Source organism: Chelmon rostratus, chromosome 12 (genome assembly GCF_017976325.1).
Source record: "Chelmon rostratus isolate fCheRos1 chromosome 12, fCheRos1.pri, whole genome shotgun sequence".
In the NCBI taxonomy this organism is placed as follows: domain Eukaryota; kingdom Metazoa; phylum Chordata; class Actinopteri; order Chaetodontiformes; family Chaetodontidae; genus Chelmon; species Chelmon rostratus.
Window position 1 is genome coordinate 15087548 of NC_055669.1, and position 231997 is coordinate 15319544.

At 43.2% G+C, this 231997-nt stretch overlaps 9 protein-coding genes across 18 annotated transcripts; 4 read left to right on the forward strand and 5 right to left on the reverse strand.

Moving 5' to 3' along the window:
- Positions 1-38915: 38915 nt before the first annotated feature.
- Positions 38916-48350, reverse strand: dsc2l (desmocollin 2 like). The gene is made up of 16 exons (XM_041949950.1): positions 48008-48350; positions 47678-47768; positions 47370-47572; positions 47180-47284; positions 46558-46713; positions 46160-46304; positions 45907-46067; positions 45668-45802; positions 45349-45534; positions 44954-45201; positions 44615-44757; positions 42866-43087; positions 41588-41809; positions 41173-41285; positions 40729-41058; positions 38916-40296 (listed from the first exon to the last, which is right to left on the reverse strand). The coding sequence occupies exons 1-16, from the start codon at positions 48044-48046 to the stop codon at positions 40099-40101; spliced, it is 2697 nt and encodes an 898-aa protein (XP_041805884.1). The 5' UTR covers positions 48047-48350; the 3' UTR covers positions 38916-40098.
- A 3503-nt stretch (positions 48351-51853) lies between these two features.
- LOC121615416 (desmoglein-2-like) lies at positions 51854-61901 on the forward strand. Its single transcript, XM_041949770.1, has 14 exons — positions 51854-52053; positions 52667-52789; positions 53476-53631; positions 53743-53884; positions 53971-54131; positions 54901-55035; positions 55152-55337; positions 55441-55712; positions 55839-55981; positions 56078-56299; positions 56636-56866; positions 57895-58022; positions 58157-58489; positions 58705-61901. The coding sequence occupies exons 1-14, from the start codon at positions 52000-52002 to the stop codon at positions 59692-59694; spliced, it is 3276 nt and encodes a 1091-aa protein (XP_041805704.1). The 5' UTR covers positions 51854-51999; the 3' UTR covers positions 59695-61901.
- A 3023-nt stretch (positions 61902-64924) lies between these two features.
- Positions 64925-69517, reverse strand: LOC121614508 (tubulin beta chain-like). 9 transcript variants are annotated; one of them, XM_041948399.1, is made up of 6 exons: positions 69420-69517; positions 68893-69001; positions 67543-67653; positions 66151-66241; positions 66046-66047; positions 64925-65542 (listed from the first exon to the last, which is right to left on the reverse strand). In XM_041948399.1, exons 1-6 carry the CDS (start codon positions 69474-69476, stop codon positions 65157-65159), a joined length of 756 nt encoding a protein of 251 aa, XP_041804333.1. In that variant the 5' UTR covers positions 69477-69517; the 3' UTR covers positions 64925-65156. The 9 variants fall into 9 exon arrangements, with proteins under 9 accessions (XP_041804333.1, XP_041804335.1, XP_041804334.1 ...); XM_041948401.1 differs by lacking the exon at positions 66046-66047 and having other exon boundaries at positions 64925-65303; positions 66162-66241; XM_041948400.1 differs by lacking the exon at positions 66046-66047 and having other exon boundaries at positions 64925-65392; positions 66119-66241.
- Positions 69518-70964: 1447 nt separating this feature from the next.
- slc22a23 (solute carrier family 22 member 23) lies at positions 70965-107867 on the reverse strand. The gene is made up of 10 exons (XM_041949913.1): positions 107247-107867; positions 99634-99737; positions 99397-99551; positions 84736-84904; positions 82810-82937; positions 80235-80337; positions 79251-79486; positions 77928-77960; positions 76476-76599; positions 70965-75627 (listed from the first exon to the last, which is right to left on the reverse strand). Exons 1-10 carry the CDS (start codon positions 107682-107684, stop codon positions 74079-74081), a joined length of 3039 nt encoding a protein of 1012 aa, XP_041805847.1. The 5' UTR covers positions 107685-107867; the 3' UTR covers positions 70965-74078.
- Positions 107868-115759: 7892 nt separating this feature from the next.
- On the forward strand, positions 115760-133296 carry LOC121615298 (desmoplakin-like). 2 transcript variants are annotated; one of them, XM_041949598.1, is made up of 24 exons: positions 115760-116093; positions 117904-117988; positions 118289-118407; positions 118718-118862; positions 120819-120944; positions 121080-121139; positions 121252-121419; positions 121589-121693; positions 121779-121874; positions 121966-122091; positions 122689-122841; positions 122985-123139; positions 123418-123544; positions 123679-123865; positions 123974-124185; positions 124331-124512; positions 124708-124846; positions 125521-125714; positions 125854-126016; positions 126313-126396; positions 126514-126621; positions 126921-127019; positions 127180-128994; positions 129551-133296. In XM_041949598.1, exons 1-24 carry the CDS (start codon positions 115858-115860, stop codon positions 132773-132775), a joined length of 8109 nt encoding a protein of 2702 aa, XP_041805532.1. In that variant the 5' UTR covers positions 115760-115857; the 3' UTR covers positions 132776-133296. The 2 variants fall into 2 exon arrangements, with proteins under 2 accessions (XP_041805532.1, XP_041805533.1); XM_041949599.1 differs by having other exon boundaries at positions 127180-127677.
- A 1160-nt stretch (positions 133297-134456) lies between these two features.
- LOC121615299 (tensin-3-like) lies at positions 134457-168893 on the forward strand. The gene is made up of 27 exons (XM_041949600.1): positions 134457-134809; positions 142247-142414; positions 142640-142690; positions 142841-142963; positions 143407-143471; positions 144905-144988; positions 146851-146963; positions 147461-147521; positions 147700-147775; positions 147865-147994; positions 148243-148308; positions 149559-149660; positions 154552-155760; positions 158920-159077; positions 159162-159294; positions 159432-159515; positions 161690-161822; positions 162501-163051; positions 163132-163218; positions 163315-163446; positions 165531-165626; positions 166061-166138; positions 166337-166414; positions 166643-166811; positions 166899-166967; positions 167131-167160; positions 167266-168893. Exons 2-27 carry the CDS (start codon positions 142265-142267, stop codon positions 167408-167410), a joined length of 4173 nt encoding a protein of 1390 aa, XP_041805534.1. The 5' UTR covers positions 134457-134809; positions 142247-142264; the 3' UTR covers positions 167411-168893.
- Positions 168894-176794: 7901 nt separating this feature from the next.
- On the forward strand, positions 176795-181799 carry LOC121615058 (insulin-like growth factor-binding protein 3). Its single transcript, XM_041949224.1, has 4 exons — positions 176795-177241; positions 178057-178307; positions 179083-179202; positions 180829-181799. The coding sequence occupies exons 1-4, from the start codon at positions 176869-176871 to the stop codon at positions 180952-180954; spliced, it is 870 nt and encodes a 289-aa protein (XP_041805158.1). The 5' UTR covers positions 176795-176868; the 3' UTR covers positions 180955-181799.
- Positions 181800-182885: 1086 nt separating this feature from the next.
- On the reverse strand, positions 182886-184081 carry LOC121614565 (insulin-like growth factor-binding protein 1). The gene is made up of 4 exons (XM_041948502.1): positions 183733-184081; positions 183440-183582; positions 183126-183254; positions 182886-183011 (listed from the first exon to the last, which is right to left on the reverse strand). Exons 1-4 carry the CDS (start codon positions 184079-184081, stop codon positions 182886-182888), a joined length of 747 nt encoding a protein of 248 aa, XP_041804436.1.
- Positions 184082-191061: 6980 nt separating this feature from the next.
- On the reverse strand, positions 191062-223453 carry LOC121614564 (adenylate cyclase type 1-like). The gene is made up of 20 exons (XM_041948501.1): positions 222845-223453; positions 219468-219617; positions 219047-219165; positions 212322-212433; positions 202873-203000; positions 201805-201963; positions 201260-201401; positions 199825-199980; positions 196303-196500; positions 196112-196209; positions 195898-195982; positions 195215-195304; positions 194711-194973; positions 193785-193911; positions 192766-192927; positions 192535-192681; positions 192338-192436; positions 192094-192208; positions 191854-191978; positions 191062-191481 (listed from the first exon to the last, which is right to left on the reverse strand). The coding sequence occupies exons 1-20, from the start codon at positions 223451-223453 to the stop codon at positions 191062-191064; spliced, it is 3504 nt and encodes a 1167-aa protein (XP_041804435.1).
- Positions 223454-231997: the final 8544 nt, after the last annotated feature.

Consider the following 231997-nt stretch of genomic DNA (forward strand, 5'->3'; position numbering starts at 1 on the left):
CACGCGTTAATAGTGAGCCGTGCTTGGATGTGGCACACTTTCTCAGACACAAAAGCTTTTGTTGAACTTCGCGTTTCATACCGTGTAGACTCGTATTCAGACATTTAGATATTCACAGACTTGCATAATTTTAGTGTGACCTTCTGCGAAACCAGGGCGGGAGTAGATTAATTAGTTCACGGCCAGCCCTGAAAACTAGCCTCGTGCCAGACCTGCATGTCAGCCTGTACGACATCTGGCAGCGGGCATCTGGTGCCATACATCAAACTCGCTCCTCCACGTTCCACGGCCCGCACGCTGAATGTTGGCCTGATCAAACTAACTTCTAAAACTAACATTTGCTGTACGGAGGGCGGGCGGGGCGGGGGAAGGGGCCTGCGAGGTCCAGAGGCAGAACAGGTTCTTGTACCTGTTTTTCAAAGGTCGCTGTCAGTCCAAGAAATGCAACAGTTCTTATTTTTGGTTTTAGGGGAACTATAGAAAGAGAGGAAAAGAGTGCGTAGGAATGCTTATTCATCCATTCGTGTGTGTGTGTGGTGTGTGTGTATATATGTAACCAATCCAAACCCTCATACCCCCAGCTGCTCCACGCATCCCCTCTTTGCCAGAGCCTTTGATGTGACGAGCTGAAATGTCACGGACCTACAAGCGCTCCAACCGCTTAGAAAGCTCTAATGAACAGGATAAAAAACATAACCCCTAAATCAATGAGCAGGCGGCAGCGGCAACCCTGTAGCTGTCACACTGATATCAGAGCGGGTCTGCCCTCCACGCTGAAGCTGCAGGAGAAAAACAGGCTTCCCCTGTGATAATAGGTAGCGCGCTTTAGGCCGTTAAACTCGGTCACTGAGCGGTGCGTGTATCTGTGGAGCTCTCTGAATGTTTGTCTCTTTTTTTCTCTCCTTCTCACTCCTTGTTTTTTTTTTTCAAATGCTTACCCTCCAACAAAGCACCAACCGTCTCTCCCACCGCCACCCGCTATCCCCCACCCCTGATAACGGGAACTACATTCCTCTCCAGTGATACCGCCAAGCGTTTCTGCCGCTGGTAACATGGCACGTCATCGGACCGGCGTGTTCTGATGGCCATAAAGCAGCACGGCGGGCCTCTTTTGAATAAAGCCGTCTATCCGTCTGTTCGCGTGAGGTATCTCATCATGGCGTTTCATTGAGCTCCAGCTCTGTCGTTGTGTAATGAGAGAAAGAGATTGTTACCTTCGCTGCCTCTTCCTCTGTGCATGGTGCCATACTCAGTGGTAATTGAATGATTTTGCAAGGGATCAATGAGATTAGGGATTGTGTTTATTCCTCTGTCGCTCTGGATTAGCAGCCCTTTTATATCTGCCTTGAGGAATGGCACATACAGTACACACTCTCAACACACACACACACCATGGTGGATACAGATAAACGTGCTGACGGGATGGTGAGAATGTAACAGTGAGGTGTCAAACCTGTAAATGTGCTTAACGAACACAGAGGTGTTTTTTGAATTGCTGTAAATTATGAGTCACCTTCATGTTTATGTAAAAATACAGACACCTGTGATTTCTTTGTGCAGGCCATCTCATCATGCTTGTGTACACGTGTTAGCCATCGTTTAGGTAGCGAAGCAGCTTCAGAGGAGATTGCTTGGGGGATTTTTCTCATGCACCATTTTCCAAAGATGGGGGTAGGCTCAGACGCTTGTAATGTAGGGAAAGCCTGCAGGCCTGCCTGTCTGTGTGCCGTTACATGGGTAAAGGGAGAGTTTGCTATTATTAACCTCGCCATGAATCCCATCCTTCTACCAATCCACCAGTAATCCTAATAATCCAAGCTTGTGCTCCCATCCCTCTCTAATAAATGCCAGATGCCGATGGTACAGATAAACAGCAAACCTGTGTTTTTATCCAAGAAAAATAAAGCGGAGAGGCCCGCTGGAATCCACATGCTGTGATGAAAGAATGTGAAAACAGTGGTCCACATAAGCAGAGAAAATCTCTCATCAAGGAGAGAGCCTCGTGCAAAACCACTCGCTCAAACAGATTTGTGTTTAACTGGCACATAAAAGTGCAGAATTTGTGGCATCTCCTCAGTTTTTTTCACTTGCATATGGAATTTTGTCTTCGGTGAATTAGCTTTACAAGTGGTCCACATCCTCCCTACGAGCCGTGTGCAGAGACCCTGCCCGACACTTGGAGTGTTTGAATGAACATGTTTAAAGGAAAATTAGGTTTCTGTTCGTGTTGTCATGGCTTGCAGTTTACTGAGAATATCCACCTTTTTCTTAACTTTTATGATTTAATTGGCATATTTTGGCTAAGGATGGGCATTTCAAGCAACAAATCTGTTTGTTATTCACTGGGAACTGTTCAACCACTCTTCATCTTTCTGTCACAGTGAGGCGCTGCTCCGGCGACACGGTGCCGGCAGCTGTGCTATTAGTGTTTTTTTTTATTGTTTCAAGACCCCTAATATGACATCTGACAACACTTGATTTTTAGTTAGGGTTTTGTCCTCAGATGTCTGACAGCCGGAGTTGAAGAAGAATTGAAGATGTTGGGTAGCGCTTGTATGACTGAAACTTGCCTGCAAATGCAGCGATTAGCCTTACAAAGGAGGATGTAAGGTGTTGTCATATATGGGGCTACAGACTGGCTGTAAGCTTCATCAACTCTGTTCGCTGATCGCTCTATTGGCCGTTAGCCCTGTTAATCAAACGCACCACAGGACCGCTAACAGCTAACTAAATTCGTTTTCACAATGTGGCATTATCAGGGGAAAAGAATCGGGTGTGTCGGTACGGAGGATACTGCACCCTTTTGGATGTTAAAGTGTCAGAGCTGCAGGACACGCACGTCATTACGAATCAAAACATCCCAGACTCAGCCACGCCATTATGTGATAGTAGCTATGGTACAATGAGAGGAAGCGCTCCCTTTCAATAGTTTATCTGCTCATAAAACCCACCAACAGTACAAGCACCATTGGATGCATGACTCCCAGTAGAAGATGAAGAGAAGTAGCACTTAAAGGCAAAGGGATGTTTTGCTTTTTTCTCCTCCTAGTCAGAGGTGATAATGATCGATAATTTTTCATCTATAGGAGTCAACATCTATACAAGCTGTCAATAGATCTTTTGTTGCTTCTGAGTCACAGGTGACAAAAGAGCCTGGTGACTTGTACAGCATCACCTGGCTGTCGCTGCCTTACAAAAGCGCCCAACGTTGCATTTCACTCTTAATTTCCTGCCGCTAGTGTTCATTGTTGCCTCAATCAAAAGTGAAAGAATTACCTTGCCTTTGTATTTAAGCGCTGCCTCAACTTACCAATGAAAATGAATCACTGTCAGAGGCTCTGACAGTGATTCATTTCCACTGGTAGGGTGAGTCTGCCTGACCCAGTTGTAGGAATGCTTTGTTTCCTTTTTTCCTTTCAGCTGAAGAATATTCTGGCCTTGACTAATGCTCCCGCACAATACTTCGCCTTGAAGGCTTTTTACATAGCCCTTGCTTGGGCACCATTCATTGCTGTATTGTTATCTGTGAGACATACCGACGCTAAGTTGCAGCAGTTTTCATCCTTTTGTGGATTCAAGGTTCAATTGTGCTTAAGTAGAAATGTGACTGTTTTTAAGCTGTAGGAAGCACAGCACAGTATGGAGAGATTAGCATCCAAAATAAATGGATTTCACCGGTGATATTTCAAAATGAGCTGACTTTTATGTGCATGATGAAGAGGGTAATAATGATCGCCATGACAGCAGTGATGCAGATGAAGATTAAATGGAAACGCCATAATTGTCCCATTGCTGTCTTTATGTATCTTTTGCAGAGCGCAGTGCTAATCGGCAGTCCTCAGCTGACAATGCTGGCAACTCAAATAGCGACTGCGTCTTTGTTTATCGCGAGGAGGAATCGACCACGTTATTGTTTTTTTCCCTGTGGAGAGTGAAGCCGGCGTAGGTGACGTATCCGCCCTCATCATACGCAGCACAGCACTCTATCACCTCTGTCAGCCTGAACTCTTCGTTCTGCAATCTAGTGGTCCTTTACCTTATCTCTCCAACCAATCGGTTTGCTCCTGATCCTATCCCCTCAACCAATTTAAATTCTGGAGCCTCGTTTTAACCAGACAGAGTCCTCTGCCCTTTTATCATCCCAACCGGTCAAATTAATAGCCACTACCTTTACATGTAACATCAGAGGGATCGGCAAGGCAAGAGGGACAAAGACGTGCTTCCTGCCGCTTTTCTTTGATACCTTTATGCAAACTAGCTAGACTTCTTAACTTTGTGGCAGCTGCATTGAGCGGCATTGCATTTTTTCTCTTTTCTTTCTAGACCAGGCCACATTATGTTAATTAAAACTATAATTGCAGTTGATCCCATTTACACACATGCCTGATGCTGCTCACTCATGCCATCAAACTGAAATTAGGATTGATAAACAGCTGTAAACTTTGCTCCATTCCGTGAAATAAGAACGATTTTTGCACTCATGGTATCATGCCATACTTGTACACATTTTGATCAGTGTCAAACTCTGAATCAAAAGTCCACCCACAATGGAAAGAGGTGTTTTTCAAAGCTCTCTGATGAGGCTGTGACTGAAAACTTCATCAGACATCTCCTTTGTTGAGAGGATTACCGTGTGGGTGACTTGTTCCCGTGGTATCTCAAAAGCCAACGCTGCTCCTCGTGTCTCACCCCTCTTTTCATGCCAAATAAAGGCGGCCCCCATTAGGCAGAGATGTGCGATTGCATGAGTCAGGCACGCTGAACAGCCTCTCTTTGTCTTTCCCCGTCAGTCTGCATGTCACAGCGTTGAATACGCGACAGGGCGGTCCACCAGCTGCACCTCCAAAGTCCTGATTTACTTTAACCTGTGTTTGTGTGTGTGTAATTATGTGTGTATGTGCTCATTTCATGCCCATTTCTTATTTATTGATTTCTTTCTCATTATTTGTCTATTTGTCTTCAGTCCATTACACCATTATTGCCACGATTGCCCTTTGGAATAAATCATGCAGACGGCTGTTCAGCAGTCAACCCACATAACTGTCCGGTGAGGAAAATCTCCGATACATATTGACTAAATTCTGATGGTTTATTAACACAATAAAAATAATTGCTATCGGTAATTGGCCAGATAGATACAACTAAATAGGCTCAGATAGCGTCACAAAGACTAGAGGAATGGTAAGATTATTTCTGTGAGCGGCAGTTTGAGTGATTTTTCAATGGGGAAAACAAATGAGCTCATTTGTACTTGAAAGCCTCTTTCCAATATTACAAATTACTGGAGTAAAAATAGCACTTACTCATGCATTTATCCGTCATGGAGATGCAGTATACTTTCACAAACCTTTTCAAGCAGCGTACGAGTGTATGAGATGTGCTGCACATAGTGTTTTCCAATTTAAATGATTTAGCATTTAATTTTAATAAAATGTAATCAGACACCATATAGTGGAAACAATTAGCATGAATATCATTAGCCACTCACATACAGTCGCGATATGAAATTTTGCATTGCAAATCATATTATGCGCCATTACGTGCAGATGTTTGCTATTTGCTAAACAACATTGCAGCATATTTGTCAGTTTGTCAGACCAGAAGTGGTTCGCGTTCTCTCCTCACTTTATAATGACAATTTGAATTGTGATCAATGTCAGCTTAAGGCAAAAACTTTTGTCTACTCACAAGTGAATTAAACAAGTGGCCTGCACACGTGACTGAGGGCTCCATATAATGATCCAACATTCAACAAAGTGGGATCAAACGTGGTCGACATTAATCTCTTTCAAAATCGCTCGTTGTCTTCAGTATATCACGTTACGTAATTGTCTGTCTGCTGCCAGCAGGTTATGAAATGTCTTTTTTTTTTTTTTTGGGAGCCCAGACACACATACATTGGGAAACAGGGGTCATACTGTCTGTTAACCTGCCATTAATGCACCACCAACGACAATTGCTTTCTCCTGTGATGTTCTGTTCTCACCTCCCTCTGCCTCCAACTAATATGCTGCCACCATTACACCATAACCCTCCACCAGTCAACGCTCACAGTGAGAACAGGTCTGACCCAACTCCCCTGCATTTGGGAAATGACAGTCCCTTAGCTGAAATAAAAAAAAAAATCTTTTTTGTTGCTTATAAATTATTAATGTAGCAGCATTTCTCACTTTTTTCCCTTGTTTCTCTCCTTTTTTGGGGGGCATAATTAAAATCTCAGGAGCCCTCTGACTGTGCTGGGGATTAATTTCCCATGGCACATCTCCATCTGCAGCCTGGATCATCAGCCATCCCTCTCTGCATTAGCCCCCAGCTGTGCAACTGTCTGCCCAGCCCGGGCCCAGCGCGCTGTATAGGGAGGCGCTTGGGAAAGGAGTTGGAGAAGAGAAGAGGTGGGGGGGGATTGAAGAGCAGTGATAAATCTTAATATTTCACATCAATTTTATTTTGCAGAGCTGATTTGAGCCTCATTTTCTCTCAAATGGCCTCCTCCACCAAGATCTGATTGATACTAATAGCTTCTACAGCGGTTACATTTAGGGAGGTGTAGGAGTCTTTTTTATTGGTGCAGACAGTTGTGAATTTGGCTTATTTCATGTAATGTGACTCCTGAGGGCTGTTAGACTGAGACCACTGAGACCCCACCGCTGTCCATCTCCTCTTGCCCTGTGGATGTCCAATACTAATGAGAGGAGTAAATTCTTAAATCTTCAAATATTTAGCTTGTTTTTCTGCTGTGACCAGCTTTATTTGTGCGACTATTTATTTGGCAATATACACTTTGCAATAAAGTATTGTCATGTTGTCATTCTTGTAAATCATGCTGCAATATAAAGTTTTTTTTACAGCAAGTTTGGTGACAGTCACAATAATACACAATGACAGCAAGCTCAGTTTAGGTTTGGTGTGTGTGTGAGTCTAGACCCAGTTCTCAACTGTGTTCTGCAAACAAGCAGCATACATGAAATGAGCCACGCATTATGACAGCAGTCAGTCACAGACACCTATGGGTTTATAACTGTCCCAGGCTTTGGATTGGAAACCGTCCCGCAAAACTAAATAGCTGAGTATTTGGCCACCTCATATTCCAGGCGATTTAACCGGGCCCTGGGTTCCAGCATGCAAGATACGGTTGATCCAATTTAGGCCGTGCTCAATCAACCTAATTCTACAGAGGACACAGAGGCTGGGTACTGCAATGTGTGCAAGAATGGACTGCTCAACAAAGCAGCTTTTAAAGGTCATGTTTTTCGCTGCCTCCATGCCTGCAACATCCATACAGAGGGCACCGTTTGCAAACAGTGTATGTAAATTCATCACAGACCTCCAGCTCAACAGTGATTTATGCTGTGAACCCGAGAGGCCTCAGCTTTGACTCAAAACAGGAGTGTAAAATGCAGCGTGGCATCTCTGAGTCCTGCCTGTTGCGGCTGCGCTCTCAGAAGTTGGCCGGCCTGTTAGAATTACTCTGACATTACAAGTAGCTGAAATGTTTTTGAGAAAATGAGCACATCCCGGAAACGTCCCGTTCCGCTGTTCTCTTGTGCTGCCTTTGGGTTGTAGACACACAGTAACGACTTGCTAACACTGCAGCTCGTCACAAATGCGTCTGTGCACGTCAGCATGGCTTTTCTACTCGTCTTCGGGCTCCTCGTCTTTCTCACGGGGAGCGTGGTGTCATGCTTTTCGCTTCTGCCATGCAAGGAGACAATTATATTATCAGCATGGGATCTCCGCTTGACATCGCATGTCCCGATGATATAATGAAATAAAAGAGGTTTCACACGCATGCTCCCACTGCGTCCTTGACGTGCGGAAATGTCTACTTTGCAATTTTTGTAATTTGGGTGAGAGGTATGTTTTCAAAGGTAGCGTGGTGTTAAACGTTCTCTGCAGGGGATGGGCAAGCCCGTCTTCCATTTCAAGGGGTGACTCTGTGAAGAGGAGAGAATATTCCAGTGGGGTATTCCATGTTGAATTGCTGTTATGTGCGAGGAAAACTAATACTGGCGATCCATAATAATAACAGTACAAATAACGTGTGAAATCATGAGATCTGGAAATGGCAGAGAATAGATCCCCTCAGGTCAAACGTGTTTGGAAGAGGGACTGAATTTGGACATGTACATTATAACCCAAAGTTCAAATTCCCTGGTTCAAATTCACTTCACTGAGCGTTGTGTGCACACGGTTTTCCACGGCTGTGAAGGATTGACCTCCACATGAGTGGTTCAGATAATCCAGCTAAGTTTGAGGCGTGTTTACAACATGTCTCTTGTAGTGACGCCACTGTGTTCCCACATTGCAGCAATTACTGTGGTGAGTACAATAATGTTTTAAACGATAGAAATGATGGCCAAACGCCAGAATTGTAATAGACCTGAATTTTCCTTTAGCAACCACCCGCAGCTTTTGTCAGCACATCGCCCTGGTTCGCTTTCCATACGACCATGTGTAACTGACTTTGAAGAACCTCTGCACCCTTTCACTTGAACGAGATTTAAAAACAAATTGCAGCTTCTCACATCCCAGAATGCATCAGCACAGATGTATTTTTAACTGTCTGTTTATTTTGCTGTGCCGTTTGATGGGAATTTGTTTGTTTTAGAGCAGAAATGAGTGGTTGGGATCAACAGAAAATTAATTTGCAGCAGTTCTCATAATTGATTAATCATTTAGCCATTTATCAGGCAAAACTGTCAAACAGTGTTGTTCCAGCATGTCTGAGTGAGGATTTGGTGCCTGTCTCTGGTTTAGATCCTTGTATATCGAAGCAACAAGCAATTTGAAGACATGGCCTTGGGTTATGGCAAGTGATGCAGTGAATTAATTAAGTAATTGAAAAAATAATCGATAATGAAATGCAGTTGATAGCTGCAGACCTAGTTTGTTTACAGGCACAGTGTTGGTTTTCAGCCTCATCTCATTTATTGAAATACAGAGTTTAGGACTTCACTGATACAACACGGAGGGAAAGGTCGACGTGGAAACCGTCGACTGTAATCGTCAGTGATAACGAGAATTTTACACAGTGTCGGAAGTCATCAAGTCTAGCATGCAAACTTTTACAGCAGTCAGGAATGTTTGTTGTAAATGCTCAACACGCTGCCATAAAATGTGCCAAGCAGTGCTTGATGCTGGGGTTTAAAACAGGCTCGTTATAATGAGATCTCCCACCAACAAACAGATGTGGTGAACCAGCATTCTGTGAAGTTAACATCTGTAGATAATTGGATGGTGTAGCTATTGTGGAAAACACGTTGTGGGCCCCTGCCTCTCAGTGAGAAGTCATTATCAATGTTTATGTTAATAGCTTATACCAAGGCTGCATGTGTTCCTGGACTGAAGGGGTTTTTGGCTGACTGCTTGCTTTCCACTTTTCGGTCATGGGTGCATTGCTACTCAGGTTTTCAGAATTCTGGAATATCTGAACAATCTGTTGTGTATTTCAAAACACGTCGCCAGCCGACGACTTTCATTCTTTTAATCTTGCAGAGTTTCTGGTTCTAGGTTCAGTTTTAAAGAAATTAAATTTCAAATCACATAAATCGATGCCAACAGTGACTTATCAGGGATAAAACATCTTGATGCATGTGATGTGATCCACCTGTGCATCTCTTGTTACTGTGTGACATGTTTGTTACTCTATCTACGCATATGTTACTTTTTACATACACCGGCTCTTTAAGTAAAAGTATGTAAGTATTATTAGGAAAATGTATTTGAAGTATTAAAAGTGAAAGTACTCAATGCAGAAAATGTCCCCTGTGACTGCTCTACTATTATATATATATATATATATCGTTAGAATATTATTACTCATGTATTTATGCCATGATTATTTTCATTATGGATTCATGTGCCGATCACTTTCTTGGTTAATCGACTAATTGTTTGGTTTGTCAAATTTCTGAAAATAGTAAGAAGATGCCGTCACAGTTACCCAGAACTCAAACTGGCACCTTCGCACTTGACAGTGCTGTCATGTCTCGTCGGATTTGTTAATGTGTTTTGTTCACGAGCGTCATGTCTTGTCTTGCACTTCCTGTTTTATTGTGAAACCTAACTCTCCTCTCGTTTCAGGCCCTTGACTTCCCGGTGTGTTTCCCCGCCTGTCTGATTGTCTACCCCGCCCTAATCGTCTCCACCTGTTCCTTGTTACCTCGTGTATATATAGTCCGCGTCTCCCTTTGTCCTGTGCCAGATTGTCTCGTGCCTTGTCTTGTACTTGCCTTGATATCTAGCGTTCTATGATCCTTGTCTCCTGTTCCCCTCCTGTAAGTCTTGTGATTAGTCTAGCTTAGTATTTTGGTTTGCTACTTTGTTATCTAGTTTTTGTGATTAGTCCAGCCTTGAATCTTTTGTTTGCTACTTTGTTACCTAGCTATTTTTGATCCATTGTTTGTTTTTGTTCCTCACTAAATTAAGATAATCCTTAGCGTTTTCTGTTGTACTTTGTTACATTACTTAGTTTGCATTTTGGTCATTTATCCTGAGTGTTTTGTGTTAATAAATTTCCTTTATTTTGAAACCTCGCTGAGTTGTCTGTGGTCTGCATTTTGAGTCCTGAAACCTCGTGCCTCCGGGCTTGTCAAGTGCTTGTTCTGTCCAGCCAATAACACAAACCTTGATTTCATTTTATTGAATGTTGGAAATAATTAAATGAAAAAAACAGCAAATCTTCACATTTGTTAAGCTAGAACCGTGAAATGTTTTTGCATGAAAAATTAAGCGATTATCAAAAAAGCCAATTAATCCTCCATCAAAGGTTCGGCTGTACTCGTACATACTGCGCAGTAGTTTGACTTAAAGCAGTAGCCTATTCTGAATGAAGATGATCTCTCTGTGTCTGTGTGCGTGTCCCTGGCAAGGCTTGTACTTGATTGCAATTTGATCACATTGATATTCACATTCAATCTCAAGGCAAATTCAATACATCATTTATACATTTCAGAAAATAAGCATATTCAAGGACAAGACATGGGACGGTCAGTGCATCCTGATGGCCTGATTGAACATATTTGTGTTGACTGAGCCTTGAATGGAGGTAATTTAACATCTCAAGCAACAAAATGATGAAGGCTGCAATACTCTGCCGTTTGTTTTAGTGTCCTTCTCAACACGAACCGCTCACTCGCAGTCAGGCAGCTCCTTATAAATGAATTACTAGTTTAATGCATGCAGACAGGTTTGGCTGGTTCATTTGCTACTCGACTAAATGTTAAAAACGGTAAGATGCGATCTGCTGTAAGTGATTCGAGCTTGCTATGTTGACAGGCGGCTGATGTGCCTCCAGCATCTCAGAAACCCTATGACCACAAGCACTCCTGGGATTTTCATGCGTTATGCTTCCAGCGCTTACAGAGAAACAGACATTAAAAACGATGCAGTCGGTAGCAGCCCTGCTTTGTTGTCAGAGGAGAGCGGGGAGAGCAGCTCAAGCTAAATGCAGGCCACAAGTAAATAGCAGACAGCAGCTTGATTCAAGGGTGATGTTCAGAGGAGCGTTCCTCTGAGCTAATGTTGCTACGTAATCAGACTGACCTGCCTTTGCATATCACTTAACTCTCTCAGTCCCTTATTGTGTGCACTTTAGCCAGTATTTTTTTTATTATTATTATTTTTTTTTTTTCTGCATTAGCTACCAGTGGCAAGTGACGGCATCCCTAAACATCATTTTCCATCCATACTGAAAATGTTGTAGCATTAGCAGTTAGCAGGTAATGTTGTTTGTTAATGTTTTTTTTCCCCCATGATTGAAAACAAAAATGCCAAATTAAACCCTTGACGCCTGAATTTGTTTAGAATTATATTTAAAAAATTCATTCTTTGTGTTTTTGCTTCTATCTATCTATCTATCTATCTATCTATCTATCTATCTAAAAGCCACATTGCCAAATTGTTTACAACTATTTACATTATAGCACTAACTAGAATAGGGTTCAAACAAACACTATATGTGCACTTTTTTTCAATGCTTAAATGCAGTAAAAATCTTTTTTTTTTTTTTTGTTTTGTATTTAAAATTCTTTTATTTCATCAAAACAGCCACAGAATTGGCTTACAACCATTACATTGTAACAATAATTAGAACAGGGGTTCTTTCACTTTGACCGGTCCGACGAGAGACCAGTGCTTGCAAAAGGTTCCTATGTGTGTGTTGAATATGCACAAACCGGCAGAGGAATGCATGCACGATTTGGCTGCAATGTGGATTAAAGCGATTTGATGCGAATTCGCAACAATCGGCGTTAAGAGATTATATTTCTAAAAATTAATTTACATCCTGTACCCTCAAATGTCTGCTCGTGGCCATTTTTGCTGTAATTATTCTGTCACTATTCTACGTGGCTGTAGCTAGCTAGCTAGTTAGTATTCCCATTCTTTGTCCCACTGAGCTGTGATTGGTCGACTGTTCAGATCTTCCCACAGATAATGTGCTATGTAATGAAAATGGCATCATTTAAACAACCATGGCAGTAACTTTTGTTTACTGACAGGTTCAGGTGATAAGAAAGCACTTTGAACCAGGTTTCATGTAACTTTTTACTGCATTAACATCCTTAACATTTTGAGTATAACGTGATACTGAGTCGCCGTGGCAGGTTCAGACACTCTGCAAGACAACAAATTGATCATGAATTAATAAGGTCACTGCTGATCAAAAAGTCCCGTGCTTAAGTCTGAATGCATTAGCGGGATCAGACAGCGTGTGTTCAGAATCAGAAGAGTTAGTGAAGCAGAGGAACAAACACCAGAGAGACAGCAGGTCAGAAGGTCAAAGGTTAAGAAGGAGAAAGACCAGATTGGTCTGGATATGTTACAATCGATTATATCCTTTTATCTTTGTTTTCTCAAAAGCACAGACTATCATCTATATCTTTCTACATAGATATTCATAGATTTATATAGAGAGAGAAAGAGCGAGATTCTTCGTCGTAGATATTCAGTATATTATACTCCTCTAAAAGTCTACTTGGGTACTTGAAAGACCCCTACTTACTATTTTGAAATTAATATTAAGACACACCACTGCGTTTTTAGTGACATTTTGGAATGAATTCATTTTCCACCTGGCATGACACCCATGAAGCTTTTCCGATTTTCTAAACAGGCAAAATTGTTTATCCATCTCAACGTAACTGATATTGATTGAAGTAGCTGAAGAAGTGTTTTGTACAGGCACTGGAGTGCTATGGCATATATTTATCTCCTACTGTCTTTTGCTGATAAGGGGGAAAAAATGCAGTGTCTAAAAAATGTTAATCTGGGTATTAGACAAGAGGAAAGATGCATGTCTCAGTGCAGACTGGGAATTAGTTTTCAAGCGCTTTCATTAGAGCCCTGTGATTGAAATAACTTCTTTGGCTGAAAAAGTTTCCCAAGGCTTTCTCTTTGCTGTAACAGCAAATGACTGGGCTGTGTTTGTACTCCAACTGCACAGCGGCTGAAAATTGTTCCGGCTGCAAATGGAGAGTGCAGCGTTTTTTATATAAACAGGGCCGTGGTAATTGCTAACATTGGAATATCTGAGAAAATGTGCTGTTATCTGTGAAAGCTTTTAAACTATTGTCTAAAGGCAGAATTTAATGGTCAAATGGAACTGGATGCACTAATCCACAGATTTTAATTTTTCAAAATAAAGCCATTACATCGCTTCCGTGCTCTATTATCGCTGCTCATCATTTTAGGCTAATTTGAAGAATCTTAACGAGGCTACACAAAGTGCCGCTTTGGAAACCGACTACCCTAAACGTTAACCCTCACCACGCAAGATGACAAGGCCCTTTTTCACAAAAGACATTTCGACTTGTTGTAGCAGTAAAACGCAGGTACAAAATATTAAAATGCATGACGGCTGAATTCCATTTAACTGCTTCAGTGTGAGGGTCCTGGTGCTGTTCCTGCTGACTCACTGTCACACCGTCATGACATACTGGGACACAGAACAGAACCATCATTTTTTTTTTTAAGTCTATGACTATACAGCAATGATGACCACACTAAAATCAAGATGTCTTTCTGAAGGCATGGTTCCATTACAGAGTGGCACAGCAATCACACTGGCCAGTGGGAAAAAGTTTGTCTTTACTGGCCTAGTTAAAGTGACTTAAACTGTCTCAACATGTATGAGGATGTGTTTTCATGAAGGAGCGGCCTCGAGGCTTCCTCATATTTGGCGTGAGGTTTGTTTTCGTGTTGGCAACCCTGTATACTATTAACCAAAAAAGTCAAATTATGCTACATTACTGGAAAACCTCTTATTGAGAGTTGTAAGAAAGTTTAAGAGTGATACAGACACAGTGCGCCCCTGTAACCATAGTAACTCACCGTCACTGCTGCCTGTTGAAGGGGAGGGAGCGACGCTGCAGGCGCAGGAGCCGCTGACTGAGATTACAGCATGCATGGGACTAAAAGACAGTGTAATACATTTGCGTACATTTCTCATTTGCCCCCTGATAGTCTGTCGGCTTGCTGCTGCCCGGTGCTGCTGTGGCATTGTGCTGCTTGCTCGTCTGTCCGTGCGCTGTCAGCGTCCTCCCTTCATGCCACGGCGTTATCGGTTGTGAATTTGTTTTTCGCTGCGTCAGAAAATAAACGTGTTGTGTGAGAGGGTGTGAAAAGCGTCAGTTGTGCGAGTCTCGCAGTCAAAGCGTGAGAGTTGGCAGTCCCGTCCTTTATTCTTGTCTCTGTTCCCGACAAAGTCATCGCCACTGTTGAGACAGCATGCTATTAGTCAGTGCAAGGAAATGCACATCACCAAAGTTGAATGCAAAAAATTGGCCCTTGGGAGGAATCCACCAAGTCCTGCGATTTCATTTATCAGTTTCACCACAAAAAAATCACTATTTTGAACGCTGATGTGAGCGGATCTGTAGAGAAACTGAGAGACAGTGCTTTTACCCATCCCTGCTTTAATCCCAGTATTGGTTCTAATGTGGCTCTGTCGATGTTTCACATGGATTTGGCCCCTGCACAATCAAATACCAGTCTGTATGGTCAGAGGTTGACCTACTAACCCAGCACTGAAGCTTTGACCCTTAACTCCCTCTCTGGACAGCACCTTGGGCCCCTCTTGAACTTGTTAACAGCCTTCCCATGTCTCTGAGCCGGGCAGCAGTGATTTATTCTCTGTGCCCTCACAACAAGGAGCACTGCAGGGTTGAAAGATGATTGTCCTCCTGAGCAGGGGAGTAACCCGTGGCATGATGGTGTCACGAACCTCAGCTGGAGCCCAGAGCAAACTCTGTCACAGGCACAAAGGAGAGAGCTGAACTGTAATCTGAGCAAAGCTTTGCTGGCATATGAGGGCCACCCAATGTTGTGATTTTACTTTGTTATTAACATGCAGTGATAATCCAAAGTAATGCGAGCAATTCTCCAAAACAACATATATGACTGTTGGAGAGTACCAGCAACAGTACTTGGTTAACACTGTGAAACGCTTGCAGTTCGGTCATGTCATTGTCATGGCAACAGCGATAAACATGAGGTTAATGGTCAAGTAGGTCTATCAGTGGCTGCACGGTACTGCAGGACATGCCTCCTACATGATACACCATCAAAACGGTCGCAGCCTGGTTAGGTTGACGCACCAAAACTACTTTTAGATTTTAGATTTCAGAAATGATTGTGGTTTGGATTAAAATATGTACGTCAGTAATGTAAATTCAATTACACAGTTACTTGCATCACATACGTGACCTCAGTTAACCTGTGTACATCATTTAACAGCTGTCTCCTTGGTCGAAGTCCTGCGTTTGACCCATCCACCTCCTCCATCCTCCTCGCAACGTGGACTTTGTTGCTCTTTATGCTGCATCACATGACTCCCTCATTTCCTCTGTCATAATTACTACAGCCCACAAGAGGTTGCGCCTAACAATACATCTAAGTAAGGGCCATAATGAGCTGCTTTCCCAAACAACCTATACGGCTGTTTTTGGAGGAGGAAAGTCTGAATTATAACTGTAATTGAAGCTAGGGACACCTAGAGGCTGCAATGTACATTACATCTCACAGTCCATAAAGGATTGAACAATTTTTTTGTGCACAGTTGATGTTTTGGCCTTAGGGATACCGGGAAAACTAATGGAGCGTTATTCTTTCCTGGTCACAGAAAAGCTGCCATTTACATGAATGAAAATCTGCATCAATCTCTGTAACAGCCAACACAGGAAAACAATAATTTTGGCCATTATTAGGAACCTTTTTTTTTCGTGTCACATCAATTTCTCTCAGCAGCCATAAAACCATCTTAACGAGAAGAGATTTATAGAGTAACGGGAGAACAATGGTGCAATAAAAACAAAAACTTTTAGAATGATTCAAAAGTCCAAGAACTCACAAAGAGCTGCAAGGTATTAAACAGCAGCACTAAAAAAGCAAAAACAAAGACTAGTTGAGGATGAAGAGCTGTAACCTTTCGCTGACTTCAACTAGACGTCGACAGTTTTGTACCACCGGCAGTGCCATCATGTCTCACTGCGGTAAGCTTCAGTGTCTACTAAATCATGTCCACCCACGCACACGACATCAACACACCCACACCCACCACCCACTAACGAATCTGTCACAGCTGCTATCAATGGCGGTCCCTTCGCTCTGGTGGAGGAGCGGCCATGTGTGTGTGCGCGTGCGTTGGTGTTTGTGTGTGAGAGAGGCAAAGGGTACGTGCTTATGTTTATCTGTGTACAGTATGCATGCATAAGAGAGACAGAAGGAGCAATAAATCTGTGTTAGCATGACACGGTGAATCCTCTTTGCTGTTTTGACTGCTTGAATTTAATCTCATTTTCTAAATACAGGCCATATGATAAAATGGCGCGTGAGGAGGAGCTTAAAGAAGCATGTGTTTCCCACTAAAAACTATCATACGTCAACGTACGCTCTTTTTTTCCCCCCGTTGTCTTCTTTGAAGAATCCGAGGAGCCCGTTGGGGTATCACAAACCGCCGCACACTTTCTGAAGATGAAGGGAGATGAAGTCATTATCTATTGATGTCTCTTAAATGCTTCTGTCCTACTGATGTATACTCAGCTCGCACCATCTCCCCCACTCACCCCAACCCTCCACTCCCGCCGCTTCTCTCTATCTCCTCCTTATTTGACTTAATGCTGATAAATTAGCCCGTTCTCACCCATAGCGTTTCTCATTCCGAGTGGCCCGGCTGGATTTACTGGCGCTTACTCCGCGGCATCCGTCTCCTCCTTTCATCGCGGAGTTGGTCGCAAGGACAAAAAGGTTCTGATGGTGCAGTTTTAGTGAAGGTCATTCACTCTGGAGTTAACTTGACAACAATAACTCAGCGAGAGAGGGTCATTCGAGTTCACAGACCCAAAGGTGGCGCTTTCCCTCGCTCGCACCCAAAAGTGCATTTTTCACAGCCTATATTAAGGTCTTCGTAAACTGTGTGCTGTCTGCAGAAAACGCTCTAAAATGTTAAAAGGAAAAATAGTGCAGCTGTTTATTGTATTTATAGAGGAACAGTAGAGCTGCTAATTTTTACCTAGGAGACTTAAACTCTTTTAAAGCACTGCCATTGATGTAAATGAACACTATTATTCTCCCAATGGTTTTCCAGAACATTACTATAATTATCATAATTATATACTGTAAAAAAAACAAATTTGCTGAACAACTGGAGCAATATCTCCACTGCCTCGCTGTTTAGTGTACGCTTGCACATTTTTCTTCTCTTTTAGCAAACTTCTCCTTATTCCCCTGGAGAGCTTTTTCTGTGGCTTTACACTTTTTTTTTTTTTAAAGAAGGAAAGGGGGGCTGGGAGGGTAGAAAGGAGAGACAGGAAAAGAAAGAACTGTGCACAAGACTGAGAGAGATGCTGTGTGTGCGATGCTGGGATGCCATATCTGGGTCAGGCCTCCCAGCCCGGTTCAGGCATCATGTGAGATCCTGCAGGGAGTACTCTTTAACATCAACATGGGCGAGAAGGAGATGGATTTTGAGAATATCTGGTCGTGCAGGTGTGGCATCGTAGATAAAACCCTCCGTAAGACAGCTGAGCAGAGATTCATCATCAGCACAGTGGGTCTAAAACATTCACAGACCAGCTGGTATGCTCTCACAGCTCTGACGCCACGGAATTACACTTGAGAGCTTACAATTTGTGCCTGCCCGTGTCTGTGTTTGTTTCTGACACAAACCTGCAGTGAAAAGTAATGGTAAAAGGCAACAGTGTACACCCTTCACCCACTCCATTGAGCCATGCCCTTCTGTTACCCAGGGCCTCTGGGGTGCAGGCCTGTTGATGTACGTAGTTTAATCAAACTGGCAGGGCAGCCTGCACTGACAGGGTGTGCTATTTGAGCACATTGCTCTCCCACTCTCTGCTTTCCTTAACATGGGAGTCGGTGATCAGTGCAGAGTGACCGTGTTTCTTGTTTTCCGGTGCATTACTCCCAACCAGCACAACTCCAACTCCTAGCACGCTCCAGGAAGACTGATTGCCTTGGATCAACTGATGAGCTGTTCATTCCCAGATTATTTAATCTGGTTCATCATGTTTACTAAGTGTGGCTTCTTAAGTGTCAGACACATATTTGCCAATACTATTTTGTGCCAAGATTTCTGCCGCTGGTGGTACCTCTGGCTTCTTCTTGGTGGGCATCCTTGTTGCCGCTTGGTCCAAGTGTCTGCACAGTGGGGAGCGGAACCGTGGGAGCCTCTCATGTGTTAGGCCCTCCTGGTGAAGCTCATCGCTGGCAGGTGAAAGGAGGCGGCTGGCAACGCCGTGTGTCACGGAGGTGGCACATGTCAGCCTGTAGCTCTGCCCAGCAGCAGTGACATCTACTGGGGCGCATAGAGGATTGGACATCCCAAAGGGTGAGAAAACGGATTTAAAAAAAATCTCAAATATAGAGCAAATTTTTCAACAATCTGATTCTTCGCCAGCAGTTTCAGTAAAAGCTGTAGCCTTTTGTGCCTCGCCCACTAATTTCAGAACTCCATGTTTGATCTTGCTGAACAAGAAATAAAACCTTCAAGAGAAAAATAACTGACAATATGAAAGAATATTGTTCACTTCCTTTTGAATCAAGGAATGTGTGTGGGAATGTTTTTCTTAAACTGTGTAGCCTGGAAATGTAGCATGTTATGTAGCAAAGTGCTCTTAATCGAGGGCTATTCACTATTGTAAAACTGGCTTGGAAGGATGGAACATGCTGGTTCGTTCGTAGAAGTAGATGTACAGTTTCTCCTCTTCCAGACTAAACAATAAAAGAGGTGCTGCAGTCCCTCAGTTAATGCCACAAATTTGCTGCAAAGAAGAAAAAACATTATTATCAATGTTTCTTTTCATCTCTTCTCAGAGAAAAAACAATCTTTATCTGTTTGATTTTTCTGTACGTGCATGTGGTGTAACCAAGTTGATACATGTGGATATTTTCATGTGGCTACCCGGGTCAGCTGCTCCACGGAGATGCTCTCTTTTTTGGCATCACACTGGTTGCAGTTCTGAAGCTCTGCAGATGAGCTTATGCAGATATTTCTATTTTAAGCAAACCCTGTGCTGTTGTGCAGATTGGTGGTCTCTGATGAACAGTTTTTCTCTGGTCAGAATGTCAGATTTGTTTATGAGCTTTAAGCTAGTTTTTCTAACTTGTTTCCTCCTGTTTAGATCATGAGTCACAAGGCCTAATCAGCAAAACCCCATACGGAGTAGAGCACAATCAGTCCAATCAGTGTCATGGCCGGTGGGTTGAGCACAAAGAAGAAAGTCAGATCACCACCACCCACCATGGTCACACTGCCTTGATAGCCTCTGGATAATGGTAAATGGGCATGAGCGTGGTCATCCACATAGTGAGCCAATCTAATAAGCTTTGTAAGTGAGTAGGCAGCAGTCAGGTCATCTCAGCAGGATCTCACTTCTTTGACTCAACTACAATCCAGCACATTTTATCTGTGTGAGTCTTTGGGGACACTGACAGCACAGTGTCACCTGTTTCATTAGTGTCAAATGTGCAAGATCTTAAATGGCAAAGAATAAAGACAGGTGAGCCTGTGTGGAGCAAAAACCTGAAAAAGAGAGGAGAACATATAATGCTTTTGCATTGTGTCATTCATTTGGTCAGCTCAATAAAACTCTTCGAATGGAACAGGCTGAATCAATCGTCGAGAGATTTTGTCCTACATTTTCAAAGATGAAACACTGGAATCGAAAACTCACTCACTAAACAATGAGTGCCTCCTTATGCCATGTCTCCTCCTCCTTTCCTTCTCTTTTTCTCTCCCTACTTTCCTCCACTTGCCCACATGTACAAAAAATGCACACATGCCTGCATGCTTGCTCATCCCTGTTCTCCAAGACTAATTACTTCAAATGAAAAAAGCTCTCCTTTGGGGCACCGATTTCACCCAGTGTCTGATGAGCAGAAATTACATGTCTAATGGAATGGAATAGTTGTGCAAATTGAAGAAATGAAACACACTTTTTTTTTTATCTTGATGCTACCTTAAATTAGAATTTAATTTGGACCACACTCACACATAATGGAGTGCAGTAAGCCTTCTCTGGCACCTCTCCTAATTGCCTGTGGCTTTCTTATTCTGCAGGTCACCTGCTGTATCCATTATCAGCTCCACTGACCGTCATTTTAAGCAAGATTCCTTGTGAGGCGGGAACGTGATGTCAAGACAGCTACAGTGAACATGCAGGCTGAACCACTTTTTGTGTCCAAACCTTCTGAAGAAGTGACCAAGCGGAGTTACATTGCATAGCAGAATTATTCCCTGTTGCCAGAAAAAAAAAAAAAACTTGCCAAAAAAAAAAAAAGCTAACCAGGCACAATCGCCCAGCATGGTAGAGATACGGTCCTGCTTCTGGTTGATGAACCTGCCTATTTGGTAGAACTGCCCTGCATGCCAAAAGTATCACCCTGCCTTTGCAGAATGACCGGCAAACCAGAGCCATATTGCCCTGCCTTTGGCTAAACCATCAGCCAACTGGTTCTCACTCTGTCCTCCCTGACAAACTGACAAAGCAAACTGATTTTCCACAGACAGGGTGAGATTTCCGGCATGCAGATAGTGTTGCATACGAGAAAGGTATCACAATACCATACAGCAGTGAACTAAAGTAGACTGGACCTCAATGACTGAATACACCTCCTTGGCAGAGGTCTGTGCTCTAGTTTTCTATTTAGTCAAATTAGATTTTAAAATGGCAATTAATGAGAACAGGCTCTCTCAACACACACCAGCACACAGACACACACCCCACGCCAGCAGAACCGGCAACCGCCCAGTCGAGGGAATCTTCCCTTCCAGCTATGTTCGAAAACCAAAGAAAATATGATAAAGACTCAAAAGATTCAAAAAGATTGAACAGAGCAGTAGCTGAGTCTGTCTGTCTTGATCAGGTGCCAATACAAACATTTGAGAAAAGTGGATTCTGGATTCACGTGCTGCTGTTTTCATACAGAAAATATGAAATGCCTGTGAGAAATGATTTTCCCAAAGCCATTGAGACCAGGAATGTTGTCCAGAGACAACTAACATGCTAGCCTTTCTACGTTTGTACGACTGACATCTGGACCAGCAGGACAGTTGATGCTTACATGGCTGTCACAGTCCAGTATATAAGTGAATACTGGGAGACACAGCCCTGGTCTTTAGGGTGTTTAGCTTTATATTCCGAACCATACATCAGACAGTCTGATCAAATGCATTAAGTGAAGAGAAGGACCCCACATTGTCTTCCATGGTGCCCCTGAAATGGAAATGATTGGCGAAAGCACTCTTTCATGTGACATGAAAGACAAAATAAGAACAGACTTCACAGCAAGATATGACAGGAGACTGCTAGTCACTGTGATATTCCTAAACCCAAGATTTCAGGACATAATTTTTCCATGTAGGAAGAGGTAAAGGAATTACTTTTGCAGAAAGCTGATGAAGCTCCATGACAGCCAAAGAAGCAGGTCCAAGCAGCAGCAAAATGAAGATCAAGAGAGGAAAAGAAAAGAAAAACAGATTGAACAGCCAAGAAAAAGCTTGAAAAGAGGAAGGAGTCATGAGACGCAGGTGGGACTGAGGGGAGGACAGGTTTAGAATTAAGTGCTTGTGAAGACCCACTCACCTGGTGAAGAACCATGCAGCCACCCTGCCAACTCTTTATTTTGGCCATACAGTACCTGTTTATTCCAGCCTGAAGCTGCGCTTCAGAGCAAGTGTGTAGAACCATTCTGCGACAACACTACATGCAGAGTGATTCTGCCTGTTCAACCGGTCACTTTTACAGAGACAGCAAAGTATTTCTTGCTTGTCGACAGGTAATTTATCCAGAGGTGAGGCAATTTTGGCATGAAAGACAATTTCCACGGCAATTTACGCCTTCATATTGACATTACGATCTGATAACAGCTGTAGATACATTGCAACATGCAGCAACACTTCCACTGATAACCATATGAGTTACGCTACCATGGTGAGGTCACTTAAAAAATTACATTGAATTACATACAAGTAATTTAAATCCTAGCAAGATGGGAAATCATTGGTTTTCAGGCTCACCAGTGGCAGAAAGAACAAACTTTTAATATTATTATTTTCCGACCCCATGCTGCAGAGAAATGTATTACAGCGTAAATGTATACAGCTGTATACAGTACCTTTTATGAATGAATCTTGAATCTGTGCATGTTACGTTACCTGCGGTGCACAGGAGGCATGTGTTGTTAGCTTCAGTAGCTCATGAGTCAGTAGTTGAGCAGAAAACAGCGCCCCTGCTGTGTAGAAATAACCCATAGTCACATTAGGATTAGTCATTAGGATCTAATGTTTTTATTGTGGGTAACTATCTGCACCACCAGCAGTGCCGCACACAAACTCAAGGCCGCTTTCTCTTTCGGGGGAGGCTTGTATTCAGCTGAGGAATGTTATCTTTGCCTCCTCCCCCTGAGCCCATCTGAACATACACAAGTCCGAGTCTCAAACAAGAGTGAGGGAAAAAGACAAGATTCAGCTGCTGGAGTTAAAAATACACAGAGACTGTACTTTCGGGAAGAGAGCTGAGGAGAGCTGTCGAGGCAGCTTCAAGAAGCCGACCTAATGGTCCAGAGGTCACTGCACTGTGTTAGTTTGGTTGTGTGTGTGTGTGAGTGAGAGAAAGAAAGAGGAAGAGGAAGAGAGAGGCAGTGTTGATTTAGAAACTGTCAGAGAATTGTGCAAGTTTTGGACAAATGTTTCTGATACAAAATACTTTGTATTAATGTTCTATGTGTTTCTCAAAAACAGTGAAAGCAGAGATATGAAACTTCTCCAAAACAAAACCCCCAACATTCATTCAACTATTCATCTTATCTACTTATGACTATTCATGATTATGGAGGGACAGTCCCAGCATACCAACTAAGATTCAATGATAAATGAAAAATGTCTTTATCTAGTCTTATTAGGATTCTGCCGCAGCCCACTATGAGCTGATGTAAAACTAAAAAAAAAATGCTTTCATATAATGCATGAGGGTATTCTGGCAGCTGTCAAGATATTCCTCTGATAATGTAAGCCAGAGAGACAAGCAGATGTGTTGAAAGAATTGCAGCAAGAATAGTAACTTTTCACCAGCCCCTTGCTCTTTGACTGCAGCCAAGGCTTTCACAGCAGCTGAGTCACTGTCCCAACGTCCCTGCGCTCTCCTCTTCCAGCTTAAGAAAGCTGAACTTATCCAGCACCCTGCGTGTATGGGTGCGCGCACGGTGTGTCATGAATAACTTACAGTGCAGTCCACAATGACGAAGACCATCTTGTGCTTTTAATTGTGCGCGCTGCTCAGTACGCCGGGTTTCGAATGAAACAATAACTGTGAGGTTAATGTGTTGCGTTCAAGCAGCTTTAAGGCAGGTCAGAGGTGTTCACATCCTCATTGAGCGGCCATTGTAGCATCCTTTTTAACATAGAGGGTATATATTAAATAATTGGATAAAGTGTCTTGGATGTGGATGTACAATGAGAAAAAGAAATAAAATTTTAATATCATAGTCATTTAATCTTAATGTTTCTACTATATTTGGACAGCGCTGTAAAAATTAAGTGATAGACAGACAAACTGCCTGATCTTTGTATCAATTGTAACTTCATTGCTGAAAAGGTAACATTAAATGCTCGGTGTCAGACCCATAAGTGGCTTTTTAAGAGTAAAGTAGAGCAAAGGTTAACGTTTTGTATTATGCACTATTCATCTCTGTCCGTTAATATTTCACAGCAAATTACATAACCGTCTGCATACAATATTACCTCTTCATCCCACAACAAGCGACTTTGTGTGAGATAATATTCAAAGCTTAACCCTCAAAATAATTCGCCATCACAGACGGATTTCTCCTGTAATAAGGGATTATACCACAGCTTCCTCCACAGGATTTTTAAAAGCCATAAGCGGAAATGGCACAAAGTTCTTCTGAAAAGAAGAATTACTGTGGTGTAATATAAGCAATGATAGATATTTTACTACTCCACGACCAGCAATCATCATCATTGTGATTGTGGCTTAGACAGGCAAAGAGAGGCATTAAAATAATGCTTTGTTTCAGTTTCACATAAGCGCTCACAACAAAGTTGGGACATTAAAATTGGGGTTTTCTTCAGCTGCTGAAGATTATTTCTATGTGGGCTTTAAAATGAGAGTTTTATTTCTTGATTTAGTAACATCACCTGTTAGGCCAATTAACCCGTACCCCCTCTGCCTGCATCCACAATTTTCCCAGCACATTGAGAAACCGCTGGCTTTTTCAGAGATACCGCGTTTGCAGAATGAATGCCGATGCCACTCTAAACTAGGTGGTCTAGGGACAAAAGAAGAAATGCATTACATTTACAGATACAGCGTGGAGTGTGTTGCATGGAGAATTACCTGCAACAAATGAAAGCGCAGGCAGAGGAGGGAGAGATAAAGTGAGCGGGTAAAAATAGAGGAATGTGCCCGCAGTTTGCAGATTTGTTGTGTGAAATAGCCGGCCATTATCTGGACGGCCAGGAAGGTGTAGCGCAGTGTGAGGAATGCTAAGGTGTGTGTCGTGGCGCGTAATTAACAGATAAAACTGTTGGTTCATTAAATGCATATGCAGTGTCATGCATTCGCTATGCTAGTATTGATCGTCCGGACATCTCCGCGCACCTCCCTGCTCACCGGACTTCTGACACACTACATCCATCACAGCACCTACCTCCACCATATTTATAGAATTTTAATTAGCTCTGAGCTCAAGCCAACATCATTAGCTTTTCTGTCTCTTTTTTTTTCAGCAAACAGCCATGCATGGTAATAATGGTGTTCTCAGACAGAAGCAGTGGGTGCTTATATCAAGGACACGGCAAGAGGGGGAGAGAGAGAGAAAGAGAGCGCAGGACAAAAGGTTGACAGTTTAAAATCACAATGAAAAATGGAGGCAGAGGAAGAAAAAAACAGCATAACATGTGGAATGCAGGCGGTAATGTCACCTTGGAATAATTTCAGTATGATTAAATGAGTCGCTCCAACCATTCCTCTGTGATGACAGTATCTGAAAAGAGTCGATACCGTTGAATCCCAAGTAGTAGGGCGTGAAGTTTTTGTTCCGCCAACATGCAAGACAAGACTATAACGTGTGGTGAATACTTGGGTTATGGCCCAAAAGGTGTTTTGTAATGTCACTTTGACCTTTGACCTCGAAAATCTAACCAGTTTATCCATCCGTGAACATTTGTGCCAAATTTGAAGAAATTCCCTGAGATATCATGTTCAGAAGGACGTGACGGACGGACACACAGACGGACGGACGTCACGAAAACATAATGCCTCCAGCCTCGGCTCCCGCTGGCACGGATGCATAAAAATGACGCCACAACTGCAATACTGATATATGGTGGCTGACAGGGGCAAACGCCCTGGAAGGGCCCAAAACATTTCCATTAGGAGAAACGTGCTGCAGCTTCAGAAGCGATGGCAACTCAAAAACACGCAGAACAGTCCAAATACAACAGTGAAGCAGGAAGAAAAGATTAAGCAGAATGTAAGAAAGAACATGTACCTTTTCATGTCATGTCACCTCTTTCCTCTCTCATCTGGTCTCTCTCGCTCTCTCTGGTCTAAAATCAAGTCCCCCCTTGAGTCCTGGACTGGATATGCAGCATTCTTCTGCACTTGTTTGTCTGCTTTAGACTTTGTGTTGTTTCTCCATTTGTGACATGTTTGCTGCTAATGTGTTTGGCTGTGCTTTATGTCTTTTTATGCACAGGGCGTTTCCGTTGTATTTGTTTTGGATTGTCGTACGTTTTTTTGAATTGGCATCATTTCAGACGCTGCAGCACGTTTCTCTCAATGGAAATGTTTTGGTTATGTGTGCGCAGTACACACAAACACACGTTTTTGGGAAAAAAAAAAAGATATACTGGTTAGAGGAAGCAGGATAAGCACTTGCAAAAACTAGTGAGCTTTTATCTAGTTATTGCATCGCTGTCCGTCTGACTCTTCTTCAGCTGGAAGCACAGAGGAGTTTGCCAGAAAAAAAAACAATATGACAATAAGCACTAAACTTCCATTACTAACGATAAAATGAAAAAGTCATACAATGCTGTGTTACAGTGCAGCAGTTTCTTGGCACTTCTTCATGCTCAGCTGTGGCGATATTGTATCAGTGGGCCTACAAAAATAACAGAGGCTGCCTGTGATGTCCAGGGGGGTCAAAGACTCGCCTGCACAGACAACAAACAGTTATCAAAAACATGGATGCTTGTGTATACAGGCATATGAATTACTGCTACGATCCATGTAAACTCCACATCCCGACAACAGACGAACGACTGGATTTGACTCATGGAAGCACACTCATTGCGTAAGTATGTTTTGCCAGATTCGCTCTCAGCTGGGTAGAGAGGCCCGTTTTAACAGCCTCCTGTATATTCATCCCGGCCTTGTGACTCATGAACCTCCGGTCTGTTTGGAGATAGCATTCACACACGCTGTTCACTCACGGACGAACACACAGGCACACTATCACACAACACTCACTTAAGGGTGACCTAATTAAGCCTGAGGGTAGGTGTAATTACATGCAACCTTCATCTGCCCTATTCTCTATTGTTATGGCTACTTGCTGCCTATGGACTGAGTCACTGTGTGCCTATGCTGCTGTCGCCCAGGGACTTTCCAATGCATTAGCCATCTGAATCCACAGAGACACAAATATCACGTGTAAAGCTCTAAAGGGATACAGACAGGATACAGATAGGCTTTCATGCTGCCTTAATTTTCCATTTACTATTTCACAGAATCATATATGAGATCACATTAGAGCCTCTTTGCTTGGTTTGATAATGGCAAGTTATGAAATAATTATTCAGATGAATAATTAAGGCTGTCTCGTGTTTTTAGAAGTGCAACATTTTCAAGTGTGGTTATCTAGAAAATGAGATGTGCTCCTCTAATTAAATATTCTGGCTTATTGTATTCAGTATGATTTTTAACACACACTTGTGCGCTATCAGAGGACTGAAAGCAACATGCAAGGCTTTACTTATGTTCTGCCGGCAACGATGTCAACCATTAGTCTCCAGGTTATTAATGGAAAAAGGTTTTGCCTCATAAATATGCTGTCCACGGCGGGTAAACGTGTAATGTTTTTTGCCGTACAACCCACAAGCTGCATTAGAAGCAGTTTCCATCGTAATGTTGATGATAAACAAGCTTTACCTCTGGTTACTTTTAAAAAATGGTTTTGTTTATGTTTTCTGCTCGTAAATTGTCCAATTTATTCCATTAAATTATATGTGAGCCATGTTCACTTTCGGTTATGTTGGAATTAGCGTGTACACAGTCATAATTTTGGCAGTTTAAATTAGCTTCAAAGTGATCTTGTGACTAATTTGCACGTTGTTTTCATATGGATGTCGGTAAGCAGTTACGAAGTTATTCATGCACACGAAAAGATAAAAATGAATATACAAATAAGCTAAAAATGCAATACAAACAAAACACAGCACAGGCATAGAGAAGCAGACCGGACAACAAAAACAACAAAGATGTGTTTTTAGGAGCCGCTTGAAACAGTCACCGTTATGCTGATGACACACACATCTATTTCTCTGCTAAACCCAATAATCTGAATCAACTATCCTCCCTTTGTGATTGCTTAGCTACCACAAAAAAGAATGGATGTCTCTTAATTTCTACTGCTAAGAATCTTTACTATCATCTTTGATCAGTATGTGTCTTTTGACCAACGTGTTGCTAAGCTTGTTCAGCACTGCAAAAATCGGATGCGTGTCGTCCTCTACACATCCTGAGCTACTGATTCACACTTTCAGTTTCCTCTCGCCTTGATTATTGCATGTCCCTGTGCACGTGTCTCAGTCAAGCTGTTCTAAACCGTTTGCAGCTAGTTCAGAATGCAGCTGCCAAACTGTACTAGAACTAGCCGACGGCCCCACATTACCCTCATTCAGAATAAACTACAAGATCCTATTGATTACTTAGGCTCTGCGTGACCTTGCCCCCGGTAACATTTCTGATCTCCTCATCCCGTATTCTACCTCTCGAACACTCCACTTCTCTAATCTCTGCCTTTTATCCATCCATCCGCTCCATCCACTTTTAGAGTTTTGTTGTCTGGTCTGTCTCTCATTGTGCTTTGTTTTGTATTGTGCTATATTTTTATCTTACTCATCTATTCATTTGTATCTTTTCCTGTGTGAACTACTTTGTAACTGTGTGTTTTAAAAAGGGCTATATAAATACAGTTTTACTTACTTTCTGTGAAGGAAGGTCTAAATCAATGCTGTGTGATCTATGTCAGTTATGGAGGTCACTGATAAGAAATGTTATCACACGAGCTGTCATCTGTGGCGGCAGTTTGCTGTAGGCCCTGTTAGTAATTAATCACTGGCACCTGGTAATACATTCATTTGATCTTGGAGGGATTCATCGTGCTGGACAGTGACCCCCAAAAGGTCAAAGTCCCCTGGTGTTGGTCATGCTTTGAGACGTTCTTGCAGGATGTATGGAGGGGCTCCTCCAGTCAATACCAGTTAATCACTATGCACATATTTAATCAGTCAGAGCCGAGATTGAATTTAGATGTGTTCAAGATAGAAATAAGAAATAGTTTTACCAGGGCGACTCATCGTGTGACAGGAAATTCATCATATTTAATGGGATAACACGGTATGTTAATATTAAGTTAAATATTTTAATGGTTTCAGTGTAGTCACCGTAACAGAAAGAATGCCAGCACTGGAAAGCTGGAAGTGCTTTAGGATGTGCTGTAAAAATGCCACACACAGAGGTCCTGTATGGTGACACATTTCAAACAATTGAGTGGGATTTAAGAGAACAAAACAAACACATGCAACAATTCATTCCACATCCTTGGACTCGCCGATGATGGGGCTTTGATTTGACCTCTTGGTGGGGAGGTTGAAAGGTTAGGGGAAAGGAATGACTGCCAAATGTACTTGCATCGATTTATCCTCCTCAGTGATTCCTTTACCTGCCACTCACAATAGATGGAGTGATTTCTGGGATGTTGAGGTGGCAATCGATGAGCGCAGAAGAAGAAGAAGAGGTGTTCTGGTGGGTAGAGGAACAAGGGAAGCACATGCGCCTCACCCTCATTTTAAGGGAAAGGCGCACCTTGAGGCTTGTCGCACGCGGCGAGCCGGTGAACAGCCGGGGAGCAGGCGATCCTGCATGTAAAGCAAATAGGTCAAGGTCACCTGCTTGCTGAATGAGGTGTGCATTGTGAGCAGATGTTAGAAATGAAACACTATCGTAACATTGTGACAGTACTTTAACACATGAACACTTTTTACCTCATGATCGTTGAGACAGGGCGATGGAGCCGTTGCAGGGGGGGCGTGGATGACCAGGGGAAAAGTATGCCCTTAAACAAATTAAATGAATATGAGTTATATAGGCGAAAGAAACAAATAAGAGTTTGCTGATGCTATCGTGCTGACCTTTATCTCACTAAAATTCAATTTTTTTTAGCTTTTAGCTTTAGTCAACATGGGGTTGCTTCCCCTGTCATTGTCATTGGCAGAAAAAGTTTGAGAGCCACTGGTTGAGACAGAGAATGAAGTGACTGTGGGTTGTATTTTATATTCTCACCAGTACCCACAGCTACACGACCACCGCAATACATGAATTGCATCTTCCCATCTTTTTCAAAGTAGTTGGTTATTTTGGGTAATATGCTTATTCTCCTTCAGGTGGAGAGTTAGATGAGAAGATTGATACCACTCCCATAATGCATAACAAGCAGCTCGCTACATTATCTTAGCATAAAGACAGGAAACGGGAGAATAGTTAGCCTTGCTCAGTGCCAGGAAGTTTGGGACTAAGGGAGAACTATGGGGTAGAACCCAAATGCAGACACACAAGGGGGTGCTTGATTCAAATTAATAAATTTATTAAACACAACGAAAACCACAACTAAGGGAACTATGATAAAACACACACACTAGGGGCAAGGGCTATACATACAAAGCAACACAGGGAAACAGTGAATAAACACAGAGCACTCAAACTCAACGGAGCAGGGGAAAGACTAAGACAACACAAGAAACCCACTAACACAAATGTGGCAGGACTATAGACAAAGACAAGACTAGAAACTCACTTACATAAACTGTGACAGGACTAGACCAAGAACAAATTATCAGTGACTAAAATATAGAACAGAAAACGCTCACTTAGGAGGAAGAAACAAACGACTATGAAAGACCTTGAACTTAACTAACAAAACAACAGAAACAAAAATCACTCCTGAAAACTCAGAGGAAAATAACACTACTAAGAAATAAAACAAAACCAAAGAGCAATCTAACAAAGAACTGAAAATCGGCTATGACTAGCGTTTACCAAAATAACAAAACTAAGCGACAGAAATTACAATATAAGGAAAACTCACAGAGATCATGGCACGGACATGAACGCAGACAAACTGAGGGTTAACAGAGACACGGACATGAACATAGACAAACTGAGGGTTAACAGAGACATGGGCATGAACATAGACAAACTGAGGATTAACAGGGCTATGGCTATGGCTATCGCAAGGGAACGTGAACAACAAGGAATCACAGACAACGACTGGGGGTAAGACACAGACATATAGACACAGGGCAGGAACACTAATGACGCACAGGTGAAACACATCAGACAATCACAAGGGCGGGAAAACACAGGAAGTAAAGTAACCCAAGAACCATAACGTGAACCTTCAAAATAAAACAGGACGTGGCAAAGACAACACACAAGGGGAAACTTAACAAAAAACTGGTGTGCATGGCACGGGTCATGACACTCAGTCCAACACTTACAAAATCTGCATTTAAGCACTTCACTAATAAACACATTATATCTTGTTTAATCTGTACAAAACCTGCAGTGTAAAAATGGCCATGGGTAATGTCACAGACTATTTCTTGGCTCTGATCATGCATCCCCTGGAGACCCCAGGGAGTTACTGCTCCCAGCCAAGAAATAGTCCATCACATAACCCCATAGTAGCCTCATATTTAACAGACAGGTATGAGAGGGGGTCAGTCTTCTCAGAAATTGAATAAGCGTGTTTCCCAATATGTGGAACAGTAACTTTAACACAGTGCGTATTTGCGTATAAATGCCTTAACACTGCAAACTCTGCACCCTCCATCACTAAGGTGGAGTTTTCCCACTTCTAAAAACTGAGCTTTCCAAAAACCTCCAATGACAGCACTGACAGAGAGATGAAGAAGGCGAAGAGATTCAAATGTTCTCCTGCTGTTTTGACATTTCAGTGTGGCTGGAGAGCTTCATGAAAACAAGCTGAAAACAACAGTGTGGCGGCACTACTTTTTCACATCTGAACGGTGTTTCCAGACTCGTTTACATAGTCTAAATCCTTGTGTGGGAGTAACACTTGATCTTCATTTTAAGATTGTATAAAATGTTTACCAAGTCCTAACCAAATGGATTTTGTAGGCGGATGCTACTCTTCTCAATATGGAACACAAGATAAATCTGTAATAACACAGTGTGCCACTGTGATTCATTTTTGTATTGATTATCTGATTTACAAACTCAGTTAAATCAGGTCTACAGTGATATCTATCACTCGGCTGCCAATTGTCTGGGACTGCGAGCCAAGTGAACTCAGCGGAGCGCGGCAGATTTGTGTGATGCTACTTCTTTTTAGCCGGCTGCATGAGATACGGAGTCAACCTCTCTGTTTTCCACAGTGCACATCATCATTTGCTGGCCTATTTGTGCTCCGCTCGCCGTCCACCAGCGGTGTTGTTGTGTGCCGAGCCTCCTGGAAGGACCGTGTTGATCCAAGCCTGACAGCAAATCAATAAAATGTATTCCCTTAGCATCGGTGTTGGTGGATATAAAAAAAAAAAAATGTCTTTTGAGCTCAGTCTTAGAACATGAAAGGGATTGACATGTAAGGGGTGTCGGTGCGGTTTAACTTCCCCAGACTTTGGTATAAATAAACAACAAAGTGGTCACAGGGTTTAGTAAGAGATTTGCCGCTGTGCAGTATTGGATTCTCGGCTACCTCTGTGGATATATTTATTCAAAGATAATGAAATTTTTTCTTAAATGCCCTCTTATACATTCAGTGTGTACATTCTTTACGGATTTTGCAGCACTTGCTGATACAGATCCATGGTGACTTATATGCAGCTGGGCTTTAACATGTTATATGCAGAACATATGGAATAAGCACATATTTGTCAGATAATGGCCGATATATTTAGAAATATATAGCATAAAAAAGTGTTTCCCTAAAAATGGTGATGTTTGTATTTATCCCAATAATCCTCATGTTTGATTTTAAATTTGAATGTTTACTCATGGCTTAAAAACTTTCCAAGTATCCTCATCAATATGCAAATTTTTCGTTATGGCCATCGAGCCCAGGGGACTGAGGGGGCCGAGACTTTCGGTGGCGCGCTTTGCATCTGCAGCCTCAACCTTTAGCTCGTCTTGTTTTGACACCTACAGTGTCAAAACATTCCCCGAAGTCAAATGTGCAGCGGGCCAATTAAATTCCTCGCTAAGACTGTGTGGTTATCAGGGCATAACCCCTGCGCGAGGCTGCGTTTTGTAGTCAGCTGAAGCCTCTCCCTGCACCCAGCCAAGAGGCTGGCAGTGAGGCGAAAGCAGCGGCTCACACAGAAGGTGGTCTGATCAGCCTTATAGATCTTCACTACAGGGGTTTCGCACTGAGAGCCAGAGCGAGCCTCCGCCTTTGTGTCGACTTAATGCCTGACATCACTCCCCGAAATCAGCTCACAAGCACCCACATGAAAATTGTCTCACCTCCTTGTGTGTGTGTCAGGCACTCTGTCTCTCTTCTCCAGGCTCTTAATCTACCTGTTTACCCCCTTCCTCCACCCCCCCCTCCTCAGCCTGTCTAACCCCCTCTATCTTTTTTTCTTTCTACTCAGGCAACTCGCTCTCTGCTGATCCTTGCATGTTCAGCTGTTAAATCCTGGCAGTTCGGCTGTTAAATTGTAGCAGCTGGTGAAACATGACAGTAAGATTTTGCAGAGGGCTCACTTTGATTATGATAACTACAGAGGAAAACACTTTGTCAGGTCCCCTTTTTTTTCTGTCTCTGTCAGATAAATGTAACGGGGCCACCACTGTGCTAATATGTGGCGCTTCTCACGAGCAACAACGTCACACTGAGGCTCTTAGTCAGACAGGAGCGCTCTTTATTCTCTCAAGGCTTTCTGGCAACAACAACATCAGTTCGAGATTGCAGCTATTCTCTGTAATCTTTTTGCTTGCTTCTGTTTTCTTCTTTTTTTTTTTTTGCTTGATACTGTGTGAGTGTGTTCATTAAACAGATTATATCGTGCTGTACTTGCAGCCATACAGTAGCTGCAGAAGTGATTTTCGACCTCACACCAGCTAGACTGAGACAAGCTGTGAATTTCTCACAGAACATTGTTAAAAGCCTAACCACCTAACCCGGAGTGTGATCTGCAGCGTGAGCCTCAGCTGGATGAGCGCTAATGAACGGGAGCCGTACTTTGTGATTTCTGCGCGCGCTTCGCCCACCGCTGCACCCTGACCTCCAGTTTATTGCACTTCAGTGCTTCTTTGCAGTCGAGACAAACAAATCTCAAGCACGTCCCTAAACAGCCTGTTGATGCGGTTCAGAGGTGCGACCATGGAGATGAACGGCCCCGGCAGCGGTCAGCCTCAGCCATTTATTCGATACAGTAATGAGTCTGAGGCTTCCCCTTCGCCCGGCTGTTACTGCGGTGGACGCTGGATGCTGAAAAACAAGTCTGATGAAATTACATTCTCATTAGAAATCGAATGAAAGTCAAGCTTTCATCTTGCTATGTTTGCTGCTTCCTTATATGTTTTGCCATTAGCTGTTTGGAGGGATAAAGAGGTCAACACAGTCATGTTAACTGCAATGTCAAAACAGTTTACCAGTAAGTTTATCCTCTCATTTGTGTGTGCGTTACTTTTCCTAAGATCAGTATTCACATTACAGTTACTAATCATACAATTATGTCGTTGCTTGCATTACACACGTTTAATTATCTGCGTAATGGGCAAATGGGAGAAAAAAAATCATCAAACATGCCTTTTCATGCACACTTGCACAACAATCGCCTGACCTCTCACAACTTTGGCTGGAGGTCATTCCCCTATAATGAAGACTATATTATCCATGAAATTCAGCAGCTACACTGCCTAGTGCGCCCGTGGAGAGTCAGCCTGGGCAGTCTTCTGCTGACTGAGGTATAACCACTGCTTTGGTGATAAACACGTCACATGAGATTGACTCTTCTATAAGTTTGCCTGTGCTGTCAGATGCGGGTCTTGTGCCATGTTTTTGTTTTTCTTTCAAGTGTTCTCATCCAGTTGTGTTAGGAAGGCCAGCCTCTTGCATCATTTTCTGCATTGATTTATTATTTTGAGGCAATTAATATTTGACCTCTTCTATGTTGATATAGATGTATTCTGAGGAAGAAGAGGCTCGATTTTCCTCTGCATGCTATTGGGTCTTGTCCTCACCACAGCACAGTGCTCTTTGGGCTGCTTTTCAACAAATCTGTGATATCGCTAAAGAGCATAGAGTTTAGCGTTATATTGATAACTGACAATTACACGACAATGCATCTCAGGCGATGTTGCAGAATGATGTAAAAGTGACGTAACGGGTAGTGTAATGAACTGCTTTCGACAGGAAGTAAAAAGGTAAAGTAATGCATTGCTTTTTTTAAAGTTATGAGCAATTTGTAATGCATCGCTTTTTCTGAGTGATGACATCGCCACTGCTCATGTCCTTGTGTCCACTGACTGATTAAAAAGGCCTCTGTTCGGTAATGATCACATGGACTCATCATTTAAATCCAGGGGGAATAATGACATATTTATACAGAGAGTGTTTACTAGGGTCAGTCCACTCATTAGCCTTTTGGGGATACAATGATATCACTGAGCTATGAGATAATGTTCGGATGTCAGTGTGGAAAAGCTCACCACAAATCATGGTTTTAGAAAGCAGTTAATCAGATTAGAAATCAGAAAATCATTTTTTTTAAAAAGTATCTGCATCCCACAAAGCAAATATCAGGCAAATTCGACATGAATGACAAATTAATATTTAGATCGAATGCGGGTATTCTACTGTTAATAATTATGGATTTAATTGAATGGGTTAATTTAGCATTTACACACGTTTTCTTTCTTACTGTTTATCACTTGAATCCTTTCCACTAATTAAGACCCAGATGTCGCACTGAGGCTTTCCGCTGCTAAACAGATTCATCTAATTAATCTGTAAGCTGCACATTTCAATCGAGTGTGAGAGATGTGGACAGCAACTCGAGGAAGAAGCACAAATACCTCAAGCAAACAATTAAAAGGAATTTAAGCTCCTGCGTGGTTCATGCAGGTACAATGCATCGTGCCATATGGTAAGGAGGAGGTGCTGCGATGACAGCACAACCGCACACATCATGTGAATTTGTGAAATCTGTCACCCTTTTTCTCTTAATTACATTCTATCTAACACCATAAAAGGTTCATGGAAAATAGCTTTGAAATTCAATTCTACTCCTTGTTACCTAGTGTTTGGTTAGAATGAATAAAACACAGACAAAAGCACAACATGATCCTTTGAACTGGGAACTTAATTGTGGTAAAGTGTAAGATAAAAGTTTTAAATAGATACCGCTGTTACTCTTGGCAGTTCCTCCCACTGCTTCCTGCAGAGCTGGTGGCCACTTCCTTGTCTCACTGAAGTTATGATGTCCAATGAGAAGCTTGATCTTGTGGGATAAGTGACACCAAACATCAGTTAAGGTGACTCGAGAGCACGTGATCCCTGCACAGCCTGGCATGTGCCACATCAAAGCTGGACGAGGCTCCCACCACGACACTTCGTGGCTTCACAGCTTAATTGAAGTGATTTCAGGTGTTTGGTTACACGTGTGACAGACAGGGAAAGTGTCTTGACTGAAATCAGCCACCCCACCACCACCACCACCTCCTCCTCAGCCTGTATTCAACTCAGATAAGAGGTAAGAGTGACACCTAGTGTCACTGGCAGTAATAACATCTTGCATGTCCCTTCACGAGGACTGCGCAAATGAATCATACATGATTAGTGACATGAGAGTCATTTTATACAATACATAATTGCGGCTGCTTTCATGAATACATCACAGTAATTTGAACAGGGTCTGTTGCGCGCAGAGACACGCACGCATTCGCTGATTAAATTATTCACAAACCAGCCTCAATTCCATATATACATGACCTGGTTTGTGCCTTCCCAAGACACACTATGAAGAAATGACTTTGTCATGTGCATTGATAGCAACTAAAATATCTCACACGTGCCGTTTAAAGCTATAAATCCTGAGGCCAGAGTCAACAGGGGGTTAAGAAGTTTCTGCGCCCCACGTTCTTGGCAGCCGAAGACAACACTCCATATTGAACTCAGATGGAGCCAAGTGTCCTCAGACTCTCCGGTGGAGGGTGAAAACACCCTATCTGGAGAGATTGTTTTCACAGTATGCCGAAAACTAATTACAAGCAATAAATTAATTTCACGCTACTGCTTTAGAATTAATTGCATCTTTACAGAAGTGACTGGAAGTGATGGCTCAAGCAGCTCTGATAAGGGTGGACACACAAAGTGGGCTATTGAATTGTGTGGCTTATCAGTGCCATTACTTTACACGAGGATGCACTCGATAATCCTAAATTATCTAAAACTCTCGTTTGTTGTCGTTTTAATTGCTGCTAAGGTGTTTTTGTCGTGCGGCTCCCATGGCGAGCCCTTGCCATATGTCAGGACAGCTGAGCGCGTTTGTGCAGGAGTGCTTCTGCACCATGTAAAGTTTTTGAATGAAAATGTGTCAGGGCAGGGACAGAGCGAGGCCAAACGAGGCATCTTTTCATATAAGATCTGCTCCTGTCAAAGTGTGCCCCTCCCCGGTCCTCGGTTTGGATTTCCATGACACATTTCACGCAAGTTGAATTGTAAGCGTCTATAAATGAACAGCGTGTCGAGTGATTCTTGCTGCTCAACTGTTATTCGCTCCTAGGTCTTAATGCTGTGTCATCACTGTGACCAGTTTGTTAGTCAGAGATTCCTGACAGCACAACAGAGAGCGTGAACTCTCATAACCACAACATGCGAAATATCTGGCCCGTGGTAATGCGGCGCATGAAATTATTCAGAAAAACTGTTTTCCCAAAGAATCTGAATCATTGCAGCTTCTCACTGCAGATTTCTAGAATACCCATCACACACACAAGCTTTTATTTCTGCAGAGAGCTGTAATTAAAAACAAAAAAAGAGACTGTTTATTGGTAAAATAGGGGTAATAGAGGGGCTGTGTGCTTGGAGTGCCTTCTCTAGATATTTGGGTTAACTGCTTATTTTCATTATTTTGAGTTAAGTGACTTTTCAAGATTGTCCTAATTGGCCCCAGTGGGATTTTGAGCAAAACCCTTTGATGTCCACATCTCGTTCACATCCTCCCCGTAATTGTGACAGTATTATTGTAATCTGTGCAGATAATGTTGTTGTATTTTTTAACAAGATTCCAGTGTTTGATCGTAGCGAGAGACCAATTTCATTCCAAGATTTAATTTCCCCCTTTTTTTCCCCCTGCTCTCTGCTGTCATCTTTGATACTCATCACCACAATCACTTGACAGATGGTCCTTTCTAGATCCTGTAATTATATTTCCAGCTTCCACATTTGTAATCCATCACACTGACGCATGATCTGTACGTCATCTGACCAAAAAAGGGTGACTTGTTTACGAGCACCATTGATTTTTCATATTATCTATAAATTAATAATCAATAATCGGCCTAAGCGTAATGAGATCAGCAACTCATGGCGGATTTCAATTTGGAGTTTCAATACAATTGTTATACTAGTTTATTTATTTATGGAGGCCTGTGCATAATGTAGCTAAGCTTGTTATCTAAAGAATCTCACCATTGTAAATATGCTATCAATAATTAATATAAAGTGGCGTTGATTGGACCTTGCAATGAAATCTCTTTCACTGGAAAATCTGCTCCAATCATGATGGCTACTGAAGTATTTTACTGTTAAGAAACAGGGTCACGATTGTGTTGTAGCTGAACCTTGGGGCGACAGCTACGTCGCTGCTGGCACAGAGGTAATCGGATAATTGCAGGAAAGGCACAGTGGTACTTTGTGTTAAAGTGAACCAACTTGATCTGCAAAAGACTGCAGGTAAATATTAGCTACACCAATAGGTGCAACACTGTGTCCTTCATATTGTGCAAGCTCAAAGTGCCACAACCGGTTAATCATTCACCACAGTACACACAGAGACTGAGCACAGCGAACCACTGTTCACTGCACTGATATTCTGTTTTGAAGTACAAAGTCAAGCAGTATGAGGAGGGTTTTTTCTTTTTAATGTGCGTAAAAATCACACTGTAATATGAGATCTGAGCTGTAAGCAAAGCCTTTGGTGCATGTAGTCAAGTTACAGTCAACTTAAAAATGCTTATAACCTGTTTAAAAACACATTTTTACATTTTATTTCCATTAAATTAAGCTCAGACTTATATAAACTACAGCTGCTACTGTAGCACATGTTCGCCAGGAGAAATGTCCTTTATGCAAATTTACAGCTTCAACAACAACACACCTGAGAATTTTGAAATTTCAGAGAAATTTCAGATTCCCTTTCATGAGCAGGCGCGAGGACATTTTCCTGATCTGCTCAGCTTTTCTTTTATCTGGTCATTGTATTCAGACGGTTGCAGGCGCTGGCAGCCCCACCCCGCTCCTCCCATTCACACCCTTGTGCTGACTTTCACAGGATTACTGTAAGAATGTTGCAGCAACCTCTATGACACAGAGGGCTGAAACTACGCCCAGTCAACGGTCAGGGGCTGCGCTGCAATGTGTCTGCACGGATATTTACTGTACGATTCGGAAAGCTTGTAGAAGGCGGTCAACATTATTGTTTAAAACTAATAAATTATCAACATGGAATTTGAAAGGAAGTATTTACATGTGAAATACTGAAAAAGGCAGTTTTATTATTGTCTTATTCAAGTATTTGTTTTATTATTTCTTTAAAAAATATATCAAAACTAAACAGACATTTTAAAATGACAATGCAAAGCTGTCATTTCCTGTGAATAGTAGACGATTATCAATAATAACCAAAATACCAGAAGTTGTTACTAATTGATCGAAAGCCCCGCAGCCCTCTACTGCACATATCAATACAACTACCATTATGAACCTGTAAAACCAATCCCCCCCGCCACCCTCCAAAACGCCATCGCTGATGGGTGGATAAACGGAAAACCAAGACTCTGAATGCAAACAGCACGCAATACACAACACAAAGTATGTACAACTAATTGCATTTGCATAGTTTTCAGTGCAAAAGACTTTTTACCAAAAAGCAGCAGAGAAAAAAAAAACAACAACAACAAAAAGCAATAGCAGAGCGGCGTGCACACACTGTGGCCACCTGCCTGTGATTTCGTTCAGACGTTCAGATCCCAGGCCTCTCCACATCCTGGGCAGTGAAAAGTAAACACCATTCTTTTACAGCTTCATTGTTCATGACTTTTTACAGACGTCTGCCAGATTCCTGAACTTTGGTCCGAGCGTGTTTAGGAAGTCGAGGTCATTGTTGTCGCCGTAGTCGCTGCAGCATCCGACGGAGCCGGCTGCAGAGCCCACCCCCTCGAACCCGTAGGCGTGGATGACGTCGTCCGCGTAGCGTCCGTCCTCCTCCGTTCCCATGAAGGCCAGCTTCTGCTCGACAAAATGGAAGGGAGAGGAAGCGGGTTATTACTCAGGGTGGAGTAAGCCTGAGCTGCAGGAGGGAAGATGCTTCCGATAGCACAAGGCTGCTCAGGATATGACTGGCAGTCAGATATTACACAGCGAACAAACAACTCACCGACAAGTTAGAGACATGATATTTCTCACCAAGAAGCTGAGAAATATTAAAGTTTACAGAGGATACCATCACGGCTTAGAGAACAAGATTATATTGCACATGAGAGTTTCCCAAGTTCTTACAGATAACAAAGAAGTTATTAAACCTGAGAGAATGAAAGGTGTACACATGTGGACACCTTTCATTCTGCCACACTCTTCCACTTTCCTTCCACTTGGACACACTTTTGTTGTTCTATATACATTAAAAATCGTATCACACTTTTAGCTGTAAAACAACATTACCTGCTGTAGATAGCGGCCATTTGTTTGCCAGTTGTGAAGAAGAGCTGAGTCCTGGGCGAGGTACCTGTTGTCAAAGTCCATACCGCTCCCAAGAAGTTGACCATTGAACTGCTGGGCACCATACTGGCTTTCATACTGGCCAGAATAGTACTCTTGCATATCGCTGGTGACAACACCGGACTTATATATGCCATTCTCATGTGTGCTATGGACGCCGATTGTGCTGCCGCTCTTGTTCCCCGGCCATCCTGGATTCGTCATGACGCCCTTCACTGAGCCCTTCACTGCTGAATCAACCCCAGAAATGGGAACAGTGATGAGACTTGAATCCTGTCGAACATAACAAAAAAATCAAGCAACAATTAGATAAATGAAGCAAAATCAGGGGTGAAAAAGATACAGTTTCTCTACAAGGGTATACGCCTTTCATCGCGATGTCCTTACCACTTCTTCCCCTGGGGCCTCAGTGTTTGATTTGAGCAGGATTCCACCGCTATCTCCTGCATCGATTTCCATCTTCTCCCTCTTTGTCACACAGAAAAAGGCGAGCAGCAGGCCTGCAATGGCAAACAAGAATGTTAGAAATGAGTGCACAAGCAGTGCATTTTACAATAAACGGCGCTTCATGTGCGGTAGGCATCGAAAGAGTGAGCATAATGACATTACACAGTTTATAATACTACCACGTATCGTTGCTCAGTAGCAGATTAACAATACATAATTCAGTGACAGAACCTGTAACTTCCTATCACTCCTCTTGCGCTTTCACACATGCATGAGCACAAAATTCCTGTTTCATTTTCGACACAGTGTAGCCTACACAATTATGCTGGCAAGTGTATAGCAGTGGGGGACTCACAGAGCAGTAGGAGGAGGGCCAGAGGCAACAGCATAGCCAGTAAAGCTAGTGGCCCTAATGACACAGAGCTTTCCTTGGCCAAGCAGCCTCCGTTCCTGCACTGGCAGATCCTCACTTTCGCCGTCTGTTTTCTACCGAAGCCCTGCAGATCTGTAACGTCGATGGGAACATCGTGTATCCCCGTAGGAAGCATTTTGATCTGCTTCAGCGTGGCTGCTGTGTCTGAGGAGGAAACACATGTGTAAAAAGAACGAAGACATGTACAGCTCTCGGAGAAACAGCAACGCAACACTCGTGGAGTGATTTTTTCAGGACAGATCAGAGTAAAGGTTCATTATGATGCTTTTGACAAATACTTATAACTTCCAGCAAAAGCCAAAGATGTCATTTTGTGTCAAAATATTCACCCTCTATCACAGGGATGCCAAAAAAATTTTCCCTCAGAGGGTAAAAACGGAAACTTAGTAATGGGCTATGGGCCAAAATCCTCCCCCTATTGTATTGTATTAAAAAAACGTTACGAGAATCCAAGTTCCCAAGGGATCCTATATATTTAAACAGCATTTTTACAAAAAGTCACTTGCAGTACAAAAGATATTTTTGCAGCACTTTAAAAACAGTGTCTGCATTTCATAGTTGGTCCACCAGGGGGCACAAGTCCCACTCAGCACATACCACGGTCTCAATTCTTTAAAAACTCATTTAAGGGCTTCTTATCAAAAATGTTTTTGCCTTTATGTTAAAAACATATCGGCTGATGTACAACCATGAGACTTTAAAAGCTTAAATTTTGTTATGCAGGATTTTAATCTCTAATTTTGACCGAGTGGTTTTTGCTACTTTCACTTGAATACATGATCTGAATTCTTCTTCCACCACAGTTGGTTTCAGCCTCAGAAACTTATTATCAGTCAAGCTGTAAACAGTCTTGTGTCTGCCTCTGGCTCGTTCGCTGCCCAGGAATGTTTCTGTTAGATTTTGCAATAGTGGTTTGTTTTTATAGCTTTCACACACACACACACACACACACACACACACACACACAAAAAAAACCTGGATGCTGCTGTGTGAGCAGTTTGAACATTTCAAACAGAGTTTTACAGTCTCAGTAATGTTTTGCTGTTCTTAAACATGTGTCCAGTCAACTACAATCACCATCCCAGGCTACATGGTGTGAGTAACTGATACAGCAAAAGCATTTAATTTAAAACATTAAACATTTTCTCCATCAAACTCTTTCAGTCATTTTTGCATTTAAAAAAAAATACAACCACCTACCATTAAATCTGGTCACAGACCATTTGCCATCATTATCGTGCGGCAAACTAAAGCTGAAGGGGGCAGAAAAGGGAGACTGGTCGCTGTCTTCAGCCACAACCAGCACAGAGCCGAGCTCGCCCTCCTTCTCACACACCACCAGCTCGCTGGTGGGGACCGTTGGCACGTTGTCGTTGACGTCCTCCACCATGATGATGACTGTTCCCGTGCCTGTCTTGGAGCCTGGAATACATTTGCGTTTCATTAGTACTGGTGCAAGACAAATGCAGGTATGTCATAGGTGAGGAGAAACAAGGCAGGAACAGCTGCGTTAACTGGAAATTGAAAAGTCTGACAAGTATCAGGCTTCAAGTTATGTGTGAATCACAGTCATTTTGGACCAATCAGTGTCCTGTACTTTAAGCTACAGGTGTGGTTTAGGTGCGGCGGCTCATTAAGAGGCATCAGTTATATCTTCTCCCAGCTGGCTTCGAAAAGACTCCTGCTACATCATAAAGATCGCTGATCTGATTGGTTGAAGGTAGCTGGTGACAGACAGATCGTTCATCCAACTACCTGCCAAGTAGGGCTGTACCGATTATCATTTTATTTACATTTGAAGCTTCTCTTGAGGTTTTCAAGTGAAGCTTTGAATGCCAGTCCTCATACTTCATGACGTTGATCCTAAATAAGTAATTAAATAAAAATTCTTGAATAAAATCCTCAACTTGAATAAAGTGATGGCCCATCAGATCAAACCAGTTTTTATGACACCAACTTTCTTTATTGAATATGATTAATCTGCGTCATCAACATAAACACATGTAGGCAGCAGACTAATGCAATAAAGGCGTAAAACAATGCTGAAATAATAATCACGCCATGCTTGACCGCCCCGTTAACACAAGTGGGTGCCTCCCTTTGTGTGCAGCAAGCGGGAGAGTGAAAATGTTTTTGAAAGGCTAAACGCCAACAAATATGGACTGAAGCTGAACATTTTGTAAGATTCATTAATTTTTATTTATTTTGATTTTGGACTTTACAGCACTCTGGAATTATTGAAACTGGGTCACCAGACTCACTAATAATATTAGCGTAGTCTAGTCTTAAACTGTGAGTGAAAAGACATGCCACAAAGAGAAAAAAAGGCTGCGCAGCATTCAAACACTGATTTAGAATTTATACGTCAACATTATGAATAAACTTCTAACTATTTGGCACAACCACTACTACCAAATTATTGTTTTTTTTTAAAGTTCCTGCCCTTTTCCAGATGGTAGCATACAACAAATTATCTGGCACGTTACCGGCAAACTGTGAGTCACTGAAAACAACATCCTGTCAACAGGTGTTCTCAGGTGAGACAAAGCCAGAACATAGCTGGCTGTTTTGTTCAGGCACATGCTGCTGAGGGTGGAGCTGGGGTTTTTTCATAACCTAAGAATGCCTCACTGCCATGTGAAAGTGACAAATCTGTCGTGTGCTGTGATTTGACGCATCGACTAGACGCCTCTAAAACAGCATGATGGACATTTGCCAAACCGACAGAGACAGTGATCTTATTAAACAGGTAATAAATGTGGGTCAAGTATTAGAGCAACAGCAAGTGGTTTTTAGGTTCAGCAGGACAGTGGAAGCACAGGAGTACTTGATCTTATGTTGTTATCTGAGCGATATCAGCATGTGTTTTTGTGATCATAATAACGGCTTGAGCTCTTATGCAGAAAAAGTGGTGGAAAGAGGGATGTACAACATTTGCAAGCAACTTACTGGCATCAACAGCCTTCACGGTGATGTTGTAAATCCCATCCTGGACAAAGTGTGACTCTCTGTCAATTGTGTTTGCAACCTTCAGCTCTCCGGTATTCCTGTCGAAATTAATCCAGTTGGCTGGGTCTGTGACCTTGTAATAACTGAGAGACAGAGGAGAAAAAGGACCTGAGTATTAGTGGCACATTCTTGGATTTCGGCAGTGAAAGTCTGCCCTCCAGTGGTCAAGAGAAGCAACAGTGACTTGCATTGGGGTCTTGAGGATCGGCTGGTGTCGGCCACACTGCACCACAGGAAAAGTTCATTTTTTAAAGATGAATATAAAAGAGAAAAGCTCACTTGATGCCTTTGCTGCTCTTGGTCTCAGGATCCACTGCTGTGTAAGTTCCTATCAGCGTGCCGTTTGGTACGTTCTCTTTGACGGTGAAGCGGACGCTGGGGGCTGTGAACTGCGGACCCTCATCCACATTGGTCACAGCGACATCCACGGGGACGGACACCCACTTGGACTCCGTGCCTGTCAGCTCGGCTTCATTACGCGCCTCAATCACAAGCTTTACATCTTTGGCCTGCTCATAATCTAAGGCCTGGAGAAACAGGGAGGGAGCATATTGTAAACACAAATCTGCTGTCAGTGCTGCAGTATAGGCCTTGATTTTCCATAATATGTAAGTCTCTGTCGTGTTACATAGATGTACTATTATTAATTTAATAATAATCCAATGAAATCTTACCTTCGTGACATACAGAAGCCCCTCGTTTGTTTTGGGGTCAGTTTCGATTCTGAAATTCCCATTTTGGTTTCCTTTAGCGATGACGAATTTAGAAACCCAGTTCGGCGTGTTTGCCAGATCCTTATCTTCAACGGGGATTCGGAGGATAAGTTTGTCCTTTTCATTTTCGTTGACAGTGACTTTGTACTAAAGGAAACAACAACTTAGACTTTAGAACACACGCTGGTTTTACACTCTGTACAGTGATGACAAAGGCTTTATATAAAATGCACAAAACGCGAGGACGTCATTGCAAGACGTGTAGTTTCTGCTCACTTACAGACGTTTTTGTGAAAGTCGGCGGGTTGTCGTTGACGTCCAACAGAGTTACGGTTGCTGTTCCTGTGTTGGAAAGACCTTTTTGTGTACCGTCTAAATCTTTGATTTGTATGACCACCATGTACTTGTCTTTTACCTTAAAAAAAAAAAAAAAGAACGTGAGAAAATGAGCCAGGAAAAAACTAACATGTTGAGCTCATTTTTAGAGTAAATGATTAATACGATGGTGGCGGGGCTCACCTCTCTGTCCAGGGAGCTACTTGGGCCTACTGTGGTGATGACACCCGTCTCTGAGTCGATGGCAAACCGGTCTGTTCCGGTCAACAGGGAGTACTTGATCTTGACGTGGAGGCTTCCTTCTTCGTCTCTGTCTGTGGCATTCACCTTCCCGACCAGTGTACCTGCGGCGAAAAACATGATCATGGAGCTGGTCATCACCCACACAGAAGGCCAAACACCGCGGGATCTGAGGTGTGTATTTCATGTCCCGCACCTGGAGTGGAAAGCTCGGGCACACTGAAGTGCAGCGGAACCGTGAATATCGGAGCGTTGTCGTTCACGTCGTCGACAATTACTTTGAAAGGCAAAGGTTCGTCTGTCGGCTGGCCGGTCTTAACGTCGAAAACACTTGTTGTTAACTGTGAGGGGAAAAAAGACAGTTTCAGGTTAACACGCTTAAAAATACAGAGTGCAAAGCATGTCATATGGTTTCATTTATCTTAGATGTTAGACTAGTAATCTAAAGGTTATTTGAATAATAACCACTAGGGTTACTGAACTTGGGCTTCAGGACATGGCGTCTTTTAGACCAAACAATGAATCAATTCTCTGAGAAATAATCGTTATCAGTGAGGAAAATAATCACTGGGTGCAGCCCTATTTTAGACTCACCTTAAATACTGGGAACTCCTCACGATCAACTGGCCCGTTCACAGTCAACATCCCGGTGTCCTTGTTGAGGCTGAACAATCCCACTGGATACTGATCGTAGCCGGGTCCACTCAAAGTGTAGAACACTTTGTGCGTGGCTTCCGAATCAGATACAATCTACAGAAGACAGACAATAATTCAAACTGTCAGGAATAATAAACTTTATTTGTACAGCACTTTTCCTGAACATAAAACAGGGAGACAAACAATGTAAAATGAGATGGAGAAAAAGCTGCTATCAAATCTAACAAAGCTCTGTGACCTCTTCCAGCTCGCAATACATTGAAGTGGATATGAGGGGGAAAAACATCTTTAGGCAGATTCCAATAGGTGGTATCTTAACGCAGGTAAAAACACACCAAAGGGGTTAATCGCTGCATAAAATCTTCCCAAAGTCCTGTCATTAATAGGTGTGCCTGGTTGTGTGGATAAGATAATCTTGTAAGAAAAGTGAGGGAGAAAAAAGAAGGCGAGAGGAAAATGAAAACTTGCACAGCGAACGCTGCAATGAAGACCTTAAACACACCACAATTCAAAAGTAGCCTGTCTTTTTTTTTTTTTTTTTTTTCAAGAATAAGATTACCGGCTCGATGTCTCTTGGATAGGGTCCCAGTTCATTCTCCAATATGTGGAAGTCCGGGGGGCTCCAGCGTCTCTTGGTGCGCCTCAGGATTTCTTGGCCTGTGTGCTGCGACATGCAACCGAGTCAGCGGTGTAACACAGAGAGACGCGTTTACTGACCGATCTGAGGGCTCAACCGGGCGCCTCCTTACCTCTCTCCCCTGCACGGCGCTGCGGACAAGGTTGACTTTCAGCACCCTTTCCCCGCCGCTTTTCCCCAGAGCCCGCACAAAAAATGTCCGGCCGTCTGTCGCCACCGGCACAACAGCCAGAGTCACCACCTCTCCATTACCGGTGACTTCAAAACTCGGGTCCGACGAAGTTAGGCGAACTGATTTGGTGTCACAGCCGCCAACTTTAACAGAAAGGGAAAGGTGAATTGAGGCGGGGATGGGGGGTTACATAACAAAAGCCACATAAGAGGAGTGTAAAACAATAAAGTCTATAATGAGTTTATTACCTATAATGATTCGCCGTCCAGCCTGAATCGTTGGTGGGACGTTTACGGACACATTGTTCGCTTTAAAACAAGTCTCCACACGGGACAGCACCTGAGACAGAGTCCATCTTGAGAGCGAGTTTCACAGTTTCAAGCCTATCACATTACTGTTAATATTAATGCAAAGCGCCCCATTTTAATAGCAGATAATCACATTACGACAGCGTCCCCCTTTAGTATCGACGAACATTAGCAGGTGAAATCTTTAACAAGGCGCTCCGACGTTACATTTGTGTCCGTGAACAGTTTTATTTTGAGCGCACGCGACAGGAAAAAAGTGGAAACACTCACCGACACCAGGTAGATGCTGAGAATTAAAACATTCGCCATTTTTTTCCACTGTCCAACACTTTTGACCGCGCGTCGTCCCGGTCCGCAGGAGGAAGTTGGTCACCGCCGACGGTCAATCGACCGGAGAGGTGACGGATGACTGATTAGCGTGAAAAGCGCGAGACGCAGAAACTCGTCTGCTCCTGTGAAGACAGGTCGACTTTATTCTGCTATCTGCCGCTGTCGACGCTGAATCAATAGGCGGACACACCTTGACAGGCTGCCCCACCCTGCCTGCGAGAGCCTGCCTGGTGAGATTGAGCAGGCGAGGCACCTCCGGGCTTAGTGTGCTGCTGCTTTTCTGCTCTGCACGTCAACTCCCTTAAAAGTTTGCAAACGCACGGATATGTTTCCCGCCGGCAGGGGGCGCTGTTGCTTGAATATTCTGGCTTGCTGAAGTGATTCTGAAGTCGACTGTGGGCTGTTGCGAGGCATCAGCAGAGAGCTGCACACCGTGTAATTTCTCATGGAAGAGTTGTTGCTGCGCCACATGAGATACAAACGCCAACAAAAGCACTGTAACGTGCGCCATGCGTGCTGAGCAGGTGTGTGCATGACCCAGGATTAGTCAAAATGATTGTGTTTTAAAATCTTTTTAGGTTTGTTTTACTTTGGCAGTATCCTTCCGTAAATTACTGTTTGTCGGCTTGTTTTTCCGCTTTGAGAAACCTCTCCCAGGTCTGCGCAGGAAACTGACCCCTGCACGCCCCTCCTCTGTCCTCTCTCAGGTCCACTGAAGCATTCTGGGAGGAGGAACAAAGCTGGGCTCCTCTCTCAACACCGCAGGAATGTGTGCTGAATGGAGCCTGGCGTGGGGGAGGCTCCGTTCCCACAGGGACGAGCTAGCTATCTCTATAAACTGCTGATAAAAAAAAAAGAAAAAAAAAAAGCAGAGGCTGCAGCACTGGGCCTGCACCCTGGTCCTCTTGGATCTGCTTCAATGGGGGGGCAGACCCTGTTTGAAAGCACACTGGGAAGCCTGACTGTGCGGGCCTGCGACAGGGAAGGTGAGAGAAATGTCAGGAGGGCTGTGAGTCATGGGCGTGGACATAATGAAAGGGCTTGAGGCTCAGAGTCTTACGAGCAAATGTGAAACAGACTCAGCAAAGTACCCCCGCTGTCACTCCCAAGCTAAAATGAAAGTGAATTATCGTTGCACTCGGGCTTCATTGTGTGCACAGACCACACAATATAAGTATGAACAGATACAGCCGTTATGTTCGTACTTACTCTGTTGGTGACACTGTGTCTGACCTCTATGTCCCACACTGTCCGCTCACTGTGTGACTGTAAAACGAGCCACAGCGAGGTGCTTCAGGTTCTGTACATAAAGACTAATGACTTTTTTCTGAGGCGTGGAGTTCGAAGAAAGCCTGATGTGAAAGCCTGGGTGACTCAGGATGACTCTTGAGTCACGGCTTCACAGCAGTTAGACACAAAATGTCTTTACATGACCTCATCCAGCTTCGCTCAAACTGGATTACACAGTGTTTGTCGCAAGCTGCCTAGTATTGTTACCGCCTTCCCAGGTGTTGCACCAGATGAATTGCGAAAAGCTTATTTGGAACAAGTCGGCCGCATGATGACAGCAAACAACGTGTGCTGCCAGGATGCGGTGTAAACGCCGGAGGGCTCGTAACAGATGTTTACAGGTAGCACATTTAAAAGGTGCTCGCATTTTTCAGTTTATAACAGCTGCACGTGCATCCCTGAGGTAAGAAAGTTTCTGAGTGCTCCTAATGCAGCTGCTCCACCCCTCTCTCCACTCCCGTTGGGCGGGTGCCAGTGGAAGGCAGGGTGGGGCTGGCGCATCATGAGCCATGGTTTGTATTTGGGTGAGACAAGTTGCTGAGTGGTGCTTTATTTTTTTCTTCTATATAGAATGACATCACTAATGACAATGTGATTATTAGTGAGTAATTTGCATTGCTGAGCGTATCAGACTGCGTGACGTCAAACATTACGAAATGTACAGTTACCAGGTAAGTTACCTGTTTGTTAGAGACAGGAACACCTATCTGAAACAGCTTACCGCAACGTAACTCCCTCCCATGTGTAGTTGAAAGTGTTTTAAAGAGGTGTTGACTCAACTTCATGGTGATTTTTGCTATCGAATTGTACTGTGATATACAGAGAGGTGTTTCTATGTGTTTACCCCCAGTGAGGTAAAGGGAGTGGATCACATACAGCCTCCAAAATGACCAGAAAGTTGAACCAGCGCCTCTCTGAAAGGGTTTTCGACAAAAACAAAACAACCCTCATGAAGCTATGCGATTTATTGCAGAGCTGCAGCTGCTTTAATGCAGCTCTCAAGTCCAGTTAAAGTCACACCATACTGTTTTAATGTGGACTGATACAATGCATGATTGCAACTGATGCCTAAAAAACATCCTTAGTAATAAATTGCACCAGCGTATACATTTATCTGTCTGTCAAAGCAGCCGTTGCACACACACCGGCAGTGAGGTGGTTTCTGGGGCAGCGTTGACACCGGATTGCTGCATCCTCCAAAAGCTGTTGGGTCATTCAAACCGGACGGACACATGACACCCAGCTCTTTGTGACAGACTCACTCTGCTGCATTTCTCAGCATGTGCTGCACTCCAATTAAAACGACCTGTCGCCTTTTGCTGGTCTTTAAACATTTCAGTCGGTCGAATTGAATTTCCAGCGGACTGAGAAAGTTGGTCCCTCCAGGCTCGCACAGCGCAAGTGTGTGTTTCTTTCTTCCCTTTTTCTGATATGCAACTCATGCGTTTGTCATATGGTGCCATGGAAACGGCCCATTCACCTTTGTGCTGCTATTAGATGCTGATTGAGAAAGCCAATGAATAATAAATAGCTTGAAGCCACCACACTTCTTGTGAAAAAAAGCTAGATGTGTCAAGGGTGTGTCATTTCACTTCCAGTTAAGCATCAGGCAAACGCATCATGATTCTGCTGTAGAAACTAATGTTATCAAGATTAAACCGATCCTCTCTCACACACCTTTGGACACGGGGAGTTACAGTTTCATGCAACTTGGCAACACAAACTCTCACTGCCAATATTTACCTTTTCTTTTTTTCCTGCCAACTAGCACACACACACACACACACACACACACACACACACAGTCACATGTTTGTACTTCTATCCTCATTGACAGAGGAAACTCATTGACATAATGCATCTGTAGCCCCTTACCCTAACCCGAACCATCCCAACTGAAAAACGCCTCACCTAAACCTAATTCTAACACTGAAAACCAAGTCAGAGGAGGTTGCGAAGAGCCAAAAATGTCCTGGCTGTGCTGGTTTAAAACTCGTTCTGGTCCTTGCTGTGACAGCCCTCTCGGTGGTCACAGTGTGCAGCTGGATGTTTGAGTGGTGAACCCAGAAACAGAGGTGGGAATCTCACAGCCACAGGTGAAGTTTTACAGATGAGCGAGAAAGTTTGTCTCCAAAAGGAGTCCAAGACATTAAAAAAAAAAAAAAAAAAAAAAGGATCTCAAAATCCTTAATAGATAACAGCCTGGACTTAATCCCACACTGCAAAGTCAACATGTATTTTGTTTGTTTGTCTGTTTTATTGTTATGCATCTTTTATTACACACACACACACACAACATTGCTTCTCCAGATTGATAATAAAAACTTGTTTTTGGACACGTTTTGTTGCCAATTCCTGAGTATTTTCCTCTCAGCCCAGTCTGCCTTTTCGTCACAGACAATAGGCTGCGCACAAATATTACAGCTATGCACAAAGTGGCCACCCCACCTCCCTCCTCCGCCTGTTATCAGCAGGAGCTGGTGCGCAATCAAACTGAGGGAGGAACCGCCTATTGCCGTAGGAGTCCGTACCCTCGCAGAGGGTCAAAGTCTGCAGGAAACCGACGACAGACCGCACTCAGAGTTTAGTTGACGCGTTTCCACTTCGGCAGGAGGTTTATTAAGTTTTGGTTTGTCAAGCAGATGGCTCCGCCGCTGAAATGCTGCCTTTTTATTCTGCTGACGTTCCTCCTAACGGTAAGTAAAACCATCCAACATGTTCGCGTTTGTTAGATTCATCGTCGCGCGTAGCTCAACTGTTCTTAAACAGGTGTGGCTCCTTTGTTTTGGCGCATTAAGCGCTGGATACGCAGCTGATGATTAGAAAGAATAAAAGTCAGGGGTCGACAAGGAGACTGATCACGGAGGAGTTCTTTTCTTAAGTTATTTCCTCTCCAGCAAAGCTGCTTTCCAGAACTACCCCCCCCCCCCCCCAAAAAAAAAAAGTAGTGCATGTGGGGAAAACTTTAGAGGCACGAGATCTCTCTCAAATCCAACCATGGAGGAGAATTTTAAGCTTTGACACAACTGAGATGTAGATTATAATGTGGATGATGGTATTAAACTGCTCCAATTATGTTGTTGGAGCATTTCCACATGCAAAGTAAAAGAGAGGATGGATGTACTGTATAGTGTCCTCATTTACTTGCTGTGAGGACACATTTTATGACATGCATGACCCCCAGGTGGAAGAGACACAAAGGAATGCCTTTTGTTTGTGAGTCAGGAGCAACAATAGGCCATATGGTTTTATGATTGTCACGCTTGTGTATAATGATCCAGTTTTTCCTCCCGCTCTGTGTACCTGCAGCTTGTTCCTGTGAGGGCAGGAGGAACTGGCCCACGGTTACAGAGACAAAAGAGAGAATGGATCACAGCTCCCAGAAAGCTGAAGGAGAACCACGATTACACCGGCTTGCAGAGTATTGCCAGAGTGTGTACTTTTTTTTTTTTTTTTGCTTTAATTCTGTCTACACAATAATTAAAGCTGGATATCCTAATTCTTCATTTCCAATTACACAGAAATATTTGGTGTAGGTACAGCAGTACTCCTTAGAATAATTACATCATTGTCAAACAAATTGTTGTATTTTCCACCTCACTCACTCGCTTTATCCTCAGGCTATCTCTGTTGTTTTTTGTTTTTTTTTCGCTTTCAAAGCCGAGCTTAGGCTACGTGTGAGATCAGCCCCACAGACGCTGGCAAACTTCCATATTCATAATGAGTCAGTCTGAGAAGCGGTCCACGTCAATGAATACATCTTTGTTCAGACACACACATCTTATCTAGTTTTGTATCTCAGAAGTCTCAGGCTCTGAGCCATGTAATTATAGTCAGCCAGGTCTCCAACAAATGAGCTACACTGCTACAAACAATTAAGCAGATGTGTGAGTGGCTGTTCTCATCAGTGCAGAAATGGTTTAGATGTGACACTTCAGGTTTGTGCACATTTGCATCCATGTGATCTGAATAACGCTCAGAAAATTAAGTATATTATTATTTTATATGACAAACTTACAGTGAATAAGGCATCGGTAAACTTCTCCTTGTGTTTGGAAGGTGCTACATTTCCCGATCGGCTGGATTCATTTGTTTGTGTGTTTGTTCTGTTTTTTCAGATTCGCTCTGATAAGGAGAACCGTACAAATATATTTTATTCTCTGAAGGGGCCTGGTGCTGACGAGCCCCCTGCCAACGTATTTCGTGTCGACCCAAAAACCGGCTATGTGAAAATCTTCTCCATTCTAGACCGAGAGAAGATCCCCGTGTACTACGTGAGATAACCTCCACACATTCTGTTTGTAAAATCTAAAACGTGCATGCCCGTTCCCTCAAGTCGCACAGCGAGGAGATGTTAAAATAGTTGTGATGTCTTTTTTTTGTAGCTAAAAGGTGTGGCATCATTTGCCGACGGGACCAAGGCTGAAAGGGATATTGACCTCAGAATTGTTGTTCTGGATGAGAACGACTGCTCGCCGGTCATCAAAATGCAGCAAGTCGGAAATGTCAGTGAATCAAGTGCCGCAGGTATTTTGAGACAGCTGCAGTATGTCTGTGACACGGCAAAGTATTTTTACCTGTACTCAATGAAGTGATGTGTTGGTGATTTCTAGGTACTGTTGTGATGAAGGTGATAGCCACTGATGATGATGAAGAGAACACGCTCCACTCCATGATCTCCTACTCCATCGTGGAGCAGAGTAACGCTGGGATGTTCTTCATCAACTCTCAGACCGGGGAGGTCCTTGTTCGACAGAACACTCTAGATAGGGAGGTGAGTCACTTGACTGACCTGAAATTCTTCTCTTGTGCTTGTACTTCTATTAATTAGAAAAGCCTTCGGCACAATAGTCTGATCGGTATCGCACAGTTAATCTCACTATCACGCTTAGTGTTAGTTTTGTAAGTAGGTCATATCCCACGTATGGGACCTTTATTTGTGCCAATTAGTCAAGTTTGAATCACGATACAGTGTAAGCATGTATTTTCCACCAGAGACTCCTACTTGTTGAATCACGGTCAACGAGAAAGAAGCTTTTTGTACACTTTTAACCCATAAATAAGACAGAATCATACTCATGTCAGTCTACAACCTCTACCGGAAACTAACAACGAGAAAATATTCACCAGCTGCCACAGCAGGGCTGCTATTCACCTTTCGACCTTGTCGCCCGGTGAATCTGTGTGTGTCTCATCGCGGAAAAATGTGCTCCTAGAGACACCTATTGGAACAGAAACCACAGCAGATGTGGTTGCGAGTGCTTTGCCAGGTGTTTATATGCCTGTCTGTGGATAAAGGTTGTCACGGCAATAGTATCATAACCGTGCGAGACGTTGTCATGAAACTTCACAGGGCTGTAATTGAAATCAAACCGAAGGCCAAGTTTGAAGCTGGGTGCGGTCTGACCCAGTAGTACTGAGGACTAATGAAATAGTGCAGAAGTGATTACAGAGTGCTCATTACTACGGAACGTCAACATGTTGACAGGCATGGTCCCGTGGTCTCTAGTAATCAGTGCATTGTATCTCATCTATTTTTTTAGACAAAAGATACATATAAGCTGACTATAACAGCCTCAGACATGAATGGACAGCCGGGAGGAATGACAGGAACCGGTGAGATCGAGATCAAAATTCTGGACATAAACGACAACATTCCGACGCTGGAAAAAGAGTCGGTAGGTGTTACACAATCACCGCAACCCAAACTTCGATTCTTCTTGTTTATACTGGCTTGTACAGTAATGTTGTGCACTTTTTCTGAAGCAACTATTGGGGTGTGTTTGACCTGCAGTATGAAGGGAGCGTGGAGGAGAACACCATCAATGTGGAAGTAATGAGGATCAAAGCCATTGACATGGATCTGATGTACTCTGACAACTGGCTGGCTGTTTTTGAGATAACTTCAGGGAATGAGGGTGGCTATTTCAGCATCACTACTGATTCAAAGACCAATGAGGGCATCATCATGATTCACAGGGTAAAAGAGTGCAGTCTTGAGTCTTGAGTCTGAGTGCGATTAAATGAGCGCTACGATGGCTAATGCGAACTCCGCTTGCTGTGCGCTATCCTTGAATCTGCAGGCCTTGGACTTTGAGGAAATCAAGATGCTCAACTTGGAAGTGGCTGTTTCCAACAAAGCAAAGTACAATTTTGGCAGTATGTCCACGCCTGGGACCCAAAAATCCTACCCCGTTAAGATCAATGTGGTCAACCAGAAGGAAGGCCCCCGCTTCCAGCCGAGTGTCAAAGTGGTGACTCTCTCTGAGGACCAGTCTTCCATTTCCTTCAACAAAGTCATCACCACCTACGCTGCAATTGACAGCGACACACTAAAGACGGCCACCAACGTAAGGTACAGCCACAAAGTGAAAGCAGGTGTATTACCACCTCTCTTTGTTTGTCTGAATTGATGTTTTTTACATGAATAGCTTCTTTTTGTCCTGTCACAATGTGGATATTGATTCATTCATATTCATAGGTATGCCAAAATCCAAGATAATGACAACTGGTTGACCATTGATACAAAGACAGCAGATATCAGGCTGAATAAACTGCCGGACAGAGAATCCAAGTTCTTGGTCAATGGAACGTATTATGCCAAAATTATATGCATCAGCAACGGTGAGTTCTGTAAATATGACAGTTATCATTCTTCTCCACTGGACTGATAAGGTGGACAGCAGGTTATTGTTAATCTGTCTTTTGATTGGTTTTCAGACATTCCCTCAAAAACTGCCACAGGGACCATAGCCATTCAGGTGGAGGACTTCAATGATCACTGTCCCGTACTGACCACCAAAACTCACACCATGTGCCTCGAGGATAGTGTCATCTACGTCACAGCCGTAGACCAAGATGAGTTCCCCAATTCAGCACCGTTTGAGTTCAGTGTGATTCAGGAGAGCGGCAAGGGGAAATGGACAGTGGAACCACTTAATGGTAAGGATACAATTGCTTGGCAAATTTCCTGAAAATCATCGTTTAATGGACATGTTCGGCCTAACCTCTACAATGTTTGCATTAAAGAGGCAATTTTAGAAGAATTCAGTGGTTAGCTCTAGTTTTAACTTCAACACACTAAATTTCTAAAGACCTGCAAACAGATGTTGATAGGTTGTTTTTTACAGTTCATTTCATTGGCTTCAGATGGTAAACACAGACATGTTGAAAGTGTTGAGGTTGCTGCAAACGTATTATATGCTACAAGCTACTAAAATGCTGTTTTAGTTCATAGAATAATTACACATCATTTATATATGTCTCATCTTTCTTCAGACACCACAGCCATTCTGCGGGACCAAGCCAACCTGTGGCCAGGCACGTACAAGGTGGCAGTGGAAGTCAAAGACCAGCAGGGAAAGTCATGTGCTGATATTCAGACGATGGACGTGATTGTGTGCACTTGCCATGAAAACATTAAAAGCTGTGTGTCGCGCAGTACAAAGACCACTGGCCTCGGAGCGTCAGGTATCCTGCTGCTACTCCTTGGACTGCTGCTTCTGCTGCGTGAGTATTGCTCACATTACTCATTATTTTTCTCTTCCTGGATCCTGCTCATTTTGACGAGAATCATTAACTTTCTCTGACGAAGTTACCTCACATGGTAGGACGTGTTGTAGCATGCGTGTAGCATGCTTGGAGTGAGTGATTAAAAGGAATGGGTAGGCCGCAGTTTTCTGACAGTGTCAAATCATCACTCTTGCCTGCATTGCAATTATTTGGTACTTTTTCCCCATGACTGAAAGGTATCCTGTGCAGGATATGTCGGCTACTGTTTGAAGTCAAACATTCAGAGTTGGCCCCTCCTCCCAAGCTTAGCGTGACTGAGAGAGCTGTGGGGGTCAACTGAGCTACAGTGAGGAAGAGAGGGAGTGGCATGAGACAACAAAGCAGTTAATCATACAAATAAAGTGTTACTTTCTGATTGTTTCACAGGATTTACGTTCTAAAGCACAAATAAACATGCCGCCGCTCTGCACGACCCTGCAAGAAGATTTTGTGTGAATTCAGCTAAAGCACATGCTTCATCCTGTGTGTGTGTGCGTGTGTGTGTGTGTGTGTGTGTGTGTACCTCAGCCCCACCCTTGGTCAAACAGACACACAGGCCTGCAGCTCTTGCCACAGGCAGAGCAGGGAAGAGAGGCGGAGAGAGCGATGTAACCTGCTCGCTATGTTTTTATAGAGTCCTGTCCTCGCGCTGCTATTGGCTGGAGGCTACACACCACTACCCAATGCAATGATGCCCAGAAATGCCCCAGGCATAGCAAATTACTGAGAAAATTGTAAAAAAAAAAAAAAAAAAAACAGGAGAGGGCAGGCCTCTACGCATACAGACACCGTCGCACACTTCTAGCGGGTTATAAGTGATCATTGATGTATGAGTCTATACATTGTTTTCCAGGGAAATCGTGCATAGTATACCTTTAAATCCCTTTGATGAATGAAAGTAATTAATTGATCGATGACTTAATTTGATCCAACAAGTATACTTTTGTCAGAATTTCTGTTGACACAGCGTCAAATATGTGTTTCAGTGGTTCCCCTTCTGCTGCTGTTCTGCCTGTGTGGAGATGCAACAGCTGTTGGAGATTTCAAGGCCATACCATATGATACCAAACAACAGCTGATCTCATATCACACTGAGGGACAGGGAGAAGACAAGGTACTTTGGTTACTGTAGTCCTGGTATGAATGGAGCTTGTAGAATATTCAGATACTTTTAGTATTAAAAAATGAGTTAATCAAATTTGTCAAAAATGCTTCATCTCATGATGGGATTTCGTATTTTTCTCGCAGGAAGTTCCTCTTCTGCACATCCCAGTAGAAGCTGATGGTGGCACAGTCAATGCCAAGGATGTCAACAACTTGGCAGGAAAGGGGTACCTTGATGGACTGGCTGAAGTAGGAGGGCCAGCAGGTGCAGGGGCAACCTTAGGTGGTGGCTGGACAGTCGAAAACACGCACCTGTCCAACCAGTATAACCATACCAGTGTGTATGGGCAGATGGACATGGACTACACAGGTGCCGGGATGATGACAGGACAAGAACATCTTTACTCTCGATACAGGGCTGGGGCCTTTGATGGGATGGCGCTGTCTGACCAGTTCCTGGACGAGTATTATTCGAGTGTGAGTACATAAAATGTCTTACAGATTCAAGTCTAATGGTTTTTAACCAAAACTTTGGTATTTGAAATTTTAAGAATGTAACTCTGATATAGAACATAGCCAGTTTTCATTATACAGTATGTTAGGACAGGAAAAGCTGTATCACACCATCACAAGTGAAATGTTAAGTATTACTGACTTTGGACTCAATATATTCTGGCTCTGTTTGTTTGCAGAAATCCAACCATGCTGCACAGCAATACCAGGAGAAGGACCTTGCGCTGGTCTATGACTATGAGGGTCAGGAATCCCTGGCAGGTTCTGTAGGTTGCTGCAGCCTTCTTGAGAATGATGATGACCTTGCGTTCCTCAATGACCTTGGGCCTAAATTCAAAACTCTGGCTGAAATCTGTCAAGGGTCAACCTTGGTGACCAAGACTTTGGATGCAAGGGTTTCTGTCTCTCCACCCAGACCAGTGTCTCCTGTCAAGCCCTCCACCTCCACCCACTCACATTTCCATACACATAGGGAAACAATCAGGGACAGGGACTACAGAGACATCAGCACCCTCAACGCCTCCAATGTAGCATCTTCCACCATTGTCCAGGAGGAGCGAATCACCGAGCGAGCCCAGGGTTCAGCCCCCGTTCCCAAGGTACAGGACAAGATTGCAATTCCCAGTCAGACGCTGCTCATACAGCAGCCCACCATGTACTATGCTGCCACGCCCATGTACGTAGTTGAGCCAAAGCCCCAAGTGGTGCTTGTGGCAGGGGGCACCCAGCAGGCAGTGGGTCAAGTAGGCCAAATTGGGCTTAGCCAGGGTCTGGTGCAGGTTGGTGGCCTCCAAGGTTCTCAGGGTGTGGTCCTTGTAGATCGGCAAGTAGGAATGGGTGGGGTGACAGGGCAGATAGCACAAGGCCTCTCACACGGAACATACTCCAGGACCAGACAAGTGTTGGTGGAGAATGGGTCATCAGGTGGAGAGCAAGTTGCACACTTAGTGCAGGGCTCTGTTAAGACAGGACATGCTTCTACAGAGCAGGGTTTGGAGGTAAGAGGTCAAGGTATGCAGGGGAAAACCTTTTCACGTGGTTCTGCAGGGTCAAATGAGAACTTTGGCCTGACAACCACACCCAGGTTGCAAGGAAGCCAGAGAGTGATTGTGCAGCATAAGAAGGTCTCAGTGACAGAGAGGAATGTTGACTCTATTACTAAAGCGTAAAGCAACCGTTTTGTTCTTTGTATATACCAAAACATATTTTGGTATTGCTGAAATGTACTGCAGTAAATGAGTACATGCTGTATGTGTTCATATCAGATAGATTGTGATAAATTGTGGTAAAACTGGTAAGAGGATAGTTAAGCCTAAGTTAGATAAGCCTGCTTGACCAAAAGTGCAATACTGTATGCCTTTGTCTAATGATAACACTACTGCTTTTAGTAGCTAAAACGTATTGACTACATGACTTCCATGGCCATGAAAGGGATTGGATTTCCACCCATTAGTAGAAAGCGTATACTTTACAGTATTAGTGTAAAGTATAGAATTGGGACAAAGCAACTTCTTCTGTCATTGCATACCAGCAGAGGAAAAACTTGAAGTGTGCTTTCCCTCCTCCTCCAGTTCCAAGATTGACCTGTTAGGCACCAAATGACAGCCCTAAAAGCACTGTGTTTACTTCAGGTACACAACTAGCACGGCTTCAGGGCGCTAAGAGCCAAAGTAAGCATAACAGAACTGAACCACCTCTGACCTCATCTCATCGAAACAAAGACAAACTGGAAAAAGCAGAATACAAAGAAAAATGTTCACGCCCCTACATTTCCAAAAGCAGCTATAAGTAAGCCTCAGCTTGATTATTTACAATATGTTGATCCGGGTCTATATCAGATCAAGGACAGGGAAACTACTGCACTGGTTGCAGCTGGCCTTATATCAGTGGAGGCTGCAATTGAGAACCGATCACAAGCAATGACTCACCCGCACAATCAAACTTGCAGTCTGATCATAGCTTCCTGAATGCAGCTCAAACAAATCCACACACCAATAAGAAAAAGAGAAGAGAGAAAAAAGAAACATATAATTCACCAGCACAAGAACAACAACAAAAAGATTATAGGTTGGAACACGAGACAGCTAGTGGGAACATGAGAGCAGTCTTTAAGCCAGTGGTGAAAGCAATGTGCTTCTAAAATCTCACAAGGTTATTATGATGCACCTGGCAAAAGGTCATAACATTGGTACTGATCAATACTCTCATTAAACCTGCATAGTTATACTATTACAAATCAATATTTCAGTTAGAACAACACAAAACATGCCTGTATAGGATCCTTTTCAAATTTGTTCATGAATTTATGTGAGTTTGTAGAATTCTAATCTTTAGTCACTCGCCAAAAGTCCTGTTAAAATGTAAAATAATACATTTATAGGGTAAATATAATTACAGCTTAAGCCATTAGTCTTGAGAGCAGAGGTAAAGCAAAGTTTCTGTAGCTACTATAACGCTGTTTTAATCCGTATAAACTTTGAACATTAGAATATTTTTTGAGTGGAGCGTGATCCTAAAGATGCTTGGTTTGCATTTTGGAATATTTTATCCATGCCATAAACTGTTGTGCTGACCTTTAGATTTTTTTTTTACTTAGTTAAACTGTAACTAATCTGGCGCTGTTATATGGGTGGCCACTGCTTCCCTGGAAACTGCGCAGAACATAGATAAACACTGTTTGTACTGTAAACCTGAGGAAAGCACCCTCTGCAAAACAACCAACACCGGAGCGCCTGAATGATTTAGTGCACCAAGAAGGGATTAGATCCTTTTATCAGCAGACATCAAAGTCTTTACAGACCATAAACCGCAGAATAGAGTACTACGTAAATTCTCTGTTTTATTGTTGCACTCATTTTATTGTTTCTACAGAATATGTGTGGGTCTCTAAATTGTACATGAACAATAAGCCAAGTGTTAACTCCAAGAGATCTAAGTGCCGAAGTTGTAAAAATTGTGTACAATAGGATGATGGTTCTATTTTTACAAATGTATATTGCGCCATAATTAACAGATAGACTTTTATTATGTGGTTTTTTTATTGTGTGTTTGTGTGTGGGTGGGAAAGTAACATGATTTTAGTGCATGGATAGGCAGAGAAATCAAGGGTGAGGTTGCCGAGCACTGAAAACATTTGGTGGAATGACACTGTTTGATATTGCTGTTCTTGACACTGATGTATTTTCATCTCCAGTTTCTAATATGCTGCGTTGCTTGTTGCTGTACGCTGTGCTGTAGCGTGTGTCGCTTTAGAACACTGCAGCAATAAAATAGCAGTATTTTAAATGATGAGGAGGATGTTTTCCTCATATTTTTTCATTCTTTCATATTTTCAGTTTTGCACCTCCTGTGATAATAAAATCAGATAGAAAATGAAGCTGTATTGACCTGTTTTTTTTTTTCGATTTCACGCTACTGCAGTATTACTAGATGATATAGAAACATGCTCATGCACTACATTAGAATACAGATGCACAAGTGTAGGAAAGTAGATTCTAAAAGGGTTTGAATGAATGTGACCTACTTGATTTGAATTTCTTATCAAATTAATGCCATTTCGCCCACTCACAGTCAACTTTTCTACTAAAACTACAGACCAACAATCTTTAACTGCTGTCCGCTTTGTGGCTGTTTGTATTCTCACAACTAAACTTGACACAAATGATGCTAGTATGCAAATTCTGTCACGGCAGCATTCATCTATTAGAGTAGTCTAGCAAGAGATAAGGATCAGACTTCTGTCTTTGTCTGCACCTCCAGATTTTTTTCATTTTTTAACTTCCAATCACTCAAGAGATATTAGCTGAGGCATCCAGCATTCACCGGAGCCACAAGAGGCTTTTCGAGAACTTATGTCACATACGTATGAGTATTGTGCGAGACCTGTGAGCAGACTTTTTAATTGAAAAATCTGAGAAATGCCAACTGTCAAATGCACATATGGAAAGCATTCAGACGCACAGAATGTGGAGTTTGTGCAATCCATTCCTGACCTATAAAACTACAGCATATTTCTTTAGAAGTTAAAACGTGCTTCGTTCAGTGAGGTGGATATTGCAAGAGGATTTTGCTTCAAGCCTTTCTAAGTACACAGTGTTATGCGCATGGAGGGAAGGGATAAAACAGTTTTTCTCCTGGCTGAAGATAAAATTCAGTCATGCTTTATATAAACAAAGACCAGAAAGTAGGAAATAATGCAGGTAATATCTGAAAATGGCTTTTAAATGAGACAAGGTTGGGCAAAAGCCTATTTTGTAGATTTAGCTCTTACGCATACGTACATATATTGCATTAAAGCAAAACCACACCTCAGTGAGATGTTATCTGAATTAAGCTGCACAGTCAAAGAACATGTTCTACCACTATCTCATATGTCAGACAACCAGTCATGCGGTCAACAGATGTGGGTATGGGTGGGTTTGGCGGTGCGCAGGTGGCGTTGATGTCTGCTGATGTCGGCAGTAGTTTTTAGTGCAGTATTCCCATGCATCTTCTTTTTAATGTGTACAGTGAGAAAAACGCCTCTAATCATTCCAATAATAAACGTGTAAGTGCTGGAGAGTGAATCTATGTCACAGAGGTTGCTAAAGAAGGTAGTTCATTGTCTCCTTTTCACTAAGGTATGCACTCGTCTCAGTTACAGCGTGAATGAGTTTCCCATTGTGTTTGGTAAAGCAGTGAGTCTGGGTGCACCGAGCAGTAACTGGTTCTCAGGAAGCTTTTTAAAGAGTGACAGATGATCCAAAAGAGAAGCTTGTGTTTGTCTACAGTTTCTCCTTGTCATGTCTTCTTAATCTTGATCAGATTGTCATTTTTTTCATTCTCTTCATTCATTTCAGACAGAGTCGCCGGTAATCGCAGCATTTAAAATAGCTTTGAGCAGTTTGAAACCACTGATGTGGTCTGACAGCTTGGATCAGACCAGTAACTCTCAGCTCTGCCTTTTTTCTCCTTTGCTTCTCCTATTCTTATCTTCTGAGATTATTTGTTAATAGTAAATATTTGCTTTTGCTCCTCACTTCTTTAAATGTAGAGGATAATAGTTAATAACGTGATTTACATCTGATTAACTTGCAAAGACACACTGATGAGTGATGAGTTTTTCTTCCCTCTCGGGGCAAGAATTCCTGCTGCTCTACTCTCTCTGGGTTGCATTTCATTCTAGGATTTGCTCGTTTGGCCATCAGTCATGTCAAAGCAGATGTTGGAAAATGGAAAATTCTTTCTTTGACAGGCTTGACTGGGGTGTGGCCAGAAGAGAAATATATTTGAACTCTGTAACCATAGAGAGTAGCTGAACAGCCAGTTTCTGCTTGAACTGCCTGGCAGCGTGTGCTCAAGGGTCTTGCAAATCACAAGTGTCACATCAGCAAGTTTCATCATGTCACTTCCATGTTGTGCATTACGTTCTTGTTACCGGATGATTTATTTATTTACTTCACTCATTGTTGGGCTCCTCCCTGGTTGCTTGGACGTGTGTCAATCTGCAGGATGACAGAACAGATCAAGATTTCGCAATGGCTTCCACACTTCTACAGAACTCAAACCAAACAACGTTCCGGTTTTAAGTCTTATGGTTGCTTGACTTCATATATTGCAAAATGCATCTAATAAGAAGTTGCTATAGTGGTCATCTTAGGGGGGACTCTCTGCATCTATATTTTTAATACTGTCAGCAAATCCCATGAAAAGATGAAAAGAAACTACAAGGCAGTTGTCCGTCCTTCAGCACTTTCTGACTTGCCTACCCTGTTAGCGGCATTCAGCCCCAAGCCCATTCTTTCCTGCTTAACACTGAATCTTTCACAATTGTTCACAAATACATTCCTCTTTCCTTCTTGAGAAAAGGTTAGTTCCTGACAGCAACTGCAGCTCATAGTTTGCCACAAGCTTCTCAAAAGGGGTAAACAGTGCATTTGTCTGGGACTATTTTGTGTGAGTAAACTATGCCAATTTATATTGTAATGAAGGAACATTCATTGATTAGTTTTTAATAGTTTTTGGTGCCACAATTGGCCTCTATGGCACAAAAGAATAAGCTGTATTAGGGTTTGGATACACACACAATCATACAGGTAGTAGCAAATTTTTAAGATTGGATTTTTTATGGAATAAATTTAGACTTACCTTTAAAAAAGCACGACCCATGCATAATACATAAACGTCTAAGGTAAATATGTCACACATTACAACTAAAACAAGGACCTATATTGTGATAAATGCAATGCAATTTCACCTTACTCACCCTTCCAGCTGTGTAACTATCAAATAAAAACATGACAGGAAGTATTGACAGGACTGGATCTTTTATTCAAGATTTGAGACAGTGAATGCACGTTGAAGTAAATGTTACAAAACTGTATTTAGGACAAGACTGTACTTATTTTTGATACTGGCAAAGCGTGACTTGGAAAACCGATTGCTATGGCACTTGCATATCTTTAGGTCCTAACACCACTCGTGATCTTTGTCAGAAGAAGCCATATCTATATGCAATACATTTTTGGCTAAACAGCTATTTTCATCTGCACACTGCAATATTTAGTTGAACATCTGCATCTGTCATTTGTCCAACAACAATTAATATTTTGAGGGATTGGCTCACTCAGAGTGTCATGTAAGTGGTTTACAATCAGTGGCGAACATCATGGCGGACTTCTTCCTCATCCTCTATTTCATCTTCTTCATATTCGCCCATCTCATCGGCAGTGGCATCCTGGTACTGCTGATACTCAGACACCAGGTCATTCATGTTGCTCTCGGCCTCGGTGAACTCCATCTCATCCATTCCCTCTCCGGTGTACCAGTGGAGGAAGGCCTTGCGGCGGAACATGGCCGTGAACTGCTCGGAGATCCTCCTGAACAGCTCCTGGATGGCCGTGCTGTTACCGATGAAGGTGGCGGACATCTTGAGGCCACGCGGAGGGATATCGCAAACGGCGGTCTTGACATTGTTGGGGATCCACTCAACAAAGTAGCTGCTGTTCTTGTTCTGCACACTCAACATCTGCTCATCCACTTCCTTCATTGACATGCGGCCGCGGAAGATGGCTGCCACAGTGAGGTAGCGTCCGTGACGAGGGTCACAGGCCGCCATCATGTTCTTGGCGTCGAACATTTGCTGTGTGAGCTCCGGCACAGAGAGGGCACGGTACTGCTGGCTGCCCCTGCTTGTGAGGGGCGCAAAGCCCGGCATGAAGAAATGCAAGCGGGGGAAGGGCACCATGTTGACAGCCAGCTTACGGAGGTCAGCGTTGAGTTGGCCAGGGAAACGGAGGCAGGTGGTCACCCCACTCATGGTAGCTGATACCAGGTGGTTGAGGTCTCCGTAGGTGGGTGTGGTCAGCTTCAGGGTGCGGAAGCAAATATCATACAGGGCCTCATTGTCAATGCTGAAGGTCTCGTCTGTGTTTTCCACCAACTGGTGGACGGAGAGAGTGGCGTTGTAGGGCTCCACCACAGTGTCAGACACCTTCGGGGAAGGCATGACGCTGAAGGTGTTCATGATACGGTCAGGGTACTCCTCGCGGATCTTGCTGATGAGCAGCGTACCCATTCCGGAACCTGTGCCTCCACCCAGTGAGTGGGTGAGCTGAAAGCCCTGGAGGCAATCGCAGTTCTCGGACTCCTTCCTCACCACGTCCAGTACCGAGTCCACCAGCTCAGCTCCCTCGGTGTAGTGACCCTTGGCCCAGTTATTTCCTGCTCCACTTTGACCTGCATGATGTACGTAATGTTTAGAGACAAATCACGCTGGACAAATATTGGTATTGCTTTCTGCTAAGGCATACTTTATAACAGGTTTTTACGTTGTAACTAATGTCTGTATTGATGGATTGCTACGAAACTTTGCACAGGCATTCATGGTCACAGAGGATGGATCCTAATAAAATCTGGTGATCGCGTGCCACCCTAAGGTTGTTGTTTTTGGTATTTAGTAACATGTCTCCACAACTATTGGATGGATTGCCATAAAATTTCCTACAGACATTCATGATCCACAGAGGATGGACCTAATTAATTTGGTGGTCTGTTGATTTTTTTCTCTAGTGCCACAATGAGATTTTGGTATTTATTTTAATGTCTAAAAAACTATAGGATGAAATTAATTGTAATAACTTTGGTGATCAACATTAGGTCACACTTTCAATTTGCCCAACACTTTGAAAAGTGACTGAAGGGCCAAATAGGAAATGTTACAATGCTAACAAGTGAAACTAAATGGTGATAAACATTACATCTATTAAACATCACCATGTTAACATTGTCATTGTTAGCATGTTGCCAAGCTCAAAGCACCACTGTTCCTAAGTACAGCCTCAGAGCTGTTAGCATGACAGTAGACTCTGGCAACCCTAATGTTGTTCTTAATGTCTTACTACTGATCTGTAAAGCATAAATAAATCAGGTATTAAGCGTTAGCAGGCCCATTTGTTGCAGCATATCAATTACAACCTTTATAAAGTATGCCTTGTTAGAAACAGGTACCCACTGCCTTAAATTATTAATTAATTAATCTGAAAATTAAACATGCGGAATCATATAAATGTACATTTGTTCTTTAGCTCATTTAAGGTCTGGACATGGCAAATTATATTCCAGATGAGCTATGATTCCTTGGTTCAGAATAAATAACTTATTGTCATTAATCTCATGTATTTCCTGGTGAGGAGAAATGAAAAGTCATCGTGTGGTGGCCTTTATAGGCCCCTGTATCCTCACTTGTGCTCAGCACTGCAGCATCCTCTCCTAGCAGATTTACTTTTCGCTGAGTCACCACGAGAGCTGTCTCAGTCTGACACAGCTGCACATGGACAATGTATCCCACTCCTGGCTCATCGCTGAGAGGCTGCAGAAGCTTTGTGCTGGCAACACACAGTACTGCACAGTGCTCTCAGGTAGAAACTAAGCACAGCTTTACAGGATGTGACAGCGGCTGCTGACATGCACGCTTCTTGTTTGTACTATATATGTTGGTTCAGGAGGAGTGGTGACGCCGTTATTTATTGTCCACTCACCAAAAACAAAGTTGTCAGGCCTGAAGAGCTGTCCAAATGGGCCGGAGCGAACTGAATCCATGGTTCCTGGCTCCAGGTCGACCAGAATGGCACGGGGGACAAATTTGCTGCCTTTGGACAAAAAAGAGCAGAGCATAGAGGGATAGAGAGAGGTAATGGGTGGAGGAGTGGTGTAAGATATCGACAGTCTCAGTGTGCATGATGTCAGTACATTTGTAGTGAACCGTGGAAAAAACTGTTTTCTCCACATTAAGTTTAGTGATCTAAAATGACATTAACACAGCGGCGCTGTTTGCTGTTCGCGTGTAACGTCATCTTTTAGGTAAGCATCTTTTGTCTCACAGATAGTACAGCCTGTCTGGATATTCAAAGACCGCATTGTAATTTCTGTGGCTCGCTTCTTTCACTTTTCTTTGCTCCACCCTCTCCGTCTGTACCCTTCTTGCAAGCAAACTGCCTCAGCATGCTGCACTGCTTGTTCTCGGCCAGTGGGGCTTTCAAAGTGCTGATCTCTGCAGAGTCCATTCAAACAGAGATGCAACAAAATCTTCCCCTACCCGGACCCGTTTTTTAACAAGCAACGTTAACGAGTATTAACGACATCTGCCAGTCTGTTCCATGAGATTCATTTATGGGTTGCTCAGTCAATACACATGCAGTAGTGACCCAGTATAGGTGACACTGATACCAGCATGCAACATGGAAACAAAGAATCAATAATGCCTGCTGCTAGACAGTGCTGTTTTGGGCTAACAGTGCCTCCTGTGCAGGCCTTTCATTTATGCAAAGCAGACGAGCGGCAGCCGTTTGATCTCGATCCCAGCTGCTACACATGGATTGAGATCTGCACTGACTTGTCCCTCTCTGACAGCATCGCTCCAGAGGCCGATAACTTAACCTCGCTGTGCGACCGTTCAATGCACGGCAGCTGTGGGGAATGACATGCAGTGCATTTGGAATGACCTTCAACATGCCACGGCAATAAAATCAGCCGCTGAGATGAGAGGCACAGTGAGCTCAGGGTCAGCTATACAGAGACTGCGGATACCTGTTCTCCCTATAGAGACAGAGAGGGGGAGAGAGAGAGAGGGAGACACAGAGAGAGAGAGAGAGAAAGAGATTTTAGCAGATTCACTGTCCTCATTTTTTCCTGCACTCATGGTGGGACCTACTTTCCCCTTGCAGCTAAATTAGTGACATGAGCATACTGTGGCATTCAAATGAGGTCTGTGTAGCTTAAGGTCATGCAAGGTTAATGAGCAATGGAGACAAAGCACTATTAAGTTATTCAGATGCAAACATGTGGTTTATTCAAAACAAACTTTGATATCTTTTTTTCTTTTTTTTTACCTGATGCCTCATTGTAGTAGACATTTATCCTCTCCAGCTGCAGGTCGCTGTCACCTTGGTAACTACCGGTTGGATCAATGCCATGCTCATCACTTATCACCTCCCAGAACTATGATGGGACAAACAACATCGCATGAACCTCAGTTGTTTGGGGGTCGTTGTGCAACAGAACATGGCGTGAACGCGAGTTGAAGCGTGTGCGTCAGGCCTTATTTTAGTATTTGCGCATCTGCTTGGCGAGAAAATGACACGCAGCGAAGGGGGCCACATCACTGCAGCTGCCTTGGAGCAGAGTCCAGCCGGGCTGAACCGCGCCCTGCACATGTATAAACAATTCATAATCTATATCAAACTTTTTTGTGAGGAGATATTCATCTATGTCTGCCCAAGAGAAGCGAAAATGATCATTTAAATGACTCGAATCAGCATAAAAAATCCCCGCAAAATAACACGTGTGACGTCCCGCATTAAAATTACAATAACTCCATCAAATGTTCCCCCCTCGCTAAGATAAATAACATGTATACCTTCGCCCCGATCTGATTTCCACACTGTCCAGCCTGGATGTGAACGATTTCCCTCATGGTGCGCTGCGGATGCGGGCAGAGAGCGTCCTGTCTCGACTTCACCGGCGTCCAGTCGTCAGCCTCTTGCCTCTGTGTTTCTCAAAACCAGCACTTGCCTCATTTCTAGGTGTTGAGCCGGCGAGATAAACGTGCTGCTGGTCGGATGACGTTACACGCAACGCAGCATCCCTGTATCCCAGTCAGCCAATCAGAGCGGCCCGGTTTGATGCAGTGGACCAGCGCATCATGCCGCATCACCCCCCTGACATCACCCCCGTCCCATGCAGGGAAACGGGTGCCTTTTTCCGCTGGACTGAGGCTGTTCTGTAACGCTCAGGCAACTGTTTTCGTTGCCAGGAAATGTCAGACTTTATCAGTGCAACACTGAAGGCAGCAGTTCTACATGTGTTGATTCAGTCAGGACTGATCCCTGTGAATACCACGTTCAGGAGCAACATAAGCTACCTGTGCAAGAGTCGAGTAGAACTCCTGCTTGAAACATACTGTTTAATACTTTGATTAGGGTTTTAACCCTGACTATTGAGTTGAAAAAGTGCTTCAACCAGGACCAGACTAACTTGCTAGGGGACCCTGAGGGCAAAATGATCTTAGAATGGGCCTACAAATCCCCCAAACCAAGCATTAGCCTATTTCTACTGCTACCCTGCCCCAGATTTGCTACATTTCCATTGTGATCATTTGTTAAAGAATATTGAATAAGTGTAATATCGACTGAAATAAAAAAACAGATCTTACGAGAGGCCCTCTCTGAGGCAGGTCCTCAGGATTGGGTAAAAAGCAGAGGCCACCTAGGGTGAGACTAATGGTTTTCAGTTTTTAGCTGTAATAGCTTTGGTCTGACAGTTGGTCCACCGCTTTGATCCAGACTGAAATACGTCAACAGCTATTGGCTGGAATGCCAAGATTTTTTTATGGACATTCATGGTCCCCAGAGGATGAGTCCTGATGACTCCGGTGACCCCCCTGACAATTCCTGTACTTTGGGATTTGAAGTGGAATGTCTCAACAATCAAACAGATTGATGGATTTGGTGATGATGTTCATGTTCCCATTAGGATGAATTGCAATAACTTTAACAGCGCCGCCATCAGGTCAAGAATTGAATTTGCCCAAAACTTATATCTGAAAAACCCAACAGCATTCACCTCATGTTAATAATTAATTAGCAAATGTTTGCATGTTATTGCTTTAAACTAGATGGTAAACATGGTTTTACCTGCTAAACACATGCATAGCATCATCATTACGAGCATATTAGCATGCAGAGTTTGGCATTTAGCTCAAAACATCTCTTTGTCTAAATGGCTAGCATGGCTATTGACTCTTAGTCTTGTTAGTTGTGTTTTTAATCACATCACCACAAAGCAGTTGCCACACAGACAACAACCCTCATGAAATTTGAAACCCTATTGGACAACTCAAATAAACTTGTAATCAAAAAGTCATGCAGAAAGTGGGAATATAAGGACTCACTGATATCCACGGTTGATCAATAAATAGTGGTTTATTTTAACAACAGGTATGGCTTATATACAAGTGCATTATGTCTGTTAAAATAAAAACAAAATGAAACCAAACAATCAGAAATTATAAATGGTACAATCCATGGTTTTTACATTCATTCAAATCTCTCGTTTAAGAGATTCTGAGTTGCAGAGAAGCAAAACCTGAAATGTGTACACTGGGGACTCGTCTCTGAGACTTTTATCTACCAAGTTCAGAACTATTCATCAGTCCATGTTGTGATCTATGATCCTTCATCTTATGGAAGCTGGGTGTCTCCACATGTTTACTATTTACAAAGGCATAACCCATTCTTTTTTTTCTTTTTTTTTTTGCGCTTTTCCACAGATCACCGCCTTCTAGTCAACCCTACCGCTGGTGCTAACATTGCTTTGGATTGCTTTTACTTTTTTTTTTTTTTTACATTAAATTTACTCCAAATAAAGTCCAACTGAATGCTTACAGCTGTAATAGCTCCAATCAGCACCGTGAAATAGCTGCATGGGAGTTGTGAAAGTGGAAGCAACAGATCTCAGAGAAGACACTGACTGTATTGTGCTGTTTTACTGTCTTTACACTGGTGTTGCGCGGGGTTTTGGCGGTACACAGTTCAATTTCTGCAATATGCACACTGAGACAGAGAGACCAACACTCACAGACAACAAGTACTCCGAGTAATGTGAAGATACTGACCACTGCAGTCAACCCACTCTCTACTGCAGATGCCAAGAATTCCTTATTAAATCCAGTGTCAACACCCTGTTCCACAAAGTCGATTACATGTGGGTCTGTTGCAAAAGTTGTGTTTCTGTATTGTATTCAAAATCCCACTCCATTTTCCCTTTTTTTGAATTTTTTTTTTCTTCTTTTTTGCTTTCAAGACGCCAAGCTCCACCAAATTTGACATCACATGATTGCAGGGCATTGTGCTTTGAGGCTTAGCAGCATGGTATGTTAGACATTAAATGAATCTTTCACGAAATGGAAGTTTTGTTGTCTTGATGATCTATTAGAAGACCATCCCGAGTCGATCGAAAAATAGAGCTTTCATACTTGGATTCAAGCTTGATTTGAGGAAAACGACCACAGGCGGGTTTGCTCGATCATTAGCACACCAAGAGATATGCAGCCTCTGTCAGAGCACACTCGACTTGGATAAAAGCATTTCGTTTAGTGAAGTACCTGTAAGGTTCTTCTTAAGTGTACCACAAGAAGGTGTGAATGACAGAAAGTCCTCTGTCAAGTCTGGTGTTGTCTTTGACACCTGGATGCACCTTAACAGATCACCAATACTTCCTGGATAAATGTAATATGCTGAGTGTGAGAGAGTTTTATCACATTTGAAATGACAAGACATCATTCAGTTGGCTCGTAAGTTTTACAGTAACGTGTAATTATTGTTATTATTGTCATCAGTATTGTAAACAGTGGTCTATCCGTAATCACACATCTTTCTCTGACAAATATTACAACCTCCAACGCATCAAGTATGTAACTACAACTGTCAAGTTACACACAGTATTAAGTCAAGTACAACGCTGTCCACAGACGGACGCAAGCTTTGGAAGAGAAAGTGCCTCCTAAAGAAAGAGTCTGTCAATTCAAGAATACGAATAGATGAATTCATGGAGAATCAAGGATTTGACCTGTATTTTAAAATGTCAATTTGACAAATATATGAAATATTGCATTTTCTTTTTTAAGGTAAACATAGCTATGCATGTGAATGTAAGAACACATTGACACACACAGACTATGTTAATGCCAGAACATGATTTGGAAAACACAGTGAAGGTTAGCAATGCTGCGACAGGTCAATCACGCCGAACGTTGTGCCATCCATTGGTTTCATCTCAAAAATAGCTTTTGTGTCTTTTTAAGGTTTGCTTGTTTGTTTCGCTGACGCGTTCACAATTATTTTCATGCTTTGTCCCAACCGCAAAGAATAAGGTGCCACCGCACTGTGGTGCCACAAATACTGTAAGAATAAAGTATAGATTTGTACAATAAGGGCACGCCATGGGAGATTATTCAAAATAATACTTTGAATTTAAAAAAAAGGCTGAATCAAGCTCAACAACTAATTATGCATTTACTTACAATATCGCATTTACAAATCAAAGCATTTTGCATACCATAAATTTCATTGACTAAAACGATTGGAAAAATAAAAGTTTCTTCAGACCGACAAAATATGGGTCATTCTTTTCTCGTAATATCGCTGTTCACACAATGAACTGTGTGCTGAAAGCAATTTAGCAATCAATCCTAATTTATCAAATGGTGACATAGCATTTCAGTCAGTTTTCAGTCATTTTGCTCTTTTATTAATTTGATAATAGTCTAATTCTTCTTTTCTGTTTTTTAAGTTTGTGACGGGGTTCATCTGATTCAGTTTAATCCTCACACAGTCTATGGCAGGGGACTGCACTAAACAGTATTTCCCCAAACAGGCAAACACTGCATTTATACTAAATTTTGGCACTATGTCTACTTTTAATTTTGGTCAGAGTAGTTTTTGGCGCTGTATTTAGAAAAATCACTCCAATTTGGATTGTAACGGCAAAAAATACTTTGTAACATTCAGATTTTTTTTTGTCCATACAGGTAAGGCGATTTATACAAACACGTTAGACGGACACTTCATTTGAGCAAAAGTACCAATGACTTGATTTTTTTTGTTTGTTTTTAGCATCATTCACCAGTCCTCTCAGTGATTGTGGGTATGGTTGTAAGTCTCTTTAAAATGACAGACAGTGATTTCCCATTCATTAACATCGAAGTAGTTTATAGGCTGGTGATTTCCAGTGACATTCAAAAAGAGCAGAAGATACTGTCACATTGTCACAAACCAGCCTCTGGCACTCTCTCACTTGCGTGGTCTCATTTATTGGCTAAATGCAGGAAGGGGGGAGGACATTGAGAAACGTACAGCAGCTCTGTAAGACATGCCTACTCAACTCCAGGTGGGGACAGTCTTCATTGAGCGCCTGAAGTCAGAGCAGGACAGTTTGCGCCCCCTCCTCATTTATTCGTGTGGCATAGGCTGCTTCCACGGCAACCATAAAGCTTCTTTTCCCGGCTGCCAACATGGCATCATGATGACGCCACACCATTGACAGTGTTGTTTTCCGTGCTGGCACTGTCCCTGATGGAAAGGACACCAGAGTCTATGGGGGAGGAGACAGTGCAGTCAATTAGAGAGGGGGGAGTCGCTTCTGCAGAGCCTGAATCCGTGATGGAAGTCGGTGCTGAATCTATGGCGAGGGGAGCAGCTGAATCCTGCGCAGGCTGAACAATGTCTGTGAGAGTCAGAGTGGCTGATTCTGGAGTGGAGGTGTGCACAATGTCTGTGACGGGGAGGATGGTAGGAATCGGTGCAGTGGTAGTGACAGTATCTATGACAGGGGGAGTGGAAGAGTCCCCTGAGGGCATATGGCCTGAGTCAATGGGTGGAGGGGGAGAGGGTGAAAGGGAAACAGTGACTGGACTAAGGGGAGTAGGGGGACGAGGAGATGTATCATTAACACAGGGAGAGGCAGAGTCTAACTGTGGTGGTGGGGTCGCTCTAGTGGAAGGAGTGGATGTGGAATCGTCTACTATTTCTAACTGGATGGAAATGTCAGAGTGTGCGCTAATGGAGGGTGGAGGGTCTGTGGAAATGTTGCAGTCTGTCATTGGGACAGGAGAGGGAGTAAGAGATGGAGGGAGACTGTCATGCACAGATGGAGTTGGGGAGTCTGCTAAAGTGGCGTGAGTGCCCTCGGGCAAAGTTGGGTCGAAATTCGAGGTGATGGTGTTGATCTCATTAGCCAGAGGGTTGGGGGATTCTAATGTGGAGCTAGGCGGGGGTTCGATGATGGGTGTGGTGCAGATCAATAAGGAGGCGGGCACAGTTTGAGGGACGGGGGGAGTGGAAGAGTCGACTGAGGGGGCAGGGCTGGCGACTGACTCTTTTGTAGGGGAAGAACCAATGTCATTCATTTCAGGAATGGCAGAATCTGTCATTGACTCCACAGAGTCAAGAACTATTGCTGTAGGTTCTTCAGCGTCGGCTAAAAGTGGGTCTGTGACACACGGGACTTTGTGCAAGGGAGTGGAAGACAGCAGGTGCTCTTTACTGGCATGTATGATCCCATCTTTACCCAGGGCTGTGATGGGGGTGGTGGCTAAAGGTGAACGTGAGTGACCGTTTGGGTCTTTAGGCTCCGGCTTGCCGGGGTGCACCTCCATGAACGCGGGAGGGGACATGTCGCCGACCGACTGAGCTGTCAAATCGACAGCCGAAGACGCGGTGGAGTCCATGGTGGACGCGACAATGGTGGCTGCTTCGTGGAGTGGGGTGTCGTGCACCCTGGTGTAGTCCCTGCTGCTCTCGGACTGGGCCAGCAAGAGGCGCTGTTCTCCAGGTTTCCTCGGGGGAAGGAGAGGTTGACGAGTGTAGCTCTCGCCGTCGGCCAGGGTCTCAGGGAGGGGCTGGTAGCGTGTCTCTGGCAGCAGGAGAATGCAGATGATGCAGATAAGAGTGCAGCAGGCAAAGATAATGTGGTGAAGGAAATAGCCCTTCTGATTGTGGAGCTCCATGATGGGCGCCGTCAGCATGCCGAAACCGGCGCTGGCCAGGACCAGGCCCAGCCCACCACCCCTGCGATGAGAGGGAAAATGTTATCACATGGTAAGATTTAGGATGTATGATCACACATACCTAAGAACCTCATAAACCTCCTGCAAACCAGCCAAAAGGGAAGATGATTCACTTCAGCAAAAGTAAATCATGGACTATATGTTGTCCTGAAAAATTTTCACCTAAATCATTCACAGGAAGGGAAGCCCTTATTTTTGCTGTGTGCTGCTGTTGCCTGGTCACTGCCATTTTATCAAACAGCAGCAGAGAGTGCTGCAGTACCACCAACACCCTCTTTATCGTGCAATGCCATTCCTTAACTGCAATTGTCGACATTTACCACAAGAGGGCGCCCTCAGAGCACTGTCAGCAGAACAACACCTTTTACATAACCCCAGATAATGAACATCCAGTGCTGTGTCATGTATTCTCAGAGGGTATGGCTAATTTGTACAAGATGTGGATTACATTTGACACTGAACTGTGAGATTCTGTTGTTTCCGGGAGTTCAATAATTTCATGCCTTCCTTTAACAGGAGATGGAGCAGCTAATCCATCTGCAGGAGGATATGATGCGATGGAAACCAACCATTGTATTAACTGAATTACAAGCTAATCAGGATATAAAACAGGCGTAGAAAGATAACTGCAAATTCTGTGTGACGCTTGTCAACCCAGTGCTGGCTTAACAATTCTTACTTGTAAATTGATGTTCTTTATAATTGTAAGAAGATTTTTTGGGGAGTTTTTCCATTAAGAGGACGAACTAACGCAAACATGAACACATTGTGGGCTAAAGCATGTGCTATACATCAACGCAGCTGTCGCCATCCTCTGATGGTACAGTCCCAGTGTTTCAGCAGGCTTACCTGATCACAGTGGGCGTGATCTCAGCACAGAAGAAGATGCTCAAGTTGCTGACTGCATGCGAGGAAAACATGCCGATGATGGAGAAGGCGATGGAGAAGTTCTTATTCAGTGTGCCTGAGCTATCTGCAGACAAAGCAGGAGACACACAGGCGCACAGGGCAATCAAACTCTGTAATGCGTAGTCAGGACAAGAACGCTGCATGTGTACATGAGGGTTTGTAGGGTGGGGGGTGAGGGGTGGTTTCTTTTCAGGGGTAAGGATTATTTCCAAGACGCACAATACACATTGTTTGGAATAATGAAAATAAATGTTTGTGTCTAAAAGGTGATATTGCAGCATTTCAGTGTTAATAAACCACATGCAGAGAAGAGACAAAGGATTGCTGGGAATGGTGAAAATAAAGGAAAGCCACAGCAATTTGCATTTCTTTAAGCAACTGTGCACCTAATTGTGAAACGTAACCACAAAATTTCTCTCATTACAATATTTTACTTTGAAAACTATCAATCCTAAATTGTGTGTGTGTTTTTTTTTAAAGCTTTTCAAGTTTTATATTAAACTTGAACAACTGAATTTGTACATCCTTATGCATGGATGTCAAAGTAAAACATTTCAGTTCTACAAATTCTGTGGTATTTAAGTTAGGAATTGAGTTGCTTGTAAGACTTTGTGGTATTCCTTTGCTTCCACAGGACAACACAAACTGCATTAGCTCCGTTAAAAAGAAAATCCTAAAATATATACAGCTCATAATCTGATTCTGCAAACAAACAAAGAATAAATGTTTGTTCCTCAAACTAGCTCGTATGAGGCAGGTATTTTATAGCTTTTTAGAATGTACTCCCCCCTCATTTTTAAAGTCCAGATAAACTTTGGTCAAATATAATGTTAGGGTTTCCCAGCACTTGATGAGTTGTGAGGAATTGCCCACTTAGGCCAACGATGATTTGAATACAGTGTTTTCTATGAATAAGACACGCTGAAGATGGCATACAGAGGATCAGAGGAGCCTGCTCTGTGATCAGCTCCTGCTTCTCACAGGGGGATTAGTGAGGAGAGAATAAAGAGATTGATAAACAGAGAACAGTAAAGGGAGGCTGGTTGTGAAATTCATGGCTCCACAACAATGACACTCACCCTCTTCAACACAAAGGAGATAAATAAGTGAAAAGCTAGCCATAATTACATCTTGGACTTCATTATGTGTCTCTGCAGGGCTTGTGTACGCCAAATGAAATACTGCAGGATGTCTGCATGCAGCACATTTTCTAAAACCTCATCAAGATAGTGCAGCAAGCTAGACAATTCAATTCACACTCTGAGAGAATGTGAGGCTGATATAAATGATAGCGGAACAACATCCAAGCAAGAGGAGCCAATTATTGATCAGTTTATCTCCCCAGCTCAAACACAAGGCTTAAGAAGAAGAGAAGTAAACAGGTGATCCTACCTATGTTCAGATGGACACTGTACTTCCCCAGCACTACAGGAGAGTGAAAGAGATGAACAGATATGTGTCAGTGAGAAACACAAAGCAGTACATCATCACATGCACTCAGACAGTAAATTCAAACCAGCGTCGAATATGTTCAGCAAAGCACGTCAACACAGTTACAACACAAAAACAACCTCAAATGGGAACATGAAACATGAGCATAACCTTGATGTGTTGACTCAGGTTAAACATTAAGTTTCGCTCATTTGTCACTGAATAAACTAACTTGTGTACCGTTTTGATGTGGAGCACTCCGTGGGTACACATTGACTAAAACAGCCGTTTGCAATCATGTTCGCCTACTCCGTAGAAACAACTGAAGGTAACAAAGCCCTTGCATGCAGTAGTACACTCACCACTGTTAGCATTTACAGTGTAGCGTGTAGGAGACAGCGGACTTGGACTGCTAATGGTCAAGATGTCTCAAATTGAAGTCAGTTCATGTTAAACATATGCTCTTGTATTTGTTTTGACGCATAGTTCTATTAAAATGACACATTACCAACATCTATCATATGGAAAAAGCATTCAAAATGACTGATAATTCAATAATGAACAGTTTTCACACATGAAATAAATTTCATTAACTTATTCTATTACTTACTTGGAATAATTCATTTGGCCACTATGTGATGTGATCATATCGTCATAAAATAACTGCACTGAAAGTCAATAAACTATACTGATGACATGTGGTCCATCCCTAATAGGACACTGACCAGTCATCCGCTATGATAGAAGTTCCTCTTTGCAGCTTCATTGAAGGTTTGTGCAAAAGATGAAATGGTTTTTCATTTCTGTATTCTATGTTTTCATTAATGGTTAATCGTCAACTCAAGCATAGTGCTGTTTTTAGCCAAGGTCACTTGAACAGGAGAAAATATTGCATGTGTTGGGGACTATTTGAATACATATTTGCTGCTAGTGAGTATTTGCAGCAGCAGGACGTGTGTGTGGAATGGAAAACATCAGTGCTCGTGTTCATTGTAATGAAGGAACGGTGTGGCGCACTGATGTGTTCGGTTTTCGGTCAACAATGGAGCTCCATGGCACAGAGGGACAAGATATATGAGGCTTTGTATACACAAACAACATTTAATTTCATGGCATTTGTCGACAAATAGAAAAATATAGAATAGTACCGGCCATGAAGAATTAAATGCTCGAAGAACTCTGAACTCAGTTACTTCAAAATTGAATATTTAAAATTATAAACATCATCCTTTAGGAGCAGAGTGTCGTGTTTAAGTGGAAACGTGTCTTTCATTAAGTACTCACAGTTAAGCAAGCCCAGCTGCAGCAGTGATGCTAAGGCAGTGATGATCATAAACATGAGGAGGCCACCACGCCGGCCCATCAGGCCCACTGCAGGGCACAGCGCCATGCAGGACGCCACCGCAATGCCCGCCATGGTGTAATAGTCTGCATAGAAGTTATGGAACATGGTGGTCTCCTGAGCCTCGGGGTCCATCATGCTGCGGGCGAAGCAGTGGTGGATCCCATAGCCTGTTAGCCTGGGTGAGGAACACACACAGGGCAAAGTGGTGAGGTGGGACAGAGCGTGTCGCAGGACACAGGGCTGGGTTAGGTTATACGTGTTGTTAAAGTACGTACAGGAGAGGAGAGATATTAGTGAACGGTGAAAAGAAAAAAGACGGAAAGGTAAAACACAAAGGGAGAAGATAGAGAGAAAAAAGATCAAAGGAAATCTAAAACAGGAGGACAGAAAAGGAAGAGGAACAATTAAAGGTTTATGACATTTTCTCTAATCTCAACTTATGCACACATGTAAACACTGACTTACTGACACACAAGCACACACAAGAACGCGAGCAAGCCCTTGCACCCTCTCCCCGGCTCGTCTAATGTTTCATAAGGACGCAGCTCATGTAAAATTCATGCACACTCGGGGAGTCAGGGACACCGTGCGCTGAGGCAGAGCTAAAGCTGGGCCTTCCTCGCTCGAGAGGAGGTCTCAGATGGAGAGAAGAGGAGAGATCCCACCGGTGATGGAAAGAGAGAGGAGCGCCAAACATGGAAGGGCAAAAGCGTCAGAGCTACTGATCAAAGCTGTTTGAGCCTCCAGGTTAATGTGGCACCTTACTGCACAAAATGGCGCGTCTGACTGGCGCTGACGACATGCAAGCACACACAAGTGTTTCTCTTTTGTCTCTCTCGGTTTTTCAGATCCTCCCACATGCAGCTTGACGCGTAAACGTCTTTACAGTAGGCTAAGTACTCATACATAAGACAAGAACTTACGAGTTGACGCAGAGCACAACGATATTCTTCCACAGGTTCCTCGTCCCGACCATTTTCACAATGCACGTCTTTTTGGGTTTCTTTTGAAGAGCTCTCTGCAGTTCTGGAAACGAGCAAACAAGTTAATATTAGAGCCTGGACAATATCTGACTTTTACATGCAAAGGGCGGCCATGAATAGTCTAAAGTACGGTAGTGTGCCTAAATTTTGGATTACGTGACTACCTTGTAGCATCACCACATCACTTTTTCTGTATGACTAAATATAAGTTTTGCTTATCAGTGAGTTTAGATGTCATTTTTTCCCCCATAATATATAGTTTATGTAATTGTGACTACTGTGTAAATAAAAATGGGAAATGGGAAAAATGCTGATATTCCCTTTTTTCCCTTCATTATTTGAATCTAGTTCTTTTTTTTTTTAGACAAACTATTGTATTTTGGCAATTACCCCTCAAATTTGGTTGAGGAAGGTCTGTGACAGATATCTACTGTGGCAGAATATTTACAATTGAGCTCATATCTAATTTCAAATACTAATTTAAATAAAACAGAAAAAACACAAACATATTTTACAAATGTATTTAGGAACATAAGGGTCAGCCAAGAAAAACGTATTTTACTTGCATACCTGCCAACATGTAAACTGATTGCAATTTATCAGTAATAAGGTGATATCAGCCTTCTTTTATATCCATCAGACTCTAGTTGTTATCATCATATGAAATAGACTTTTCAGATTAAAGGAACGTTCAACAGTATGGGTCCTCTAAAGAGTCAAACAAGGACGGCCCTGATTTGTTGCAACCACAGAAAATTCCGCATGTATTTTTAATAAGCACGTTTCATGCCACATGACTAGTCTCCCGCAGCTTTGTGGGACAGGTATGACAATGCTGACGCTCACAGAAGATCGGGAACGGTGCCTTAGAGGGCAACACTCCTGTGCCGCAAGTGATATGAGACATGGCACAAGAGTGGATGTTTCGGTGTCAGACTGCGGGTTTCCACAGAAACACACCTCTGCTTTGTGGCGCTGCATGTTCCTGTTGACTCACGCATGTGGCAGCATTCCACACCGCCGCCTCAAGGTTATCTGCTGCTGCATCACTCAGACTTTCCAGCGATCCCCTGGCCAAGCTACAAACCTCTGAGTAAGACTATCCCCGCTGTGATCTACTGTTTGCAAATCACTCCACTCACTGCACAAAGATGACCTAAGCAGTAGTCGCACATGCATCTGTCATGTCTTGAAAAACTGCTTCGTTCTGCTAGTGCGGCAGAAAGAACATTCAGTGCCCATACGCTGTATTTAGTGCCAAGCAGTTAAAAGTAGGAAATATTACTGTAAGGGTTGGGGACAGCCAGTTACTATAAAAACAAGCATGGACGAATTAATGTCTATTGCAATGTACTTTTCTCAATGCTGTGTCAGCACACGCTCTCTGAGCTCTGAAATAGTGCAGTCAATTTCACACCAAGTGGTTCCTCTTTGAGCCTTTTCCCAGCAGTGGCACTATTTTCCTGAATGCATTGATAACTACAGTAAGCAAGGGAAGGCCAAAGATGGCGAAAGTACAGCAGAGGCCAACCCCGATTCCAGAAAAACTGTGACGCTGTGTAAAACAGAATGCAGCCACTTGCAAATAAACCCATATAATAATCTCCTTTATACAATCATGTGTTCACAAAGTGGTGAACCTCGCTCCATCTTTGCTTGTGAGCAACTGAGCCTTTCGAGGATGTTCGAGGATGTGAACCTGTTGACCTGTGGAATGTTCCAAACAGGTGTTTTTGGAGCGTTCCACAACTTTCTCAGTCTTTTGTTGCTCCTGTCCCAACTTGTCTGTTTTGTGTTGCTGCATCAAATTCAGTCTAAGCATCTACGTATTTGCAAAAATCAGTGAAGTTGATGAGGTAAAACATCAAATATATTGTATTTGTACTGCTTTCAGCTGAGTATATGTCAAAAAGGATTAGCAAATGACCCACACTTGATCTTATTTATGTTTTCCGCGGCATCCCACCTTCACTTTCTTAAAATCAAGGTTGTAAACAGCACTGTTAAAGCTTAACGTGAATGCCATCTACTCTGAGCTTTAGCAACAACACAGTTCACTCCGCTCTTTGTGTCTGGCAGGTCTGAGTGCAGACACAGTTAACCCCGAGGTCAAAGTGCCTGACCTGCGTCCATCTGTCGTTTGTACACCAACGTGTCAGCTCATGTCCACCCACCCAGGCTGTAATGAAATTAATGAATGTTCCACAGTGTCATAATGTAATGCTCAGCACCCACTGCTGCCTGGAGTGGTCTGTTACTATGGTAACCAGACAGGAAACTGATAGAAACTTGTCAATCTGGCTTGTTGATGAAAGCTCATCTGAGGGATAGCACAACAAAGAACAAAGAAAATAGCCCAAAAAACTGGAAGGTGACACTGCAGCATATCTATACAAACACACTAACATAAAAACATGCATAAATACTTACACACAGAAATCATAATTTCAAAATGCAAAAGCTGCCTTTTAATACTGATTTATTTATTTTACATTAATATCAATATATTTGTTACCTGTGAGGATATTATCAGCATCAAGCTCCATGTTCGCTTGGTTTTTCTTTGCTATGTGTCCTATGATCCACTTGGAGCGGCAGTACTGCTGAGTGGCCAGCAGCCAACGCAGTGACTCAGGGAAGATCCTGTCAAAAAAGACGGGGGATGTCCTTGTTAATCACACAAGAAAAATTAGTCAAAGTGAAGCAAATCCTCCTTTAAAAAGCCTGATTGAAATCTCTCTTAATGAGGGTTAGCGGTATTGAGCTTTGTTTTTGTTAACCAGTGTGCCATTTCAGCACATTTCAAATACAACGCAGCAAAGAAAACTTCAACACTAGCTAAGATTATAAATTGTATCCTGAACAGCCCATTCCAGCTTCGCTCTGACACACTCGCATGCCATTTACAGGCAGCGAGGTCTCACATTAGCCTAACCAGATGTCCTAACACTGGGAACAATAAAAAAACACACGACTGCCAGCCACAGACCGTATTCACACAGCGGCCATTTTCGTTTCTGTAATCATAAGGATCATGTCATACTGCAGTGTGCATCGGAGAATTTGATGAACCGTTATCATTTCAAGATGAACAGCGAAAATCCATGAGGGACATGGGGCCATATTTAAAGGGAAAACAATAAACAACAGCTCTGTTATCTGGCAGTATTGCGTTATGTGGCACACATCCCCCCGAGCGGTCCGATTTCTCCTCGCAGAAATATGTTGATTTGAAGATAGTCAGCAAAAACAATGCCACATTTTCCTCTGTTGGTTGGATTTTCTCCGGAACAGATGTCTACGCAAGTAAAAGTGCGTGATTCATGATCTTGCACTGGCGTGTTTTAAGTTGTTTTCCCAAATCAGCAAAACTCAGATCACCCGCAGTGTTGAACGCTTCAGCCCAATCAGCTGTATTACTATAGTTGCAGAGTCGGCTGCTTTGTCGGTCATGAATCCAATTTGTGCCCATAAACGCTGTCTGGCTTAATAACAGAGGTCAACAGGGGTCCATGCTTTTGACTCCTCCTGTGAAGGCTAACGCAAGCCTGCTCATATATTTGTGTGTCTCAGAGGTGGGTGCTGTGTGGAGAGCTCTATTACATGTGTGCAAACAGTTCACAGTTTGAGTTTGAGTTCACCGTCCAATGTCCAGTAATATCTGTGTGAAATATCAGTTTCACAACCCGTTTCTTGCCCTTGAGTTCTGCAGTCTTTTTCATTCATCAGGCTAACAGTGTCTACCCTGATTTATGCTTAAGGTTTCTGACTCTGAATCAATGTGGAAATCCCCATCAATCCCCCATCCATTCTGCTCTATGTCTAAGTGCATTTTATCACCACCATTACCAATGTTTCATCAGATCAGTGAGTACTTTTGACTGTTTCTGAGTGGAAACCCCCTTTGTTCTTCAGGCACACCACTGAAGAAAGCCAAGGCCTCTGATACTGATAAAAATCGAGATTACTCAATTTTCTTCTGCTGACTTTGTACACATCAGCACTGCTGTGGAGCACTGTGCATCACGGCAGAATGAATGGAAGTAATACACAAGTATTTATTGCCTGAGCTTAGGAAAAGGGACTGCAGTCATGGAAGAGGTCACCGCAAATGAGTTAACAAAAAGACATTACTTTCAATTCAGCTGGGAATTCACTGCTGAAAATGTCCTTGGAGGCAAGACCTCCTTTATTTTATTTAAAGCAAGTAAATCTGCAAAAATGTTGTTGGTTTAACAAGATTTTATTAAGACTATAAAAACACTGGTCGCTTAGAATCTAACACGTACAATTTTATTGCAGATGGCACCACATATTTCTGCAGTAGACGAGTCTCATGTAGAATTTAAAGTGAAAAACACCTTTTGCACTTCAACGGAACAACAAAAACAAAAGCCAGTTGGTGCCAAAGTGCAGCAGATGCTCGCGTCTTTTTGCTTACCAGATGTAGGACAGCATCAGCAGGAGGGGGCAGATGATGACAGCCTGGAGGACCTGCCAGTCGCGACAGAGGTATGCCACCCCGGGCATCAGCAGCTGACCACCCAACACCACAAAACTGGCCACCATGGTCATGGAAAAACGCCATCCCGGGAGGCACAGCTCAATCCCTGGCAGAGAGAACAAAGAGGCAAAGAAAGAGGGAGCATGTGTTATTAGATTAACTGCAACAGACAAAAGACACAAAATGAGCAACAAGGCAAATACCCCATTTTCAAGATTTCTTGTTGCACCAGCCTTTATTACGTTTCAAACTTAGCCAGTTATAACATAACTGTTTAAGTAGAGGTTAACACATCACTAAATCAAAAAAAGACTGCACCATACAAAATAATTCTTGGGTAGAGATTAGTTACTGCTAGCTAAGTATTTACATGCAGTAACAAACTGCTGCAAAGCTAGCTAGCTGAGCTAGCTGACGAAACTAACGTTAGCTTGCTAACAGTGACCGTTTATGTTGAAGAGTAAAAGAGATAAGATGGAATATGGTCGGCATATCTCATTCAAAAACGATGTAAACTAGGAAACTTTTAAATTATATTTTACAAAAATAACACACACACACAAACCTGAAATTACAAAATCGTTTGCCTATGATATTAGGCAATGACATAAAATCGTTAGCTAGGTTAGCACAATTAGATTTTCTACTCATTCTAAAGTGCATGAACACTACTAAATCTGAAACACACATGTTTCTCCATGGGTGCATGAATAAAGCAAAGTAATACATACATTTAGAACGTATTGGCAGTCAAGTTTAATGTATTATTTGCCCCTTGTACTTTTATGTAGCTATGCTTCAGACTGTGACGCTACAGTGACTTCCAGCATACATAGCTGGTGGCTTTTGATTGGACAGTGCTACAGATGTCTCCTAGCAACCTATTTAAAAGTCTTTAGTAAAGGCATTTGTTTCAGTGGTACAAGCCCATTTACTAGATCACTAGTTTCTCACTGGCTAGTTGTTACTACGAGATTTGACAAACAAACAGAAGTATTTATGTGAATAGAACGTGGAAGCTGAACGTTAGCTATTTTTTACTCATGATGAGAGAAACAGGCAAGAGCTGATGAAGCAACAATCAAAACAGAACACCACCTCTGACTAGGTGAGGCAGACAGGCCAGAACATGGATCCTGACAGCGCTGATGATGCTCATGAAGAGAAGTGTACGTCACTCTGATACAACACAGACATTATCCCCAGGCCACTGTACATTATGACCACTAATGTATTAATACTGGGACTTTCAACGCAAAGAAACACCTCATATTACTTTACATTCGTTTAACTAAGTTAACTAAAACAATTACAAGAACATGTAGGAAATGTGCATCAATTTTTAAAAAAGTTAAAAATTAAAAAAACCAAACATTTGTTGGTTTCAGCCTCTCGAATGTGAGGATTTCTTACTTTTCTGTTTGACCTCAGTACCTCTTTGGGTTTTGGGCTGTTAGTCAGACAAAAGAAGTAATTCATAGACATCACCTTATGCTCTGGGAAGTTGCAATGGAAATGTTTTATGGACTACATGATTTAATCAATTAATCATGGAATAATCGACACATCCTCAAGCCTAAAACAAAGTCACTACAGTGCATGTTCTGTGACATTAGATAAAGGCAATAAATCTGCATGTACAGTTGTTGTTCAGAGACAGTAGACAGACCAAGACAGTAGGCTGCTGTGAGAGTGAACTAACTAGAAAGGGGTTCCTTGTACTCAATTCTCCTCCGCCATCAGAATGGCACTGATTCATCCACTCAGACATTAGCATGCACACCACACTGGCAGCCAGCAACCACAGAAAGTCCAGCCCTTCAGTTACTGCAGTGTAGGGGATGGCTTAACATCAAACCATAGAAAGTGAACAGTACTGTAATGCTGCTATTCTCGCACTGCCCCAATCTTTTGTCCTGCTTCATTCATCCCTTTTTTGTTATGCATCACTATTTTTTTTCTAATGGGCTTTTTTCTGCTGCCCAGGAATGTGAACAGTCTCCAGATGGTCCTTTCAAGGTGACAAGTCCAGCATAATACAGTGGGTGTCGGCGGCCCCGCTTCATTCCAGTGGAAAAGACCAGAATTTCAATTAGGACTTGCCCCCTTCTGAGGACATGAATAATGCTCTCTGTTCATAGACACTATCGCAGCTGGAATGACAAAGCCAATGAGCTGAGAGCAGGGCGATGGGTGCAAGACCTGCTGAGTTTGAACCAACTAACCTCGAGACCTCTTCGCTGTGTGCTGCTGGGAGAAAAGGTTCACTGGTTACGGACTGCATGGGATTTGAATTCTTCGGTTATGTATAAGGCGTCATGTGCACCGAACACGCCACTGCATTGTGACCGGAAAAAAGTACATCCTGTGGTGAGCTGCTATGGAAAAGCACTGACACACATTGACACACACACACACGTGCAAGTATACGTATGGTTTATATAAAGATAATAAAATACATGTGATGGTATAGAAAATATGGCACATGTTCTGGAGAGTGAGCTGCAGAACGAGCACCAGAGTTTGTGGAAAGGAAAGGAGGCCTGAGCTCCTTACTCCTGCTGACCCTAATCCTCCACAACCCACTAGATCAGCACTCCCACAATGCCCTGCAGCAGCCTGTGTTCTACTGACATGAATCTAATACTAACTACTCTGATGTCACATATAGGAAACACACCAAAGACACAAAACCAGGGGATCTCTGAGTTGACGAAACAGGTGGGACATAAAAGCTATTAAAAATAGACACATTTAAATGCATTTGCACGCATACTGTATACAGCGGAAGTGACATCATCAACGATCAAGCCAATAGCCAATTAATAATGACGATAATCCCCAAAGAAGCTTTGGCTGGTTTGCTGACTTTGGCAAAACAAGAACATGAATCAGACTCTCTGGTACATGCTGCAGTAGATCACTAGCCTTCTGTCAAGTACACAGCTCAGTCAAGGAGGCCCATTGTTTTACTAGTGAAAGAAATTGGTTGACCACAAAAGGCACTCAGTGCAGCCACTCCTTGTACTAATGTCATGACCTTTTACTGGTCACATGAGGTCTATATGGCCCCATTCTATGATGTCACTGCCTAATCGTGGCCACACAATCTGTTAAGCACAAGTTACGGTCACTAGACTCTAGTATTTCTCTATACTGACAGATAATCGAGGTTTGTTTGCTGTGACAACTTTTTTGTGGCATAATTATAATTTATTTTTGGTAGCATCTGCAGTGGCTATACAGTCCAAGAGCTACAGGCCCTCTAGCAGGTATCACAGGTTAAAGCAAAGTGCAGCTGTATTGCAGTTGCCATCTCGCAGCTGTGGGCCCTCATCTCCTCTCACATTTTCTTTTTTTACCTCTACTGCTGTGAATTCCAATGCCTCAGCATCAACGGTACCCTGATTCCAGACCTCTGAATCACTGGCACATATCCGAGAGAGAGAATTAAAATAGGTCTGGTTTTTGTGCTTATTGACTTGTATCCTCCAGCTGGAGAAATATTAGACCTATCCTTATACTAAGGATTAAAAAATGGGACGTCAGCCTCTTAGGTAGCTAGCTACCCAGCCACACCCATTATTAACGGTGACAGAAAAATGGGCACGAAAATGGCGACAAGCATGGATGATATCGAAACTACAAACTCCCAAAGAGAAATTGGCAAACATGAACTCAATGTCAGGCTGAATGAAGGAAGTAAAATGAGACGGCAATTCAGTCTGATTATCATACGATATATGCAGGGTTGGTCAGGATTGGCATAGATTCCACGCTATGCCAACACCGTGCTTCAAGGACATCTGCAAGCTGCAAGGAGTCTCTGAGGCTCTGCCTGAAGGGATGAACGATCTCAAAAGGAATTCCCTCATTTTGTGTTTTGATGATGGTGGCGAGAGCACTCTCCGAAGGTCGGGCTATGCTTGAATCAAAGTAGTTTGTAAGATTGGTGTTTACAGCTGCTGAATGGCCACACTGAAGCATTTTTGGTGGTGAACTCAGTTGTACACACTAAAAGTGAAGGCAGCAGTAGGCGAAGAATGAAAAGAGAAAGGCTTAGATGGAAGTTCAAATCCTGCCTTAAGTTCACACCCGCACACCTGGCCAATTGCTGCATGAAGTGGATGTGCTTATCAGATAGTCAGTTTCGTAAAGTTAGAAAAACTGTCGCATCCAGCCTTCCCAAGTTCAGATGTCAGGAAGGGTGCAGGGTTTCAGTCCCTGTTCGATCATCTACCGAGCACTTCAATTGAGGCACAACACGTCACTCCAAATATCCCATGGGTGTTTAATTGGGTTGAGATCTGGTGATTGTAAAAGCCACAGCATACGACTCACACATTTTCATCAATTCCAGACTCAAGACCACTTTGTGTCCATTTGCATTGGTTATGTTTCTCCACGAATGTATTCAGGCCTTTAATTTGTCACCCGTTTCATGATGGATGCCCACAGTGCTCCATAATGAGCTCACAGACTTGGTTCACTTTCATCTGTGTGGTCTGCATGTGGCTCATCCAGACCTATCTGTGCAGGTGTTCCACCACAGCTGCTTCTTCATCAAAACACTGTTAAAGCTCTGCACCCTCAACCCGGTGCTCACAGATGGAAATGCTCAGTGAGACCAAGCTCAATTCAGGCATGTGCAAAGCTGCTGATGATCTGGAGTTTTTTTCCTCTGAGTGACAGGTCAGTGCAGCATTGTCAGCAAACAGCACTTCCCTGATAAGGACCCAGTGAACCTTGGCCTGGAGTTACTGTGCTGCAGACCAAATAGCTTTTTGTGTGAAGGCAAATTGCTCCCTCAGTTGAACATAGTGACCACATAGGAGAAGAAATCAAGCGGGGCCGAGTTGACTGGTAGAGCATCTGAGAACAGGACACATTGCTTGTAAGGTACCCTTCGCATACGGAACACAATCATCTAAAAAGCTATGGCAGAAAGCCAATGCCATGATGGAGCGCGAATAGACTTCCTCTGCTGACAAGCTTAACAGCCTTTGTCAGGTCAATTAAAGGCACAAGAGGAGTGGTCTTCTCTGCTCATGGCATTTGTTTTGGAGTTGGTGCAGTGAAAAGAGCCCACTGATGCTAGATCATTGAGATTCTGGGTACGTATGGGCTTTTTATTTACAATTACTGTGGCAAATAACTTCCAAAGAACGCTACAAAGGGATATTCCATGGTATTTTCTCTCGTCTTTGTTTAGGGTGATTGTGTTAGCAAGCAAATATCCTGAGGTATCCTCTCTTCTCCCAAGCACTGAAAAGGAGCTATTGACTAAAAATAAGGTCAAACTCATTGATTAGTCTCTTATCTAGAGCCGCAAAGAATGCCAACTAGCCTCAACTACCCACAGGCACTTTCCGGTGATCCAAGTGCGCTTAAATTCTCAGCAATCAAGCATATTTAGGTAAAACACCACCAGGATCACATTTCCCTTTGATAATGTTTGTGTGTGAGTGTGTTTGTATGTCCTAACAACCCCACAGCTCCTACATTCCCACTCCCTTGCTCTCACACACATGAAAGATCAGCACAAAGCCGAGCTAGCGGCTCTCCGGAAGATTCCAAATGAGAACAGAGCGGCTGATATACACTCCGACACAAATGTGAGACTAAGTTCCGGGTTGCCAGAACACAACAGCTTGAAACACCTTTTTTTTTTTCTTTTTACGCTCAACAAAAGAAAGTGCAAAGGTTGCCTGAGCTGCCAATCACTGGACTTCACTCAGGCGGCGTGAGAGAGTTTGAGATTATGTCAAGCAATGTCTCCCACAAACATGGGTTAAAAATGATTCCCACTCTGGACCCATTAGAACACCACCATTAGGTCAAGAAACGAACAGATGTAGGATATACATGTAACCTAATGTGTTAGGGGAGGAAGTCTGCTTAGCAACCGAAATCGCAAACTCTGCACAAAAGGGAACTTTAACCCTGCTTAGAGGAAAGAAAAACTCAGCCTGCACCTTAACCCATTTATCAGGAGACGGCTAGAGCGGATTGTGGGGAAGGATGAGGACGGGTCAACTTGTGTATCATGGAAAATATCTTTGTATGGCTAAAAAGCATTTGCTCTCTGTACACAGTCCACAGTCTGTGTCCCACCTTGACTCTTTGTACACTTCATCTCCTTTTCAGACCATTCTCAACAAAGTCACCTTAGTATGGTTCAGTCTCATGGCAGCACAATATCTCTGCAGTGGTGTGAGGCGGCCCTGCTGTCCTCAGGGAGGCATAGCCAAATGATGGGAAATGAAAAGCTTCCCTCTTCAGAGTCCAGATCTGGCACGCACTACTCGGGCCAGGCCAGATTGAGCGATATCCATCAATGGCGTACACGCAAACAGTTTTAACACAGAGAGCAAGACAGGTAGGGAGAGGGGGGCAAGCAAACAAAGGCATGCTGCCTGTCAGGCAGACCGGAATCTGACAGTGACACAAAGGAAACCATTTACACGGATAAACATAGCGCTTCCATCGTTCTGTGCTGCCCCTTGCGCCTCATCTGTGTGTAGAGAGATTAATGCCTGTGGTTTCAAGAGGGCACCACAGAGAGAAAGCACCTCATTATAGAATAACACAGGAACAGTGAGGAGGACAAGACTGGCCTGGCCTGGCCTGGCCTGGCCTGGCTAACCTGAGACAATGCAGCACAGCATCGCAGCAGGAAGCAGACGTCACAGATGATCCTGTCTGGACAGCAGGGCACTACTCCACTGTCATGAGGAAGGAAATGCACGCAAACAGCTGGGCAACACACGTAGATCTCATGGAGGACAGATCAGCTGAGAGGATAGAAATGGGTATGCTTACATTTAGTTTTGCTTTGCATGGCATGCGAATGTGACTCCTATAAAAATACCGATATATATAAGAGACTGCTGCAGCTTTACTGATTTTAAATTCAAGATTAAATCCTGCCTAAAATCAGCCCACTCATGCACCCATCACGCATAAATGCAAACACTTGATGCGTCTTTGTGGTTGCTGAGTTGTTGTATAGTGAATATGTACTTACATTACATATAATCTTAAAGCTAACTCTGGTGCAGCTGGGAAACTATGCACTGTCCCCGCTAAATAAACCAATAAAAGAAAATAAAGAAATGAAAAAAGAGGAAATGCTCTCAAAGGCTCCTTACTTACTCTATCTTGGAACATTTTCACTGACACACATTCTTAAGAACAGGAAACGACAACTAAGTATTGCTGAGTATCGTACAGAAGTCATTTTCTTGGTCACATGCTTTATAAATTATCATATATGATCACCTGTAACTACACAGTCCATGCATACACATCATGTATAGTGCTTGTTCCATCTGTGTACACCAGAGCACCACTCCGTCCTACAACACCTGCATACTTTTAGCAGTTTTACTTCACATTCTCCTCCTGTATTATCATTTAGATTTATAGGAATTCTAAATATGTGTTGTGTATCTACGGCTGAGCCGCTGGGGTTGTATAGAAAAGGGATGGTCTGTATCAAGCTTGAAGCATCACATGAGCAGAGCAATACTGCCAAACTATAATACATGTTATTGTTGCAATAAATGTTTAAAACCTTGAGGGCAGTGACCTGACTGAACAAAGGTAATAACTAACACATCCTCATTGAGGGAAGTCAAATTATAACTTTAACACTCTTCACAAAATATCTAATACAAACTGATATGGGAAGGTGCAGCAGAGTGCTCTAATGCCATTTACTATCATGCACTTCCCTTCCCTGTAAAAGGCAGTCTTTGTCTGTATTTGTGTGTGTACTTGATCACTACTCATAGCACATATCCAGAACATGTACAGAAGGAGTGACACACAATCAATACTGGCGTGTCAGCAGCAACATTACCGTATTCACTCAAATACTCGACGACTTGTTTTTTTTCTCCTCAGAAGTGACACTTTGTGGGGTCATGTCACATTCATGGACATGATGGACATAAACGTCTCAATCATTGTCTCTCTCATGACTATTTTGTCCATCTCTCTCTCCTTTCCTTCCTGCTTCTCCCCGCAAGCAGGAACTGGAATTATTAACTTAAACAAAACCAAGCTTCTTGCCACAAGAAAAATAATGTTTGCAGTGTGCATTTTAGCCAGGGCTCGAGACAAAACCGCTGTACTAAATCAGCTTGGAAAACAGGGTTATTTTAGCGCAGGGAGCGGTTCCATTATTGCCATTTTGTGGCACACAGCAACGGGTGAGGCTTCCCAAATTCATTTAAAATTTGTAAATATTAAATTAGGTAAATGACCGCTCTGTGCCAGCCACTGTCACCTAACACAGTGTTTTTACTTTTGTGTGATCCGTTGAGGTCGTTGCATTTATTTATGTAGCCATGATCTATCACTGGCACAAAAAAGAGGCTTTACTGATATTTTTAACTTCACATGCTTAGTATTTATGTACTGATGACTCTGAACATGATTTACAAGTTTACTATAGCTGCAAATTTATTTTGTAACTAGACCATTTCACTTCAACGGTGTCCATTAATGACATTTTAAACAGAAACCAAATGTGGAGGGAAACTAAATCTTAAGATCCTGGGAAATATCCCATGTGTATCCCATGTGAATGTGTACATATCAAGAAAAAGAGAATCAAACATCGAAAGAATACATTGTGCCTTACTAAAATGCAGGAAGTGACAACAATTTGAGCCGACCATTAGTGTGAGGTTGTCCCAGAACATCCTCCATTAGATTGCGTCCGAGATCATCACACGCTGCAGTCATGAGTATGTATGTCAAAGGTTACTGACAGAAAAGTCACAAAGCTCATTATGATACACAAGCCAAGACTATGACAGAATCATGTGGTCTGTCTGTCTGTTGTCTTTCTGCATCTCTCAGCTTGTTTCAGTCTCTGTCTCTCTCTCTCTCTGTCTACCGTATCTCTCTCTCCCACACACCCATGACACGTACAGGCTTGCCGCCTCTGATTCAGCGAGCGAGAACTCCACTCCAGATGTGCGTAGAGACATTTGCTCTTTACTGTGAGGCAAAATTACACAGACCTCTCCAAGTTAACATCCTGCCACTAAAAAAACATTTCTTTCAGGGAATTAAAAGGTGCGAGATGAAAATCATTAATGCATACGTAGATGTACACGCAAGAGACTAACCCACCATTCTTTCACCGAGCTATACAGTGTGTGTGCTTTTGTAATAATGCTAAATGCTTCAGGGTAAGAAGCAATTTATGTCTTAGAAAAGGGTCTGATTTTGGGCCTGAACAGCTGATGTGGATGCGTAATATAACCTGAGTAAACAAAAAGCCAGCTCTGGCCCACTGCCCCAGAACACAATCACCTCATCTCAAGCTGATCACAAAATTCTCACACAAACACCCAGCACAGCCAGTTAGCATGACTCAGCAAGCTGGAGTGCAGTGTGTGTTTGTATATGAGGGGGCAGTAGGTAAGTGTTGGGGGTGGGGTGCTGGTGGTGTTGGGGGGGTATGTTTACTGTAAAAAATGCAATAGTGAGCAGCACAATGATGCTGAGCTGGAGGCACTATGAGCCTTGCTGCCCTGCCTGGTGTTGTGATGCTAAAAAGGCTAGCACACACTGGATGGAGCTCTGGGGTATAAATAGCAGCGTTGCATCAGATGACTTTCTATAGCTATCGGCTCTGCTATTCTGCTGTTACACTTTGAAGCCAGCATAGGTCAGTGTGATAGAAAGGTGCATTAGCATGGTTTATACAGGAAAGGGCTTAATGTTAACATACAGAAGCACGTCACTATCGCTTGGTGATGTGTATCGCTCTGCCTCTTAAGTCTGGCACTATTCAGAATCAGAGGTGAAAAATCTTGCTTTCCACATCCCGTGTTCAGTTTCAACACTCCTCTCTGCCTTTTAGTGCCCCTTTTCTTCTGCTCATGTAAGTTGCCAGTCCCCGTTCTCTCCCTTTGTCTGAAATGAACCGCCGACAGTCCTCTTTTCCAGTTTTCTCTGCGTCTCTGCGGCAGTTAGCGTATAAGTGTCACCTCACATCAGCCACGTTGGGCCCGGCAGTGGGCCTGACTTCGACAGGCCATTCTGGCGGAACGGATTGTAGCTGTGCGCAAATTGCTCTGCACCCTTAAATGAGGCTCACCCATATCCTGAAATCTCGATGGATTTCCTGATTGATGCCACAATGAGGTAACATACAGTGGGTTCAGGAAGCTGCTGTCTCCTAATTACTGCAAACACCAAACACCTTGTAATAATCAGATTGCTATTTTCTGAAATTATGGCACACCGTGGCGCCAAGCCCTCAACATTCATGAACTAAGACTTAATTGCACATGCATTGATGGGAAAGGGGGGATTAGTGTAAATTCTCCAGTGCAAACATAGTCGAAGCTGGGATTTGGCTCTGACTTTCCTTTGTAAGCAGTCATACAAAACAAGCCACAAAAGAGGGTCATGTGGTTCATAACATTACATGCAGAAACATCATATGACTGACACAGTGTCAGGACTATGACAGCTTTTGCTAAACTCTAAGCATGTAGCCAACGTTTGCGCAAAAGCAAGAAAAACCCGAAACCGACTGATTCGCTCCAGTAACGTGTTATTGAACGACTGTGTTGAAACCCTTGGAGCAGCTCTCGTGGAGTTTTGTCAATACATAAAATAGCATGTGACAGAGGCCACGCATGATCAAAAATGAGAGTGGCAGTATAACAACACAACACCGATATAAATATGCAAAGCTCAAACTGACCAGCTGAGCCGTGCTCAAGATGAATCATAGGTCTGGATAATTTCCAAAGAATCATGCTTGATTAGTAAAAACTGTATATGTGGGGAAATTAGTTGATAATTTGAATAACTGTACCCAACTGAAATGGAAAACTTTACAACAACTGCAAGGACAAAATACATTTGACTGATTAGATGACAGTTAATGCGGCTGCCTGCTTGGTTATTGCTTGGTTGCTTATTGCTAAAATGAGGAACCATAACCTGAATTATAATTTCCTGTTTCAGGCTGAAGCAAGGAAAGGTAAAAAAAACACTTTTGTGTTGTTTGTTTTTGTGTTTGCTGTTGATGCAAACGGATCAACAAGGGTGTCTAACCAGACTCCACAATCATGGTGTTAATGTTGGTATTGTTGTTATTACTATGGTGCTTTCACATGTGAGGACGAATACCTCTAGAGTTACTTTCCTATAAAGCTCCAGAAACTTTAAACCTTATATTTGAGATATTCTTGGCACTGTCTAGCCCACTGAGCCATTGTTCAAATGCACAGGTACTTGAGTTTGATTGTAGAGGGTAAGGTGTTGCGTGAACCTTTCATAAGACGACTGAATAAAGAAAAGAACACTTAGAAACTTACAACAGATTCGTGACCACTTGATTTACTTTGCAATCACTATATTGCAGTTTTGTAGGTCACATTTGCCGTTCTGCTATACAGTCTGCATAGAATGTAAAAATAGGGTGGAAAATGGCAGAGCAAAAGATGGAGGCAAGGGAGGTAGAGTGAGAAAGGAAGTGGAATAACAAAAAAGTTGAAAATACAGACAGAATAATGAGATGAAAGCAAGGAGGAGGACACATAAGGGGGGAAAACATAAATCTCTACTCTGACTCACAATAATTGGACTCTAGACACAATCATAGTTTATTTGGAATTTAGCCGTGTTACATCATATCTCTGCTGCTGATGAAACCTGATACAGTCAAATATTGTTTTCTTGTTATCAGTCAGAAAGGTCAAACGCTGCGGAACTGCTCTGCCATTCCACCATTAAAGAGGCGTATGATTTATGCTTTGAAATACCTATTTAACTCAGCCGCATATAACTACAAGTTGCATCAAGCTGAATCGTATCTTTTGCAATGGCTGACACATTAAACTGACACGTATTTGTGTAAGTCAAGATAAAGAAAGACAGACATATAAGAACTGCAGTATCAAGTCGATTTTGCAGCGGATCTACTAAACTGAAAGCTATACCTGTTTACATCTTACTAATTCAACCAGTGAATGATTTTTCTCTCATTTTATTCTTTCATTTGATGCTTTAAATCTGTAAGACTAAGAGACAAAGTTTACAGGCTGAATACTGCTCTAAATTTCACAGGATAAAAGCAAAAATAGGCCTGTTATATAAGCTTGTATAGTAGAGATGTGGAGAAGCATTGACTGTACAAAATAACCACCTCCTATTGGGTTCCAACCACCAGGTTGAGAACCGCTGATTTACTGAACCATAAACTGCAGGCTAATGTGAAAACAATGGATGCAGATGTCAAGTTCATTTAAATTTGATACGACAACATACTGTAGAGCTTGACTCCACCCTTTTGGCCTCCCCCTGCCCCACCCTCTTTCCTTTGTCCTGCATGCAGATGAACGGTCTCCTATTTTGGGAGCACACCGAAGCTTTTCAAGGTATACAGTGTGGAGTAAATTAGAATGACAAGGACACTGAGGGCCCCTTGTTTCATCATCTCGCCCTTGCCCCCTCCCTCTCATCTTCCCTTCCTCCCTTTCCTCCACTTTTGCAAACCTCTCTCTGCACTGGTCAAGTACTGCAGCCAAACAGGCTTTTAAGGGTCCATCACTAAGGCCAAAATATACATCTGCGTGTCCAATTATTCGGACGGCATCAAAAAATCCCCTCCTACTCATTCTTTAGAAACTAACAACATTCCCACAGAACTAATTATTGAACCCTTTCCTGTGCAGAGAGAAGGTCACATCAACAGCAAGCATTCATCTCTGGGAACATTACAGTCTCTACCTCCTCACCCCCTCTGCCGTTATCACATTATTGATTTGCAGTAACGAGGATTAAAATCTCAGGAAAAGACACATGCTGGTACACATAAATGAAAATTAAAGAGTTCACTTCAAGGGTAAGGAGGCTGCTAGTTGTTCTGTAATGAGAATTTATCCCGACAATGGCATTCAGTTTAATAAATGTTAGGAGGTCACTGCAACACAATTACTCTTCTTTTGGCTCAATGCTTCCCTCAGCTAGAGACAAGAATTAAAGGAGAACAGCCTTTGATTACGTGTGTCTGCTCGTAATGACAACAGCATCAGTGGGAGGATACTAAGGACGAAGACAGGACAGACGTTACAGTACTTCAGTATTCAAACGCATGTGATTAAAAATGTATGTTCATCATATCAATTAAAATGGATAATGTTGTCTTTTAGTGGGCCACACCTTGAATTAAAAACAAAATAAAAGTCAAGTATGTGAGATCTAATAGGGTGTCGCATTTTGATTAAAATACAGCGTATTTTTCCCTTAAGGATGAGATATGTAAGGGATTATATTTCAATGTCATTTTTCAATGATAATGTTTGTGTAATGTTTAAATATTTACGCAGCCCAGACAAAGAAAACAGTTCCTTATAACCTGCAGTGAAACACAACCTGCTCCTACTGCTGAGACATGGAGCTGGACCCGAACAAACCAGTTTGGCCAACAGGTGAACTGTCACGTTATAATGGAACAAGCCTGCAATTTTGCACAGTATGAAGCTGCGTTACCTCTGAGCCATTTCTCATCAGCACTTCTGCCTCAGGCCTCAAGCGAAATGACTCTGCTCCTCGAAGGGCCAAGTTTGACATCAGCACCAAACACTGGGGTTATCACGTGTCATCTGATCGTTTGCCAAACCCCTATGAGGAACAGTGATTGTCCAATAATAGTTTGTGACCGCAAATAAGCATGGCAGGTCTGTTAAGATTTGGATTTCTCAAGGCGCTAAAGTGGTGTGCATGGGACGACGGTAAGTGCAATGTATTAAATGATTTTTTTTTTTACCTTTCAATAACCCAAAACAAGCGAGCAAAAATTTATGGATTAAACAGTGTGTTTGTTTACCGTGTGGTGGGCTACAGAAGTAACATTACTTCCAAAGCCAAGAAACTGCTAACTACATTATTTTGTTGGACCACAGGTGGCGTTAGAGCATTCGCCATTCGGGACCAGGACATCCACTCAGTGGAAGTCAAGACATTATATCAGACTTCAGAGTAACGATAGTGGGTCTGTCCTCCTCTTTATGTGATTTGGGGAAGTTTAATGTTACACTTCAGTAGCTCTAGGCTAACTTGTAAAATGCTTTTAGCTTGGGAGCTTTCTCCTCAGTCTATAAGTATTAGCTATATCGTGTGTGTAGGCACTGTGTACATATTTAAGACTTTTTATAGGTGTTCCGTTTAAACCGAGTCACCCGGACACAGTAAAAAGTCAGACTTTTCAAACGACTCACAGAATTAGCAGCAATTAGCTAGCTAGCTCGCTAGCTAGCTAGCTAATTGCTGCTAATTGCTAGCTACGGTTAAAATCTGTTAGCAAAAGCTGTCATTTGAGCTATCGAAATCAATGGTTGCTGGCTTCTGTGTGAAATCTAAGGCCGGTTGTTTCACAAATTACTGTTAATTTTGAGTGGCAGATCTGTCAGCATTATCGTAGTCTAATTTATCGTAAACTTGCCTATGTGCTGTTATACAATGAAGAGCTTGACGGGCGTAGCAGCAATAACAAAGAGGGTCAGGGCTCAGCTAATGTTCAGTTAGCACAAAACGCTTAGTTGAGGGATAAACACTTACTGAGGACGTAGAGAGAAAGGGTGATCCCTGCCAGGCAGAAGCCCTCAAAGAAGCGCAGGGTGCTGAACATGGGGACGTTGACGGAGAAGGCCACAGTCAGACCGAACACCAGCATGAACAGCACCGATATGATCAGCACTGGGTGGCGGCCAAACCTACGGGGTGCGGTCAACATTATTCTTTAAACACATTTGTAAATAAGAGCTTAGAAATAATGAATTTCGGCGAAGATCTTACCAGTCAGCAAGGATTCCAAACACCAAATATCCAAAGATGGACCCCACCAACAGAGAAAATTTTGCAATGTGGACTTTCCATGCTGAGTCACACACCAGACTCCACTGTAGAGACAAAAACACAGGTATTAGTTGTGTGAAATGTATGCTGGGTGAAAAAAAGGTGGAAGTGAAAGATGAATGTGTTTTTGTTTTTTGAGGATGAGATATTTTTATCTATTGAGTCTCACTCTTCACTAGGTCTGTCTGACTGTTACCACTCAGAACACACAACACTGAAATGTGAGAAGGGCACAATCTGTAACAGAAGGGCTTCCTGCTATTTCATCTAATATGACCAACAATTACATTTTCTTTGTTAACTATTCCAACATTATTTTACACTAAAACACTGCAAGCACTTTTTGAAAAACGCAAATTGCTAATTGTTTGACTCTTTAAGCTCAGTGGTCCCCAAAAATAATATATCTCAAAACAGACTCAATGTTACAGAATTTATCTGCTTATTCCTCACTAACATGTGATTAGACAATTTAGCACAAAAAAAGCAAGTCTTGAAAACAGTGATTCTGCAAGTGAGCATCAAAAAGCAGTGTAAATTGTCAGAATGATGCATCAGTGTTTTCCTCCACTAGTAAATGTATGCAAAGCCTGCATCATGTCTTTGCCTTACAGTGCCACCAGAAAGGTTGGAGAAGCTTATTTGCCCCCTGCAAACCAAGATCAGGGATTCAGTTGTCTGTACTTGCGCCAAGCATTTCCTCAGTCAAAAATCACTGAGCGTACATAAGATGACGTTTCTTATTTTATGATTTATCTGTGCCTCCCCTGCTGTGTCGAAATGGTACACAGTATTACAGTACACACTGCCTCTCTTTATTTTCTTCTGTGCCTGAAACTCCACCGCAGCGGCAGAAGGATTCCTAGAGTGCAAACAATGCATCGCGTGCCTGCTTTTGTGTGAATCAAGCACTCCCTGATTTTTTCACCCCCACACTAGTGACAAGTCGTGACAAATAGACCTGACAGAGAGAGAAAGAGGGGTGCAGCGGCAAATGTAAAGCATGTGAACTGCAGGAAGAAACTCAATACCCTAAAAAATCTACCCGAACCTGCAACTGCGACTAGCATGGCATTGTCGATTAATGATCCCAGTTGCGCAGTGGGTCCTGGGATGAACAGGAGATGAATTTCGGTGAGGAGGTGGATATTGGGATCTTTTTTGGCACCATATGCCTCCCAGCTGTCTGTGCTGACACAAGCAGCAGGAAGAAGCAGACAGCCATAGCAGGTGCATAGCTAATGGGAGGCTGATCAATGTTGACCCCGCCTGTGCCTGATCAAAAAACCAAGCATCATATGATTTCATGCAATTTTTCATTGTAAATATGGGGCAGCATATATTGTCATGTCACAAAAGATCTGATTCATTTCACGCGGCAGCTCAACTTTATCTTGAAATGCATCGTGCATTTAATTCTTACATTTTTCTCTGAGAGGGTCTAACCTCTCATAACCTCTACCATAGTGACCTGTTCAGAATGGAACGCTCCAGGATTACCCAGAGCCACCCAGTCATCACATGGTCCAGGCATGCCACTCATTCGTGGTTTCAGTATCGATGTCAGCAGAGAAAAAGACAGAGGGAGGCAAACAAGTTCCTGTTGCACAATCACTGCACAGGCAAGGGTGTTTGAAAAAACTCAAGCTGCCCTCCCCCGGGAATGTGACAAACCGGCATATGCACTGACATTCAACTCTGAGTCTGCGATTATGCAGGGCCAGGCACCGCATGGCTGGATGACAGTCTGGTGACTGTGCCCAACACACATCTGCGGGTGGCCACAGATGAAGATACCAACATATGAGCATACCCAAAGTCACATGCCAGAGACAACGCATCGATGTCGCACAGGTGCTACGTGCTGTTGAAATGTGTAACCGAATGGGCAGAGCATGGCAGATTGTGATAGCCAAAGTATCATTAATGTGTTTTATTTAAAAGCATCAATTCGCATGTATTATTAACCAGGGCCAACGCTCTGACCGAGCTCATACGACATCATTAATGGGCATCCACACTGCTATTAGCACAAGTGCAAAGCATATGGACGGACTTTCAGCTACAGCAAAGCAAAGAAATCCCTGCAAACTGCGATTAAGTCTAAGCATGAGTCAAGTCCATGCAGCTTGTCTGGTATGCCCCTGTTATTTCTGTCAGTTGCTCCATCGCTATTGTCTTGCTCATTTGGGAGTAATGAATAGAAGCCAGTGTGTGGAGTTGGGTTTTGACGCATATAAATCTATTAGTGGACAGAAAATGCAGAACAATGAGGGGCCAAAAGCAAATCGGTGTGGGGTGTCTGCCGACCTCTCTCAAATGACTGGCCACCAATGATCGGTGTGCACCAAAGAGTCTCATTAGCTCCGAAGAAGACGCTCTCAACTACAGCTGCACATTTCTGCACTCGTTGAACTACAGAGTGGTGGGTGGGTGGGAGGGTTCAAAGGAGTGGGGGAGAGAGGGAGGGAGGGAGGGAGGTTGAGGAAAGCACAGGAGGAGGGAGGAATACAGATTATACAATGCAGAAACAGAACACTGAGAGAAATGGAGAGAAATGCAAAGAATAAAGAAAAGCATGGGAGCGGATGGCAGGTTGAAGAGAGAGGGATCGAGATGCTTAAAAGCAGTTGTGAGGGGAAGGCAGAAAACACATGGAGAGACTGCTGCATAGTTACTGCCTAGCAACAGACCGTCACCCTGGTTATCAGACTCTTCCTGCTTCCAAGTGCAAGTTTTAGCATCGCTGCCTCGCCAAAGGGTTGAAATCCTACAATGTGTTGGGAGCTAAGGTGAGAGTAAAAGAGAATAACAACGCGATTCAAAGGGAGTGCAGCAAACAGACACATTTATATGAAACAAACCCCGGTCCCAAAAGAAGTTAGAAAACAGAATGTGTTAATTTGCTAATCCATTTTGACTTATGCTCAATTGAATAGATTTTACTTCACTGATTTTTGTAAATATATGCTTCTTCTGAATTTTCAAGCAAGTTGAGACAGGAGCAAGGAAAGACTGGGAAAGTTGTGGAATGCTCTAAAATTACCTGTGTGGAACATTTCACAGGTAAACAGGTTGACTGGTAACAGGTGATAGTGTCATGATTGGGTATGAAAGGAGCATCCTGGAAAGGCTCAGTCATTCACAAGCGAGGATGGAGCGACGTTCACCACTTTGAGAAAACCATGGTTGTATAAATGATATTACTACATGGGCTCGAGAAATCTTCATAAAACCATTTTTGGTAAACAGAGTTGGTCTGTAGTCACTTTCCATTGCAGTTGTTGTGGTAAAAAGCAGCCAAGAAGCGAACGATACAGATATCTGACATTGCAGATGTAGCCTGAGGGACTTTGTGTCTGAGAGCCTGTTTATATTATCTAGGTGTGACCATGTTTCAAGTACCTGACTATACTGCACATCAAATGAAAAATGCTAACATGTTTGACAAGTTGGCTGATGGCAGTTATATTTTCCACAGTGACAGATGGTGAAACAACAGAACTTTGTCTGACGGTCCATTATTCAATGCCTCTTTTGTTGGCAGTTGTGAACCAGAACTACACATCTGTCACCACAGAGACCCGACATGCATGTATGCATGTATATGGAACACTCCTACAGCAAGAATTCTATCACGCGATCCTAAAAACAAACTTAAACCTCTGCCGAGGATCAGAGACCCCGTAATGTTCAACCCTCCCTGTTACAACACAGCACTTATCAGAAACAAGCACACACACACACACACACACACACACACACATACACATACACACAGAGCCTCAACAGAGTTTTATCTTTTGGTCACAAGCGTCTTTGAGTGGCTGTCATTGTGTGCTGACTGGGTATCTGCAAGCGGGGTCATCGCCTTGCGACAGCTGAGACTGTTTTGCGGTGTCCCACACTGATCTGGGGTCTGTGGAAGGAGCCAACCAGCTGGGTAAACAGTATGAGGGGACACAGAGCAGAGAGGCCTGCATGGGTGTTCGACTACAGTATCATATTTCAGATCTATGGGTGTGCAGCCTCCAGCACAGTGATACTGGGTTTGGGTGTACCCACTAACATGCTTTTACAACATATCTTCCTTATCACTTTCATACAATGCTCTAACCTTCATCCTAAGAAAAATAGCATAGCGCGACAGACTCCGTCATGCTGTATAACTGCCTCATGTATACACCGAAGTAGTGCTGAATCGATCAATTAATTAATAGGGCTGCAACTAATTTGCCCAAGAAGCACATTAGTTCTCTCGACTATTTAATTAAATGTCAGCTTTATAAAATGTAAGAAAATAGTATATCAGTTTCCCAAAGTCCCAAAATACACAGAACGTTTGACATTTTTGCTCTAAAAACTACTATTACTAACAACTATTTTTCTACTGAGCCACAAATGGATTGATCGACATAATCAAAAGAACATCAATCAGCAACAGTTCAGTTTTCATTTTCTCAGATTAGCTGCTGTTCTTTATATTGTTTATATTGATCATCTTAAGTCTTAGCAAATCTGAGGACATCAACTTGGACTGTAGCAGCCTGTGACCTTTTCTGACATCATAGAGACAAAACATTAGTTACTTGTCTACAATAAAAGTAGCTTAAAATGTCACAAAAGAATGTATACTATGAAGGATTTTCCTAAAAAACAAAGACTCATACAGAAGTAGTCATCACTTATGACCTACTAAGTGTGCAGCAGTGCGTTCATCTGCAGAGACTCTGCCCTCTGCCCGTATTTTCTTATTGTTTTCTTATTTTGCTGTGTCCAGGACATTTCTGGGCTGCAACCTTTGGGCAGTAGGAGTGTAGCCACCAGCCAATGACAGCTCGAGGTGAGGTCGGGACTTTATAAAAGGGTAGCGACCAGGTGCCAGACCACAGGCGGCACGCAACCAAGAGGATGCTACAAAAATGGTGACACAGCCCCGAAAACTGTTTACAACTGACAATTCCTGTGTAGTATACCTTTAAATGCAGAATGGTGTTGGATCAATCCAAATGCCATTATAGGGGGAAGTTTGATCAAACGGGAATCCTGCATTCAGTTTCACATGTTAAAATTTTCATCAATCCCAGCAGGACAAGTGTCTGTCCACAGCTTCACGGGGATCAGAGTGGAGGTTAATCTCTGCATTGAGGAGGATCTGCTGCCCGTCTGAACAGGAGCTGAAGAGGGTATGCTGCAGAGAGACTATCTGTTTCTGAGTAATGATACATTCTCATTTCTAAGGCTCAGTCCAATTTAGACGGGCCCTGAGGAGAGTTCAGACTCAATTAGGATGGGTGTCCACATTAACCACTCTGGATCCTTCACCACCACCTCCAACCTCCAACCGCCTCCATCAAAGCCTTCTTTCTGACCCTGAAAAAAAGGAGCGAGCAGCAATGTGCTCCTTTGTTGCAGATTCTGGAGGCAAACCCTATATTAAAACATATATTTACATGATTATCTCATTTGCTGCGAAGGGTTAGCAGAGTCATGTGGGGGTTAGAGCGTGTTGGCACATTTTCACAGAGGCTCCACCACATTTCCTGAGTGCTGGCACTCTGCTCTGCCTTTTAGGGATGTCACAGATAGCTGAGCCCAGTCGTGTGCAGTTATGCCTATGCAATCCAAACACGGGGAGAAATGCCAAGTCATCACTTCCTGCCGTTGTGTCACATCCCAGTTTCTGTGCTGTGGTGGAGAAACAAGGCCTTGGAAGAGTGAGGGGCAACTTGTCAAAAGAGTCAAGTTAGAGGCTCAGTTCTGCTACATTTTTGGCTCCATTTTGGGATTTGTCTGCATGCAATCTGATTCAATTCCTCCTGACGGTGACCTTGTCAGAATGCAAACTGCATGGGTCAGGGAAGACGAGCACAGCCGGAGACGCTCTCACCAACTGCCCGGGCCTGTCACCGATCTGCAGTGGTGGTAGTGTCAACATGACATTCTCTGTATGCGTGCAAAGGCACAAATACAAACATTAGCATGTACAGGTTACGACGCCAGCATGAGAGGGTCAGCCGCGTTTCTTCCCGCTGGAAACTTCGCATCGTTTTATTACCCGTGAGAGAACTGGCATTCTTTGTTTCTTAGTAATACGGATCCACCCAATCGATTCCCCTCACATATGACTTCACGTTCAATTTTGAAAGCCTCCATCCATAAAAACAGTTTATCAGCCTGGCCTTAGCTCATGCCTCCCACACAAACACACACACACACACACACACACACACACACACACACACACACACCCCAAATTACCCTGCAGCCAGTAAACGAAAGCAGGACTTAAACTGCCCCCCCTCCCGGGCTCATGACTGAATTAAAAGGCCACAACTGAGTTTTATTTGCTTCATTTAAATGGGGACATTATCAGTGATAAGCAGATGGGCTGTTGGCATCACAGTGGACGCAAGCTCAGGGCGCCACAACCCCCTCCTGCAGCACAGACAGGCTTCAAAGCCCGGCTTCAGATCTAACTCTCCCCGATAAGCCTTTTGATTATGGCAAGCATGCAAAACTCTTGAGTGGTGGAGATGCTGCAGATTAAAATGCAATTTATCGTGAGGTTTAGGAACATATTAGGCTTTTTACAAGCAAAACCGAATGCTGAATAACATCTATTGAATCTGTTTCTGAGGTCTCAATTGTACTCTGTGATGAGAGCATCTTTTCACCGAAGATTTAATCAAGTTACCGCATCAATGTTAATGCCAAGTTTACCCAGAGAGCCCCGTGGATGAAAGTTTCATGCCTTTCTTGCGCTAACAAAACCAAAACTTGATATCTTGCTACGAGCACACAGCATCCACAAGAGAGGGAGAGGAGCTGATAGGCGGAATTTGACATAAAAACCCTTCCTCCTGCAGCTACCGGACCAACTATGATGGCTGCAGGCCTGTGCTGTCTCCTCAATGGCCTGTGCAGATGAGAATATTCCAGCAGTACGATGACAGGAGGTAAAGACATCAGTTCACGCTAAAAGCGCAGTGACTGAAAGCTGCAAGAATATCTCTCTGGTGTTTGTTTAGGGCAGTTATAGGGCGGGTGGTGTTTGGTCAGGGATGGGGTTGCATTATTCTAGAGAGTGCACTAATGACCTTTGCTCCAAATGGAAGGCTCCAAGTCTATTATGTCCATTACGACAACGGCAGATTCCACCAGCCCTGGCAGTTTTTTGCCCAATGTGCCAATGTGTCTCTGCCACAGGTCACACTTTGTGTCAGCTGTCGCCATGACTCACTGTCAGCACCATGCAGACTCTCACCTCCACGACCCTACTACTTTCGATCCCGATGCGAGCTCGCTGGCTCGCGTGGAGAAATGCACGCCTCGGATGCAACAATGGAGGCACAACCACGATCACTGTGCAGAAGCTGTCACAGACAGCGATTTGGGCGTCATTTCAGAGTGGTATTTTTTAACGATGGGTGTAGTGCTGATGAGTGCCAGTGTGTCTCCCTCTCGCTAACGTGAATCGATCCGGAGAGGATCACAGCATGCATAACACAATATGATGGAAAGGATGCCCACTGCCGAGGTGGACAGCTTACCTTGGTAACCACATTCTGCACGAGCCCCGTGTGCAGCTCGAACGTCCACTCGCTGCACCTACACTGCATGTTGTTCGTGTCATTGTGGCTGCCGTAACTTCCATTGGCATAAATAGCAGCCGGCCGCGCGCTGATGTTTCTCGGGCTGTCTAACAACGAGGAATGACCGGCAGTCTGATTTGTCAGGTTCGCCAAAGGCTGCACACATGTGTTGTTCGGCTGGGCGAGGAGGAAATTATCAGAGTACTGGCTGAATCCAATGAATAGCGCCGGAATCCATGTCAGCACGATCAGCTGTTTCTGGTACTTCCCAAATCCCCCGAGAAACGGCAGAACAGAACCGTCGATGCGTGTCAGAAGCCCCGGCGACGTGGTTTCGGGGGACACGAAGCCGTTCTCCGGTTGATGGTCCTCCGTGTCGAGCTGCACCACGGCCATCGCGGTTTCGCCGATAGATGCCTCCGTTGTGTAGCGAAGCCGGGGTTGCAGTGCTACCCCCTGTCGACTCCACAATGCGTCAATGCCCCCAGCCCGGTGAAAGCCGTGCGCAGTCAATCACTGGAATGGAAATAAGACGCACCTCTTTATTATCAGGAAGCACTTCCCTCCGTCTGCGACCAAAGAGCCGCGCGCGACTCACTTTAATTCTTCGGCTCCGACAAGAAAAACAAAAAAAGGCGGATTGCTGTGGAATGATGAGCGGAGACGAGAAGAACTATTTCATGATCGCCTCGCTCGTCTGACTCATTGGTTTCTCTGTCGGTCAGCTTTGGCAGTAGAGCCCTGGGAAGTGCTTCCTGAGGGAGCCACAGGTAACACACCTGCCCATAAACGTGCTGTTGACTCAACCCAAATATGGCCACCTGTAGCCACTGGTAACCACGGCAGGAGTACAGCAAGTGAAAGAGAGCATAATGTTATGATCATTCCTTATATATTTAACATTCAGTAAAAGAACACACAGTTCCTGTAGTGTTCCATCAAGTTATGAGTATCTTATTTAATGACTTTAATAAAACCAAACCTCACACAACTATTTTTGAGAGAAAGGAATTACAAACATTTTGCAAGAAAGTCACAAGATCCTGTATTTTGGATTCTGTGAGATTGTTCCAAATACTGTAGATGAAAGATTAATAAGGAATAAGTGTACAAACATACATAAATACAAAGATTTTCAGTGCAGACTACAGATCAACAGGGAGGAACTTGCTCTGTCCCCGCCCACTCCTCTAGCAAACTATAAAAACACACCAGTTCTGCTTTACCAGTATGATAAACCAGTGAGCACCAGCTGGGATTTCAACAAAACCTGGGTGGTCTTCGCTCTGATCGTCTAAGACCTCAGCAGCAGCGTGTCCCACAACACAAATATGTTCTTTCATTGTCATAATTTGTTCTGTTGTAGGTCGAATGATAGAAAATATTGGTTAGCGACATACTTCTTTAAGCATCTGTGCTGCTGTATTTCAATAAAGTAAACCAGAAATTAGCACCATTAGTTTCTTTTCATGTTGCTCACGAGGCCGGCTAGGCCGCTCATTCTCGCATGCTAGTCTGTAGCTTTATAACACTTTAAGCTAGCACACAGTGAGCATTTTTATGCTGAAAAGACTAAAAAAACAAACTAAATACTAAAATATGACAACATCAACGTTCAAAATAGGCTAAGAAGTGAATTACTTAGAGACGTTTGGACCATATTTCACCAGGATGCAACCATTTGCAAAAGTTACATTTTTTGTCTTCTACAAAGTCGCCATTTTGCAGTCTATCTAAGAAACAATGTCCAAATTTCTCAGTTTAAAGCCAGTATTGCAAATCGGGGTCTTCAACTAGGCGGTGAAGCATGTTTTCACCGTTGACCGTAACCATTTTTTAAACGTCTTCTTTCTCTCTGGGAACTTACAGAATTGCAATGTCAGCAAGAATCTGTTTTACAGGAGAAAATGACTTATTGTTGTATAGGGATAATAGGGGCTGGAGCTGGGGAGGTGCCAGTTTGCCTCCTGGGCACTGCCGAGGTGCCCTTGACCAGGCACCGAACTCCTAACTGCCCAGGCATTGTGGCAGCCCCCCTCGCTCTGACACCTCTCTATATGTTAATGCCTCGTATAGGTCCTGTTTGTGTATGTTGTACTTCAGGCCTGTGTGTGTAAAGTAACAACAGAGGGAAAACACTGAATTTCCACTTGAGGGATTAATATCGTTGTAATAAAGTACCTTCTTTCTTGTCAAGGCTACTGATAAGTGTAAGAGTCAGCCATTCCTATGCTTTTATGTTTTGGGGTTTTTTTTCAGACTTTGTTCACTAAATCTCACTGAGGTGTTTGACCTGTCCAATTCTTCAGGCACCAATTTCTAATACAGCATGAAGAGTTTGTAAAAAGATATTGATCAAAAGATATAGCTCACTTTATTCAAGGCTACTGAGCTCTTTATGAATAAATTCACAGATCAGTAATACAAGATTTTTAAAAATAACTTATAGGTTGGCGAGGGGTGAAAAATCTGATCAATTTCTCGCTTTATAATAAGCCAACAGGTCTGCAGCTTTAATGTTAGTAAGTCATTAATAATAAGTTCTTTACCATGTAATTGATCAGGTCTGGAGTTGTAAATCGCAACCAGTGGTTATGAAATTGATTTTGTTCCACGCCTCCTTCCAGCAGGTAACATTAAGGGCTCTTGCTGATGAGCTGAAGAACTAAAAAAGACTTTACGCTGAGGGAGGATAAACACCACCCAACTGACATTTCACAACCTGGCAACCCCAAACCTTTCCTCAGTAATGGCTCATTGCTAATCTATAAAGAAATATTAAATTATTTATTACCCATCAATTAAGCCCCAACTTATAAACCCTTTATTAATCAACAAAATCAGTTTGATCAGTATCAGATGACTAATTCTATTACTATTTTGCAACCTCTTGCCCACATTTTGCTGAAATCCCACCACTCGTTTTGCAAGACGTATAATTATAATTGCACATGCTCACCGAACCGAATTGAATTATAACCACGATTAGTCTCTGTGGCAACACTCGCTGTGAGGGTTTTAAGGAGGCCTGATGGGAACTGAACTGAACAATATTCATGACAGCAAAGACTTCAATATTGGTCAAGTTTGATCTATACCCTCCGGCTTCATCGCCTATATTTATCTGACCATGTGATGATGGTGGACTCTTCTTCATTTACATTAAGTTTAGCAATGCTTCGCCCTCCTGGCCATAATATGCAAATACATACTTCTGTTTTCACTAAACGTTTTGAATCATCTGTATTTAATTTTTATTTGCTTCTGAAAGTGAAGACATTTGTTTTTTTGTTTGTTTTGTTTGTTTGTTTTTGACTATTTGAACTGTGATTCTTCTTATTTTCAAATGTGAAATTTGAAAATAATAGCCCACACTTATGACATTTTACATTGGAGCACACCTTAATGTGACCCCAGCTTATTTCACATTTGACATGCATTTTAAGAATTAACACATAGTTGTCAGGTATAAGTGAATGTATAGCAAACATAATAGGTTCTGAGCAGCCCCTGGATTGACGACGAAGGGCCCCGCATGGCCCGCAGTGTCTTCTTGTGTTTTGTTACACACTGGTGACCCCTGCTGGCACACTGGAGAAACAGCACTACTTTTCTGTCACTGCGGCACTTGTTGCCAATGCTTTTTCTTTTTTTTTAATCTGTCATAAACAGTTTTGCAGATTTGAGAGGTTGTTTTCATTTCAGGTGTTGGTAAGATATAGTTGCAATGATAATTTCCTTTGACTGTTTAGCAGGTTTGAAATTCTCATAAAATGAATGACAGCTTATCTGTAAAATGAGGTCGTCAGATGCAAATCATTTACCTTTTAGTGTGCTGTGCAACAGCTAGTGAACGGTTTATATATAGCTTTTTATGAAATAAAGTGGTTCACTTTCTTTTGCCTGCAGCTCTCAAAAATAACAGCACAGACTTATTCTATCTGCATCCTTTACAAAGCAGACACCCAGACAATGCTTTCTTTTGCACTCTGTGCAGAATTGATCACATGGCTGTGCGCCAACAGAAACCAGTCGACCGTTGTACTGTCTATCTGTGCTGTTTATCATTCATTCAAACCTGCTTGTTACCTCCCTAGCAACTAATTCAGGTGTGTCCAGGATCCGCCCTCAGACGTTGCTATGAGTCAGTGTGACCATGTGTGTCTGAGTGTGTGTGTTGTGCTATCTGTCCATCTGTCAGTGTGTCATAAACCGGCTGGTTTCACACGAAGCGTAAGGCAGAATCAAAATCCAGAGGTGTGCCAGAGCTTCCAGACTGCAGTGAGTAATTCAAGAGAATTCTGCAGTGAAAACACAAGTGCCTTTCCTTTTCAAGATCAGATATCAGTGTATCTGTGTGTACATCTGTATCAACACTCTTACTCATTCAATAGATTTGCAGATTGAGACTGTAGGATCGAGTATTGTGATTAAAAACAACAGATCCTTCTACAGGGCAACAGTGTGACCATACAAACACAGTTTTTAGTGCACTTTGGTTCCAAAGTCCAAGAGATAGTCCAGTACAATGTTGTGGCACTTATTATTTTGGGGTTAATGTCACTTTACAGTAGATAATGAGGAAAAACAATGAAATCATGAGCAGTGTCAACACGCAGTGTGTGCACTTTGCAAGATCATGCACACACTAATGAACAAATACTTTAAGAAGCTTTTCAGTCAGTCTTGCAGATAAGCAAATACTGTCAAAGGTTAGGCAGGTTAACACCAAGGGTTTTGCTTTAACTCTTAAAAAAAAAAAAACTCACTCAAAATCACTGCAGACCAGTCTTTGATGTCGGCCATGTGATATTCTGGGGAATTCAGGACGGTTCAGTGACCTGAGGAGTTTACATTCACACATATTCCTTCATACAATAGGCATTTTAAGGCGGATTCTATGCTACGTTATAGAAAAAATAAATACAATGCAATAAAGTAATGTGGTTTACTATTCTCAAACAGGATTTCAAAAGCGTGAAATGTAAAATAGTTATAAAATAGTTAAATAAATTAGTAAATAAAACATGGGAAAAAAGCTTGTTGTCTGGATGATGGACTCATGATGTCAGTATTTCTAAAATTCTGGATCCTTTTTTTAACCAAATTTATTTCTACTTTGTTTTGCATGTGCTGAAGTTAACGACAGAATGCTCATGCGGAGTACTGTTGTGTGAAGCAGTGGAAAGCCTGACGAACCGTCTGTATGTTAACAGGCTGCTGGAGAAACTCAGATCGGGACACAACATTCATAAGCGAGACAATGTTAATTGTCCCCGCGAGCTAATAAACCAGCTGTCAGGCTTTTTCTTTTCACTGTTTACTCAGCGAATGATGTCAGCGCTGGTGTCTGGAAATGATTTCACACGTGTGTTACAAGTGTCAGCAGGCCTCACGGTCACTGTGAATCACCAGACATAATCTGCGAGAGTTTACCTGCCGTTGCACTTGCATTGTTTTTGATTAATCATGTTCTTCTCCCATTAAGTCGGCGTCTTAGTGTGAGTCGTTTTGAGATTTATATTCCAGATGTCGGTTTGGTGCGGGCAACACACGCGTGAGTGACAAATCCACCTTTGCGACAGATCTCCCCTTTGCAACCGTGAAATGTAGCAGCGAGTGAGCTGCAGAGGAGACAGCAAACATTAAGTTAAATATTCACTCCCCCAGCTGAAGAGACAGTCAGCAAGACAGAAAGTACGGGTTAAAGACAGGCATTAAGGATAAAGGAGGATAAGCCAGAGGGTGGCTCCGGTGACTGACATGATGAATATCACTTAAATCTGACAAAAATGAGCCATCCCTGCAGCATTAGCCACACCTTACAGTGACTGTCCTGAGACTTAGATCGCCTAGAAAGATTTGTATGTAAAAAAAAGAAAAAACGTGTACGTGCAAAGCCCAGCAGACTGTGGGAACAAACACTCTCAGAAAACGGCTTTGAGGATTTGGTATAATAAAGCCAAACTCTCTGTTTGAGAGCTTTTAATGACCTGGTTCCAATTAGCCTTCACTATCTCATTATACAATACAGCAAGGTTCACTGTCCTGCCGTTCAGTACGTCTCCTTTGGCACGAGAGCTGTTACGGGATTGAAGTTTGGAAACTTTTTGCACGTTTGGTCTTGCATTGTCTTTTGTTTGGGGGAAAAAAAAGAAAAGCAAATACTAGCAAACCCACCTGAGCCTTGTTGGAAAGAGGGCGTTGTCTTTGGGTGGGTGTGTTTAGCATGCGAGGCTGGCTTTTCAACAAATTGTCATTATAACAAATGATAGCGCAGGCAAGTCACGCCAGGTTTTTCAAATATGTGCATTCAAGAAGTCTGCATGTGAAAAAGGAGAGGATAATAAAGCTTAAATGGTTTGAAGATCCCAGTTTGGGGCGTTGGCTTCACAGTCATCAGTTCAGTGTGTTCCTCCCTTTCCTCCTGCTTCTGGCCTTCTATGCGTCTTCACACTCATATGTCTTCTGGTATTTGTGTGTGTGTTCAGTGTCTATAGCTCAGGGTGAAAACACCAGAGGGCACAATATGTCTGTCGCAAAGCCAACTATGTTCTCTCAGTCATGAAGGCTGTAACACTTTATTGTGGGAGCAAAGCATTTCCTGCGTTTTATGGTCGTTTCTGTGGCGTTATCTTTTATATCTTTCCCTCATTTGTTTCATCTGTCTGTGCCACTTTTCTCATTCAGTGTACAGTCAAATAATATTGCCCTCAGCTTAGCTGTTTACTCTTCACACTTTTCACCAACATTTTTTTTAAACTTAACACAGCCTCACACTGACCCCCGGTATGTGACCCTCCCTGCTCCCTCTCACTCTCACACCCTTTCACTTTTCAAACCTCAGCCACGCCTACGTGTGCTGTGTGTGCAGAAGAGTGGTGAGATAGCATAGCAGTGGAGACACAGTGAGGGACATAAAATGGAAGTAGAAGAATGTACTCGGTGAGCTTGATTATGCAAAACTGTTCTCAAATGGGCTCCTTTTGACCACAAGAATGTTGACCCCGGGACGACAAATTCTTTGCACAACCACTATCTCTACTCACTCCACTGGGAATTAAATGTGTTGGCTGCTGTTTTCTTTCATTCCTGTCAGCTGGATATATGGCACTATGGTTTGCCAGGCTTTAAACGGCTCCAGATCCTGATGCTGTGACAGAGGGGTAAAGGAGCAAGCAAATGAACCAGAAATACATGCAGCCCAAATCTGAAAAGAAGGCACGTCACATATAACTTGCATGTATGTGTGGTTCAGTGAGCCCCTCGGATCCATAAAACCACAGCAGGTTGTCAGCAGAATTAGCCATGTGCTTTATTTTGTCTCTTTGCCAGATGGTGAAGTAGCAGAATCAATCAATATAAAATCATAACAGGAAAATGCATTATTGTACTGTTATTCCAAACACTGTAGGCTATAAATCAATCTTCTCCAATTATAGATTTGATTTGAAAATATGAGGGACATCTTAAAATAAATCCAATCCAATAACACAGCTGGTCTCCAATTTACCACCAAGATGGCTCTAGTTTTCACAATGCCAGAGGCGTTCTTTCATTTGCAGTGATGGAATGTAACTAACTAACTAAGTACATTTACTTAAGTACACATTTGTACTCTCAGAGGCAAATATGAAGAGAGTGAAAAACATGTATCTCCAACTGTACAGTGATAAGCTGAAGGATGAAGTGTTCCTCCGTGAGTTGAGAAACAAACTATATAAAAACTATAAACAAACTATTCAATACCACATTTGGATTAACTGAAAAATGCATAATTTCTCCAACTCTTGAAAAGCCCACTTTTATTTAGAAATACGTGTTTCTCACAGGACAGCGACACCACACACATATGCTGATCTTATAAAATATGATGCATTGCTGCAGATTAAGCAACCCACCAAGTATAAAATAGTTAAAATTAGCTCAGCCATAAACATCCAGAGCAGTAAATGCAACATACACCTGAATGCAGCAGTAATATGAATCCACAAACACCAGATATAATAGAAGTATTTGACAGCAGAATGAGTACTTTTAATCTTCATATTTGAAGTACATTTTGCTGATATACATACTTTTACTGAAATAAAGTTTCGAATGCAGGACCTTTACCTGCAGATGAGTATTTCTACAGTGTTTAATTAATACTTTTTACATGAGTAAAGGGTCTGAATACTTAATCAACTCCTGTTTATTTATAAGAAGACAGGCTACTGGTTAACAACCACGAATAACAATAAGTTTGTTTGACAGGCAGCTAACACTTCTATGACACATCTACTGTGATGCATCATAATTCAAAGTTGAGATTGCATCACAACTTGTCCATGAACGCAACAGAATGAAGCCACAGAGCTGATCTTTCCCACACAGGCGAGCGAGTGCAGGAGTGTTTCATAAACACAGCAAGGTGTGGTTTCTGTCCAAAAGCGGCCAGCTTCCGTCTATTCACGGCAGTCCATTATCTGCGCAACAGGGGACGGGGAAGGGAGAGTCAGTCCTCTGTGCCCGAGGAGCGATTAAAACCCGCTTTTTAAAACAGAAAACAACAGCGCAAACATCAAGTATGTACAGCTCCACTTCGAAACTGGCCACCATGGGCCAGAGGAGCAACTCGCGACCGGATTTGGCGAGCGCGAGCTTCAGAAACGACCCGTTCGTCGGCGGCTTCCAGGGGGATTACCAAGAAGGAGACGGCGGAGGGTACACCTACACCACCTTCTCCAGGTCCTCCATGCACGGCGGGGTCCCAGGACAGAAAATACTCGTTAGCATGGGTGGGGGCGGAGGTGGCGGAGTGAGGTAAGAACTTTGAGTACACCTGTTGCCTTTAAACGAGTCGGAATGAGCCGTTTAATGTACCTGTACAACATGTCCGATAAGTCAACAAGCTACAGGAGGAGGGCGGTGTTAGCTGAAGCTATGACCACAAAGTACACAACATGAGGACTTTTGAGGAATGTTGTGTTCCAGCAAAAGCCGCAAGAAGCCATTTTTATTTGTTATTTAGATTTTTACTGACAGCATAGAAAAGAAAAATGCCGACAAAGCCGAAAAAGTTAGCTGATCCCTGACCAGCACAGACAGGTAAAGCGTATGAATGCTGGACATCCAAGAGCCTGAAGCTGTTCCTTCATCAGCTTTAATGGAGCCCGGGTTTTGTTCTCTGTGTGTAGAACATTTGTTTGTGAAACACGTTGTGTATGTGAACAATCCCATTTCTCCCTGTTGCCTAATGTAATGAATTACAGTGGAAACGCTTGCACACACCTCTTGAATGTCCTCCACTACTGTCATACATCATGATGTCAGGGTTCTGTGTTGCAACAGTGGTGTCTGTCCGTGCCAGATCTTTCCCAATTAGTCCCACTTTTATAATTTATCCATAACTGCCTAACTCCTGGTGATCAAAGGTTAAAGTGAAAATGCAGGGTGTTATTAAAGTGGACAGGAGGGGGAGAGAAAGTCCAGAGCAGACAGCAGTTGGTCAGTTTGTTTTGTATCAGTGACCCTTTGGTGACTCATTTCCACGTCCTGCACAGCCAGACTACTAAAAGCAATGAATGTGTGTGTACGTTTGTGTGTGTGTGCGTGTGTGGAGTTGGATAAGAGCAGGATTGCTGCCTTGCTCTTTCTTTCATTTTCACACATTATTGTCATGTTGTTCATGAAGAAAGTTGGATCTGATGTTTTCTATGAGATTCAATGATCATTTGCAACTATTTGTACAATTTAGCAACCTGTTACCTGTATGAACAGTTTTTGCCTTTAGAGCATTCCTTATCAAAAGCTTATAAAAACATCTAGCTGCATTTTTATTAAGGCGTACATATTCCATTGATTGGCATGCTTTATCGAACATGTTTCTCAGCTCAGCATATACATATATAGTGACCAATGGCATTGCAGATATTTATGGCCAATATGTAACAATGGTATTACGTTGTTGTTTTTGCATATGATAAAATGCAAAAGCTTAATAATAACAACAAATGAGACGCAATTGCTGAGCTTAAATTAATATTTATTTAACACTAGTGTTATTGTCTGCATTGTCTCTGTTTGCTTTAGTAAATCTGCACTCTGTCTGCAGTCATCTGCATGTCATCTGAATAAAACAAGTGTCACCAATTCATGTCCGCAGGGAGTCCAAAAACTAAGCTTTTTAAGATTGATCATGAATGAAAATTTAAGTTTTGGTGCACTTAACAACATCATTTATCAGCAGATAGCAGCATCTCCTTGTTCTGAGAAAAAAACGTCATAAATACAGTCGCACCCAGCAGCATTTTGTTTTGTTTTTGGTCCTCGTTGACATTTATTTAACACTAATATTTTATTCACTGGGACACAGAAACATATTGCATTGTCTCTCAGTCTGCAGACATTTTATGTTTATTCATCCTCATGAGCGCAACCATCAGCCGATGTTGATTATCTCAAAATGCCAGATATCGGCCTGAATAATCAGCCCACTGATGAATCAGTGCCCCGCTAATTAAAGTACACAGCTGGCTCTGTATCTTTTTATTATGCTTTTCTCACTGATATTATTCAAAGCTGCATTACAAGGTCTGAACATTAATTTTCTTTTGTCTTCTCTCATTTGTAGTGTGCAGGCTATTCAGCAGAGGTCTTTGTTCCTGTCAAGCCAGTGTCAAGAGTACCTGCAGCGAGCGAAGATGATTCTCCACAGTGTAAGCGAAGCACACGGCTGACACTGAAACAATGCTGATCTCAAGTGTTTGTGTTCACTTCAAAAACATGAGCAGACCAGGAAGAAAATTGGCTGCTTAGTTTGGCTGTGAAGTGGCATCACTATAAGCACTCTAGCTCAAGGTTGCCATTTTGTTGACTTCGTTAAATTGCTTTCTGTTTTCACAATCAACACGGTGATGATGCTGTGTCAGATACGTGCCAGGATGTGACTTAAAAAGCATCGGCAGAGTGAAGTAGAATTTGGCAGGTGATCAGAGTTGTGCTGTGTGATTTTATAGGGGGGTCCGGCCATGGAGGCAGACAAGCTGTTGATCATGGCTGCAGAAACCATGGATCAGATGAAGCTCTGTGGCAGAGAGCTGCAGCAAATGCGTGTACATACTGACATCTTCAGAACGTAAGCTAATGTGCAGTTTTTGTGTGTGTGTGAGTTTACTTGTTTGCATTTTCATTCATGACTGTATGTTCACATTTGAATAATCCTGCCTGCAGCTTAACATAGTTCGGGATAACTGGATAAAGTATGCTAGTATTCGAGCTTCTGAATTTTATATCTTAACCAAACCTTCTACAGAGAAGGCATTAAATACCCTCTGACCCTCCTTCTAACTGAGCTGGATTTGCCCAGTTGAGCTCTTTGAAGTTGAGTGCTGAGTGTGCTCTTGGATGATTCACCACGTATTCTCCTTTTTTGTACAACTCCACAGTTTAGAGCAGTTCCAGCACATGCATGCCGGGATTCAACAGCAATTACTCGGTGGTATAAACAAAAGAGCCAACAGGGGCAGCGTGGGCTCCCTGGATGGGGGCAGGTTCTTTAACGATGCCATGGCCTGGATTGGCCAACAGAAGGTGAGCTACTTCACACAGAGACATTTAAGAATGTCGTGAAAAACACAACAAATATGGGTGATAGGCTTGAAATCAATGAGAATGGACAATCATGACATGATTATATGGAATCTGTGTGCTCATCAGATGCATTCTGTGATAGCATCATCCACAAGTGTAAACAGCTTTTTACCTGTTTGGGCAATGAGAAGAGCTGCACCTGCATGTGTGTGCACAAGTGAAGTGAAGGGAGGGAAGAGGGAGGGAGGAGGGGATGCACTTACCCTATCACTTATTCTGACCTCCTGTAACTGAAACCATCTGGACGCGCTGCCAGAACCTGATCCGTGAGTGAAAGAGGCCAGGAGAGGTGCTGAAGGATTGAAACAAAGAAGAGGAGAGAGCTCTGCCATTTGAGAAAGAATGCAGAGAGATGCAGAGCAGGAGAGAGGTAGAGCAGGAGAAAGGGAGGCAGATAAAGACGCTGTGGAGGCAGAAAGAAAAGAAAAGTAAAGGAGTGTGAAATCTGACACTCTCCACTGAGTCAGGACAGGGCAGTTCTCTAACATGCTCATGGGAAAACGCCCTTCTACTCTCTACCTCCCCAACCCTCCCACCCAACCTAAAACCACACCCTGTCTTTCTGTCACCACTTCAAGCCTCACCCTCTATATTCCGTCATTCGTTTTCCCCACGTCATCAGATGCAGAAACACTTCTTCATATAATTTTGTGTCTCACTCTTGGTCCTTTATTTGTCTTTTATCAAACTCCAAACTTGGATCACCTGTTGACCTACAGCCGCCATTTTTACCTACTGTCTACTATGTGCTGCTTGAAGGTCATGCTTTTAGCCGTTGTACCTACAGTCCAACGTGTAACTTTATTGACCCTTCTACACTGGACATAAGCCGCACAGTTGCTCATGTTGTGTGAAGCTTCAGCCAAGTAATCATGAAGGAAAAGGGAGTGGTGAGAGAACAAAAGCCCCGGGGGAGGAGGGAGAGACAAAAATGCAAGTAATGAGCAGGGACTGGCTGAAGTCGGTTAACTGGCAGGGCTCTTATCAAGGCTGAGGGCTGCGAACAAGGGGGGAATAGTTGGGATACTTTCCTGCTTAACAATGTACTTAATGGTGATGGGCTGACACCTAGAGGACAAAGAGGGGAAGGACACAGAGTTAAGGTCATGGAGTTGTAACAACAGGAAGAGAAGAGTGTATCTGTTTAGATTTAAAATAAAGACGGCTCACTTTATATTTTTCTTATTGTGAAAAAAGAGGAAAAAAAACTATTAAAACCACATCGATGAGCCTCTGGGTGGCTAATTCCTTCATTACAATGAACATGGGCTCTAGTTTACTTTGAGTTAAATCCACATAAACCCTCTATAAACACTCACAAGAGCACTAAATGTGTATGAGTTTGCAGCTGGAAACAGAACCCAACATATTTGCAATTTCCTTCTGTTTGAATAGATTTAATGATAATAATAATAATGATAATACTAATAAACTTTATTTGTATAGCAATTTTCATAAATGCAATGCAGCTCAAAGTGTTTTACAACAACGGAATCAGGAAAGTCACAACTAGTTAAAAGCCAAAGTGAAGAGGTTTTTGTCTGTCTTTTAAAAATAATTTAGCGAGCTGGCTTCCCTGATATCTGTAGCTGGTGTGTTCCAGAGCTTTGGGGCACAATTAACAGAAGCTGCATCCCCGATTTCCTCTCAGCTCCTCTTTTTAAAATGAAACAATATGTTTGTCTTAAGTAGGAATGAATGTGCTAAGGCCTGAGGGCCACGCATTGAGTTTGCTCACAATAAATGATAAAAAATGCCTTATTCTTTAAAATTTCTACATTTCAAGTAATGGTCCATAAAATATTTCCTTCAAGTCAGGTTGATTTTGACGTTGTAATTGTGTGTAGCAATTACTGTATGTTTAACGGTAATGAACTGTGATTCTGCATCTCGTAGCGCATGATTGAGACAGCTCCATGGGGAGATGACTCCACCACCATAGAAAAGCAAATCATGAGCCACAACAAAATCCACAGCTCTCTCCAGAGGAGCCAGGAAGTAGACCGTGCCAGAGATGAACTGGTAAGTGGTCTTTGGTGGTACTTTGGGACTGTTTTAGCCAAATGTTTATTCCTTAGATAGTGTGCTTGTTAAGGAAGGTGGTCATCCATCTATGTGTGTACAAAAGCCTAAAAAATCTTTCTTTTTTTTTTTTAGAACTCTAAAGGCGACAGGTACAACCTCTCCATCCTGGATCAAGAATGGGACAGTCTGCAGGTAGAACTATTTTACAAAAACGTTCACGAGTTTGTCAAAACCAGCAGCATCATGTGTTGCCACTGTTGTTGCTTTGTGTGATATTGATGAATTTACCTCGTGTCTGTCTCAGAAAATGTCCCACAGCCGCGTGAGTCAGCTGCGTGAGCTTCAGAGCATCATCGAGGAGATCTCCCGAGCCATCATGTGGGTGAATGAGAGGGAGGAGGAGGAGCTCGTGTTTGACTGGGGAGACAAGAACATCGACCAGTACATCCCCAGAAAGCAGGAGAGCTACTCAGTAAGGCCAAACTCCTCTTTTCTCCTGGTTGGATGTTTCTGTCTCAGCTAATTGCTGTGATTACACCTTTAATGCTTTCTGTTACCACTCAGATCTTACATTTGGTATGTTGGCTCTCAGAGTCCACAATCTAGCGCTTTGGGTCCCTTACAATGTGTTCTCCTGACAGGGCATGATGAGGGACCTGGAGGAGAAAGAGAAGGAGCTGAACAAGCTGAAGGTGAAAGCAGATGGACTTGTGAACAACAACCATCCTGCCTCAGATAAGATTCAAGTAAGGTGTTTTCTGGGTGTTTTACCTGTTCTATACAGCAAGTTATTCAGTGGCTTTGTACTGATGACTCTATGTGCGCCCACAGGCCTACATGGACACCTTGCAGACCCAGTGGAGCTGGCTTCTCCAGATCACCAAGTGTATCCATGTTCATTTGAAGGAGAATGCTGCCTACAGCCAAGTAAGAGCTCAGTCCTGCTCCCAGTGAAAATAGAGCCCTGTATGTTTTCACCTGAGCACTGATAGAGGCTTTTTTTTGCTGCCATCTTCAGTTTTTCAAGGAGGCCAATGAGACGTATACGAAGCTGCAGAAGGAGCACGAAACTATCCGCAGCAAGTTCACCTGCGACAAGAGCACCCCACTGGAAAACCTCACTGAGCTCCTGAGAAATCTGGAGGTATCATTATACTCTGTTTCAGTCTGACACATAAGTGTTTCCCTGCAGGTGTGAAACCACAATGTCTGCGCCTGCATGAAACAGTTCACGTCTGCTCTGTTGAGTGACGTGGGTGTCAGCGATTTACTTGTTTGGTGAACGGGTTAGGCCAGTTTTGAAGAGACTAAATGGAACGCTTGTGTGTGGTGTAGGTCAGGGGTCATCAGGTATATTTGTCTGAGAGCCAGAATTTTTCTAAACAGACACGAAGGGGGCCAGACTTTTTATAAGTAGCCTGTTATTGTTTAACATTCTCACTCACTACTGTGAATAAATGAGACCTTATCACAACACAAAACTCTTCGATTGCTGCAAGCAAACAATAACACTGGTACAACAGTTGGCCAACAAAAATAAACTCAAGTGATGCTTCTTGCATCTATTAGACAGGCTTAGTGACTTTCTGATAACTTGTAGTGTGGCCAGTATGCTGCTGTCAGCTTTGGGGAATGGCCGGTGTGGGAGCCGCCACGGGATCACTGTAAAGTTTTGATCTTCAAATGATACTTGCAGTGAACACAGGCTCAGATAAAAACATTGATTTTTTCACATTTGCAGAGAGAGAAGGAGCGAATCGTGGAGAATAAGAGGCAGGTCCAAAGTCTGGTCAACAAATCTAAAACCATCGTCAGGCTGAAACCTCGCAACCCAGAGGAGAAGAGCAGCAGCCCCGTCATGGTCAAGGCCTTATGTGACTTTAAACAAGACCAGGTGGGATATATGCTCTCTCTCCCTCTCTCTCTCTCTCTCTCTCTCACACACACACACACACTAACAGGCACAGAGTATGAAGTGAAGTATTACCAGTATAATTCAGTGTTTCCTCTGTTTGTATCCTCCGTTTCGTCCTTCAGAAAGGAATTTTTAAAGGGAATGAGGGCATCCTGAAGGATAACTCGCAGCGCAGCAAGTGGCTTGTGACGGGACCTGGGGGTCTGGACATGCTGATTCCCTCTGTGTGTCTGCTGATCCCCCCACCAAACCCGCTCAGTGTCGGCCTTGCCACCAAGTAAGAAAGGCTGGAAAAGAGCCTGCCTTTTGTCTTGGTAACACATACGTTGTTGAAGTTAGGCGATACGTTCTGAAAGGTTTCTATATATTGTTAAACACATAAAAGAGCAAGTAATCATCATTCTGTTAAAATGACATGTAAATCTAATTTTTGTGCGATAAACATTACTGTGCAATACGTAACATACCGTGTTTATCATGTAGTGTTTGCAGACTAGAGCAAAATGAGATATAATTGCACTTTTTCAGTGATTGATGGCTTGTGATGTTACCTAGGAATGAGCAGTATTACGAAGCCATCATGAGCATCTGGAACCAGCTCTACATCAACATCAAGAGTCTCATCTCGTGGCAGTATTGCCTCAAAGACATCAATTACATCAACTCCCTCACGCTCAGCATGGTGAGATATTACAGAATGCAGTTCATTTCATAGTTGAAGCTGCTGAATTTGATTAAAATTGCGTCCTAAGCGGAACACTGTCTGCGAAGGTTTCCGTCTTTTGTCTAACCTGACACCTCTCCGCTGTCATGCAGCTGTCTAAGATGCGTCCTGAGGAGTACCGCAGTATCATCAAAAGACTGGAAACTCACTACCAAGAGTTCCAGCGTAACAGCCAAGGTTCTGAGCTGTTTGGGGAAGAGGACAAGAAAATCATCCAGGGCCACTTTGATAAAGCCCAGAACCACTACGACACGCTGATTATCCAGCTGCCTGCTTACAGTGAGTGTACAATGCCTTTACCTTATCCCTAAAGTGTTAGCCAATTAAATTTGCAAATATGCTGCTGCTTTTTCCCACTATAAATTGATATTGTCTTACATTTTCCAGCAACCAGTACTGAAGAGGTTAAGCCTGAGCCCCCATCCAAGCCTCTGACTTCCAAGCCACCCACTTCTACCCTCAGCCTTAACCTGCTCAGTAGTCTGCAGGAAATTCGACGCAGGCTGGAGCTGGCTGAGTCTGGTCTCACCAGTCATCTCCATGTTCCCCTGGGGGAAAACAGTGTGTACGAGTGCTCGGTGCTCATCCAGAGGCTGCAGGTATGTCAATGTTCAATGTAATTGTCAAATTACAAGTTACTTTTATATAGCATTCTGAAAAACAAACATTAACTTCCTGCTTCAAGCACAGTAAGATACAACTAATTATGCTAAATTTAATTCATCATCACTTATTAATATCTAGACCGTGCACCAAGAGTTGGACTCCATTCATGATGAGTACCTGCGACTAAGAGAAAAGATAATAAAGCAGCTGGAAGGGATACCTCCAGACTCCGAGCAAGCCAGGTTCCTCCACTCTGAACTGGAAATCATCAACCAAAAACTGGGAGGCCTGCAGGGTCTCTACTCAGCCTATACTCACAGGTACATCATTTTTATCTAATCACATCACATTTTATTCATCCCACAATGTTTGAGTAAATACAGCACCAAATAAAGCAAGTACAGGCACCAGAAGCAACATGCAGCTTGAATGATTGTTGAGAAAAATCACTTTTTTTCCATTAAATGTCCTGAAAGTTGAGTGTTTTTAATGTAATGGCTGTGTGTCTTTGACAGGCTGTCAGCTCTCCATGGTTTGCTTCAGAGCCTCATGCAGGCTGAAGACATCATTAAAGTCCACGAGGCTCGCCTGACAGAGAAGGAGACCTCCTCTCTGGACCTTCGAGAGTTGCAAAACTATCGGAGCACACTTAAGGTTTGACACAGTTTCCAGATTTAGTTTGAACGGCAGTCTCTTGCTCTCGAGACTTACACGAAAAATGTAAACCAGTGTCGATATGATACAGTAATTAATTAGTTACTGGAATACAAGTTTGAGGTACGGTTGTTTGCATTTTATCCTACTTTATACTTCTACTCCACTACAATTCAGAGGGAAATATTGTACTTTTTACTTCACTGCAGTTATTCGCATTCTGCAGTAACTCCATCTGTTTGCTGTTGTACGTTGATATGAAATAAAACATTGTTTTGACTAGTTGATAACTGCAGTGAATACAGTAATTGTATGGTTACTTAATCACAATTGATGCGTCCTCAAACTTCCTTGGTGTCTCGGATGCAGCCGGGAATGTTGACTGACTATATGTAATATAAAAATATTTTTTGGTTCATTATAAAACTATAGCGGGACAGATTAGACAAAATAATTAATGGGAAATACTAGTTGAGATTGTTTTGTTACACACATGTTGAGTTTACATAGGAATTTCTGTTTTTAATTATTTACATGATAAATCAAGGTATGATTTTTGCACATTCATGCAAAAAAAAAAACAACTCTGAATGTAAATAAGACTTAAATAGGATGTGTGTTATATTTCTGAATAAATTTAAAATGTGAATTAATTTTGTGATTCTCTATTAAAGCAAATGAAAATTGAGCTGGAGCAAAAAAGAGACCTGCTAACGGCTATGGAGTCGGACTTGGCTAAAGCAGTGCAGTGGAATGGTCAAATCTCTGAGCCCTTCCACAAGTGTGACATTGACTTGTCCAAGTACTCAGAGCTGGTGGGTCAGATGTCTGATCGCTGGCGCCGCATTCAAACCCAGATTGATAGCAGGTAGGATAATCTGTACATGTGCTCACACTTCTCCCACACCGGTGAATATTTCTCCATATCCTCCATTTGTCATAGCAAGGAACAACACTAAAAATAATCCTTTCATCCTGTCCTGTTTCTCCCACTCTTTCCTTTTCAGAGTGTGGGACTTGGAGAAGCAGGAGAAACAGCTGAATCATTATCAGCAGACCAGCACCTCCCTGGAACAGTGGATAGACAATGCCAGGAAGCGTCAGGACGTGCTTCAGACGGCTAGGCTCAGTGACATCCAGACTCTAATGGATCACCTCAACCAACAGAGGGCACGTCTTTCCTTCTTTGCATGAATGTATTGTTACCAACAGTAATATTTGACTTGAACCAGTATTTATATTTTTACACGTTTATTGATACATTTTTGACAGTTGTGAGCATTGGTGTAGGTGTGAGGATTTTATATATGAATATATGTATATTTTTTGCAGAGTAACTGCTTATAACAATTCCATTTAAATTCTTGTGTAATAAAATGATGGATGTCTTAGAAGAAGCACAGGCCTGACAATCTGATGTCAGATTAAATCAGTGAATTGAATGCCCCCCTTTACTGACTACACAGGCTCTTCACACTGAAATTAAAGGAAAGCAGGAGACAGTAGAGGATGTGCAGAAAGAGGCAAACACCTGCGCCGCCTCCATAAAGGTGGGTCGTCAATTAATGTGCACTGTCATCTTTCATTTTAAAATATTTTCATAGATATTACCAGGTTGATGAGCATGGTACAGAACAATGACATACTGACGTTGTGTGTGTTTTCAGGACTATGAGCTGCAGCTGGCTTCCTACAGCTCAGGCCTGGAAACTCTGCTTAACATTCCTATCACGAGAACAATGCTTCAGTCCCCCGCTTCTGTGATCAGACAAGAGGTATGAGCATGGTCTCTCCATTAAGTCACACAAAACCTTTTTTAGCCTGATTTTCACTTAGATATTTTAAATACAATTTAGTTTTTATAGGGTCAAGTTCTAATTATATGTTTATCTCCTGTTTGATCAGTATCAATTAAACCATGGTACTTGCTACATTGTATTATGAGATCATGCAATACACCCAGTTTAAAGGTTAATCCCTTAATTGCATGTTTCATTTAAAGATCTCACTGCTATGCAATTAACACGTGAACATTTGACATCAGTATTCATCCACTAATTTTAACTCCCATCAGGCGGCTGACCTCCAGTCCCGCTACATTGAGCTACTTACCCGCTCTAGTGACTACTACAAGTTCCTAGGGGAGCTGCTGAAGAACATGGAAGAGCTTAAGGTAGGTATTGGGTTTGTCTGATGCCTTTCAAGACGTCAGTGCTTCTGTACTGTGTTAGTAAAAGAAAAACAATAATGGTAAACATTAGCTAAATTGACAAATTGGTTTGTTTGACAGTGTGAAATAAGGCTCTTTCTGTTGTTGTCATTGCTCTCTTCAGATCAGGAACACCAAGATTGAGATGCTGGAGGAGGAACTGAGGCGTCTAAAGGAGGACATCCATGATCGCAACCAGAAAAATAAAAGTCTGGAGGATGAGTTGGCTCGCTGCAAGTTTGAGCTTTCGCAATCGAAGGACCAGCTCCTTTCGATGGAGGAAGTGAAAAGAACCACAGTGATGCAAGTTAACGCTACAAAGGAGAGCCTGGACAGCACACACAACCAGCTTCAAGATCTTAATGACCAGCTGACGCGTGTAAAATACCAGCTGGATGAGGAAAAGAGGAAAAGAAGGTTGGCAGAGGAACGCTACAACAGCCAGCAAGAAGAGTATGAGGCGGCTGTTCGTCGCAGACAGAAGGAACTGGAAGAACTCAACTGGACCAAGATTGACTTGGAAAAGGCAGTGAAGGACAAGGAACGTGAACTGGAGAGGATGAAGATACAGCTAGAGGAGGAAGCCACACGTCGACGAAATGCTGAAGCAGAGATCTCAAAGGTAAGAACACAGTGCAACCAGGAGGTTAATCAACTTAAGCAGACATATGAAACAGAGATCCATGTTACCAAGACCACGATCCTGAAGGCCTCACAACAGAAGGAAGAGGATGTGGCAGAACTGCGCCTGCAAGTTGACAGACTCACTGCTGAGAAGAGAGATATGGAGGACGAGCTGAGGAGACTGAGGCAGTCCATTGCTCACACAGAAGAGCAGAGAAGCAGAGCAGAGCAGGAGGCCAGCCAGCAGAGGGCCTCAGTGACACAAGAGACAAGGATGCGCAGTGAGCTGGAGGTTCAGCTGAGAACACTTGTGCAGCAGAGAGGAGACGATGAGCTCAAACTAAAAGAGGCCACCAAAAACAATCAGGAAATGTCCCGGCAAATCAGCAAGCTAACATTTAACCTGGAGGAGGGGGAGAAGAAGAGGAGAGCTCTGGAACTGGAAATTAGTCATCTGAAGCAGGTTGAGGCAGAGCTCAAGTCAAAGAACACCTCCTATCTGGAAGCAGTTAACAAGCTGAAAGTGTCTGAGCAGGAGATCCGCATCACCCGAGTAGAGCTGGAGAAGCAGACCAGTGAGAAAACCAAGGCTGAGCAGGGTTCTTCCAGGCTGCAGAGCCGCATCCGGGACCTTCAGTGCTCTCTGGATGGGATGGAAGCTGAGTTGGAGAAGCAAAAGAAGGCAACCCAGGAGGAGTTCACACGTAGAAAGAGAATAGAGGCAGAGTTGGAGAGAATGACACATACTTGCAGAGAGCACACCACCACAATTAACACACTTAAATCTGTCCAAGTAGAGGTTTCCAGCTATGGAAAGAAGTATGAGCAGGACATCAGTGCCCTCCAGGAGGCTCTGGACAAGAGCCTGAGGGAGCATAAAGTCACCAAGCAGGAACTGGCAGCTGTCACAGCTGAGCTGAGGGCACTTAAAGCGAAGCTCCAGCAGGAGCAGGCTCGAATTCTTGAGCTCAACCAACGTAACGAGAGCCTGTATAAGACCATTGAGGAGAAGAGCCGCCAACTTAACGAGTACACCAATGAGATCGAAAAGCTGAAGACTCTGACACAAAACCTGACAAAGGAGAGACTGAGGTTGGAGGAGGAGCTGAGGGCAGTGAGACAGGAGAGAGATAACCTGAATCTTAGCAAGAACGCTATTGATGAAGAAAGTGCCACTCAGATCTCATCCTTGCATGTCCAGCTTCAGAGTAGCAACAAGAGGACAGCGGAGCTCCAGGCTCTCATCAGTGACCTCACCAAGGAGAGGGAAAAGCTTAATTTGGAAATAGACAAATTCCAAAAGCAATCGATTGAGGTATTTTTGGTTGCACTGAAGGATCATCCCCACATAATTCGACTAATTGTTTCTTTTTTTCCAACTTTTGCATGGATTGTGAATGAATTAAGACTGAACCTGATTTAAAAGTAGTGTGTTATACTAGTTGTTTATTATTTTAGGTGTTTTGCATGAAATTTATTTACTTACGAATGCTTTTGTTTAGATATGCATGTTGTTCATCCTTTTATCTTGCACATAATTTGAATGAATTTACAACCCATACAACAATAACAATCACTTACTCACTGCATACTAACTGGTGTACTAAATATAACACACGTCGCTTTACATATATACATTATAAATTGGTTCGATCACTACTTACAACTTGACTGACATTTCTAAAGAGCATTCAGTTAGCCACAAATTAAAGAGATATTGATGAAACATACATTGATAAGCTCTTACAACAAGCTGCTAAGAAAAGCCACTTGTCTGAATGATTAATTAGTTAGAGTTGTTACTCTGTGTATCACTTATTGCCATTTCTGCATGGACATAATATATATATATTTTTTTTATCTCTCACCAGACATCCATGATGGCACAAGAGTCCCAAAGCCAGTACAGTGACCTGCTGATGGAAAGGGACAGTTTGCTAACCAAGCTTAAACTGCTGGAGCAGGACAAGACCCGACATCAGCGCCTAGAAGACGAGTTCACCCGCATCAAGCTCTCACTCGAGGCCGAGCTCCGCAACAAACAGCGGCTGCAGGATGAAAAGGATACCATCCTCAAAGACTTCAACTACATGAAGAGCCAGTACGAGCTGCGTGACTCCAAGATTAGGCAGTGTGAATCAGATAGAGACAAGGCTGATCGAGAGAAGCTCTCCCTGAAGAGTGAGATCGAGAAGCTCATGAGGGAGCTAAAGAGTGTAGAGGAGAGGTACAAGAGTCGTCTGTTGATCTCTGAAAAGGAGGCATCAGACCTGGCTCTCAAGAGAGATGCCCTTGAAAGAGAAATACAGAGGCTGCGGCAGAAACCCAGCTGTATGTGCAGGCAGACCCAGACAGATGAGAAGGTCCCATCAATCGATCCATCCAAGCTGATATTTGATGGGGTGCGCCGCAAAGTCACAGCCCACCAGCTATGTGACTGTGGTATAATCAGTAAAGCCACTCTAGAACAGCTCCTAAAGGGAAGAAAGACAGTGGATGAGGTAGCTTTGGACATCCAGCTTAGTCTAAAGGGTACTGGCATCATTGCTGGCATGATGACAGATTCTCAAGGGAAAATGCCATTCACTGAAGCCAAAAACAAGAAACTTCTCAGCTCAGAGAGTGCCCTCATGCTCCTAGAAGCTCAAGCAGCAACAGGCTACATGGTGGACCCCACATTTAATGAGAAGATGCCTGTGGATACTGCCTGTTCAAGGGGGATTGTAGACACAGAAGACAGGGACGCGTTGGTGACAGCCGAAGCAGCTAGTACAGGCTTCAAAGATCCATACACTGGCAAAGTGTTATCTGTGGGTCAGGCTTGCAAACAGGGCCGTATAGACAAAGACACAGCCATCCGCTTGCTCCAGGCTCAGGAGTCTGTTGGAGGCATATTGGACCCCGTTCTGAGTGTGTTCCTTCCAAAAGATCTGGCCTTGGATCGCAATCTCATTGATGAGGAGCTTTACAGGGCTCTGAACAAAAAACCCGCCTGCTACCTGGATCCAGCAACAGGAGAGAAGATAAGCTACACTGACCTCAGAAAGAAGTGTACCGTGGAACCAGTTGCTGGCTTGCTTCTGCTTCGTGGTCCAGAAAATCCCATGACAGTGAAGGGTATCCGTGGTCAAGTCTCTGTTGCAGAGCTCATCGATTCTGAACTGTTAGATGAAACTGATTTGCAGAAACTCAGCCAGGGCAAGCTCACCACCAGAGAAATTGAAGACAAGCTTAAGTCCTATCTCTATGGCAGCACCTGTATTGCGGGGATCTATGATGAGGTCAACGATCGAGTACTGCCTTTCTATCAGGCATTAAAGGAAGGTCTGCTCATGAGAGGAACCACCCTGGAGCTTCTTGAGGCCCAAGCTGCTTCTGGCTTCATTGTTGATCCAGTCAACAATGTCTTCTTGACGGTAGAAGAGGCTACAAAGAGGGGCCTGATAGGAAAGGAGTTTAAGAATAAGCTGTTGTCGGCAGAGAAGGCAGTAACTGGATACAAAGATCCAGCCACAGGAAACACAATCTCCCTCTTCCAGGCTATTGAGAAAGATCTTATTGAGAAAGGTCATGGAATCCGTCTTCTTGAGGCCCAAATTGCCAGCGGTGGGATTATTGACCCCAAAGAGAGCCACCGTATTGATGTCGCTGTTGCCTATAAAAGGGGATATTTTGATGAGGAGATGAATGAGATCCTATCTTATGAAGGAGATGACACAAAAGGATTCTTTGACCCAAATACTAAGGAGAACCTGACATATCTTCAGCTGAAGGACAGGTGCATCACAGATAGCAAAACAGGCCTAATACTCCTGCCACTCACTGACAAGAAGAAGCCCCAGAAGTCGGAGGAGAGCCGTACCAATGTCCTTCGCAAGAGGCGGGTTGTGATCGTTGACCCAGACACTGGGCTGGAGATGTCAGTGAGGGAGGCCTATCACCGGGAGCTAATTGACTTTGACACTTTCCTGGACTTGTCAGAGCAGGAGTGTGAGTGGGAGGAAATAACTATCAAGGGGTCTGATGGCTCTGCACGTTTGGTGATAGTAGATAGAAAAACAGGAACCCAGTATGACATAAAGGACTGCCTGGATCATGGTATCATTGACCAGAAGTCTCTAGATCAGTATCGTGCTGGAAAGCTAACCTTGACCCAACTTGCTGACCAAATTACAAAAAGAACCAGCAGCACTGAGATGACCATTGCAGCCAGCAATGTTGATGACATGGTCACCTGCAGCAGTCCCACCTTTGCCGCACCATCTTCTCCTACTGTCCGTAAACGCTTCAGCAGTATTTCTATTACTGTTTCTCCCCCTGAGATGTTTGATGACCAGAGCCCTGTGGCTGCTATATTTGACACAGAGACCTTGGAGAAAATAACTATTGCTGAAGGGCTCCGAAGAGGCATAGTTGACACTCTTACGGCACAGAGACTGCTGGAGGCCCAGGCATGCACAGGTGGTATTATCAACCCTGCCACTGGTGAGAGACTGTTGCTGCAGGAAGCTGTCCATCAGGGAATCATTGACGAAAGCATGGCCACTAAACTGAAAGCTAGCCAGAAAGCCTTTCTTGGTTTTGAGGATGTGAAGACTAAAAGAAAGATGTCTGCAGCAGAGGCAGTGAAGGAGATGTGGCTGCCTTATGAAGCTGGCCATAGATTTTTAGAGTTTCAGTACCTGACAGGTGGCCTGATAGAGCCTGGGACTGGACGTCGCATCTCAATTGAAGAGGCTATCCGCAAAGGATGGCTAGATGGTCAGGGAGCCCAGAAGCTTCAGGATGCAAGGAACCACAAGAAGAATCTGACCTGTCCGAAAACAAAACTGAAGATCTCCTACAAGGAAGCCATGGACAGCTGCATGGTGGAGGAAAGCAATGGTATGAAGATGCTGCAGGCCTCCTCAATTTCCTCCAAGGGAATCAGCAGCCCTTACAATGTCTCTAACCCAGGATCTCGCTCTGGCTCCAGGGCTGGTTCCCTTGCTGGCTCCAGGAGTGGATCTCGTAGAGGCAGTGTGGATTACTCCTCTACCTACAGCTACAGCTTCTCCTCCAGCAGTACCACCTATGGCTCCAATAGTCACTCTTAATACACAGCATAGAAAAATAATGAAACTAGACTAGTTATCACCAGCAATTTCTATGCAGTTTACTTTTTTAATTATTTTTCTGCTACCTTTGATTCTGAATTCATTTAGTACAACTGTTTGTTAAATGTTTGTAGTTTTTGGTGAGTTGGTGTTTCAATATTAAACTTAATGCAGCGTATGATTAATTATCTTATTGTAACGCATAAATGTTGAATGAATATATTTGTCATAGCTTATTTTAATATAAGGCTTTTTTTAGAATTTGACAAATATGCTTGTTGACCTCAGCTTTAGCGTGCAGTCAGAATTAATTTAGCTATTTTTTATTCTTTGTTTTTTGCAGCTTGACTTATGTATGTTTTATTTTTTAGAAAAAGAAAACATTTGTTGTCAATTGAAAATGCTGAGGTTTAGCTTGAAATATTGACTTGACGAAGTGATAATGATCGACTATGAAAATTCTTTTTAACTACAATGTTATTCACAATTGATTCAAAATAAAATTGTCATAACAAATTTGATTCATTCATGTACTCATTCATTCATCCACTATCTGTATTGTGCATTAAAACCAGAAAAAGTTCACTAAGGAGAGGCTGACGTGCATCCTTGTGTCCAAAGCAGTATCCATTGTCACCTACAGATGGCGCTAATTGGCATGCCTAAACTGTTAAATGCCTGTTTGCCCACAACAGCACGTTTTACAGTTTTACCAGAGGTGGAAAACAAAAGCAGTCACTCTGGTTATTATATAATATTAGCAGGGCTAATGTGACTGAAAGGGAACTGGCAATGCATGAGCTGGTATACATGTATTTGAAATGTAATAATCGTGGTCCAAATGTACCTACAGTATATAATTTGTGGACAAATTCTCTTCTGGTCTAAAGATGTCCAGAAAACACATTTTAGTACAATAGAAAGACCTCTCAGCTGTACAGTAACGAATCTAATCATTTGAACAGTATGAAGTCATTATTCTTTGATATTGTATATGATTGAATAGTGTAAACCCAACTCTGCTGTTGCCAGCACATATTCTGAATGAACCCCTCATACAGCCATTGTATTACTGACAAAGTAAAGTAATTAAATTTGCAGAGTTAACAGAGCTTTAGCATAATTATAAATGCAATATATTAGAGCTTTGTAATAATAATAAAACATAAACGCCATTAGTGCCCTGTGAGGCAAGTTTGTGATTTTTGAGAAAGATGAATAAAACTGACATGACATATAAATGTTTAAGGTGATGTGCGAAAGAATATGCAAAACCCGCAAATTTATTGCGCCTGCGCGCCTTTTTCTGCACCTCCTGCCAGTATGTTAACTTGTAGAGTTACACTTTGGTGAGACTTTATGGTGTATAAATGCCTTAGAATTGTATATTCTGTTATTTAATGGACCTCACACACACAAAAAATGTGTATTACTACTATCACTACTATTACTGCTAGCCATATCATATCCTTTAGCTGTATGTGAAGGGTTTTTTTTGTGGGCCGGGGTCCTCTGTGGGGAAGTCTCCTTCTGCGTGTGAGGGGTAGAGGGTGAGAACAAATGGAGAGAGAGAGGCAGAGGGAGGAGGCCACAGAGAGGGGAGGTGGAGTGGAAGGGGGAGGGAACAAGGGGAGACAGCCCTGGCGGCGCAGTGGGAGGACTATCCCATGCCAGGACTTGTGGCGGCTTCAGCGGCAGCCTGGACCGGAGGAAGTGTGCTGGAGGGGCTGAGCAGAACCACCAGCAGCAGCAGTCGATCTGGAGCCGTTTTTAAGCACCGGCAGCCACAGAAAAGGCCGAGGAGAAGCGCACCGGGTCCGGCTGGGACGGAGTGAGCTCGGCCGCTTGCGACCAATCTGAGAGCAGATTCCAGCAGAGGAAAATGAGCCTCTCAGCCTGCATCAAGCCTGTATGACGGGCTGAGGGCTCTTTGATCAGGACTTTACCCCCACTCTTTCTCTTTCTCTGACTGACAAAGAGAAACAGAAGGGGGGGAAGAAGAATAATCAAAGTACTGGCTCTTAGTGTGAAAAGGTAAGGCACGGTGTCTGAACTTTTCCACGGTCAATCATTAGCTGGGAGGGTTTTAAAGTCGGGCTGGTCAGTTCTTTAAGAGCAGGATTAGACGTCCACACACTGCAGCACCTCTCAGCCTTTTTCCCTTCTCTTTAGCCCCTTTGCTCAGTCACATTGCATTTAGTTTGCTCATTTATTCAAAGTGCAAAACAGGGCACTGCTCTCTGTATTTACTTTGGCTCAGAGTCCTACTAAAACCAGGGGTGTGTGTGTTTATGTGTGTGCGCTCCAGCTCTTCCAGCACCACTGAAGACAGAGAAGAGAGTCATTCAAACTGAGCAGGCACTGATTTTGTGTGGGTTTTTCTTTTCTTTTTAATGTGAAAGAGTATTATTTACGGCCTTTGAATTGAAGTCCCTAAAGCTTGGCTTGACCTCTTTGGGTCTTTTTAGCTTTTAAATGTTTTCCTCAATGAATTGTGTTTTGCAGTGGCTATAATTTGGGGTTCCTTGCTGTTGTGGGCTATGGTGTACTGGAGACCTTTTTATAATGTGAAACACATGGGGTCATTCTTGTGGAGGACTCGTACCTAGTAGTCTGCAGAGCTCCAAAAGAAACAAGCCTTTTTAGTCTTTTGTTGGCTGTTCGGACTCGTCTGTTGGTGGATAAATGATGGGAGATGGAGAGGTTTGGCTTTTTTCTTTGAGCTACAGCTGCTGCGTGGTATTTGTGGCCTTGGGGCTCTGTTTCTTCAGGCAGCCATTGTTGATGACATGTACGAGCCGTCCTTACATCACAGCAGCTACGGCCCTCTTCACCTGAGCACCGAGCCCTCCCTTTCCCTGCTTGGAAATTCAGACGAACACCTGCATTTACACCCGCCTGCACACCTTCCGTTCAAGCAACATTAACCATGCAGGTTGTCCTCAACATTTTGCAGGCTAAACTCTTTCAAGATTAGATTTAATTACAGAGCTAGCGAGACAGGAGAAACATTTTTGAACTGGCAATTATAGCTTTTGTTGGCGGTTCTATTTTGAGGTCAGAGACGTATGAACAATATCTGCCCCTCAAGGCGGAAGAAATGTGCGTCAGAATCCCAAAGTGTCAGATTTTTCTCACTGATATAACAGGCGGCGGGTACAAAGGGCTGGCAGAGCGAGTGATGAATGGAGATCCTGGTAGTGTGGTTTGGACAGGTGGGTTGGCAGGAGGTTAGGCTTGTGTACTGTAAGCAGAACACTGTGATCTAACCCTTGGCGGAACAGCATGGGACTGAGCACTGGGGCATTTCACTGTGTCACAGCGGTGCCACGGCCGCTTGGCTGACATGTGTAAGCCATTAAACAGAGAGAAGGAGACCTGGAGAAGGAAGGAATGAAAGGCAATAAAGGGGGAAAGAATGGCAAGAAAGAGGGGAAAGAAAAAGAGAGATGAGGGAATGAGAGAGAGTGGGAACGTAATCCATTTTGGAACGCATTCCACTATGACCTTGGGATAGAAAACGGTAATTAGGGAGTACTTTAGGAGCCTTAAGGGTGCACGGATTCGCTCAGATCCAGGGCTGCCATTTTTATTCCCTTCAAAATATCTCGTGAAAATGTGAGACAAACACACGTTAGAGTTCCAGGGTTACTAAATAAACTTGCTCAAAAAAACTTGCCCCCCCCCCCCCCCCTCCTCTGGCTTTTATTTCAATAGTCCTTGTTTATTTCAGTTCTTCAGCAGTGAAAGAGTGTCAAAGCCACAGCGTAAACATGTAGAGCCCCTGACAGGAAAAGGCCAGAACAAACTGTGGCCTTGTCCCTCTCTGAGCCCTTCAACCAGCCCGTTGTGCCGCTGTGGACGTGTTATCCCTCAGTACGAGACATGCGCTCAAGCCAAGTATGAATACGAGGCGGTTTGGAGCAGAGAAGCTGATGGTATCTGAGTTATTAGGTGGCTATTAGATGTGAATGCTAAATACCAACTGGGAGCCAGAGGACACGAAACAAGAAACAAATCTGTTCTGGTCGTACGACTCCTGTCATCTGATGCAGCGGTAAACAGGCATGAATAGTTCTTTTCATGAGCTGGACAAACAACGAAATAAAGCTAATAGGGAAAAAGTAGCTAAATGTAGTCCAGAAAAAAAAAAAAAATCAGTTCAGCAGTCCCCCCGCAGGCAGACAGACTTCCTGAAGCATTTATGGCACTTTAGGTGTTACTCAGGTTTGCAGACAAACAGCTTAGGAGATCATTAATCTGCCCAGAGACAGGAGACAGCAGTTTAATGTATGCGTAGCTGCTTTTTCCATAGGTGCCAAACAGAGCCAGTTCCTACACGCTGGGTCGGATGAGTTTTATCACCCCACTTTGAGTTTGAGCAGCGCTGCAGTCTGCACCAGATACAGTTTGGAAGTTTGGAGTTGATGTGTGACAAGGGATTTGGTGCGTTTTATTTTTTTTCTCTACTATTAGTGAGCGATATCAGCGTACCCATTTTTCATTTCAGGCACATCATTTCAGCTTAATGGACCTATAATAATATTTAAGTCGTCGTAAAATGGAGGCTGTTGCCACAACACGTCAATCATGAAGTCGAAGCTGGAGCCAACAGAAGCAATTCAGCTTGATTTCGGAGCGTGAGTGGTGTGGGGGGGGGGGGCGCCTTGATTGCTTTCATATGTGTGCAAGCGTATGCTTTTTTTTTTTTAGCTTTCTTTAATTGACTTAAAAACACTTTGCAACTTTTACTTATTTGGATTAATCAGTTATGTAGATTTAAGTCTCTTATTTGGTAAAACTCAAGTTTGGTGCATTTGGGGACAGTTAGTGCGATTTTGGGTTTTTATGGTAACTCAACTATTCTGACAGAAAAAACATCGCACCTAAAAGGGAACTGATGCATTGATTGATAACAAAAATAAAAATTGCAGCTCAAATGGTAATTAAAGCTTCTTTCATGCTTATTGCCACAGCACTCGTATCCCCACCTCCTGACCGATGCTGTCTTTCACCTTTAACCTTGTTAAACACATTTTTTCCCCTCATTTGACTCTCTATAACTGTATTTCCTCTGCCGCCGGTTTGAACAAATATGTAAAAGCAATCTGTGTGGTGGTGGCCACACTGGATTCGCTCATGGAAAATGAAGTCAGGGAGTCTGTAGACATGTAGCGACCAGCCTAATCACACACAAACAAACTTTCGCGTAAACGGATTCGGTCGCTGCGGCTCAGCCTCAGCCTCTGCTCGGCAGACAATTTGCGACAGTCAAGCATGCAACGTTTTCTGCCAACTATTCAGTCACCACAGTGGACTCAAAAATGAAAACAACCATGAGGTCACTGTTCATAAACAAGGCCACGATTTTTAACCCTTGGGGTATGACTAACTGAATGTCTGAATTTTGAGACAGCTCTATTTGAAGTTGACGTCCCATTACATGACGCCGTCTTCTTTCATCTCGTTGTTCACCTGCTGTACAAAATGGAAGATTCCGTACAGTGTGGGCCAGGTGAAGGGTGTGGCCGCTGAAATAGAAACAGGCTTCATCCCAGCACTTGTATTAAATATTTTTACTTTGTTTGCCATGCATTTCTTTGGTCATGAGTGGTATGTTTGATTAATTTATTTCCAGCGCTGTTCTGGGTAATAGAAAGACAGGCATTTGGAGCTGGTCCCGAGTGATGGTCATGCATGTGTGAACGTGGCTGACAGCGCCCACGCAGCCCTCGTCAGGCTCTTACCTGCAGGGGTTGGAGCTGGGGGAGCCAGACACACCCTAATCCCCCAACATCCTGACCTCAGTAAACCTGTTGCAGCTTGCCCGCAGCAGACCTGGCAACCCGTTTTCTCGATTCGCTCCTCGCCCACCCCACTCCTCTACCAGCCTTGCTCTCTCAGTGCCATGGGTGGGCTCGGGATTTGAGCTCCTTGGCACTGCTTATTCTGCCTTTGTGAGCTAATGCTGCACCTCAAACCAGGAACAAAAGCAGTCAGTGCAAATTAAAGACCAATTATCTTTAGTGCGTGCCGGGGCAAGTCGCTCATGTTAGCTTGAATGATCAGTGGGAGAAGTGAGAGGTCTAGTAGGAAAAGGATGTTGTTTGCTGCAGCGTTGCGCATGAATGATTCATGTGAAATTAATAAGCCTCAAGTGGAGAAGATTTATGATTTGTTTTATTATGTGGTATATCCGCTACGGTGCATTTTTACATGGTTGGAACCTTAATTTGCTTAGTTAACTTGAAATCAGTTATTTAATCAGTTGTTTAATAGTTTGACTTTTTGAAAAATGTGTTTACTTGATTTCTTGCCATAAGTTAAACGAGAAGATTTATATCACTCTCATGTTTGTTTGTTAAATATTAAGCTAATGCTAGCATCTAGCTAGCTAGCTTAGCATTAAGACTGGAAACGGGGAAACAGCTGGCGTGATAAAGAGTGAGACTTTATGTTTTTATATGTTATATGTGGGACTATTGCTTGTCATATGCTAGTATGTAGGAAGCTACTGCGACCTGCTAATAACAAGTCCGACGCATAAGCCCTCATAAAACAAAAATGTGTTTTTTTTTTAAGCTTTTGGTTTTTCTACGTGTTGAACGTGTAACACATAATGTGTTAATTAGTGAGCTTTAGATGTGCTTGTAGGCAGATTTTGGTTAGTTATGGACAGAGCCGGGCTAGCTGTTTACCTATCTTTATGCTAACTAAGCTGGCTACTGACAGCAACGTTAGCTTGCTTTTTACCGTACAGATGTGAGAGTGGTCGCACTCCATCTAATTCCCTGCAAGAAAACGACAAAGCGTTTCTCAAAATGTATGAAAACGTCTTTAAAACAGATCTTTAAACTCATGATTGCAGCACCACATTAATTACGTGGCATGTTTTCACACTCGTGGGTCACATGGAGGTGACTTGTTGGTTAGATGCCCTTCCCATCTCCAGTTAGCACAGTACTTTGATACTTCAAAAACATTTCCAAGTCCTCTCCTCATTCCCCTGCCCTGGAGATACACAGAGACTAAGTACTGGTCGACCTGTTCATTAATTTCCCATTAGTCAACAGTTTTTCCTCAGAGTCTCAGGGGAAATAGACTAACCCCACCATTAGTTCCAACAATACCCGAGGACCTCTTCCCCCGCTATCCCACCGCCTCCGCCAACACACACGCACTCACAAAACACCCAGCCCCGTTTCCCCGAGGGATGACCTCTTCGTACACATGGCCTCTTTCATTCCGCTCTGAGGGTTGGTTTAAGCTGTGGCTACAACACTGTCCCTGGTTTATGGCTCCCTCTCTGGCCCCCTTCAAAGTGTTGGGCTGTAGCCTGCAGTCACTGCAAACTGAATTGATGGACACATTCTTGACTATGGATCATTTTAATCACAACAAACAATTGGAGCCACTCAAGGAGGACGATGGTATCTTTGGCAGCTTCAGGAATGTGTTTCTGTTTGTCAGAGTGCGTGCTTGTGTTTGTGTGAAATCTGAAACTTTTATCAGGCTCTATTAATCAACTATGCTGATCACAAGTATAGATCAGTTATTTTTTTAAGTCACTGCCACACAGTCTAATTCTGGCTCAGTCAAAACATTGGATTTGGTTGGCCTTGACTGAACTAGAGCTGAAACGATTAATCAATCAGTGCATCGACAGAAATTGAGATGGCAACTGTTTTGTTTGATGGTCAAAGAAATGATTCAGGTAAAAACATTTGATTTTTCCAGTTTCTCAAGTGTGAGAATATGCTCTGTTTTGGACTCCGTTTTGGACAATAAAAGCAGTGTTAAGACGTCTCTTTGGGCTCTGGAACTTTATGACGGACATTCTTTCTTATTTTCAAGTGTTTTCTTTCACACCCGATCAATCAATTAATGGAGAAAATTAGATGGACCCTGAGAAAGAACTACAAAGTCCTAAACTTTTTTCAGGATGGAGACAAGCATTCCAACAAAGTCAACAAAGTAAAATCCTAAATCAACAGTTGTATAACATAGTTCAAATTGCAAATATCAAGAAATTAAAAGATAAAACACACAAAAGGACATTCACATTCTATTAGGGAATACTGTCTGTCCCTATCAAATTTACCAAGTCTGGACTTGAATCTATGAAGATTTAAGTCTGCTACACTGGCTCTTGTGCTGTGACTCGTAGCTTCCCCCAACTTCTTTGAAATAAAAAGCAGCTTGGAACGCTTCCATGTAAAATCTACAAACAGAGCCTTCACAGCATCAATCCAAAACTGCATTTTTATTTATTTATTCAATCATTTAACCTTTGCTTAAAATGGAAAGCCACACTGAGAAAAATATCATTTTCCAAAGTGTCCTGGCCATGATGGCATCCAATAACAATGAGTTCTAGAAACACAACATAAGAGCACAAAATATGCTACAAAAACCAACCCAAACGTCAATATTTTAAAATACCCCAAAGCATTGGCAGGCAGAAGAGAGAGCACCCAGTTTCTGAAGCAGTGATGTTTATTAAGAGGCCAAAATGTTGCAATGCTTGATCGAAGATTGTGCAGAAAGTTCGGGGCAGAAAGAGCAGCGTACAGTACATATTAAGCCATGGCTGAGACTTTGGTTAGCACAGGCTGCAATCTGCAGCTTGTTTTTAGAGTAATTGTTTTGTTTAATCCTCACAAAGTAGCCCAAAAGATGACCACTTTGAATTGTTTTGTCTGAGCAGCAGTCAAAAACCTGAATATATTAATTTGAAAATCATATAAAACAGAGAGAAGCAGCAAATCCTCACAGTTATCAACCCAAAACAAATGTTTGCCTTTGTCCGTCATCAATGTTCATGCTCACTTGATAGAAAACAAGTTATCAGTTGATTCATCGACTAATCGTGTCAGCTCCAGTGGTACCGGGCGACAACCAGCGTGCAGAGATGACTAGATAAGAGAGTAAGGGATGTGTCTCTGGACGTGGTGGGGTGAGACAGGCTCCCTCCAGACCACCGCTGCAGGAAGTGCACAGCCATGAGGTCACAAGGCCACGCCATCACTCAGGGATTTACAGCAACTGGTTTCAGCCGGAGTTCTTTGAAAGTTTTTTTTGTCTTTGTCACTGTTGCTCCGACTAGCAGTGGACTCTAAATTGCTGGTGTTCGATCTTTTGATACCGCTGCGCTGCGTCTCTTTTTGCGGCAGGGATAAGTGGCAATCATCTCCCGCACGTTCCAAAGCCCTTGATATATTGTTTTGTTTCAACCAGTACAGCATGTGCGATGCAAACTGTTGACCGTTTCTGTGCAAACAAGTCACCCTCTGTCATGCAATCTGGAATTGAGGTCATTCTCCAAAGATATCTGCGGGAAACTCGGACACAATGACTAACGCTGAGGACTTTGACCGTCAAATATTGACTCGAGCAAAGTCACCTGCTTAAAGTGGGGATGGTGTGAGGTAATTGAAGGGCCTGAGCCACCTGTTTCGTTATTTTTAACAGGAGGTCCCAACAATCAGGATGGAGGAGGGATATGAACTCGACCTGACGTACATCACGGAGCGTATCATCGCCGTGTCCTTCCCCCGGGGGTGCTCGGAGGAGATATACTCGCACAACCTGAAGGACGTCACGCGAATGCTCAAGTCCAAGCATGCGGATAATTACCTGGTCAGTGCTCGCCTGTGTGCTGTCTCACCTTGAAATGAGTCCAGTGTTAAAGTGCAAACAGTATTGATGTCAGGGCTGATGGGCTTTCATGGATTTTGACCTGAGAGTATTGATCGCACAGTTCGTCTTTCACCCATGCTAATGTTATAAGCATTGTTAAAGCAGCGTGCAGTGATTTTAGGGACAATCTTTGCAGTCACATGCTTTGTTGTATGTTCTCTTTAGATTATCAACCTGTCAGAGAGGAGACACGATCTCTCTAAAATGAACCCCAAGGTAAGCTGGGAAATACAGTCCATTTCAATGGCAAAATAGATCTCTGTTCATCCTCTTTGATTAACTGTGTCTAAACAGCTACAGTAAACAGTGAAGTATTGATTGGTAATGCATTGTGTGAGATGTTTACAGCGAGGGATGTGTTTTCAGACCCTGGATACAGGCTGGCCGGACATGCACGCTCCACCTCTGGATAAGATCTGCACCATCTGTAAGGCCATGGAGAGCTGGCTCAATGCTGACCCTCTTCACGTGGCGGTTATACACTGCAGGGTGAGCACCTCTGTTTAGCGTCTGTATGTCAGTTTTGCTTTAATTACTCCTGATTTAATTATATCGTAATCATTGCAAGTTTAACTCTGAAAAACTCAAATCTTTGATTGACAGTGACGGCGACAGCTGTTGCCATAATCTAATTCAAAAGATGCTCAGTCCCGACTGGTGCGTGGAAATAGCCTATGTGACACCACCCTTTTCTAAACTACCCATGCCCACTTCAAAGCAGTGAGAAGAGGAAAAATGAACTCAGATTTGTGTCATGTGAAATAACCAATGCTGATCCAACTTTGGCAGAAAATGGTGTGTTTATGCAGGGTCCCATCACTCACAGTCAGGAGATGATTGGGAAAGGAAGCATTTGGGCCCTTTTAAACAGAACAAAACCACAAGTGCTGCATGTGTAGTGAATCACCTCCTGTCCTCTCCTGTTTCTTTAGGGCGGCAAGGGTCGAATCGGAGTCGTCATTTCATCCTTTGTGCATTTCACTGACGTGTCTGCCAGGTAACCACTACTATGTGTCACTTTTTTCATGTTGCTTTAAAGCAACAGTATGCAAGAATTGCCTCTGGCCTTATGCTACGGTTAGCAACAGGTAGTGGTTACTTTAGCAAAAGCTAAGCTATCTGTTAACCTGGAAACTCACAGAGAGATGAAGCAGAGCAGCTGGACATTTTGTCCATAAAATATGATCCAGTTTCACCAAAATCAGTGATAGTGGCGTGTGATGTAGTGCTGTTGTGTTAACTCACTCCTCATGGGTGATCCAACCTGGCAACCTAAGTTACATAGTACAGAACAGAGTGGGAATGAATGAATTATCATTCTCCCAATAACAAGTCAGTGTACCATCAAAATGAATCTGAAGCTGTCATTTTAAGGCAAAACATGATGTTGCTTTAAATGTTGTTGTTTGCTCTGAAGTCAGGATTTATCATAATATGCGAGTGCCCACTCTCTGCTGGTGGCAAACGATATCAACAACAAGCCACACCAGTTGATGGAGACTCATTCTCTAGACCACAAGCAATGTCACTGACGAACCACCGCTGATTTATTTACTTATTTGAATTTAGGCTCAAGGTGATTCAGATAGTGAGTCAAACAAAAGTCACCTCGTCCACATTCAAAGGAAAACCACACAGTTTAAGACATGAATCACCCCATATTGAATTGCATGAATCGACTTGGAAAAATGCTAGTTACTGTAATAGCTCCTGGCCACAGTGTCAGTTTCACGAAATCTATTCATCACGAAGAAAACCCAATTTTCTAACCATTGTTAGCCGCGCAAATTCGGCGAGGCTGGAGATCTGCTAAGCCCTAAAGTAAAGAAACGCAGCAAACATTAGGGGAGGCGACCTGGTGTTGTGCCACTACGTAGAGCCTCTCTGCACACGCCAGCCACTGTGGCGAGAGCGCACGTCGGCCTTCGATCGGCTTCCCTCTGTGTTTGTGTCCCGCTGAGGAAGAGCGGGCTGGTAAGGCGAATGTGAAAGTCAGAGGGCAAAACAAGGTAGAGGAAGAGATAGGAAAACAATGAGGCAGATTTACAATGGAGTAGATTCGGGGGCAGGGGGGCGAAGAGAGAGAAACAGAGCTGTGGTGAAAAGGCTCCAGCGCCTGTTGGTTTTAGGTCTGTCTGAATAGCAGAGCTGTGCACACACTCTGGCCTCTCTCTGTCCTCCTCTCCCCCCTCTGTGTTTACTTAAGGCTGGCAGTCTCTTCCTCTCTGCTGGAATCCCCTGTCTCTCCGGTTACTTTCACTGTTGTCCATTATGCATGTGTATGCATGTGTGTGTGTGTGCGTGTGTGTGTGTGTCGCTCTAATTTAAGTTAGGGTTAACACCATTCAATTATAGAGCAGCGGAGTATAATCTCTCTCTGGAGTCATAATTACCTTAAGTGTTTAATGTGTCCCTCTGTCTCCCTCAAAGTGCTGATCAGGCGTTGGACCGCTTCGCAATGAGGAAATACTATGATGATAAGGTCTCAGCTCTGATGACACCTTCGCAGAAACGGTAAGACCCAAAACTCAAGCACGCCCGTCTGTCTAGCAGCACGCGTCTATCCATGTGTTGTTTGACTGGTGCTTTGTTGACCCACATCCAAACACATTCACGTCCCAGACCACCTGATTCAATACAGAACTCTGCATGTCCCGGTGCTGTTTGTCTGTTTTTTTTTTTTTTTTCCTTCACTGAAAAGCCAGAGATTGTTGATCATTGTAATGAGAATGGGACCCCATGGTGATCTGGTTTAATCCTTACCCCGTGGAGCACCGTGAGTCATCAGCGCTCACACTGATGGCTCTCCACTGCAAAAACTCTCAAAAACAATTTAAGAAAATGGAGGAAATGTTTCTTAAAATGAGAAAAAATATCTGCCAACAGAACAGAAAAACTTCACTTACCAAGATTTTTAAGACAAATAAAAATGCATGTACTCAAAGAACCCACACTTATCTAAAAAAGTAGTGCAGCCAGACTAAAAACAAGTACATTTGTCTGGATACAAATGAATTCTGACCTCGACAAAGCAGTTTTGTACTTGTCAGTGTTGACCAAACAGCTTTATAATTATAGTTTCAAACATGAAGTTATGCAGAACCAGTCATAAAATCTCATTAACAAGTCGTACTATCTTATTAAGATGATTAAGGACAAAAAAGCTTGAAACAAGAGAAACGCTCACACATGAAAACTGCCTGGTAAGAAAATCTAACTCGTCACACATACACTACTTTTTGCAGTGTTGTTGCAGTTACTCTTAGCTGCCCTGTCCTATTGCAGTGTTTTACTTTGAATAATATAAACACATTTAATGCATGTAATTTGAAAGAAAGAAGGCAAACTTCTCAAATGTCAATTGTTGTGTTTAAGGTATTATTTGACATTTTGGGAAATATGCTGTATCATTCGCTTTCTCCACAGTTAAATGAGAAGATCGATATGTCTGTATGTTAAATATGAAGCTACAGCTAGCTACCACTGACCATAGCTTAGCATAAAGACTGAAAAAGGTGGAAAACAACTAGCCCGGCTCTGTCCAAAGGTAAAATATCCACTTACCAGTGCCTCTAAGGCTCACATTATATCTTGTGTCCTGGAGTGTCTTGGAGTTTTGTCAAGTCCTTGAGGTTACCAGGCAACCAGCGAGAAGCCACTACAATCAGCCAAGAAATTGTTTAGCACATAAACCCCCCCCCCCTCAAACCACAAATTGTTGTTTTCACACTTCAGTTCTTGTACAGATTAAACAAATGACATATAACATGTTAATTAGTAAGCTTTAGATGTGTTGGAAGGCAGTCTAAATCTGACATTGGACACAGACAGGCTAGCTGTTTCCCCCTGTTTCCAGTCTTTGTGCTAAGCTAAGCTAACCGGCTGCTGCCTAGCTTCATATTCAATGCAAAGACAAGAGAGTGGTGTTGATCTTCTCATCTAACTCTAAAGTGAGAAAGCTTATTTTCTAAAACATTGAACATCTGTTCAAAGTAACCCTGAGGATGTCACAGTTATGTCACCAGGTTTGTGTCAGTTTTGTCTTGGAGATTGTAGATTTTCTAATGAAAGCCATGTGTTACAAAGTAAGAGCTTCAGTTTGAAAGACATGGACATTTTTCAGCCAAGCATGATTTAATGTCAAAAACATCATCATGATGCATTATGGGAAGTGTTTGTGCACCTATACTAAACTATCCTAAATTTTCACCCAATCATGTTTTTGTAGTAAAATATGTAAAATTTCTTGAGCTTTGGTCCATAAATATCTGAGTTTAAAATAAAGTAAACAGGATTACTTCAATGTTTTTTGGTTGTGGGAGTATTTACAGTAGTCCTGCATTTTATTTACATCCAGCTCTGTGCTTTCACATCAGGTATGTTTGGATCCTCAACAGTCTTCTCAGTGGTTCCATGAAGATCAATGCATCACCTTTGTTCCTGCACTGCGTCATCCTTCACGGGATACCAAACTTCGACGCCACCGGAGGTTAAACTCATATTGTTTACCACTTTACACATCTGCAACTCCCAATGAAACTACAGATGCTGCTACCAGGACAGCATGAAAGAGCCCAGACACAACCACATCAGAGTTGGAGCAGTAAACAAGATGGAGACTTATCTGTGCTTTATATCTTTCTCTTTTTCCAACACACACGCATGCTCAGGCAGATAGAGGCACTTAACATAAACAGAACTAAAAAGAAGAACTTCTTTATGGGCTCCCAATAAATCCATGGGAATTCACACCCGTGTTTGCATGTAAACTGCTGTTTGCACTAATTTCACTGGAACAACAGGGGTCTTCGTCACATCGTGGAGCTGAAATCCCTTTCTCACAACAACGGCTTATCACACTTTAGCTGTGAGCAAAACAATCTGAGAAGCCACTTGTGAATATCTTACCAAGCAGGCTACTTCAGGTCACGTTATCGGTCCTTTTGTAACTATTACTTTAATTAATGCTTTTTTCTGTCTTTTTAGTATGTCGTCCATACATCAAGGTCTACCAGGGAATGCAAGCGGTGTATTCATCTGGAATCTAGTAAGTAGCTTACTGTTGTTGTTTACTTCAAAGAATGTGAGAACACTTCAAAGCGATTTTCTGTTTGACTTAGTTTAATGCTGATTTTAATTTAATTGTATTTAATTTCAGTAAATATTTGTGATTTCTTCCAAACTCTGGCTCACTCTGTCTGCCTCCTCTGTTGTTTTTGTTTCAGTCACATTGGTCCAGGCCACAGAGATCGTGTCTGCATCACCCTGGAGCCTGCCCAGCTTCTAAAAGGAGACATCATGGTAGGAAAATGAAAAGATGCCCTTTCATTGAGTTTCTAACATCAGTAACGACTGTCGCGATTATGATATCTGTGCACGTTCTTTTGTAGATTAAATGCTACCACAAGAGTGACATGACTTCAGAGCGTGAAGTGATTTTCCGGCTGCAGTTCCACACGGGAGCAGTGCAGGGCTACAACCTGATGTTTGAAAAAGAGGACATGGAGACTGCCAACAAAGGTAGAAGTGAAAAAGCCCTGAGAGCAGGTCTCAACGTGCTGCCGCTAGTTTACAGAAACTCCTCTGCTCCACGCAGCATCTGCAGGGTTCGGTCTGGACTTAATTTAGACTTGGCACTTTGAGACCAATAATCTTGTTTTCCCAAACATGTTACGCGCACCGAGAGAATCCTATTCGCAGACAACGCCATTCATATTTCCATTTCTGAGTGCCCACGCTAAATGCATTCCTGTGTGCTTACATTCCAGATCCCAGATTTGCAGATTATGGTAAAGTGGAGCTGGTGTTCTCCGAGGGACCAGAGAAGATCCCAGGTAGATCCCTAACTCTTTGTTTTTCTTGCGAAGAATGCTACAGGGAGAGGTAGCTGGAAAAGCAGACACAGAGTTTGTTTCTCTCTTCGTGCCGTCCTCTGCTCCGGTCCGCCCCCTCAGCCCCCCGGTGAGGAGGGATGTGGAATGCTGCAGAGGGGAAATGTAGTGTGAAGTGTGTGCTGACAGAGATGTAAAGAAGCACAGCATGTGCTCCTTCAGAACCCCACAGGAGTGGAATTATGTTGGTGGGTCTGTGCATGTGTCCATTGTACTGTGTGTTGCATATCATATAGTTGCTTAAGTGTTTTTAAACACAATTCCTGTAGCATGATTAAAATATTTTGGCTAGGCTGCTACAAAGTAAGATTTCAATCTGCAGCGTAAGGGGTCAAACTTTGAATAAAACCTTTTTGTGCTTTAATTGTTGTTATTATCGCATGGTATGCTGGGGTTATTTTTAAAGGAATGGTTAGGAAATAGGCTTTCTTGCCAAGACTTAGATGAAAAGCTCGATATCATTCTTGTGTCTGCACAGTAAATATGAAGGTACAGCCTGGAGGCAGTTAGCTTAGCTTAGCATAAAAAGTGGAAGCAGGGAAAAACAGCTGGACTCCAAAAGGTAAAAAAAAACAAAACAAAAAAACAACTATCAGGCTCACTTGCTAATAAACTGTTTAATTTTTACAAAAACCAAAATGTCAAAACAACTTTTTTTTTTTAAAACTCTGGACAGAGCCAAGCTAGCTGTCTCCCTCTGTTTCCAGTCTTTGTGCTAAGCTAACCAACTGTCTGCTGGCTGTAGCGTCATACTTAGCATAGAGACATGAGAACAGAATTGAACTTCTCATCTTCTCATCAAGAAAGTGAATCAGCATATATCCCAAAATGCCAAAGCTGTTCGCTCAAGGCTTTCGCTGCTGAAAAGTGTCGTAAAAATCAACAGAGACACTGAAACATTTTTTGTGTTGTTTTGCGTTTGAGTTGTAGAAGTCGTTGATAATGCATATCTTCAGGACTGGCTGACACGAAGGATCGTATGATGGTGATTCCACTGAACGCTGATGATATCAAAGTATTGCCCAACCCCGAATGTGCTGTGTCAAATCCTTTTTCAAACCTCCCTTGAGCCGTGTATTTCAGATTTTACAATAGCATAATGGTAGTAGTACTTCTGCTCCTCCCTATGTTCTACCCAAACAAATAACCTGCAGTACATACAGTATCTACAATAATGCTATTTTTGGGTCCAGGTGCAGACAGATGGCAAAATGGGGCAGATGTTGTTGTGGACTACAACACAGCAGATCCTCTCATCCGCTGGGACTCCTACCAGAACATCTGTGATGGTGAAGGTACTGTTACTACGCTGCATTAGTCACTACATGACTCACAAGATTTGGTTATAACAGTGGTCTGCCAAATGAATCAGACTATCTGAGTGGAAATATCAGTGGCTGCTTTATGAATGGAAGAAGTACGCTTGTGGTGTTATGTAGGCCCGATGCGATGTTCATCTCGCTCTTACTTCAGTGTGTTCTCTGTTTCTCACCTCCAAAAACACAAACACTTTTTCTCTCAGGGAATTAACACAGCGTGACAGGTCCTGTGCTCCCTGTCGTGGAGGGACTGCAGTGTGATTGCATTAACATGCGCTCGCAGTCGCCACTAGCTTGGTTTATGTTTCAGTCGTTGTTATTACTCATGAGTGGGCCTTAAATCCCAGGCAGGCAGGCCCCGTGGAAACAAGACCTCTATTATGGCAAGGAGAGGAAATGAAGGCTAAAATGTGCTTTAAGGTTGCAGTATGATGGGCATGACAAACAGTGTTGTTTCTGTGTGGAGCACAGGGAGGAGAGTTGTTGTATGTGGGGAATGCTGAGTTCAGAGGAAGAGCAGTCAGTTCTCAAGAGATTTCTATTTTGTTGTTTCATCAAATGAATAGGCATGCTTTAACCATCCCACACATGCACACACACACACACACACACACACTCAGACTCACACTCAGAGCCACCCTGTCGGGGCGTCCCGTCCTAGCTGCGGTTGTTGCTCTCCACTCAACCACAGAATTCACAACAACCTCCCAGAATAGAGCGACGTGGTGGTAGCATTAAAACGCAGATCCGCCCTTTCCCAGTGTTCATTGAGTGTTTTTATAAGCTACGTTCAGCTTGATGAAAATGAGCTGCCTCTTTTTTATTTTCGTTTAAAATGCCCCGACACGGCCGTATAGAAATTTACACACACCTCTGGGAATGCAATGAAAGAGCAAAACGCTCAAATTTAAGAATTCATCAAAGCCCAGGCAGAAACAAAGGGGTAATTTTTTCTCTTGCCTTGATTCCCAAGCATTCATGTGGGATATTTACAGCCTTGTTTTCTCATATAAACACTACATCTGAAAGGGAAGACTGGGAGCTGTGCTGGAATTCTGCATGTACTTACCACCAGTCCTCTGGCAGGCTCAGTTTGCCTCTGAGAGGCTGTCAGTCAGGACTTGGTCAGGAGGAGGAAGTCTAAAAAACGTTTGCCACTGTAGTGCGAAGGTTGTGAGAAAAGAAAACCTCATTTACTTCAATGGCTTTGCAGTGAGTTTATCCCCACGTGTGAATTCAGAGTTGAATTTTAAAAGACTGTTTTTTTCCAGAAGGGTTGTTTACTTAAGTTTACTGTCAAAGTAGGTTGTTGCCTTTGTGCAGCGTGACTCTTTCAGGGTCGCCCAGATTACCAGTGATATGTTGCCATGCAGATAGTTTTGTGATATCAGAAAATCTTCCTAATACTCTGGACAGTTTCGTATGGACTGTCCCTCTCCTAGAATGTAGTTCCAATGAAAATTCCAATGAAATTATACAAATTAAAAAATGATGGTCCATATCGAGAAGAAGTGGAGTTTATCAGGCAGGCAATCTTTTACTCAAGTACAAGTAGTAATACCACAGTGTAAAAATACTCTGTTTCAAATGAAAGTCATGCATTCAAAATGTTACTTAAGTAAAAAAAAACAAAAGTATTACCATTGAAATGTACTGAAAGTACCAAAAGTAAAAGCACTCATTATGCAGAATGCCCCATTTCACAATAATAGATATTATCATTGGGTTATAACTTGTGATGCATTTTTCTAAGCACTGGTTTAATGTTGCAGCTGGCAAAAATGGTGCTAATTGTAAGTGATCACTGGGTAGTTTAGAGTGATTTATTATAATAATAACGCATGTCAATCTGAATTTATAAATAACTAAAGGTCTCAAATACATGTAGTGGATTAAACAGTATGAAGTAGTATAAAATGGAACTTCCTCAAAATTGTACTAAAGCACAGTACTTGAGTAAATGTACTTAGTTACATTCCATCACTGGGAATACAAATGAAGATCAGACAAAGACCATTAATTTAAGGTCCTGATGAGAACTCTGTTAATAGAACATAATCTTTGGACGTCAAAGTTGAAATTTCTAAATAAAAAAGGTTTCTCAGGAACAAAAACAATGCAGGTAATGGGGTAAAAATGGCTGATGACTCATGTTCATATTGACTTTATACTATAAATATATATGTATATATGTATGTATGTGCAAGTAAGAAGTAGCCCTGCTCAAGTACAAGAAGTGTGTTTCTCATGTCAGACAACACACTTTGCTTGAAAGTTTCATAAAGAAAAGTTGCAAAAAGAGAGAAAACTTGCAGAATAACTGATATGTTGTTTCTGGAAGCAAATGTTGTTTTTGAATTCTTAAAAATGTAGTTTTTCAATGTTTTGAGCACCACTAACAAAACATGAATCACCAACCTGGGCAAATAAAACTGTCTGTGTGACAAGATACCACAAGGGGTGCCAATCACACAATTTAACCCTTTAATCATGGAGTTTGCCCTCAATAGTTTCTTCCTTCCATTTGTTTCTACTCTTTCTGTATGCACAGTATGTCCTGTACAAATTGTACAGAATTTTTAAGAGAGACATTTCCCAGAGGGCTGTCGTCTACACATCGCAGGTACACGTAGAAGCTTGGGCGGAAGAAAACGAGGATGATGATGATCATTATGCTTTCGACTCACGGTTTTGGCATCCAGGAGGTGCGGGATGGTAGTAACTGAGAAGGAATGGAAAGGTTGGGTAATTGCATGGCCAAACACAAGCAGACCTCCTCCTGCGATACGGCGGCAGCTTGAGGAACGGTTCTGGTTTCTCTGCACTGTAATCGCTGGATTATTCAGGGACTGACCATACCACAACAACCAGCGTGATGAATGCTCGATATAAAAGGCTTGACTGATTTTCCCAAGCTAAGAACATACTCGGTTAACCAGTCATGGGTTTGTTAATGTTAGCGTAATCCCAATAGGTAAAACAGTTTTTAAAACAATTGCTGAACCCCATAATTGAGTTTAGGGCACATCTGTTTCTTTGCTGATATTGTACACGAGGACGGCAGGAATGCAATTTCATGACACACAAGAGTGTGAGAAAAACAACTGCCGCTTTTCATGAAAATTGCCCAGAGCTTCAAGTAGAAGGCAAGGATTGCTTTAATTAAAAAGTGTCTTTTTACAGAGCGAAAAAGTCTGGAGCTGCAGGAATGTTGTTTTCATTCTCTGATCCTCTCTGGGCCGCCCTCGCTCTTTCTTTCTTTCTGTCTTTTCTTTCCCTCTTTTTCTTTCTCCCTTCTCTCCCCAGTGGGGTAGTCCCCTAATGCGGGGCAAGAGGTCGGGTTACTGCTTTCCTCCGTCCCACCTCTGCCCCTAAGCCCCGCCTCACTTGTTTACATTCCTCTGTCCTTATTTGGAGATCTCAAGGTCCCCCCTTGTGTGGAGTGCAAACACTCTCACCTTCTCAGCAGAGAAAGAAAGCAGGGCCAACTTATTGGAACTCTCTTGATTTGACCCTGACCATTATCTGCTGGTTGAAAGCCATGTCCGCCCTCGCGTGCCTGCCGTGCCTCGCCTCCTCCTCGAGCTCTGCATTACTGGATAGTGGGATTGTTTTGTGTGCTTACCTAGCAGTGGTGGTGAAGGTAAGAGCTTTTTTTTTTTCTTGGGTAGGTCGAGAGGGGGTGACGGAAAGATGGCCAGTTTTGAGGGAAAGAGGAAACATGTGTCTTGAAACCTGTTTGAACCTTGCCAGTAGAAATGCTACAAGAGGGATTTGTTGGGAAAACTCCTGGCGGAGCTGACCTGCGTGGAGGCCTGAGCCGAGGCAGCTCAAGGCCGGATGCAGGTTCAATTAGTGTGTTTGTGTGAGCAGGAGGGGGGGCAAAGCCATACATACAGGAGCTTTTCAAGAGGAGGAGGAGGGGGAGCTTTTATCATGCATGTCTGGTATTCAGATCCTCGAGTCATGGTTTGACTGAAAGGCAAGTACTTAAGGCGGTAGACTGAGGGAGAAGCATTGGAGTCATGTTCCAGCTCTCTTTTGTTGAGGAAGAGGGAGAGTTACAGTGAAACAGCAAGTTTTACTCACTTGGCAACAACGCACATGCATTTCATCTCCAGGCCTCATTCTGAGTAAGTCCAGAACTTGACTCGAGTCATTTTCTGTTGTGACGGATTTGACTTCTGCGATTTTGCTCCCAAGGATTAAGGAGGTTGTTTGGACATATGCTGGGGGTCAAGGGGCAGGCGAGAGGGAGTAGGGTGGCTTAATCACAGCAGGGTGAGGAATGCAGGGGTCAGACTCAGAAGATCGACAGCCGTCTGACTCTCGTAGCGGTCCTAACATCTTTTATATAACCTGAGCATGATGAACACCTTTGTCTGCTGCGTACACTAGCACCTTGGCAGTTGACTGGGTGGCCTGGTGGGAGTTGATCATTGTTGGAATATCTTTTCTTGGGATTAGACTATCAAAAAGAGGGGATTTGAATAGTTTGGATGGTTCTCCTGAATGTCTTTTTATGTCCTGACACATCTAATTAGGGGATTTGTCTCACTTCAGTGTCATGATTCTCATGTTTTTCCCTGTCAATGTATTAATGCCCGAGTTATGTGTAGAGTGATGTTTGCTCTGTTTTGTCTGGAATATTGTCTCTGTCAGGTGAGGTGTGATTGTAAGTGTTGAGCTTCGTCAGTAACAGATTGTGAATGATGGAGTTTGTGGAGATGACATGACTGTGCATGTTAACGGAGTCTTGTTTTGTCTGTGGTTTCGTGCCGTTTGTGTTCGTCTGCGTATGTCTCTGTGTGTACGTGTGCCCATACCTGCTGACTGTATGAAGCGCTGCATCTCTTCTATTTTGCAGCGCCACGCTCTCAAGGCCTAACCCAGGACAAAGCGGCTAACAAGAGGAGCCCCAACGGAGGAGAGGCCACGCTGGGCCGAGGGGCCCGCACGACCTCCGCCACCTCCAGCCCCGACCACAGCGACCACGCCCTCTCTGTCAGCAGTGATTCTGGCCTTTCTAGCACCTCTCTGTGGGCGGACAGACCCACACCTGTCGTCACCTCCACCACCGCCACCTCCACCACCGCCCCCGCCATCAAGCCGAACCAGGGCCCCAGCCAGCAGGAAAAGGTCCAGCTGAAGCGTCTTCTAAGTGGCTTTGGTCTCGAGGACCCTTCGGTGGAGGAGATGGATGATCAAGGCCCCAGAGTGGGCGTCCAGCAGATCGTCCCAGCGCAAGTGCACATCAACGGCGACCCCAGACCCCGAGAGAGGGAAACGGACATCCTCGATGACGAGGTCATTACAGGTCATGATCTGCACAGTGTGGACAGTTTAGGGACCTTGTCGTCCTCCTGCCACAAGAGCAGCCAGAACTCCCTGCTGTCCGATGGTTTTGGGAGCCCTGGAGGAGAGGAGCAGCAAAGCCAAAGCCAGCACCACCTCCACCACCCTGCACCCCCTGCCATGGAGGACTATGAGAGAGCCTATGCTGAGGCTAGAAGGGGCTGTATGAGCTCCAGGAGCAACTCTGTGACCTCCTCTAATCCCAGCAGTGCTTCTATGCCCAAGCAGCATGTCTACAGGCAGGGAAGCTATTCCACGCAGTCCTGGGTTCGCCAGCAGCAGATGGTTGCCGCACAACAGTTTGTCTACATGCCCGAGGACGGAAACGATACGGAAAGATACCCAGGGAACAAGCAAGGGAGCAGCTCACCCAAAGCAGGCCTGCCCACCGAACCACAGGGCCCTACCAGGGACATGACGGCAGATGCTCTGAGAAACACGGCGCCGCACAAGGAGCAGGCAACGCTAAACAACAACAACAACAACAAGCGTGACGAGGAGTTCAAATCTCTAACGATGGACATCGACAACTCCATCGACCAGCTCAACCAGCTGATCATGGACCTGGATCCCACATTTGTGCCGGTGTCCAGCCACAACAGCTCCATCAAGAGGAACGGCGGGACGCACATGAACGGCTCGGCCCCCAAATGCTCAAACGGCCTCGGTCTCAGATTCAACGATAGTAACGCAGCGACCCTGAAAAACACACAGCAGCCAGGTAAGATAGCCAGACGGTCTGGGTGTGGTGGTGATGATGTGGTGTGGTCTGCGAGTGTGGTCGCGAAAAGCAATGTGTGACGGTCATTATGAAACCAGAGTTGTTTTGCTAGAGATGCCAAATAAGCATGAACCTAATATTTTGAACGTAGTTCCTCTGCAGCAGCATCAAGCTTTTCTTCTCCCTCACTACAGAGTTAACAAAGCACGCCTTCTCTCCCGCTCCCACCTGGCGTGCTTTAGTGGCAGAAATAGCAGGGTTGTTGCCAGGTTTTCAGATGTTTTCAGTATGTTTCTGAGAAAAGAGCGCCGTCCAGACTTGCCTGTATAGCGTTCTGACTAGAGGATCAGTACAGTACATGAAGAGAGGGGGAGCAGCTGTCGTCAACCTTTCTGAGCATTGACATCTCTCAGTGTTTGGCTATAGAGATTGCATATTGAGGAATAGATATTTACAAAATCAGAGTCCTTCCACAGATTTACTGCTTATTGCTGTGTGTAGACGACATTTTAAGCATTACGTAAAGCACACACACACACCATTTCTGTCCCTAAATGTCATCTCTAATAGATGCTCACAGATCTTGGTCTCATGTTCATCATACCTCCATCCGTCCAGCCTCTTTTCTTTTGAGTTCCTATCAATGATTTGTTGCTATAATCTTAAAATACCTCCTTTGGTTGTTGTTGTTCAGTTTGTTGTGCAGACCAAAGTTATGCAACATAGTGACTCTTGTATCCACCGCAGATAGCCACTAAAGTTATTTCCACTTTGTTCATGCTGAAACGGATCCCAGAGCCACATTCAAGGATGCAGACTACGATCAAACACTGCACAAGAATTCACAGAATGTGTTTCACTAACTGTATATCTGCTTCTTGCTGTAAAATTACATAAAATTGCAAGATTACGAACTTCCTCTATCTATCTTAACTGGCTTCCTCTGCCTGGGAGCCTTCCTACAGCGATGATAAACGTAATTGGAAAAAGTAGCAATTTTTTTGCAATATTTTACAAATAAATGTTATGTTATGCTGCAAAGATTTGGCCTTTTTTTACATCAGACTAGGCTCGCCCTTACAGGTTATCAAGTTCAGCACTATTGACTCGAGAATATTCACACCAATGGCAGTCCGTGGATTTGATTAGCTTAAAAGCAGTGAGGCATAGAAAATGCAGAAAGCTGTGTTCTAGCAGCGCGTGAATCACACTCCAGCATGTTCGTGTGGTTGCAGGGGGCCACAAGATGGGGAGGCCTGAGGAATTTCCAAGGGAGGAACAAGTGAGCCCGGAGGCAATGTTTTTCCCATTTGATTCCAAAAGCATACCTGTCTGTGCATATCAACTACACAGAAGCATCATTCCAAGAAACAGACGCTGAAGGCTGTAACTTTGCTCATTTGCAAATAAGGAACCCTGTAGGAAGTAACGGGTTGTTAGTTTTTAATGTGTGCACTGGTAACAGGGGTCATAGCTCTGAGTCATTCTGCCCAGCTGTGTTTCAACATGAATTTGGAGGAAAAGTTATTTGTCATAACAGAAGGCTTGTTAAATTATGTTGATTTTATTAATAATTCACTTACTTTTTGCATCCAGTGTGCATGTAACCAGACCAGTCATGCTTTCCTCGCTTGTGCTCATCACATCATTGCACCAAGCCTCCATGTTGCTATTGTTTTTCGTAACTTTTCTCCGTGTTGTTACACATTGGCCCGTTTCTGCTCCCATAGCTGTATCAAGGAGGTGAAGAAAAAGGGGAGAGGGAGGTTACAGTATTTATATTATGTAAAGGGAAGTGGGGCTGACATAAGGCAAGGTGTAAGGTGTTGGGGGCGGAATCTACACCTGAGGACAAAGCTTGCAGGAAAAATTTGGCAAATTCCAAATTTCTTGATGTTCTTTTATCCCAAATATCTTCAAGGAAACAGTTAAACAACATTTGATTTTTTTTTTTGTGCATGCACTCTGTTTTTCATTCCTTTACAGATGTGCATTTTATTAAACAACATTATGGCACAAGACCCAAAGATGCAATGCATTTGTAAAATGCACCTGTGGCCTTTATTTGAGTGTCCCGCTATAAGATTCCTCATTCATGGCTACAATAACCTGATGAGTATGCAATGTTTAAAATACCCGGCAAATCAAAGAACTTAATCACACCGATGCTAAAGTCTCGTAAAGCCAATAATCCCTTAAAGCAGCCCTAGTCATTGATTTGCAATGGCCTGACACAACTGCAGACCTTTTATTGCCAAACTTCAATTGCCACATAATACTGTATTAACCTCATCTTGCCCAAACCCACTCTTCAGAGTATATTAGGTTACGGAAATGATGACGCTGAAAGTGAGTCACCGGAGAGAAAGAGAGTTTGTCACTGTTGCGTGAACCTTTCAGACCGAAGAAAACACATTTTTGGATCAGTGGTGGACAATGTAAAAGCCTCTAAATCCTTATAATAAAAGAAAAAAAACTTGTATCAGTGTGGTGCATGCATGGAGAAACACTGCCAAGTGTCTGTGTGTCTGTGTGTGTGTGTGTGTGTCATCCAAACTGGGCCCAGACAAAGTGAGTAATGATCCCCGGCATTAGCGCTTCTGCACCATTAGCATTCTTCAGGGCTGAGGGGTCGGAGCTCGCTGGGAGGCCTCAAATTAACACCCTGGTGCTGAGTGGCGGCGCTCTTCAGTGCTGTCACAACACTGAACCCCCCACACACACTCCACACCTTCCAGCCCACCAGCCCAGACCCCTGGCATTCCTCAGCTGTCCTCTGAAAACATGGCTGCAGGCGGCACCCCGGGGTCTGCAGGGTGGTGCTTTCACTTTACGGGCTGGCTAAATTAAAATGTCCTCAGTCCCAAACTTTTTACAGAAAGCAGTCCTGAAAGTAGATCTACGTCTGCATGAGGAGTGAAAACAGTGCGATCAGAGCAAGCTGGAATTGAAATCTTAACAAAATGCAGTAGTGTCACATGTGAGACAGTGTTGGAAAAAAACATTTTGCTGAATGCTTTTCTAAAAGATACCAAAGGTCACTGTTGTTTTTCCTTTCAGTGTTTTATTTAATGTACTTTACTTCCTTGAAGTCAGTGATGGCTGTAAATCTGTAACATGTAGTGATCTGCTCGCTGTTGTCTACCTGTGTGTATCCAGCTGTCCAGTCCAGCGAGGGCCGGGTGGGTGTCACGCGGAGTCTGAGTCGCCAAGGAAGCGATGTCACGGATCACCAAGGCTTCTGTTCCTCAGGGTGGGGTGGGACAGAGGAGTACAGGGGCCAGCGGACGTACTCCCCCTGCGTGCCACAGTCCCAGGTAAATACAGCGTGTGTGCGTAGTGCTTGTATGTATATGATCATGTGTGGTTGGTTACATGCATGTGTGTGTTGTGTGCTACAGCATCACATGTTGTACAGGAGTGACAGCGCTGACTACAGGGCTCAGGGCCCTGACGTGGACAGTGGGGTCGAGGCCGGGAGTGACATGACTCCGCCCACCCCCGCCTTCCCCATCTCTCCGCCGACACCTTACGGTAAGTACTGCATGTTTCCTGCGTCGTTGTAAACAGGCTTCTTTTATCGGAGCGTTTGATTTTGCATGCATTTGTCACCGGCGTTGTTTGGTGGGTTGAATTAAATGCCCCTGTCCTCCCTTCCTTTGCCTTTTCAGTGAAAAATATGTCAGAATTGACCCAGCTCAGGCAAACGCCGTCTCCAGGAGTGCAGTCTTATGGAGGCTACAGAACAGACCACGGTAGGTTCAAATCGCTTCAAAATGCAGATTGAACGCATCGTTTAGAGAAAACTGAGCATCACATGAAGCTTTTATGAAAATCCTGCACTCTGAGAGAAGAAGGTGCTCTTTCTTCATGAACCTAACAGCCACATGTTAGAACACACGCTAGAAATAATTCAGCAATCTTTATTTACAATGCAGAAATGGCGGTAACATTTTATATTAAAGTGCACATATTCACCATTAAGTAGTTGCCTGTTACCAGGAGTATCATGAGTAGCATTTTGGCTCTTTATCATTCAATATAAAGCACTTATTAATGCCTTCTTGTGGAGTTTAGGGGGTAGAGTTAGGGTGAGGTTATTAAGATTGTAATTATTGTGCAATAACTTTCTAATTTCCTATTAATGCACAAGTTGTAGATTATGTTCATGCAGAATAAGACATTAATCGTGCTTGTATTATCTAAAAAAGAGCTGATATGCTACTGATTAATGGTCAATGGTAAATTTGTGTACCTTGATATAAAGTGTCACCGAAATGTCACAATGACTGTGAACCAAAAAAAACAAACAAAAAAACACAAAGGCATCTGACTACAGGAAGTTAAAGTTGACTAAGTTGCTGTGAAGAACAGACTAAAAACACATTGAGGATGTTTTCTTTGTTTCTTTGTTCCCTTATTCTTCTATTAACTTGTTTTTTTCCCCTCAACCTATTAAATATGGTGAGTGGCAGAAAGACTTTCGGCGAGTGTTTGGTAATTGAGGGTCTTTTTCATGTCTGCCTTGAGACTGCGTGTTTGGACGCACTACCTCGTTAGAACGGAGCTATTTCAGGTCCCCCTTGCTTCATCTAATAATGGTGACAGTGTCGTTGGTGGAATTTGAGCGGTTTTGAGACAGGGGCCCAGAAACAAAGATCACTCACCGACGCAGAAGCAGGGGGATTCCTAACCGGTCTCTGCCCTGCGTCTTTGGTTTCTGGAGAATGTCTGCGTGGTCACGAGCACTTTTTTAGACATAACAGCGTTGTTGTTCTTTAGATTAAAACTGAGCCTCTTTTGTTTCTTTTTGCATGGATGTTTTTTTTTTTTCTTTCTCTCTCTCTGGTGTTTATCCGAGGCGGAACACGCCATTGTGCATTTATAGCGTTTTGTAGCACCGGCATTTCTGGACTTTGATGTAAATTCCAAACTTGTTTCATGATCATAAACTATCGCACAAAAATTACGAAGCTGGTTTAGCACCTGTCTCCTCTATATAAGCTGTTTCCATGAAGTTAGCTGCCTTTTATTTGCTGTGTGTTTTTGCACAATATTGAACGTCAAGAACTGCCCACACACAGACGGATGACATCTCAGTAAACCTAACCTTTACCTTCATTTTTATACACGTTGACCTCATACTCACCTGCATTAAGACAAACGATCGTGGGGCCTGGGTGCAGATCCGTGCCCCTGCTGTGCCTCTGGCTACCTCAGACACCCGGGCGGGAATCACCACATTCACTCTTGCCACATCTCCATGGTTACTGTGGGTCAGGAGGCATGACACAAAAAACTTTTCTTCCCCCATGAAAAGTGTCTCTGTGTACACAGAGGGGAAACAGGGACGAGAAGAAACCAGCGGCTCTTTCAGCCTCGCACCTCTCGTCCCTGTGAGGGTGAGCCAGAGAAATCCTGGCTGGAAAGCCTGACGCGGAGCAGGAGCATTTAGATTCGGGGCTGTCAGAGGCTCCGGGCGATGACTGATTAAAGCTTTTAGATAATTGTGGCAGAGGCCTTTTAATTTCTAGCAGTAATGGAGTCTGATTTGTTGACTTCGTCGGGTTGCGGCGGGGGTAATTGGTGATTCGTTTTATATAGATTTATGCTGGGTTGAAGGCCATGTGGACTGTTTTCATTTCATTTCAACTCCAGTATTGATTGTTTGTTGCTGGAAAGAACCCAGAGCCCTTTCCCGAGGTTTTTCCCCCTACACTTCATTACCATTTATTTTCCATACCATACAGTCCCAGTTTATTTTCTCTTACTTTAAATTTTTAAGTTTGTTTTGTGCAGATTTTCTCTCAGTAATTATTGTAAAGATGTTTTACAATTAATCAACATTTAAAACAAAAGCAGCACCTGAGCACTCTTAAGTGTGATCAATAAATGTGTTTGATATATGTGTTTCCCTGCTCTCTCACAGAACCCCGGGGATATTCAGAGATGATCAGTCACGCTGGAGCGGACTGCTTACCAGACTCCTCCATCAACTGCCACAGGACGCTGAGTGCCACACACTCTGCCTCTATTGTTGAGACCTTGCAGAGGACAGACAGGTACAGACTTCAGCGGGGGGCAAGATTTCCAAAACAAACCTCAGTCTGAGGTGTTGATTTCCAGTGAGATCAACAGTACAAGCAGCACCTTTATTTTATATTATATATTATTATATTACTTATAACAAGTCTTCAGTGGTAACACCAGTAAAGAAACGATAAGTCTGTTTTAATGCACATTTTCAGTCGACTTGTAAAAAGTGTGGAGAATGAAAGACCAAAAATGAAAAAAAAAAATTTTTACTTTTTATGCTTGGCTCAGGTGGGAAAGTTTGTGCATTAATTAAAAACAAAAAGGCTACAAAGTGAACTGCAAACAGATTTAACAAACAAACAATAAGCATGTGACTTTAAGGTTTTGTGTCCCCGAACAGACAAAAAATGGCGACAGACAATAACATCAGATCTGTGCGGAGCAAAGACTGTAACATTCCTTAAATTAATACATAAATGTGATATTTTCCACGTTTTCCACCTGGTTTTCCATTGTGATTTGACTGGCGCTCTTTGAATTGTTTTAATTATTTTCTTTTGCTGCAAAAGTTTAATATGCATTAATTAGTATTTTATTTCACAGATTCATTGGGAATTTCCTGTCCTACATTTGAACAGAAACTTGATGAATGTTTATTTACTGCTTGTTTATGACCCTGTTTTTTTTTTTTTTTCTTTCTGAAGTTCATCCATGAACCAGTCCTGGCCAGAGCATCCCGTCCTGAGCCGACACTCCTCTCTGAGCAGCTACCCCTCTGCCAGACAACCACCGCAGCACTCCATGCCACTGGACTATGGCCACCACTCTCCTCCCCTGCACCACCCCCACATCCACCCCGCCCCCAACGCCCACAGCTCTCCTCGCAGCAGCCAGCGAAGCCGCATGGCTCGATACGCTCTCAACCGCAGTCCAGCTCAGAGCTTTGACGAGCAGGACGACTCGGGTCTCGGCTATGGCCCGGACTGTCCGAGCTCCACCTCCTCTCTGCTGGGAAATGGAGGCGTGGACAGGGAACTTTTGGCCACCATGGATGGGCAGAATCTGCCCCAGATGCAGCCTCCACTCCTGCCTGAGAAGAAGAGGGCGTCAGATGGGGAGCATTCACTGGGAACGGCGTCTCCGGCCCTCAGCGGGTTCTCGAGTCCCCACAGTGGGAGCTCGCTAAGTATCCCCTTCCCCAACGTTTTGCCCGACCTCTCAGCTCAGATGCCGGGCACAGCCTCACCTCTGCCAGGTTGGTACAGTCCCCTAACAAAGGTGGTGTCACATAACTGCACACAAAAGTCTATAATCTAATAATTGTGTGTTTTCCAGATGTGCTGGTCAGCAAGCAGGTTACTGTCAAATTTGTGCAGGACACATCAAAGTTCTGGTACAAGCCAGATATCTCAAGGGATCAAGGTAGGCTTCCAGTGTCCACCTTTGTTCTAAGGTTGTAAAATGAAAACCTTTTCTGTACTACAGAGCTGCCTCACAGATATGTTTCACTTCACACAGCCATTTCAGTCTTGAAGGACAAGGAGCCTGGCTGCTTCATCGTGCGGGACAGCCATTCCTTCAGAGGGGCATATGGGCTGGCAATGAAGGTGGCTACTCCTCCACCCTCAGTTCTCCAGCAGACCAAGAAAGGTACAGCACATGTGGACAACTTCTTTTGTTTTAAGCGGTTGGTTTATATAAATTTGCTTTAAAAAAGATCCACTTTATTATTCATATAAAGTACCACAGAGGGCTTATTGTTTGCATATCTATAGAGCAAATTCTTGACTCTTTCTCTTAAACAGTTTAGTATTTTGGGAAGTGCATGCATTTGCTGTCTATCTGTGAGAGGACTGATGCCACTCTCATGCCTGTGTGTTAAATATAGAGCCGATATCACATGGTGGTTAGCCTATCTTAGCTTAAAGCCTGTAAGATGGGGGAAACGGCTAACCTCGCTTCATCCAAAATGAAAACGCATCTTCTTTGTTTAACATTCACGTAAAAGCAGCAGTTCATAATTTAAATGAGGATGACAATTCTTCTTCTTCTTCTTCTTCTTCTTCTTCTTCTTCTCTCAAACAACAAGTTGTTTTCATTTTTTAACCTTAGTACTAGACAGAAAGGAAACAAGCTCATTTCCTGGGAATCACACATTTCCACACAAAGCCATCTACAGTTACAGCCCACTGTACACACCTTCCCGCTGGAACATGAGTCCCTCTCTCTGTTTGTGTGTGAGAGCTCCTCACTCTGTGTTTCTCTCCTGGGCATCATCTCGATGAAGCCAAACAGACCCCTTTTGCCTGATAGTCTCAGACATACAGCTAATGTTTCACCCTTAAACAAAGGATGTGGCGGGTCCATGAGCCTCCTCTGATCCCAGGGCCTTCTCCTGGGAAGCTCTATGCCCCACATAACTCTGTCTGATAGACAACCCCGATTCCAAAAAAGGTTAGGACGCTGTGTAAAGAACGAATAAAACAGACTGTGATAACTTGCTAATCCTTTTTGACATGTACTCAACTGAAAGCAGTACAAAAACAATCTATTTAATGTTTCAGCTTTCAGGATTTTGTAAATATCTGCTTATTTTGACACAGCAACACGTTTCAAACAAGTTGGGACAGGAGCAACAAAAGACTGGGAAAGTTGTGGAATGATCCAAAAACACCTGTTTGGAACATTCCACCGGTAAACAGGTTGATTGGCAACAGGTGATAGTATCATGATTGGGTATGAAAGAGGCATCCTGGAAAGGCTCAGTCGTTCACAAGCGAGGATGGATTAAGGATTTTTCTAGGAACACGTGAAACCATTGTTGGTACACACAGTTCATCTGCAGATGACTGCATTCTGTTTTTATTTACACTGTACACAGCGTTTCAACTTTTTTGGCATCAATGTTGTAGATGTGATATCCAGCAACTGGGGTCAAAACAGGCAGCTCGGTTATTTGCTTCCTAGTGTGTTTGTTTAGCATCATCGGGAATTACAGGGGAGGATTTTTTGGAAACGAAACAAAGTCTCTAGAGGAATCTGGCCAAACATTCTCTGGCCATGTTTCAACACGAAAACAAAGGCTGACTGGGTGATGATAGAAAGTCCGACATCTCTTTTTCTGATTCAAAACAAGGGCATTAAATGCCACGCAATGTGGATCAGAAACCAGCTATTTTTAAGGTTTATTTTCTGGCAAAAGCAGCACATGAGGACTGAAAGGATGCCCTTATGCCCTTCCTGCACCGACCCACCACAGCGTTCGACCCTTTCATTTTATCCCCCGCTCACACCTGTCCTTTTGTTTGCCTTCAACCCCTTCGCAGTCCAACGGCACCTGTGGTGACATCATGACACGGTCCCTCTCCGCACTTTCAGCTTAGGGCATTGTGGCTCCTTCTGAGTGTGAAACCCAACCCACCTGAAGGAGCGAGCCTTTCTCTGAGCCTTTGTGTCAAGACATTCCTCATGTAGACTCCTCCTGCCCCCTCAGAGGCGCTTCTGTTCAATCATAATCCCATTAATCTCTGAGGAGATTGGATGCAGCGATTTAATATGTTTTATGTAACTCCTCGAGGCTGGGGAACTACGTGTTGTGCTGAGGTGAACGCTCGGGAGCTGTTATTTAGGTCAGAGCACATCTCGGTTGTCAAGCAGAGGACGGTTTTGCTCAAACAGATCACTGACTATTATGAGGAATTAATTATGTCTCTCTCTGTATCTTCTGTGTCCAGGAGGCGACCTGTCCAATGAATTAGTTCGCCACTTCCTCATTGAGTGTACGCAGAAAGGAGTGCGATTGAAGGGTTGCCCCAACGAGCCTTATTTTGGTGAGTGCCTACTCTGTTTAAACCTCTCCCATCACAGTTGACAAGAGTGACACTTCCTGGCAATTTGGTTGCACTACACCAAAGTTAAAGACTCCATGCACCATACTGCCCTCTATTGGTCTGTGGTGCATGGTACCACTGGCTGCTGATGGGTAGTTTTGTCTGCAGATGCATAGCAGATTAATACATAGCCTGCTCTTGTATGTGGCATGTTTTTAGGTGTCCTTTTAAAGCCCAAGTATGGTATTTTCCTCTCTTTTGACCCATAGTTGCATGTTTTTATGCTTTTAAGAGCACAACAAATTCTCAGCAAGTGTCGAAGCTGTTGTTGTTGTGGCTCCATTACCCTAATGTATTAAAAAACAAGACACTAATGTGCCAGTAAAGCATCAAATCACACTTTAATATTGATTTGCTATCTTATTGTTTTACAGGAAGCTTAACTGCACTGGTCTGCCAACATTCAATCACTCCCTTGGCCCTGCCCTGCAAGCTCATCATACCTGACAGAGGTAAACGTTTGACAAGCAGTCACTGATTTTGTAGAGGAAGATTATGCTCAGAAAAGAAAATAAACATTATTTAGGTTTTGCGGCTACCCGCATCTGCCAGTCTGTCTGCTCAGCTGTCTGGCCATCATTTGTTGACGTAGCTGTTGAGGCTTTTTCCTAAATAATCTCACTGACGTTTTTTGCTTTTCTCGCTGGTAGATCCTCTTGAAGATGTTGTGGAGTCTACCTCGCAATCAGTCACCAACTCTGCTGCGGAGCTGCTAAAACAGGGCGCAGGTAATCAGGCGCCTGAGATCACTTGCTTTGAATAGACGTTATGGCAAAGCCATGATGCCACTGCACATAAACACTGGCAATTCTGTGACACTTTTGGAAATGAGCGCATCACCGCTTATGCAAACATTTTTCCTTGTCCTGTTATTATGGACTGTGGGCCTGAGTCACTCGCTCTACAGTCTCAGCAGCTGTGATCCGAGCGTGATTTCAATCTGTGTGTCCCTGCAGCCTGCAACGTGTGGTACCTGTGCTCCGTGGAGATGGAGTCGCTAACAGGCGTCCAGGCGGTGCAGAAAGCCACCAGCATGACTCTGAGCTCCAACCCTCCACCAGCCTCCACTGTGGTCCACTTCAAGGTGTCCTCCCAGGGAATCACACTCACTGACAACCAGAGGAAGTGAGTACCATGCAGGCGTATTCACACCACACATACATGTACAGAGACCCTTTCTTCACAACAACCAACCCCCCTGTCTTTTTTTAGGCTCTTCTTCAGGAGGCATTACAATGTCAGTACGGTCATATTTTGTGCATTGGACCCTCAAGATAGAAAGTGAGTATTGCTGATTTAAAGTGGTCATTTCAGGGTTTCAACAGTGCTGCTCATGGCTATTGTTGGGCAAATCTGTTATTATTCCAACCAAGTGTTATTTTAAGTGGAAAACAAGCTTCAGTGTCTTTAACAAACCAATGACACAATTATCCTCTTTGCACAGGTGGAAGAAAGATGGCTGCCCTTCAGCAAAGTAAGTAAATGATTATTATTTTACCAGCAGTTATTTTGAAAGTGACGTGCCCTGTTTGAGGCAGATGACAGCGCTCTCGTTAAGCACCTTGCTCCCCCTCTGCAGGATCTTCGGCTTTGTGGCGAGGAAAACTGGCACTTCCATGGACAATGTGTGTCACCTGTTCGCGGAGCATGACCCAGAGCAGCCAGCGAGCGCCATTGTCAACTTTGTTTCCAAGGTGATGATTGGCTCGCAGAAGAGTAAGTAGGCCCGCCTCGGGCTGAGCTGATCGCCTGGACAGACTTTCACTGAGAGTAGACACAAGGAATAAAGACTGGGAGGCTGAAAAAGAACAAAATGTAAGGACTGAAGATGGTGATGACCTGGACATTAACCCTGGATATTAACTGGATGTTACAGACATAATGACCACTTACCAGCACCAGGATATTTTTAATGACTTCTTTTAATATAAACATTTAAATCCCCTTGTATTATTTTTCTTTCTTGTAAAATGAACTGTAAAGTAGCCAAGTAAGTAACTAAATAATAAGAAAAGTGTACTCATTTTCTACTGGTTTAAAACTGTAATGTCTTATACAGTCAGATATAATCTCAACATATTTTAATACATAACACGAAAGCTGCTTTTCTTGTTCCTGCGTAACATTTTTATGTACAAATCAGGAAAATTCTACCTTGTTGCATGTATTTTTTTCCTACTATTTAACCGAAACAAACTTCATTCAAGCTATTAACAGTCTGTAAAGTTGTAGTCGATGTAGTGCTGCATCTGTCCAGCACGCAGTATTTTGTTGTGGAGTTAAAAATGTGTAAAAGCAGTGCAGAAAATATGTATAATTTGGATTTTGGGATAGGCGACGTTGCATACAGGATTATCTTATTTTATCTATGCAATGTAAAATTTTATTTTTATAAACTGCAGCCTTCTGTACATGTGCAGCAAGTGTGTGGCTTTTTCTGAACCTGTTGAATATAACTTCCTTCTAAAGATGTTTGTGAATAGCCTGTGACCACTTTTTTAGCTGTTGGCAACATTTTGATGAAAGCGTGCGTGTGTGTGTGTGTGTGTGTGTGTGTGTGTGTGTGTGTGTTGAAATGAGAGAAACCATAGAAAATATTTTAATTAAACCCTAATATATTGACTTGACATTGTTAAAACAGGCCAGTGCTTTGCGTAGAAGATAGAACGAGTGGCAAACGGCTCAGCTGCCAAACTCTGACTTTCCCCTCTTTTAGGGGGCTGATGGCCACAAACAGCACTGCAGTGTTTCAGTATCCTCACTTTCATACATTTTAATTAAAAAATAAGACACAGGCTGCTATATGGAGACAGAAAATGCTGTAACTGTGTTAGTTAAAAGTTCTTAGAAGAAAGAAAGAAAAGCGCTCAGTGTTGCACAAGGAAATTTAAAAGTTGACATATCTTCCATTAATCATCTGACAGTTACATATAAAATGTACTTTTTCTGGGACAAGATTTCCCAAGTTGAGAGCATAAAACTCGCAGCCATTTTATCCAGACAGGGACGAACCACCACAGTACAGCTCTGTCGCTATCCTTACATTGATTATGTACACACTTGTTATCTTGTTACCTGACCTATTATCTGTACCTCATATGTCATACTGTGCCTCTGTGTATAACATGCTACATGTGAACCGTTTATTTGTATAGTGATATTGCATTGTTTGATGTGTTCTGTAAATAAAACAAAACCAAACCTTTATTATAACTGATCATTTATTTAGTTGAATTAGCCGGCTGCTGACGGTAGCTTCATATTTAGACTGATGACCCCTGACTTGTGACATATTTTATAGATATTTCATAATATATCTAATGCATAACAGTAACAGTACAGAACAACTGATTAACTGCACAATTAACCGTGAACAAATTCAGTGTTTTCTTCTTCTCTGATTGGCCATTGCTCTGTTAGCACTTTGGTGGTTTTAGCTGTGTACTTTTCTAATGCAGGACGAGGTTTAACAGAGAGTGAAGGCTCTCTGGATATAGCTCCGTTCAGGTCCTCACTGTTAATATCTGAACTTTACAAATAACACTTTTGTCCAGTTTTATTGACAGAAATGATCTGATATAGTCCGAATGATAAGTTTTCTCACACCCCTTAGAATCAAGAAGCCCTCGTGACACCCTGTGAAGCTTTGGTGAGTCTAAATTGGGAACCAATAATCAAACTTCGACAAGAAAACAAAACAAGAAAGCGAATATGTACATTTCCCTTCATGTTGAACTTATCTGTTAAACAGTTTCCTACAGTTTGTTTCTTCTTTGTTAAAATCATTTTATTCCACTCTCTCTGACAGCATCACCTTTACATTCTGTGTAAGCTCGTTCCAGCTCTGCACTGAAGCTCTCTGATGTTTACACTGAGTGAAACGTTCAAAAGCCAGGACTCCATGTTTTTCCTAATAGAAATGTTGTGGATGTCTTGTGCATCGGGATCATATCTGGTCAATTTTGGAAACTTTGGGTCTCCAATAGAACTTTAAACACAGTTCTGTGGGTTTTGATAATGTTTGGCTGCACATCAAGTGTGTTTAATGACTCACCAGCAGGCCACTGTTTAAGGGGTTAAGCACACTGAGCTGAAACGAAAACAGCATCCACAGCTCTCAAGACTCAGCCACAACAACTGGAGTGTTAGTCACACACTGGTTTCCAGCTTCAGTGTCTTCCAGTAGTAGCTAATCTCCCAATATACTATCATGACACTTCTGCCCAGGGGTCAGTGCGGAGGAAACGCTGCTTTGATGTTACTGTAGAGAAATGAATTGCTTCAGTTCAACTTGCAGCCAGCAGAGGACAGTAGCAACACAACACTTATGGACCTGCACGCGAGTGGAGTGGTTCTGCGACGTGGCTTATTCCCCCAGTCAAAATGAACTTACTTGGCAGTAGCTTAAAGGTGCAATAGTAATTGTGACAGACTTGAGTGGACCACCACCACATCTTTAAATAGGGCTGACACAGACACAGACATACACACACAATACATATGTACAGATTCCAACACACACATGCCCAGTGTCTCATTTGTGAAGTGCAGTAAAAGAGGATTTTACCTCCCCACAAGCCTGGACAAGTTGCTCCAACGGTGCTGAGGGGGAATAAAATTGCAGAGCCTAGCCAAGGAGGGAGGAAAGGTGTAATGGGGTAGGCCCTCCCTCCGCCCCCCTCACTACTGTCCCTCTGCAGGTGGTGAAAGTGAAGAATTCCCGGGGAGGGCAGGAAGGAAGCGAGGCCCAGGTGTGGCGACTGCAGAGAGCCCAGAGCCCGTCTCCCTCTGTTATTTAGTGCAGAGTGGTCTCAAAATAAAACAAGGCGGGGAAAGTCCAGAAAACGGAGCAACATTAGACTACAGAGGAATCTGTCAGGAGAGACAGTATTTCACACAGCTAATAACAGTTTGCATGAGTGAGCTATGTAGGCCTAACTCTGCGCTGCAGTGACTCCCCATCAAGCTTGATTTATATGTCTTAATATTTACTATTAGCAAGATAATTAATGATATAGGAGGATGCACTTAACAGAAAAACAGACAAGAGCTTATTTCCCAACCCTTAACCTGCTCATGGCAGCCGCTGATGAGCCTCTGTAATATAATCACTGCTATTGTGTTGACATTCCTGACCTGAGCAAGAACCCGTAACAGACACTGATTAAGCCTGTCACATACAGTAAGCCTGTCTCAACAAATAGCAGCTTTCCAATAAACTTCACAGATTCACACTAGCGGGCTGAAGCCAATCGAGTTTCACGTTGCAGATAATGTGGAGGTGAAAGGCCCTGTTCATCAGGCTGACAGAGCTCATTCTCATTCCCCCAGCACCCCAGCTCTGCAGCATTTTTACGGCCACTTAATTAGAGGGGCAGGGCTCATCTCTTTTCCTCTGAGGCAGAATAAAGGTTGGGGAGCAAAAATAGAAAGTGCATTGTGGGATGGCTGCACAATTTGAGGCCCCTGTTTGGTTTTCAGCAGACGCTGAAACCTCAAAACACACTGCAAGATTAATTGTGTGCTTTCATAATGGGCCACGTTGAGGTCAGGTCAAGATGATGCCCAACACCATCAATGGCTCATTAGTTGTTAACGAGTAATGCAGTACGGACTTTTAATTTATTCTAGAATCGTTTCAAAATGATGTAAAACTGTCGAAGCTGCACATTTCTGTGCTGTACACAGATAAACCAAGTCAGTTTGTGATGTATTGCTGTCTAAAAGATGACCCATTAACTGGAGGGTAGCAGGTCTGGAGGGGTCTCCTGGACCATGGTCATTGTCACTGACCTGGAAACAGCACAAGGGTCAAGTGGTGCCTTTGTGATGTGAATTTGTGTTTACATCATGGCTTCAGGAAAGGTGTTTTTTTGTTTTGGAGCGGTGTACCTCCTCAGCCCCGTCAGATGTGTGGTCCAACCACCAAAGCTGCTGGTGTGTGGGTCAGATTAGCTGAGGTAGTCCCATGATCTTTTCAGATACTCCCTAACTCCAGAAGAAGAAGAAGAAGATGAAGGAGGAGAAGGAGAATGAGGAGGAGGAGGAGGAGGAGCAGGAAGAGAAGGAGACAAAGAAGGATGAGAAGAAGGACCTCCTCCTTCTTCTCATCCTTCTTCGTCTTGGAGGAGGAGAAGAAGCGGATGGAGGAGAAGGAGAAGAAGAATAAGGAGGAGAGGGAGAAGAAGGAGGAGGAGGAAGAAAAAGAGAAGAAGGAGGAGGAGGAGGTGAAAAAGAAGAAGAAAGAGAAAGAGAAGAAGAAGAAACAGACAAGATGGAGGTAGAGAATAATGAAAAGGAGAGGTAGAAAAGGAAGAAGATGGAGGAGGAGAAGGAGACGGAGAAGAAGAAGGGCCCCCCCTTCTTCTTCTCCGGGAAGGAGAAGGAGTAGAAGAAGATGATGAAGAAGAGGGACGAGAAGAAGGAGGAGGAGGAGGACAGAGAGGAGAAACAGATGGAAGAGGGGGAGGAGTAGCAGGAGAAGAACGAGAAAGAGGAGGCAGAAAATGAGAAGAAGGAGGAAGAAGAGACAGAAGAAGCTGACGGAGGAGAAGAAAAAGAAGAAGAAGATGATGGCGGAGGAGAGGAAGAAGAAGAAGAAGATGGAGGAGCAGAAAGCAGACTGTGACAGCAGTGAAAAATCCCTGGCAGCACTAAAAATTAAACACCTTGTTAATTTATTGTAACTCGTGAATAGTCTCCATTGACTTCTCCCAAACATCGACCAACAAAGTAAACTACACCAGAAACTACACAGTAACAGTTACAAATAACTGCATGAAAGAGATTAAACAACAGAAGGAGAATGAATGCAGATATAATGCAACGCTGCATGCTGATCCTGTGGAAAGTGAATTAGATAAAGTGGGTAAATCTGTCAGAGACAGACAGAGCTTTTTACAGGCTGACTTTCAGTCTGTTCTCTTTACTTCTGCATCCGACCACGTGACGCAGCCACAGACCTCCATCACTTATGAAATAAATGGAGCATTGTAGGCCCTGCATCTGCAAGAGATATTCCCTCCTCCGCCAGCTATAATTTTGTCTTTGTTTACGATGAGTAATGGTGTGTTGGTGTCAGCGAGAAAATGACACATCGCAGTGCGAGAATAAATTACATGTAGCTGCTGGTTTCATTTGTATTTAAATCATTTGATTGTGGGCCTCAAACACTGGAAGAAAAAAAAAAGATAAAAGAAGCATGAATGAAGCAGTACTTTGTACTCAATTCAAAACAGTTTCAAGGGCAGCGCACACATTACAACCATGCTTTCCATGTAGTTCATTTACTATGGTTGTTAAATAACAAGGCTCAGTGACAAAGAATCAATATGTTTTGCACATGTGAGGAAATGCACATACATGTTCAAAAGTCCTAATGTGCCTATACGAGACAGAGAAATACAGACGTAGGAAGTGGTACTGTCTGGGGGGGATTCGGGGCCCAAAGTGAGCGGCGCCACTCTCAGCCCACTTCCGAGCACTCTGCAATCCGTCAGGCTGAGTGCTGAGAGTTCCTCTCTCTCCGTCCTCCACTTTGCTCAGGCCTAATTACAGCCTTGGACTGCCTCGGGGGCCAAGCCTCCAGAAGTGGGGACCGTGACAGCTCCGCGAACAGACCACTCCAAAAAAATAATTAACCGACCCTGGAATTAGATGAAAGGTGGCCTTTGCCCTTTTGGCTCTTGATTTTGTCCACCATTCAAACCACATCTAATAATCGGATAATTGTTGAAGCTCCGCGTGGGTGCCAGCCAGCGCCGGATCAAAGGGAAAAGATGATCATATTAATCATAATGGAGACCTTTGCGTCCAATTCATCCGCGACGAGAGTCTGCTCGAGAAGCCCTCAGACGGGCAATTATACAGGAGACGGTCATGAGACTATGGGGAGGAAAAAAAGAATAGCAGTGACCGTACCAGACCTGTCATGTGATCTGCGGCAGCCTCGTTCCCAAACAGTCCCACCCCCTCCCCTCTTCTTCCAACACACCTACACACAATATGTTTCCAAACACACTCTCTCTCTCCCCAGACATGGCAGACCCCCACTGCCATCCCAAATTCCAGGTAAGGATGGGGAAAGAGATGGTTGGTGTTTGAGAGTGAGGGGCGTGCGCACACACACACACTCACACACACACACACCCTTCTCTTGAGTTAACCCGGACATGTTCTGCAGACCTCCAGCTGATTAAACTATGTGCTTTCCAATCTGTGAGCTTTGGCCCACGCTGCAGATTCTTGTGCTTTTCTCCGTCACTACAGTAACACCATCCCCTCCATCTCTGCGCTCAACACCGAGCAAAACCCCCGCTGACAGAGCCAGACATGGGGAGAGAAGCATTATTACATGTGGCACATCAGCGCTTTTGAATGGGAAGGAGTTCTGCTCATGCATCAGTCATATAAACTATATTATTTTCTTTCTGCTCCTGATTCACTGCATCAAATTAACGTTAACGTCGAGCTCGTTTTCATCCACACAGTGATAAATATGTTTAAAGGATCAGTTTACATGATGCATAAAATCTACAGATGTAAGATGCAAACTGACGTGCTGGTGTTGATTTTTTGAAATTATATTTTACAGTGCTGTGAAGAACTTTTTATACCCAAAAGCCAAAACTATCTGGCTTTAATAAGTGAAGTTGCTGTGTCGTGATGCTAGATACAGATATAGAAATATAATAATAATAATAATAGCAACCAATGGCTTTTACAAGATGAAACTGAGAACATGTGTGACACTCAGTAACTATTTTATATTTAGCCTGCAGTAAGCTACAGCTCAGCTGCTGGAGCCAGTGCGGAGCACTCCCAGAGCTTCAAGCCAGTGTATCCGATTTGTCCAAATCATCCTAAAACAGTGGAAAATTGCTCCGGATTAGGACTTGACAATTGCGGTCGGCCAGTGTAGCCTCTGACAGCAGGTTATGTTAAACACATGTACAGTAATATCCTGTGTGTGCAAAGGCAAATTCTTCACACTCCCTCTTTATTGAGTGGCTGCTCGGCGGGACGACATTCCTTCAGTACATTACTCCCCGTGCCCGACGCTCTCCTCTGCTATGCTGAATATGCACAGGTGGCTGAGAGACCCCCTTCCAAAGGGCTCTGAGCGGAGGAGAGGGAGGAAAATCAGCAGGCTTTTTTTTTCAGCTTATGAAACAAATGTTTGGCATTCCACTGAGTGCTGCTCTGCTGTAGACCTGTCTGTTAACAGGCGGCAGTACGCCAGGGCTTGTTGGCAACCGATTTGACGCTGGCTTCCAAGAAATTTCAAAAGCAAAGAGGAACTGTATAACTCGCCTCTCCTGCTGTTATTCTTTTGAGGTATTTTGGACATTTTGTGCCAGTGTATTCCCTCTCTCATCTGTAACCAATTAATAGTGGAGCTAAAAACACTACAGACGTAATTACTCAGGAATTTTCTCACTTACACGTGTGGTATGTGTCCTTATTTTAAGGTCTGCTTTGTAGCACTGACAAATAACTAGAACAGGCCCAACTATGTCACACGTCCTAAGAGCAAGTTCAGAGACTGCTGCTTTACTGTACGTGTGAGGAGCAGGTACACGAGGTGCATGTTTGTTTTTTTTTGCACACGCTGAATACCATATGGGCAGGTCACCTTGACTTATGTTCGGCCGTTGGATTTTCTCCATGTTTTGAACCAAACTGATTGCATGGACTGATAGCAGCAGATCTTGCGGCTGAATTTCATTCTGACTTTCATCTGGCCAGCATGAAACCTGTTCACTACAGAGTACCCATCACTTGGATCACCTTCGTCAAACATCAAGTCTGCAACTCAGATTAATGCTACTTCTTTGCAGGCTTTTGAAGCCACAGCTCTGTAGAATTAATTGAAAATGCCAAGAGAGGAAAGATCAACTATATCTCCATCATATAACCTGCATACAAGCATAAATAAGGGGCATGTAGAATGTCTCACAGTCAATAAGGTCATGAGTAACAAGTGTATAAATGCATGTTTCTGCGAGTTTTAAAAGTAAAAGTACTCATCATGCAGACTTATCCCTTCTAGTGTTTTACTGATAAATTAATGTGCAGTATTATAATATTCTAGATGGGCAAGGTGGAGAATTTCCCACACTGCTGTTTTTTTCAGCTCTAACATTTTTGTATGTAAAGTATTATTCTGTAAAGCAGTAAATGTAGCTGTGAAATACATAGTGGAGTAAAAAGCACAACAGTCGCCTCAAAAATGTGGGTGAGGGGAAGAATAAAGTGGAACGTGAAGTTGGCACACAAGTACCACAAAATAATACTTCAGTACTTGAGTAAATGTACTTAGATACATTCCACCACTGGCTTTGTTTCCATTCTTTCACGTGTCATCTGTTAGAGGGCTGCACTCTTGTAGTTACCAGTATCAAAGCTTGAAATAATCATCTTATGCTTGGATTGGTCACAGTTTATGAGCTTAAACCATATACAGGTCAGGCAGGGCCATCCACAGCAGCCTGTAGGGCTGCAGATCAGTGGACACACGCACGCACACACGCACGCGCGCGCGCGCGCGCGCACACACACACACACACACACACACACACTTACTTATATAGATACACACACTTCTGGCGCCCCCTATGAATGAATCTTAGAATGGATGCTTGGACGCGCTCCTGTGTGTGTGTGTGTGTGTGTGTGTGTGTGTGTGTGTGTGTGTGTGTGTGTGTGTGTGTGCTCTTCAGACTCAGAGTTAATGCACATTACAAACTTTTGTGCGTATTTTCCTCTCGAGTAACACGATTATTTCCCTGACTAACAGCCTGACAACTGCATTATATGCTGAAATGTATTGAAATCATTAAGAGCTCAACTAAATCCCACAGCCAAGCTAATTGTTTAAATTTTTCTATTTTATTTGAACCAAAATAATCTTACGGAGACATACCATAAATGTTATTCTCCTGGTCTGCGCGAACCCCGCAATGTTGCAGCTCTGACGGCTTTAAAGGAATAACGGAGCCGAGGCAATCAGTGGACCGCAAGCTATTCGGGGGTGTGACTACAGTCACTGGGGTCTATATATTGAGATGTTTTGTCCGGTGGCTTTATGTGAATGAGAGGGAAGCTGCCCAGTGAAAAGTCACCACAGCAGGACACTGCACTTCCTCACTTCGGCACCGCACATACGCGCTCAGACGCCACAATGGATTCCTGTTTTCGCGCACTTTGCATGACTTTTGTCCTGACATCGTTCACCCGGAGGTCAGGTGCGGTCGGACCGGTTATCAAATGCGAGCCATGTGACGCTGGAGCGCGGCTTTTGTGCAAACCTTTACCCAAGGACTGCGCCGAGAAGGTCCGCGAACCGGGCTGCGGCTGCTGCATGACTTGCGCGCTGAGCTTCGGCCAGCCGTGCGGCGTGTACACTGGGAGATGTGGCTCCGGACTGACTTGTCAGCATCAGCCCGGTGAGACGAAACCCCTGCAGGCTCTGCTGGAGGGACGGGGGATCTGTGCAAACGCTACTAGCAAACGACCCGCCGCCAGACCGACACCTCCACTCAATGAGCTGCCAGGTAAATCTTCTGCGTGCACCTTTGCCTTGTGCGTCCCGTGCGCACTCCAGATACTGCTGCTGAAGGTTTAAGAACGTCTTTAAATCGTTGTCCGTGCACATTAATGTGTAGCATACTGTTTATTTATCACCCTCACTGAATCTACAAGCTTCTAATATAATCACATGAGATGATGTTGATGGGAGGCTTCTTTAAAGGAGTAGTTACAGAATTTATTGCCTCAAATTTTGGGAAGGTGTTTCTACTATAACACACGGTCAATGAGAGTAGAATCCGGGTGAAAGCCAAAACCACTGATGGTTTCAGCTTTTAGATTCCCTTCATTCATGGAAAGAGAGAGCAGATGAGGCAGGTTGAAGCATAAGAGTTAGAGTTTGATGGCGCCAAAGAGAGGTGCAGCTCAGTATCAGGAAGATGTTTCCGTTTGCAGCTCAATGCCAAGACCTGAACCTCCCTGAATCCGTTAGCAATGACTAAATGCTGATTTTTCGGTCAGGATGATTTTGAGTTCTGTCCCACTTTCAGATAGTTTCAGCTTCAGGGGTTCAAAGTTTAAGGCCAGAAACACATGTGGAACCAAGCGGTGGCACTCATCTTGCATATTTCAGTCAATTTCCTGCCAAGATCGGAAGATATACGTCATCTCAAGAACTGCTTCTGAAAAACGGATCACTCATGACCCTCAAAGTGACCCTCATTTAGCTGAAAACAAATCAGTATGTCTGAATCAGCATTAAAAATGCATCCTTAAATGGAAGATTATATGTCCTCGTGTGCTTTTATGTGAATAAAAACGTGTCGTTCTCAAACTTCAGCAGAGAATATTGAGACCCAGGACGAGGAGAGGAATTCCACCGGCTCGGGCCCTCAGACCGCGTACAGCACCTACAGACCCACGGGGCCCCTGAGACCTCCGCTTCACCCCTTCTTCCCCTCTGCCAAGTCAGAGGTCCTCAGACGGGAGCAGCAGAAGCGAACCCAGAGCTTTAAAATGGAGGAGCTGCCGGGACCACTCATCACAGACCAGCAAAACTTCTCTCTGGAGACCAAACAGGAGCCTGAGTATGTAAGTACCACAACCAATATTTTTCTGTCTTCAGAGCATACTGGAGGAATGTTTTTCTCCTCTTCCTCTGTGTTTTGGTGTTTTTCTCCCCCTGCGGGTGATGAAATGTTTTGGGTAGCGGTAGTGCTGATGGTTGGCAGGCATCGCGAGCAGCAGAATGGCATAGCAGCGAGCGGGTACGATGGCCCTGCGGCTGACCCGGGTCAGGCGGTTGTTTGGCCACAAGGCGTCCGCGTGCCGGGTGTACTGGGAGCCAACGAATGATGGATTGGCCTATGTGAGTGCCTGTTGGGAAGCCCTGCTGCTATTTTGATCTTCTCTTTGGCCAGAGAAGTGAGCACACACTAGTAATGGGCTCTGACTGGCTGCTTTGATTAGTGACTGGAGCACTTGGACTTGAGGACAAGCCTTTTGGCTCCTTCTTTGAGCTTTTTGAATTCACTTTATCCCCCATCCTTTGTGTAAAGTGTAAGAGTTCTAAGCAGCTTTGGCAAACTGTTAAGCTGCTGCAAGTCGGTGAGATGAATTAATTTCTCATCCTTCACCTCTTTCATATTGCAGCCACCATTGTTTAGGTATTACAGCAGAGCGGTGTGTGATGCAGCGTGAGTCAGCTTTGTTAACGTCTGTATCTTAAAAAAACAAAACAAAACAAAGCAAAACAGAGACTTTGTGTCAAAATGACCCCAGCAAAATGGATTGCTTTCTGAAAGTCTGAGCTGGAGATGTTGAAGTATTGGAGAAAGTAACTGCTCATGTGTTCCCTCATCTGTAGGGTCCCTGTCGGAGAGAGATTGAGAGCATTCTCGGCAGCCTCAAGATTACAGACATTCTCAACCCCAGAGGTTTCCGCATACCAAACTGTGACAAGAAGGGCTTCTATAAGAAAAAACAGGTAAGAAAAGGAAAAAAAAAACATTTGATACTGACTGTCTGTTAAAAACATAGATTCATGCATCAATTTCATGAGAGGCTGTGTCTGCTTGATAAAAAACTTGTTTACGACTTTGAGAGGCTGCAAAAAGGAAACCCACATTTCCTTTTCTGCATGCTGCATTAATAAAGATTCAGTGCTGAAGTCGAGTGACTCAAACTTTAGGTCTCCTGCAGCCCAATTACAGATTCGTAGCTGTCCTCCTGTATTCATTGGTAGTTATTAGAGCCTCATCATTGCACCACCACACCAGTGAGGTAGACCCTAGCCGCTGCCTCTGGAGACAGGAACCGCAGGGGCCAAACCCCAGCGGGGTTGACGGCTGGGACGATGGCCGTTTAACGGGAACCCTCCCAGGGAGACAGACGTCAAGGTGGCCACCGGCACCCGATGCGCTCCCCCCATAATTGCTGGACTTTTGAGAAGCATGCACAGAAATAGAGCTGCAGCCATCCCCACGCTCGCATGGTTCACCCACGATCGGGTTGTAATAAATGAGTGGTTCTGACGCATTCATATGGAGGCACTTAGGGCTCCCGCGCCACTGCATCAGCGAGGCAGCTTTTCCTATAACACAGCGGTCCCTCCTGCTTAATGGAAGTGTTCTCCTTGACCTGCAATCGTCTCACAACCGGCCTCACAACGCCAGGCTCATTGTCCCTGTTTATGCAGAATGGACCTAGTGTACCGTGGTAGCCCTGAGGCGCTGAAGGAGTGGCAGACATTTCACGTTGGCCAGTTTAATTTGGATGTTTGCATTATTTTGAGCAAAAACATCTCTTATTCCTGCTCTTAATGACAGTAAATGTCTTCACAGAGAAAAACTACCAGGACAGATTTAGTGCTGGAAGCAGAAGCACCTTTTTTTCAGGAAACTGTACTAAATTGAACACATCTCCTCCTGCTATGCTTCCTATGCAGCAGTGGTCTGACAACAAGAGAGCGCCACTCCAGCTGGGATCAGCCTCCCAGTCAAACCCCGCAGAAATATTGAGCTAAATAAGGATGCCTTCCTTCCTGATCAGCTCTGTCTCCTCTGTGGAGCAGCAGCATAGTTGCTTTAGCTCTTGAAATGAATGGCTGCATGTTTTACTAGAGTGGAGGTTGACCTTTAGTAAAATTGGCAGTAAAATAACAGCCCTCGGGTAGCTCCACAGACTCTGTAAGTCATTTGTAGTACCCATAATTTGGAGCTGTGGGGTATAATCAGCAACAGATGATTCGTACTGGCCACCAGCTTCTGAAAATAGATCTTGGTTCTCAGTTGTTCACAAACGGGACTAAGCAAATATTTTACCAGGTTTCTGTTTACCTTAAAGGTCTCTATATGTGTGTGTAACAGGAGGTAGACCATAAAAGCAGCTCAAAATACCACAGCGTGTTGGATAACCAAGGCTGCGTCGACTCAGCACAGTCTGACCATTAATGCCTCTTAACGATCGCTGTTCTACTTCATTGAGTAAAGTGGCTTGTTACCCATAATGCTGCATATTCATCTGGATTTGCACATTTAGCTGCTCCCCCCTCCCCCCCTCCGCCCCTTACTTCTCTTCCCTCCCTTCACCTTGTCCCTTCCTTCACTTTCAGTGCCGTCCATCCAAAGGCAGAAAGCGAGGCTTCTGTTGGTGTGTGGACAAATACGGGCAGCCTTTGCCAGGTTTTGATGGAAAGGAGCGAGGAGACGCCCAGTACTACAACTCCGAGAGCCAATAGGAGCAGAGCAGGACGGAGGGAGGGAGGGTGGGAGTGAGCGCGAGAAGAATTGTAAACAAATGGAGACACTGAGGATATTGGGAGAGAGGTCAAGAGATGGCTTCAGCCGATATATGGATGTTTGCTGTTTCTATCTGTTGCCTGTGGGACCTTTTCTGAGGCAAAGGGAACAGAGGAAGAGGTACCGGGAGGAAAAAAAACCCCGTGTCGACGGACGGATTCTTCATGTTTGTCTCTGACCCATGCAGGGCACCGACTGAGAGGAGGACACACTTCAAGAATACATCTCAGAAGCCTGACTCTCTAAAACACAGAGACACTCTGTACTTGTCACAAACATTGATGAGCGCGCTCTTCATTTACGCACAACTAAGTGGCATTGCACATGTGCACGTGCTTGTGATGTGTTATCGTAGTTTGTATGCTTGTGATTTGTTATAGAGACATTTTGTGCGGTCACCACAAGCATAAGATGTATGTACTGTATGTATGAATAGCCTTCATCTTTCAGAGTAAGCATGCGGTGCCTTACTATGAATTCCTGTTCCTATGAATTCCATTTTTTCCGGCTGCTTCCTGCTCCTCCGGGAGTCGGACTGCTGGACTGTGCAGCTCAAACACGACAGTGCGTATTAAGTTTTTTTATGCTTGATCTCAAGCCACAGAAAGAGAGACATTTCCTTCAATCTGTGCTGTGGTTGTTACTGTTTTGTTGTCACTTTGCATAAGCTGAATTTTCGGGATAAAGGCCACAAGCCGCTATCTCTGATCTCTGTGTAGCCGGTGATATTGTTCATCACTTGCCTTGGTTTGAGTAAATACGCTGTTTGCATGTACAATGCAACCTTCAGAGGTCTATTTTTACTTAATAAAGGCAGTATAAAATTATCCATGTATTGCATTTTAATTTTTTTCTCTCCGTCGTGCCTCTCTTGCTTTGAGTGTGTGTGACACTGAGGAAAAAAACACATGTAATCAGGAGCCCATCATGTTGAAATAACATTTTAATTAGTTGCCTGTCCACAGAATTACAAGAATATGTACACTGTTTTAACAAAACCAATAACGGAATAGCAGCATTCCATGCAAATAGCGTTCACAAATAATTTGCTTCACTGCACAAAATCTTGTCAGCAAACAAAAGCATAAACACACGAGTGAATCATAATAAATACTTGAATATATGCAAGAATAAGTCAAAAAAAAAAGAAAAGACAAATGTCCCAAATGTGAGAAAAGGTGTAGCTGAGGAGAGCCCTCAGCAATCCTCTGCTAAACCTGTGGACCTGCAGAGACTAGTAGAGGTAGACAAATGCAGAACAACCCATCCCAAACCTCACAGTGGCTTGGATGAGTCCTGATATGTTTGTGCTTGGCCACCGTGCACATACTTGCGGCACTTTAAGTATTTCCCCCAATACCCATTGAGGAAACGCCAATGGAGATACATTCAGACAATGTCAACATGTTGAATGAATGAGCGGCTGTGTTGTTTCGTGCCGTGCGCAGCTCCAGTTTTGAATGAATTTGAAAAAAAAAAAAAAAAAAAAACCTGAAGAGGTTTTGGCAGAGCTGTGGACCTGTGGTTTTGAGCAATGGAGTTATTTAGTCAGAAACACAAATGTATACAGTGTTGCCCTATTTACAAAAAATAGGCAAACATATAAAAAATCTAAAAATGACAAATGGTTAATGATAGCAAGAATATACAAACTCTGAATAAATAAGTGTTGATACATACATCATGTAAATAAAATGAGAGGAAATTTCCTCCTTTCGAATAGGATGTTGCATTTTATATGAATGAGTGTGTTTTTGTACAAGGAAGTCAGTCCATCAGGTGGTTGCAAGTTGATTTACACCATTTCCTGACACATGCTTGTGTCCGTGTGTGTGTGTGTGTGCGTGTGTGTGTTAACAGGGTCCGTCCTTCAGTGAGTGACTTCTTGCTGACACTCCGAGTCACTGAGCAGGTCGCTCGATCCCGGGATCTTCTTCCCGTTCCAGGAAGAGACACACCAGCAGCGAGCGGGCGGCCCGACCAGAGATGACTCACACTGAAAGAGAAGCAGAGATGGCAAACCGCATGAGTAAATCACCCACTAGTTCACAGCTGAATCTCCTCCAACAGGTGGGGTTCATCTTAGTTTGTGAAATCCTACAAGTCTCACCTGCTTGGCCTTGTAGAAGCCCTGCTTGTCACAGTTGGGGAGGTAGAAAGTTGTGAATTTGTCTCCCAGTTTCTGCTGAGAGCTGGTTATCATGTCCAGCGCTGCGTGCAGGTCAATGTGACAGGGTCCCTGTGCAAAGAAAGAAAGACAAACAGTGAGAACTACACCCACATATAAACAAATACTGCAAAAAGTCATGCTAATCCCAGTTATCTCTCAAAAATCCACAGATCCTCAAAACCAAGTGCTCCCTCCGGTGGAAGGAAGGTGAATTACTTTGAATCATCTTGGTTAGATTGATGCTTTCTCCTCACCTCGTGTGCCAGTTTGTTGCGGATGGCATTGAGCTTGGCCTTGATGCTTTCCTGGCCCTCAACGGTGTCTTGGGGGTCAACGGGGACGTTGAGACCCAACAGGTATTGCAGGGAGCCGTGGCCAGTCACTCCATCAGCTTCCTCTGTCCAGGTTTTAAAAAGAATAATGGCCTGAGAATACTGTTTTTTAATCAACACTTTCCCTACTTTGAGGTCACATTTTGACATTTCAAGATGGTAAATGTCGCAAATATTAACAGTGAACAGAGAAAACCATGAAACTCTGAGGCTACCTTGGCCCAGATCTTCAGTGCAGACCCCCTGTCCTCTGGTCAGAGCGTGCAGCGGCCTGGCCTCGCCGGGCCTGGGAGTGCAGCGGAGACCCTCGCCACAGTGGGCCGTGTGAACCCCGCAGGACGCTCCCCTCTCAAGAGCGCAGGCCATGCAGCAGCCACAGCCGGGCTCCCTCAGCACCTGCTGGCAGTCTGCTGGGATGGCGGGACAGCTGTCCAGTTTGTCCTGCGTGCAGGGGAGGCAGCGGATGGGCTCCGGCCTCACCACCGGGGACGCCCTTGCCGCAGCCCAGACAGCCAGAGAGGACACTGCTGCCACCAATATCAACTTCTCATATAATCCAGGCATCTCCGCTCTTCAGATAAATATGTTCTTCCTCTTGGACTTGTGCCTGCAAACTGCTCAGTGCGACTGTACTTTTCTTTAAAGTCATTTCTCTGAACCAGCAGTATTTATATAGCGATCTGGCCTTCCGAGGTGTTAATGATTGACACGCTGACCACAGATATAAAATATTTTTGACAAAGCCCCTGTAAACGGTGGATGACCCTGCTTGACGTGCGTAGATCCAGGTTCACAAGGTCTGCTGTCAATATTGACTTTGGAACATAAAGTGATTGTACTTCAAAACAACCCTGTTTTCCCGACGACCAAATTACCGATCTGTGCCTTTACCTCGGAGGTTATGACAACAATGGCACGAACGCTGCTTTTTGAAGAAATGAACCAATTAACTTGTAATGAACCAACAACAAGAAATACTGCATCATCTACGGAGTTACAGGCTGTGAGATAATGACTGGTGATTAGAAACTCTTGTTGTTGCTGACCAACACTTAGTTTGTGAAGTAATGCTGACAGATTCTGCTTTGACACTGTTTTCACACTCAAACCCTACTTGTCCCTTTCGTCTCTTTGGTGAAGGTTCCTCTTATCAGGCAGACAGATAAACAAGATCATTCCCCTTTAGCATTGCATAACCCTAACATTATGGATCACTCTGCTAGAATCACAACATGTTTGTCTGAAGAAAGACGGTAGTAATTGCTCGGTTCTTTGGTGTAGTATTTGTCATAACTATATGTACTGCAGATGCCAGATGCCTGGATTTGCTTTATGTGTGATCTACACACCAGCACCACTATCCCTGTGACCTCTGTGACCCACAGCTTCTCATTCTTTAAGTTGTTTTTTTAATCAGAGAGCTGATCTCTAAATGTGTCGTGCTGAACTACAGACTACCCCATAAACTCCTGCATGTTTAAGTCGATGAGATGATGCAGATGAATATTCAGCTGTGACCCTTCATTTACGGTCATGATGCTGCTCGTGGTGAGTGTTTCAGCGTAACGATGCATTTGATGGTTATTTGACATTTTGAACTTAAAAAAAGGTTGAAACATTGAGGAATGAGCACACAAAGAGTGAAATAAACTCACTAATTCTGGAATAACTTTCAAAGGGTTAAGTCCATTTTCTCAAGTACTGTGTTTAAGTCCAGTTTTTAGGTACTTGTACTTTTACTTCGCTGCCACGTGAGAAGCAGATTGTACTTTTTTCTCCACATTTGACGGCTATAGTTACTTTGCAGAATAACATTGCACACACAAAAACTATGATGCTTCTTGTTGGTTATAAATACCAGTATATTAATGAGTTACTGCTTTCTGTAAATGTGTCATTGAAAATAAAAATACAGTAAGAACTGTACTCATAGGGGCCATTTTTCTGCATAATACTTTTACTTTTGATACCAGTACATATTGCTTTTACTACTTTTGCTTAAGTAAACTTTTTAATGCAGGACATTTACTTGTAATAAAATATTTTTGACATTTTTTTTATGGAAGCTTCTTTGACTTAAGGATCGGAGTACTTCTTACACCTTTAGGAAAAATATATAGAAATGCCTTTGGTCTCCTTTTTTTTGCTTTCAACTGTCCATTTATTTTCCAGACCTTTTTATCATTCCATTAATTAAACATTAATCTTATTCACATAAATCACAATCAAATCAAACAGTCAACAAAATAAAAGATAAACTTTTTTTAAAAATGTTCTTTAAAGTTAAATAAACATCTACCCACATTGCGTGTGAGTGAAAAATCTCACAAAAAAAACAAATACCTTCATAATGCAGTGAGCAGCCTTATTATTGTACTTTCTGATTTTTTTTTACGTGTGTTTATTCGCTGATAATGATAGAAAAGAAACAGTGTCTTGCACATTTCACGTGGACTTTAGTCTTGAGCAGTGCCAGCCCTTATCATGGCATGTTAGCCGTGATGAGTCAGGTCATCGGTTGATGTGCCCGACATGTTCCACGCTGACCTCGAGGCCTGTGAAGGGTGCTACTCAACCAGCAGTTGGTGAGTTGTTGCCTCTTCAATGTTGACCATCAGGTCCACCAGCCACTCAGGGAACAGCTCCTCCTTGAAAGGATATTGGTGAAAAAAAAAAAAACGACATTGTAAGCTGCAGATTTAGAGGTTAAACTGAAAACTTAAAACCAGCACTCACATCCAGAGGCTCCTTCTTGTGCCTTTTCCTGCTCGTCTTCTTCTCCACCGCCAGTTTAGGCGGTGCATGTCTTTGCTGGCTGATCTTGGAGGTCTTAAAACAACAGAGCGCCACCTCTTTTTCCATTCAAATTGTGTGTTGCCAGATATTTAATCTTGACGTAAATTGTGTCAAAATACTCACCGTTATTCTCAGCCCACCACTGCAGGACCACTTCTTATTTCCTGACCCTGCCTGTTTAGGTGGAGTAGCTTCATCACTTAAATCCAATGCATGTGAGCTCCGTTCTGACACACAGAAACTCCCCACTTCCTCCTGGTGATGGTTGGTCGGCTGCATTCGAGGAAAACTCTCCTGGCTGTGGGAACGAGACAGTCGCCTTGGTCTCATAACCCTCAGCACAGGAGCGTCATCATCATCTTCCTCTTCTTCGCTCTCGTCTGCTGCCATCACCTCCTTTGTCTCCACACTCTCCTCCTCCTGCTCCTCCTCCTCCTCTCCTTCTCCTGTTTTGCTTCCTTCGGTATCATCTTCCTGCTCCGACTCTTCCTTTATCAGCTCCAGACATGTCCTCTTTTGTTATTTTCACATACAAAGAGGACTTAATGTAAGAGGCCCATTTAATGGTGAATTTCATAGGATTTTTGAACTGTGACTTTCATATATGGAGAAAGCAAATTAAAACTTACATAATGCTGCTGAATGTCCATGTAGCTTGACAGCTGAGCTTTGTGGATATCCAAAAATCCTGCACTTACAGGTATTTTAATTAGTTAATTACTCAAATCAGGTGTGGATGCTTAATTACAGACAAGTGACAGGTGAGAGTGGATGTCCTTTTTTTCAGCACGTGGGCTTGTCCACACCAACACAGGTACTTTTTAAAACAGGGGTTTTTCCTCTTTCCTGATTTGACACCGCAAAGCATTGTCAGAAGCAGGCCAAACCAGCAGGCGGCGACACAACCTTAACCCTAAAGCCACTTTGGCCAATCAGCAGCCTGAAAAAAGCCATTGCTGGTACAAGCATTGATGCATGGAGGAAGAGGGCAATCATATGTGTGGACTGACAGTGGAGTGATTCCTAAAAATAAAGGCCTAGTCCACACGCACAAGGTATTTGTCAAAATGTAGCTTTTTCCACGTGTTTTGGCCTTTCGTCCACACTCAGAAGCAGGTTTAGCTCAGTGAAATTTGGGAAACTCCTTCAGATTTGTTATTCGGTGTTGATGTGTAGACAGAGAAAACAGAATTTTGGCTTGTGCTTTTATCTCTCTGTTTGTTTACATGAGGCGATTTTGTGCAATGGAGGACCAAGTTGTCCTGGTGCTAACCTTGATAACAGGACTTTTTACATGTTTACACATAAATGCTACATAATCCAACACTCCCACGACACACACGCCTCCGCCAACGTCACTGATTTTGGTCAAGCCACGGTCACAAAATTACAAATCCTACTACTCCTACTGCCTCGACTAGCAGGATTTGTAAAATGGGGATTTGTTCTGGCTCTCCCAGGTAAGTTAAACAAAGGAGGTAACGGTGCACACTTCCTAAAAGTAGACAAAAGGCCATAGAAAACACTACGTTATGAGAAACACCCATATATGTGTGGACTAGGCCATGTGAAAGTGAAAAATAGTGCAACATACCCTGAGCCAAAGATTCTATATAATGAAATCATTGTGTTGTAATAAATATCAGTTTGATCAAATCTATTCACCACACTCCACCACCAACAGTTTACTGATCACAAAGAGCAGTACTACAGTTTCATAGCTTCCTCTGTGTTGTTGTCATTCAGAGTTCTTGGAGTTTGATCCATTCTAGAAAAGTTCATATCTTGACCTTTGTGTGTGGGTCTCCATTTCTAATGTTTGTATGCTGTCAACACTTTCACACCATCCCATTGACTGGGCATGCGTAGAAGTGTAGAAATGTGCCATTAAAAAGGCAATGAGGAAGCACGCCGCACTGTCACAAACATTGACAGAAAGGTAAAAAAAAAAAAAAAAAAAACAGGCCAGAATGGAAGTGGAAATACCTTCAAAACGTTCACTGGACATTAAGAATAACCACAGTGTGTTTTGGTGACAAACACTGAACATAAGCATACCTTTTGTTTGTTTAAAAGAAATCTCCATGGGGCATCTTTCAAGTTAATGAGTGAATAATGACTGAATATTATTTGGGTTAAAATTCAGCCGTTCATTAAAGGAAATTCCTCTGAAGAGCAACAACTGCTCATAAACTAAACACAAAAAACTGTCTGAGAACATGAAATCAGTTCCAAATTACATACAGTGAGGCTCCTTTACAAGTTATCACACAACTACAGATCCAGCATGATCATAAATTTCCATGTTTTCTTGGTTGCTGACATGAAATGAAGTGATTAATGTCTGTCAGTACCTACCTAATTGACTCATCATGACCTCTTTTAGCCCTGATGACACCAGGGGGAGGGTTGTTTGTGAACCATCATTTACCTTAGATTCCCTCTATTGCTTAATGTCAGCTTTAGCTTGGAGTCAGGGAACTTGGCCACGATGATGATAACAGCAGCTGCACTTTCTTTAAGATGTTTTTTTTCCTCCCCTGTAGAGTCAGAACTCCTCCAGGCTACATCATTATAATTCATCTCGAATTGTGAATAACTGAGCAGAATTTAGAAAAGCAAAGTGCTTCCTAGGCTGTACTGCACTGGAAACGCTGGAGCGAGCCAGGCGTTTGTTGACTTAACTGATGCACCGAGTGAACCCCAACGCTGGGAAAACAATTTTGGCCGCTCAGTGTTTGGGACATAGTGACATTCATCTGGCTGTGGGCTGCGGAAGGACACCGATTGGCATAATAAATGTGTCATTGTCAGCCATATTTTGCTTTGCAGAGTGAAAGCTGTTATTTTAGGAGCCATAAACTAAGGTGTGAGAAATGAAATTTTATAGAGTGGAACTAACAGGGAAAACTGCTCATAAAAAGTTATATTTGTTGCCTGCTGATCGTTTGCTGTGCTGCACGCTATGTTTGAGGTTTGGGGGACAAATATTGTGTTTCAGATTGAAAGTCATCATATGGCTCATACCTAAAAATCAACAATCGTCTGCAGCCCACACCACAATCCCAAACACCTACTTGCTTTATAGGTCAGCAGCAACACATTTTAACATATGTAGACATTGATGGCCATACTCATTTGATATTTTATACACCAATATTGTCTTTATAACAAAATATTCAATAACCCAACTTTACACTGTACAAGATACAACATAGTTTACAGCTTTTGGCTATTTACAAAAAGTATGATCTGCATATCAAAGTGAATATATCTAAAAAGGCAGGTTGCAATCACTGTAAGCTTATTGAGTAAGGCAAAAACTTGAAACATGATGTATTTACACTTTTGCAGATCAAGTGAAAGTTCTACGATGACAAAGATACAGGCTAGAAAGATATCTGAAGCGCCTCGCGTGTCTGAGGCTGCATCCGAGAGACGTGCTAAAGCGTGTTTAGGAAAACCCAAAACGTAGCTTAAAGATAGAGCGAAAAGAAGGTGGAGTACATGTAGCATGCCTGAAAGACGACAGTAGCCAGACCAAAGTTGCCGTCAGGGTGGATGGAGCATTTGGACGAAGTCGTGCATTTGTGGAAGCTGTGTGCTTATTGTGTGTGTGCTTATGTAATGCATGTGCTGTCTGCTGTGTGGATGAATGTAATGGACATGTATGCTTGCACCATAAGTAAGGGTGTACTGGTCCTCTGTGTGATGTTGATCGTCATTTTGGCATTTACTAGTTTTAATAGCAGCACACATCCAACTCAGTAGAACTGCTCCTGAGGTGTACACACCTTTACTGCCTCCTCAGCGCCACTCAGTGTGTGTACCACGTTACATTAAACTGTGAATCAGGGAACTGTAAGAAGGTGTTCAGGATCCCTTGTTTCATCTCTCCTGGGGTTCAAAAAGACACTTTTTAAGTCTACCCGGTGACATCTGCAAGAGTCCTGCATTCAACCCACTGCAACATGTTCTCTCATGTGTGGTGAGGCAGAAGCAGCAAAACTAAAGATCTATGGAGAGCTCAATACTTTGGTTTTCTTTCAACAGGAGGACCGTTACTATGGCTGTCAACTCTTAAAAAGTCATGCACTATTAACTGTAAATATGTCTAAAAAAAAAAAAGAAGAAGCTTATTTCATCCAGTGAGCTCCGAGTATAAAAAAGTATTTTGTGCTGTTTCGTTACAATTCAGAATTAACCACACATGCATACGCACACTCACAAGTACACACATGCATGCTTACATACACCAAAAACAGAAACAACACCGTTTTACACTGTAAATAATGCAATGTATCCTTGGCATAATCAGAAAGACAGTGCAAAAGCAATAGCATTATCAGTCTATTTCTGGATATCAATGCACATATTCCTTGTAGGTGGAATATGCGGTACATAAAAAACAGAGATGCACATTATACCTGGATCTGAGGGAACCCAGCAACACCACAAATCTAATCATCGGGTATAGAGAAAAGAGGATTCCGGGTTTCTTTCATCTTTTCATCTTCCATGTTTGTCTTCCAAGGGTGGCAAGCAGTTAAAAATCCCTAAAAGCGAGTGTGATTGTCCGTGTCACCGTGTCATTTCTCTGGATGTTCGTATCCTGAATGAGCATACTCTGGGGTGTGCCAGTAGCTCAGGATTTATAGGAAATACCTGGACAGCCCTGTCTTCTTCAGGCCTCCAACCAGGGTTTCCTTTCCTTTTTTCGTGCAGGTTCAACTTTGTAGTCTTCCGTCCTACACTGCAACGTCCGCAACAGCTGCGACGGCCTCGATCTGAATCTCTGTCACCTCTACGTCCTCCTCGTCCTCCTCACCCACCGCGGGCACGCAGGGGGAGGGCAGGCATGTTGCTTGGCTGTTGCTGCTGTTGGCGGTGTTCATCTGCATGTTGCTGCCCATGCTGGCAAAAGCATTCAGGCTGGCGGCGGAGGACACGCTGCCCAGATTGGTCGGCACGCTGGTCTTGCCACAGGAGTGGATCCGGCGCGCCAGGCTGGCGGAACGCACCACTGAGGAGGTGGTCACGGTGCCCACGCCCTGAACCTTGCCTTCCAGGAAGTAGGTCAGCATCTCACCTTTGCCTTTGACGCTGACTTTGCCACGACACACCAGGTCATAGTTGGTATTCAGCAGGCGGTACACCTCTTCAGTCACCTGTATCATAAAAACAAGCAAATATATGCATGTATGTATAAATGACAGTAGGAAAACACTCCTTCGTCTTGGAGTTCAACAAATATCAATCTATATAATATAATACAGTTTTTATATTGTATCGCATTGCTGCACTGCAATTATAAAACACTTCAGAATGAAACCCTTCACATGGTTTATTGCATTAAAATACATCAAACTTGAGGTCCTGATTCATGTTGCAGCTGCCCACCTCTGTTATAAAGCTGCAAGCTGCAAATTCAGCTGCAGTATGTCTATCAAGGGAAAGCAAAGAGGAGATCTTAGTGATCAAAGGTTGCAGGTTACTGGTGTGAGCTATGTACAACTGACTTTAAGGTGCTTTGGATGTACCTGTATCTTCCCTGGCACTCCAGTGCTGTCCATCCTGCTGGCCACGTTGACCGTGTTCCCCCAGATGTCATACTGAGGTCGCCGTGCCCCGATCACCCCGGCAACCACTGGACCCACATTAATACCTTTGCAAACATGAGGAAATGTCAACATAAAACAACGCTGAACTGCAGTTTCTCATAGTCACATCGTGACTTTCTTTGTGATTGAGTTAATTGTTCAGTACAAGGCCAGACGTACCCACTCTCAAGACAAACTCATTGTATGACTGATAGTTGATTTCATCCAAAACGTCAAACATCTCAATGGCGTAGTCCGCTATTGTGCTCAGATGGTCGTAAACAGATTTTTTGGCCTAAAGGGGAAGGACGCCCAGCAGTTAGGATGCATGCACGAAATGATCCTTCATATTGTCTTCATTCTAATGTATCACATCCGTTTATACACGTGCAAACACACACAGAAAAACAAAATAACATGCCACCTTGGTACCAATGGTGGGGACGAGGCCCACAGCTGCCATGTATGTACTGCCAATGGTTTTGATTTTCTCTATGTCTTTGTAGCACTCCTTGTCCATGAGCTGCAACACACACATTCAACACAAGGCAACACAGTTAAAATCTCCTAGAGGTCTGCGTTCAAAGTCACAACAAATAAATAGATAAATGACCGTCCCACCTCATCAAAGTCAGCAATGATCTCATTCAGCAGTCTCAGGCACTCCACTCCCATGTTGTTGCCATCGAGCTCGATGTAGAAATCATTGAAGTTTGGGATGGAGGCAAACAGGACACCGACTTGTGCGTAGGACTGGTAGTAGAGATCCTAATACAAAAAGGAAGACCACACAATAAAAAAAACATCAACAACTCTGCTGATTATTTGTCTCTCTTCCATCTGTTTATCTACCTGTTTGTCTGTCTGTCTGTCTGCCTGTCTATTAGCGAGGCTCACCATGTTCCTGGGGTTCGACATCAGGAAGTGCTGAGCCACGTGTGCAGGCAGGAGATTGAAGAGGATCCTCCTGTTGTCCAGCTTGACTTTCTCCATGCCGTCTCTTTCCTCTTCCGCCTGACAGCAAACGCAGCACGCACACAGAATACACATACAGCCGTGAGGACTGGGGCCTGTTCCACATTTTCACCACTTGGGGTCAGTAAAAATCCTCATGAGCCTTACAACACAGACTGCATGTCTCATGGTTGGGTTTTTCATGGGCACATTACACCACTAATGCTGCTAGTTAAGTGATTAAATAGCTTAAAATTTAGCTTCGGCGCTATAGTCCTGCTAGGCACAACAGTGCCTCTTTTATACTACTGGCATCAAATGAATCCAAGCCAAAACAAGTTTCTTACCCTCATTTTTGCCAGAAAACAGACAGATAAATACAAATCCTCCATACATGACCCAATAGATTGTATATATCAAAGATGAAATGGCAACAGTCTACCTCTATTAAAATGTATGTTATCATAATGAGATTTAAGCCTCTCAACATCCAAAAGCCTCTGTCCAGGACTCAAGTACTACACTTCAGTACAAATGTGAGGTACTCGTACTTTACCTGAGTCTTTTCTTTTCATGCCACTTTCCACTCCACTACATTTCAGAGGGAAATATTGTACTTGTTACTCCACTACGTTTATCTGTCAACTTTAAAACGTGTGTTTTGTTCTGAATTAAAGCACCTTTCACCGACAGTTTTCTGGATTAAGTACTTTAATACTTTAAGTACATTTTCCTGATTATACTTACATACATTTACTTTAATGACATTTTCAATGCAGGACTTTTGCTTGTAGCAGAGTGTTTTCACAGTGTGGTATTAGTACTATTACTGAAGTAAAAGATCTGCCTCTTTCACATGCACGAACACATTGACATACACACACACACACACACACACACACACACACACTCCTGACCTGCACAGCCCATAGGAAGTCCAAGCGTAGTTTGAGGTCAAGTTGCCGGGAGTGGAGGGCCAGGGCACTGACAAAGAGCAACAGAGACAGGATGGGCTCATAGCCCCGGATGTGGAAGGACCCCCCACTGTGGAAGAGACCGACACACAAGTCAGCACTGGACTGGACCACACAGAAAACTACACATGAGGGTTGGATGGACCCCCCACAGCGTGGAGAGCAATCATGAGTAAAGTTTTACTTAATGAGTAATGAAAACAGATATTAAAGAAAAAAAAAAATCATTAGATAAATGAAAATGTGTAAATGAAAGAACTTAGATGAAATTTTGAACCATACAATATCATATTATTTACTGAAGCATGACTGCATTTAAAGAAAATGCGCTTTTCAAAAGAGATCTTTATCTTAATAAGCTTAACAAATTCCACGTAATCACTTTGCAGGGCCACATTTATGATCTGAGCTCCAACAAAATTGGCCAGGCCCCTCGGTGCTGGGTTGAAACAGCTAACGTGCTCCCATCATCCAGCCCACATTGTCCTCTCAGGCTTCTGATTTGGAACTAATGAGCACATGTGCTGCATCAAAGGGTGGTAAATGAAAGAGTGTGTGGGCTGCAGACAAGCAAAGACTCCTCCACACACATACATCTCGGCACTGTAAATGTTCTTCATAACTCCTGGTTATCTGTTCCTTCTCTGGATCAAACAAACATTCATCCGCAGCCAATCTTTGCCTCTGATACTCTAATGACGCACAATCATAACTAGATCTGGGGGCTCTCGCTTTAAACTCCACGGGGATGTGTGTTCATGCAACTTCAGGAAATGACAGAAATAAAAAGTGCAGACGAGCTGAAGTGTTTATGCATCATCGTGTGTGTCTGCGTGGTGTTTGTGGTCGCGCTGTGCCGTGAGCCTCACCCTGCGGTCTTGCGAAAGCCGCTGAGCTCCAGCACGGTGACATACAGCACCCCCAGAAGGAGCATTAGCGCCATCTTTGGCAGCCAGGAGACCCGCAGGAAAAGTGCCAGGGTGAGTGTGCCCACCACGCAGGCCAGAAAGGCATAGCGGGCACCGTCACAAGGCAGCTCCGCCATGGTGTGGTTGGCGCCGCTGTCCACATCAATGATGACGATGGAGCTGTTGGTGTTGGCACTACCCCACAGCCAGGGCATGCAGCCCACCTGACAGAGGTAAAAAGGGAAGATACATGTGCATAAAGATGATATTTAAAGAGAGAAAAGAAATTTTCTTTTCCTAACTTGCTGTACCATTATCCTAAGTGCTGTTGATACAATACCTATAAAATCAATGAGGCATTTCAGTCAAGCATCCAAGAATATGCTATTTAAAGCAGTTACAGCTCAAAACATGGTGACATTTTTCTGTGCGGATGACATTTTTACAGTTGCCTTCCCCACTTACCACACAGGCCTGGGCCACAGCGTAGATTAAGAGCACTATGAGAATACAGAGAGCAGTGCGGATCTGAATGGTCAGGCACCCTGGAAAACACTGACAGACAAAAACAAAGAAAAGTCAGACGAAGGAGGCCGTACGACTAACATTTCTATTGTACATATAACACTCTATGTGGTAATGCATGGCATGCACGCGTAGCCGTAAGAACAGCTTTGTGAAATCAAACTGCTGTGCAGACAGAGATTCAGGTGGCACGAGGTCAATAAGGTGAGTGATGAACAGAAAAGGAAAGAGGGAGAACAGGAACATAGAAAAGCCACAAAGTTAAAAAACGACGAGTCACGACGATGTGTTCAGGAGGTTTGAGGACAGCCATCAACCTCAACAAAGGCTAAAATGAATAAACTAACCACCTGAGTTTAAATACAGCAGAGCGGCTTAGAGGAGTAATCGTGAAGCCAGTGAATACTGAATCGTTATTACAAGGTTTTATAAAATACATTTACATATTTCTCTTCAGTCAGCAAAAAAAAAAGACAGGAAAGAATTAAAATGAGGAAAGTTAAACTTGCTGGCTCTGTCAGGACTGGTCTATTAGTCGTAGAAGATGACATATGCATAAAAACTAAATGAAAAGGAAGACCTTCGCTCAGGTGGGGTAAGGATGAAAAAGCAACTGTATTTACCTGTACTCTAGTGATATGCAGGTACATGATACAAGCTACGAGGAAACAGATGCAGAAGACGAGAAGGACTAGTACCACTGTGCCCCTGAAAGGAAAGAGAAGAGAGAGGAAGAAGGGTTGATTAAGAAGACCAGAGCGACCAAAAGAGTCAGGTCAAGAGATAAATGCAGAGAGAAACAGCATTAGAGAGAAGAAGAGGGGCAGCTGTACATACTGTGGTATGATGAGGAGATAGACAAGGCCAAACAAGGCAGCTAGGATCAGAGAGAGGACCACCGCACTGGTGAAGTACTCATCAGGAACCTGGTGGTACTGTGTAAAGCCAGAGACCAGTGTGAGTGAGTATTCATTCACAGGCTTCATCCACAAACAGCTCAGTGCACAGGTACAGCATGCGCGCCTCACCCTCTGCTCGCGCTCAGAGCACTTATACATGAGTGTGAGGAAGTTGAGGTCTGCCGTGTCGGACTCGGTCTGGCGGGCCTCGATCAGCCGGCCGATGTAGCGGTTGACCCGGGTTCTGGGGCTGCTCTGGAGCAGATTAGCCTGGTTTGTGTTGGAGCGGTTCCTCAGCTTCTGTGGAGCCGTCCGCATGGCTCTCCGCTGGTGGGATTAAAAAAAACAGAACCCTTCACTAAAAATGCAGAACTTGGAAAACAACAGTGAGATAAATGGCTGCAATGCAGCGCCGTGTATTCTCTGCAATACTGGAGTATTATCATATTAGGAACAAGGGTGAAAAAGAGTCAACAATAAACACGGGCAGCTGATTATACTTTCAAATTAGGACATTGCCTTCACACTTAACTTCATTACTGAATGCACCCTGCTGTGTTTGAGTGTCTTCGGCAGCCAAACTGAGCAGCTTTGCAAAACATTGGGTATTGGAGCAAAGCCAGAGAGTTAACATGGCAGAATGGATGTTTGTGTGTGTGTGTAGGTGTGTGTTCATGTAAGTGAATATGCTGGATGAATTGTGTAACTCAGTGGCACAGTAGGGGAGCAAAGGGAGAGCAAGAGTGTTCATGAGATCATTACATGACATGAATGTGTACAGCTCACTGACATCCTTGATTTCCTCATTTTTCTTTCTTTTCTTCCTACTTCCTGTTTCTTCTTGACTTCCTTCCTTCCCTGCTTCCATATATTAATCGTTACTTTCCTCTTTCCTTCTCAGCTCTGCATATTCTTCTTTACTACCTTCCTTGCTTTGTTATGCTCTTCCTTACTTCTGTCTTGCTTGCTTATTCTTTTCGACTTCCTTCATTCCCTGCTACCATATATTTCTCTTTACTTACTTCATTGCTTCCATATATTCTTTCTTTGCTTCCTTTTTTCCTCCCTTTTTTTCCATCTATTATTTCTCAGTTCCCCCCTTCCTTGCTTCCACATATCTTCCTTCTTTCCTTCCTTTCCTGATTCTGCATATTCATCCTTACTTCCCTCTTTCCTTCCCAGTCTCTGTATATTGTTCCTTCCTTACATCTTTCATTTTTTGCTTCCATACATTTCTCTTTACTGACTTCATTTCTACCATATAGTCTCCCTTGCTTCCTTTTTTTCCTTCCTTGTTTCCATGTGTGCCTCAGCTCCCTCCTTCCTTCCCTGCTTCCATATATTCTTCCTTCTTTCCGTCCTTCCCTGCTTCCATTTATTCTTCCTTCTTTTCTGTCCTTCCCCTGGTTCTATATATGTATATATATTTGTCTTTTCTACTTATTTTCTTGCGTTTCTTTCTTACTTTTGTCTATTTTCCCGTACTTCCCTCTCATCTCCACTGCTCCAGTCTATTCATGCTTACTTCCTTCCTCACATCCTTGCTTAATCTGCCTTACATGGTCTCCTATTTCTGTTTATAATTCCATCCAGTCTTTCTTCCTTCTCTCCCCCCCCCCCCCCCATTTCCTTCCCTTATTTATCTGTGGCTCCCTCACACTCTTATTTTGTTATTTATGAGGCAGTAGCACTGTGACCTGCAGATGCCGACTTCTCCTTATGTTCCATATTGTGCTCATCGTTGCACAGAACACATCGTGCAGCCATGTCTGCTGCACCAAAAATCCTATTCATTCATCCCTTGTCCCTCACATCGCTCCCCTTCGTGCCTTGAATGCATATGTCATTGCACACAATTCAAGTGTGTGTGGTCTGAATGTGAAATCACCATTCAGTAGAAGATGCATGTATGACTTAACCTGTCACCACTTTTCCCTTTTCCATTTGTCTGTTTTACACTATTCTGCCTTTTGTCTGTGATGTGAGGATGTTGTCATTACTGTTAATGTAGATTTAAGAGGAGACACTGTTGTGCAGTGTGAGGTGAAGATCTGCTGGATTCACTGGATTGTAAAAGAGGGAAGAAGATGCTTCGTCAGACTTTTATGCTAAATGTTTCAAATCTAGCAAACAACTTGTGGCATATAGAGTGAGCGACACACACCTGCTATACTTGTGAGGACATCGCTTGAGCATAATTAATTCCCTGATGCTTGTAGCCACAACTGCTGCATGATTTACCAGCCTAATCTCAGCCTTAACCGTAAAATGAATAATTTTTTGGTGGGGGGAAATGAGCGTCTTCATTTGATGATGTGATCAGTTGTTTGTCCACACCACAAGAAAAATACAAAGGCCACATACACACACACACACACACAGAGACAGACACACCTGAAAATCTGGATTAAAACAGCTGGTGTAAGAACTGTGCAGCTGCCAGGTCACAGGATTTCTCTTCAGGCACACAAGGTCAAGTAAGCTCTTTGACATTCGGCCAGATTGCCAGTGTCACTGACTGTATGTGCGAGGGGGAAAGGCTGTGTTGGTCTCCAACAGGAGCAACATGCTCAGGTCATTATGGCTTCACTCCCTTCCTTCTTACGATTAAGTACACATCCTGTGAAAGCCATATATTCATTTAACTGACTAAGATGTACAGTTGCAACAATAAGTTTCTGAAATCCTGAATTATTTTCTCCTAAACTATAGTTTGCTAAAAATAGCGACTGCCACACTCTCCTAAAGCACAAGGCGACACCACCAAACTGCTTGTTTTACCCAACTGACGGGCCAAAAGTATGCAGTTAATTAAAACATGAGACAAGGAAAAGTAGCCAATGCTCACAGCTGAGAGGTTGAGCCGTTAACTGATTGTCAAAATATTCAACGGTTCATTTTAGATTGATCAATCAGTTGTTTCAGGGTTATATATTATTATATTATAAATATAATTCTTAGTCTACATCCGTAGAAGGGAAACATGCTCAGAAATGTTACTAGATGACTTCTTGAGCTTGCTCAAACAGCACTACTGGACTCTATGCTGACTGCTCTGCAAATATCTCTGCATGAATGCAATGTTCAGTGAGGTAACAAAGCAACATGGGTACAGGAGCATCTGTTGCACATGCTAATGTCTACTGTATGTCCAAGATTTCACATTAAGAAAGCCACTAAACCATGAAGCAACGATCACACACTGTTGCTCCTCTAATGTTTGCCAAAGACCCCTTGGATGATCCACAACTCAAGTCTTAAGCTCATACATATTTACATTGTGGATCTACCACATCCTGATGTTCAGGACACTGAAATGTTGTGGTAAGGAATATAAATGACAAAAAGGTGTCGAATATAAAGAAGAACAGTTGTACATTTCTACAGAAAGCGCCTGTTTGAAAAGTTGTGTTAACTTATACTGCAATGTTTAAGCATTATGATGAATAAAGACAATAAAGATTCGGGTTGTGGTTTAAATAAAGAGATCAGGCCGCATTTAGGGGCATTTAGAAATCCAGGGAATTCAAACATTTTTCACTATTGCAGCAAACTCTAGACATTCAGACTCTATATCTTTCTGCCTCTATTTCAGTAAATCACAGCACGAAAAAACACAGAAACGTCAACACAGACACTGAGAGTTTATACCTTATCACCGTCCTCGCAGTTCATGACATTGGAGAAGGGAATCTCAGCCTTGAACATCTTCCTGCAGTGCATAAGCTGCACTAGTAAGTAGCACACAGTTTTGAACTTCATCTTTTTGGCGGGCTTTATATCCGAAAGAATCAATCCTGGGAATATCTGTCACCAGATAAGAAACGGGAACAAGGATTTAGTCATGATAACCCACACAGTGATATATATTATGTAAGGGCCTATAAATCATGCACAGGCATTGGACAGTATGCAGGTGCACACATGCTCATGCACACACACGCATGCAATCATTATCATCAGGCTCAGGAATTTCACTAGAAGGTGGTTTGAATAAGGTCAATCCCTTAGGTGATTTTAGTAGTTTTAGGACTTTGCTGGCCTCATTTCCCTTTCATAAAGCTATTTTAGAAAGAGCGATAAAGATTAAGCATACGTTAAAGGGGCTGAGGAAATATCTGAGTGTCGTTTGTAGCGAGAAATATATTCTTCGGTCGATACACAAAGTTGGAAATGTGTCCCTAAGCCGGAGTGATTAAAGGCACAATAGCTAAATGAGTAAAGTATACAACTCAGGTAGGCCACATCTTTCTCTGAGCCGTGTCTCTGATGAAGCCTAACCATCAGCTCTATTAAGAGGATTAACAAAGTCTCCCGCATATCAAAGAGAAATACACGCAACTGAGATGTTACAGGTGCATATAAGGACCCTTGTAACCTATGTGCAAGCGTTATCTTGCATAAAACCTGCTGCAAGAAATGATGAGGAGAGGAGAGGAGAGGAGAGGAGAGGAGAGGAGAGGAGAGGAGAGGAGGCCTGATGGAGTAATACAGAAACAAGACTGAAATTCCCTCTCCAGCTGCTTGTGGCGCATCTGTTGGAGATGCGCGTGTTAATGTGTATGCACAGACACACACATATCTGTGCAAGTTTGTCGGACATGTGCAGATTTGAGATGATAGATGCCGCTGGCTGTTTTCTTGTTCTTTATAGCCCCAGTCCAATCCATTACAGGCTGGAAGTGAAATCAGCTCAACAACAAATACGTGAGAGCTCCATCATATGATGCTGGATGCTTTAGTCAACACTGTTTTTCTGTTTGAAGGATGGTTTGATTGTAGATCTTGGCATAGAAGTAAAGGCTGTTCAAGATAAGCCTGCTTTTTCAAACTAGCCTACGCTGATTTACCACGTGCAGTAGATCAGGTTAATATGGATTAGCATTCGACCTGCAGAGGCTTTGCTAATGTGTACAGTACACTGTCTAGGTAGAAGAAGGTTCAACTAAGGCCAATGTCTGATAGGAAGCATGAGCTAAAGACACAAGAGATGCTGTCATCTCAGTCATTTTCCTGTGCTAAAGGCTCATAGAAATATGCAGCATGTTGAATATACATTCCTCAGCACAGAATTACAAAGCGATACCTTCCGTCGGTGAGATGGCACTATAAAGAAGGTTTCAATTTCATGTTTTTGGAGGAAGGCGTTCCTTTCGTGTCCGTTTCCAGGCTCCACCTCATAATCTCCATTTAGGCACTCCAGCGTGGATCTGGTGATGTGGACTTTACTGTGGAACACAAGGACAGGTAGGAAAGGATAATACACAACACTGTCGGGTGGTGTCACAGCCACTGCAAGCTGCAGAAATTAGGTGCATCTGGCACAAACGGTTGTGAGCAGGTCATCTGCAGAGGGGTGTTACAGGAGACGTGCTCCTGCAGGCACTTAACAAGAATTAAACTTTCTTTAAAAATGCTGCAAAAAGGTGAAAATTCTTAAAACTATTACAGTATTTTAAAAGCACAAGCATTACTACGTACTCTTGTTCAAAAGAAAGGCCAGTATTAGAAATATTCAGACCTCACACTATAATTACATTTCAAAAGTCAATTCTAAATGATGTTATCAGTCAAGATACGAAAACTGGTGTCCACAGCTGTAGAGGCTCATGTAAAATGTTCATCACTGACCCAGGTAGTCCTCCAGCCTCCATCACATTGGCTAGGGTCACGTCATTGGACCACACATCATATTGCCATTTCCTGAGGCCCAGCACTCCACACAGCACCCGGCCTGTGTGCAAGCCCACGCGCATGTTCAGGTTGACTTCTGTGGCCTCTGCTACTGACCTGCAGGGGCAGAGCGCATGCAGGGTTGGAGTGAGGTCGTAAGATCAAATCTGTATCCATATCTACAGTGCATCCATAATTAGGGAGATCATAAAAAAGGCACAAGAAAAGATGCATAGAAATGAAACACAATGTGACATAAACAATGCATTACAGCGCACATGAGCATGTACTAACGTCGCACTGTCATTGTTGTCTTTCAAGAGCTGAAATTTGTACAATTTGACACAATAATAATATTGAAAAGCAATCTTTATGTATGATATCTGAGGTCAGATTCAGGCAACATGGGGAATAATATAGAATCTGTAACTAGAAGCATTCTATGTAAATCTGTCAAGAACAAGCATTGTTCAGAAATGCCCTCCATTGCACTAAAATACCAAAATAGACTAAAGAACAAGACTGTTAAGTTGAGCATTTCTATTTAATCAGTGTTGAGGAAAAAGCCTAATCTTAATTAGCAGTCCTCCAGTCAAGTCATGAAAGTATCTCATTTAATCTGCTGCTGCATCTCAATCTCTCACTTTCTTTTTGTCCCCCCACACATCCTAACTATGTAGGGTTTGCGGGGAAAACAAGCTCTTTCAAGCTCAGCAAAATAGCTTATTTTCTGTCTCCAGTGCAGCCTTTTCTCCCAGCAAACTGTGCTTCGGCTCGCTCAAATGTTCAGTGTTAGAATTCACTCGCAGCACACATGGCTAATCAGGCTGCAGCTCGCCCTGCTTGAAGGAAATCTCTCAACACGGACTCAGTCAACAGTGTGCTCAGAATAAAATAAGGATTGAAGGGACGATCGCATCGTGACAGCATATTCTACTGAATGCGTGGACAGGAAACGATGATGTTCACACTTATTAAATAATACTTCATGATTTCACTCTTAAAAAGTTGTCTATGAACACTCACGTTATGGTGTCAATCATGTCCAGTCCCATCTCTACGCAGCAGTGGGCGTGGTCAGTCTTGGGTTGGGTCAGTCCAGAGACACAGTAGTAACAATCCCCCAGGATCTTAATCCTGCGACAGTGGTTCTCCTGCCAATCAAAGCAGAGTGAAATTGTGATTCTGTGTCAAAAGGAGCCAGTCAGTTAACAAGATCTACATTTGCAAATTTCATCAAAAACCAGTCCAACCTACAGCACCTGTGTTCTTTCATAGGATTATAAATTAACCTTTAGTCAGCTCAGTTAGAGTTAAAACCATTATAAGAGAGTACCAAAAGTCATCAAAACCAAAAATCACTCTTTCAGTTCCATCAGAATTGCACCAGTGGCGTTAAAAAGTCTGACATTTAATTATAGCTTATCCATTACACTGATTACACTGATCCATATCCATCAGTGTGTAATTTGTGAGTTTTGCTTCAAGCTATCCATTGCTGCAAGTTCCAAGGTTGATTGAGTTTATGGTGCAGGAGTTATTGCCTTTCAAAAGTTAGCTTTACCTTCGATTCAACTTGTTCACGATAACACTGTAATGTTTATAATGCGTAAAAATATGTCATCCTTCAGCATTTCGCGCAAATCACACTGATGATGCAAAGCTTTCTCAGAATAATGCATTCTTAAAAGGGTTACAGTTAATTACAGCTCTCACAGGCCAGGTTGGATATTTTGTTGTGACAACCTAACACTGATGTTTGTGCTACAATCATATTAATACAGAGAATATTATTTTTATTTCCATCCCAGTTTTGTGAAAAAAGCCCAGTGGTCTTTGAAACAAATGCGACAGTGAGATGAAATGAGTTCAAATGTTGGTGTCCCGGTGCCATGGAGCTTAAACCGTTTATCACAAAAAACGTAATTCAACTCAGGTCAGCAACACCTCTGGTTTAACGCACTGCTCCAATGAACACAACTGTCCCTGTTTACGCATACTCAGGCCATGTCCTGGTCTGTGGTCCACATGGATGAAATACACTTACTTTCACTTTCTTGCCGAGAGATCGATGAGAAGATCGATACCACTCTCATTTCATAATGCTAAGCATGACGCTACAACCAGCAGCTAGTTAGCTTAGCTTAGCACACAGTCTGAAAACAGTGGGAAGCAGCTAGCAGCAACTGCAGCAGCTCACTAAATAATATGTTATATCTTGTTTGTTGAATTCATGAAAATAATTAGTTGTCAAAATGCTGCATTTTTATGGACATTAATCCTCTGGACTATTTCTTTGACCACAACTTGAGCTTCCCACAGGTTGCCTAGCAACCTCGCAGTGATGACAAGACTCCAGGAAGTGATTGCTACTGGCTAATAAATATTCCAGCACATGATCCCTTGCAAAATCTCAACTCATCATTTTCCTTGTTTCCTGTCGCTAAGCTAAGTTAACCAGCTGCTGGCTATAGATGTGAGAGTGGTATCGATCCGGTCAACTAACTCAAGAAAGAATAAAAACAAACAAGCATGTTTCCTAAAATGTCTAACTATTGCCTTAAATCCTGTTTTATTCTTTTTAGAGTCAGCGAATCATAATTGTGCATTTCACCACTGGGCTTCTTAGGAAGTGAAGTTTAATGGATAAACTGTTGTTGCAATGGCCTGATACTCTTAAATGACCCTCGATTAAATCAGTGTTTTATGCCAGTGTGGTTGCTTGACAGCATACATATAAAGATATGCCACTGGCAAAACCTGCTCTAAGACGGAGACAGTTGAAGCTACAGGAACTAATGTGGGCAAATGAATAAATAAATATATGCACAAAATCAGAGAGACAGAGGAAGTCAATAAGGTAAATGAGACAGAATACAACATATGACGACGCTGTGGATCTCCACATGCATTGATGTTTGTATTGCATGTTCATTATCCCATGCAAACTCATGAGACTTTGAACTTCCACCAACACTGAGACGGTTCCCACAATGCAGCACCAATTCAACGTGTCAGTCTCACTTTAGGGAATAAGGTGAGTCATTCTCACTCTTTAGGGACTGTGTGCGGCGACATGAAAAGGCAGCTTACAAATATAACCCATTATTAAAGCAACAGACAATCATTTTACCGTGGACGCCTTCTCATAACCCTTTATTGTTTCCATGGAGGTAATGGGATCGCTGGCCATGCATGTGAACGGCACAAAGACATAATTATGCACACTGGTGGGCACATGACAAGATGGATACTCTATTTTTAACATGCGAGCCATGTGAGTTTCAGGAAAGAGAGATAGCTGGGGCCCGGCGGCAGCAACTATTTGCCTCGTGGAGTTTTACACGCAGCGGTCATGCTTCCTGAGCGCTCAGTGGCACGGTGCCACGCTCGCTGATCATGTAGAATATATTGTTAGACTCAAAGGTACAAAGGGAAGAACACTCAGCAGCAGTATGTTGCAGACTGTTGAGCATCTGTAGTTTTGCTCTGAGAAGTTCTGTTAAAATACTGTCTGTCATTTTCATACAATGTTTACAAGATTTATTATGCAAAAAAATAATACATATTCAAGGAATATGTGTCTATATTTTACATATATTGACTGTATATTCAGTAATATGAGGAAACTGCACTAATGTGCATTTATGCACACTGATCTTGAGCATCTTATATAGTGCATACCTTTCTAAATTTGCTATATTGTTACTTGCATGCAGTATATTTTTTATATCTCTACGTTATTCTTGCCATCCTCTCTGATTGCCTGCTTGTCCTGCTGTAATTTTTTTATTTCTTTCCTGGGGATCTCATTTGACTTCATCTTGAAATACAAAATTTAAAACCTATGGTCAGTGGCATAAAGATCAGTGCAAACAAAATGTCTCAGCTTCACAGTTTTTGTTTCTTTCTACCTCTAATTGACAGCTGAAAACACAGAGCAGCTCAGCTCTGTTCTTTTGAATGGACTCACAGGATGAAAAAGACGCCCTACTTAAAAATTAAAATTTCATATCCTGTGAACTGGATCTTCATCTGTTCACCTATAAAGCTACTAGTGAAATTCTTCGTTATGACACTTAAATGCTATCCTCTCCATGTCTTTCTCATCGTCATCTGACAATAAAACTTATTTATTATTATTATGACAGAGCCAATGAGGTCTCTTCGGGGTAACTCAGGTCATGGTGGAGCGGTAGCAGATGGCGCTACAGTGAGGCATAGCTGAAGCTACAGGAAGCAGGGAAAGCCCTGGTGCTTACAGAGTCTCCTACTCTGTACTTTTCCTGTGCTAATCTGCACTGTGAGGGTTTAGGAGCTGATTCAGTCACAAGCTGGATTACCACCGTCATGTGACCTGAAGTATTGTGGCCAATCTGGGTGGTCATCAGCATAGAGGAAAGATGGCTACGGTGTATTATAGGCACAATTTCCATTAGAAAGTGAACACAAACAGTTGTATTTTTAAGATTTTGACTTTTGGATATTTTATACTGGGTTTTCCATGAGGTCAGAGCGCATTGACAGCAGGTGTAGTTGTATCACCTGGCACCTTACATACAGTACAACCATATGCTTGCAGAGATGCAAATTAGCAAACACTTCAGCGCACACAGACAAGGAGAGAGAGACAAAAAGGGACACAGAGACAGGGAGGGGGGAGCATTCAGTAAATGATTATGAAGGAAAAGATGAGCCAGCTGAGAGAAGCAGCAGTTCATTTCCTACAGGTCCTCAAAGGAGCGAGCAGTACACGTGCACCGTGCTTTGTTTGTCGCACAAAGACAACGATCAGTGCTGTGCCCACATTATTGATGAGGCCGAAGATTAGGGTTTCCACTCCTGTAGCTCTGGAGGGGTTGAAGGGACATGAGCTAGGCAGTGTGCTTGCTGCTTTCTGTCTTCAGTTGTTTGATCATGTAGATTTATAGCAATTTTAACACTTTTCTTAATTCTACTTAGAAGCAATCACACTATTTTATGCATTTTACATCAGGCTGTTAGATAGATTTGAAAAAAAAAAAAAACATTTTTTCATTCCACCTTGGTTCGCTGAATTATTTCATGTCAGCGTTTCATCAATATAGCCTGACAATGATTCATTGCAAAGGCCCTCTGTTGGGCAAAATCTTTAAGAGTGGTACAGAAGTCTCAACATTTCCCCTCGTCTTAGCCTATTTCCCTATTTTCCACCAGCTCTCTAACTGATTTGCATTCATATACAATCATTTATGTGCAGCAACAAATGAATAATATATCAACACTTCCTCCTCCCACCACAACCTGGTGGGTTGGAGCGAGCGGGTGTTGGAGATCTGTGAAGTAAACCTATATGGATATATTTAACAGATATGACGGATATGACAAATAACAAATGTTCAGCGTTCCAAGACTGTTTTATTTACAAAGATGGCACTGTTTTTCTGAACATTTGATCAGCACTGGAACCAAAGAGCATTGTTTTCTTGGAATGATATAAAAAATATGCACATATTTGTGAGAGGTACTGCAAACACACACACACACACACACACACACACACAAGGAAACAGCTCTGAAGTTCTATCTTAACTGTAATCTGTGATTCAAGATTACAGTGAGATGAATACACTGTGATTTGCCCTTTCTCAGTTTTTTTTCTGTCACATTATTAATAAACAACTCAAGAACACTTGCATAGTGTTCTTGAGTTGTTGGGGACAGTCTTCTCTTGAAATAAAGGCAAAGCAATGCTTAGGAGCTCTAATGAAACCAACAAGCTATTAATAGTTCAAGGATTCAGTGAGATTTTATTCCAATATGACAAATGAAAAACATGCAGATGATTTCCCAGTAAAAATGCAAACAGCTTAGCAACAGCTAAGCAAGATGACTGCCAGGCAGCGGACCCCTGTTCAAGCCAAGTTTGTGGCGACAAATGCGGGTATTTTTAATAGTAGGTCTGGGTATTTTCCAGCCGTGTTCGTGGCGACAAAACCGTGTATTTTAAGATGACACATGATCTTTTGCTAACCCTAAACAAAAGGGCTTTGTGCCTAAACCTAATCTTGACTGCAGCATTGTCACAACATGAAAACTGAAAAATTGAAAAGTGAAAAATGTCAGGTTTGACCATAAAGAAATGTAAAAAGTGCACAATGCCAACATTTATTCTGGCAACTGGAAAAAAAAGCCAAGGCTATAAAGTGGGGTTGTGTAGTTTAACAGACGTGTGCTTACTAGTCAGAGAGGGTCATCATGGGAAGTGTAGGGGCCACTGCTTTTGGAGCTTGAATTGCGTTTGTCAGTATATATTAGCTTCTGCTGCTTCAGTTGAGACAGTCCTTTTTCTAAATCTGCCTCATGTGAGTCTCCCAGCTTATGGAAGTGCAAGCTGCTGCATGGTCACCGCAATGACAATCACCATCATCTTGAAACGGAAGCATTTATTCTCTCTCACTCCTCCGTCGAGGACTCAAGCTGGCTTGTTTGGTTTGGGTTTTGCTTCAGTCCGCGGTTTCACACACGCAGGCTGCAGGACTTGACAGTGATCCTTGCACCTGCTCGTGAGAGAAACCCAAACAGGGTTATTTGAGCTGTATTTACAGACAGACTCTGGCTTTCGGCAGGCAGCTGTCACAGTGTGGGCAGTGAACGTTCCCTGTGCTTCATTTAAAAATAAGACATGTCTTTATTAGCGTCCTAACCAGTTGTATTTGTTAAACTTTTCCTGGCACAATATTTTGCATTACATAAACCAGCAGATGTACAAATTATCATGTCTTCATTTGGAGCCTTTTTTTTAGCTAACTTTTAGCAGAATTTCTTGGAAATGTAATTGCTTGCTGACAATTTCCGCCACTGTTGTTTCCTCACTGAGATTAAAATTGAAATTGCATCACACCAGGTTACTCATGACTAGATGAGTCTTTGTCAGTTGTTCCGGTTAACAAGTTACTGACGATGTAATGTTTAGACAGGGAATAATAGTTCTGACAATTGAATGTCATGCTTGTTCCTCGGGTGAATTATCCTCTTAAGAATAGTGGGGAAAAAATTGATTCAGGAATACAAATATGGCCGTGACTTATGTCAACTTGAGCACGCGTTCATGCGCTGCACATGTGACGCAGGCTATTCTGTCGGCTCTCACAGTTGCATACGTGTGAATGAGAAGGGGAACTCTGACTTGTCGAGGAAGGAAGAGGCAGCAGATAGATACATCACCGAGCCGTCCTAAAAATGGAAACATGAGAGAGAGTGCAGAGAACCACGGGGCATGAAAGACACAGTTGAGGGAAGTAGGCTGCTGCATGTCAATCAAGAAGCTGAGAAACAAGGAGCGGAGGAGTCTTAAAGCTGTGATGCAGGGAGGTGTTGCGAGAGGAGAGAAAAGAGGAGAGACAAGAATGAAAAAGCTTTGTGAAACTCTGCCATGGAAACAGCTACTAAACACACACGCATGCACAAACACACACACATATGCATATGGACACAAAGCACATCCTGTCCAGAGCTATTAATGTTATATAGCATCACAACAACCATAAATTAATCACAGAGTCCCTCTCACAACAGAAACTGTTGTTTCGGGTGCCGGACAGACTGTTGGAAACGCAGCCAGGGAGAGGAAGTGTTTATCGAGTGCGAGGGGGGACCAGTTGGTGTGTCAATTTACATTCTTGTTATCCCTCTTCGAAATAAATCTCCCTCTTTTGTTACTTTTCTTCAAAAACAAACATTCCCATTATCATCGTGAAGGCTGTGTAAATGTTTCATGCCACCCGTGTTAAAACTAACACAAAGAAGTACGACTACTAACAGAGAAAAAGCCATTTCTCTGCCTCAAGTCACGCACCTTATTCAGCGCAGTTGCTTAGGTTGATGTTGTGGCACGGCACAATCCTTTGGGAATAATGAAAGGGCCTTCACACCTCTAGATACCTTTTCAGGTGTTAACATGTGCAATGCATCGCAACATGTGCACTTTAACACAACATCTAAGACAATTCAAAGCTCTCCCTCCATATAGATATTTGACGCAACAGTAAGGGCACACACTTGATCAGCACTCCAGCAGCTGAGTTCTGCTGGGCCCACAATTGAGACCTGAGTCTGGGACCAGCCTGTGGTCTGCAGTTGCCCTCGGCTCTGTGGAGTCTTCAGCTCATTGTTTTGGTTTGTTCTGGTTATTGATCCTGAAGCTTTACTGATTTGGCTCTCTGTCAATGCTCTTATCGATCCTGACCAGCACCAAACGGCAGCCTGGCAAAGTGAGAAACCCGCTAAGGAACGTGGTGGAGCATTTAGAAACCTAAGAGCTGGGAGTTGGTGGAGACCAAAAGCAGAGCCAAAAGTAGAGCCAATATTTAACTGCTATTTGCCAAGAGGCCAGAAACACAAGACTGAACTAATGCTGACGTTGCTCCATGTCTGCTGCATGTGTACATATGTAACTGACGGCTGACACACATGAACTTTCTCAGATAAGATCATAAGTTTTGCTTACAGCTTATTCTCAGTTTCATACAACTGAAAGCAGAGGAGGAGGGCAAAGATTGTGCACTGCTGAATCAAACGGAAAATAATACATTTGTTTTGTGAATAATAGGTTGAAAAGTAGCAAACTTTTCCTAAATGTTAAAACAAGACTACTTCAGGTGATTGTATGTGAAACTGGAATGGGCTTGTTAGCCACCTTAGGCAAAAATGAGACGTGACTGTAGTCAGCATGAGTGAGAGGAAGCTTTGAGGACTTGTCTTCATTAATGTTGAAAAAAAATTAGCTGGATGGCTTGAGGAGAGGAGAGAAGAGGAGAGGAGAGGAGACTACTACATCAATAGCACTTTAGGAGAACACTGCGTTCCTGGCCCACGTCCCATGCAGCTTGACAAGTCCAAAGAGTGGACAGGTGGTGTGGGGATGGTGCTGGAATGGTATTATGAGATGATGCCCAGTGGCCATGTGGCATCGCCCGCTCTTCGTATGGAACGAGAAGAGTCTGAGTGCCCACAGTGACCACAGCTATGAGTCACTGGCACTGCCACTTCCTGCCAAAGTGGATCAGAATGAGTGGGGCTCTGGGTCAGGGCAAGGCTAGAACATTTGATGACAAGTTTCATGGCCGGGGACAGCCTTTCAGCGTAACACGTGGCTCCCAGCTAGCAGCCAAGCGGAGATCAGACCGATCTATTCAGTTGTTACCAAAAGACCGAGACAGCTCCAGTCACAACAGCGAGAAAGCTGACGTGGCTCAGGATAGCATTTCCTCTCGCCAAACTGCTCGTGAAAATGCATCATTTGAAGCTAAATTCATTGTAGCGTCTTTGAAATGAAGGGGAAAAAAAGCTTGAATTGAAGTGCACTGACTTGTTGACGCGACTTATAAATGAGAGCATCTGTGCGTGTGTGTGATGCAGGGAACCGTCTTGTTTCAGCTGATAGCATCGCTGGGTAAAAAACGACTTTCCGCAGGATAAAGACAGAGTGCAGCTGACATGCAAAACAGTGAGAGCCAGGTAAAGCAACTGATCCGAGATTAATTGGAAAGGCATTGACAGTTATTTGACAATAACAAGCCGAACGGAAGGCGTTCTCTTTTTAGTCCGTTCTAAATTTGTGCCTGTAAACAAACAAGTTAAAAATAGAAGCTCTCAACACGGCCAAGTAAAACCTTCTATGAAAGCAAAAAAAGGGTTAGTTGTAATCCTGTGGATTAATGGATTTGACAAGGGCATGCGCCTAGTGTAAGTAATAGAGGCCAGATTACATGTAGATAAGGCTGTGGCAGGGTGATCTGGAGGGGCTCAGGGGCTCAACCTTCTCACCAAACAAAGATATTGTACGTGTCAGCCAAACTGAAAGTGTTGCAGAAGGAGCGATATCGCACCTCTTCCGCAGACGTGCTTTGATTCTCGTCACCAGAACGTGAAGCAAAAGCAAGTCGAGGCACCTACAGTATTGCGATTAAAACGTTTTATAACGCCACCACAGATAGCGCCACATATTTCAAAGCGACATTCAAATTCACAGCAAAAGTTGAGCGGATTTTTCATTTCATTTCCCGAAATCACAAAGAGTGAAATATTGACAGATGGGAGAGCTGAAATCTTTTCCACGTGCGAACCAAGAGAGATTGGGACAAGTGCAACGGCGGGCCCTTCATTCAGTTCATTCACACAACCAGGGTGGAGGCGAGGTTTAGCCCTGGGTAAATCTGGCCTAGATTAAAAATGTCTGTCAACCCTTCCTCAAATGAAGCACTGGATAATCATATTAAGCATCATATGGGCTTCCAGTATTCACTCTGACATCATGCTAAGCTGGTACAACAGTGGTATGTGCCAACAGCCTGTGGCCAGAGCAGTTCACGCATGCACACACGCTCACACACACACAGACACACACATAGACGTGCCTGTGTACACAGCAGCTTTTTATGGCAAAAGTGACTGTAATTGAGGGATATGTATAGAAGAAAGGGAAACAGACTCACCGTGGCAAGCTCATCAAACTTTCCAAACAGCTCATTTAGCAGTTTAACCAGTTCCTGGGCTGTGCACTGGGAGGCCAGGCTAGTGAAGCCGACTATATCTGCAAACAGGATGCTGCAGCGGAGAGAGGGAGAAAGAAGCGTTTGAGTCAGTGCAGGTAATTCAACGCGGCGAGTTCGACTGTATGAAACAACAGTGACGTGAGCCCGATCAGATTAGCGCTCAGGTATTTTTTAAAAACGACATTCAGGGACGCCCGAGCCAAAGTCAGCTCGAACGTTCCCTTTGGATAATGTGTTTACAGCAAACTAATCAGACATTCAAATTAATGACCTGCAGCAGCAAAAACTAAGAAGTGAAAGAGGGAGGGAGACAGAGAGAGAGACAGAGAGCCTGGCCCGTTCTCTAACTGACTGGCAGAGCAGTCAAGCAGAGCGACTCAAAATAGAAGCAAGAGCATTCTCGTGGGGATCAAGGTGGAGACATGTCCTGTTAGGAGCTGGTGGGGAGCTGTTGTGGGATATAATGCAACCATCAAGGCGCTGTCACTGTCTCCAGGCGAACTTGTATTCCCTTTGGATAGTCGGTGTATTTGACTGAAAGTGCTTGAGGATTGAAGTTGAACTGAAATTAAAATTCTTTTTCAGATTCACGATATTTTTCTTACTTGCGTCCCGATGCGGCCAGAACAGCAATAACGTCATCCGACAGAAAAAAATGCTGAGTGAGCGTGTGAGAGCTGCTGAGGACTCAGCAGGTGTTGAGATAACATGAACCAAAACTAAAGTCCACTGTCTAAGAGGAACTGAGGTAGCCTAGCTTGCTAGCTTCCACTTTCTGAGTTGAATATGGACATAACAGCATCATGCTCCAAAAACACCTGTTTGGATCATTCCACAGGTAAACAGGTTGATTGGTAACAGGTGATGGTATCATGATTGGGTATGAAAGGAGCATCCTGGAAAGGCTCAGTCGCTCACAAGCGAGGATGGAGCGAGGTTCACCACTTTGTGAACACATGATTGTATGAAGGAGATTAATACATGGGCTCAGGAACACTTTGTAAAACCGTTGTCGGTAAACACAGTTTGTTTGCACTTGACTGCAGTCTGTTTTTATTAACGTTTTACACAGCGTGCCAACTTTTTTGGAATCGGGATTGTTTTTGTCATGTTTCGGCATAAATTAACAACAGGCCCTGAAGGAAAAGGCACTTGTTGAAAACTCTGCTGTCCTAATATGGTCCTCCTGCCCCTGAGAGACGACTCATTATCAATCTGCATCAGAGCAGAGCAGGAACTTTCACCGTGAAGGATTTGCCCTGAGTGCCGGTCGGCAGTGGAGGGTGTGAAGGGGATTAGTCATCAAACTCTGACTGTCCTGAGCAGCTCGCATGTCTGCGGCTCTCACGCTGACGGCACACTGCTGTCTGCATGTGGGCTGGAGTTTTCACAATGTGACAGGGTGCTGGATCTCTAACGGGGAGCAGCTAAATGTCAATTCGTTGTCTCACAGATGTCACGTTAATGAGGGGCAATGGATTCAATTTGCGTGAATGTTTTAATTGGCAACCATCTGTGGCTGACAAGCAGTTGAGACGTTAAATACTGTGCTAGTGTAAGCACTTAAAGCCGAATTCACTAAAACTCTGAAAACTGAGCTGATCTTTCATATGGATGAAATAAAACATGTAATAGTGTCGTGCAGCTGGAGCATCTTTAGTGTTTGTACTTAATTACCCAACAACAGACCAAAACGCTGGACAAATACCAAACTGAATTTGAGTGATCAGCTAACACAACATACAGCATGCCCTCTTATTTAAGCCCTCAAACTATCACAATAAATTCTATTTCATGCTTGATCCAGACGCTGAGCCAAAACATTTCCCTGGAAAATGGCTTGAAAAAGCAATCTTAAAAAGTTAACACTACTGATTCCAATTTTCACCCAAATGTCTCCAGGCTTCTGTCATTCTCTTCAAAGTAAACTCAGACAAGCAGTTTGTGAAATGAATCATCGTTTCACAGTCCCACCTGCAGTAGTCATTCAGAAACTTGCTGGAAATGTGGATGTGGTTTAAAACACAGAGATTAGGATACTGATAATAGATTTGAGGGCAGTCAATTAACTAATTTAGCTTGTGAAAAACAATGCAAATTATTTCAGAGCTCTGCACAACAACAGAACTCTCTGATGTGCTCATATTAAACAGTTTCCTTCCACGCACATTTTAGGATGATCCCCAGCATGCTGGTCGACAGACTCCTGCGAAGTGACGCGTGTCACAGTTCATGTTTGGTGGCTGATATCCGTTCGGCTGCTCGACACGTGGAAGCAGCAGACTGTGGCGTTTCTGCTGTTGTCACGATGGCTGCACGCCTTGCATTCAAGTGTTCCTTTATAAGACAATATCGTATAAACTGTCTCATAGCTGCATCCCTTAAAAAAGGGCCTTGCTTTCTCTGCCAATTCTGGACTAAAAGCTGATAAATTTTGTTATGTAACACAAGCGGAATGTACATCCTTGTGGCCCAACTACAGGCTGCAACTGCTTTCCTTCAGTAAATAGTTTGGTTATGTTTTTGTAGGAGGATTTTCCTACAGCCAAACAAATGTTTCGCATTTTTTCTGGACAGGAGATAGAACGACTGAGGCTCCTACGTGTGCATGGAGCATAATCCAGCCATAACGTGCTGCAGAGAACATCCCATTGAACGCATGCTCCCAGTGCCTCATAACCTCCTGTGAACTTCACCACTCTCAGTTATTCTTTGGCATCATGTAAAGCACACGCATGCCATTTTCCCCAATGCATGCAGCACAAGGCCTGTGTTCCATTCAAAGTTCAGGGCAGGAATCACAACCCTGTACCACTGAAGATCTATGCACCAGAGGAACCCTTTAAATCAGAGCGCTCAGCAGAAAACTTGAACCAGGCTTTTCAGTCCCCGGTTCACAAAGACACAGATATCTAGTACTACTTTGTAAACACCGCAGAGCGTTGGTGAAAGGCTTTGTGATCAGCATGTAATGTGGGTCAGAGGATGGTGCTACATTCCAAATAAGCCACAAATGTTTGTATTAGTAACTGCATAATCAGCTCATAAAAATGTTTATGATTAAGTACCTTCCCAAAATGAGCAGCTTGTTCCGCTTTGCTCATCATAAAGCTACAAAAATCCAGGGTCATACATTAAAACACATAAGAATACTTATTAGTATCCAAATCCTTATGTGCTATGGCAGGGACACTAAATCACACAGACAAATTGGAGTGTGCGCTGAGCTTGCACCTAATACAACAAACATCTGGGCCTTATTTTTAACTACACAGCATCAGTTTGAATGTATGTCTGCCTGACACGATTTTAATTCTATTTATGTACATGTATGAATTTAAAGTCATCGAACATCGAATTTGCAGCTGCATTAAGGAGCTTCATTGCATGATTTTTACGAGTTGGACCGCAGGGATCGCACACTGTGATCAGATAAGTTGTTCCAGCTCCAGTACTGTACTATATACGCTGCTCAAGGTCAAAACCTCATCCCGGACTCAAGTTTCTGATTCAGTAAACTCAACGGCTGCATGCAAAGCACTACAATTCAAATAATTATTGATTTTCCCCTTGGTAACTAGAACTTGTCTAATATCCAATATTGTCTAATTCGATCTCCCTCACACCCTAGTCCATTATTTTCTCTCCAATGGCACATATTCAAGCAAAGTTATTCCCCCAATTATGCTAATCTCCATTTTCCCTCTGTGGGAGGCATTACTATAGCTATTTTTTCGCTGATGTGATTTCAATTTAATCACATAGCAGAAGGCACGAGCCGCGTGCCAACTCCAGGGATAACTTGGGACGGGCCCCTCGGGAGCGGCAGTGTGTGGGCAGCGTGTGTGTGCTGACGTCAGGCCAATAAAGGGGCTAACGCAGAAGAGTGTGTAAGGTGCTTACCGCACAGTTTCGAAGGAGAAACTGTTGGCGATGGCATCTACAAACATTACAAAACCTCCTGTCAGTGACCCAAGTAGGTCATCTTGGAGACAGAATGACATCATTCGGATCTTTCTGATCTTTCTCTCAGTGAACTCATTCGTGATTCCTATTCGTAGAGTTATTTAATGCAACCTAGATGTAATAAAAAGCCTTTAAAAGCTTCCTTCCGATTGAGCAACATCTATTTTGTAAATTGAATATCCTCACTGGTGGGAATTTGTCTTTAACGAGCTTCTTCTGTGTGTTTGCTGTATGTGCGACGGTGGAATGAAACATTAAAAAATAGACAGGCAGGAAATGTAAATTAAAAAACAAAGAGCTGTGAATGTGCATGCTGGATTAAAGCGGATTCTAAATTATACAATGATGATAAATCGGAAAGCTCTTTCATTAAAGGCGCAATGTGATATTAAACAGTGCATGCTCATAATTTAGCACTGTTTTTCACATTATTAATCATGTAAATGATAAAAATGCAAAGTATTAAAGGCGACTTGATAAATTAAGAAACAATTTTGAATGAATTAGTGGTGGTTTAAAAATGTCTTATAGGAATTGTCGTTGTTTTCATCTTATTTTATTATGCCTTCTTTTTTGAATTTATCAGTTGCTTTGTCAGTATAGGGCTATAATGTTCCAGATAACCTGTTAAATAAACTTCAGGTTTGTTACTTTGGAGTCACTTTTTTTTTTTTCTTTTAGTGAGTGATTACTACAATATCCCCCAGGCTGGATTTTAATCAGATCAAACACTGCCCACAGTCTCAAAACATAATGAAGAAAACTCTGAGTACACTGTGCCGCACACTGTTTACTTTCTAATTACAGTCCACCCAAATCACATAAATCATGTCTGCATCCAGTCTAGATCACTCTCAAAGGGTGGCGCTATCTCAAGGAGTTCAAGGCACAAAAGCAATCAGCAGAGCTCCGCTGAGATGTGTCCATATTTAACCACTGTGCACACACACACACACACACACACACACACACACACACACACACATGCGCGCGCATACAGCATTATGCAACAAGAATTTAGTCTCTATTGCATTTAATCCCCTGTAGCAACTTAATCCTGGGGCTAAGCAAACTCTCCTCCTCAAGCCTCCCTGCGGCTCTGAGAACACAGAGGAAAGGAGGAAGAGGAGGAGATAAGGAAAGGAAATAAGGAAGTGCTGGAGCACGAGAGAGGAGGTTTAGCAACACAGTAAGAAACGCAGATTGAAGCAGGTGATGAAAAGGAGAAGTGAGAGAATCTGGTTCACGAACTGCAGAGGATGGAGGCGTGAACGCCACGGTTTCTAACATGCCGTTTACACGTTAGCGCCGAAGGGTCAAAAGGTCATTCACAGCCAACCACGGCTGCAGGTGTCACTGGTGGATTGTAGCTAAGTGCATCTCTACTTAAGTGCTTCACTGAGGTATGATTAGGAGGTACTTTACCTGAGCATATACTACAATATTTACATACAAAACAAATAATCAGTTTAGAAAATATGACTGCCTGCTTTAGGTTTAACTACCCAGTAGTAGGCTATATAAAATAGTAAATGATCTTCCTCTCACAAAGATACAACATTAAAATGCCACTTACATGTTAATGCGTATAGTAATCAGTATATAACACATAATACTACCAGATAATCTGCCAGATAATGAGTACTTTTACTTTTGATACTTTTTGCTGACGATACTGTTCTTTATAACAGTTGAGTGGTGGGCTTTGACTTGTAGTGGAGTGATTTTACATAGCAATATTGCAACTTTTCTTATGTAAAGGATCTGAATTGTTCTTCTGTTGCTGCAGATTGTATCATAGCAGCCAAATGGAGACGACTGAATGTATCAAATGTGCTCGAATGTGGCACAAACGTGAGGCAAAACTGATTTGCAGCTGGTTTGTTTGCTGGAAGGAGGGAGGGTGAGGTAAAAATGGCTGGTAGGGATGAAAGAGGATAAAAGACAGGTAAGAAGGTGGAGATTTACTGAACCGTCATGGTTTTTTCAAACTGTTGGGAGCTTGGCAAGTGTGCAGGACATAGCATAAGTGCCAGAGGAATCTCCTCCAGAGTAAGCATGGCTTAAGCTGCCTTTCTATTCCCCAGCAGGATCCCTCACTGCAGAAGCCTTGTTTCCCCTGGGGGCTACTGAGATATGACGGCCCAGAAGTTGGCATATGCACCACTGGCACATTAGCCTTAGCCCAGCAAAAAAATATGCCCAGATTTGGCTTCGTTCTTGCTGCCCATACAGCATTTCTCTCTCATTTCTCAAAAAAATTGCCACCCATGTTAACAAATGGAAAGTGCAACCTGATGTCTTTGAACTTTTCAGGACCAATAAAAAACAAGTGAGGCTATGGCTAACCCTTGATATTCAATGTGAAGAATTAGATATTTCAGTTTTTGCTGCCTGGAGCGGTGTTAATGTTTCCGGACACTGTTGGGTCAGATCACACTACATTGCGTAGCTCTCAGTGTTCTTTCCAAAGGACATGTTTGGTCAGATTGTTGTGTTGTATTTAGTTTAAGCACCATAACGCTTTGAGACAGCGTTTATGCCACTATTTCAGCTGGAAATTCTCCCATGAGGAGGATATAGTTTTTTCAAATACCACTGTTAAAAGCTGCATTAGTTCAGTTCATTCACAGCTGAGAGGGGTTTATAAATCAATGGGATTAGTCTGCAGTTGTGCTGTGCTGATGTGAGGAGCCTACCTGACATTGTCATGGCGCTGGATGTAGATTTTGTGAAAGATCCTTTCTGGGGGCTTCAGGAAATCCTCTTTCATCTCCATAGCTACGTTCCTGGGCAACAGACTCATTAGCAGGCGCTCCTGTGTGTGTGTGTGTGTGTGTGTGTGTGTGTGTGTGTGTGTGTGTGTGTGTGTGTGTGTGTGTAAAAGAGAGAGAAGATAAAGTAAGTTTAAATATACATTTATACAAAGTTACCATAGGACAAAGTGTGAGCAGAGATAAGAAATGTGCCAGACATAAAGGCATGAAATCTAACAGAAATGAATAATGTGTCGAAATGACTCACGGCAGGGAGAGAGGGAAAGGTGGCGGTGGCGGGCTGGGAGAGGAAAAAAAACATCTAATTTTACCAGCAGTTCCAGCAGTGTACAGGTGCCTGTACCTGTTTCTCGTTCTCGTCCTCCATGCGGAGCCTCTCTTCGATGCAGTTGCGAGCCTGCAGGAAGGCCTTCCTCTGGGCTCGTTCTGTCAGGATGCGCACGAACAGCCCTGACAGGTTGACGCTGGTGAACAGCACCGTGTTGGCAACCAACTACCAACAGAACACATGAAAGTGATGGTTTTAATTCTTTAGTTAAAGACTCTTAGTGTCAGGACATCATTAGGAGGCAAACTGTGTGTTTGTATTCACTCTTATTTGGGTTTTTGTTGTTTTTTTTTTATCTGTGGTAAATACAAGCGCTTGTTGTTTCATATATGTACAGTAAATATTCAAATCTTAAACATGTCATTTGATTGATCTGTCTATGTTTGTAGGTTTGTCTGCACGTATGTATATAGTACATATTCATACTCGTGTATGTTTGCATATGTGAGAGCATGCCCCTAATTCTGAGGTCCTGAAACCAGGGTTCAGGTACCCAAACGGAGGTTCAAGCACAAGTCTTCTCAATTCCTCATGAAAATTTTTCATACTTTTGTACAGCCCCATCTAACAGGATTCCTTTTTTTATTCATGTATTTATTTGTATCAGTTCCATGTATAGGCTTTTAATGTATTTTAAGCTTTGATCGTTTGTAGTTTTGTAATAAACTGTGTTTCAGTGTTTTTCTTTCTTTTCCTATCTTTTGTGTGTATATTCATTCACTTGGGAAGCTGCTGCAGACAACTGCTCTTGCAGAATTGAACTGGCTGAGTTCCCTACAAACTCTCCCATGATTAACTCTTACTTTTGGAGTATATACTGTATACAGCTACGTATAACCACTTTGACTCCTGCGTGTATAATGTGAAATGATTCAAAGCTAAACCCAGAGGAACAAATGTCCTCCTGTGCAAAAGGTGGGCGAGAGGGTGAAGGGGCCTAATATTTTTCTATTTTGGGGTCTGTGGCATTAAAACATTTGAGAATCCGTGCAGTGGTTCATCCATCACTGCAGATGCACAGCAGCATGACTGCTTCAACCTTGTGCAGGACACAAAGTAAAAGAGTGTTTTTTTTTTTTTTTTCTAATTGACTGAGGTTGGCTGGCTACGACTTTGTACACAAACCAGACAAGGTCCTGTGTTCACCTCTGGAGTGCAGAGTAGCAAGCTGTCACCCTGGGCAGTAATTATATATTTCTACGAATAAAAGAATTCATTCTCTTCATATCTTTGGTCATTCATCATGAGTGTTTTCTACAGCTGGAGTCAATGATAGTGTGTACTTGACCTCAAGAAATACTATTACAAATTACATTGCACTTCACTTGTAAAAAAAAAAAAAAAAGGGTATTTATTTTTCATTGAGCACCATGAACACACTGTCAAAGCTCCACAAGATACGCACACAACTTCTCAGATTTAACAAACTTCCATCGCCGCAGACAGGCATGTTTCCCAGTGCGATGAATAATGGATTGCCTTGAAAAGACTGTTTTTGGCAGCAGCAGTCTGTCTTTGTGCTTGGCAGCAGCGCTGGCGAGCGTCGACATGCTCAAACGATGCTCAAGTTACTTTATAGCCTCGAGTGAGTAAATGCGGACGTCTGAGTTGAGCGGCGGGCAACACTCGCTCCCCTGCTTATCTGTGACGATAACCCTAATTTGCCTTCAGGTGCCAATAATTCACCTTATTGCGCCACACTCGCTCTTATCTGTTCACTGTTCGTGAGATACAGCTCCCTATAGTCTCATGCAGTGAGGGAATTACAACCTTCACATTAACTTTTATTTTGCAAAAGAATTGTTTACCTGTAGTACTGTATTGTTAAATAGAGAGAATGTACTTTAGATTGGGATTTAATATAATGCTTGCTCAGTTTTGTTTTCCTTGTCCAATCCAAGCTTTCTCTAGACACACAGGGTTATATACTGATGCCATATAACTGCAAACTCTTTGATATATCCAGAAAATGTGCCACTAAAAAGAGTGGACTCTATATTCATGACAGTACATGACAGCAAGAGGAGCAGAGAGCAGGGAGCTCGAAATAACCTATTTTTCAGGTTGTATTCTCCACAACACTCGCTTCAGTAATAAGATATTTCAGGTACAAGGAGCCATGAAAGCAGACAGTCCTGCAGGCTGAGTGCCTGGGACCTTGGTGGGTGGTTGGTGCAAGCCGGGGCTGTGCGGGGTCATGCCACACAGCTCATCTCTAAGCTTAATGGATTAGCTATCTCCGGTAGTCCAGCTAACACTGTCCTTCACATGGCTATGCAGGTATCTCATAGCCTACGTACAGGAAAACAATCTCCTCGGCGAGCACGCTGTCATCATCCGAGGGCGTGATGAACTGATCACGTCTCAATTTTCATCCCCCAAGAAATGCACAATCTTCGTGTGGTATGCCGCACAGAGGCAGAAATGTTCCACTACCCCTGGAGGGTTCGAGTGATGTGAAATGTCTTCTTTCCTCACACACCTGATGACAGTCAGAAATGTGAGTGTGTGTGTGTGTGTGTGTGTGTGTGTGTGTGTGTGTGTGTGTGTGTTACTTTGTGACAGAAAAAGGTGCAAAGATATAAATGTACAGGGAGCGGTGTACCACTTTCTATTTCAGCTCAGGAAATGGCATGCATGACTCTGCCCTCTTTTTCATAACTGAAGCACATAGTGTGGTGAAAGTGTGTGTGTGTGGGGGGGGGGGGGGTATGTGTGCCCCTCTGTTTGCCCTACTTCTGGTGCTAGCAGGATGTCACTCTGGTGCTTCATTCCCAGCCAGCTCCTCTGGGGCTGAATCACATCCCCTGGGAAACCGCCATGAGCAGATACAGCACAGACTGTGCTGCTTATTCATTTTTTTTCTTTGTGTGTTTTCTTTTTAGGGGCCTACAGGTATGCATCGCCACCATCTGCGGCCTGTACAGTACAACCCACTGTTACCCCACCTCAGCAAATATGCAGACCCACTCACAGGCGTGATGTTTTAGTAGTTAGGGAAGGCGAGAAAAAAAAGTGTTCGAGCAGAAATTCACGCTGTCTCACTTTGTGTCTGTCCACCGCATGCCACCAGAAGTTAAGGTCATGCTTCTCATCTGAAATTCTTCTTTCTGGTTGACATGAGCCGGTCTCGTTTGTAACCGCATTACAGTTTTGTCCAATTTGATCAAAGCCTCAGCAAATCCCATCAAGTCCAACCCCAGGGAGCTGTCCTTGGTGCTGAACTGAACTCTAAATAGTGTATTCCACTGCATGGGCCTATAGCACATCTTCCTATACTGCACATGTATGTGGATGGAGCTAAAATGATGGTGATCAAGGTAAAAAAAAAAAAAAAAAACAAAAACACATCGACACACAAGCCAGGAATTAACGTGCAAGCATGTACGTACCGTCCTCCACAGCTTCTGCGTTTTCACTGTGACAGAAGTGGCGGTCACAATCAAATGCGAGATGGAGACCATTATTCCCAACACAACCGCCAAGAGTGTCCGCACGGGCAGGAGCGCATAGGCGACGAAGGTGACCAGGATGAGCTGCCACATGCCCTGCTCCGGGGACGTCGGCGGCTCCATCCCCATCGCGCCCAGCGAGAAGGGACAGCAGAGGAAAGAGAAAGTGAAGCCGAAGAGCAGCGTCAGGTTGACAATCTGTTGGAGCTGAGTCACTTGCAGGTACTTGACATTAGTTACGATGAACAGGGAGACGAAGATGACACAGTGGACCGGATGGGACCCCTTGGAGATGGTGAGGCTGGGGCCGGACAGCAACTCCACCACGGCCAGCGTCGAGGACATGAAGATGAGGACAGCCAGGGCTTTGAGAGTGGACGTCTGCTCCAGCTTCAGGTTGTAGTTCTGGAAGAGGGACTCGAGCTCCTTGCAGTCGAACTCGTCCTCGCACACAATGGTGGTCAAGGGGACACCCGGTGGACAGTGACTTCTCTTCCGCCTGGTTTTGACTTTCTGAAACGGTATTTCCTCCATGTCAGTGCCATTCATAAACTGAATACCTGCTCACGGCTTAGGTCAAACGGAACACCGGATCCCGCGCCGACACAGACCGGAGCCAACGGCGAGAGACGCGCGCAGCGGGCTGGAGGCACAGCGTCCCAGATAGCCGAGACTGGCCGGTGGCCACAAGACGCGCTCCACACTATCCACAGGTTGAATTGTGTTGTTCGGAGAGATCCGCTGTCACAGAAACCTTCATGTTCCGGCTGTATCTGCATGCAATCTGCAAAATATCTCTCAGCTTTTTTTTCCGTTTGAGCGGCACACGAGCAGCAGCGCACACGACGTCTAGTTCAGATGGCAAAAGCTTTTTTTTTTTTTTTTTTTTTTTTGTGCGGGGCTCAGATAGGATCACGCCTGCGCATTATGAGGTGAAGATAAGACAGGTCTCAGCTACTCAACGCACAGTCAAGACGATTTGACTGGCGCGGCTGCAGAGCTCCCCTCACCAGTCTCACAGAACAACGCATACATCACCCATAACGTCCTTTTCTGCTCCACCTACGCATGACATGTTTCCCCCCCATCAAAGCCTGCACAATCTAATTGTTGTTTTTACGTGTTGATTCATTAATGCACTCCCCCTTTCCCGTCTCCTTCACGTGCATTAACGCAGAGGAGGGGAGGAAAGGAGCAGAATTGACAGACGCGCTGCATGTGAGGGCTTTCAGACCATGATTCATGAAATTCTCTCTGGAGATTCTCCTAAGCTGGCAGCTACTGCGTTTGCTTGGCACGGGCGCGGGATATCATGCTTGCATACCATTCATCATATGATTTCTGTGTTGCCAGTGAGGCAGCCACCCTCACCATCAGCACCCTCTTGGCATTCAGGGGGTGGTGTCTCATTCATTACCAAGTGAAGATTAGTCATCCGTCACAGGCTGCCATTGCCATGACCCGTCAGTGCCAGGGAGGGTGTAAGAAAGTGACAGATGGATGCCAAAGTCCAGCACTCTACCAGGACACTAACATGCCTTCTGTTCCCCTCCCATAGCTCCCTCTCTCCCTCTCTCTCTCTTTCTCTCTCTCTCTCTCTCTCTCTCTCTCTCTTTCTCTCTCTCTCTCAGCTGTTGGTATTCTAGCTTTCACTGATCTAACTCAGCTATTGAATGAGTGTACACAGTGTGACAGGTAAAGAAAGTGAGAGAGAAATGGGCTGTACTGGAAATAGAAACAGAGGAATAAAATATTTGGCAGCCGACCAAATCCAGAGACAAAAAGTGGTGCTGCATAAAAGACCAGCCTGGCTAGTGAGAAGCATCAAAGTGATCATTTTATGAGGAGAAATAAGACTTTTGCAGGCTGTATGATAATCTTGAACAGTTTCTGTGAGTACATAAAGCTCATTCGTGTTGACACTGGAACAATAAGTGGATTAATCGATTAGCAGGGTGACAGAAAATGAATCTGCATCAATTTTAGCAATCAATTAATTGTTCAAGTTGAAAACTGCAAATATGCTCCCAGCTTCTCAAACGTGAGTATCCTCTACTTACTCTGCTTTCTATCATTGCAAACTGGCTATCTGTGGGTTTTGGACTTTTCAGATGTAATCTTGGGCTTTTGGAAATTGTGGTATGTGGCATTTTTCACCATTTTCTGACATTTTATACAACAAACAGTTCATTTAAAAACAATCTAAATATAATCTTTTAGTATTTTTTTTTTAGTATTAAGTATCTTTATACTCAGAAAATGAAAACAACAACAACAATGTAATAGGAAAACATGTGTTTCTTTGTCCCCCAGTACACATCCACATATTCAGAGTGAACAATACATTTGGAAACTAAACATAACAAAAAAGAAATAAGCAAACAAATAAATAAAATAGAACAACTAATAATATTATGTGTGAAGTGGAGAAGTGAAATTAGGTCACCTTGTTGCAGTAAACAGGAAATACAGATAAGTCACCTGAATTAAAAAAAAAACAGGTAAGTGCAAAAAAAGAAAAAGAAAAAAAAAACACAAATTGGCAAAACAAATCTGGTGAGAAAGATCTAAGCTTGTCAAAATAAGAGATTGCATATCAACTCTTAAATCCTAAACAAACTTGACAAAACGCCTGCTGTCACACTCAATGATTTGTTGGGACGCAGCTCTATTGTTGTGTCCACAGCAGCCGTTACCGTCCCCTCTTTTCTGCCTGCCACTCTCACTCCTCTGTGTTATCCATCCCTGCTCCTTGGAGGGAAGGATGTGGGACACAGGATGTAGGACACATTACTTTTAGGCTGATATTCTGTGTTATCTACAAGCGTTTTACTCCTCACAGTTCACTGGACTTCATCAGGTGACAGACAAACAGTGGTGTGTTACTGTAGCGGGCCTGTCAGTGAAAAGGATGCAGTGGCAAAGGTGATATGCAAATGAAACAAAACAGTGCCATCATTTATAATCTGTCGACCAGAGTGTAATTAATCTTGCATTGATTTCCTGTCATCGCCCTGATCAATACTTCAATATTCCTTGTGTGGCAGCTCCTAACCTAATCTCAATCATGAGAGCTGCTGTTTTTCAATTTTGCAAGACATCGCACCTTCTTTTGATGCAAATGTCAAACTGTGCATTCAAACAAGATGAAAATCTGGCATTCAAACTGCCATTTGTGTATCTGCACATGCAGGTTTGTTTGTTTTGGGTTTTTTTTTTTTTCGACAGCTGTTGACTGACAGTTGGTTTCTCTGCATCTGTGTGAAGGCGTGCAGTATTTCCAGGAGGACCTCTTGGCCTGTTTGTGGCCGGGAACATCGGGGGATGAGAGCAGACGGTATAAAAGTGTTATTCCCTCCGCTTCTGATGGCTTCAGGTGTAAGTGCATGGTCGCACTCTGCTAGCCCTCATCTTCTGAGAACAAAAAGAGGTCTTATGGGAGTTCACACCACAAAGCTGCACTCCAAGGGCATCGGACAAGGAGACAGCAGCATGCTCCCTGCTGCGTGCCTCTCTACTAAAAATCGTCTTCGCTTCCTCCTCCTGTGCCTGTCTTTCTATTTCTGTCTCTTGCTCCTTCAACACATAAAAAAACCCTCTGAGACTGAAAGACATGAAACAGCTGAGCATCTGAAATGATGTTAAACAGCTGATTATGTATCTGACATATTTACATTGCAAAAATCGTTATTTGAATAACAGCTTGATGACTCAACAGCTTGAGCTCTCTGGAGCAATTAAAATCTTCTCCGCCACATGCCAGTTGTATAGCTTCTTTCCAAAAGCTGATCTATGGCACATAAAAGATCTTAGTGAATGTTTCATGTTGGGCCTTTGGTCACGTCTCAAATGTGGCTTCTCCTGTCGAGCAGCGAGAAATGTCTCTTTCCCTCTCAAAAAATGCTTCAGAAAGATTTGCACAGGCTTTAATTCTCCAACCAGCAGGATGTTTCTGCACCGATGGCGTGCGCACACCATTGGTTTGGAGAGGGACACAATAGGCTAGAAAGCAGATGAATGAAAGTAGAGCATATGTGAAAGAATGTTCGGAGCTGCTGCCTCCATCTAAACGGTACACTCGGTGTCATCAAGTGATCATCTGTAACCATAGCCCAGCAGCTGGCAAGTCCCACCAGTGCCCAGATGTGGTTGAAGCATTGCTGGTCTCATAATCACAGACACATTGGCTCAACACCAGCAAATGAAACAGCCAAGCCAGACCCAAGAGGGCCTCGCAATGCATGTTGTGAATTAGCTAATGTCAGCCTTAATTAAAATGTGCTGAAGAAAAAAGAAAAAACACCTTTCCCTCGCAATCGTCAGTCAGGTGTGCTGATCCTGGTTTCCTCAGAGAAACGGCTGCATCTGGGAAGGATTAGAACCCCGCAAAAAAGACCTGAGAATATGAGCTTCTAATAGTTTAGTTTATAATATGGTGATAAATCTATTTCTTTTCCTTTACTTATGAAAAATAATGGAAAGTATAAATCAAATATGGCCACGAGTCAGCTATTTTTCACATAAACTTAAAAGAAATGAGCCCAAATCCGGCCTTGAGCGGGAACCTGCACAACTCCATTTGTCAGGGCTGAAAACGTAATACACACATAATTACCAAATCAAAACTGGACTCAGGGGGGGGCAGAAAAATCCACAAGCTTATCCTTCATTCATCACGGAGAATGATTTGTCCCCTCTCCAAAACACGTCCGCAGTCACAGCAGATAAATGTCGGGGCTATGTTCGTCCACATGATTCAAACATAATTCATCTGTTGATGGACTTGTCAGTTCAGTGACAGCGAGGTCACTGGACCTTATTTTAACACAGTTCAGCTATTTGTAGAGAGAGAGAGATGATCTGTCAGATGCATTCACAGGTAGGAAAATGATGCCACGTGACTTTCACTGTTTTAGTGTCATAACAACAGTGTCTATAATAACAACACATGCAGCGTGTGTGTTGTTTGAAAAGCTGTGACCAGCTTCAGTGATTCACAAATGTTTATGACTCTCGATTTGTGGATCAATGCACTCGTACCCAGCCAGTGGACTAAGAAATAATTTTGGGATAATTTAAGAAAAATGCAAAAACACAATTTAACAAACTCATTGCAATATCCAGCTTCTGATCTTAAATTCCCTTTTTCCTTCCTGAACATTTTGCAATCTTTCCTTCCAGCAATAAGTGCAAGAGGTTAAATTATGGAGGTCTACTGGAAGGCAAATCCTGTGTGAAATGCAACTAAATATTTAATGCAGCCTCGGTTAAAGTCAATATCCTGCATTTTACACCTTAAACAAGCGGCCAGGGTCAAATCTTGATAAGGTCTTACATGCTTTTGAGGATTGCCGATGACCACTGACTTAGGCTAAAGTGAAACTGACCCATGTTTCATATCTTGACTCAAAGGGAAATATAAATCAAAGCAGCGGTTGCGAGGCAAAGAAATGACACATGAAGTAGTTTCATCAACTGTAATCCTGACGCAGTGTCTGCCTGTCCCTAAACATTATACATGATATTATCCCTTTTACCCGCATGACAGCTTGCTGATTGCAACCTTTTGCTTATCAACCTACACATCTCCATCTCCTCCATTACAGACAGCACCACCCTTCTAATCTTCCACTCACATCAGCATTGCTAATAAGCCCAACAGCGAGAGTACACTGTTTATGGACACATTTATTTCCACTGTAGAACAGTGGGAACAGAGGGAAAATTGTAAAGAAAGTGACATTCTCAGGATTTTCCTCTTCTTAGCGCGTTCATTCCTCTTTCTTAAGGTGTGGATTGCTGTTTGAAATTCAGTAACTCAGTCTTGTGATGCAGACAGACCGGGGCAACGCTATTTAAAAGCATTGTGCTGCAGACTTGGATTCAGAGGAGAGCATGCTGCAGACCACAACCTCTGACAACACTGAACACTGAAAAATGAAGACACAAGGTCACGAGCTTGTTTATAGTGACAACAAGCAACAACCGTGCCTGTTTCGCATGCGTGTCTGTGTGCAAGCATATAATGGATCAATAGCCATCAGGTGCATGAGATTCAAGTGCGGCACACTCCCATTGTGAAATCCTCTTAAAGCTTCTGATAGTTCAAGTAATCTGGGAGAGGCAATGTGTGAGTGTGTGTGTGTGTGCGTGTGTGTGTGTTTGCATCCAGGCCATGTGCCTTGTCCCCTCCCACAAAGGCTGGCTTCCAAAGTATCACGTGCCCCACTGAATTTCAGGGCTCAAAGTGTTCACTGTGCAGAACATGAGGTGGGTGAGACAGACAGACATAGACAACTACCAGCTCTACTACAACATTAAACCTGTCTGCAAAGGAAAAAATAGTCATAAGCAACATCAAATCAGGATTTAAACTTAAAGGAAATTTTGATTGATTGATTTGATTAGATTTATTTCAACTTCTTGTGGGCAAATAAATTCTGTATAGACTTTGGGGATTGTTTAAAACCTCTATCCGACTGCTCGTGTTTCTGACTTCAGAGCTCAGCAATCTGCTTGATGAGCGGTGATTATTATTATTACTGACAGGAACGATGGCAAAGACTATGAAAATATGATGGCTCCCCTCTGCTCTATGGAGCGATTTAGCATCTTCCAGTTTGTTTCCAGCGACAACAGTTCTCAGTGAGAAGGCTCTAATAAACCCGCTGTGTGTATGACAAAGTTAGACACCAGCTGGTGAAGATATTTCCCTCAGGAGACCCAAGCAGAGCAAGATGAAAAGTGGACATCAAGCGGCCCAAAACACGACTTCACATGAATGCTAATGCTGCTGCATGTCTGCTGATGTGCAAATAGGCAGCTGTTTGCTGGCAAATTTGCCTCCAAAGTGAGATTTGGAAACCTCCCTGTGACACATGTTGGGCTGAACAAACCCGAATTCAAAATTATGAATTCAGCAGCACAAAGATGAGGCTATCTGTCCTTCACAGGAACATCCGGGAACAATTGTTTAACATTCGACATATGTTAATTTAGATGATTAAGAATAAAGTGGCTGCAAAGCCCTTCAAAGGAGTCTCTAATCATCTCGGCCAGCTGGCAGCATCCTGACTATATATCGTAGAAATTATTAAAATGCTTTGGAAACAGTGTACGTCAGAGCAAAAGTTCAAGAGAAGCGAGCTGAGAAAGAGAGAAAGCAGGAGAGAGATGGGGGCATATATGAGAGACAGAAAAATGGAGACATATGGAGATCCTGCTGGTTAAGAGACACCTATGCACTGAGTACTGAGGGGGTAAGACGGGGTCAGTTAAAGAGTTCTGAGCCAGGAAACAGGAAAAACAAGAGAGCAGGCCGACCGGAGATGTAACGGATGAGACTCAACAACACTTGGAAAGGACTGATGTTGAACGGGGACTGGATATTGAATTTCAAAGACACAAACAAGATTCGGCAGGCGGGGAGGGGACGGCTTCCTCTTATGTGCGCCCTGTGCTGCCGTTCTCATTGCAGTGAAATACTTCTGTGGGCAAGGTGGGGCCGGTGATCAATAACCAGGAAAAAGTGGCGGCTGGCCTTGATACTAATTAGCGCAGGGTTAGAGCAGATTAGCTTGCACCTGAGCCCCTATCTTAGCCTTTCTCAAACAACAGCTCCCTCCCAATCAGAAGTAACAGCACCAGCATAATTCAGGGATGTGTTGTAGGTGGAGGGAGGACGTCTCAGCCAGTGTATGAAATCTTCTCCTCGCATCTTGTCTACAGTTCATCTCATTGTGGGATTATTAAACTGTGAAGACCAGACTGTGACACTGTGCGGAGGGGGACAGGTGGGTCTCTCAAAGAGGGGTGTGGGGAGAGTGAATAGTGCCACTGCTATAGTTTTAAATAATGATGGTTCTCATGCCAACAGCGGGATTAACGGTAAACCTTTGTTATCGCTGCCAAGACTGTTAAAAACACACACAGTTCAGGGAAAGGTTAGTAAGGGGAGACCATCAGGAGATTAGTATGTGTTGCTAACTGTGTGTGTGTGTCTGAGACGAGCCCTAGTCCCCACTCCAGTGTTGTGAATTGCTATAAATAGAAAATACCTAGGCTTTCATAAGCCTCTGGTTATGTTTTCCTCTAAATAGTCTGGTGTCATTTAGGCATTAATACACACTTACACACCCTGCCAGCAATGTTTAACAATTTCAGCAATTTAAAATGTGCTACAAAATCTAAATCTGAGTGGGACTGTTGTTGTTTAGAAAGAGCATGATAATAGAATTTATATGTAAAGTCAATTCTTGATTGTACTGCAGCTATATATAACATTTCATTGTCACTAACATAAAGAAACCTTTGTCAATTAAAACATATTAGACAAGTGTTAAACTTTTTTAAACGTTCTGACATGGGGCCTTTCGCTGCGACTCTACTGCTTGTGACATTAAGAAATCTGTTTTCAGAAAATAAAATCTAACTCATTTGGGTCTAAGTCCAAATGTTGTGACGGCCTTTTGTCCACTAGCCGCGCCACTGTGGCATTATTTAAAGTGTGTTTCCCATGTTGAAGACACATTTTGATCTCGCTAGCAAAGTCAAATCGTCAGCATACAGAAAAAGCTAACAATCGACTGCAGATTTAATATAATTTATCATATCTATGTCAGGAAAAATAAGGGTCCCAAGATGTATTCCTGTGGAACGCCACATGTGCCATTAATACTGAATCTAGATACTGAGTATGATTCCAGGTATGATTTAAACTAAATAACTAGTTATCATGCCAAATGGCCTTTAAATTACATTAAATTACTGCACTTAGTCAATCAAAAGAAAAAAGACAAATAAATACCTGGCTGCAATGTCTTTAATCCCCATAACTTTAAACACGATGCGTTATCCATCCTTTAAAATGCAGCTATTTCTGGTCATTATTTTCACACTTATTCAAGTAGTTGATGTGTAATATTTGAACAATACTGCTCTGCTTCCAAACACAGCGACTGTACTCCTGATATGGCAGAACAAGCTCTGTGTAGCTGTAAAGCTACAGTATGTGTATCTGTGTAATGTTCACGGCTCCTCACCCAGCCTGACCTGGTTTGGTCTGACACTCCTGCCAGTCTGCATACAGAAAGA

Coding starts and splice junctions, on each gene's coding strand:
- dsc2l (XM_041949950.1), bottom strand. CDS start 48,046: ATGGCGAATGTTTTAATTCTCAGCATCTACCTGGTGTCG. Junction 47,573..47,677: donor TGGACGGCGAATCATTATAG/GTAATAAACTCA, acceptor TTTCTGTTAAAG/TTGGCGGCTGTGACACCAAA. Junction 46,305..46,557: donor AGGAGTTCCCAGTATTTAAG/GTGAGTCTAAAA, acceptor TTCCCCTCACAG/TTAACAACAAGTGTTTTCGA.
- LOC121615416 (XM_041949770.1), top strand. CDS start 52,000: ATGGCTCCGCCGCTGAAATGCTGCCTTTTTATTCTGCTGACGTTCCTC. Junction 55,036..55,151: donor CGACGCTGGAAAAAGAGTCG/GTAGGTGTTACA, acceptor TTTGACCTGCAG/TATGAAGGGAGCGTGGAGGA. Junction 55,713..55,838: donor AAGACGGCCACCAACGTAAG/GTACAGCCACAA, acceptor TCATATTCATAG/GTATGCCAAAATCCAAGATA.
- LOC121614508 (XM_041948393.1), bottom strand. CDS start 69,476: ATGAGGGAAATCGTTCACATCCAGGCTGGACAGTGTGGAAATCAGATC. Junction 69,002..69,419: donor GAAATCAGATCGGGGCGAAG/GTATACATGTTA, acceptor GTCCCATCATAG/TTCTGGGAGGTGATAAGTGA. Junction 66,242..67,542: donor GCCTGACAACTTTGTTTTTG/GTGAGTGGACAA, acceptor TACATCATGCAG/GTCAAAGTGGAGCAGGAAAT.
- slc22a23 (XM_041949913.1), bottom strand. CDS start 107,684: ATGGCCGTGGTGCAGCTCGACACGGAGGACCATCAACCGGAGAACGGC. Junction 99,552..99,633: donor TTTGGAATCCTTGCTGACTG/GTAAGATCTTCG, acceptor CGCACCCCGTAG/GTTTGGCCGCCACCCAGTGC. Junction 82,938..84,735: donor CTGATGCTGTCCTACATCTG/GTAAGCAAAAAG, acceptor CTTTTTTGACAG/GATCTTCCCTGAGTCACTGC.
- LOC121615298 (XM_041949598.1), top strand. CDS start 115,858: ATGTACAGCTCCACTTCGAAACTGGCCACCATGGGCCAGAGGAGCAAC. Junction 118,863..120,818: donor CCTGGATTGGCCAACAGAAG/GTGAGCTACTTC, acceptor TGCATCTCGTAG/CGCATGATTGAGACAGCTCC. Junction 121,420..121,588: donor GAAAGCAGGAGAGCTACTCA/GTAAGGCCAAAC, acceptor TTCTCCTGACAG/GGCATGATGAGGGACCTGGA.
- LOC121615299 (XM_041949600.1), top strand. CDS start 142,265: ATGGAGGAGGGATATGAACTCGACCTGACGTACATCACGGAGCGTATC. Junction 163,447..165,530: donor TCTCCAGCAGACCAAGAAAG/GTACAGCACATG, acceptor TTCTGTGTCCAG/GAGGCGACCTGTCCAATGAA. Junction 166,139..166,336: donor GCTCATCATACCTGACAGAG/GTAAACGTTTGA, acceptor TCTCGCTGGTAG/ATCCTCTTGAAGATGTTGTG.
- LOC121615058 (XM_041949224.1), top strand. CDS start 176,869: ATGGATTCCTGTTTTCGCGCACTTTGCATGACTTTTGTCCTGACATCG. Junction 177,242..178,056: donor TCCACTCAATGAGCTGCCAG/GTAAATCTTCTG, acceptor CTCAAACTTCAG/CAGAGAATATTGAGACCCAG. Junction 178,308..179,082: donor CCAAACAGGAGCCTGAGTAT/GTAAGTACCACA, acceptor CCTCATCTGTAG/GGTCCCTGTCGGAGAGAGAT.
- LOC121614565 (XM_041948502.1), bottom strand. CDS start 184,081: ATGCCTGGATTATATGAGAAGTTGATATTGGTGGCAGCAGTGTCCTCT. Junction 183,255..183,439: donor GCAACAAACTGGCACACGAG/GTGAGGAGAAAG, acceptor TTCTTTGCACAG/GGACCCTGTCACATTGACCT. Junction 183,012..183,125: donor GCTTCTACAAGGCCAAGCAG/GTGAGACTTGTA, acceptor CTTCTCTTTCAG/TGTGAGTCATCTCTGGTCGG.
- LOC121614564 (XM_041948501.1), bottom strand. CDS start 223,453: ATGAATGGCACTGACATGGAGGAAATACCGTTTCAGAAAGTCAAAACC. Junction 203,001..212,321: donor AGTTTGATGAGCTTGCCACG/GTGAGTCTGTTT, acceptor TTTGATTGGCAG/GAGAACCACTGTCGCAGGAT. Junction 193,912..194,710: donor GGCTTTCGCAAGACCGCAGG/GTGAGGCTCACG, acceptor TCTCTTCCACAG/TGGGGGGTCCTTCCACATCC.